Source organism: Macrotis lagotis, chromosome 4 (assembly GCF_037893015.1).
Source record: "Macrotis lagotis isolate mMagLag1 chromosome 4, bilby.v1.9.chrom.fasta, whole genome shotgun sequence".
Classification (NCBI taxonomy): Eukaryota; Metazoa; Chordata; class Mammalia; order Peramelemorphia; family Peramelidae; genus Macrotis; species Macrotis lagotis.
The window spans coordinates 211,687,785-211,976,142 of NC_133661.1; the positions used below are offsets into that span (position 1 = coordinate 211,687,785).

The 288,358-nt window shown below is 35.0% G+C and overlaps 2 protein-coding genes, 1 long non-coding RNA gene, 3 other non-coding genes and 2 pseudogenes across 10 annotated transcripts; 5 read left to right on the forward strand and 3 right to left on the reverse strand.

Annotated features, from left to right (window-relative positions):
- Window positions 1-14,487: 14,487 nt before the first annotated feature.
- Window positions 14,488-139,640, reverse strand: SCFD1 (sec1 family domain containing 1). 5 transcript variants are annotated; one of them, XM_074235390.1, is made up of 25 exons: window positions 139,531-139,640; window positions 131,809-131,879; window positions 130,361-130,449; window positions 128,216-128,306; window positions 126,726-126,848; window positions 123,464-123,551; window positions 121,107-121,196; window positions 118,179-118,234; window positions 116,062-116,147; window positions 113,871-113,970; window positions 96,373-96,512; window positions 93,580-93,670; window positions 92,672-92,745; window positions 76,305-76,386; window positions 64,409-64,505; window positions 51,996-52,066; window positions 35,499-35,578; window positions 34,503-34,565; window positions 33,286-33,361; window positions 22,782-22,835; window positions 18,893-18,945; window positions 17,563-17,596; window positions 16,425-16,490; window positions 15,844-15,912; window positions 14,488-14,726 (listed from the first exon to the last, which is right to left on the reverse strand). In XM_074235390.1, exons 1-25 carry the CDS (start codon window positions 139,586-139,588, stop codon window positions 14,703-14,705), a joined length of 1,926 nt encoding a protein of 641 aa, XP_074091491.1. In that variant the 5' UTR covers window positions 139,589-139,640; the 3' UTR covers window positions 14,488-14,702. The 5 variants fall into 5 exon arrangements, with proteins under 5 accessions (XP_074091491.1, XP_074091492.1, XP_074091493.1 ...); XM_074235391.1 differs by having other exon boundaries at window positions 130,361-130,477; window positions 139,531-139,622; XM_074235392.1 differs by lacking the exon at window positions 139,531-139,640 and adding an exon at window positions 138,639-139,014 and having other exon boundaries at window positions 130,361-130,477.
- Window positions 23,975-24,082, forward strand: LOC141523236 (U6 spliceosomal RNA). The gene has a single exon (XR_012478422.1). It is a non-coding gene; the product is annotated as a U6 spliceosomal RNA (small nuclear RNA).
- Window positions 139,641-143,305: 3,665 nt separating the features above from the next.
- On the reverse strand, window positions 143,306-210,015 carry G2E3 (G2/M-phase specific E3 ubiquitin protein ligase). Its single transcript, XM_074235389.1, has 16 exons — window positions 205,442-210,015; window positions 193,432-193,495; window positions 192,468-192,565; window positions 189,347-189,448; window positions 186,949-187,073; window positions 184,405-184,570; window positions 181,313-181,419; window positions 178,307-178,423; window positions 175,464-175,588; window positions 175,238-175,370; window positions 174,189-174,320; window positions 166,194-166,489; window positions 164,655-164,836; window positions 164,145-164,317; window positions 156,479-156,678; window positions 143,306-146,625 (listed from the first exon to the last, which is right to left on the reverse strand). The coding sequence occupies exons 1-16, from the start codon at window positions 205,493-205,495 to the stop codon at window positions 146,396-146,398; spliced, it is 2,304 nt and encodes a 767-aa protein (XP_074091490.1). The 5' UTR covers window positions 205,496-210,015; the 3' UTR covers window positions 143,306-146,395.
- LOC141523128 (U6 spliceosomal RNA) lies at window positions 143,722-143,825 on the reverse strand. Its single transcript, XR_012478340.1, has one exon. It is a non-coding gene; the product is annotated as a U6 spliceosomal RNA (small nuclear RNA).
- On the forward strand, window positions 157,872-157,978 carry LOC141523231 (U6 spliceosomal RNA). Its single transcript, XR_012478418.1, has one exon. It is a non-coding gene; the product is annotated as a U6 spliceosomal RNA (small nuclear RNA).
- A 7,922-nt stretch (window positions 210,016-217,937) lies between the features above and the next one.
- LOC141522192 (BCL2/adenovirus E1B 19 kDa protein-interacting protein 3-like pseudogene) lies at window positions 217,938-218,603 on the forward strand (annotated as a pseudogene).
- Window positions 218,604-235,885: 17,282 nt separating this feature from the next.
- LOC141520292 (uncharacterized) lies at window positions 235,886-252,811 on the forward strand. The gene is made up of 3 exons (XR_012477580.1): window positions 235,886-235,959; window positions 237,134-237,201; window positions 252,765-252,811. It is a non-coding gene; the product is annotated as an uncharacterized LOC141520292 (long non-coding RNA).
- Window positions 252,812-267,514: 14,703 nt separating this feature from the next.
- On the forward strand, window positions 267,515-268,605 carry LOC141520295 (creatine kinase B-type pseudogene; annotated as a pseudogene).
- Window positions 268,606-288,358: the final 19,753 nt, after the last annotated feature.

A 288,358-nucleotide genomic window follows, 5' to 3' on the forward strand; every position in this document is an offset into this window, starting at 1 on the left:
TCTTTCATTCTTAATATCTCCTCCTTTGTGCATTTATTGAATTTCCAATTTTAAGGTATTTAATCAGTCCAGCAATCTTCTCCTCTTCTATTTTTATTTATGTATGTTTGTTAGGATACAATTTTCCCCTGAGAACTGCTTTAGATGAATCACAGAACTTATGGTAGGCTGTTCTATCATTATTATTTTATTTCTTGTAATTATTGTTTATCTAATTTGTTCTTTGAATTTATTTATTAGAATTACCTTGTTAGGTCTGCTTTCGCTCCCTGTACTGATTACAATTTTTATTGTCTTATGATCTGGAAATCCTGTCTTGACTTTCTGCATTACTATATTTGTATTTATTTGTAATATCACTGAACTCTAATAAATGGCCATTTCTGTATTAGTTGTATTTGGCCCTGAAAATTTTGTATATTCTTTAGTCTGTTTGCTCTAGTTTCTCCAGAACTTTATCTCTATGAATATTATTTTTTGCTTTATCAGATAGCACAATTGCAAATTCTCCTTTTTTGAAATCTTATAGCACAAGTCAATATTTCTAGTCTCAAAGTTTTATTCTATGCTTTTGGTTTTTAGATATATTTCTTGTAAATAAAAGAATCTAAAATTTTTCTCTTATTCAATCTGATACTGTTTTATGGAATTGTTTAATCTGTTCATATTTAAAGTAATGAGTTGCATTTTTATTTTCCTTTATTTTTCTCTAATATTTTTATTTCAAAATTATAATTTCCTCCCTTTTTCTCTCTAAAGATATACTGTGTCTCTTTTATCTCAGTCTTCTATAAGGTCATTCTATTTCCACTGGCTGTTTTCTCTTCCACTCTCAACCCCATCTCCTGTTTATCAACCCTTTCCCTTTTTGAAGTTTTATTTATTCCATTTTCTTTCTTCCTTTTATCTAGTTTTCTAATTCTTCCCCCCCCCCCATCTCAGTTAAGTAGTCTAGCAAAACTCCCCTTCTATCTCTTCTTTTCTCCAATAGTTTTTTAAAATTATTTTTTGGGGTGGCTAGGTGGCACAGTGGATAGAGCACTGGCCCTGGAGTTAGAGGAGTACCTGAGTTCAAATCTGGCCTCAGACACTTAATAATTCCCTAGCTGTGTGGCCTTGGGCAAGCCCTTAACCTCATCTGCCTCGCAGAAACCTAAAAAGAAATTATTTTTCAATGTCTTTCTTTTCCTCATTCTTTTCCTTATTTAACACCCCTTCCCATCTATTCTAGATTTTTTATTCTTTGATTCATGGTTCTTAAACTCATATCTTTCCTCTTTAACTTCTGTATCTCATAGAATTAAAACTTCTAAAATGCTTGTTTGAATTTCCTCCAATAAAAAAGTTTCCATGTCATTGCCTTATAATTTTTTTGATGCTATTCCCCTGTCCCGTTTTTCCCACTCTTACAAATTCCATCTTCTTTAGGTGAGAGGGGAAGAAATATTCCCCAATAGTAGATATTTCCTCATTTTCCTAATTGTGCAGTTCTTTACTATCCTTTACCTTTCTTACCTCATTTGCCATGAAATTTCCTCTTTGGATTCCTATCTTCACACTTTTTTGGAGATTTCATTTCCCTTCCACTGAGGCAGGAATGATGGTTGTTCTAAACATCAAATCACTGCATATTATAACCATTGTAAGGACCCTTCTCATTCCAGAATGTTTATTTTCTCCCATAGGAGCATCCCTCAAAGGGTTCTTCTTCCTATCAATGAAATGATATTTCTCCTTTTCTTCTTTCTGTTTAAATCCCTACCCTTGTCTCATCACTCATTTTCCAAAAGGCCTTGTTCTTCCTCAGAAGCTACAGGAATTATATACAGGTCCTTTCTCAAGCTAAGCTGCCTAGTTCTATCATAATTTCCTTCTCTCCTCTCTCTCTGTTATGTGTACTCTGACTTCAAAGTTTAGTCCCACAAAAAAGATCAATTCACCTTTAGGCAGGGTGTTCATCTTCACTTTTACTTCTATTTGATTCTGCTTTCAATCATGTCTCTTTGGAGCACTTTGAGAAGGAAATCTCTTACTGATCTCTTTATTGTAATTTTGTTGTTTGCTCTGAACATCATAGGTGTCTTACTTTTTTTGGTAGTAATTTATTTCTATATCTGTGCCTTTCTTGGTTGCTGCATTTGTTTACCTCTATTGCATTTCTGATACCTAGTGTATTTTGCAAAACTACTTTGCTCAGTGCTGGTGTGCTTTATAGGAAATTTCTCAAATGTCTCTTTATTAAATATTCATCTTTTTCATTTATGCTTAGGATCAGGTTTGTCAGAATGACAAACCTGATTTGTACATATTATTCCATTTCCTTCAGTTTTGTGATGGTTCCTCAATAGTTTTATTCAAATTTCTTTCCTCTATATCTGAAAGTTTTTCTCCTGCTTGCTTTCAAAATTTGTGTTTGTCATTGAAATTATAAATGTAATCATTATAATTTTCTGGCACATTGTTTTCTGTGTTCATAAATTCTGGTTAATTTTCTTGTATTATTTCTTCCATTATGGTGTTATGGTTTTTTGACCTTTAGTTTTCTAATACAGGAGATTTATAATTTCAGAGATCTTGAGTTGTTCCAATAATACTCTATGATAATAAATTATTCTACAGTTTATATTTTTGAGATTTTTAAAAATATAAACTATAATCAAATTTCAATATTTTTAACCTTATTACTTTTTGCTTCTCTTCAACCAAATTTTTACTTTTCATTCCCAAACCATTGCTCTTTTATTTCTTTATCTTCTTTATTTGCTATTGTGACTTCAAGTTTTTATATTCTTCCAATTATTTTGACTCGGCAGGTCATAAATTGTTTTCACAGAATTTTTCTTCTCATATCTTTCAAGAAAATCCTGCTGTGGTTCCAAGTTCACTTGAGAATCCACAAGATCATGTCTCATCAGGTGTTGATTTATTTTGTCTTAAAATATTTATTCATAGATGTTTGGTATCCATTATGATTTGGAGGTCATCTTCTCTTCAGTCAATGATTCAACGATATCTTCCCTATTGCTTCATCTCTGTAATACCTAGGGTTTTTACTGAGTTTTCTTCCTCTTGAGGTTTTAAGTAATTTTATTCTTTTTCTCCCTATTATTCTTCCATTGTTGACTTTATGGGCATGAAATCTTTACCAGAGAAAATCATTTTCTACCTCCTTACTAATTTTAACTGCATTAAAAATTTCAGTTTAATGTAATCAGAATTGTATATATATATATATTACATATATATATATATATATATATATATATATATATTCCTTTGATTGCCTTTCTCACTTAAGTCATGAAAACTTCCCACATCATAGATCTGAAAGCAAATTTCTACCAAAATTTTCACCAATCTGCTTTCCAGTTTTCCCAGTATTTAAACAAAATCAAACAATGGATCATTGTCTAGCTAACACTACCTAAAACACTAATGGGTTTGGGTTATTTGAATATTATGCTATTATATTAGCAACTTCTTTGTGTTGTCTACCTAATCTGTTTCTTTTAATAAACTTCAGTACTTTTTAACCAGTCCTAAAAAGGATAATTGCTTTGTAGTATAGTTTCAGATCTGGTACTTAAGTACCCAGTGTTGTTGCCATCATCCTCAGTTCTTTGCCATCATACAAAGAACTGCAATAAATATTTTTTATTTTTATGGGTCCTTTTCTTCTTTTTTGTATTTCTTTGTAAGTATGAGTCAGGCACAACACTGAATACTAAGGTTGCAAAGAAAGGCAAAAGATAGTCCTTGCTTTTATGGAGCTTGGTTTTTATCTTTCCTTATCTAAGAAGACCAAAATGACATCACTATGTTTGAGACAAATTACAGATCTTCAGAGTGTCTCCGTACAGCTTCTTCTGATCCCCTTGTGAATACTCACCCTTTGTGAGTTCTCCATAAAAGGTTTTTTTTAATTTTATTTAAGGAAATTGGGTTAAGTGACTTGCCCAAGGTCACTCAGCTGGGCAATTATTAATTATTAAATCCATCTGAGGTCAGATTTGAAGTCAGGTACTCCTGACTCCAGGGATGTTGCTCTACATAAAAATAGTTTTTTAGGCAAGCATATGCCTGGCATTTTAACAAGGTGTCCAGCCCATTGTAGTTGCACAATCTGTAGTAAAGTTGGAATGCTAGGTAGTTTAGTGCGAGTAGGGACCTTAGCGTCTGGTATCTTCTCCTGCAAGGTGATCTTCAGAATCTTCCTAAGACAATTTAAACCTAAGTGATTCAGTTTCCTGACATGGTGCTAGTCGACTGTCCAGGTTTCACAGGAATACAGCAATAAACTCAGCACAATGGCTCTGGAGAGCGTCAGTTTGGTCAGTCTAATACTTTTCTCTCCCATACTTTCTTTCGGAGCCTTTCAAATACTGAGCTGGCTCTGGCGATACAAGTGTCAACCTCATTATCAAGGCCACTTCCAAGATAAGTGAACTTGCCCACAGTACTCAAAACTTTTCCATTTACTGTAATCAATGGTTCCACATATGGATGGTGTGATGCTGGCTGATGGAGCATCTGTGTTTTTGGTGTTCATTGTTAGACTAAAAAATTAGCACAAGCAGCAGCGAAATGAACCATACTTTGTTGCTTCTCAGCTTCTGAGCCTGCATTAAATGCACAGTCATCTGCAAATAGAAGATCTTGTGCCAACCCTTCCTCCATTTTGGTCTTGGCTTGTAGCCTTTTGAAGATGAAGAATTTGCCATCAGTGCAGTAGCTGATCTTGAGACCATGTTCATCCTCAGTGAAGGTGTTTGATAATATGGCTGAAAAACATCATACTAAAAAGTATGGGAATAAGGGCACATCCTTGTTTCACTCCCGGGAAATTTGAGAGCATCACCACTATCCAAGAATCTGGGCAAGCATGGCATCATGAAACTGATGTACAATACTGATGAACTTCTCCAGGCAATCACATTTTGATGTAATTTTCCATAATGCCTCATGGTTAATGGTATCAAAAGCCTCGGTCAGATCTACAAATGTTATAAACAGGACTCTTTTCTGTTTCTGGCATTTTTCCTGGAGTTGTTGGGCAGCCGTTCCTGGACCCTTTTGAAGCCACACCTCTCAGGGAGATGACCAACTTCCAAGTGAAGGATCAGCCTACTGAGGACTCTGGCAAGAATCTTACCAGCAATGACTAAAAGAGAAGCACTCCTGTGATTGTCACAGAACAGTCTATTCCCTTTATCATTATAAGGATGGACATCAGTCAGCATCACACCATCCATATTTGGAACCACTGATTACAGTAAATGGAGAAGTTTTGATTACTGTGGACAAGTTAACTTATCTTGGCAGTGTCCTTTCCAAGGAGGTACACATTGACAATGAGACTGACACTCACGTTGCCAGAGCTAGCTCAGTATTTGGGAGGCTCTGAAAGAAAGTGTGGGAGAGAAGAGGATTAGACTGACTATTGCTATATGCCTGTGAAACCTGGACAGTCTACCAGCACCATGTCAGGAAACTGAATTGTTTCCCTTTAAATTGTCTTAGGAAGATTCTGAAAATCACCTGGCAGGAGAAGATACCAGACATTGAGGTTCTTTCTTGAGCTAAACTGCCTAGCATTCCAACATTACTCCAGAGAGTGCAATTCTGATGGGCTGGATACATTGTTAGAATGTACACTTGCCTAAAAAACTATTTTTTGGAGAACTCACACAGGGTGAGTGCTCACAAGGGGGTCAGAAGAAGCAATATCAAGACACTGAAGGTCTTATTGAAGACCTTTAGAATTGATTGTTTAGCATGGGAGACACTGGCACAGGCCTGCCCAGCATGGTGTGCCCTCATCAGTGAGGGTACTGTACTCTACAAGGGCAGAACTGAAGCAGCTCAAAGGAAACATAACACATAGAGGTTTAGGATACGCACCCCAGGTGTTCACATGGACTATTTGTGCTCAACCTGGGGTAGAGGATTCCAAGCTGATATTGGTCTGATCAGCCGCAGTTGGTCACACATAATTTGTCTCAAATGATATCATTTTGGACTTCTTTGATAATGAATTACAAGAACCAAACAACTTTATTACAAGAAACATCTCATGGAATAAGAATAATCTATAAATGTTTGCAATGTAAAAACAAATCAATAGAACTTGAAAAAAAAGAAAACCAGACAACTAACATATATGTATGTATATACACAAAAGACATTTTCCAATAGAGAGGTAACCAAAGGATTTGAACAAAGTTCTAAGAATTACAAACTATTAACAACAATATGAAAGAATGCTACAAAATTACTAATAAAAGAAATGTAAATCAAAATCTTAGGATTTCACCCTCAAATCTGGCTAATTTGCAACAATGTCAAAAGTTGGCAATGGCCAATGATGGTGTAGCTGTGAATCAATATAACTGTCTTGGAAAGCAATTTGGAATTATGCAGATAAAACAAAATGTTGGGGCGGCTAGGTGGAGTAGTGGATAGAGTACTCAAACCCGACCTCAGACATTTAATAATTACCTAGCTGTGCAGCCTTGGGCAAGCCACTTAACTACATTTGCTTTGCAAAAACCTAATAAAATAAAACAATAAAATAAAATGTTTACACCCAGAAATCTCACTAAGTTTATAGCCAAAGGAGGTCATTGATAAAATGAATGTTGTCATATACAATAAAATAATTATAGCAGGACTATTTTGTGATTACATAAAATGGAGGGCAAATATGCCCATTGAATGGGGAAGGTCTAAATAAATTATGATGCATGAAAGTAATCAAATATTACTGTGCTATAAGATAAAATGAATTTAGAAAAGTGTTGAATTGAGGCAGAACTGAAAAATATAAATAATGATGATAACAATATAAGTGAATGAACAACCACAAAACAATAAGAAAAATTACAAAACCAAACCTGGCCCTAAAGAAGACATATTAATAAAACTTCACTCACTTCACTGTAGAGTTAAGAGGTACACAGATATGGTATACTACATATATTTTCAGACTTTTCAATGTATTAGTCATTTTTTGGTTGACTTCTACCCCATATTTCTTTTCCTCAAATTATTATTCATAATTTGATTTGGCTTTTTTGAAAGGGGGAGAGAAATACTGAGAGAAACAAAAACCAAAGACATGGAAAAAGATTTATTTAAATAAAACAATCATCAGCATGCCTGAATTTCTCCTGATAGAAGAATTATACTTCGTGAGAAGGAATACCTCCTTGTCTGTGAAAAAAAAGGGGAGCTCAAAGGAAAAATAAGTTTGTTGGGTGATGCTGCTCACATGTTTCCAGGAATGGAGATGTGGAACTAAGGGAAGTCCTACCAGATGATCTCCACTTTAAGCGAAATTGTGAAGCTGTGTGAAAGGTGAAGAGTAAGGGGATACCATTTGATGGTGCAGGCTTTTTCTCAGAGTTGATAGGCTGTAAATAGGATGTGGTATAGGATGATAACTAGAGAGGATGGTAGTATCAGGTAAAAATCTGTATACACACATATCTGAATTACACATACACATATAACAAATAAATCTTTGTATATATATGTATATATATATATATACACACACACACATACACATACATACACATTATAATTAACAAAAAACTTTTTTTCTTTCTCCCAGTTATCCCTATTAGAACAAAAAAGAAAAACATAATTCTTACTAGTATGCATAGTTAAGCAAAATAAATTCCCACTTTGGTTATGTCAAAATAAAAGTCTTATCAACAACTGGATGCTCATTATCAGTTTTTTGGTTGGTTGTGTTGATCAGAGTTCTTAAGTCTTTCACTGTAGTTTGCCTAGCTAATGCTGTCATGTAAATTCTTCTGCTTCTGTTCAGTTCATTTTGTATTAATACATGAGTTTTAGTTTGCTCTGAAACCAGCCTTTTCATCATTTACCATATCCCATTGCATCAACATATCAATTTAACTTAATTCAAATAAACACTTTTTAATCACCTATGATGTGGCACTGTATTGATAATATAAATAAGAAAAGGAAAGGCATCTCTACTCTCAAAGAGCTTACAATCTAATAGGGGAACAAAAAGGAAGTTGAAAAGCGTGGAGAGCACAGGAAGTCACCAGGAAGTACTCCAAGTGGCATGTTGGCTGGAGACCAAACCAAAATAAGGTACTAATGGAAAGTGGAATTACTTGAAAATAACACATACTATGTAATTTGTTGTCATTTCCCACTTGATGGGTATCCCCTTAGTTGTCATAATTATTTTGGTATGGATAATTATTTTTATTTTGATAGCTTTACTTTAGTAGTGGTATTATGGGTATGTATGATTTAATAACTTTTAAAGTATTATTACCAATTGCTTTCCATAATGGTAGGACTAATTCCATCAATAGTGCATTAATGTACTTGTCATCCCACTGTCCCACCAGTAATTGTCAATTCCCCTTGCTGTCATATTTGCAATGTCAGGAACAAGGTGGAACTTGTTATTTCAATTTGTACTTATTTTATTAGTGAAAGCATTCTCTCTCCCTCCCTTTCTCCATGTGTTTACATATCTATCAACCTGTCATTTATTTATATCATCTTTCTTCCTTTAAGAAATGCCTGTTATTTTCCTTTGACTATTTTTAGAATAGTACTTGTTTTTATATATTTGAATTGATTTATTATCTATTTTCTATCTCAGGTCTTTATCAGAGAAACACTGCAAAGATTTACCTGTTAAATGTTTCTCTTCCAATTCATTGGTTTCATTGATTTTGTTAATGCAAAACCTTTTAAATTTTACGCAAATTGTCCATTTTATATTCTGGGACCAGCTCTATCCCTTGGGCATGAATTTTTTCTCAATCCATATATATGCAAAAGATATTTCTTTCCCTGCTTCTGTAATTTATGATGTAACGTTTCAATGTTATCCATTTGAAATTCATTGTGATCGATATAGTATGAGATTTGATCTAAAACTTCTTTCTGACAGACTGCTTTCCTGTTACAAACATATGTAGAGAAGCAAACCAATACCTATGCTAGCCAGCTTAAAAAAGCCTCCTACCCACTTGAGCCCACTGCTCTATCAGAAAATAGATCACACTAAACAGTTTGTCATTGTAGAATTTATTCTCCTGGTTCACTCTTCATCAGTTCACACAAGTCTTCCCAAGTTTTCCTGACACAATTTTCTTCAACAGTTCTTACTGTACCAAAATATTCCACCATATTTACAGTAACTTATCCTACCATGCTTCAAAAGATGGGGCACCTCCCCCAGTTTCCAGTTTTTTGTCATAAGAGCCGATATAATTTTTGTAAAATCTTTGTAATTAGAATTTGCTGTTTGGGATGAGTACCTTCATCAATCTCCTCTTATCTCTTATACCCCTCTTACATCTTTCCTTTCCCTCTTGTTTGCTTCATGAAATGTTTTTCAATAATCACTTGTACATGTATATTCTTTCCTACTTTGACCTGTACAGATTAAAGTTATGTTCAAGTGTCAGCCACTCTTCCTCCTTGTTTGTATAAATTTCTTCTTGTACACCCTCAATTATACAAGGTAATTTTTCATAGCCATCCTTTTCCTTCTTCCCAGCATATTCCTCTTCCTTTTTCATTCACTTATGAATATATAACAGAACTACTCCCATGCTGTCTTCTAGACTCCAAGAACCCTAATGATTTTACATTTCAGAGGGGACACATGTATCATTCCCTCTTATTTAATCCCTTACCATTGTAAGCTCATGTTTATTTTTATTTTTCTCATGACTCCTGTTTGCACTTCAAAAATGCTTGCAAAGTCTCCTGTTTCATTAAAGGTAATGCCTCTCCCCCATCCCTCCTTGTTGGAATAGACTCAGTTTTTCTGGGTAAATTATTTTAAAACCAAATCTTCCCTCCCCCCCAAAATTTATAATACAAGCTCTCTTGTGTTTGATAGTGATCATTTAATTGTATTGTAATCCAAAGTTTTTTGGCAGTGGAATTCTTTTTGACTGCTTAAAGGATTTTATCTTTGGTGGTGTTGGGAATTTTCATTTTGGGGTTTCTTTTATGAAGTCCCTAAGTGTTCTTTATTTTTAAAATTTTATCATTTTCCTTTGGATTCTAAGAGATCTGGGCAACTAGGTTTTTTTTTTTTTTAACTTATTGTTTCGTAAATTGGCTCTCTTCATTCTTTTTCTGGGTTTTTTGCTTTTGAGATATTTACATTTTCTTATTTTCTCATTCTTTTAATTTTAAAATTTGTTGTTGTCCCTTGAAGTCATTATCTTCTTTTTGGTTCACTGCAATTTTCAATGACTTTTTTTCTTTCCTTCCTTCTTTCTTTTTGATTTTGCAAGGCAGTGGGGTTAAGTGGCTTGCCCAAGACCACACAGCTAGGTAATTATTAAGTGTCTGAGGCCAGATTTGAACTCAGGTACTCCTGACTCCAGGACTGGTGCTCTATTCACTGCACCACCTAGCCGCCCCCCTTCCTTCTTTCTTTTAGGTTTTTGCAAGGCAAACGGGGTTAAGTGGCTTGCCCAAGGCCAATTTATTAAAAATAAGAGTCATTGAACAACTGATAAAGACAAACTATATGAACTGACCATTTTTCAAAAGAAATCAAATTTATCAACAGTCAAATGAAAAATGTTCTAAATCAATCTTGATAGAGGAATGTTAAAATAAAATAACAGTACCAGCTCATATCTAATTACAAAGACTTTACAAAAATTATATCAGCTTTTTTCTTATGACAAAGAACTGGAAACTGGGGGAGGTGCCCCATCTTTTGAGGCATGGTAGGATAAGTTATAGTAAATGTGGTGGAATATTTTGGTACAGTAGAAACTATTGAAGAAAATTGTATCAGGAAAACTTGGGAAGACTTGTGTGAACTGATGGAAGAGTGAACCAGGAGAATAATTTCTACAATGACCAACTTTACAGTGTGATCTATCTTCTGATAGAGCGGTGGGCTCAAGTGGGCAGGAGGCTTTTTTAAGCTGGCTAGCATAGGTATTGGTTTGCTTCTCTAGGTAATTATTAAGTGTCTGAGGCTGGATTGAGCCCAGGTACTCCTGACTCCAGGGCTGGTGCTCTATCCACTGCACCACCTAGCTGCCTCCCAAATACCTTTTCGATTATTTCTTTGCTTACAGATGTTTTAGGGTCATTCTCTTTTTTGGTTTGTGCTTTGAGTCCCCATATGCATTCAGCTGGGCATAGAAATCTATCTCACCCAATGGGGAGACAGGAGAGTTATGAGGGAGATGGGGAAGAAGTGATAACAGCAAAGGAAGACTAGGAGAGACAGTGGTCAAAAGCAAAATAGGAGAGGGACAGGAAAAAAAGAAAGATAAACAGAAGAAAATAGGGGTAATCATAACCATGAAAGTGAATGGGATAAATTCATTCATAAAATAGGCAGACGGTAGAATCAAAAAAAGAATCCAATGCTGCTCTGTACAAGAGACATATTTGAAAAAGACACACAAAAGCTATTATGCTACAGCTGAAGTAAAAAAGGTAGGGGTAGCAATTGTTCTCAGACAAAATACCTAATTGTTAGATTTGGCTAAAATGAAATAATGTATCAATTTAAAAATGAAATAACATCAAAAATTTTTACAGCACGTTTCTCTGATAAAGGTTTCATTTCACAAACATAGGGAATGAAACCAATTTATTAAAAATAGGAGTCATTGCTCAACTGATAAAGAAATTATATGAACTGACCATTTTTCAAAAGAAGAAATCAAAGTTATCCATAGTCATATGAAAAATGTTCTAAATCAGTGTTGATAGAGGAATATAAAATAATAGTACCAGCTCATATCTAACATAAATGACAAATGCTGGTGGCGAGGAGGGAAAATAGGTACCTTGATGGACAGGTGGTGAAACTGTGATGTGGTCTAACCATTCTGGAGAATAATCTGAACTATGCCAAAAGGATTAAAACTGTGCAACTCTTTGACCTAACAATACCATTACTAGAAATCAAAGAAAAAGGAAAAGGACTCATTTATACAAACATACTTATAGGTGGCCTTTTTAGTGGTGGCAAATAATCGGAAATTGAAGAACTCAATTAGAGAATGGTTGAAAAAATTGTATCATATTGTGATCACATTGTTGTTCAATAGTTTGTCATGTTTGACTCTTCAGGACCCCATTTGGTGTTTTTCTTGGGTAAAGATAGTGGAGTGGTCTGTCATTTCCTTCTCTAGATCATTATATAGATAAGAGAAGTGAGATCAATAAGGAAAATGACTTGACCGAGGTCACACAGTGGTATCTGAGGCTGGATTTAAGCTCAGGAAGAGAAATCCCAGCACTCCATTCACTGATAGCTTACTCCTACCTGCTCCTGTGGCTGAGTATTCTTGTTCTATAAGAAATGAGGGGGGATTTTCAGAAAAATTTGCTGAGACCTACGTGAACTGATGGAAAAAGGAAAAATTACTGTGAGATCATTATGCACAATAAAAGCAATATTACAGTGATAATCAACTGCGAAAGCTGTGGCTACTCTATTCAGTACAATGATTCAAGACAATTTATTGCATGATAAAAAAAATGCTATTTTTCCTGAGAGAGAACTCAAACATTTAGTGAAAATTAAATTTACTTGCTTTTTATGATAAGGCTAATATGGAAATGTTTTGCATGATTTCACATATATTTCACAATATTGTTATTTTGCTTGGCAGGGTTAGGGAAAGAATTTGGAACTCAAAAATTTAAAAAGAATGTTAAAAATGAATAAATTATTTAAAAAGAGATATGGGGGCTACTAATTTACACATGGGCAGTTAGGTGGCATAATGGATAGAATGTGAGAGCTAGAATCAGACACTGACTAGCTGTGTGACCCTGAGCAAGTCACTTAATTTGCCCTGTTTCCTCATCTGTAAAATGAGCTAGAGGAGATGGTAAACCACTCCAGTATCTTTGCCAAGAAAGCCCAAACAAGACAGAAACTAAAATGACTGAACAAAAAAATCTGCTCTGGACTGCATAGTGAATTATCTTTAAAATGTGATATCTATTGTTAATAGGTTTTATTTATTTAAATATTTCTCAATCATTTTAATCTGGGAGTGTTTGGGGCTACAAGTGGCCCATGGATTTTTTAAACGTAAATCAAACAATGAAAATGCAGCTTATTGTGATTATAAAAGTCAGGCTTTTACCTCTCACTGCCTCTGATTACCATTGTTCTTGTTTAGTTGGCAATTGGGAGATAATATAAAAATACCAATTTAATCTAGAACCTAGAACTTTCACTATCACTGTAATCAGATCAAATCAGTGGAATGGTCTGTCAGCACTGTCTCCAAATCTGCTTTTCAGCAGATACACATTTAGAGTATAGATAAAATGAAAATTATTTTAAAGCCATTCAACCAGGTTCACATTAGTATCATTCTTGATTTCTCACTCTCATCCCAAATTTCTCTCTCTTTGGATACCATACATCGGAAATAAATCCTTTCTAGGGTGATTTTTCCCTAGAGAATTTTAGTGTATGGCATCTTATCCTTATTTAACCCTTTGTAATTTGCTTTACAAATGTCTAAAATGCACCTACCTATGTTCAATCTTCCTTAATCGTCCCTGCCTGAGCCCATAAAATTTCTTCCACCCATCTCTTCAATAACAAAGTTGCTACCTTTAGAATTCAGGATCTCCTCATCTTTCCTGGACTATACTACACAGGTTCCCTTCATCAAAATATTCCCCTTTTCAACTTATCCTTCTCAGAGCTGCCTAAATAATTTTCCTAAGGTTCAGGACTGACAATATCACTCAAAAAACATAATACTTCAAAAATAAAATAAGTTCTTCAGGACTACCCAACTGCAGTTCTCTCCACAATCACCTTTACACAAATTACTGCCTTTCATACACTTTACATTCAAGATAAATTAAATTAGCTTCTTTGGTATTTGATATTCCCTATCACCTTATCCTATCTCAAAATGTATTTCTTCTTCCTCAAGGCTGAGCTCACGTGTCCTCTATAATACATACTCTTAGTTGTTATTGTTTTCTTCCTGTTTGAATTATACTGTATTTATCTGTACATTTGTTATATTCTACCAATAGAAAGTTAATTCCTCAAGGGCAAATTATTTCTTTATTTTTCCTCCAGTCTAGTAGTGTCGTAACAAAGCAGGCAATGTAAAGATTTTCTGAGTTGGAAAAAAAAAATCTGATAATGATCCATGTAAGCAATATAAAATTGTACCAGCTTGTTGTCAGTTTCTGACTACCTTTGTTACAAGAATATATATAGGATATATGAAGATGTTTAAGATAAAGACATTAAAAAAAATTCTTAAACCCTGGGTTCCTTGCTCCAGGACAGCTAGATTCTGCCTTGGAGACCAACTAAACACCTATGAGAAAGTCTTAAATCAGCCACAGTTGGTGATGAGGTGAACAAAATAAGTCAAGTCCATAATCACAATACATCTAAACAGAATCATTTTTTAAAATGTTTTTCATTTATCATAGACAACATGACTTTAAAAGTTTATTTCTGAAATATTTTTAAATCAGTATACATTATATTAAGTACAGTATTCTGTTAAAAATTATCAAATTAATGGAACAGTATAAGTTTCAATGCTATGACAGACAAGTTATTGACAAGGAGGCATCTGGCTCTTCTGACTTTTTTTTTTTTACACTTTGTCCAAGCTCCAAGTGAATTCAGATATTGAGGTTCTTCTGAGCTACTTTTGTCCAAGTAAAGACAGCTTTGGAGAAAACAAACCAGCAATCTATTAGTCATTTTAAATTCACAGACTCATTATTAATATAACAAATAGAAAAAAAATGTTCAAGGGAACACGAAATCTATCTTCTTTTCCCAATCTCATTATAAATTATATACCAGTGTTTTTGACTACTGTTCTTTTAGAGAACATAAGGAATGTTACCTATAGTCATAAAAAGAAATATTATATTCAAATTCAAATTATGCAAAGGGAAAATTTTAGACTAGGAATTAAAGACATTAACATTTATTAAAGGATATCCTTAGGTGTGAAAGCTCTATGCTAAACACTTTTACAAATATCTCTTTCAATTCTCACAACTCTAAGAGGTAGGTCCAATTTTTATTAACCCCCCCCCCCCCCCTTTTTATACATGAGAGAACCAAGGCAGACAGAAGTTAGGTAAATTTCCCAGTCACACTGCTAGTAAATTTCTGAAGCCTGATTTGAAACTCAGACCTTCCTGACTCCAGGCTAGTGCTGAAACCACTGTACCACCTAGCAAAAAACATCAACATTACTACAAGGTGAAAATGTCTAAATCTGCATTGTGTGAAAACATAATTTATTCATCTTGAATTTAGTTTTTAATATGATTAAAAGAAAAATGATTATATAGGAAAAAGTAAGATTCAATGTTTGAGTAGGAATAATATATCTTTTAAGTTTGTGATCATCATTGATTATATTTAATAAAAGCCAAGTCAAGCAAATTCTTAGCAAATGAGCACTGAAGACATGGTGAAACAATTTAAACTTTTGTATCATTATTTGCAATGTGGCTTTTGGGAAGAAACGACTTCCTCAAGGATGGAATGAAGTAAAATAAAGAGAACTGCAAACTTGGTAAAGTTAGAAGCATAAGTACCTCACACAGAAACATTGAAATGCAATTCTTACTAATAGAGAAAAATAAAAAGCAAATAAAATAATCCAGTTTATCTCAGTGTACAGAATGACTGCAAATCAAAGAAATTGTTATTCTCAATATAACCATGTATATTTTAATTAACTTAGTTGAACAAGGACTGAGTAAGTCCTTAAAAAAGGATAGTGGTATGATAAGTCAGAAAATTCCTTGCACGATAAACTTTACCTGTTTTATAAACTGTGAAGCATTGAAAAGCTCACTGCAGCCATATAAGACATGTTTGCCTTGTTTACTCTAAGAAAGAAAACAAGAAGAGAGCTCAGATAATATGAGTAACACATTTATCAAGAGTTATTTTTATACTATTGTGAATGAATTTCTCTTATGTAAAAGACTTCCTAAAAGTTTCTGAAATAAAGAAAAATATTTCAGTTCTTATATGTACAAGTTTATTCCCAAAACTGCATATGATTTAAAAATTTTTATAAAAGATTACCTAGTTTAAGCCACCAGGGCTGCTACTCCATTACCACTATCTTTTCTAAGGTCACTATTTCCCCTACTATAGTTTTTTCCTGTTAAAAAGTCCTCTGTTGATTATTCTTGAATGGATGAAACTTGTTAGTATTCTCCACCCCCCATTTTGTGTGTGTGTGTGTGTGTGTGTGTGTGTGTGTGTGTGTGTGTCTTAGAAGGATGATATTTGGTTATAAATGGGTATTTGGGGATAGTGGAATTTTTAAAAGTCTGAGAATTTATTCAGTACTATAAAATGACTATGTAAAATAAAAGTGACTAAAATGTACCTTTATGTAGTCAACAAGATTTTGATATTCAATGTAGTTGCCTCCTCCTACTACAAAAACAATTGCCTGAAATTAAAATATAAAACAAAAAGTAAGTTGAGTAAGAATGCATTAATTGAAAGCAGGGCTATGAAAGAAAACCATAATGAAGAAGATATGGTTTTTATCACTGAGATTATACTAAGATTGAGGTCAGTTAACATGGTGTCAAATTGGAACACTAGTATAAGGGTAATCTATTAACAGAACAATGTATCTAATATCATTTAGCTTCATTTCTTATAAGAAATATACTGAAGTTTGAATTTTTAGAAACTAAAGGAAAAGTGATTATAGTCTGCAATTAGCTAATAGCAAATAATGAGCTCTTTCCACTAAAGCCCTATTCTGAAGCCATCTCATGGTATGGAGGTGATTAAAAGATAGAAAGGATTTAAGGTCTGGTGATGCTATTTTGGGAACAAATCAGCTATGCTAACTAAAAATGATTTGTTTCTTGGTCATATATTCACAAAGATCACTCATTAAAGATATGGAAGGAGGTATGATAAGAGTGCTAGAGAATAAATATCTATAACAAACAAAACCTGTTCTACTGAAGTAAATAATAAATTTCTAAATTTGGTTTTTCAAAGTTATTTTAGAATGTAGACCAATGTTTTTGGATAGAGGAAAAAAAGAAACTTGTAATTTACTATAACATATTTGTTTTTAGCAAAAAAGTGGTTAAAATCCCTTTACAAATGTTTAGCATCCAATTTTAAAAGGAAGTTTCTTCCCTTTATAAAATGCCTATAAAAACAATCTTAAGAACTTTGTTTTCTAGTATTTTCATTAATGTCATTTGTAATATTCAAAATTATAACCCTGAGAATGATTGTTAATAAATAAAAATTCAACAAAATATAATGGGTATGGCATGACAGATCTGACCATTAATCAAATCCTTTTGTTCCTTCTACTCCCCCCCCCCCCCCGTTTTTGCAAAGCAATGGGGTTAAGTGACTTGCCCAAGGTCACACAGCTAGGTAATTATCAAGCATCTGAGGCTGAACTAAACTTAGGTCCTCCTGACTCCAGGGTCGGTGCTCTATCCACTGCACCACCTAGCTGCCTCTTCTACAACACTTCTACATACCTCCTGGAATGGATTTTTGTTTCTTGGAACTGAGCTGGAAAAAAAGAAAGGTAGAAATGTAAATACTATGTGTGGTTTTTAGAATTGACAAAACGAACATTTAATAAATGTTTATTTTTTGAATTCATGTTTCACTTTTCTTTTACCATGTAGTCTGGAAATATATAATTTCAGACAGAACCTGGGCCTGTTCTTCAGGGATATCTTAATGTATTATGAAAGTTTTAAAAAATACTGCATTCTTTTTTGTTCTATCATCTGGGGAGTAGTTACCATATTGTGGTATGTGAATGAATTTGAAAAAGCATGTGTATTAAATGCTTACCATCTGCCAAGCATTGTGCTAAATGCTGGGAATACAAATACAAAAAAGACAGTCTCTATACATTCCAATGGGTGAAGTCATCATACATAGGTAGGTGGAAGTCATACAGCTGATAATTTAACTTATGTCACTGCTAGCACAAATACCATTATTAAATAATATACTAAAGTTCAATGATACCCACCAAGTTCTTTCTACTCTCTCTCTTGGGTAAACTATAGTCCTAAGTCTTCAGGTTCATAGCCTAGGAACCAGGTAATAAAATGAACATGCATCTTAACCCTCTAGTCTTGACGTGATACCTACTTTTTGCCCTTTACCAATATCTCATTTTATTCTCACAACAGGCCTGAGAGGTAGGTGCTTTTACTGTCATTGTTTAGCTGAGTAGTAACTAAGTCATAGAGTGAGCCTTGTTGCCAGGTCACCCAGCTCTTGAGTGTCTGAAGTCTACTCTTGAACTCATATTATCTTCCTCACTCCAAGTCCAGCACTCCAGCTACATTGCCATCAGCTGCTAGTTTCAAGAGGTGTCCCATATAATGATGTTCAGTGTAAGGAAATACAGGATGACCCAATCCCATTCACTTCTTTTGCATTCAGCAACAAAGCTCTCTTCTGATTTCCTTTATTAAGAGACTGTGAATATGGATGAAGCTTTTCTGATGATGTTCTAATTGAACACTATGATCTAAGAACCAAAATTATAGGTGGAATGTAAATGTAAGTAGAAATGCCATGAGGAGGATAATCAAGGAAAAGAAGTTGACCCAGAGTGAAGGGCAGCCTGAAGGTTTTGCTAGTATCCTAGAAAAATTAAAAGATGCAAGCCTTTATGGATGAATGGTCTGGAATTAACTAAGGAATGGATGATCTCTGACCTAAATCAAGAAACAGCAAATATCTATACTGATGAAAACACAATTCCATTTCAATATAAAAAACAAAGTAAAATAATTTTAAAAGAATCTTGAGAAATTCAGTTTTATGTCAAATGTAAATTACCTGTCACTGCCTCGTAGCATTTTGGGATCAAAATATCTGTAGTCATCTGTCTCCTATTTAATAAGACATAACTTTATTAAAGCAATATATAAATGGACAAAATATGCATATTATAATAAACACAAGCCTGAAGATTCCATTTGTAATTGCTAAACAAAATATTTCTAATTAAAAAAAAAAAACTTATTTCAAAGAGTATTTGAAACAGATACTACAAGCAGTGTGTTGTGGTAGCCAAAGCACTGAACTATGATACAGGACAGATACCATTCCCAGGGTCAATATTTTGTCTAACTGTAATAACTACCTCATCTAAAAAGGAAGGGGATTGGCAGTCATTTCATCACCATATGACCATAGTTTTAGAAGCCATCTAGTTCAGCAACCTCATTTTATAGATTAGGGAATCAAGAGGCAAAGTGAATTATCCAAGTCACATAGCTAGTAAGCAGCAGCAGCTGGATTTGAATTCAGGCCTTATGATGACAAGCTCAGTGCTTTCTCCAAGGTTTCAATCAATTCTAAAATTTTACTAAGACTTTAATAAAAATAGTGACTTTCTACTATTATAGAATCAAAATTAAATTTGAATTTCTAGGAACAAATGATTAAATTCTTTGTATAAAATATTAATTCTACAAAAAGTATATCAAATGTTTTCAACAATATTCCAATAATATAATAATGATAAAATATAATAATAAATATAATAATAAGTTTATGTTTGGAATTATGAATTTTACAAAAAGAAATTTTATTTCAATACTCAAGTTCCATTTGGACTAGGAAGTTACTCAATATTAAATTTCTTTCACCTCTTAAGAGAACAAGTTGGATATGTCAAATTAGTTGACATTTATAGAACTTGTAAATTACAATATTTTCCCCTAGGACTCTTCTCAATTCTAGATTTAGTTACAAGAGTGCATTTGCACTCTCCAGCTCCAATCACTTCCTTAATCCCTCTTCCTGTGTTGTCCCTTTGCTTTCCCCTGTTTCCCAAAGTTCAATGTTGCAAAAACAGCTCAAGTTGATTTCATAATGGACCTAGTTGTTATTGAGATTATTAGGAGGCTTACCTAAACTATGGGCTTGACAGTAATGACTGCCCCAGTAATTTCATGGGACTCAAGGTCAAAGGATAGCATGACAGACAAAGAAAGCCAGGGTAGAATGGCACTTAAAAAGATAAAATAATTTATTTATTATTATTATTATTTTTTTAGGTTTTTGCAAGGCAATGGGGTTAAGTAGCTTGCTCAAGGTCACACAGCTAGGTAATTATTAAGTGTCTGAGGCAGCATTTGAACTCAGGTACTCCTGACTCCAGGGTCGGTGCTTTATCCACTATGCCACCTAGCTGCCCCAATAAAATAATTTTCAACCCTTTTAATTTTATGGATAAGGGAAATGAAAATCAGTATGGGTTAGGATTAGAACAAAAGTCTTGATTTCAAGTCCAAAACTTTTCCTACTACATGGTAGAGTCCGTCTCTCCATTTCCTTTGTAGAACTTTTCTTAGAAGTAACAAGAAAACACTGTGTTGTCTCCCCCACCTTCCCCCACCCCCCAGCAGATTGTAAACACATTAAGGGTGAGGGGACTGTTTTTTATCTGGGTCACATCAGCTCCAGCTACTATTGAGCTGTGTTTAATGTAGACTACTGTGGTACAATCAAAGAGTCTGGATTGTCCCTTAGAATTTATCATAATGAGTTATGATCCAGAATGAAAAGAAATTGATGAAGCATACCAGAAAATCAGTAAAAAATTCTTGAGGTACAGAAGGGGTAACAGTGTCATTCTCTCAAAAAAAAAATACCAAAAGCTCACACAATTATGTCTTTAAAAAAAAAGCCAATCAAATAAAAAATTTTTTTCAACTATTCCAGCATTTGTCATCATCAAAATAAATACACTGTGTGGCAATTAGGACCTTTCATAAAAATGAAAAATAGTGCCATGCTTCCTTAAACAATCTAATCCTATAATTGCTGTCTGCCTTTTTTTAAAATACTATCTTGATTTTATTAAGGCCTAACTGAATATCATGCTTTATTATCAAACAGAAATCACATTAACTCTTCCTATAAGACAAACAAATTAATACTACTATCTACATTTATGTAGTATTTTACAGGATCTTCCCCAATATTAAATAGTGTTTGAAGCTTAAAACAACCCTGTGAGCAGGAAAGTTATATAGCATCCTTACTTTAAAAATGTGAAAACAGAGCCTCTTTATGACTTCAGATCCACTACCAAAAGTAGGATGTGTAGCAACTAATGTGTGATTATATCAAAACATTACAAGAATGTGACAGTTTTCTGTGTATATAAAGCAATGAGTTTGACTCTGGAATAATTTTACTAGGCTTTATATATCCAAGTGATTAGTACTTTGGTAGGAAGTGGGGGGCTACACACTTGTAACAAAGATCCTGCCATTACTTAAAATACTATTGTTACTTACTCTCTAGTGTAAAAAATGTTCTCAGAAAAATAGTATCATCAAAATAAATGTGAACATTTTATTCTGGGGGATGGTTTTATTGGTGGTGGGGCAATTTGAAAAGAACATCTAGTTCTACCAAAATCAGCTATGTGTACCTGTGGGAGTCATGTTAAATCTCTGGTCATTGGTTTCTTCAATTATAAAATGAGAAAACTGGCCACAGGAGTCTTCTAGTCCCGATATTCTAGGGTTTATGAGGTCACTTGTGTAGTTAAAAAATAGCCACAGTTATGTTATAATCAAAGTACATATACTACAAGGACAGTATCATGAAGGAGGTATCTCCTTAATTTGGAATAAGAGGACCTCAGGCTCAAATGCCAGGTTTTTCATAGAAATTTCATCAGGAGGTCACATTAATCCCTTGTCTTGAGCATCCTCATCTATAAAAAAGGAGACCCTGCCAGCTCTAAGTCTATGCTCCCATACAAGGCAGTTGAATATGCAATAGTAGATAAATAAATTGCTTATTTTTCAAGACCTACTCTGAATTAGCTGCCAGGTTATATAGCACTTTAACTGGGTTAAGATCAAACAAGTGGTTAACTATCTACTATATGTCTGACATTAGGGATATGGAGTTGAAGTTGCTTACAGTCTCTACTGTCAGGGAGATTACATTCTGTTACATCAGTAAATACAAAATAACTGATGGGAAGCATAAATAAAGACAATACATATGGGTTGAAATGAAAAGGGAATACATTCCTGACTGACTGCAAGCCTGTGAAATGTCCACAAGGACACTGGTCTAGGTAGCAGGAAGAGTCCAAGAAGGAAATAATGCATATAAAGCCTGGAATGGCAGGCTGGAAGTCTTTAAATCTAAAGAATTTCTTTTATCCTAGAAGTAATATGGAGCTTCATGAGCAAAAGAGCTAATCACAGAATATCATCTCATGAATTTGTGACAGGAATCAGCTATCACTATATCCAATGCAATTTATTCTAAAAGATTTTCCATTATGTGCCTAGGTTTTTCAAAGTTCTCCTTGCTAATTGTTTTGCTTTAAGGTCAACTACCTAAGGCTATTACTTCTTATTTTAGATGATGTATGTTGAAAAAGAAGATGAGTCATGCAGTAAGGGGGTGGAACAATATACAGACAACCCAAGAGGTGTCCAAGAAAAGATGTCCAAAGAAAGATGTTCAAAGATATCCAAGAAAAAAGATCTAGGAAGACCTTTAGCATGTTGGATAAATCACCTACATAGGATTTATGAAGATAAGACAAGAAATACACAGGACAAGAAGGTCTAGATGACTTGCAATCTGTCCCCATAGGAATTAAATCACCTATCTAATAAAGTATAATATTAGATATAGTTTGATTTTTTTTAAAAGTATAATTTTATCATTATACAGTACTCACAGGATTTGACTTCATTTCCATAAGACTATCAAGAATACGAGTAACAGGTAAATTCTGTGGAAGATAAAAAAAAGATTTTGTTAAAATCACTGGGGCAGTAAGATAATCCCCCCCCCCCCCAAAAATCACAAAACTTGCTGATTATGTTACCACCAGGTTCATTTCTTAAGACTTTTTAGGGTGAGACACAGTAACTGATCATAATATGTGAACATGCATCTAGGTCACTGGAAAACTAATTATTTGCTTTTCACTTAAATATATTCACAGTTATTATATTTTCAGAAAACACCACTAGCAAAAACTCAAAAAGTTCTAAGGCTTAACTATTAAGGTTCAGGTCAGTAATGTATTTCTAAATTAAAAGTTTGAAAGTATCTCTCTTTTGGTCTTACATTTGGTTAAATGTAAGGACCATACTATATAATGTTAATGTTATGATGCTTTTAAATTGTTTTGAGTATACTATAGTACATGTCTTTTATTAAATAACTATTGTGGACATTTAAAATTCCTTCCCTACCGAGGTGGTATTTTTCTGTGCTTTGAACCGGCATTTCCTTTGGGTGAACTGTACAGGATGTTCTGGAATTAAGTTTACCATCTTTGAGATTTTCTACAAGAAAATCTCAACACCCAGAAGAACTGAGTAGATAACAAACAGAACAATCTAAGTCTGAGACTATTTAGTTTTCTTATGTCATAAAACATTTTGCTTTTACTGAAATGGAATTCCAATGAAGAAATGATGCTTTGTCCAGATAGAAAATGTGTGTTTTCTTTTTCAAGATAAGTAAATAAAAAAATTTCTGAGATTATCCCAGGCAAATAGAGTTAAAGCTATTTGGTTACTTGCTCTTATTTTTATTGGCTAGGAACTCCATAAATAAACATGGGCATTAAATCTTCAAACTGACTGAATGTATTTCCAGAGCTGCAGTTTCTAAAGAGAATTCTACACTTTATATTTTAATGATTTAACATTTGTCTCTACATTGTAAAACTCACAAGATGACTTTAGGTGAATTTTATGAAGCATTTCCTAGTTAAGACATACTTCATTAATACCAGGTATAATTTAAATGACTATACTATACACAGATGAAGAACAAGATAATCTGATGTTAATACTTCACATGTCTTTAACATCTATGCAATATTGAATTAGAACTGTCAGATTAATAGTGATTAAGGTGCTCGCTTCGGCAGCACATATACTAAAATTGGAACGATACAGAGAAGATTAGCATTAGCCCCTGCGCAAGGATGATACACAAATTCGTGAAGTGTTCCATATTTTTAGAGAGAGAGGAAAAAAACCTACTGAATAAAAGTGACAAAGAATGGGAAAAAAAATAGTGATTAAGCAGAAGTGCATGGTTGTGTATGTATGTACCTATAATCTTATACATCAGAATCACTAGATAATAGTTAATCTTATAATAAAAATTTGTAGCCATGTTTCTATTAAGGAGTTATATATAACATGATCATTAAAAAATACATTTAAAACTACCATCACATAGGCTACAATTTTCTCCTAATATTTTTATGAGATATGTTGCAGTTATACACATTAAAAAGAAAATGAACTAGTTAAAGTGAATACCAAAAAGCAATAGAATTTTAGGATTCTGATTTGATATCAAACTATATAGCGTACAATGGATCTCACAGAATTCTTTCCTTCTTTTTACCAAGAATTGTAGTAGGGACAGTGAGACAGACAATACAAATAAGAATGATCATTTCTCTCAGGGAAATGGCTAGATAAGTATAAGATCTTGATAATGATTTTATATATATATATATTTTTTCATATTTTCATTATATTTTCACTAATTTTCTCCCCACAAACATTTTTAAAGAAAAAAAGAAAGCAAAGAAATTATTTTTCTTTATAGAGTTTCAAGGATACCTGTAAACAGGATGAGGCAGCATTACAGTTCTGACCATATACTAGGAGCTTGTAACATAAACGAACACAATAAGCTAAAGGCCCATAACATAAAACTTAATAACTGCATTTGATGATACCTGTCCGACATCTTCATATCCCTTTTGGGGAAACTTTATATTTAATTATATGAATGATCTTTTATGCAAAGACAATTTCTTGGTTTGGTTTTTACATTTTTTTAAAAATTTATTTAAGGCAATGGAATTAAGTGACTTGCCCAAGGTCACATGGCTAGGAAATTATTAAGTGTCTGAGACTGGATTTGGACACGGGTACTCCTGACTCCAGGACCAGTATTCTAGCCGCTGAGCCACCTAGCTGCCTCTCAAAGACAATTTCTTAAAGATTAAAGAGGATCTCAGATTGTGAAAAGCAGATCTTAAGATCACTGCATTATTTAAATACTTATTCTGAATATATTTCAATAGTCTGTTGCAGTTAAGGCACAAAATATATAAAACCCAAATTTTATTTTAAATGCTTAAATGGAAAAAAGGAAAGCCCTAGTTTTACTATTAGTATTCCAAGAATAAAAAGGTTCTAAATGAAAATTAGGTTAGTAGCATAACATTAGTTTTAGTTGAAACTTCTTTGATAAACAACTGATTAAATAGAAGTGTCACTATGTTACAGTATAGAATATGAATAAAAGGGGATGGAACCAGAAGGGATAAATGATTAATGGGGCAGCTAAAGGTCATTTGGGCATTTAGCATGAACAAGAATATATTTAGTTCAAGAATGAAGTAAAAATTATTATAAAAATAATAGCCCCAAAGAATTATATGCCCTTAAAAGAGTCCATATCTTTATTTGGTTTAATATCACCTACAATTTCCAATGCTTCTCTTCCCTTGTCTTAAGATAAAGACTTTTAAAAAAGTTTAGTAACACTAAATAATACATCATAAAAGGTAGGCATTATAAACCCTATTGAACTATACAACAAATCAATTATTTGTTGAGAACTCACTAGGTGTCAGACACTATGTTTGCCACTGCAACATACTAAAAATATATACTACACATGAAACAATCCCTATTCACAACCAGTTTACATTTCACTGGACAAAATAACATATAAATGCATATACAGAATAAATATAAGGAGAACGAATACAGCATATTAAATACAAGAAAGCTTGAGAGTAATAGTTCTAGCAGTTGAGGTCAGGAAAAGTTTAATGTCCAAGTTGGTTCTTAAAATATATTTTCAAAGAAGGGAGGGAGTTTATAAAATGGAAGCAAGTGAGGGTACAATCTAGATACTGGGGATGATGACTGAAAAGGCAAGGGATGCAAATGTCATTTGCAAGGGAAAAAAGTCAGTTGGTTAGGTCAAAGAGTGGGAGAAGGGGAATAATGTAATGAAGGTAAAAAGATACGATGGGGCAAGTTTGTGAAGGGCTTTGTGAGCATAAATTTGTATTTGGTCTGGAGGAAATAAGGAGCCACTGAAGGGGTTGGGGTTACCATCCCTTCAGCAACCACCACTGATTGAAGTAATTAAAGTTCAGATGACGGTTAGCATTTTTAGTAATCAAATGTTTTTTATTTAAGGTATATAGCTTTTTTTAAAAAGACATTATACTATTACCTATATAATAGACTGTTAAACATAACTTTTAACTGTGTTTAAAAGAATGATTTAGCCAGATCTATATTTAAGGAAAATTACCTTGGAAGTAGAGTGGCTGATGGTCTAAAGTGGGGAGAGATCAACTGGAAGGCCAATGCAAGACATCACGAGGCCTGAACTAAAAGTGGTGACCAGAGAGATGTTGGAAATAAGATTTAGCAACTGCTTATATATGAAGATTAAGTAAAAGGGAAGAGTCAAAGATGATACCCTGGATACCCTCTGGTGACTGGAAGAATAGGGGAAATTTAGAAGAGGGGAAGGTTTGAGGAGAAAGATATTGGATTCCCTTCTGGACATTCTGACTTGAGATGCCAATGTGACATCCAGTTTGAAATGTCCAATGGCAAATTGTTGAAAAGAATAGTGTCATGAAAGCCTGCAGAAGAGAAAGTTATCTGGAAAAGTGTGGCCAATAGTGTCAAATGGAAGAGAAAGGTCAAAAGGAAGAGAACTGAAAAAAAAAACCCAAAATATTAGATAATGGCAATTAAGAGAATATTGATAACTTTGGAAAGAACAGTTTTTAGGGAGTGATGAACAGGGAAACCAAAATGCAAAGATTTGAGGAGTGACTGAGAGGAAGGAAAGTAAAGGAAGTAATTACAGCCAGCTATTTCTGGGAATCTAGTTGAGAAAAAGAGGAAAGATATATACAGAGTGATGGTTTGAAGGAATAGCAAGGACTAGTAAAGTTTTTTCTTTCTTGTAAAAGATGGGAGACTTGGGCATGTTTGAAAACAGAGAGGGGAAAAAAGAGCAGACAGGAAAAGATTGGAGGTAGGAGGGAAAGGAGAATGATAGAAGTTGTAACCTGCTATAGGATATGACAAAGAATGGAATAAGAGCATGTGTAAGGAACTAGTCTTATTATGAAGGTACTTTCTCATGTCTCTTCTTTGGAATCAAACTCAGTATATTTTGATATTCACTCTTTTCAACATTCAATATTTACTATTTTATTATTATTCCTTCCATTAAAGTGTTTGTAGTCTGGTTCCGATTTCTCTGTAATTAGCATATTCATCATTTCTTATAATATAGTAATATCTTATTACATGTATATGTTATAATTTATTCATTTCTTGATTTATGGGTGACAAATAATTTATTTCTACTTTCATGCTACAACAAAAAGTGTTACTATAAATATTTTGGGGGTAATGTGGCACATTCCTTCGGTCCTTGACCTTCTTGGAGGTATGTAAGTACACCCTGGAGATATTGCAGGTTGTTTTAGAACACTGCAATAAAACAAGCCACACACACAATTTTTGGTTTCTCAATGCATTTAAAAGTTAATGCTTACCCTATACAGTAGTCTATTAAGTATGCAACAGTATAATGCCTAAAAAAAAAAAAAAGCTATATACCTTAATTTAAAAATATTTGTTTGCTAAAAATGCTAACCAACATCTGAGTCTTCAGAGAGTCATAATCTTTGTGCTGGTAGAGGATCTTACTTCAATCAATGGTTGTTGCTGAAAGATGGGGTGACTGTGGTGCAATGATGTTTGATGCATCAACTGACTCCTCCTTTCACTTGATTATTTAGAGGCCAATGTAGGGTCATTATTTGGCTTAATTTCAATATTGTTGTAGCTTAGGGAATAGGGAGGCCCAAGGAAGGGGAAAATACAGGGGAACAGCTGGTTAGTGAAGTAATCAGAAGCTATACAATACTTACTAATTAAGTTTGCTATCTTATATGGTCAGGGCTGTGGCACTCCAAAACAATAGTAACTTCAAAGATGACAGATCTTAACAGATATTATAATAAAGAAGAAAATTTGAAATAGTGAGAGAATTTCCAAAATGTGACACAGAGACATAATGTGAGCACATGGTACTGAAAAAAATGGCACCAAAATATTTGCTTGACATAGGGTTGCCACAAACTTTCAATTTGCCAAAAATGCAGTATCATCAGCTAAGGGCAATGAAGTGAAGCACGACAAAACAAGGTAAGCATGAATGCATAGCAGTAAGATCTCTTTCAAACAGTAGGGGCATTTTTCATATTCTATGCATAATTTTGAATTATTTTTAAATTAAAATTATTTTGGCTACATTTCAAGTTTCAAACTATCTCCTTTCCTCCTTCCCCAATCTACACACTAGAGAAGGCAACCATTTGACACTCTGTATATAGTAAAACCATGATATGCATCTCTTTATCAGTTCTATCTCTGAAATTTGACAGAAACTTTATTTCTATGCATTTATTTGAATATTTATGCTTAACTCCTGAAGAGCATACCTTTTTTAAAAAGTGATACTATCATTCCATATAGTTCTCATGTACTTATTTACTTCAAAGACAGTTTTCAACATCAATCTTTGTGCAAACTTTTGAATTCCACATTTTTCTACCACCCTCTTTTCCCTTCCCTCCTCCCTAAGGCAGTGAGCATTCTGTGATAGGTTGTAAATACACAATTGTGTTTAATATATTTCTATATTACTCATGTTGTGAAAGAGAAACAACTAGAACTAAAGGGGGGGAAAACACAAGAAAGAAACAAAAAATATAAAAGAAAATTCAAAAAGTGAACACAGTATGTTTTGCTCTGCATTCAGATGCCATAGTTTTTCCTCTGGATGTTCTCATACACTTTTATGTAAAATCTAAGTGTCTGCTGAATCAGAACATGTTATTAATACCTGTCTGCCCCACTTTGAGGAAGTGTAATATTTCTTTTAAAAAGATGAGAATAAACATTTCAGAATATTCTCTCTGAAAAACTCATGGGTTCTGGAAAAATAAAAGCTGTAATTAGCTGAAATATCTTGTAACAGCAGCCAAGCACAAGAAAGACAAATGAAGGTCAATTTTCTTGGGTTAACCAGCAGTGCATTGTTTATAATCACAAAAGCAATTTGGTAGAGAGAAATAAGATATTAGTGGAATGCTAAAAAAACCCCCATTTTTGCCTTCTTTCAAATCAAATCAAAAGAAAATATAGACTCTTGCCCTCAGATAACTTTACAGACATCCATTCCATTTTTTTGTTTTTCAAATTTATACTTTGTTTTATAATTTAGTGGTGAATAACTGTTGAAAACTAGTATCTAGAAAAGAGGAGTAGGAGTAAGAGAATTTAGATCTACAAAATAAAATAAAATTTTAAGAAAAAACCTAGCATTTGGGTGAAACTAACAATGCAAATTGAGGATACAAGTTGAAGTTCACTGTTTATATAATATATATATATATATATATATATATATATATACACACACACACACACACACACACACACACACACACACATACACACACATATATATGTATACACACATATGTATGTATATAATCTATGAAGTGTCACTTTCATATGTTAGGAAAACATGGTTTTGACTTTGAAATACAAGAAGTAGGCCATTTCACCCCAAGAAAAATAATTCTAGGAGAAATTTGTCAAAAATTCTTAATAAATTATATGACCTTAGTCACTGGGAAAGTTGAGATAACATTAGCCTTTAGAGAATAGGCTATTTTCTAAAAAATTAAATCTCAAATAGTATGGGGTTTTTGTTATTGTTCAGTCATTTTCAATAGTGTCTGATTCTGTGTGAACCTATTCGAGATTTCCTTGGGAAAGACATTGGTGTGTTTTGCCATTTCCTTTTCCACCTCATTTTAGAGATAAGGAAACTAAGACAAATAGGGTTAAGTGGCTTTTTCAGGGTCATATAGTTAGTAAATTCAGATTAGTCTTCCTGACTCCAGGCCTAATAGTCTATTCACTATCACCTCACTGCCCAAAGTGGCATGGTACTGTTATGATATAAAAAAAGACTAATGCTATGCCTCCCCATTCCTTTATCAACCCCTGAAAAAAATGACAGCTGAAAAAAAATCATGAACCTTAAGACTATGGTCATTTATTTCTTACATCAATCCTTACTTTCTAAATCTGAATTTGTGATAATATCTTGCTATTAATAAGGTTTGTTGCTGTGCTAAGCAACAGTGTAGTAAATAAGCAAGAATTCCTACTGTCTTGGTTAGGAGAACTTCCATATATCTAAAAATACTCGTCACACAGAATGGAGTCCTCAGTTTGAAATCAATGTTAGAACTCCTAGAGTCCTAATAAACAAGTAAAGACTAAGATAAAAAGCAAATGAAGCAAATGGTAACTGGCACATAAAAGCCAAGGGGGTGCTAAAAGGGTCAGTATCATGAAAGTATAAAGTAGAGCTTTAGAATATTTTAAAACTGAATGTTATAATAGTGAATAAAGTAAAGTAGAATAATATATATAAAAATGGCAGCCTGCGAAGGAAAAACAGAGGATGTGCAGATATCTATGTTATTGCATGAAAGGTAGAAACTACCACAAACATATTTTGCATGCTGAATTAAGAAAATAATGAATATAGATAAAAAATTATTTTTTGGTTAGACTCATTCCCTAAAGAAAAAAATATATAGTATATCTAAATGAACAACAAGGTTGAATATTTGCTACCAATTTATGGAATTTGCACAAATCTGAATGGTCACAGCAGGTCTAACATTTAAGTGTTAACATCTTTTAACAGAAGGAATTATTTTGGCAAACAAATAAGAGTGAAACAGAAGGCTTTCAAATTATGCAACTCACTGTACTACATTATTCATCACCACATTCTTGCAAAATTATCCTCATAAATCCTTCTAAAGCTGTGAATATCATTCAAGATTTTATATGACAGCTGATATCTATGATGCACAAAACGCATGCTGACCATAAAAGGTCAGCATTAAAAACCTTTCTATGGTTACTAAAAAAATAAAGTCTAACAAATATGGTTAATTCTACATATTTTAATGCCCTATTTAAGCTTAGAATTTAAAAAGTTCACATGGATGGAAAAAGAACTTTAAAAACTCACAGTATTGGGGAAAAAACCCCAGTATAACTTAATATATGGGTAATTTTCATTCCTGAAATATACCCATGGAAGAGCATAGCTTAATCAACCAAAAACCAAGAGGATGGAAAGATATATATGAATGCATAGTGAAATAAGCAGAACCAAGAAAACAATATACACAGTGACTACAATAATGTAAATGGAAAGAATTATACAACAAAAATATCAAATGTAAACATAACAAAATTATAACAATTAAGTAAAATTCAAATGAAGAGATATGAGAATATGTCCCTAACCTACCCATTCAAGGATGTGGGAGAGTCATAGGAGCCACACATTGAAATTACTCAACTTTTTCCATGTATTAATCAATTGTAGTGACATTTTTTCCTCTCTGAAAATATCTGTTATATAGCATGGTTCTCTAGGAAGGCTAAGGATATGGATACTTGGATAACAATGATAATATTACAAAAGGAAAATATCAATAAAAACTTATTTTTAAGAAAAGTAAAAGGAAATAGTAAGAGTCCTTCCCAGAAGGATAGGATTCTAATCAACAACAAAGGAATGATGTGGAAGAAATGACAGTAGGGAGCAAGCATGGGATCTCTGAATTCATGATCAAGAAGGATAAGTAAATTAGGTTGATTTATCATACTATCCCATTTTTGCAAAAGCACAAAGATCACTATGGTTCTGAACATATTTTGATGAGATAACTGTAAATACTGGATTAGAGTTTAAGGGAAATAATGTATCACTATACAGATCTGGGAATCATATGAAAAAAGTTTTTCTTTTGGGAATAGGGAAACCCAAGTATGTTTGTAGGCTAGGAGGTTACAGAGAAGGGAAAATTCATGATAGTGAATAAAGCAGGCAGGGATGAGATTAAGGTTACAATTGCATTAGTTAGCCTTGGGTAGAAGAAATACTTCATCTTTTGAGCCTGGAGAAAAGAGGTCAAGATAAAGTTTAAATGTGTGGTAAGGGGAAGTAATGGAGCTCATAATTCATTCAACAAATAATTACTGAAAACTTGCATACAAAATATTATGGACAAAGACATGTACCCAAGGAACTTCAAATCTAATCTAGTAGGGGAGGCAATATGTACATGTACATAAATATCTACTGGACAAGTTAACTTTTGCAATCTCTGACTTAAAAGAGCCTCTCCTACTCTCCCTATCTCCCAAACTTCACTGCTCCTCAATTTGAAATATATCGGGCATAAATCCCCTAGATATTTATTTTCTCTTATACAAGGTAAAGGGGAAAAGATGGAGGAAAAAAGAGAAAGAGACACTAAACAAGTTACTGTAGCCCAGGAGGATTCCCTTACTAAACCTTATTTTATTCCTTCCCTTCCCCCATCCCTAGTGATTTCTTGAATGTTCTAATATCTTTCTAACATCCTAGAATGCCAGATACTGCATTCTCCCCACAAATCTGATGATTTAAAAAAAAGTCATATATGACAAAAATAGTATTATTCTTGAGTAAAATATATTTTGGCTTATATAGGCTTTTTGTGAGTTGACCTGGGAACCCAACCATTTATAGCATTCTTTCTATGAGAAAGATCATGTTATGTTACAAGCAACTAATTTACAAATGGACATATAGCATAAAGCAGCAAATTCATGAAACATTTTAAAAATTCACACTTCAAAAAAGTAGACAGCTTATACTACAAATAGTAGTTAAGTATATATTACAATTTGGGCTATGTGTGTTTATTGCACAATATCGTCCTTTCCATAATAGTCAGTGTGGCATAGTAGAGAAAAGTTGATCTTGAAGTCATGCAGACCTGGATTCAAGACAGACTTGTATTCAAGTCCTGCCTCTGACACATACTGCCTGTGGATCTTAAGTGAAATAACAAGCTTTCAGTGCTGTAAGTAATTCTCTAGAACTATAAATTGAAGAGAGGGCACTGACCTACACTGGTAGAGGAAATTCTCTATATTAATGAAATCACAGTTGGAAGCCCCTCCCTTATCACCTCTCCTAATAATCTTACTTACTTGTTGTTTCAATACTAAGTTCTTCACTCCTTCCATCACAAACTGTGACCCTGTGTTCATGACCCGGGATAAGAGACTAGGGGGCAAAAATACAAAGATAGATTACTAAATACAAATGACTTTAATAGATTCTCAACATATTGCCTTCTTTTTACAGAATACAAATTGTAACATACTACCTCTGTTTTCATAGACTGCTGTAATTTTGTTGACCATTATAATATTCACAATTATTTTCCAGTCAATAATCATTAACAAAATGGCTAGTATGATGAGTTGTCACATTAGTTAAAATATTTTGTCCTTTAGGTATTTTCCAATTTTAAGGGTCTTCCTTTCCTCTTTTCCTATATTCTTGATGATGAAAATATAATACTGAAGAAAGTAATTAAAATACCTTGCTTTTGCTAGGTTTTTTTAAAAAATGAGCAAGAGGTTGAAAATAAACATCTTTTTATGTCTGCCAACTATTAAAGAGCTACAATTTATTTTAGATTTGAAAAACATTTTGGATTTGTCATCTGAACTTAAGTTTTCAATCTATTCTCTTGATGGCACATGATTGCTGCATTTTAGCCTGAATTTAACTGTTGTATATTAAACTTTAAAAAGCAGTTATATTATTGAAACATTCATCACTCTTAGGAAATTTCATTCAATTATGCCATAAAGTCTCTTCCCAATAAAATGTATTATTTGAATTACTTGTCAAAATAAAAAAATATGAAATATCATAATGGATTAAATAGCAATTTTTGAGGGATTAACCATTAATAGATATACCAAATGTTTTAATTTATCTTAGAAAACCTGTTCACTTACATTTTTTCAAAATTAGAATTCAAGCTATTATGGATAACAATTATTTGTGATTCTCAAACGAAACTTTGTGCTATAGCTAATAACTTTTCCTAAAAACAAAAATTTATAAATCCTTGGTGAGAAGAGTTTTACCATAGGATGGATACATGGGAGGAAAGGGTGGAAAGAAGTTGAACTTTCTTCCTTTGTCAACTCCCAAAAGACAGGATCCAGAGTCTGTTGGTCAAGTTACTCCCTATTACTGTGACTTCACCATTGGTAGAATTCTCCTCTGGACTGCTGCACTGGTTTTCCCAACAAATAAATGTGCCTCAGGAATAGTTTAAATTAATTATATTCCTGCTTGGTTAAATGAAGCAAGAGAAGTTGATTAACCTTTAAAAAAAGTTACTTACCCCATTGGTTTAGTAGTAGTATTTCCATAGCTGGTTGGAGCTGAAGCCATCTTGGCAAAAGCCCTGTGAAATGACAACATGAAGGATAAAGGCTGGTTTTCAAAATTGGCACTGAGAATCATGTTATTATAATTGTGCTTAAGAATATTACTTTTGATTGTGGTAAATCTGAGAATAGAAATAATTTGATCACTATGTATTAATAATTTAAGCAAAAATTCAAACTCTGACAACGTTCTAAAATGTGTTGGCTTAAGAGAACATGAATGATGTCTCAATGATAAAGGATGTCATGAGCAAATTACTTAGTAAACGGAAAAGCATTATGTAAAGTTCATCATTATTACATTTATTCTAAAAACAGTTTGATACTGGGTAGAATAATGAATTTGAGAGTCAGAAAGACTTGATTCAATTCCTCCCTCTAATACTTATTATGTCACTCTGGGCAAGTCACTTAACCTCAAAATAAAATAGTCAACTTTCTAAGCCTTATCTACTCCACAAACACATTGTGATCTATGTTGGTGGAGAAAGCTCCTACCACAATATAGTCTCATTATATTTTTTTTCAGATCAACTTAAAAAAAGGATACAAGGATGTAGTGGAAAGAATACTCACTTGGAAGTCAGGAGACCCTTACTTGGATGATATGTGTAGAGAAAAGGAGACAGATAAGAGGAATGTCGAGGAGGCAGGTTTGGAAAGTGTAGTAACTGGATGTGTGTTTTTAAGTTTAAACTTAAGAGATACTACTAAGTAGTTATTCAAGGGGACAAATAATAGTATAGTAAAAGTTGAAAGGTAAGAGAAAGCTAAGAGGAAATGGTTTATTTACATATTAACTATTTTAAGTAATGTTATAAGGCATTTGGGGTGGAAAGAATAAGGAAGAGCATTCTGTTTCAACATCTAAACAGTGTTCTACCCCATCAAATTAAATGACAACTCTCAAGTGATAAATTTTAAAGGAGAGATTAAAAAAAAGAACTTACTTCCATTGCTTGATATATTGCAAGGGAGTGAGATTGCAGCCTGCATCAGTCAAAGCCTTTTTGTATTGTTCCAAGTCAGCCTGGAATTACAAAATGGAAATATCAAGTAAACCATTATAAACTTTTTCTTCTGTCAATGAACTAGTATGAGTAGTTTGATCAGTGGCTATAACTTTAAATTCTCAAAGATCTCAGAAACTATGGTCCATCTCCAAAAATATTTTGCGTTTTGCACCCTAGAAGACTCTTTGTGGGTTCCCAGACATATTTGGGTTATGTCTTATGGATTATTATCATTTTAATAATAGTTTGTAATATATTTGACAAATGGAAAAACTAAAAACCATGTCTTATGCAGGTAGCTAAAATAAAATGAAAAGGTTAAATTCTCATTACATCAAGTTAAAAAATAATTCTTTTTAGCATTTGTTAACTGATGATTTTTTTATACCAGTGAAATGATGAAAAACTGAAAGAGCAAGATATTTGTTCTTTTATACTCATCTTTCATTTGCGTGTGTGTGTGTGTGTGTGTGTGTGTGTGTGTGTTTGTGTGTGTGTGTGTGTATGTCAAAATAAGTTTGGTGACTGTTGTCTTACCATATCATCTATTTTTATTTCTAATTCTTTCATCTAACTAGTCAGAAATTTGGGTAAATACAGACAACTTATTGGAAGTATGTAACCAGCTATTTTCTGCCTTTTAAAATATGTAATTAAATTCATTTTTTATCATGTTAATTAGTGCTTTAAAATATTGCCAGCTTATCAATTATCTTCCTCAAGAAAGTATTGATGAGACACAAGTATGAGACTATATAATCTTTACAAAGCCCTTTGGTCTTTTTGTTTGTTTGCTTCTTACTCCCAAACCAACATTTCCAAACGTTTTCCACCTTTCTTCCATAACTTTTTTTTAAAGTTTTTTGCAAGGGAAATGGGGTTAAGTGGCTTGCCCAAGGTCACACAGCTTAGTAATTTTTAAGTGTCTGAGGCCGAATTTGAAATCAAGCACTCCTGGCTCCAGGGTTGGTACTCTATCCACTGCACCACCTAGCCACCCCCATAACTATTTTTTTCCACAGTGGTGTCACTGAGTTTTAAATACTGTGTGTAATTTAGAAGGTCCAATTGAGTTCATGATAGAATTTCTTAAGCTCCTCAATTCTTGTAACAAATGCTATTCTTTTACTTCTATTACTTTCGTGCTGAGCTTTTTGTAAATATGTATTATGAGCATGTGATGAAATGACAAAGTGTCTCTCCCATGAAACAATATACACTCATTCTACATTTTTCAGGATAAATGGAGGTGGAATTGACAAAGGTTCTCAAATTCTTCTTCTCAGGAACAAAATAAAAAAAAAATTGTTATATTTTTTACCAGTTTAGCTTTAGATGTTTTTTTTTTTTAACAAAAACATAAGATTCAAGGCCAATATGTAAAATAAAATATATTTTGACAGGATCATTTGTCTTTAAGAGAGATTAGCAATAAAATATTCATAATATTTTAAGTGGGTATAGGGAAACAGAAAATTATAGTACTGAACTATTCTTACAGAAATACATGAATTACCTGAAATGAAATTGATAATTTTAAAAATAAGATAAACAAAACAATAAGGTAGACTGATAATTTGACTGATTTTTTTAACATAATCAAATTTGTCCTTCATTCTTGAAGACCATGACAGCAGGGGGGTGATATCATGACAAACATGAGTGAGAGTATGCTGTGCAGTCATCAGCCTCACTTTCTCCTCCAAAACCATCTGGATTCGGTGGCCAGATAGGAATCAGGATGATGGGAGATGCGAAGAAATCAGGGTTAAATAACTTGCCTGGGAAACACAGCTAGTTAGTGTTAAGTGTATGAGGCCAGATTCAAACTCCTGTCCTCCTGACTCCATGGCCAAGTGCCCTATCTATTCATTTACCCTATAATGACTTAAGGGAGCCTACTTAAATATGGATAAATAGCAGCACAAATCTGAGACTTTAATGATGCTAAATTTCAAATTTGGATGCTTGTCAATTTTCATATTTTTAAGAGAGGGTAAGAATCACTCTATGTCAAATGTTCTTTTTTAAGGTTTCCAAAGCTACCCTGCTCTCTGTGCTTCTTTTTTAAAATCATCACATCAAAATCAACTTATGTCCATACCTTTAGACTAAGTATGCTCCCTCTAATATAGTTACAATTCTCAAGAGTGTGAGAATCTTTCTCCCATGCAGGGATATAACCAGTTTAATCTTTTTTTTATTTAATATTTATTCTCATTTTGTACAAATAATGTTTTTTATACATTAATAAAATATTCTTGTTTAAGAATAAACATAATACCCCCTCCCACCCCCCAAAATACTTATTTGAGCAATAAAGTAAAGGGGACAGAAAAAACTTAAAATTAAAATAAAAAAATAACAGTAATAATTGTAGGTATTGGCCAGGTGGCGCAGTGGATGGAGCACCAGCCCTGGAGCCAGGAGCACCCGAGCCCACATAAAGCCCCATACACCCAACAATCACCCAGCTGTGTGACATGCAAGCCACCCTAACCCCACTGCCCTGCAAAAAACAAAAACAAACAAAAAAAAAGACCCAAAGTAAAATAAAATAGTAATAATAGTAGGGGTGGCTGGGTGGTGGACAGAGCACTGGCCCTTGAGACAGGAGCACCCAGGTCAAATCTGGCCTCAGACACCCAATGATGACTCTGCTATGCGGCCCCAGGCAGGCCACCCAGCCCCATTTGCCCTGCACTCCCCCCAAATAATAATAATAATAATAGTGATAATAATGATAGTAATAAATGTGCTTCACTCTGTGTTCCAACACCAACAACTGTCGTGGGTGGATCTCATTCTTTATGATAAGTCCATCACAAAAGTTACTTCCTTATTTCTCCACCCTTGCCATTGCTGATCACAATTCCCTCCTTTCGTATTTCTCCACTACCACGTACTATATTTTCTCTCTCCTTTCACTCTGACTCTGCTGTAGGGTAGCTGAGTGGTGCAGCAGACAGATCCCTGGCCCTGGGGCCAAGAAGCCCCGAGTCCCCATACCACCCCTTAGGCCCAGAATCCATCTGGCCCTATAGTCCCGGACAGGCCATCCAATCCCAGCCCCTTGCAGGAAGTAAAAAAGAAAATGTGTTATATCTGACCATTCTCCCCCATGGTCCATCCTCTCCTCCATCACTCACATTACCCCCTTTCCCCCTGTCCCTCCCCCTTACTCCAGATGTCTATACCCCATTGAGTATATATGCTGTTTCCTCTCCTAGCCACCTATGATGAAAGCAAAGATTCCCTCATTCCCCCTTGCCTCCCCCTTCCATATCATTGCAATAGCTCATTGTAATAAAGAAAAATCTTATTATATGAAATATCTTGACCTATTCCCCCTCTCCTTTTTCTTTCTTCCATTACATTTCCCTTTCTTCTATTGACTATTTTTACACCATATTTTATCTTCAAATTCAGCTCTCTCCTGTGCTTCATCTATAAAAGTTCCTTCTACCTGCTCTATTAATTGAGAAGGTTCATATGAGTATTATCAGTGTCATTTTTCTATGCAGGAATACATGCAATTCATCATCATTAAGTCTCTCATATTCCCCCCCTCTCCTCCAATCTACATGCTTCACCTGAGTCCTGTATTTGAAGATCAAACCTTCTGTTCAGCTCTGGCCATTCCAACAAGAACATTTGAAATTCCCCTGGTTCATTGAAAGTCCACCTTTTTCCCTGGAAGAGGACATTCAGCCTTGCTGGGTAGTTGATTCTCGGCTGCATTCTAAGCTCTTTTGCCTCCTGGTCCAAGCCCTACGAGCTTTTTAATGTAGCTGCTGCTAAGTCCTCTGAAACCCTGATTGCAGCTCCATGGTATTTGAATTGTGTCCTTTTGGCTGCTTGTAGTATCTTCTCTTTGACTTGGGAGTTCTGGAACTTGGCTATAATATTCCTGGGGGTTATTATTTATTTTTTTTTTGGATCTCCTTCTTGGGGAGATTAGTGGATTCTCTCCATTTCTATTTTGCCCTCTGCTTCTAGGATATCAGGGCAATTTTCCTATAGTAATTCTTTGAAAATGATGTCAAGGCTCTTTTCCTGATCATGACTTTCAGGTATTCCAATAATTATTAAATTATCTTTCCTAAATCTGTTTTCCATATCAGTTGTTTTTTCAATGAGATGTTTCACAATTTCTTCTAATTTCATTCTTTTGGTTTTGAAGTATGGAGTCCTGATTTCTCATACATTCATCAATCTCCCTGAGTTCTATGCTTTGTCTGAAGGATTTGTTTTCCTCAGAGAGCTTTCTTATCTCCTTAACCATCTGGCCAATTTTGCTTTTTTAAAGCATTCTTCTCCTCAACAACTTTTTGAACTGTTTTATCCATTTGACCTAAGCTGGTTTTTAGCATGCTATTTTCTTCAGCACTTTTTTGGATTTCCTTGACTAAGCTGCTGACTTCATTTTCATGTTTTTCCTGCATCTCTCTCATTTCTTTTCCCAGTTTTTCTTCTATCTCCCTCATTTGATTTTCAAAGTCTTTTTTGAGCTCTGTCATAGCCTGAGCCCAGTTTCTGTTTTTCTTGGAGTCTTTAGATGCAGGAGCTTGTGCTTCCTCATCTTCAGACTGAGTATTTTGATCCTTCTTGGGATCATAGATAATGTATTTCTCAATGGTGTTCCTCTTTTATCTCTGCTTGCTCATTTTCCCCAGCCTAAGCCTGTTTTGGGGGTGCTTCCTGAGCTTTTGGGACACTCCCCCAAGGGTCTCTGTGTGTGAGGCTCTGTCCTCCTTCCTGGTCTGTGAATGACCATAAGCGCCCCTCTCTGCCACGGGGCTGAGGTGGGAGAGGCCCTACTGTTCTATTGGGGGGCCTAGACTGCGATCAGGATCTGAATGTGGTCAGAGCCCCAGAGTCCTGTTCCAGGGGCAGAGGACAGAGCTCTGCAGTCTCTCCACTCCCCTCCCTAGGTTCAATGGGCTCATGCCCTGGGGGCTCCTGCTTACTGGCTCTGCCTGCTTCTGTTTCCTGGACCTTAGCTGCAGTGGCCACCCTCCTTGCTGTGTGCCCTGAGGCCTGGGATCCAAGTGCTTGCTCTGGCAGAGGTCCCCCACTATTCCCCCAATTTGTGCCCGATGCTGCCCGACCCCAGGGAGCAGTGCCTTTCTGCTCTTTTCCAGGTTACCTTGAGTAGGAGAACTGCCTCACTGGGTCCCTCTGTGGGTTCTGTCTCTAAGCAGTTTAATCTTGATGGAAAAAAAAAAACACCTTTTCTTTTTTTCTGTTTATCTTTTTCCTCTAGTCTCTTGGGTCTCTTGCTTGAAGATTAAGTTTTCTGTTCAGCCCTGGTCTTTTCATCATGAAAGTTTGAAAGTCACCTATTTTTATGTCCAACTTTTCACCTGAAAGAGTACAAGCAATTTTGCTGGGTAGTAGTTTGCTTGGTTGTAATCCAAGTTCCTTTGACCTCTGGAATAGCATATTCCAAATCCTTCAATAATTTAATTTTGTTGCTGCCAGATCCTGCATAATCCTGACCGTGGCTCCTTGGTATTTTTTCTGATCACCTGGAGGATTTTCTCCTTAATTTGGTAATTTGAGAATTTCACTACAGTATTCCTTGCCATTTTCATTTTGGGATCCTTTTCAGGAGGTGATCAGTGAATTCTTTCATTGACTGTTTTGTCCTCGAGTTCTAGGGTATTAGGGAGTTTTCCTTGATTTCTTGAAAGATGTCCAGGTAGTTTTTTTTTTATTTTTGTTTTGATCATAGCTTTCAGTTAGACCAATAAATAATTCTTAAATTATCTCTCCTGTATCTTTCAGGTCAGTTATTTTTCCAATGAGGTATTTTATGTTTTCTTATTTTCATTTTTTTGATTTTGATTTTACTTAACTGTTTCTTGAACTGTCTCATGAAGTTATCAGCTTCCATTAGACCCCAACATGTTCTTCATTTTCTTTATTCTTTCATTTCATTAGCTTTTGCATCTTTTCCATTTGATACATTTTATTTTTTGTTTGTTCACTTATATTTTTATAGGATTTATTTCTTCTATCAACTTTTGTGCTTCCCTTTGTAAGATGTTGAATTTCTCTTGAAGTCTCTCCCCCCTCCATTTGATTTTTAAAATCCTTTCTGAGATCTTCCAAGAAGTATTTTTTGTCTGGAGACCAAATCATATTCTCCTCTACAGCTTTCCCACGTACTTTTCCCTGCCATCTTTGAGTTGGTGTTTTATTCATCTTTACTTCAAGGTAGCTTTCTACAGACCCTACTTTTTCTCTGACCTTTCTTACTCGTTTTGAGTTTTATTACTGGGTAGTATCCCAAGGTTCTTGTGTTGGGAGAAAGGCTGGCTTGCAAACCTTTGGCACTGAGAATCCTAGAGGCCTGCCCACTGGTCTGGGGTGATCTGCTTTGGGAACACCTGGAGTTTACTCTCTGGGTCAGGTCTTCTAGGTTGGGAATGCCAGGGCTTGCAATCTGGGCTGGGCTCTCCAGTCCCATCATGCTGGCTGAATGGGGGTCTGGGGTACTTGCATTAGCATTCTCTCAGTTCACTTCTTCTGCTGACTTGCTGAGCCTAGATGCCAGGGCTTCCCCTGAAGATCTCTTCTGCAATTGAGATCAAAGAACCTCCTGCTGGTCTCTGCTCTACTCCTTTTCTATTCCCTGCCCTGGGTATGCTCATGCTCTTCCTGAGACAGAGTTTGCTGGAAGATGCTCCACTGTTCATTTGTGGGCTGTTGCTCCAAAATCCATTTAGAAGCTTGATTGGTTGGTTGAGTCTTGTCCTTCATTATCAAAGAAGACCAAAACTATATCACTATGTTTGAGACAAATTACAGTGTGTCCTACTTCGGTTGATCAGACCAATAAGATCTTGGAATGCTCTACCACAGGTAGGGCACAAATAGTTCATGTAAACACCTGGGGTGGGTACTCTAAACTCACATATGTCACCTTTCCTTTGAGCTGCTTCAATTCTGCCTTTCTCCTAAAGTGTAGCACTCTCAAGGAGGAGGGCACATGCCATGCTGGGTGGTCCTGTGCGTGTCTCTCACGTTGCACAATCAATTCTAAAATTTCTCAATGAGGCTTTCAAGGTGTCACTTCTTCTGACCCTCTTGTGCATGCTTGCCCTCTGTGAGTTTTCTATAAAATAGCTTTTCCTGGAAAGTATACATCTGACATTCTATTTTTTTTTTTTTTTAGTTTTTTTGCAAGGCAATGGGGTTAAGTGGCTTAACCAAGGCCACACTGCTAGGTAATTATTAAGTTTCTGAGGCCGGATTTGAACTCAGGTACTCTTGACTACAGGGCCAGTGCTCTATCCACTGCGCCACCTAGCCGCTCCTACATCTGGCATTCTAACAACATGTCCAGCCCACTGTAGTTATACTCTCTGTTAGTAATACTGGAATGCTATGTATTTTAGCTCAAGAAAGGATCTCAATGTCTGGTATCTTCTCCTGCCAGGTGATCTTCAGAACCTTCCTAAGACAATTTAAATGGAAGCAATTCAGTTTCTTGAAATGGTGCTGGTAGACTGTCCAGGTTTCACATGTAGCAATGAAATAAGCACAATGGCTCTGTAGACCTTCAGTTTGGTAGTCATTCTAATACCTCTTCTCTCTCACACTTTCTTTCAGAGTCAACCAAATACTGAGTTAGCTCTGGCAATGTGTGTATCAACCTCACTGGAAAGGACACTGCCAAGTAAGTGAACTTGTCCACAGTTCTCAGAACTTCTCTATTTGCTGTAATCAATGGTATTGCATATGGATGATGTGGTGCTGACTGATGGAGCAAGGATACCCAGGAGAATTTAAGAAAAATTATGGCTAGGTGACATAGTGGATAAAGCACTGGTTCTGGAGTCAGGAGTACCTGGGTTCAAATCCGGTCTCAGACACTTAATAATTACCTAGCTGTGTGGCCTTGGGAAAGCCACTTAACCCCATTTGCCTTGCAAAAACCTAAAAAAAAAAAAAAAACCCAAATAAAAAACAAAAACAAATAAAAAAAAAGAAAATAAAATTACTGCCTTCTTTCCATGGCTCTGGTTCCCACTTTTCTGGGCTTCTTAAGTTTTCTTTTGTTCTTTGCTACACTTTTTTTCTTCCCTCCCTACCTTTCCAGTCTCAGAGAAGGCTACCATTAGAAACAAATATGTTTTTATATGTAAAGGCATACCATACATATATTTATCAGTTCTTTCTCTACAATGTGGTTAGCATCTTCCTTCATAGGTCCTCTGTGGTTGATCTGAATATTATTATAGGTTGCTTTAATGGATACAATGTTCTCTAGGTTCTGCTCATTTCACTCTTCATCATTTCATCTAGTATTTCCATGTTTTTTTCTAAAATCAACCAATTCATCATTTCTTACAGCTCAGCAGGATTCCATCCCAATCACATCCCACAAGCTATTTAGACATTGATAGCTATCCCCTCAATTTCTAGTTCTTTGGCAGTACAAAAAATTGCTGGGTCAAAGGGTATACAAGAGCTTTAGGCATTGCTAGCTTTAAGCATTGCTTGTCAAACTGCTTCAAATCCAGATTGTTTTCCAAAATCACTAAATCATTTCACAGTTCCATTAAGAGTGAATTAGTGTCCCAATTTTTCCATATTGCCTCACAACATTTATAGCTTTCCCCTTCTATCATTTTAACCAATCTGAAAAGTGTAAGATGATACTTCAAAGATGTTTTAATTTGAATTTCTCTAATCAATAGTGATTTAGAGCATTCTTTCATATGACCATATAGTTTTGATATCTGCATCAAAAAACTGCCTGTTCACACACTATCACTATCTATTAATTGGAGAATGGCTTGGATTCTTTGTAAATTTGACAAAGTTCTTTATATATTTGAGACCTTTATCTGAAAAATTGTCTATAAAAATTTTCTCCCAACTGTCTTTCTTCAAATTTTGGCTACATTTTTAAAAACCTTTCTAATTTAATGCAACTGAAATTATCCATCTTATATCTCACAATGCTAACTCCTGCTTATTAATAAATTGTTCTCCTATTCATAAGTCTGACAGCAATATATTCAATGCTCTAATTTTCTTAGAATAAATTCCTTTATACCTAAATCATGCATATATTTTGATATTATCTTGGTAACTGGTGTAAGATCTGACACAAATTCTGCCAGACTGCTTTCCAGCTTCCCCCAACAATTTTTTTTAAACCAAATATTGAATTCTTATCCCAAACACAAGGCTACTATAATGTATATTCTATGTCTATTATATACTACTCATCTACCTTTTTATTTCTTAGCTAGTACCAGATAATATGCCTTATAGAATAGTTTAAGACCTGACAAGGCTAAACCTTTTATTTTTTTACCCCCATTAACTCCTTTGATAATCTTGACCTTTTGTTCTTCCAAATGAATTGCATGAATTATTTTTTTTTCAAGCTTAGGAAAATACATTTTTGGTAATTTAATCAGGATGGCACTGAATAAATAGATTAATTTGGGTAGAATTTTCATTTTATTATATTGACTCTGCCCACCCATGGACAATTAATATTTCTCCACTTATCTAAACTCTTACTTTATTTGTATAAACAATGTTTTATAATTATTTTCATGCAGTTCTTTTTTTTTTGGTTGGGTATACACCTAGGTAGTACTGTACTATCTACAGTTATTTTAAATGGGTTTCTCTTACTATCTCTTCTTGTGGGGTTTTGTTGTTGATATATATGAATTTATTTTTGTATCCTGCTACTTTATTAAAATTATTGTTACCACTTTTTTTGTTTTTGTAAGGTAATGGGGTTAAGTGACTTGCCCAAGGTCACACAGTTAGGTAATTAAGTGTGGGAGGATGGATTTGACTTCAGGTCCAGAGCTGGTATTCTATTCACTGCACTACCCAGCTGCCCCTCTACCTAGTATTTTATTTAGGATGCTTATATCTATATTTATTATTGAAATAGTTCTATAATTTTCTAGTTTAGGTATCAGTACCATAATTGCTTTATAAGAAGACTCCTTTGATTTTTATTCCAAATTATTTAATATTGGAATTAGCTAATTTTAAAGAGATTGGTAGAATCCCCTCATAAATTCATGTAGTCCTAAAGTTGTTTTCCAAGGAAGTTAATTTATTGTCAGTTCAATTTATTTTTTCTAAAATAGATTTATTTTAGATTTTTATGTTTTAGTTTTGGGCAGCTAGGTGGTGCAGTGGATAGAGCACTGGCCCTGGAGTCAGGAGTACCTGAGTTTAAATCCGGCCTCAGACACTTAATAATTACCTAGCTGTGTGGCCTTGGGCAAGCCACTTAACTCCATTTGCCTTGAAAAAAAGTTTTATTTTCTCTTATGTTAACTTAGTCATTTTTTATTTCTGTAAATATTTTTCCATTTTATTTAAATTTATTGGCATATACTTGGGTTAAATAATTATTTATAACTGCTTTGATTTTATCTTCATTAGTGGTATGTCTACCCTTTCTATTATTAGTATCAGTGATTTTGTTTTCTTCTTTTTTCTAATCATATTAATGGTTTTATCAGTTTTATTATGTTATTCCCACAAAACAAACTAGTTTTACTTATTCAGTGATTTTCTTATACTCAATTTTATTAATCTTGGCTTTATTTTTAACATCTCCAATTTGATATTTACTTGGGGATTTAAAATTTTTTTTTTCTAATTTTTAAAACTGTATTTTCAGTTCATTGGTCTGTTCTTTATTTTATTGATGTAAGTATTTAGAGATATAAATTTTCCTGATTACTACTCTTGATGTATCCATAGGTTTTGAAATGTAGTCTTATTATTATTATTCACTTTAATGAAATTTTTATTGCTTCTATATTTGTACTTTAACCCACCTATTATTTAAGAGGTTTAGTTTCTAATTAGTTTTTAATCTGTGTTTCTGTTTCTATATTGAATATAATTTTTATTACACTGTGACCTTAAAAGAATGCATTTAATATTCATGCTTTTTAGCATTTAAGTTTTTGTGCCTTAATAAATGGTCAAATTTTTTTGTAAAGGTACTATATATGCCTTTCTATTCTCATTCAATTCTTTCCAGATAGCTATCATATCTACCTTATTCAAGATTCTATTCATCTCTTCAACTTCTTTCTTATCTATTTTTTTGGTTAGATTTATCTAATTCTGAGGAGAAGGTTAAAGTACCCAACTATTTTAGTACCCTATATTTCCACCTGAAATTAATTTAACTTTTCCTTTAAAAATTTACCTACTAGAGCATTTGGTACATATCAGCTTAGTAATGTTACTGCTTCATTTTCTAAAGTATCTTTTATCATAAGTTTTAACTTTGAGATGTCTATTTATTTACCCTGGTTGAGGCATAATAAATTCTACTTCAATCCTGTTTTTTAAACTGTGTGTAGCTCTCATTTTTAAATGTTCTTTTGTAAAGAAAATATTGTTAGATTCTGATTTTTAATCCCTTCTACTGTTTCCATTTTATGATTTCATCCCATTCACATTCAAAATGTTATTAGTTGTATATTTCCCTCCATCCTATTTTTTTCCTATTATCCTTCTCTTTACTTTCCTAATTAAGAACCCTTTTAAAGAATACCTCCCTTATTCTCTCCTCTTATCCTCCTACCTTTAAGAATCACTCCCTGATGATCTCCCTCAACCCCTCCTATTCTTTCTTCTTATGGCAATCAGAGTTAAATGACTTGTCTTAGGTACTACAGTTAGTTAGTAAATGTCTGTCTGAGGTCAAATTAGAACTCAAGATACTATAGACTCCATGGCCAAACCTTCCCGCTTCTTGATCTAAGTACTCTTCTAAAAGTCCCTCTCTTGTCTATTTGTCCTATTTCTTTATAAATTTAGAAGACTTTTAAGGCATACAGATGTATGTTATTCCCTCTTCAACCCAACTCCAAAGAAAATAAGAATAAGCACTGATAGTCTTTACATTTGTTTCCATGATAGGTATGTATCAAAATTGAATGTGTTGAGCGAAAAAACATATCCTGAATAAAGAAAATATCAGAGATAGCACAATTATGTAATATTTAAGATGACTTTTTAAAAATAACCTTTGGTCTTTGTCTAAACTCTACAATTCTTTCTCTGGATACAGATGGTATTCTCCATCACAGATCCCCTAAGATTGTCCCTGATTATCGTGCTGATGGAGTGAGCAAGTCCATCAAGATTGATCATCACCCAATGTTTAGTTAAGGTTTACAATGTTCTGGTTCTGCTCATCTCACTCAGTATCAATTCATGCAAGTTTTTCCAGGCTTCCCTGAAATTCCATCTCTCCCAATTTCTAATAGAATGATAGCATTCCATCACATACATATGCCATAAGTTATTCAGTCATTCCTCAATTGATGGACATCTCCTCAATTTCCAATTATTTGCCATTACAAACAGCTGATATGAATATTTATGTACACAGATCCAGTAGTGGTATTGCTGGATTAAAGTGCATGCACATTTTTATTACCTTTTGGGCATAATTCCAGATAGCTCTCCAGAACGGATGGATGAGTTTATAGTTCCACCAAAAATGTTTTAGTGTGCCAGATTTCCTACATCCCCTCCAACATTGATCATAATCCTTTCTGGTCATACTGGCCAATCTGAGAGATGTGAGGTGGTACTTCAGAGATGCTTTAATTTGCATTTCTCTAATCAGAAATGATTTAGAGCAATTTTTCATATGACTATAGTTTAATTTAGGTAGAATTGTCATTTTTATTATATTAGCTCAGCCTATCCATGAGCAGTTGATATTTGCTCAGTTATTTAGATCTGATTTTGAGTGAAAAGTTTTATAGCTGTTTTCAGTTTCTAAATCTGCCTTGGCAGAAGACTCCTAAGTTTTTCATGTTATCTGATGCTATTTTAAATAAGATTTCTCTAACTCTTGCTTCTGTATCTTTTTGGTCATATAAAGAAATGCTACGATTTATGTAGGTTTATTTTATATCCCACAACTTTGCTAAAGTTGCTAATTGTTTCCAGTAGTTTTTTTTAGATGATTTTTTAGGGTTCTCTAGATATACTATCATGTCGTCTGCAAAGAGTGAGAGTTTTGCTTCTTCCTTCCCAGTTCGAATTCCTTCAATGTCTTTTTCTTTTCTTATTTCTGAAACTAACATTTCTAATACAGTATTGAATAGTAGTGGTGATAACAGTCATCCTTGTTTCACCACTGATTTTATTGGGAATGCTTCTAGCTTAAACCCATAATGCTTGTTAATAGTTTCAGACAGATACTGCTTATCATTTTAAGTAACAATTCATTTAATCCTATACTCTCTAGTATTTTTAATGGGAATGGATGCTGTATTTTGTCAAAGGTTTTTTCAGCATCTGTTGAAATTATCATATGATTTCTGGCTGGTTGGTTATTGATATAATTATGCTCACAGTTTTCCTAATAATGAACTAACCCCGAATTTCCAGATTCCTGCTTGATCATAGTGTACTATCCTAGTGATAACTTGTTGTAGTTGCTTTGCTAATATTATAGTTAAGCTTTTTGCAACCATATTCATTAAGGAAAATTGGTCTACAATCTTCTTTCTATTACGAATCTTCCTGGTTTAGGAATCAGCACCATATTGGTGTGTCATAGAAGAAATTAGGCAGAGTTCTATCTTCACCTATTTTTCCAACTATTTATAAGTAATTGGAACCAATTGCTCCTTGAATGTTTGAAAGAATTCAATTGGGAATCCATCTGGCCCTGGAGATTTTTTTCCTTATAGAGTTCATTGATGGTTTATTGAATTTCTTTTTTCTGAGGCAGAGTTATTTAGGTATTTAATTTCCTCTTCATGTAACCTGGACAGTTTATATTTTTGTAGGTGATCAAATTTATTGGCATACAGTTGGACAAAATAGTTCTGAATTATAACTTTAATTTCCACTTTATGGGTGGTTTTGATACTAGTAATTTAGTTTTTTTATCAAGCCAAAGGTTTATTTTTTATTGATTTTTTTTTCATAAAACCAACTCTTGGTTTTATTTATTAATTCAATAGTTTTCTTGTTTTTGGTTAATTTATTAATTTTGCCTTTGATTTTTAGACTTTCTAATTTGGTTAAATTGGAGGTTTTTGTTTATTCTCTAACTTTTTTAGTTGCATGCTAAGTTCATTGATTTTCTCTTTCTCTATTTTATTCATGTAAATGTTTACCTCATTATTGTCATAATCTTGGATGAAATCACTAATTGATTCTATTATCTGTTGTTTGATCCACTCATTCTTTAAAATGAGGTTATTTAGTTTTGAATTAGTTTTAGAGTTATCTCTCCATGGCCCATTATTGCAAGTGATTTTTATTGTATCATGATCAGAAAAGGATGCATTCAATATTTCTGCCTTTCTGAATTATTAGTTTTTTATACTCTGATGCATGGTCTATTTTTGTATAGGTGCCATGTACTGCAGAAAAAAAGGTATATTCCTTTCTATTCCTGTTCAATTTTTTCCAAAGGTCTATCATATCTATAGTTTCAAAAATCTATTTACCTCCTTAATTTCTTTCTTGTTTATTTTATGGTTAGCTTTGTCTAATTCTGAGAGAGGGGAGATTGAGGTCTCCCATCAGTAGAGTTTTGCTGACTATATCTTCCTGTAATTCATTCAACTTCTCCTCTAAGAATTTGGATGCTATACTGCTTGGTGCATACATACATATTTAGTGTTGAAATTGCTTCATTATCTATGGTACCTTTTAGGAGGATCTAATTTCCTTAATTATTTTAATGTGATTTATTTTTGCAGCTATTTTTTCTGAGATAAGGATTGCTACCCCCTGCCTTTTTCACTTCAGTTGAGGCATAATCTGTTCCACCCTTTTACTTTTACTCTATTTATATCTCTTTGTTTCAAATGACTTTCTTATACACAGCATATTGTAGGATTGTGGTTTTTAATTCACTGTGCTATCCACTTCCTTTTTTGGGAAGAGTTCATCCCATTTACATTTAAAGTTGTAATTATTGACACTTTATTGCCCTCCAATTTATATTCTCCTCTGAAGCTCCGGTCCTCTCTGAGTTAGGATCCTTTTCTTCAGGATAACATTCAATAGACACCCCCCACCCCCCCTTACTCTGGTCTTTCTTCATTTTGGGTCCTTTTCCTAGGGTCTTGTGCTGGTGGAGGGGCTGGTTCACAGACTCTGTGTATTGAGATCCCTAGAGGCTTTGATCACTTCAGGGGGTCACTCAGTTGGGTTGGCCTGTAGGAGATGTCAGAAACTTTTGCTAGATTGTCTGTGATGTTGAATAGTGCTCACTCCCTAGGCCTGGGAGGATGGGGATGGGGGGAAGCAAGTCTGAATCTGGGCTGTCCTTGAACAATGAGAGCTGGGCCCTGACACCTGAGCCTTGGAGCAAATTGTAAACAATAGGGGGTAGTGGTATGTGCTGTTTGTTCTGGAGAAAGTCACCACAATTCTCCCAAAGGAATGGGAGGGAAAGGACTCAGCTAAAAACACAGGGGCTCACAGGCCAGGTCTTCCAGACCAGTCGAGTTGACTGGATAGATGTCTGGCCACCTCACTGGAGCTCTCCTGTCCTCCATGCACTCAGCAAACGCTTCTGCTGCTATTATCAGATCAGTCCCCTGGCCTCATCCTGCTGCCCCTGCACTGGGTCTTTGCCCCTAGCTTGCCCATACTCCACTATAACAAACCTTGTTGGTAGATGTTCTCCCCGATTCTTCTCTGGGTTCTGTGGTTCAAAAATCTGTTAAGAGGCTTGGTTCATGTTAGTTCTTAGGGAAAGTCAGGAGAGCTTAAAACAGTGCCTGGCTTCTCTCTGTCATCTTGACCAGAAGTCTGAGACATTATTTCTAAAATTTTATTTACTTGGAAAATTTTCTAATGGTCACCTCAAAAAAAATTTCATTGGGGAAAGGGAAAAGTACAACTGCTTATAACATTAAAAAATGGAATTTCAAGATACTTGTAGATTAAGAAATTTTTTCATATTTTTTTTGCATTCTCAATGCTTGAAAAATAACTAATGTTTGATGGCTGAATGTGGATAGAAAATTATATTTTAAGTATACAGTTGCTGTTTAATGAGATACTAGAGTTAACCCACATTTCTTAGAAAATTAACTAGTTGTCAAAAACAGTAGCAAGAAAAATTTGATTTCAATAACTTGGAAAATATCTTCTTATAAGAGTTTTTCTTTCCTAAGAATTATGTTCACATTTCAAGAACTTAAAAAAATAGACATTTCATGAATGGGCTTTACTCCCCTCATGACAAAAAAAAAATGCTTCCATAAAAATTAGAAGTATCTTCACATCAAATCTTACCAAAGGTTTCTTTTTTTTAATGAAAGGAATGCAATAGATAGTTATTTTATTCTTTTTTTTGTGAAACTCCGGTTGGCAGCAGTTATTCTACAAACAAGATTTTTTCAAAATAAAATACAAACAACATACCTCAGAGGGGGCTTGCTGTGCACTTATGTAATAGATAAGGAACAGTCTCATTTTATCTTCGGGAGTTCCTGCTGTATAGGGAAAATATGAATTTAGTTTAAAAAAAATAAAACCAACAAATACCTCATATATAGCTACCTCCATATTGTAATAGATGGCTATAAACATTTATCTGAAGGTAAAAATTACAGATACAAATAAAAATTCCAAATATTTGTAAATAGAACAAAAGAAATAACGGCTTCAGACATAAGTAACATAGAAAATAGCTTATTGAGCTAAAATTAAAATCGTGTTAGGTGATTTCTGACTCAGTTCTATATAAATTGAAATGGGATTTAGAAAATTCTACCAAATGAATGAAGTTGTCATTCATTACCACTTAAGTATTATCACTCTAAAGTACATCCTTAATAAATTCATCAACTTAAATATAAAAAGACATTTCATGAATGAACTTTCCTTCCTTTATGACAAAAAAATGCTTCCATTAAAATTAGAAGTATCTATACACTAAATCTTACTATTTTATTTTAAGATAAGGGAAAAGAAACTTCCTTTCAGAAGATGATGATGAGCCATCAACAACTAAGAAAAAAAAAATGAAAAAATTTCCTTCCTCTTGAATATGACAAAAAATGACAAAGAACAGATGAAAGGTACAATCTCAAATAATCTTAAACAAAACAAGCAATTACACTGAATCCACTAAAAATGCCAAAATAGCATTGAGAATTATCAATAATAAATACCTCATACTCATGTAGTACTTTAAGAAGAGCACAATCTTACAACTCACCATGTATAATGTAAAGAACATAAGCATTATTATTCCAATTATATAGATGAGAAAAGTGAAGCTCAGTAAGCTTAAACAAGGTTCCCATGGTTTCATGGCCGGTAACCAGGATTCAAACATTCTTCTTTGGATTAATTCTGCATTCTTTTCTCCCATCTCTTCACTCTCCCTTGGAATCATGGGAATCATACCCTCCCTTGCACCCCCCCCAGACAACCATCATTATTGCAAAAAAAAAAAAAAAATACTAGCAAGAATATGTGGAGTTGACACAATTGTGACCCCCCTTCTTTCACATCAAATGTACACATATGAAAAATGATTTTCTTAATATTTATCTGACGCATTCTCCTTCTGGAATTAAGGCATGAAGCTTTCGATTTTATTTTCTTATGAAATTTGGATGGATCAATAAATTTGGTACTAAAATTTCAAAATGGGTAAGACAACAACAAAAGTGATTAGTAAAAGGCACTCAACCCCCCCCCCCCAAATTCTAAACAAATAGATATTTAAATTTGCCTTTATGAATATATGTGTACATATAGGTGATATTCATGATATTTTTTTTTTCACCAAAAGTTTCTTTTGTGACCCTATGAAAGAGACAAGACATTTGGGATAGATGGTACAAATATGAAGTAATATGTTTTCGAGTTAAATTTTATTCAGATCTTTATCACGGCCATCACAAAGATGAAAGTATTTCTTGGTCTAACTTGTCAAAGTTGATGAACTTAAATAGTTTAATAGCTTTCAAGTGTAACTTCCAGCTATGTAGTTCCTTTTGTACCATAAGAATAAAGGCACTACAAAGACATTTGCTATTCAATTTATATTAAATGCCAAATCCACTAGAGAAAGATTGTAGATAGGTTATTATCTCCCAAACTTTACAGAATGACTTTTATTTTATTATTGTTTTTAGCCAAACTGAGAACAACTTTTTTTTCTTTTCTTTTCTTTTTTTAGATTTTGCAAGGCAATGGGGTTAAGTGGCTTGCCCAAGACCACACGGCTAGGTAATTATTAAGTGTCTGAGGCCGGATTTGAACTCAGGTACTCTTAACTTCAGGGCCAGTGCTCTATCCACTGCGCCACCTAGCTGCCCCCTGAGAACAACTTTTAAAGTTTCATGAAACCAGGCATCTTATCTTGGTGATGTCCAGGCCATGTGCCCCAAGGGAGCTGGGCTAGCTAATGTCAGTAGCAAACTTTTATAAAACTGTGTTATAAAAACCATGGCAAGACCATAAACTCTCGATATCATTCCCTACTCCACTTCTCACTCACCCATATCGATTCAGGTGCCAAGGCCTCTCAGGTTTGCTTTTGTAACATTTTTCAAATGCACACCCTTCTCTCTTGCTGCTGCCTCTTAGGTGCCAACCCTCAGCTACTCATGCCTGGACTATAACTACTGAATGATTGACCTGCCTCAAATTTTTCCCCCCACTCTAGTCCATCTTCCACTTAGCCTTCAAAATGGTTTTTGTTTTTTTACAAGGCAGTGAGGTTAAGTGACTTGCCCAAGGTCACACAACTAGATAATTATTGTGTCTAAGGTTGGATTTGAACTCAGGTCCTCCTGACTCCAGGGCCAGTGCTCCATTCACTGCGTCTCCTATTTACTTGCTCTTTGTGACTTTGCCCCTCTAGGTGGTTTTCTTAAAGTACAAACCTAACCTTGAAACCACCACCTCCAGACTCAGTAAATTCTTGTCATTCCCCATAATCTCCAGGGCCAAATATAAAACCCTATTTGGTGTACAAAGTCCTTCATAGCCTAGCTCCTCTCTTCCCCTCCCCACTCCCCAACATACACCTTTCCAGAATTCTTATAAACATAACATATACTCTCATAAACACTCTCCCATTTCACCCCCAGCCCTCTCTCCTGGTTCTCTCTCCCCTCCCCCCTTCTTTCCCTCCCTCCCCCTTCTCTTTATCTCTCTTTCCTTGCATCCTTAATGTTCCTCAAACAAGACACTCCATTTCCTAATTGATCATTCTGTCTTCCTCCGCAATGACTAATTTTGTTATTCAATCATTTCATTCATGTCTGACTCTATGTAACCCCATATAGATTTTTCTTGGCAAAGAGACTGAATAGTTTGCCACTTCCTTCTCTAGTTCATTTTAGATGAGAAAACTCAGGCAAACAGGGTTAAATGATTTGACTAGTGTCACACAGTTAATCTGAAGTCAAATTTAAACTCCGGTCTTTCTGACTTTAGGTGCAGTGCTCTATCCACTGTGCCACCAAGGGGTCACAATGACCAAACAATGCTGTAAAAATTATTGGGTGGAGAAGTTAAAGCTGGGGCAGGGCTAAAGGGAAACACCAGGACACAAACTAATTTTTAAACATAAAGACTATTCATTTGATACATCTAGGGAAGCACTGAGCTTTCCCACTGGTTTCATGCTTCTCAGTAGTGAATGAGGAAGAAGAAACTTAGACCACTAATGACTTTTCATTATATATTAAGCTAGAACTGTTCACTGAGATAAGGAAAAGAAAGGTATCAAGACACAATTCCCTCCCACATCCCTGAACTTGAGAAGCAGGATAACATACAAAATGACAGAAACTCCAAAGAGAGAACAGATAATGGATAATCCAACAAAGCTAAATAGCTAGTTGTTCCTTCTTTCTTTTTTCAATAAAAGATAGAAGTGTAATAGGATTTTGGAGAGAAAGGATTCTATCTTACATGGAACCAAGGCTCTTAAAAATCTTTCTAAATTCTCTACGTCACAGTAGCAGAGTCTATCACCACCTATTTAGCCCCCCCTAATCTTTTATGGAATTACGAATTTTGTGCATTTTAAATAAAACCTGTAAAGTGTTTTATAAACCTTAAAGTGGTATATATAATTATCATTATGTACAAAGGTATGTGAATTACAGGGCAGCTAGATAGATAAAGTACCAACTCTGGAGTCAGGAGGACCTGAGTTCATATTTGGTCTCAGAGACTTACCTAGTTGTATGACCTTGAGTAAGTCACTTAACCCGTCTGTCTAGGATGCAACTAGGTGGCTCAGTGAATAGAGAATCAAGTCTGAAATCAGGAAAATTTATCTTCCTGAGTTTAAATCTGGCCTTAGACATTTACTTGCTCTTTGTGACTTTGCGCAAAACACTCAACTCTGTTTGTACTTTTCTCATTTGTAAAATGAATTGGAGAAGGAAACTGGCAGACCACACCAGTATCTTTGCCAAGAAAACCCCACAGACAGAAAGAAAAGTACATGGGATCATGAAGAGTGGGAAATGCCTGAATAGCAATAAAATATGAATTTAGAAGTGAATGAACCATGTATATGGTAAGGAATGATAAAGTTTATTAGCTATTAGTATCTTAATTAATAAATATTTAAGAATTAGAATTCCTTATCTGCTGATAATTTGCTATATTCTATTCAGTCCTTTCTCTGATCTCTTGGAATTACCATTAAATGTATTGTTGATTTGATATATTTGAAACATGTTAACCTTTTATTCCATTTAACCCTGTTTGCCTGAGTTTTCTCATCTATAAAATGAACTAGAGAAGGAAGTGGCAAACTATTCAGTCTCTTTGCCAAGAAAAATCTATATGGGGTTACATAGAGTCAGACATGAATGAAATGATTGAATAACAAAATTACTTATTGTGGAGGAAGACAGAATGATCAATTGGGAAATGGAGTGTCTTGTTTGAGGAACATTAAGGATGCAAGGAGAGAGAGAGAGAGAGATAAAGAGAAGGGGGAGGAAGGGAAAGAAGGGGAAGGGGAGAGAAAGTGGGGGGAGAGAGAAACAGGAGAGAGGGCTGGGGGTGAGATGGGGGAGGGTTTATGAGAGTATATGGTATGTTTATAAGAATTCTGGAAAGGTGTATGTTGGGGAGGGGGAGGGGAAGAGAGGAGCTAGGCTATGAAGGACTTTGTACACCAAATAGGGTTTTATATTTGGCCCTGGAGATTATGGGGAATGACAAGAATTTACCGAGTCTGGAGGTGGTGGTTTCAAGGTTAGGTTTGTACTTTAAGAAAACCACCTTGAGGGGCAGCTAGGTGACGCAGTGAATGGAGCACTGGCCCTGGAGTCAGGAGCACCTGAGTTCAAATCCAACCTCAGACACAATAATTATCTAGTTGTGTGACCTTGGGCAAGTCACTTAACCTCACTGCCTTGTAAAAAAACAAAAACCACCTTGAAGGCTAAGTGGAAGATGGACTAGAGTGGGGGGAAAAATTTGAGGCAGGTCAATCATTCAGTAGTTATAGTCCAGGCATGAGTAGCTGAGGGTTGGCACCTAAGAGGCAGCAGCAAGAGAGAAGGGTGTGCATGTGAGAAATGTTACAAAAGCAAACCTGAGAGGCCTTGGCACCTGAATCGATATGGGGGAGTGAGAAGTGGAGTAGGGAATGATATCGAGAGTTTATGGTCTTGGGATGGTTTTTATAACACAGTTTTATAAAAGTTTGAAGGGGAAGAAGAAGGTTTTTTTAGGGAAAAGATAATGAGTTCAGCTTGGGATACATTGAGTTTAAGATGTCACTGAACTTTTGGTTCATGATACCTACTAGGCAGTTAGAGATGTGAGCCTGGAGATTCACAAAAGAGGCTATGATTGGATAAATAGCTCTAAGAATCATCAATATAGGGATGTTAACTGAATCCATGGAATCTGAGATCAGCAAATGAAATACTACAGAGGGAGAAGAAGAAAGGAAACAAGACAAAGCCCTGTAAGACTCTGAATGAAGTTTTGTAGGTGTGAACTAAATAAAAAGTCCATGAAGAAGTTTGAGAAGTAGTCAGAGGTAGGAGAAAAACTAGGTGAGAGTAGTGTTCTGAAAAACTACAGAGAAAAAAAAGTGTAAGAGAAGAGATTTAAAGGCTATATTAAAGTGTTAAAAGCTATTGAAATGTGAAAGTGGATGAGGATTGAGAAAAGATCATCAGATTTGGCAATTAAGAGATCTTTTGTAATTTTGGAGAGAACATTTTCAGTTGAATGATGAGGTTGGATGTCATAATGTAGAGAATTAAGTAGACAGAAAGAAGCCAAAGATAAAGTGAGAGTGGGTAAGATAAGAGTGAGCAATCCACTGAAGAGAATGAAATAGAAGATTATTTGTTCATGTACAAGGACTGGTTTGGTTTAAAAGCATGGTCACTTCACTTTGTGAGACAGAAGGGGAGAGGATATTGTGGCAGAAGGAATCTAAGCCAAGTGAGATAGATAAAAGGAAACTCACAGCAAATGTAATGAGATTTACACAGAAGTTAATTTTGTTTTCCCCAATTATGTAAGCCAGAAATTCACTGGGGAAAAAGGAAAAGACTAAAGTTCAGTGTTCTCTATAATCTTCAGTTCAAGATATTTGCCACAGGCATCAAGTTCAAATCTAAACAAATTAGATAAAGCCTGCAATAAAATTCTTACTAGCACCCTCTATCACACACTTAAGATTCATGTTAACCAGGCACCTTAGGAAACAAAGAACATTTTGAAGTCACCATAAAAAAGCATTTACAATACAATAAAGAAGTCCAAAACCATCTCTATCACCCTCTCCTCACCCCTATCTCACCCCCACCAAATAATCCTCTAACATTAAAAAAAATCCTTCTAGAAAACGAATTTAAGACCAACATGAAGAAGCATTAAATTATCTACTCATCGAGTACCATCTGTATCCAGATAAGGAGCTGTGGAGTTTGAACAAAGTACAAGGACTATTCCCTTTAATTTGGAAAAAACAAAACAAAACAGATATCTTATTGTCTGATCTTGTTACCCCTGAGAATTCTATTCTCTTTAAGGATATGATTTCTCTCTCATCACACCCAAATTGGATCAAGGTAAAACATGGAAACAAAGTAAAGACTGACGGGTGCTATCTGTGGGGTGGGGGTGGGGGAGGGAAGCAAGATGGGGGAAAATTGTAAAACTCAAATATCTTTAATAAAAAAAAAACAAAAAAATTATCTACTCATCAAAACTAAATGAAGTAATATACTTTTCTGTGTAAAAGATTCCAAGCCCAGATAATTTCTGGCTGAATTCAGCACCTATGGCCAGTAAGTTCTAATACATACATATATGTATATCTATGTGTGTGTTTATTATTTATATATATGTATGTATATGACTAAATCATTAAACCAAACTATTGACTTTAAATCTTTCTTTAGGTTCATTACTAAAAATCAAATCCTGAAGTTTTTCCAGCTTGGAAGGACCTGCCAGAGTTTCTGTTTTGTTCCTATTACTGTTAAGAAATCTAGAATCACTTTCATGCCACCCATAAGAAGATATCATAGTAGGATATCTTTATTGGACAATGCTACAAAATATTTAAATGAAAAATGTATTGACCTCTATATAGCATCTCTCAGTGGATCTTAAAGGTTAAGTTACAGAACACATACACACACACACACACACACACACACACACACACACGAAATTATTCAAAGTTCAAATGCATTTTTAGTTAAAAGAGAACTACTCTCTATGTTATCAAAATGATATTTTTCAGCAGATACTTTCTAAAAATATCTTTGGGGTAACAATTTTTATAAGATGTAAAGACAAAAACCTACATTTGTGTCTTTAGTTCAATGAAAAAGCTTCCAACAAAAATTTAATAGCTTCCAAAGTTAAGCTGAGATGAAATAAATAATCATTTTCTCAAAATGAACCTTCCCCTTTTTTTAGTTCAAAACTCAGAAAAGCTTCTGGGTCCTATATTCTACTGTTACATTGGCAAAACTCTTCATTATAGGACTTCAGTTCCTAATTTCATCACAATTATAAAAATAAACATGTCTAATAACAAGATCAAAAGCCACTTGGAAACCAAAGAAATATTTGGTTTGACAAACTCAGCAGACAACTGGAAAATAAAATTATTTCAGGACCTCAGACTGAATAAAATAATGTTCTACATTCATATTATGCATTTGGGGGGGTCTTTGAGGGGTGAGAATTAATAATTAAAAAATCAGAATCTGGGCAATAAGTACTTTGTTATGCCTAATTTTACCCTATGAAAATGAAGTTGAATGATAACAGCATCTCTGACTGCTGTTATTCAGCTATCTCTACTATGGAAATTGTTGATTCTATGTTAAGACTTCACAAATGCTATTTCAAATGTAGTTCTTGAGTTATTCAAATATCAGATACTAATAAAGAGGATGAGTGAGGAAACCAGAACATATGAATATTTTATAATGCTAGTATACATATGTTCTGGCTTTCTCACTTATCCTCTCTTGCTCATTCTGTATATTTATATAGATATACATATGTATCTATCCAAACACTACATATACACAATACAATTATTAATAAAATATAAAAACATACAAAATAATTTTTCCCAGCATGAGACATTTCTGTAAGAATTAAAATCTCTTTGATTCATAATATAAGAAAAAAATCCTATTGATCTATATATAAATTGCTACTAAATAATAAAGAATTTAATTAGATAAATGTAAATCCAGCATATTATTTACTTTGGAGTTAATTCTGGTGGGCAAAATTTCCTTCTGCAAATTTAAAATTTAAAGGTCCTTTTGGTATGATTTTTAAAACTTAAAGGTCCTTCAATGTGTGCTTTTGCTCATTCCCCTTTTATTAGGGAACAGAAAAATCAACATCTTAATGCAAATTGCTCACATTAGAATCATTTTTCAGGTAGCATCTAATGTACCTGCTCAAGAAAAAAGTTAAAAGGGGGGAGAAATCTGGTTGGGAAAGAAGGTTCAGAGACAATAAACATGATTTGGAGTGACGAGTATGAAGTATTGAAAGATATTCAAGTAAAGTGATATACTGTCAGTGATTGGAGATATGGGTCTGAAATTTAAGAGAAAAAAAGGATTGAATGTTTACATTTGGGAAATATTTACATAGAAATAGTGGCTACAGCTGAGAAACTAAATGAGTACCCAAGAAAAATAGAGAAAAGCTTTTAGATAAAACCCTGAGTGACAAAAAAATTAAGGCAAATGGTTGGGAATGAATGAATCCAAGAAAGAAAATTTAAAGAATGAATTATAGAGGAAAACCCCTGGAAAGCATAGTACCTCAAAATCAACAAAAGGGAATAAATCCAATATGAAACACTTGTCAATACTTAACATCTGCTATGACAGCAAGAGAATGAGGAATGAGAAAGGCCTTTCTGATTTGGCAGCAAGAAGATACCAGTAATCTTTGACAGAACATTTTAGCAGAATTTGGGGGGAAGAAGGAATGAGGTAAAGGAAAACATTGAAAATACTACTGTTTCTGTCTGAGGTACTACCTCACACCTCTCAGACTGGCCAATATGACCAGAAAGGGTAATAATCAATGTTTGAAGGGATGTGGGAAATCTGGGACACTATTACATTGCTGGTGAAACTCTGAACTCATCCAGTCTTTCTGGAGAGCAGTCTGGAACTATGCCCAAAGGGCAACAAAAATGTGCATACCCTTTGATCCAGCAATATCACTACTGGGTCTATACCCTGAAGAGATTATGAAAAAGGGTAAAAACATCACTTATACAAAAATATTCATAGTAGGCCTGTTTGTGGTGGCAAAGAATTGGAAATCAAGTAAATGTCCTTCAATTGGGGAATGGCTTAACAAACTGTGGTATATGTATATCATGGAACACTATTGTTCTATTAGAACCAGGAGGGATGGGAATTCAGGAAAACCTGGAAGGATTTGCATGAACTGATGCTGAGTGAGATGAGCAGAACCAGAAGAACATTATACACCCTAACAGCAACATGGAGGTGATGATCAACCTTGATGGGACTTACTCATTCCATCAGTGCAACAATCCAGGACAATTTGGGACTATCTGAGGTAGAGAATACCATCTGTATTCAGGGAAAGAATTATGGAGTTATCTTATTATGTAATTCTGCTATCTCTTATACTTTATTTTTCTTCCTTAAGGATATGATTTCTTTCTAAAACAACATAGTAACTTATTGGCTATTATGCCATCAAAGAGAGCATACCACAGAGGAAAAGTGTTTTGGGAATTCAGATTCCAAGAACCTGGGCTAGAATCCTCTACTCTTCACTACTATTGAGAACTTGTTTCTGTTGTAAAGTAAGGGGATTTAATTAGATGTCTTTTATCATTTCTTTTTTTGTTTGTTTTTGCAAGGTAATGGGGGTCAAATGACTTCCCCAAGGTCACACAACTAGGTAATTATTAAGTATCTGAGGCCAGATTTGAACTCAGGTCTTCCTAACTTCAAGGCTGGTGTTCTATCCATTGCACCACTTAGCTGCTCCTCTTTTATCACTTCTAAATCTATCACTATAATATCTTGTTACATACATAAAGTGAAGGATTATTCTTAGGACAGAACATTAGATTACATTTTCATATTTTACCAGAAAAAAGGTCCAATCTCAAAAGATTTAGGATTATAATTATCTTTTTTTTTTTGCTAGGTAATGGGGTCAAGTGACTTGCCAAGGCCACACAGCCAGGTAATTATTAAGTGTCTGAGACCAGATTTGAACCCAGATACTCCTGACTCCAAGGCCAGTGCTTTTTATCCACTACGCCACCTAGCCGCCCCTGTAATTATCTTTTTTAAAAAAATCCTAGCTTTTTTGAAATCTAAGTAGCAAATGTAGCATGAAATTTCCAAAAGTTTAAAAGTTTTTTTAAAAAATCAATGTCCAAACTTTACTTCATATATTATTTTCAAATAAAAAATTCCACATTGCTGATAATCTTAAGATTGTCATTGATATTTTAAAATCCTTCATAAGACATAATCCATTAAGTGAAGACAATAATTAGAAAGATAAATTATAAAATATATATAAGCCTTTCTGTAATTTATAATGACAACTTACATAACAGAAAAACTAAGGGGTTATTTGTATTAAAAAGATATTTTACTTTGAAAGATTCCTTTGAATAGCAAATTTTCCAAGAAACTTTGAATATAACTGAATTTATAATAATTGAGTTTATATGTTAAGATTTAATTGCTCCAATTCTGAATATTAAGGATTTTATAAAGACATATTTAGACTTGTCACAAAGCTAGGTGGCAAAATAGAGTCCCAGTCTTAGAATCAGAAAGACCAGAATTCAAATCTTGCCTCAGATACTTACTATGTTACCATGGGCAAGTCAAAATGAATTAAAAGAAGAAAATGACAAAACCCAAAGAGTTTTTTTTTTAAATAAATGAACAACAATAATTAAGCCCCATGCCAGTTACATTTGGATGAATCTGAACTGGTCATAGCTTAAAAATTTTATCCTGATATTATAGGCTTTTATCCCCCAAAAGCAAACAAACTCTTCATTTACTCTTCACTTATTTCTGCTTGCTATCAAGTCATAGTGAAATTAGACAGTGGAATTACAAAGCAATAGGGCAAATAACAAGTTAAAAGAAGGGAAAATATATCCCCACAATCACAAAATTACATTATCTGGATAGCTCTCATTCTTCAATCACTAACTAGATCTTGGGGACCTTAACCTGATAACTCAAGGTCTTGGCAAAACTTATGGGAAACAAATTTAATTTTTCTTTTTTTCATGATTGTCATGGTTGTCCAAGGCCGTAAAAATGGCATCTAAACACTTTTGGAATGTCACAGGTCATCTCAGCTCTTACTTGGCATCTGGGTTTGACCTGCAGATTTTCTTTGATAAAACTCTAGTCAAGGGGCAGCTAGGTGGCACAGTGGATACAGCAACAGCCCTGGAGTCAGGAGGCCCTGAGTTCAAATCCAACCTCAGACACATAATTACTTAGCTGTGTGGCCTTGGGGAAGTCACTTACTCCTGTGCCTTGCAAAAACAAAAAAAATACTCTAAAATACTCTAGTCAGTCAAGAATAACCATTACACCTTGATGCTCCTCTCTAACATATTTTTTTTAAGTTTTGCAAGGCAATGGGGTTAAGTGACTTGCCCAAGGCCACACGGCTAGGTAATTATTAAGTGTCTGAGGCCGGATTTGAACCGAGGTATTCCTGACTCCAGGGCCAGTGCTCTATCTACTGCATCAGCTAGCCACCCCTCCTCTCTAACATATTGATGAGATAACTTATGTGATACCAAAGACATAATAAGTCCAATCACATAATTTCACTCCCAAAATTCAAAAAGATATTTCAGGGGCAGCTAGGTGGCACAGTGGATAAAGCACTGGCCCTGGAGTCAGGAGTACCTGGGTTCAAATCCGGCCTCAGACACTTAATAATTACCTAGCCGTGTGGCCTTGGGCAAGCCACTTAACCCCATTTGCCTTGCAAAAACCTAAAAAAAACCCCAAACAAACAACAAAAAAAGGATATTTCACTCCTTCACAGACTCCTCACAAAAATTAACTGAAAAAGAGCAAGATTCCTGATATGAGAGGGGGAAAAAAATTAGTAAATTATGTTCAAGTACTACAGGAACAGAAAATTTGAATTAAACAGAAATGAAAGTTCAAAACAACAATGGTAGTTTTACAATGGCAAATGTGTCATCTAACTTCTATTTAGAATGGGCCTATTTAAATAGTGGGTTCAATCCATTTTGAGCTATTATCCAGATTTGTGGTACTTACCATCAGGGTCAGAAATCATGTCCAGAAGAGATTTGTCCAAAGTGGTCTTGCTCATTAATTTTTCTTCATACTCAAAATACACATCAAGCTTTCGAGTCTATTCCAACAAAAAGCATGAAAAAGTAATTTACATTAGAAAAGCATACTAGATATAATCTAGCAGGTCTACAAAAGTTCTTAATATTTCCTTGATCATTTTTAAAAATACTTCTTCATTGATAATTTTGACCTCACATTTAATACTATAAGACTGAATACTTTTATTTTGATAGAGTTTTAAGATATACACACACAGCAAAGATAGAAAAACTGGCTGCAATTAAGTAAATGGTGGTTTATCTTTAATTACTGGCATACAAATAATAAATATTCTTTTTTCATAGGCATGCTGAAATGTAGCCATGCCATCTAAAGGAGATGAAAGTTACATACTTGCATATATACATACATATACACACATATATAATATAATGTGCAAAAAGTTTTCACAAGAAACCTACAAATTCAAAGGAGTCTATAGAAATCCCCCCCCCCCCCCCCCGGTAATTTTCCTATTTAAAGGCTTTTAATCCTTAGATAATAGAGAAGATAAATCTACCATTTTGTATGGTAACTTTGGAACTCATGATTCCAAACAGAAACCACCAAAAAAAAGAAACCAAACAATAATTAAATATCATTATCAACTTTCTACTGAATATAATCTTTGAAGAATCTATATCCTTTTAATCTTCACTGCCATGTACTAGTTCATATTATTCTCTCTCACTTGGGAGTACTATAACAGATTCCTATTGCAATATTAATGTCATTCTCCACACTACTGTCAGAACAATCTTAATATGGTACTGTGACTCTGTCCCTCTACTACTCAAAATCCAGAAGGTTCCTCTGTAACTGGACCCTCTGTAACTGGACTTCAACTTCTGCATGTAATCATATTTGAACTACTTCTCTTTATATACTCCTGTGATTTGGCAAAACTAGGCAACTTGTATCCTTAAAGGTAGTTTATGTTGACTCATTTCCATGTTCTTATTCAAACCATTCCCCAAGCTTGGGGTATCCAGGTAACTATTCCCCACAGTTCAAATCAAGGTTGGGATCATGTTCTACCTGATTTTATCTAATTTCCTCCAGTTGCAAACAACTCTTTTATGTATTTAATTTCTATTTGGCGTACGTAACTTTTGGGCTCTCTAACTCTTCTGTGGAATCCTTGAGGGTAAAGACTATATTTTATTGGTTACTTATCTTCTTCAGCATGAGGTGGAATGACCTATGTACACACATAATATGTGTGTGTGTGTAATATATAGATAGTTACACAAAATAAGTACTTAATAAATGTGAAAACCCTAGTGGGGAGGGGCTGCAAAATGAAGAGAATTCTTTTTTAAAAAGGTATTTTTTTTTAGGATCAAGGAATGTAAAGTAATTGAGAGTGCTGTTAAGATCAAAGAAAGATTTCATGTATTATATATGAATCAAGAAAGAAGAGGGAATCAAGCAAACCAAATGAATCAAGCCATACCAGAGAATGGATCTCATCCTGCATTTCTAGTACCTTCTCTGTCTGTCAAAAGATGGGGAAACACATTTTATCATGTCTTTTAAGTCATCATTTGTTCCTGTATAGTGAAATGTTTGTTGATTGTTTTGTTTCAAAAAAGAAAATTTAATTTTTTTAATAAAGAAAAAGATTTCCATTTGAGAGTTCAAGAAAAGACCTCAAGGAGAAGCTGCATCTCCAGATTAATCATAGTTTAACGATCAGAATCAAAGAAATAAAAAGAAAGAGCTTATTTTAGGTGAAAATAAAATGGTTCAATTTTCGACATGTCACATCTTAAGGTACTGGAACTTCCAGGTAAAGTTCTCTACAGGTTAATTAGAAATGCAGGGTTAGGAATGGGAAAGGGATCTAGACTGAACAAAAAAAGTTTCTGAGTCATCAATACAGAGATGATCCTTGATTTCTAGGCTGATTTCATTTTAAAAGAAATAAAGGGACCTTCATATATTGTTTTCCATTAATTTCAAATAGAGGCTAATAAGCTACAGGTGTAATTTACTGTTAATTCACAAACATGACTACTTTGGGATCTTTTGAGTTCTGTAGTTAAGGATCACTAAATCTAGGTAATTCACTTCTCCAATATTTTCCCAATTTTATGAAATGCAGAGAGCTATGATATTAAGTATTAAAATATTACAAAAAGCATATCAGATTGAAAGCTTTTACTTTTTTGATTAAAACTTTTAGGAGGAAGGGCTACTAGGTGGCACAGTGGATAGAGCACCAGGCCTGGAGTAAGGAGAACCTGAGTTCAAATCTGGCACAGCTAGTAAGTGTGACCTTGGGCAAGTCACTTAACCCCATTGCATTGGTCCTCCTGCCCCCCCCCCCCCAATACTCTTAGGGAGACAGTAAGACAGTAAGAGGAAGATCAAGGAAGGCATAGAGTCTCTCTGCCTGATATACACAGGAAGATGGATAGGAGAAACTACCAAACTTCTATTTTTTAATTTCTGTTTTCTTTCTGAAGGAGAATGATTAGCACAAGAAGAACAGAAGAAAAACTGTATCACTGATTTTTAAAGCAGAGAGGAATTTTAGTAATCATTTAGTTCAACCAATATCTGAAAAAAGAATCTTCACTACAAAATATCTGATATAATTATCTAGTCTCTAAGACCTCTAATGAAAGGGAATCAATAAATTTGTTTTCTTTGAAAAAAATTTGTTAACATTTTGTTTTTCTTTCAATGGTGGGAATAGTTGGAGGGAGCTGAGATCAGGCCCACTTTAAAAAAAAGACAAAAAAACCCCACTGATCTGAAAAAACATGCAGATGAAAAGGCTAGAAACAATCACAGACAGTCTTTGAAAGTTATAAACTAATTTTATTATACACTTAAAAATAAAAGTAACCTAATATGTTTAAGAAATTTTAGGGGCAGCTAGATGGCACAGTGGATAGAGCACCGGCCCTGGAGTCAGGAGTACCTGGGTTCAAATCCGGTCTCCGACACTTAATAATTACCTAGCTGTGTGGCCTTGGGCAAGCCACTTAACCCATTTGCCTTGCAAAAAAAAAAAAAAGAAGAAGAAATTTTATAATCCTCTTTTTCTGCATTTGGAATTACTTATTTTGTTTGCATTATGCTCAGAAATAATTTTTTTTTTTACTTTTTTAAAAAAATTTAAGGTAATGGGGTTAAGTGGCTTGCCCAAGGTCACACAGCTAGGCAATTAGTAAATGTCTGAGGCCACATTTGAACTCAGGTACTCCTGACTCCAGGGCCGGTGCTCTATCCATTGTGCCACCTAGCTGCCCCCCAAATTTTTAAAATAGAAAGAATTCGCTATCTTCCAGTGGCAGCCCATTTCCTTTTGAAAAAGTTTAATAGTTAGCAAGTCTTTCCTTACATCAAACTTTGCAATTTTCTCCTAAATAAATCTGTAAACTTTCTTTGAATCAAATCTCTTAGCATCTCCCATTGCTCCTAATATGGTTTTTATCCAACATATTACATATCATATATCATTACTACATATAATAATGACACGATTGTTATTAATATAAGAATTCTAAACCCTCAATTGGTTCTTCAGATACTTGAAGATAAATATCATATTGTTCTGAGTTGTCTTTCTCCAGTCCTTTCTTCCTTCTCCTCAGACAGCAGAAATTCAAGACCTTTCCTCATCTTGGTTGCCTTCTGATGACTACTTTACAATCATGGCAATCAAAATTGAATCCAATGTTTCAGCTGTAGCCAGCCAAAGGCAGATAACAATGGGATTATTACCTCATTCTTGGACATTATACCTCTCAATACAACAAAATAGGATGTTTAGCCTTTTTGGCAATCATAGAGAAAAAAATCCAGCAATATGTGAAGCGATGGCAAGAAAGCAATAAAATCCCATTCCTGAGTTCAAGTCACCGATCTCTAACCTTAAACTATAACTCAGGGTAGTCAAGAAACTTGCAGAAGAAATTATTGAACCTCTCTGATTCTAGTTCTTGGGGAATCATTGTGAAAGAAGAAATCTCTCTGTATTGAACATAAAAGTAACAACCTTCACAAAAGGAAACAAGGCAACTAGAGTTTGATTGACTTTGGTTCTTATTAAAATTCTATGATCAATTTCCAAAATGACAGACTGCAAACATCCATTGAAGCAGTGTTCACTATAAATCCACATATGCTCTTGCCATATATTTTCTTTTAGACAGGGTTATCTGTGACTCCAAGAAGCTGTAGCATGCACAACAGCCACACTCCAGAACACTGTTTTGACAGATGGACTAAAAGGTCTCAAACTTGTTAGGGGTATATCTACCCCATGCACAGGAAGATTTCCCACAACAGAATAGGCAGATGAGAACAATTTGTTCCAAAGGCCATGAAGGCAACTGAAGCAGGTACTGTGGAATGATTAGAGTTTGGTCAGACAATGAAGATATCAAGGTCATCCAATGCATCGTGGGCCATCATCAATCATCTTGATTTGTCTTGCCATTGGACTTTGATGACTCTGGAAGAGAGAGTGAGGCTAACAAGTTCGTGCAACTCTGCCTCACTTAAATTCAATTCATGTGCAAGTCAAGATATCACCCCCATGATGTTATTGATTCTCTTTGAAAATGAAGGACAAACAATAATCATATATTAGTTTAGAGACATAGACGTGTCATATTCTTATGGACACAATGGGGTGATTACAATGTAATGACAGTGGATCTAGAACAGATTGGTCTGATCAGAGCCAAAATGTCAGTTATGAGAACATGAAAGGAAAATGTACAATATAGTGTAACAAAGATCTGCTGAATCTATTTGAATCTATTTTTGTGTTTCTCAGTAACTCTGAGTCTTGGTTTTCTCTTCTGCTAATGCTAAAAATTTTGTGTTACTAAGTTCTACATTTCTAATTATAAAAAAAAATTATTTTGGGATGCTCATGAAACTGAGAATTTGAGTAACCAGGGTGGCAAAGAAACATAAGAAACAGTTGCTACCTCTTAAGGGGAACAATCAGGTTATAAGTATTTAAAAAGCATCATATTAAAGTACAGCACAATGGATAAAGTGCTATTTTTTAAATTCAGGAAGTTTTTGTTCCATTTTTTTTTCAGTGTTGTCTAACTCTACATGATCCCTTTTGCAGTTTTCTCAGAAAAGATAATGGAGTGGCCTGCCATTTCCTTCTCCAGCTCATTTTACAGATGAGTAAACTGAGACAAATGGAGTTAAGGGACTTGCCTGGGGGTTCATAATTATGTAAGGATAGATCTGAACTTGGATGTTCCTGACTCTGGGCCTGGAGCTCTATCTACTGTGCCACCTAACTTCTCAAATTTTTAGGAAGACCTGCAAATCCAATATTCAAAAATTAAGTTTTATAACCTAGACAAATCAATGAGGCCCTCAGACAAACCTTGAATGCTAAGTCAAAAACCAAAAGGCATTAAAACTTTTTCAAAATATGGAAGTGAATATTTCATTTAAAACAATAAATTAAACTTTTAAAAGAACTACAAATAATCATATTTTATGGATTTCTTTCTAAATTGACTCTAACTTCATACATGAGTTTACATGTTTTGAATTCTTAAACTTAGAATTTCAGGCTGACATTGAAATAACATTTAATTAATGGCAACCTTTTAAAATCTCATTTCTTATATTAAGAAAATAATTTAATATAGAATTTAACCATTGTTTTCCTGACTTTAAACAACCTGATTTGTTTAATAATATGAAATTAAAAAATCTCCTCGGATGCTATGAGGTTGGGAAGAATGGAGACTCTTAAAAGTGGCAGGGAAGGAGGCAGGCAGAGAAAAGGAAGAATTATACAAGTATGCACTAAATGCCAAGCCTACTCAGATCTGAGTTTCCTCATCCTTGTAATATAGTTTTCTGATGTCCTTTTCAGCTCTACATCTATGATCCTATGACCCTTGATCACAGGATCTTTTGTGACAGGAAGGTGATTTTCAAGGTTATGCCATTAAAGTATATGCTCTGGAAGTTCTATCAAGCTGGAAAAGCTGTGAAAGTAGGACACAGTGATGACGTTACTGCCTATTATTTGAAGAAAAGCCCAAGTTTGAGAAGTTCTTTACTAATTTGGTCACAGAATGATGAAATGTTTCACCACAGCAACTCACAAAGATGTGTATGAAAGACATACAGGTACTGTGATAAGTACTAATGGAGAGTTGACCCCATGTTCATGATTATAACAATATCTAGCATTTTTTTAGCTCCTTATGGGTTGGAAAGTGTTGGACACATGTCATCTCATTTCATCCAAGATATCATGGATTTTTGGAAGTACAGAGATATACAAGAAGGAAACCTCTCTCCCAATTCTTTTTGTCTTTCCTTACATATTTTAGTCAGCAACCTTTTTAAGAAAATTTATCTGTGACTCAGGCTCTTATTCCTCAAGAACTACCAAACCTGAGGATTCTGCTTAAGTTAACTCAATTACTTGATTGGGAAGTTAAGTCTAGAACAGATTTTTGTCATGGGCACTAAAACCTTTGGACTCCTTTTTAGAGAAATCTTTTAAAATGCTTAAAATAATATACCAAAGACCAATCATTTTGAAGGAAAGTTATCAAGATATTTTTAAAAATTCATGGATCCTCTGAAATCTCTACATAGGTCCTCAGAAAGGTAGAAGTCCTGGTCAAGACAGTAGTTCATTTAAAAAAGATATAAGGTTTTCAGCAGACTACAAAATCAATGTATGAAGAATAAGTTTATGGAAGCTAAGAAAGTTAAAGCAATTTTGGAATGCTTTAAGAAATGTAGTTTCAGGGTGGCTAGGTGGCGTAGTGGATAAAGCACCAGCCCTGGAGTCAGGAGTACCTGGGTTCAAATCCGGTCTCAGACACTTAATAATTACCTAGCTGTGTGGCTTTGGGCAAACCACTTAACCCCGTTTGCCTTGCAAAAACCTAAAAAAAAAAAAAATTTTTTTTAATGTAGTTTTGGGATGGCTGGGTGGTGCAGTAGATAGAGCACTGGCCCTGGAATCAGGAGTGCCTGAGTTCAAGTCTGGATCCAGACACTTACTAATTACCTAGCTGTGTGGCCTTGGGCAAGCCACTCAACCCCATTTGCCTTGCAAAAAACCCCTAAAACCCCCCCCCCCAAACACCCCCCCCCCAATGTAGTTTCTAGAAGTAGGAGGTAGACAGTACCATACAATTTAGGACAGATATTGATAAGCTTGAGCATATTAGGAATAATTCAACAAGAAAGAATGGTTTTAAATCCAGGTAAGTTGAGGATTAGGTAAAAGAATTTAGTTTAGAGAGAAAGGACTTAAAGGGGGAGAATACATGAAAGCTGTCTTCAAGTATCTGAAAGGCCAGACTGTGATCTGGCCCCAAGTATAGAAGTAGAAGGAATAGCTGTATATGGCAAAAAAATCAAATTTAGGTTTGATAAGTTTCTAACTATTAGAGTTGTCAAGAATTGGAATGAGCAACTTCCATAATAAAGCAAGTATACTTCACTGGGCGGGGGGGGGGGGGGGGGGGGGTCTTTAAATGAAAGATGGATGACCATATCAGGACTGGCAACCATATTTAGAATGGATATTTTTTTTCCAGAAATAGGTAAGATCTCTGAATTCATTAAAATTCAGATTCTATTGGTGTATTTCATGGTCCCAGAATTAATAAAAAAAAAAATCCCATTGTATTTAATTTTGCTGACTATTAAAAACAAGCCAAAAAACCTGATTTAGTAGAGAAAGAAAGAGAGGTTACTTTAAAAGCTCTCCTTCAGAGTGGTATCTTCCATGCAAATGACTAAATTATATAAGTTTCCATGAAAAATAACAATTCATTTTCATTGAACATTTATTGTTGTCTCCGTTCCAAGTACTATGATAATACAAAGGACATAAGACAAAGATGAAACCATCTTATAGTCTTTGAGAAGCTTACACAATTTAATGGAATAGCATTCAGAGTGGGAATGGAACTTGGAGATCTATGTAGTTTTGTTTTTTATTTTGGCAAGGCAATGGGGTTAAATGGCTTGTCTAAGGCCACAGAGCTAGGTAATTATTAAGTGTCTGAGGCCAGATTTGAACTCAGGTACTCCTGACTCCAGGACTGGTGCTCTACCCACTGTGCAACCAAGCCACCCCTCCATTAGTTTCAACTTGCTCATTTTATATATGAGGAAATGAAGACCTAGAAAGGAAGAAGAAATTTACTTGCTTTCTCAAATCAAGTTCAGGCTAGTGGCTTCTTTCCAGACTCCAAATCCCATCTTTTCATACTTGCTGCCAGATATCCCTTATGTCTGTATAACCCTTACGTTGTTGACAGCTGTCCACTATAATTTAGAGTTCTACAATATTCCTACCCAGTCCAGTAGGTCCCTGTCAGGACTGTTTCTCTCAGTCATATGATTGATACCTATATAAAAATTATCTCCTGGTAGAGTAAGTCAGGTTTCAGACATAACTATGGGCCCTGAACTAACCAGTTCCTGAATTGTTACCATGATCAGGCTTCTCTCATTTGTCTGATCCTATGGCTCTTCTTGGGGACATGCTTGCCAAAGATATTTGCTATCTTAATAGAAAATGTCCAGTGCTCAATCTAAATGGGAGGGGGGGTTTCCTGTAGATAGTGAAATCCTCCAAATATTCCTGTTTGGGGATGACACTACATTGACTATATCAGGTGCCAGAAAATCAAGAACCTCCTAAGGGAGAATAATTATCTATCACTTGAAAGACTAATAATTCAGAAGAAAAGCAAGTAGATGGCAACTGACTGATGAAGACAATGAGTTGTGCCCAGAATAAAAAAATATTGTGTGGTAACTTTAAATTACTCCTAACTAATCTGAAAACAAAATAAAAACATAAAACCATAGCAAAACCAAAAAAACTATCTTTTTTTTAAGAACACAAATATTCTTCTATTATTTTCCAGCATTTAGAACATGCCTAGCATATTAGGGCTTAAATCATTTATTTCCAATGGCAATGAATGGCTTCAATTTATGAAATATAATTTGTGATAAAAATAGAGTATTAAAAATACTTCCCATGACAATGAAGATCCATAAAAGGATAGTGTAATATCTAATGAAGTTGGATGCGTTATACAATTTTCATTAATACAAGTTAAATGTTTTTCAATTGTTTTGGTTGAACTTGGTCTAAATGTTTTCTAATAGTATGGTTTTCATTTTAAGGGTTCAGTAATTCATGAAAATGAAATCATTTTTTAAAAGATTTCATGTTCATTAAGCAAATCTAGTCCTTATATAGTTTGCTTTCCCTATTTAAGGGAAGTGACTTGGATATTTTAAGCAATTTTCCAAACTGGTTAATTTCCTAATGCAAAATATGCTTTAACTTCTTTAATCAATCTCACCAGGGAATATGTTCTACTGTTGGGGTATGCAAAATCTACCATACCAAAACATAAAGATGACTGACACTCCACTTTGAAAATTAAGATTTTTGCCTGTTTAATTTGACTTATTCTGCCAACACTTTATTAGATTAATGAATTCTTAAACTTTTGAGTTAAATGATTGGGCATTTAAGAACAGTTTACCTAAGTATAAACAATCTTATAGGATTATCAACTGATGTTAGTACAAACTAATTCTAAGTGATGTATAAAATCTAAAAGCATTAAGCCAGCCAACAATGATTTTCACAAGTATTGTGTTCCCTTTGCTCTTTAGCTCAATTCTTTAACCTATATTATCAGAATGAATTAATAAAAACTTTATATCTGAATTTACATAAGAATGAGAAAATATCTTTTCCTGAACAGGTTATTCTGGATCACATGATCACACTTTATAGTCTAGTCTAGTCACACCATTTAATTAAAAAATTTAGCAATTTTCATAAATCATCACAATTGAGTATTTGATAATATCTATGATACTATGAAGACCTAAACCAAGATTTGCACTTTGGCTATTCTGGGGGGATAAAATTACATTTTCTGCATTTTAAATAGAGCTAATACATCTTTGCCCCATGATATGGACTTGAAGAGATGATTTTTTAAAACTAGTTTTACTTCATCCCATTAACTACAACATTTCCATATCATAAACTGAAGCCAAATCTTCCTGAGTAATTCTTCTACATTCTAGGGTGATGCTGTAAAAGGGAAAAAATGCATCTATCAAGAAGAGTTACTGTACAGAACTCAATGGGATGAACATAAGAAAGAGTTGGGCTAATTAATTTACTGGAAAATAATTGGAACAAAAATTTTATTGTATGTTAGTGAGTGTGTGTGTGTGTGTGTGTGTGTGTGTGTATACACACACACACACATATATATAGTGTATTTTGTAATTCCTAGTTCCTTTTGATCTATTAAACCCAGTAAATTTTCAGGTTAGTTTCTAAATTCGAGATTTTTTTCAAACTTCTAGTACATGAACCTGTTAAGCAATTTTCTAAGCATCCCCTTGGAATCAATCACATTTAATATCCTATGATAAAGGGGAATTAGAGCAAAAAAATTTCTACAAGCACACTATTATGCCATTGATGACATGAAGCTCACTGAATTTAAGTTTCATGCCTTCAAAAACAGGAATAATGAAATATTAAAGATTTGATATATGGCAAACTGAAATGAAGTAACCACAGACAACATTGGGAAAAAGTATTCAAAGAATTTACTAACTTAGGACAATCAATTTAAATAGCATGTGCAACAGAAACAAGACATCACAAGAAAAATATAGTCTTAAATTTATATATATATATATACATATATATATATATACATATATATATATATAAATATACAGAAATATACATTAAAAAATGTGAACTTAATCGATCCCTCTGAATTTGAAGAACTCAAAGTCAAGAAATTACATGGTGTGTGCTAATGTGATACAATGAGTATCTTAGATTTTACTACAGGAAAGAGTATGTTAAAATTATATTGCTAATTTGGAACTAAGCCCAAAGGGCAATAAAACTGTGAATACCCTTTGATCTAGCAATATTCCAAAGAGATAATTAAAAAGGGGAAAACACTCACATGTACAAAAATATTTAAAACAGTTCCTTTTATAGGGGAAAGAACTGATAATTGAGGGGATGCCTATCAATTGGGAAAATTGAATAAATTAAGTTATATGAATGTGAGGGAGTGCTATTGTTTTTTGTTTTTTTTTAAAAGATTTTTCAAGGCAATGGGGTTAGGTAGCTTGCCCAAGGCCACACGGCTAGGTAATTATTAAGCGTCTGAGGCCAGATTTGAACTCAGGTACTCCTGACTCCAAGGCCAGTGCTCTATCCACTGTGCCACCTAGCCGCCTCTGAGTACTATTGTTCTATAAGAAATCATGAGTCGGTAGATTTCAGAAAATTCAGGAAAAACTTGCAAGAACTGATGCCAAGTGAATGGAGCAGAACCAGGAGAACATTGTACACATGAACAGCAACATTGTGAGATGATCATCAGGGACAATTCTAAGATAACTGTTATGGAAAATGCACATCTAGAGGAAAAACTATGGAGTCTGAATTCAGAGCAAAGTGTATTATGCTCACTTTAAAAAATTTCTCTTATGTTTTTCCTTTCTTTTTTATGGGTTTTCCCCCTTACTTCTAATACCTCTTTCACAACATGACTAATATGTTGAACACAATTGTACATGTACAACTTAAATTAGATTGCATGCAAAAGAATGAATGTTGAAAACTATCTTTCCATGTAACTGGAAAAATAAAATAAAAATATATTGCTAATAGTTAAAAGAGCTTTTTAGTTTATCATCATTGGAATAATGTGGATGGATATAATGTAAACTTATAGAACAAGAAAGATTTACTGAATTATACCTTTATATGTTCTAAAACTGCGGTGGCAACATTAGTGTGAAGATCGATGAGCCTCTTCTTTTCAAGAAGTTCTGGGAGAGAGCTATATAAGTAAAGGAAACTGAAAATTATTCCTCATGCTTCCAATAAAATAATGTATCATAATAAACATAAGATGTGAGTTTTTCTTCTAGTGGCATTCAGAACAGTAAAATGACACAGAACAATCTGAATATTTTCTAACAGCTACTTCCAGTCTAAATATGAAACTGTGTGTCTATATCTGTTTCTCCTTAATTAAAAAAATAAGCTGGCCTTAAATATCAGCATTTCCAGCATTTCAGCTTCTAGCTACCAAACTAGATTTTTTTGTTTTGTTTTTGCAAGGCAGGCAATGGGATTAAGTGACTTGCCCACGATCACAAAGTTAGGTAATAAGTGTCTGAGGACAGATTTGAATTCAGGTCATCCTGACTCCAGGGTCAAGTGCTCTATCCAGTACATCACCCAGCTGCCTCCAAACCAGTAGATTTTTAAACCAAAACAAGGTTCTGCCCCCACCCCTTTCTTTTTCATAAATGTTTTAACCTAAAAATTAAATAATGTGACCAATTCAAAGTACTAAGAATAGGAAAAAAGAACTACATATGAAACTATGAACTTTGATTGTGTATACTTTTAAAAAATTATATTAAGTGCAGGAGAATCAAAACACACTTGTTGATATCCCCGTTTGAAATGCTTTTGCCTTCTGTATATTTTGTTAATGTTTCATTGATACTCTTTTCTTTCTTTTCCCTTTTCATTACAGATACTACACATATACATTTACTTATCACCACACAACTCCAGTTTTTGTTTTTGAAAACTTTATATTTCTTGGTGATTCATCTATTCAGAAAATTTTATTTATATATGTGTGTGTGTACATAGATACATACACCCATACATAAATACAGATAGGTCAAGAGTTAAATAGGCAGGGGGCTGCTAGATGGCACAGTGGATAGAGCACTGGCCCTGGAGTCAGGAGTACCTGAGTTCAAATCTGACCTCAGACGCTTAGTGATTACCTAGCTGTGGCCTTGGGCAAGCCACTTAACCCCATTGCCTTGGAAAAAACCTTAAAAAAAAAGTTAAATAGGCAGATAGAAGCATAAGAAGAGACCTTTCCTTAGAAAAAAGTTTTATAAATAATACAGTATTCCTGCCTAAAGTTCTTAATTTCAAATCTTACCTTTAACTGATCAAATTACAAGGAAATAGGGGCAACTAGGTGGTGCAGTGGATACAGTCCTGGTCCTGCGATCAGGAAGACCTGAGTTCAAATTCAGACTCAGACACTCAATAATTACCTAGCTGTGTAACTTTGGGCAAGTTACTTAACTCTACTGCTTTGCAAAAAAACCAAAAAAATTCCAAAACAAAACCCCCTGCCCCCCCAAAATTACAAGGAAATATATTTCAACATAAAATATTTCTGTCTCTAAGGAAATAGAATAAATCAAAAAAAATTTTTTCCTATGGAAGACATGATCATATATTCTTGTAGGGCTTCTAATAGTATATGTTAAGGTGTTTATCAAAACCTTATTCTATCAAATTGTTTTCCAATTTTCTCAGCAGTTTTCATCGAAGTGAGTTCTTGCCACAGTAGATAATGTCCTTGGGTTTACTGAACAATATGTGAGTATATGTTCTTTACTTTTGGATTCTATTAACCTGCTCTGCTCTGCTAATCAACTTTTCTACATTTTATAATTATAGTGATAATAGTATGGTAATATAGTTAAAATCTACTACTGGTAGGTACCTTTCCTTCTCCCCTTTTTATTTCATTATTTCCCTTGAGACTTTCCCCCCCTCAAGATTTTCATTCATCCAAATTTTGTTTTTCTTTTATATGCTTTTTAAACACTTGTTTCCTTCTTTCTTTTAGTCTGGTTCTACAAAGTAAACTTCTAGTGATTTGATCAGTATGGCATCAGAGCTGTAATGTAATTTAGCTACTATCAATACCTTATTACATGGGTATAGCCCATGCAAGACCAATTTACCTTTTCAGTTATTTTAATCCTTTATATCTGTAAATTTTTAGTCTTAGTGATATAATAGCTATATATATCTTGGTATGCAGACTCCTGGATACTTTTATACAGCCAATTACTATTATAAATGGACCATCTTTTTTCTGTCTTTTTCAACCAGGTTTTAGAATATATGAAGAAGCCAGTGATTCCTATGAGTTTTGTTTCTATTTTGCTATACTACTGAAGTTGCTTGGATTTAGCTTTTTTAGATTTTTTCCCCTCTCTGAAAAATAGCCACCTGCAAAAAACAATAAATATTTCTTCTTTGTTTATGCTTTTTTACCTTAATTTCTTTATCTTGTTTTATAGTAATACTTAGCTTTTATAGAATTCCATCAAATACTGGAGACCATGGAAATCCTTCATTTACCTTGGATCATAATAGAAAGATCTTTATAATTTTCCCATGTATAATGAGGTCTTAATATTAAAAAGGATACTGTTTATAATATTAAGGAAAAGCTTGTTTAATCCTATGCTTTCTAACACTTTTAAAAATAAAATGGGGTGAGGTGGAGCCAAGATGCTGGAATAATGGTACTCACCTGACTTCTCCCCCAAATCCTTTCAAATACCTTTAAATAATGACTCTTTTCTAGACCAAGATAACTTAGAAAGTCAGCAAGAAATTCTATTGCAAGAGGGTGAGGAGCACAGGGTAACAGCTCAGGCTGTGCCAGCACAGATCAAGCCCCAGGAAACCAGGAGCAAGTCTCAGGGTGACTGAGTCAGTGGCAGTAAGGGCAGTTTCCAGACTTCTCAGCCCACACATGTTAAAGACGACTTAGAAGATCACAGAAAGGTTTGCTGTACCACTAAGAGTGAGGTATGGCAAAGAACAAGCTATGGAAGCACAGAGCTGGTACCAACAAACCAGGAGTAAGCCTTGGGAGTCACTCTGAATCAGCCCACAAACTGTAAGGGTTGAACAAATAGGAGATTACAGGGGTCTCTGTGTTGGCATTGCCCATGCTCAACTCTGAGGCACAGTCCTGGGTGGCAATCTATGGGCTAGGAGGAGCACTAGCACTCCAGAGCTTTTGACCTCAAGGAAACATGGACCCACCTCACAATTACAGAGCACAACAAAAACTATACTATAAAGCAGCTGATAATAAAAACTGCCTGGTACTGGTTAAGAAATAAAGCAAAACAGCAGTGGATTAGAGTAGGTACAAAAGAAATGGAAGTAATGATTATTGTAATCTACTGTTTGACAAACCCAAAGACATTAGCTTTTGGGATAAGAACTCATCATTTGACAAAAGCTACCGAGAAACTGGAAAATAGTATATGGCAAAAATCTAGGCACAGACCCACATCTTATACTGTATATCAAAATAAGGTCAAAATGGAAACAGAATTTAGTCATAAAGGGTGAATCCACAGACCGATTAAAAGATCAAGAAATACTCATTTGTCAGATCTATGGAAAGGGCAAAATTTATGACCAAACAAAAAATAGGGAACATTATAAATTGCAAAAATGATGAATTTGATTAAATTTAAAAGTTTTTGTACTAATATAACCAATGCAGCCAGTATTAGAAGAAAAATAGGTTGGGAAACAATTTTCATAGTGTTTATGATAAAAACTCATTTCTAAAATATATATTAAACTGAATCAAATTTATAAGGTTACAAGTTATTCCCCAATTGAAATGGTCAAAAGATATGAACAGGCAGTTTCTAAATGAAGAAATATAGTCATATGAAAAAATACTTCAAATCATCATTAATTAGAAATGTAAATTAAAACAACTATGAAGCACCACCTCACACCTATCAGATTGGCTAAGAAGACAAAAAAGGAAAAGGACTAATATTGGAAATTTTGAACATTAATTCATTGTTGGTGGAGTTGTGAAATGATGCAGCCATTCAGGAAAGCAATCTGGAACTATGATCAAACAACAATAAATCTGATCATATCCTTTGACCCAGCAATACCAATACTAGGCCTCTATCCAGAAGAAATCATAAAAAAAAAAAAGGAAAAGTACCACATATTCCAAAATATTCATAGCAACTTTTTATAGTGGCAAAAAATTGGAAAATGAGGGGACACTCATCAATTGGGGAAATGACTAACTTATTCATTAATGATATGAAGTATTATTTTATAAGAAAGCATGAAGGGTCGAACTCTAGAGAAGTATGGAAAGCATTACACAGACAGATGCTGAGTGAAGGGAGAACACATTAACAACAACATTGTGAGTTGATCAACTTAGATGGATGCCAATTTTCTCGGCAATTCCAAGAGCTAGGACAACTCTGGGAGACTTATTATGGTCAATCTACATCCAGATGGAAAAACAAAACAAAACAACACAAAAAAAACTACAGAATCTGAATAAACACTATGTTCACTTTTTAAAAACTTCCCTTAATGTTTTTCCTTCCTTTCCTTTTTCCTCCTTAGTTCTAATTCCTCTTACACAAAATGACTAATATGTATGTTAAACACAAATATCAATGTACAATTTTTGCCAGAACTTTCACTACCATGGGCAGGGTGGAGAGTGTAGAAAAATGTGCAACTCAGAAATCTGCAAATGGATGAATGTTGATAAACTACCACAGCATGTAATTGGAGAAATAAAATAAAATTACAACTGAAAACAAACAATTCCAGGGCAGAAAAGAGTGCTTGTGGTCACTCACAGAACACAGCACAAGCCATGAGCAGTAATACTTTTCTTTTGATCATGCTACCTTTGGGAAGAACTAAAAACTTACAGGTCCCTAGAAGTATCTCTGAAAACAGCTGTATAAAAGCCCTGAAACTTGGAACTATGCATCTTCAACTTGGAAGTTGAGCCCTACTTTCGCAGATTTAAAATCAAATCATGAGCTGGGAAAATGAGCAAACAGAAAAAAAAAAAAAACTTGGCATGGGAAATTACTATGATCACAAGGAAGAAGATCAAAATACAAACTTGGAAGAACATAACAAAGTCCAGGAAAAATATAAATTGGTTTCATACCATGGAAGAGCCCAAAAAGGATTATGAAAATCAAGGAAGAGAAGTAGAGGAAAATTTGGGAAGAGAAATGAAAGTTATGCAAGAAAATCATGTAAAACAAGTCAACAGCTTGGTAAAGGCAGTCACAAAAATACTGAAGAAAATAACACCTTAAAAAGCATTCTAAGTCAAAATAGAAAAGAGGTAAACTAAGTGATGAGAAGAATGCCTTAAAAAGCAGAATTGGCCAAAGGGAAAAGGAAGTACAAAAGCTCACTGAAGAAACTAAATTCTTAAAAATTAGAACTGAACAAATGGAAGTTATTGACTTCTTTTTTTTTTGGAAATCAAGAAAACGATAAAATAAATTAACCAAAAGAATAAAAAAAATAGAAGACAATGTAAAATTTCTTATAGGAAAAACAACTGACCTGGAAATTAGATCTGGGAGAAATAATTTAAAAATTACTGGACTACCTGAAAGTCATGATTAAAAAAAAAAAGAACCTAGACATCATATTTCAAGAAATTATCAAGGAAAACTGCCTTGATATTCTACAGCCAGGAGTTAAACAGAAATTAAAAGAATTCCCCTATTACCTCCTGAAAGAGATCCCTAAATAAAAACTCCCAGGAATATTATAGTCAAATTCCAGAGTGGCCAAGGAGAAAAAATTACAAGCATCCATAAAGAAATAATTTAAATATCATGCAGTCACAGGCAGGAAGACACAAGATTTAGCAACTTCTACATTAAAGGACTGAAAGGACCTGGATTAAAAAACCAAGAATCAACTACCTTACAAAATTGAGCATGCTCTTACAGGGGAAAAGATGAATACAGGAGTTTCAAACTTCCCTAATGAAAAGACCAGAGCTAAACAGAAAATCTAACTTTTAAACACAAGACTCTAGGGAAGTATAAAAATGTAAAACAGGAAAAGCAAATCATAAGGGGCTTAATAAGGTTAAACTACTTTATATTTTCTACATGGGAAAATGATACTGGCAACTCATAAGAACTTTCTCCTTATTAGGGTAATTAGAAGGAAGTGTGTGGTGTGTGTGTGTGTGTGTGTGTATGTAAGTAATTGTGTATATATACATACATATGTTGTATATACATACATACATACATACATACATACATATATATTTGTAGAAAGAGAGAGAGAGGCACAGGAGTGAATTGAATATTAAGGAATAAGGGATAAGAGAGGAACATATTGGGAAAAGGCAGAATTGGGTAAATTATCTCACATAAAGCCGCAAGAAAAAGCTTTTAGTCAACTAGAAAGAGGGGGAAAATGGAGGGGGGGGGAGTAAGTGAACCTTACTTTCATCAGAGTTGCCTCAAAGAGAGAATAACATATACATCTTACCCTTAAGGAAAATAAGAGGAGTGGAGGAGAAGAGGGGGAAATAGTGATAAAAGAGAGGGCAGACTGGGGGAGGGGGTTAGTCAAAAGTAAAACATTTTTGAGGAAGGACAAGAGAAAAGAGAGAGAGAATAAACAAAGCAGGGAAATAGGAAGTAGGGAAACAGCTAGAAATAACAAATGTGAAAAAAATTTTGAAACAAATTTCTCATTTTTCAAACATAAAAAGAATGGAGTCAAATTTGTAAAAATAAGAGTTATTTTCCCAAATGATGATAGATCAAAAAAATCAAAAGCTTTCAGCTGAAGTAATAAAGCTACCTACAGGTCACATGAAAAAATGTTCTAACTCATTATTGATTGGAGAAATGCAAATAACAACAACACTGAGACACTACATAACAGATTTACTCAAAGGACAGAAAAGGAAAATGACAAATGTCAGAAGGGATGTGGAAAAATGAGACATTAGGGCAGTGAGGTGGAATTGTGAACTGATCCAACCATTCTGTAGGCAATTTAGAACTATGCCCAAAGCTCTATAAAACAATGCATACTTTTTGACCTAGTAGTATATCACTAGTAGGTCTATATACCAAAGAGATAAAAAAAAAAAGGAAAAGAACTATTATATAGGAAAACATGACTGTTATGAAAATGTTTTGCAAGACTGCACATATATATATATAGCTCATAATTGTCTGCTGTCTCAATATGGGAGGAAAGAAGGAATAGAATGTGAAACTCAAAGGTTTAAAAATAAATGTTAAAAAATTGTTTTTGGGGGGTGGCTAGGTGGCACAGTGGATAAAGCACCAGTCCTGGAGTCAGGAGGACCTGGGTTCAAATCCGGTCTCAGACACTTAATAATTACCTAGCTGTGTGGCCTTGGGCAAGCCACTTAACCCCATTTGCCTTGCAAAAACCTAAAAATAAAATTTAAAAAATTGTTTTTTACATGTATATGGGGAAATATAAAATATTAAAAAAAGACTTAAAGTAGAAAATGGTGCTATATTTTGTCAAAAGTTTGTAACTCTTTTAATGTTATGATTTTAGCTGTCTTTGTTATTAATATAATCTACTGTATTTATAATTTACTTAAAACTGAACCAATTTTACATTGTTGACATAAATACAGCTTGATGGAGGTGATCTTTTAAAAAATTTTGTTATCTCTATAACTTACTCAATATTTTTAATTAGTTCATTATTTAGAGATAAGTCTAAAACCTATAATTCTAGTTCTTTTTGTCAGAAATATATTTTTAATCAAAGCAGGAATTTTACAATTTTTTTTGTGAAACACCAATTTAATTGCTCTTCAGATGTTTGAAAGAATTTACTCAGAAATCTAACTAGCCCTAGAAAATTTTTCTTTCAAATTTCTTTTGTAACTTGTTCCTTTTTCCCCCCAAGATTGGATTTTGAAAATTCTCTCTTCTTTTTTTACAAATTTTCTTCCATTTCATTCTTAAGTTTTACTGAACTATGATTGGGCAAAAGTTTTTAATAATTCACTCTTGTGAGTTATTTGATTGTCTTTTCTAAGTATAGTGATTTAGTTGTTTTTTATTTCTACCCAATTAGTTAATAGTATTACCATCTTATTTTTTTAGTTCTTTGTTATATTCATCACAGAATTTTCAATTCTGATGATCTCTTCCTTGATTTTTAAAAATATTTTCCATCTGTAGTTAGTTGGTTTAATTTTTCAAAAAATACTGCCTTTTAAAAAATGCTTTTTAGATGCATTCTCAATTGAATGATCTGAAACATCCTATAAATTATGGTACATCATCTTACTGTCATTTCCTTAAATACTGAACACTTTGTTCTCTGACCCAAATTTTCTTTAGGTTTAATTTTAAAGACTCCATTTATGTTTGAATTCTTTCTTGAAATGTCCTTTCTTAACCATAATTCTTATTGTATTATGGTCAATAAAGATACACAACATACATTATTTCGACATTCATGAATTTTTTTCCTTCCTCAGCCAATTTCTTAAAGCTGCCTCCCAAAGCATAAAATTTCTATATTCTCTTTTTTATCACCAAAAATCTAATTTTACAAAAATTTTATTCGTGGGTTTCTTTTCTTAATTATGTTTTTGTCTAATAGGAAATATGCTTTTAGCAATATTTGCTTCTGAAATAACCTTTCTTGTCATCTTTATACTACACATTTGTATTATTGTCCAGGTATCCTTAATCCCTTTTGTTTCCCTCAAGATTACCCTTCATCATAACAATGCCAAAAATAAAAAAAATAACGAAGTAGGACTTCCGGCCAAGATGGCGGAGACAAGACAGGCACAGTTCTAAAGTATCCCATCTATCACATGAAACAAATCTCTTAAAAGAAATCCGACCCACAAAACTAAGAAAGAAAAGCCAGGAGAAACAAAATCTGCCTCAGGATCTGTCTCCTGCAGCAGCTTTGGCCGAATTCAGGTGGGTGAGTCTGGGATAAGAGGGAGGATCAGCCCCAGATCAGCCAGATTAACAGCTGAATCAGAACCAGGAGTCTGAGGGCTGGAAAGCAGGACCTGCTGGATCAGCTGTGGGGCTGGACAAAAGGGGCTTGGGTCTGCGGGGAAGCAGAGGCGCTGGTGTTGGTGCTGTCCCCCTGGAGCTTGGGGAAGGGGCTGCGGGGAGAGGTCTGGTGCAGGACAGCTGTGGACACCATCCTGGGGCTCCTCAGGACTGAGAAACTCTGAGCCCACACCTCCATTGCACTGAGGCCTCCTCCCAAACAAATGCAAACTACTTCTGCCTCAGGCCCAGGTGTGTGAACAGAAGAACCAGCCCAGCTGAGGAATCACCTCAGACCAGGGTAAAGCCCACCATTGATTGAAGGCAAAAGAATTCAATAGCTCCAATTCCCTCCCTCAAGCAAAGGGAAAAGGCCTCAAGCAAGGTCACAGACACTCCAGAGAGGGCAACCAGCACCTCCTACTGGCCAGCCAGAAAAACTGCACTCAGGAAAGCCTTTAGAGATCCCATGCCCAGGTGAACCAGCCCCCCCCCCCCCCCAACTGAGGTCTTAGCAAAATGAAGAAGGGTCAGCAGAAAGGTGGATCCATAGAAAAATTCCTGGAAGGGAAAGACCCCAACCCAGAGAGACCTGGAACCTCTGAGGAGAATACAATCTGGTCTCCAGCACAGAAAGACTTCCTCGAAGAAATAAGGAAGGAGCTTAAAAATTTGGGAGACAATTAATACCTTGCAACAAGTAAACAAAACCTTAGAAAATACAATTGGACAAACACAAAAGGAGAATAAATCTCTCGGACAATTACAAAATGAGAATAATTCTCTCAGAAACTCAAATAAGCAAATGCAAAAAGAAATTAATTCTCTCAAAACCTCAATTGGTCAAATGGAAAGCTCTTTCAGAACTGACCAATTGGGAATGGAGTTGCAAAAGGTTAATGAAGAAAACTCCTCCCCGCAAAAAATAATGGAGTCTACAGAGACTAATGACTCCATCAGACAGCAAGAGTAAGTTAAACAAAATCAAAAAATAGAAAAAATAGAAGCAAATGTAAAATACCTCATCAACAAAACCACTGACCTTGAGAAAAGATCGAGGAGGGGCAACCTGAAAATTATAGGACTTCCTGAAAACATTGAAGAGAAAAAAAAGCCTGGACTTAATATTACAGGATCTAGTGATGGAAAACTGCCCTGACATCATGGAATTGGAGGGCAAAGTAATTATTGAAAGAGTACATCGATCCGCAACAGAAAAGGATCCTAAAATGAAAATACAAGGAATGTTGTGGCCAAACTGCAGAACTATCAGATAAAAGAGAAAATCCTGCAAGCAGCCAGAAAGAAACAATTTAAATATCAAGGAGCCACAGTAAGGATCATGCAGGACCTGGCTTCATCAACTTTAAGGGATCGAAGGGCCTGGAACGAGATATTTTGAAGAGCATGGGAGCTTGGAATGCAGCCAAGAATCTACTTTCCTCCAAGCTGAGCCTTCTCTTCTAGGGAAAAAAAGATGGACATTTAACAAAATGGAAGAATTCCAAAACTTTCTGATGAAAAGACCAGAGCTAAACAGAAAATTTGGACAACAGGAGGTTCAAGAGACACATGAAAAGGTTAAAAAAAAGGGGGGGGCAGTAAAAGAAAAAAAAATGCAATCCTGTAAGTTGACACTGGGTATATCCCAGCATGGGGGTAAAAGAAAAAAAAAGATTTTCATAAACCTTCAGAAATGTAACTCTAACAGAGAGAATATACCTAGCCAGAAATGATGGACATTCATTGCCTATCCATGAGACTACTATCTAATGGGAGGTAAATGGCTTTAACCCCACTTGGGAGAAAGACTCTAATAACTCTCAGGAATTTTGACTCTGTTCGATAGAATATATAGAACTAAAAAGGGACAGACACTCAGAATTTTCTATGACTTAGATAGAATGATCTAAAAAAAAAACACTACTGCCTCAAAAAGGGGGACAGGAAAGAGACAGGAGGAGGTTGGGGATTGAATGGGGTAAATCGCATTACACTAAGAGGTACAAAAAACCTATGGTAATGGTGGGGAAGAAGGGAGCAGAGGAGAAACACCTGAATCTTCTTCTCATCAGACTTGGCTTAAAGTCAACCTACACATACTCAGTTAACTTATAAAACATCCAACCTTTCAAGTATTAAAAGGGGAAAAGGGGACGGGGGATGAAGAAAGGGAAGGGGACTGGGGGAAATGACGGGAAATAATAAAAGGAAGGGAAGGGAAAAGGGAAAAAGGGAAAGGGGAAAGAAGGGGGAGGGTGTGATATAGGAGGGCAAACACACTGAAGGGGGGGTGGTTTTCAGAAACAAAAGACTGGGGAATATGGATAAAAGGGGGGGAAAGGGGGGGAAAATACAAACAGAGGGAAGATAGCATGGAAGGCAATAAAGAATTAGTAATCATAACCTTGAATGTGAATGGGATGAATTCTCCCTTAAAACGCAAGCAAATAGCAGAGTGGATTAAAAACAGAATCCTACAATATGCTGCTTACAAGAAACTCATTTGAAGCAGAGACATACATATAGAGTAAAGGTAAAAGGTTGGCTGAAGTAAAAAAAAACCAGGGGTAGCAATCCTTATTTCAGACAAAGCAGCAGCAAAAATAGATAGCCTTAAAAGAGATAAGGAAGGAAACTTTATCCTCCTAAAAGGTACCATGATGCACCCAGTGGGACAGCACCTAAATTCTTAGAGAAGCTGAAAGAATTACAGGAAGACATAGACAGCAAAACTCTACTAGTGGGAGACCTCAACCTCCTTCTATCAGATCTACATAAACCAACCATAAAACAAACAAGAAAGAAATTAGGGAGGTAAATAGATTATTAGAAAAATTAGATATGGTAGACTTACGGAGGAAATTGAATGGGGGATAGAAAGGAATATACCTTTTACTATGCAGTACATGGAACTTATACAAAAATTGACCATGTACTAGGACATAAAAACCTAATAATCAACTGCAGAAAGGCAGAAATAGTGAATACATCTTTCTCAGATCACAATGCAATAAAAGTCATATGCAATACTGGGCCAAGGAGATACAGACACAGAATGAATTGGAAACTGAATAAGCTCATTTTGAAAAATGAGTGGACCAAAAAAGAAATTATAGAAAGAATTAACAATTTTATCCTAGATAATGATAATAATGAAACAACGTATCAAAACCTATGGGATTCATTCAAAGCAACTCTCAGGGGATATATTATAGCTCTAAATGCTTATATGAATAAATTGGAGAAAGAGGAAATCAATGAACGAAACATGAAACTAAAAAAATTAGAGAAAGAACAAATCAAAAATCCACAATTAAGTACCAAATCAGAAATTCTAAAAATTAAAGGAGAAATTAATAAAACTGAAAGCAAAAAAACTACTGAATTAATAAATGAAACCAAAAGTTGGTATTATGAAAAAACCAATGAAATTGATAAACCTCTGGTCAATTTGATTAAAAAAACAGAAGAAAACCAAATTGCTAGTATCATAAAAGAAAAAGGTGAACTCACCACCAATGAGGAGGAAATTAAAGTAATAATTTGAAATTATTTTGCCCAACTCTATGCCAATAAATTTGATAATCTAAGTGAAATGGATGAATGTTTACAAAAATATAAGTAACCCAGGTTAAATGAAGAAGAGATTAAATACCTAAACAACCCTATCTCAGAAAAAGAAATTCAACAAGCCATTGTTGAACTCCCTAAAAAAAAAATCTCCAGGGCATGATGGATTCACAAGTGAATTCTACCAAACATTTAAGGAACAATTGGTTCCAATCCTATATAAGATGGAACTCTGCCTAACTCTTTCTATGAAACCAATATGGTACTGTTACCTAAACCAGGAAGAGTTAAAACAGAGAAAGAAAATTATAGACCTATTTCCCTGATGAATATAGATGCAAAAATCCTAAATAAAATCTTAGCAAAACGATTACAAGTCATCACTAGGATAATACATTATGATCAAGTAGGATTTATTCCAGGAATGCAGGGTTGGTTCAATATTAGGAAAACTCTTAGTATACTCAATTATATCAACAACAAACCTATCAGAAATCATATGATCATATCAATAGATGATGAAAAAGCTTTTGACAAAATACAGCATCCATTCCTATTAAAAACACTACAGAGTGTAAGAATAAATGGACTGTTCCTTAAAATAATTAGCATTATCTATCTGAAACCATCAACAAGCATTATACTCAATGGGGAGAGGCTAGAGGCATTTCCAATAAGATCAGGGGTGAAACAAGGGTGCCCATTATCACCACTGCTATTCAATATTGTACTAGAAATGTTAGCATCAGCAATTAGAGAAGAAAAAGAAATTAAAGGAATTACAATTGGGAAGGAAGAGACAAAACTCTCACTCTTTGCAGATGACATGATGGTCTACCTAGAGAATCCCAAGAAATCATCTAAAAAACTACTGGAAACAATTAGCAATTTTAGTAAAGTTGCAGGTTATAAAATAAACCCTCATAAATCCTCATCTTTTCTATATATGTTTAGCAAGAAACAGCAGGAAGAGCTAGAAAGAGAAATCTCATTCAAAGTAACCTCAGACAATATAAAATACTGGGGAGTCTATTTGCCAAGACAGACTCACAATCTTTTTTGAAAACAATTATAAAACACTTCTCACACAAATTAAATCAGATTTAAATAACTGGGCAAATATCAACTGCTCATGGATAGGTAAAGCTAATATAATAAAGATGACAATTCTACCAAAACTAAACTATCTGTTTAGTGCCCTGCCAATCAATATTCCAAAAAATTACTTTAAGGAGTTAGAAAAAATTGTAAGTAAATTCATATGGAGAAATAAATAGTCAAGAATTGCCAGGAACTTAATGAAAAAAAGTGCAAACGAAGGTAGCTTAGCCCTATCTGATCTAAAATTATATTATAAAGCATCAGTCATCAAAACTGTTTGGTATTGGCTAAAAAATAGAGTGGTGGACCAGGGGAATAGACTAGGTGTAAAAGCAGGAGATGATTATAGTAATCTGCTGTTTGATAAACCCAAAGAGTCCAACCACTGGATAAAAACTCCCTCTTTGATAAAAACTGCTGGGATAATTGGAAGTTAGTATGGAAGAAACTTAGATTAGACCAACACCTCACACTCTTAACCAAGATAAGATCCAAATGGTTACAGGACATAGACATAAAAAAACAATACTATAAGCAAATTAGAAGATCAAGGACTAGTCTACCTGTGAGATCTATGGAAAGCGGAACAGTTTATGACTAAGGAAGAGTTGGAGAACATCACCAAAAATCAATTAGATGATTTCGATTACATTAAATTAAAAAGCTTTTGCACAGATAAAATCAATGTAACCAACATCAAAAGAAATGTAGTAAATTGGGAAACAATCTTTACAACTAATGATTCTGACAAAGGACTCATTTCTAAAATATACAGAGAACTGAGTCATATTTTTTAAAACAAAAAGCCATTCCCCAATTGACAAATGGTCAAAGGATATGCAAAGGCAATTTACAGATGAGATCAAAGTAATCCATAGCCATATGAAAAATGCTCTAAATCATTAATTATTAGAGAAATGCAAATTAAAGCTTCTCTGAGGTACCACCTCACACCTCTCAGATTGACCAGTATGTCCAGGAAGGATAATGATCATTGTTGGAAGGGATGTGGGAAATCTGGGACACTATTACACTGTTGGTGGAGCTGTGAACTCATCCAACCCTTCTGGAGAGCTATTTGGAACTATGCCCAAAGGGCAACAAAAATGTGCATACCCTTTGACCCAGAAATACCACTACTGGGTCTATACCCGGAAGAGATGAGGAAAAAGGGTAAAAACATTACTTGTACAAAAATATTTATAGCAGCCCTGTTTGTGGTGACAAAGAATTGGAAATCCAGTAAATGTCCTTCAATTGGGGAATGGCTTAGCAAACTGTGGTATATGTATGTCATGGAACACTATTGTTCTATTAGAAACCAGGAGGGATGGGATTTCAGGGAAACCTGGAGGGATCTGCATCAACTGATGCTGAGTGAGATGAGCAGAACCAGAAAAACACTGTACACCCTAACAGCAACATAGGAGTGATGTTCAACCTTGAAGGACTTGCTCATTCCATCAATGCAACAATTGGGAACAATTTTGGGCTGTCTGCAAAGGAGAGTACCATCTATATCCAGATAAGGAGATGTGGAGTTTGAACAAAGTGCAAGGACTATTGCCTTTAATTTAGGAAAAAAAAAAAAACAAACAGATAGCTTATTGTCTGATCTTGTTACCTCTTAGACTTCTTTTCTCTCTCATCACACCCAATTTGGATCAAGGTACAACATGGAAACAAGGTAAAGACTGATAGAGTGCTTTCTGTGGGGGGGGGGAGCAAGATTGGGGGAAAAATGTAAAATTCAAATAATATCTTTGATAAAAATAAATTTAAATTAAAAAAAACAAAGTAAAATTTGAAACTGAGATTAAAATATCTTTGGTATTTTTTTCCTTATTCCTCCTCCCTTTTTAGACCATATGACCTTATGGAGAATACCAGTTAAGCCTAAAGCCTTCATTTTTTCTTTTAATGAAAAGTATTGTGCCCTGGGACACAATAGTTCTTTGTCTCAACAGCAACATTAAAGTTTATTATTTTTGGTATTTGTTCATATAAAGATGGGATAATGATAATGAAAATAATAATATTTTAATTATCCAGAATTTGCAGATAACTTGGATTTACTCAATTGAGAGAAAATGTCCTGCCTCAGATGCCTCTTTGTAGCATGGAATTGATTCTGATTTCTTGACTTTTATGGAAGGGGAGAAGAAGAACTAGTAGGCTTTACACCAAGATAAAAGCGGACCAAGTAATGTAGAGCTGGTAAGTACTGTAATAGAAAGATGTCAGATAACACTGGCAGTTCATTTGAGCACTGAATGTATGATGTGATGTTTTCTAAGTGCCAGGCTGGCAAAATTCTTAGAAGTCTTTACGAGACTAGCTGCCAGATAGAGGATTAATCTTTGGGGGAAATAGCAAAATTTCAAGATCATCTACTAAGATACAGAAGGACTACAATTAGGGGTGGTGATGGGTAAACCTACAGAGACAAAAACATAGCTCTGAGATATAATAACATAAAAACAAATGGCATTTATATAATGATGTTTTAGGGTTATAAATGGCTTTATATAATTTGAACAATCATCAAAAGAGCACTATGAGATAGCCAAAAAGGTAAATAAAATCAACTCAAAAATGTATTTAAAAAGCTCTTTAAAATTAGATATATTACCTGGGATTTTTTCATAATCAAAGATTCACAATTATTGAAAGTACTTTTCATTACTATAACTTTGTTCAAGTTGAACAGAATGAATATCGATTATGTTACCCACTTACCTAACCGCTGAAGTTAGCTTGGCTGTATTGTCAGAAAGCATACTTATAGCTCCTTCATCTTCTCCTTCTAATCCCTAGGAAAGAAAACCATACTATAACCAAACATTCCAATTTTTAAGATAGTTTATTTAAAAGATCCCTTAAATTAGTACTTCTGGCCCCAATCCCCCAACCCTCCAATAAATGCTAGGTCGTGTAGTGGATAGAATGCTCTACCTGGAATCAGGAAGACCTGAGTTCAAATCCAGTCTCAGACACTTATTAGTTGTGTGACCCTGGGCAAGTCACTTAATCAATGTCTGCCTCAGTTTCCTCATCTGTAAAATGATGATAATAATAGCACCTACCTCTTAGGGTTGCTGTGAGGATTAAATGAGATAGTTGCATACAGTATTTCGTAACCTTAAATCATATTATTATAGCTAGTCTTAAAGCTATTATTATAATTGTTATTAATTTTAATGGATGCTGTCAAACTTTTTCCTCAACAGAAAAAATCATCAATAAAACAATTTATAATATTTATTGTCCAAGTCAATTTGACTAACCAAACCAATTTAGCCTAATATTATAGGGCAAGATATCCATTTCACTTTTTTTAAATCAAAATGGTAGATGATATCCATTATCCACATAGACACATAAAAGATACTTGTATTATCCTTAAAGCTTACAGGACATTTTCTTACCTACAATTATGGTTCAAGGTAAGCAGTATTAGAACTATTAGCTCTTTTTTTATTGAAATTCAAGATGATGTCAAGCAAGGTAAAATAACTTGCCTAAATGAAGTCTTAGGAGATGAACATTTTCTATAGCAACACTGAAGAAGCTCATGTAAATATAAAAAACACCTCTTTCTGGAAGCCTTTTCCCTAAGTATTCTCATGTAACAAACAGAATCTTACCATGATGCTTTTAAGTCGCTTTACTTCATCTTCCTGAGCTCTGTAGGATTCTAATTCTTGTTGAACAGATTCTGCAACTTCTGGGAAAGGACTAAAACAATATTACACATGATGAACTAATGAAATAAAATTACTAATAGCTTTATACATGTTTAATTTAGTAAGAATGTACTTCTTTGTATCACATAAGTAATGAGGTTATATTTTTCAAATTTATTTGTAGATAAGCATAGTATTTAAATATTTAATCATATCGAATGCAAGAAGTAAAGATTATTTTTTCAGAGTAAATTATATCAAGTTAATTATAGTATTTGTTTGGATTGAAATTTCAATTTATATTTTTATTACTTTTTGTTGATCATTAAAATTTGTTTGGCTCCATATTAAAAAGAAAGAAGGAGTTTTTTAAAAACCCAAAGTGAGAAAAAACAGTAGATGATGGGTCAGATACATTCATAAAAGAACTACTTCAGGAATACAACAAAAATTATATGTAATAAATAACTTATGAAATTATATTGTGACATTCTCACCAAAATGACCTGGTGTCAAAAGTTCCAGGCAATTAAATTATGGGTTTAAAAGCAATGTTAAAATTATTCAGAAACAAAAACCTTTTCAACTGTACACTATTAGTACCTTTAAGTAGTTACTGATACATATCAAATTTTCTCCACAGATACTTGTCTACTACCTGCCTCTACTTAAGCAACTATAATTTAATCGTATACTATAAATCTGAAAAAGCACAAGAGATTCCATTTTTAAGAAAATCTAGGTTACATAAATATATACAATTTGTAATGTAAAATTAGACAAATTACTTCACTGGCAAAATTTGATTCTTTTGAATTACAAGCTATAACTTTCTAGTGGAAAACTGGATTAAAATATTTTGAAATATTTTGCTTTTTAAAAATGAAAATGATACAGAACTTAAATACTCAATAATATTACAAAGTGAAGGGAAAAAATTGCAAATGAAGGACAAAACATAAGTCAGGGCCAAAGTTTATGTATAATAAAATATTTATTAAATATAATATGAGAACACAGAAAATATTTAACAAAGTAGTAAATTTTCCATCAAGTCAGAAACAAAAGGAAAAGATGCTACATAGAAAACTGTGCTTCTCCTCTGTTATAAACATGAATCGAGTTAGTCACAAGAGAATAGGAAAATAAAATGCATACAAAAAACATAACATTAGAATTGCTGAGACTCCCATATCCCAAAATAAAGTAATTTCTGATATTACTATTAAAGAGTGAAGTTTAAACTGAAAAAAAAAAATGAATTTTTTTCCTACTTAAAAGGATATGGTTCTTTTTTAGTCTTTAAAATATTACAGAATAATTATGCCAAAAATAATTATTGAATTGGATACTTTATATCTGAGTTATTGACTAAAGTCAGCAAAGTGGAATGAAAATAGAACTGAATTTATGGGGCGACTAGGTGGCATAGTGGATAAAGCACAGGCCTTGGAGTCAGGAGTACCTGGGTTCAAATCCGGTCTCAGACACTTAATAATTGCTGTGTGGCCTTGGGCAAGCCACTTAACCCCATTTGCCTTGCAAAAAAAAACTAAAAAAAAAACAAAGAAAATAGAACTGAATTTAAACAAGATTTAGATTTAAATTCCAGTTTTGCTATTTCTTGCCTAATTGACTTTGGGATTAATTCTTTAATTTGTAAAAGAGATCATTAGGATCAGCTAAATAATACCTAAACTAGCTTTTAGCTCTAAATAAATGATACTATGATACAAAGTGTCATCACTCTCCAATCTGAAGTTAAAGGTATTCATAATTTAATATGAATATATATATATATATATATACTCTCTCTCTCTCTCTCTCTCACACACACACACACAAACACACAATTAAAATTAATTACTGTCAAGTTTCAAGTCCTTCATTATTTATTCTTCTCACCAATTTTATAAATGGTTTGGTCCCAGGCATTGCAATTTGAAGAACTACTGACATGAAAGAAAGGGGACGTGTGTTGGAGTGGAAAGATTCATGTTTAAATCTCAACTCTAAAAACACTTATTATCAGAGTAACCTTGGGCTAGTCACTTAATTTCTCTATACTATCTACAGGGTGGATGGGTAAGGTTCAGTTCACACACACACACACACACACACACACACACACACACACTTTAGGATTTTGCAAGGCAAATGGGGTTAAGTGGCTTGCCCAAGGCCACACAGCTAGGTAATTATTAAGTGTCTGAGACCGGATTCGAACCCAGGGACTCCTGACTCCAGGGCCAGTGCACTATCCACTGCACCACTTAGCCGCCCCAATCTATATTTTTTAATAAGGAAAAGATGGCTTTAAGAAAGGGTATCATAGGGGTGGCTAGGTGGCGCAGTGGATAAAGCACTGGCCCTGGAGTCAGGAGTCCCTGGGTTCAAATCCGGTCTCAGACACTTAATAATTACCTAGCTGTGTGGCCTTGGGCAAGCCACTTAACCCCATTTGCCTTGCAAAAAAAAAAAAAAAAACACCAAAAACCAAAAAACAAACCCTAAAGAAAAGGTATCATCTTCTTGAAGGAAGTAGTTCCCAAATTTAAAAGATTTAAGAACAAGATGGTGACATATCATTATTAAATGGAATGACAATGATCTTGGGAATAAAAAAAAATAATCCTATAAAGAAAAAAGATCTTATTACCCTTTCTAACTAAAATCACTAGAACCGTTTCACAATTTTTATAGGATGATCCATTAAAGCATCTGTCATCTCTGTCATTTGATTATTTGTCTTACCTGCCTTTATGTTTTTGCCAAAACTTATCAACTGCGGTTAAATCATATGACTTCTTGTTTTTTCTCTTTGGTCTAGCACCAGCTGGAGAATTTTCTACTCCTGAAGATTCTTCCAAATTTACTCGATTTAAGTGAAAATCCTGGAAAATAATCATCTTGATTTTAAAAACTGTTAACTGAACATGCAAAACAGAAAAAATAGTATTTCATTATTTTATTATAATAGAATAAAATTCTCAATTATCTAGTCTAGCTGAAGACGATGGTGTTCTTTACAGGTGACATTTTAACCTGCAGAATACTCAATTTTTAAAATTTTTTTTTATTTATTTTTGGTTTTTGCAAGGCAATGGGGTTAAGTGGCTTGCCCAAGGTCACACAGCTAGGTAAATATTAGGTGTCTGAGGCCGGATTTGAACTCAGGTCCTCCTGACTCCAGGGCCAGTGCTCTATCCATCAACTTTTTTTCGAATCCTTTTTAATTCTGTGTTCTTAAAATATATTTTCTATTTCTCTGCCTACAATAAAAATAATTAATCTTCACAACTTTTTTCTTGATTATTTGGCATAATTATTATGAACAATTATTGTATTGTATTGCCAACACAGATGCAGTACATAGTAATGGATGTAAAAGCATCAGTAAAAAGTAAAGAAAAGGCGGGGGGCAGCTAGGTGGCACAGTGGATAGAGCACTGATCTTGGAATCAAGGGGACCTGAGTTCAAATCTGACCTCAGACTCTTAACAACTGCCTAGCTGTGTGGCCTTGGGCAAGCCACTTAACCCCACTGCCTTGCAAAATCTTTTAAAAAAAAAAAAGTAAGGAAAAGCCGATGGTAAGCCTGCCTAGATTGTGCTGATACATCTAGACAGTATTCCATACATGCCTATGATGATGTCATATATAAGTACTAATTATATTACATATGGAACCTGATTTCTTTCATAAAGTCTGAATGAAGAGTCTCATAATCTCTTAAATAATGTCTTCCTCTATGCAAAATCATGCCTGAAATCAAAGACTTAAGGAAATTTCTTTCTATTTTCATCAAGTCTAGTGAAGAGAAAAATTTAACTCTTGTTAGCAGGGAAAAGAGTAGTCATTTCATTGTCATTCATATTACAGAGATACCTTATTGTAAAGTTGTGAATTTTTTATAATTACTTTCTTTAGGTGGATTGGTTGAGAGAACATACCTAAAATGGATAAAGTAGGATGTTTTCTGTGTCATGGAATTTTAGATGATGGCAGCAGTTACCTAATCTAATTCATATGGAAATAATACACACATATTAAACTATAAAGCAGCATTTGCTTGAAGACATCTATCGAAGAAAAACACCTTAATATCATTTCACTTTAGAATCTCTAATTATTAGGATTTTTTTTCTCTTACAAGCCAAAAGTTGCTTCTTTGCAACTTCCACTCACTGATCTTGGGTTCAACACTCTTGTAGCCCACCAAAAGAAAGCTGAACCCCTTTTACAAGGTGTTCAAGAGAATTAACAAGAGAACTATAATATCCTTCAATGAGTGTTTTATTCCCCATACCAAACATTCCCAGGCCCTTCAATCAATAGTTCCTCATATGACATGGAGTCAGAACCCTTCACCATCCTGTTTGCCCTTCTTTCTGGACATGCTTCAGCTTATAAAAGTCCTTCCTAAACTCTGAACTCTGAACCTCTGATCTGAACATAATACCCCAAAGGGTTTTGATTAAGGCAAACCACAATTTTTAAGTATGCCTGAAAAGAAACATCCAGAGACCTTTCTCCACTCTCCACCCCTGCCACTTTGTTGGCAGAATGAGTAAAACCCTTCTAAGAGTAATTTCTTTTATCTACTTTTCTTATTGAAAGAAATGCTACATTTTAATGAAAGGTTAGTAAAAATAAAGATGCAATTTTTTTCCCATCTAATGTTCCAGACCCACTGATATCTATTTGTGGATTTCAGGTGAAAAACTCTTACTCTATCTGTAAAGAATAATGTTTAAATGTTACTTGATTTCAAACTTGGTTTTCTATAAAAATGATATGGAAACTTTCAAAATGAAAATTGGTGCATATGTACTGCTGAATAAAGACTAATGACAAGATGTGAATAGATGTAAAAATCAAGTAATAGTTTAAAACATCTTTAATAATAGGCCTATCTAGAGGTGGCTAGGTGGTACAGTGGATAGAGGCACCGGCCACAGAGTCAGAAGTACCTGAGTTCAAATCTGGTCTCAGACACTTAATAGCTGTGTGGCCTTGGGCAAGCCACTTAACCCCATTTGCCTTGCAAAAACCTAAAAAAAAAAATAATAATAAGCCTATCTGTTCGATTGTCTTAGACTCTTTATCTTAGCCACGAACAATCTATTTTGAGCCACATTAGAGAGAAAACTTTGTATATCTAAAACTTGCACAAAAAGCAGACAGGTGGTTTTTATAAATTAGAATACCTCAGTTTCGAGCTTCTGCACACTAAATTAAACAGGATACAAGTAAATTTATAAAAAAAAAGAATTCTTTATAAGGTGGCTCACCGTAGGAAATCCTGTGCTTTCCCCTTCAAGCACAGATGCTGCATGAAAAGCAAGCAGTTTGCTATAAGAATACCAGATTAGTGGGGTGGCTAGGTGGTGTAGTGGATAAAGCACCAGCCCTGGAGTCAGGAGTACCTGGGTTCAAATCCGGTCTCAGACACTTAAAAATTACTTAGCTGTGTGGCTAATTTGGGGTGGCTAGGTGGCGCAGTGGATAAAGCACCAGCCCTGGAGTCAGGAGTACCTGGGTTCAAATCGGGTCTCAAACACTTAATAATGACCTAGCTGTGTGGTCTTGGGCAAGCCACTTAACCCCATTTGCCTTGCAAAAAAAAAAAACAAACCCTTAAAAAAAAAAGAATACCAGATTAATAACCTGTAACTAGTTATGTACTTTGTGTTTAAAAATCAACTGGCAATTCTGAAACACTGTGGAATAATGATTATTTTTTGATCATTTAAAAAAAAACTACTCTAGAGATTGCATCTTTTTTATAAGGCAAGATTTTGGATATTAAAAAAAAAGCTAAACTTCTTGAAGTTTAATTAGGTAGAATTTGTAAAAAGATACCAAGCCCATGATAAAAATAAATACTGTTTTGAATCTAAAAATTAAACAAATAGTGACAAGCCTCATTACAAACAAATCCTTCTGTATAATAAAATTTAAAAAAATTCAAGGGCATATTGTTTTCTGATGTAGATTATAATCAACTGAAAACTACAAGTTAAAAAATAAGTTTAGGCCTCCTACAAAAACATTTAAAAAAAAGAACAAAACGTGTTGGTTACCAAAGATACAAAATAAAGAAAAAGTTGTTATCTATCGTTTACATATTAAGTCCGAAAACATAATGTTTAAAACTGAAATTATGAAATTGGGAACATTTTGTACTTCACCCTAAATACTGGAAAAACAGAGACTTCACACACATTATACACCAACAGATGTATTTTTAATAGGTTGAAATACCTAAAATCCTTTCATAATGAATCAAATTTTCCTGGCAGTAAACTTGTGGGTATTGGAGCACCAAGACACTGGCACCACAAAATAAAGGTTGGCAGTTCACTAGACACAAACAAATTACCTTATAAAGTGCTAAGAAGGATAGTTTCAGCATGATGTTAAAAGGTTGAGGTTTTTTGGTTGTTGTTATTTATCATTTGCCACTCTCCCAAGATATCCAATTCAGAAATGATAGAGAATACAACTCATTAAAGAGTTCTCTGAAAAGATATACCAATGGATTAAAAAATTTTCTGAGACTCACTGCCCATCTCCTAAATTTGTTCTAAGGACAAAATGAAAGATCTGTAAAGTGCTTCACAACTCTTAAAATACTACGTTAAATACTTTCTAATATTATTGTTACTGTCGTTAGAAGAAAATGTTTATAAATTTATAGATGTATATTTCTCTATAAAAATATATAGAGTTCCTATGATTTAACAAAGTATATCATCACCCCCTTTTTGAATGTAAGCAGTTTATCTCTGCTTAGTCCTCTATGGTTTACTCAGGCTTACCTTTTGTTTCTCATGACAACAATGTTTACTCTGAAATTTCTATGCAGATCTGGTCTATTTATCTACAAAGCTTAGAAGTCTTCTCCCCACAATTGACTAGGTCATGGAGATAATTAGTCTTAAAAATTAATTTCCTGTATCCTTTACTTTCTGAAATATTGTATTTCAACCCTCTACTCCTTTTTTTTACAGTGACAAGTAGTAAATCTCATATAATCCTGATTAGGGTTCCTAATACTTGAATTTTTGTTATTTTTTAATTTGACCTAGGATCTTTGAATTATGGCTATAATGTTCCTAGGTGTTTTCAATTGAAGGTTTCTTTCAGGTGTACTCTTTATTTCTACCCTATTTTCTGGTTTTAAGAGATAAGGGTAGTTTTATTTTTCTTTTTAAGATTTCTTGAAATATGATGTCTAGAATTTTTTTTGGTTATTGCATTGGTTCAATGACTTAAATTCCCCCCCTTGATCTGTTTCCCATATCAGTTATTTCTGATAAGAGAAATTTTATATTCTTTTCTATTTTTTCTCCAGTTTTTTTACTTTAAGAGTTCCTCTCACTTCATGGAGTTATTATCTTCTATTTGGTCCATTCCAATTTTCCTGAAAGTCATTACTTGAACAAAGTCACTATCATTTGTACCAAGCTGTTAATTCCCTTTTTAATTCTTTCTTCCAAGTTCTCATTTTGATGCAGAAAATTATGAGAGATTATGTATGTAGCAGAAACAAATTCTGTAATTTTTAATGCTGTTAAAATCTTGTTAAAGGGAGTAAGGCTCTTTGCTCTTCGTTTCATTATTTAACGTACAATTTGTATCCTCTCTCTTCATTTCCAAACCCCAGCCTCCACCTTCTACCTGATTTCGGTCACGTGTGTGTGTGTGTGTGTGGGGGGGGGGGGTTTCCCTCTTTTGCCCTCAGTGTCCATTGATGCTGGAGTAACAGGAAAGACCAGTACATTACTTCCCATTGGAGAATACCTGGCCCAGATGCTAGACCACCCTCCCCCAAGTGCCACCCCTTGTCCAACCTACTACAGAAGTGTATTTAAGAGGAAGTGCCATCTTTTCACGCCTCTTCTTGGCTCTATCTTCTACCCTTGCAGGATGTCTGTCTGTCTGTCTCCTCCCCCCAGGAGTTCTAACTTGTTTACTTTTCTATATAATAAAATCCTGAGCACTTTCAAATTCCTTCATTATTCAGTACCCTAAAAAATACCAATTTCTTTATCCACTTTTACCTCTAATGGTTTTTTCCCATTTATAAAAATATTTTAAATTTTTCTTTTGTTTCAAATTCTTGCTTTAGTTCTTTAATTCTAGCTGAACTTTGTATCTAAACTGTATTGTTCTTTGAGGCTTTGCTTGTAAATGTTCCAGTCATTCTCTTCTTCTAGGTTTATATTTATTGAGCATCCCTGTCACAACAATAGCTTTTTGTAGTAGAATTATTTTTACTTGCTTGTTTGCTCCTCCTTCCCCTCTTTGGCCTTGATGATAGGGTTAAGCTCTGCCACTTCTGGAGAGAACATCTGATTTGGTCCTGCTGCTGCTACCTCAAAGAACTGAGCATTGTTGTTTTATAATCTAACTGGTAGTTAAAGCTGGTGACTCACAGGCCTTTGGTGGGCCCAAAATCATCTGATACAAAGTAACATTTGACTTCTGCCCTCCTGATCTGAACTTTGCAAGTTCTTAAACTAGGTTTTGAGTGTGCCCTAATAGGGATGTTGACTTAATCCCAAGAAGTAGTACCAGTAGATTATTGATGGACTGGACCGTTAATAGCCAGCTGGGCTATTAATTATTATTAATAATTATATCATTTAGAATGATATAATTGCAGATTCATTTTTGGGGTTAATTTTCCTGCCCTTGTTACTCTGCTGAAGGGTTTAGCTAGTTAGAGGATAAAATTAAGATCCCCTCCAACTCTACTCCTGCAGTGAGAACCACACTGATTTCTGAACTTTCTCCTTATTTGGTACCCAGGATAAGGATTATGAACATTCTTCCTGAAATGCCACCCCTAGGTGTGGGTCCCCCTTCTTAGTCTATCCTGAAATTTATAACCTAGAACTAATAAATGAGCAAGAGATTTGTCAGTTTACACCTATTCTTCCATCTGCATAAAGATACTTTTCCTCTACTTAACCCATGTCTCTGGAATGGTTGTGGAATCTCTTCTTACCCCAGTACAGATCTTCATTGCTGTTTTACTCCATATGGTTTTTGCCAAAGACCTCTCTGTCTACACTGTTATGCAAATCTGGACTGGAAAAATGACACTGTTTTTCTTAGATATCCCAAACATGACTTGGTCTGATGTGTCTTCTAGATGTATTTGGAGGTGTTTTAGCAAAATTCAGCTGTATTTCTATATGCTGCTTTGTCATCTTGCTCTCAATGAGCAAAGTCCTTGTTTAGTGCTATTATGCCATAGCTAATCATTCAAATTTTAACATGAGGTCACAGAATACTAAGATTATTTTAAAAGAGGAGCTAATAAAAACTAGAAAATCAAATTAATGACATAAGTATTAAAGAGATATTTTTCTGGGAGGGGATGACAATCAGTGTACATCTTAATACAGATTAGAAAGATCTGGAACCAAAAAGAAAACACATTCAAAATTACACAAAATAAAAATGATTCAGTTTTTTTAAGTACTGAAAATATTAATGCCACTGAAATAATGCCAAATCTTAACAAATTTATCTTAAAGAAAAATTTACCTGTCATTTAATCAACAAATATGCATTATGTGGCAGAACAGTGCTTTCAAATAAAGTATATAGGACATACTGTTTTGCTATGTACTAGTATGTATTAAGGGAAGTTGTTTTTTTCTGGGCCTCAGGAACTTCATTTATTAAGTGGGGGGGGGATTGGACAAAATGATCAAAGATGGTTTCTAAAATCAATGTACAAATTCTAAAATTTTTGTGAAAAGGAACTTTTACCCAAAAAATGTATCTAAAACATCATAGTTCTTGATTTATTTGAAAGTATGTTGAAAATAATAAAATATTTGCTAATTAAGACTTCACATTAGCACTTCTCAACAAATGGAAATGTTATTTCTGAAAGTTTTACGTATCATTTACTTGACTTAAGCATGTTATGTGGAGACATCATTATTAGAGGAGTTGATTCTTTCAAGTCCTCAAGATCAGAACCTTTCTAGTTGCCTGTAAGATTCTTCCTATTATTGAAACGTTGGATTTCTCAAAGTTTCTGAACAGGTTCCCCTCTGACAGCCTCCTATGGATTCTACCAATTCATAATCTACATTCTGTTTTCAGCAAATGCAGAGAATTCTGGGAGTAAAATTTTCTAGAATATGAAATCTGAAATACTTTTATTCATTTTTTCTGACAGACAAATAATTCTCAAGTTGTCTTGCAGGAACATTCTTCTTTTAATTTGCAAAAATTCCCCAAAACTCATTAAGTAGTATTTAAATTTTATTCTAATATGTTTTTAAGTCAACTCAGAAAATATTAACAATCACTGAGCTACATGTTTATTATTCCACTGACATGAAATCTTTATGAATCATCTATATTTGAGCTAAGAGAATCCTCAATGAGAATATTAGAAGGGAACAAGAACTTTTTTGCAAGTAAGGTATAAAATGAATCTGTTTTTTAGGAAAGCTTCTAATGATTTTCCCATTACATATGATACTTTTGATTTTATGTAGGGCTTTTGCCATTAAAAAGATCCCTCTAAGCCTATTTATGATGGGATTTTTTTTTATGCAGAAATTTTGGTATTTAGTGCTATATTCTAATAAAAGCCTTTTTTTCTTTTATTAAGATACTCATGTGATTTTAGGTACTTTAATTTTTAATATAACATTATTTTCTCAATATTGAACCAATTTTGCACTCCAGTTTTAAATCCAATTTGGTCATAACAAATAATTTCTTGGATACACTGTTTCCATCTATTTGATAAGAATTTTCTTAAAATTTGTAAAATCACATTTTTCCATAATTCTCTTCCTTTGCTTTATCCATCTCAAATTTAGGTGTTAAAAATCTATTTTGGGATGGTCAGGTGGCATGGTGGATAGAGCACCTGCCCTGGAGTCAGGAGTACCTGAGTGCAAATCCAGCCTCAGACACTTAATAATTACCTAGCTGTGTGGCCTTGGGCAAGCCACTTAACCCTGTTTGCCTTGCAAAAATCTAAAAAAAAAAAATCTATCTCATTAAGAGAATTTAATAGAAGTTTTCCACTCTCAATTTTTCAGAAAAAACCCCCCCACAAACCTATGTAGTACTAATATTGTGTTCTTTAAGTAGAGTAGGGGGAAAGTAATTTGCTTTTTTCTTTGTTAATTCCTTTGCATCTAGTTCAATTTCCTTTTCTGAAATTGTATTTTTCAAGCTTTTTGGTGGTGATAAGTTTAGGTATTTTATATTTTTTAAACCAATTCTGTATTTCACTTGTGTTCTCAAGTTTTGGTGGCATATTCTAGTACATAGCAAATTCTAATAATTCTTTTTAATTTGCTTTGGATCTGTTGTGATTTTAAGCCCTCAGCCTTCTTTTATATAGGAGTAAACAAAATAAATCTTATCTCCACTCTTTTTTGTAAAGCTCTAGCTATATGCTAGCAATAGTCAGAAAACAAGTGAAAGAAACTAAAAGCACAGAGACAAAATTATTCTTATTTTCTGATATGATTGGGTTCTTTTTTAAATTGGATTTGCTAATTTTTTTCTTCTTAATTTTGAAAAAAATTCTGGGTCATAACAAATAGCTCTCAAGGAGGAGGAAAAGGGAAATAAATATATACATATAGATATATATTACATATAATGGAAAAACAAAATACTTCAATAAAAATATTTTTAAATCAACATCTCAATTTCACAAATGACTAAAGATTTTAAAAAACACAATCCAACTGTGCTTGCTGATTATGAAAAAGGATTTGATTTAATAGATCAAAGTAATAGCTTAAAGGTTCTCTCCCAAACAAATGTTGTTAAGAGAAGATGAGTTATTCATATGGCAAGAGTAAAGGATATTGAGGGGCAGCAAAGTAGTACAGTGGAATAGTGTCAGGAGGACCTGAGTTTAAAAGAGTAAAAGAAAATGAGTGGATAGTCAGAATGTTTCATTAATGCTCTCACAATGTCAGGAGAAAGTGAGATCATTCAAATATGTTTGATGGTCCATCTGTGGTAAATGCCTCTAGAAGATATAGGCTATACAACATTCTGCATAAATAGATGAACCCAAATTAATGTGGTAACAGGTTCATTTGAGTATTTTATCAGCTCTGTTCTTGCTTTAATTTACCATCAACTTGACCATTCTACTCTTCACAGAATTCGCTGCTTTATAACACATTCCACTAAATATTCCAAGCTGTGAAGTCACAGAATAATAGACTCTGAACTATAAAAGACTTTAGAAGCCATCTAATCCTATCCCTCATTTTACAAATAAGGAAGTCAAGGTCTGGTCCAGAAAGGTCATTTGACTTTCTCAAATTCACTCAAGTACTTGATGGTTGAACTAAGATTTGAATTCAGATCTCTGGACTCTAAAGTCAGAATTCCTTTGTGTTCGTTTTTAAATTTTTATCTTTTTATATTCTCATGCCCACTTTCATAGAGTTGATCATCGTTTATATTGCTTAATAAAATTCTTAACCATTCAGTAAAAGCTTAAGAGATCCTACTCTTAAGAATAGCTACTCTTTCTTTTATGGAGATTTAGATGTTTGGTTTTTCTTTTGTCCTTATTTTCTTTTACTTATTTCTCCTTTGTATCCAATAGTACTTAAATATTAAATGGTGGGTTGATGAGTTTTTGTTTATATATTTATTCTTTCATATTTCTGGTTGACATTTCCTATAAGGATGTCTTTCCATTCCTCTAATATTCTTTTAATTTGCATATTTATTGCTGTTTGAAGTGATGAAAATGAACTAAGCTTAAGAGATTAGCAATTGGTAATCTTGCTAGATTTCTAATTAAATTGATTACAAAGAACTATGAAAAAATCTCTAGTAGGGGTGGCTAGGTAGCACAGTGGATAGAGCACTGGCCTTGGAGTCAGGGGTACCTGAGTTCAAATCCGACCTCAGACACTTAATAATTACCTAGCCATGTGGCCTTGGGCAAGCCACTTAACCCCATTGCCTTGCAAAAAACAAACAAACAAACAAAAAACAAAAACCTCCAGTCCTGACAAAAATGGCTATCTGGTTGAATTCTGAGAAAGATACAGAGATTTTGATAGAACCAACAATAACTCAAAACCTATTTTGCAATCAACTATATTTAAGCCCTATATGTCATCCACCATTCCATGCTAAGAACAAAGACAACAATCTGTAGAAGATTCTGGTGTAGGACTGAAAGTGTTAGTTGCTTTCCAAGCATTTCATGGGCTGGGAAAAATAGGATATTTGACTATACAAACATACCACCACCCCATCACTCTGGGCATTTTCAACATGAAAAGGGTTTTATTGATGCCCATTACAGAACTTTTTAAAATAAAGGCATGATTAGTCAAATTTAACAATTCTAAGAACATTAAGATAACTAATGACCCTAAAGATTGAATTTTGTGGCTGAGAATCTTTAATAATGGCTAATGGTCAGAATTTAGTTGGCTTCAAAAAAAAAGCCTTAGTAACAGCTAGTAATTTTTATAACAATTCAATCACTTTTCTGTTTTAAGGAGTGCAAAATGGAGTAACAGTGCCAGTCAGACAAACTGCATTATTAAGTGTCTGCTATGAGGCAGGCACTGTGCTAAGTTGGAGGAGGGGGTACAAAAAAAAAGCTAACAACTATGTACAAACATAAATATACAGAATAAATTGGAGATGATTTCAGAAGGAAGGCAAAAAGATTATGAGGAGGATCAAGAAGTTTCTTGTGAAGACAGGACTTTACAAAGATCTGATGGGAGAAAATGAGGCACAAATGAAGAGGGAGTTTCCATGCAAGGTGAACAAACAGTGAAATACTTGGAATCTGAAGAGAAGAGTGTTAATTTGGGAGGAAGAGCAAAGAAGCTTGTGTCACTGGATTATAGAATAGGGGGGGCATAATAGGAGTGCGAAGGGAAAGAGATTAAGTATAGGAAGAATGGAAAAAATAGTAAAAGAATAGGTTAGTATAGTGCTTCAAAGACCTGAATATTTTATATTTGATTCTGAAAGAGGGAAGCATCTGAGTTTACTGAACAGGGAAGTGACAGAGTAAGACCTGAAAAAGTAAACTTGAGTTGCTTAAAAAATTCTCCTGATAAAGACAAAAAGACTGTTTCAGAAGAAAAAATTTGTAACATTTCGGTAGCAATAATTCCAAACACAGATGTCAAAATAGATGAATTTCTTGAACATTTTATTAATACTATCATCTAAAAGATCATTTAAACAAAATTTTTTCCTCAAGATAGGCATGACAGGTGACTACGAAATAGAAAATGTTCACCTTATAACCACTAGAAAAGGTTCTGAACAGAACTGAAACTCTTTAGATCAGTTCATTATTTGTAATAACTAAATTAGCCATATAGATATGACAAAAAGATTGGTAGTTGAGTTGAAATTTTATTCATCTAACCCACAAATTCCCCTGGTTTCAGAATTCTGAAGACAAGATGTAAAAGAACAATTTATAAAACTGTCATACATTTTTTTTTTTGTTAGTTTTTGCAAAGCAGTGGGGTTAAGTGGCTTGCCCAAGGCCACACAGCTAGGCATTTAAGTGTCTGAGGCCACAATTGAACTCAGGTACTCCTGACTCCAGGGCCAGTGCTCTATCCACTGTGTCACCTAGCTGCCCCTAATTATTACTTTTTAAAAAGGTTACATGCACAATTTGAAATTGTTACTTATGACAGAAATTATGGGACCAATCACTTTGATTTATTATAATTCACATTTTTTTAATTTGAAAAAATAGACACACACACACACACACACACACACACACACACACACACACACAACACAGAGAACTGCAATAGAAGCAGAAAGGAGGCTAACTATGCCTGGCTTTAAATGCATAGCTGAGAGAGTTTGTGTTGCATCCCTAGAGAGAAGGAAACTACTGAAAGTTTCTAAGCAAAGGGACAATATGGTCAGATCTGGGTCACAGAAATTATTTTGGTAATTGTGTAGAAGATAAAATTTTCTTGACAGTTGGCTCTCAATTATCTCCGCTTGAGAGGAAAGGATCTAGTCATTGACAATTCTGCCCAATTTTGGTACTACTGAAGGGTAACATTAGCCTTAACAGCTTGAGTAATTACTAGTTCAGTTCCTAACTCCTCTGATCAAGTGAGAGAAAGCAGGATACTCTAAAGAATTAGGAAGAGAACTTATAACTGACTAATAAAGTTGGGTTTCAAGTTTATCATGGTCTCTATTAGATCATGCTGTTTTTCTATTTAATGACATATATAACCTAGATATATTAAACAGATTTTTCAAAACAAACTCTCCTTGGAAATATAGTATCAAACTAATGGTTTCTATGTAGAACATATACCCCATCTAGTGGAAATAAAAAGTAAAAATATGTAATACCTACAATTGATATTTTTTAAAAAACAAAGTTAAAAGTAATTTTAAAAAGTTATGCTTTAGGAAATCAATAAAACCACCATGGTTGCAGTTCATGAAATTTTTATATCAGTTATTATCTAGCACACATTCAAAACCAAATAATAAAACAGCTCATGATTAAGAAAATGTAAAGTATATTATCCTATTATTGATTAGAGATTATCACCATGAGACTAACTTCATATTCTTATATAACTCTAATATTATAGAATACTTTACAATTCTGTTGTAAAGATGTCCTAAAAATTAACAGAAATGAGAAGAATGCATGAATAATAAGAGTTCAAAAATCAACTGCTGATTTCTTTAGGTATGCGTAAATTACTTGGGACAGAACAAAATAATCGTATTAATTGATTTACACAATGAACATCACAAATTCTTAGCATGCAATAATGTCTTTTTTCCAGTAATCACTTAATTTTCACAATTTGGCAATGAACTGACAAGATTTTGATATATTTTTTAACTCTCAACATGATACCAAAATTTTATCATATTAAATATTAAGAATACCTCTGATAAACAATCTATTTTTTAAAAATTCTAGTCCCGATTATAGCCCATAGACTTTCAATGGGGTTCAAACCAGGTGAAGTCCCCAAGCAATTGAAACATGTCTAACTCTGTGAATTATAAAAGAAATGCAAATTAAACAGTTTGAGGCTTCACCAATGTTAGATGTGAGAAGTTTGATGAGGCATTAACATACACACACACATACACACACACACACACACACACACACACACACACACAAACACACATAAAATGTTTTTTGTGTGCAAGACAGTATACTAGGTATCTTGGGACATTCTCAAATGGATTTTTAAGTTGATTGAGTTAAGTTTCCTCTAATGCAGGAAGAAAATACATTTATTCTATCTGGTTTTATGATTAAATATTTTTTCATATTTATAAGGCCTAGTTTAAAGTTGTTTATGGCATTCACTTAAATTGAATTGAAATTTAAGAATTCTGAAAGTAAAGTAAATAGAACTAGGAAAATAGTATACATCATTCCAATAATGTAAATGGAGAAAAACAACAAAGAAATTGAATTTAATATTGTTTTCTTTATAATAATATGAAGATGAGAATATGTACCTCTAACTCTTTTGTGAAGAGGTAGAGAACTATGGGTGTCGGGCATGTATACTGTCAGATTTTACTGATATACTAGTTCATTTTGCTGAATGCCCCCTTCTCCCCACACCTTTTTAAATTTTCTGTTACAAGAGATGACTGTGGGGGAATCTGAAGGAAAGGAAATATAAAAACAAAATATAATCAATAAAAAATTAAAAACAAACAATAGTAGGATTACTCATCAATCAATTCAGAAATGTTTATAGCTCTGTGAAACTTAGCTATAAGTTATGCTTCCATTTTCAAAGATTTTTCTTCCAGGAAAAAATGAATGCTACAAAAAAATTAACACATATGCATACACACAGATACAGGGACATACATACACAAGTAATAAATATGAATATCCAAGGGAACACAACCTTTTAAGTAGACCTAGGAACATAGACTATATTTTAGGTTTCAGAACTTTAGGTAATTCAGAAGTCTCTTATCTGGAGAGGATGAATGTTCTCTTCCAGAAGAGAATTCAAAGACATTAAAACATGGTACATACCACAACTTTAAAATATGTGGAAGAAGACAACCTGTCTGTGTAGTTGGTTAGGTATAGTAGTTGAGAAGGTAGGTATAATTTGGAAAAACACTACTCATGGACAACGCATTACCGCCAAACTTGAAATGGAAGAAAGGAAGCTAGCTTCCATATGGAAAACTACCTTCAGATTTCAATGGTTTCAAGTGGTTTCAATATTCAAATCCAGTTTTTTTAAACATCAATAATTTCCTGGTGTGATCTGTGTAAACACAAGATGGCTAATTCTAAAAATACCACATTTGCAATCAACTGTCATCTTATACTATAACATCATTCCAATGAAGAATTATATAGGAGAAATATAATGATGTCATCAAAGATAGAAAAAAAATGCTATTTTTACAGGAGCAGAGAGAAAATAATCAATAGAGATTGTGGGAAAATGGCTATCTGTCATCTCAGATACCCCCAAAACACTCCATCAGGGCTTAAAGAATCTCCACTCTACTATGTCACAGAAAAAAATAATTTCTACCCCACACCACATAAAAAGAGGACTTCATAGAGGAATCTCTGGCATACTGCAGCAATTCTGAAAAAAACAAGCTGACCTACCTCAGCAAGCACTCAGGACCAGCTAAGGCTAGGCCTTAGAACTGTCCCCAAGGCCTCTGATGACAGAAGAGTAACTTTAAGGCATTCTGATGGATCCAGCATGGCAATCCAAGCCTACTCCCTTCCCAAGCCAAGGCTGGTTGTATAAATTCAGCTCAGGCAAAAGCAGTCTCTGGGTGATCCAGAAGGGTGCAATACAGAGAATTATATGAAACAGTCCTAAAGCCAACACAATCCCTAAAGCATCTACACAGTCAAAACCTAGCAGAGAGAATATCCTCATAGTGTTCAGGGAAGATCCAGAGAGGCCAAGTTGTCCCAGACATATTGCAGAAAAAAGTTTCTAGGCAAAATCCAGCCCAAGTAGTTCAGAAGCCTGTAGAGGGAACCCAACATGGGAATAACTCCTAAGCCCAAGACTAGGTGGTAAAGTCTCCAGGTGGAACATATATCAGGGAAAGGTCCTAGAACCCTGTGATAAGGAGCCTATGAGACCTAGAGTCCCTTAAAGGAGACACATGGACTAAGTCCATAGTACTCAGGATCAGGCAGGAAGATTAATGAGAACATATGGATGACTAAAACAGGCACTGTTTCAGGGAGCACCCTAATCAATGAGATTAAAAAAAAAATTCCACTAAAGTATTTGGTACTCTCCATGGTTAGTACCTACCAACTTTCTTATGGAAGAAAATATTCACCATATACAGAAATAAGCTAAACTACATTTCAGAAATTGCAGAGTTTTCAAAGACCCAAACAGTTCCCTACCACAAAAGTTCAAATTTTTAACACCAATTCTCTCCTAGTGATGCAATATGGCAATGAATCATGGAATTTTATGATTTCAGAAGAATCAAAATTTCAAGTGGTTCAGAGAGCAATGGAGGACAAAGGAATAGGTCTCATTTATACAAAAATAATAGCAGCATTTTTTTTTAGGTTTTTGCAAGGCAAATGGGGTTAAATGGCTTGCCCAAGGCCACACAGCTAGGTAATTATTAAGTGTCTGAGGCCAGATTTAAACTCAGGTACTCCTGACTCCAGGGTTGGTGCTCTATCCACTGCGCCACCTAGCTGCCCCAGTAGCATTTTTTAAAACAATAGCCAAGAACTAGAAAGTTCCCTGTAATTAATGGCTGAAAAAATTGTGGTATGTGAATGTACTGGAATATTGTTGTGCCACAGGGAATAACTAAAATGAAGAATTCAGGGAAACAATGCAGCATAAAAGAAGCAGAATCAAGAACAATTTACATGATGACCATGGGAACAAAAAGGAAACAACGCTGAAAGACTTCTGAATTCTAATTAATATAGTGTTCACTTGAGATTTCAAAGATCTCAACATCGAAGCATTCCATTTACTAACAAAGATGGCTGAAGGATGAGGCAAACATTTTCAGATATGAACAATGCAAAGGTTCATTTTGACTGAATGTGTTCATTTACATGAGAGAGAACTGTACAGACAGGCTGGAAAATACCACTGGAAATTAACAGTAAATGGTTAAAAAAATCAGAATAACAAAAAATGTTTTTAAAAGGGAGATAGATAACAGCTTGAGTATTTGACATCCATAAAGCAGAAAAAAACTTACAGCTCACTGGGCAGATTCATCTGTGAAGGATTCATGGAAAGACACAGCATAATACAGGTTGTGAACTAAACTTGTACAGTAGAGCAAATATTCACATAAAGGAAATCATGGATAGTGAAGGAAAGTGCTTTAATACTCTCCCATTTGTCTTGCTGCTTTTCAAAACTATTAACTTTTTACATTTGTGGTAAAATTGTTTTTGAAGCATCTAAAATTTCTAAAGCATAATGGTCTTGTGAAGTTTTTAAGGCATGTTTAAGGCAATTTTCCTTATGAATTTATTCTTCCAAACTAAAATCATTGGATACATTTCATTTTGAATTTTTCTGAGTTTTCATCTTGTGTTGATGGTACAACTGATAATCAGAAAAACTAAGAGATATATTTGTAATAGTAAAAAATTTAGAGCTCCAATATAACTGTAGATACATAAAAGAGAATCTCAGGATTATAAATTCCTATATCCTAAGCAGAATTGCCCAAAGAGTACTGTTTGTATAAAATAAATTAATTTCCCAACAGCTAGGTAATTATTTTAACCAGAATACCCCTCTGAATACCCATGGCACATGTTAATTGAGATTTTACTGTAATTATATAAAGAAGGTTTTAGGAACCATAGTTAATCTAACAAAAGAACTGTAAACAGATCTGGTGGACTCCTACTTAAAAATCCTTAATAATTAGTTCCAGCTATTTTTTAAAATACTTTAATAGAATTTCACTTATTTGAAAATATTCTACAATTCAAACTGGACTTTATTCAAAACAACAAGGTTTTATTTGACTTATTAGTAATAGATGTGAAATCTTTTCTTATAACTAATACACAGGGATGCTGGACTATGTGTTTATTAATGATTAATACATACATTCTATGTATTAGTATTGGTGAAATGATGTTACACTAAAGGATCATTAATACAGCTATGTTTCAGTACTAATTAGGATGTTTAGTTTCTTACCAGAACGTCATGCACCAAGGCTTGATATGTCCAAGTATGATGTAAAGGGGTAGCCAAATCTATGTTTCTGTCAACAAGGACTAATAAAGGCCTTTGGAAGCTGTAAATAAAAAAAAATAGGTCTAATTCTTGATACGATACATATGAAAATAAAAAGAAACTTCTAATTTCTTGAGAACTTATTTTTATGCAAAGAACAATTATATTGTTATCAAAGGATCATAAGACTTGTTGAATCAGTTTAAGAAATGCTTTGAATTGGTGACAAATTCAATGCATGATGAAAGAATATTTACCTTATTTAATTTTCTCTCTTATAGAAGACAAACTATGAACCATCATAAAACACTTAGGATATGAGGATACGGTTAAAGTATTCTACCTCCATTAACAATTTTTTTTAAAATGCCCCAAAGACATATAATTGGTAATTTAGTGCCAGAAGATTTAAAATTCATGATTGCATGATTATACTATCAAAGACATATACATTTAAAAAATTTAAACTGAAAATGTTTTGTTCTCACCTTGGTCTCAAATTTAAAAGATTTACAAAACAGACTACAAGAACGTTTTTTAAAAGACTCAGTACATTTGTTATTTCATAGATGTTCTGATCTTTTAAAATATACCTCTACCACTAATCCACTACTCTAACAATTCATGGTAAGGAGAACACACTAAAATTCTTGAAGGTTTTGACACGACAGCACAAATTCTGCTAAGTTCTTAGAGAGTAGCAATGTTTCAATCATGAAGCTAATAATTAAATATATTTATTTCCTAAAGCTAAGTTGGAAGAGAATTATTGTTAGAGGACTAGTCATCAGATGAAGAACTGTTGTACTCAAAGTAATTCATTAAAAATCATTTTATTAAAACATCAATGATTTATGATCTACATTGAATTAGAGACCAAGAACAGATAAGAAATCAGAGTCTTAAATGAGAACTTGCTTTCTGAAATTCAGTTTCAAGTAGCTATTTTAAAAAATATATATATACAGGATGGCTAGGTGTTCAAATCCTGAGTTCAAATCCGGCCTCAGACACTTAATAATTGCCTAGCTGTGTGACCTTGGGAAAGCCACTAAACCCTGCCTTGGCAAAAACCATACACACACACACACACACACACACACACACACACACACACACACACATTTCTGAAAAAAAAAAGAATAAATTTAGAGGGGCAATTATGTTTATTAAGAAATCATTCCTTATTGATTTACTAAAATGGCAAAATGTTCCATGACATTTAAAATAAAATATAAAAATAAATTTCAGCAAGATATGTATTGTATATATTGTATAATATATTGTAATTATTAAGATACAATGATTTTGTTTGTAATCTCCAAGCTATTAACGTAGCACTACTCTCCTTTACTATATAAAGGCCAAATTTGGGCCAAGGGATATGGACAAGGCAAAAAGTAGTTTAAGCAGAAGAAATGGATGAAGATAGCTTTTTCCTCAGCAATCCATTCTTTCTGAAAGCAATTAATCAAGATAGCTAGGCAATTTTTTTTTTTTTAGGTTTTTGCCAAGGCAGTGGGTTTAAGTGGCTTGCCCAAGGCCACACAGCTAGGTAATTAAGTTCTGCGACCGGATTTGAACCCAGGCACTCCTGACTCCAGGGCCGGTGCTCTATCCACTGTGCCACCTAGCCGCCCCGCTAGGCAAATTTTTAACAAGACTCCATTCCCACATCTCAACATTAGTTTAGTCTAGTCTATGAATTTAATCTTGCCAACTGGAAATATTGGAAAAGTTATAAAGTGACTAGGTAGCATTTGCCCAAGCATTAAAAAATGTGGAGATTTAAAAGCTGTGAATTCCGCTTCATGAGCATTAACACACACTGTCCCACTTTAGTAATCTAATCTTTCCCAATTTAATTTGGCTACAATCAATATTATATTCTTTAAAGTATATCACCAAAAGTTTGGATTTCATATCTTAAAAAGACAGATATCGTGGCAGCTAGGTGGTGCAGTGGATAGAGCAGTGGCCCTGGAATGGGGGTTCAAATCAGAGTTCAAATCCAGCCTCATCAATTATACATTTCAAAGGACCATACTCTGGCTTTATATCTGAAAATGGTAAAATAACCTTGAATGAGAGTAAAAGTAGTAATATCTTATTTTTTCAGCCTTCATAAACAAAATATAAACAAATACATTACCTGAACTGCCCAGCCCCAAGTGAGTCACCTGTGAAAAGGCTATTTCTTGCATCTCTTAGGTTTTCTCGAAGTTTCTTATCTAGTTTCTGGGGGGGGGGGGATCAAACGAGATTAATTCTTAGATTTTTTGAAAAATGAATGCAAAGATTTTTCACGAAATGACTGTAAAGATTACATAAATGGTATTAAACATGCAAAGTCTTTTAAACATCGATACTGATTTAAGACCAAAGTTCTTCTCTCAAGATGGAGACCTTGTTCAAAATAAAAAGAGTGTCCAGAGAGAACACTAAGACATCATCAATTCTTTCAATTCCATAGTTCTAAAGGACAAGTAGAAATTTCAGAAACTTCTAGTTTTACTTTAATTCTGACAATTATTCATGTTTTCTCATCAGGAACTAACTTGTTCTATTAAAGCTAAAAAAGATATAAGCTTATTTGCAGAGGTGAGGGTTGAGGTTCAGGAGAAAATTATTTTTAACTAATTAATATGGAAAATTACTCCAAGTCAATGGAGATGCAGTTTGATGAAGGGTTAACATTTTATAATTTGGCGGTCCCAAAAGGGAAGAGACACTCTAGTGTACTGTTTCAGAAAACAGATTGACTATATATATACAAGATAGACAGGATTCATGTATGAGGTAAGAAGAAATTCTTAATCATTTTTGTACAATGGACCTAGACTCTCACAGTCTAGTAAAGCCTACAAAAAGGACTTTCTCAGAATTTTTTAAGTGCAGAAAATACAAAAGATTGCAAAAGAAAATCAATAACATCAAAATACACTTATCAAAATATTAACAAAACAAGTTCACAATCTCTAGTTTAAAACTCCTAGTTTAAATGATCTGTGAGGCTCCTTTCAGCTCTAATGGCGAATCAAATTTCAATTGTTTGCCCCATTTACTGAGCACAAAAATGTTCAAAGAATTGCTAGACATGATGGTGGATACAAAGAATACCATGCAAGTAATAAATTTTCAATTTGCTAAAATTATACAAGCCAGACCACTAAAATGTTAATATCCCTCAATCCACCAATTCTACTGAGTATATCTCCCAAGGAGGATGAAGACAAAGTTCCTAAATATATATATATATATATATACATATATATATATATATGTATATATATATATATATATATATATACCAAAATTCAAAGTAGCACCTGCTGTGATAGCAAAAAGAAGGAAAACAAAGAGAATGAGAAATAACTAAGCAAATTTATGGAATATGAATGTAATACTATTGTGGCAAATGAAAAATAAGAAAATAAGAGACAGTTTAGGAAGATTTGTACAAATTGATGCAAATTAAAATAAGTATAGCTTTAATTTAAGACCAATCATAGTAGAAGAGAATAATGAAATTTTCTGGTTTGTTGCATAAAACTAGTTTTACTTGGAGGCAACCAAGTGATATAGTGGACAGTTGAGCACTGAACTTGAAATAAAGAAGATTCCCTCAAATATTCATTTTCCTCATCTATAAAATAGGGAAGTAACCAACTCATAAAATTTTTGTAAGAATCAAATGATATAACACATAAAATGCTTTGCAAAACTAAAAGGACTACATAAATGTTATTTTTATTCTTGTAACTATTAAACATTTTTCTATCTTGAAGAAAGAACATTTCATTGGTATATGATATATTAAGAAATGGCAACCATGTAAAAACAAAATACTTCAAAAAACTTATTTTGTAAGGGGTGGAGGTAGACAATCTGGGTTGAATGAATTGCTCAGGTTCATATAGCTAAGTAAGTGCCTAAGGTCAAAAAAGTTTTTTTGAATAAACAAAAAACAAAAAAGCAAGATGTGCAGAGGGACTAAAATTCAGGTCGAATAGAAGGACTAAAAAAATTATGTGTGAAGAACAAGAGTAGAAATATCTGTTGTGTAAAATGGAAAAAAATGAAATTTACAAAATATTTAACATATCATATAGCACTATCTATATAAGTAAAAAGCAATATAAGTATCTACTTCATAAATATTCTGGAGCCAGGTCGTTAAATATTCGCAAAAAGATTAAGTCATGGAAGGAAGACACAGCAACTAGATGTAATTTATTCTATTAATGAAATGAAACTTTAAAAACTTACCACTGCCACCATTTCTGCTGCTGTTCCTCTTGAACATCTAATTATAGGAACAGCACCTAGTTTAAAGTAATACTAACACTGGTATCATTGTTTATATTTGAAAGTTTTTAGTAAACTGAACATTAAAAAATTACAAATAAAATTCTTAATAGGGACTCTGGGTGCTATAGATCTAAAAGAAAAGTCCTACAGTAAGCAGAGTTTCCAATAAGATTCTCTTAAAAGGCAGGTCAATTTATGGGATTAACTGGTGACTAACAGAAACTAGGTAATTCATTGTCCATTAATATTGTGAGTTTGGCTTAAACTCAGTAGCAAAGTTAGTGAAACAATTTTCCAGTCCACTTGGAGTGGACCAAATCAAATGACCAAGTAGATTTCATATCAGATACTGACTTATTTACACAATCTTTTTTTTTTTAAGGTTTTGATTTGTTGGGGTTTTTGAAAAAGACAACACCCAAATATCCTCCTCCTTCTGCATTTCCCTATCTCTCAAAGGCATAATCCTTCCCATAAACTGAGTTCCCAATTTAGGGAAGTCAGTCTCCATTCCTCCTCCTCTCTCACCTTCAATCCCATCTAATAAGTTATCAAGTTTTACTAATCTCTAATCCCCAGGGTGGGGGAGCTAGGTGGCTCAGTGGAGAGAGCACCAGCACTGGATAAGGAGGAGCTAAATTCAAATCTGGACTCAGACACTTAATAATTACCTAGCTGTGTGACCTTGGGCAAGTCACTTAACTTCATTGTCTTAAATATTTTTTTAAAAAAAGAAATTCTGATTTCTATTACCACAAAATCTCTTGCATACATCTCATTTTTTTCCTACCCACTTGTCTACCATACTGATTTGAGTCCTTGCAACCTCTCACATGGACTACTGAAATAACTTCTCAATTTGTCTCCCTGTCCCAAACCCCACCCCTCTTCAATTCAAACTACATGGCCATCAGATGGATTTTCCTAACATACAGACCTGAACAAATTATTCTTGTTTAATAAACTTCTTTTGTTCCTGAATGCCACCAGAATCAAATACAAACACCTGTCTGATATTTAAATTTTTTCAATTCTCATTACAACCTGCTTTTTTCCAGACTTAAATATTACTCTACCACAGATAATCTATAATCTAAACAAACCAGACTTCCCTTTTAACATATTAAACTTCTCATTTCTATGCTTTTATGCTATACCTGATATGACATAGTGCCTGACACACAATAGATACCTAATAACAGTTGATGATGGACTGATTATACAACTTAGAAAATCACCAACTAAATGTGGTGCAGTTTTGCTCATCTCTAAAATAAGAAAGGCTTCAAATTCCCTCTAACTCTATGATTTTGGATCTATATATTTCTCTCTCCAAACTTTACAAGTTCAATATAATACTGGAACAGCTTGCTTCAAGAAAATATTCACCACATCAAATGAACTTTGGTCCAGCAACATAGATTCTGTTAAGTGTTATTTATTAAGTGGTAATTATTAAAAATGATCAGTCTGTTTAGAATTTTTTAAAAAGAGTTACATATAAGGTATGCTATAGAAAGAGGAGACTGACTACACAAGAAAAATCAGTATGCTCAACTATCTAGATAAACCAGAAGTCCAAAAAGCCAGGCAGAAAAAAGGAAGCTGTCTTAGAGTGCACAAACTGTTGCAGACTAAGTTATAAATAATAACAGTTGAAATATATGTAGTGCTTTAATGTTAATTCATTCAAATGATTTAATTGATGGTATTCCCACAGTAACAATAAAAAAGATAACTCATTCATGACTGCCCATTATGTAGGCATTTTCATTAAGCTCGCCCTTAAAATTCATCAAGGATATTCACATTTCTCACATTGCCTTGAAATGAGGATGCCACTGGAACAATAAGATTGTCTTAGTAGATCAAGGGCATCTTTTTTGGTCACAGATTTATTTAATCTGTTACTCACTCCTCATTCATAAGTATGTGGGTAGTGGCAACTCATTTTTATACACGATTCATTGCCTTTTGGGTAATACTCATTTTCAATTATTTAGAACTTGTAGTGATTCATTTTTCAAAATCAACACCACCACAAGAATACTGGTATTAAGATAGGCCTCTGGTTCAGGAAGAAATTTGGGGTCATTAAAAGAACTTAGTAATTTTCTAAAAGAAAACACATCACTTTCCTCATTTCTCAATTCTAAGCCCAACTCATTATTGTTCACTTGTCATTGTTCATCTATATGTCAATGGACATGCTCTATAAACTATGCACTTAATTTCATGTCACAGGCATTCTTGGTAGGCACTCAACTAAGTTATTCAAGGGCAAATACTGTTTCATTTTTTCATCATATTTAATAAATGCCTCTTGATTAACTGATCCTTCATTTTCTTGGCTGTTCCAGGGTTAGTTAGACCAAACTTTTTTTGAGAGGTTATAGAATTCATTCAGTATATGGGAGTCTCCCAGGATTTGATGCAACCAATACAATGTCATCAAAAAATAGGAGTATTTGAAAAAAACTGATCACTGAGAGGAAATACCTGTTCAAATAGAACTCTAAGCTGTACTTCCTTTATGACAGAGGCACAGATATATCAACCTGTTTCATACCTCATCTAATATTAACAATTAGAGGGCAAACAATGTTCTCTCATCTCAGCTGTTAAATCTCAATTAATTCTGATGTATAGATAGTGGATTTCTTATTCTGGAAAAATTTCAGCTGTTTTTAACTATTCTATCAAAGATCTTTTTTTTTTATTTTAAATAGCAACAAGAATAGAAGTATTCTTCTTTTCTCAATTTCTCTCATTATTCTCATATTTTCTCATTCTCATATTCTCTTGTAACTTTCAGTCAATTGCATTTGAATAACATAAATTTAAAAGTAAATTTCCTTCATATAAAGGAATAACTTTGAAACTTACCAAGTGTAACAAAAAAGCAAAAGAGGCTGTCGACAATAGTGTCCATAATGGTTTCCATTTCTGTGTCTGTAATATCTGGTCTGTTAATGGCTAAAATAAAATTGGTGAAAGGAAAAAGTAATGAGATAGATTTACATCAAATCCATTAATTTATTACAATTGTTCAAACCGTTTTACAGCATATTCTTAACACTAAATATTTCTAATACTAATGTCTAAACAAGAAGCTTTTATTACATTCTTAAAATAAAAAATATGATGGTTAAATTTCATTAATAAATTATACATGCAAAAAAATCAGGAACAGGCAATTAATGATAAAAGCCACTAGTAATAAAAGTCACTCCACAATTTACATGGGGAGTTTTACTTCATGTAGCTTAATTAAAAAACTCAGAATTAAAAGACATTAACTTCACCTAAAACTTCAACATTTATAAGTACCTATATGGAGACCAATATACTAGGACTAGGAGAGATATGAAGATTAAGTAAAATGTCTTTTCACAGTCTATGCCTTTGTGTAACTCAAATACTATTATGGGGACAGATTATTAGGGAAAAAATGCTTTTCCAACTTTTTGCCAAGGTGACTCCCTAAAAGCCCCTCTAATATTACAGCATAGCAAGGAAATCAGCCTGAGTTCTTGAAGGTTTCCCTAAATGAATGTAAATGCTGGCAGGTCATGCAATAAACTTCAATTCAATAACATATCTTCTAAAACAGAAAGGTATTGAGAGCAGGGATTCTTAACCTGGGGTCTGTAACCTTATTAGGCATTAATAATTGTCTATTTTGTTGATAAATGCATTTCAATATAATTGGTTGCTTTTTAATCCTAAATGTTTAATGTATTTGAAATCATTAATCTGACAAGGGACCCTTAGGTTTCATCAGACTGACACAAGGCATCCGTGAAACAAAAAGGTTAAGGACACATGTTTAGAGTATGGCAGGGCCAGAAATATTAATGTTATGTCTAGATTAGAGTGTTAAAAATCGAGAGTAAAGCTAACAAATAGATTAAATCTTCCTTTTAGTAAGTACACAGGAAGCAAAATTTTGACAAGGAAAAAAAGCTTGCTGAGCTCCTTTCATTCAGTTTTTTCAAATATTTTATTATTCTTAAGAAAGAAAAAATTAAAGTTTATAGTAAGAAATGTGTCTGACTACTCAAAAATAACTGCTAGATTTTAAAAAACAAAAAGATTGCTGACAGTAAACAAGAGTACTTGGGCTATTTGGAACTATATCGTTTACCTTTTAACAACATATGATTCTCTAATTACTTGCATATGGCAAAATTGAAATCCTCTCCATTTATCCACCATCTACTCTACACAAACAAGCTGATAATTCAAATTGCATAAGAAAGGCACAATGGAGTAATGCATAGTACTGAAATGATAGTTGGCCTTGAGCATCAATCAAGAAGACCTGGTTTCAAATTCTGCCCCTGACAAATATTGTCTGTGCAAGTCACTTCATCCCTGAATGTTCCAGCAAACTCTTAAGACTATCATTAATTATAGAGAAGGATCAATCTGCAGAGATAAAGTAAATTTCTTCCTGAGAGCTCCTTATATGTGAAATCACAGTTTGGGGGAAGAGGTGAGAGAAGAGACTAAAATTGCTAAACTGTCTTTTCAGTTATTCCATTTCCTAACATAGATGACAGTGAAAACAATGACAGTCTAATTAAACTGAAATAACATAGTTCTAAGTTAGCTCAAGGCTCAAAGTAGTTGCTTATTAAAACTATGAATTGTTATACACTTGTCTTGCTCTTCCATATAAGTAAACTTAAAGCTGAAAAGACTTTATACCACAATTTATAATTGTATTTTCAAGGAATGTGAGTTATTCTATCTCAGCTCTAAAAAGTCAATTTATATTTATTAGCTAAGCCCTATTTTTAAGAAACTTTTAAGAAACTGGGGCAGCTAGGTGGCACTGTAGATAGAGCACCAGACCTGGAGTCAGGAGGAACTGAGTTCAAATTTAGCCTCAGACACTTAATACTTACTTAGCTGTGGGACCATGGGCAAGTCACTTAACTCCACTGCCTTGTAAAACCCAAAAAAAACAACTTGTGTCTAAACATCTCCACAAAATCAAACATAACAGTATAGGGGCACTAGATAAATGCTTTTTGATCTTAATATTCATAATGCTGCTGACATTCAAAGTATACATTGATTCTACTATTTTATATCCACACATCTATGAATAATTCTATTTTAAATTAGCAAACATTCTCTAAGTTTTTTAAAATTATCATCTTGGCAAATAATTCACTTTTTAAAAGAAAATCTTTAAACCTATGTACTTTTATATACATGATAAATTTACATACCACGATAAGAGACAAGCTCCTTATTTTGATTGCATAACACAAACATGTCATCTTCCAAAGTAATAAAATTGAGATATTGATCAAAAACCTAGGGGAAAAAAGGGAACATCTATGAAAGAATTATTAAAATTTGCTTCTAGGCAAGGCACATATAGTTTGATAAAATCTACTGGAGTCAAAAAATAAAAATAACAAGGACTAATAATGTCAGCTAATCTATTACATAAATTAGTAGGAGTAAAATAAAAAAATGTGGATAATAAAAGTATGTAAAATTTATATAAAAAAGTAAAGATCCATGCTAAAATATTTAAATGAAATTAAATTAAAAAATTGTTTTTTGGGGAACTACATTTCCTCAGAGAACTTTAGAAATAAAAAATGCTCCATAATAAAAACTAGGGATAAATCCATACTACTAAAAAATGACAATGAGGAATTTAAATTAGAATAGCATTTATCTTTTTGTTTACTATCAAATACAAAGACATTAAGAAGAGACAGTGGGAATTTGAAGGCTCTTTGTATTGACTTTTTTTTATTTGTAGTGACTGATTTTTAAAATGTTTTACAATCTTTTAAATATTTCTTCAATAACTTTTTAAAGCAGTAGAAATAGATCACAGAGAGTTTTACTTTTTCTGATTATCACTTTAGTGACAAGAGATCTCCTGGGAAAGGAGTTAAAGAGAAGATACTATTTTCAATTCTGCCTACCTGTACCATCAGAAAATTCAATGAATCTCTAGAATAAAAGAAGTTGTGCTGGATCCCATTGGCTAGAATATAACAGAGGCTTTTCCATTTTTTTTCCCTAAAGAAATTGCATTCACTAGAATCTAATCTAGAAAGATTATTTGTTGCTCTAGGGGAATATAGTTCAGATTTTATAATTTTAAGTTACAGCATTCCATTTTCAATATTCTCTATTTAGGAATTTCTGTTTTCTTTTAACAAAAAGATTTGAGCAAGGAGTTTATTCCCTTAGATTTTACGATAAGTGGTCCAATAATCAAGTAGTTAAAAGAAACTCAAAAGATTATTTGGCAAGAAATTTCTTCAGTGACCTTTCAAATGAGCTTTTTCTTTGTATGTGGGTGTTAAAAATATCTTTCAGTTCAATTACTACAGATTTTCTTTTTCTGTAAATTAACTAATACACATTATAGTCCAGCTCTCTCACAGTTCTACCTCTCTGCCACTACTTCCCCCCATAAGCTCACTCACACAATGAAAAAATCCAAAGCTTTCTTCATAAACATTCATGGACAGTCCAGCAAAAACAAAACCTCACATTAGCATATAGGAAAACATATGTCTCTCTATGCATTTTAAGTTCATTATCCCTGCAGCAGGAGGCAAGTGGTTTGTTTCATATGCAATCTTCTGGCCTCACATTTATCAATGTATTGATCAGAATTCTAAAGCCTTTTATAAAGCTGTTGTTTTCTACAGTGGCAATGTATAAATTATTCTACTTCTGTTCACTCTACATTAGCCATACTCAGGCCTAGCCATTCCCCAATAGTTAGGTACTATATTAAGTATCCAATTTTTGGTTATCAGGAAAAGAGTAACTGTAAGAATTTTTTGTATGGTATTATATTTGGATTGTATTTCTCTTTGTTTGATCTCTTTGGGATATAGCCCTTACAATAGTATAGGCTATAACTTTACTGGACAAAGTTCCAAAATACTTTCCAAAATGGCTACACCAATTCACTGTTCTACCAAGAATGTACTTAATGTACTTGTTTTTTTCCTTAGTCCCTCCAATATTTGTGATTTTCCTCTTTTTTGACATAAAAATAGGTTTAAGGTAGAATTTCAAAGATGCTTTAATTTGCATTTCTCTGTGACTTAAAATTTCAAGTGTTTTTTATGGCTGTTGATGGTTTGAATTCCTTCCTTTAAAAACTGCCCATTCATATCCTTTGACTATTGGGGAACTGGTTTATACCAGCTTATCTTTTGCATTTGAATTAGTTCCTTATATATCTAGGATTTGAGACATTTTTCTGAAGAAATATGCTTCTGAGACTTTTCTACATTTACCTGTTTTCTCACTAATTTTAACTGCAAAAATTTAACTTTATATAATCAAAATTCTGCATTTTATCTTGTATATTTTCTAATCACATGTTCAGTTATTAATTTTTCCCTTATCCATAGATTATCAGTTATCAGTCTAGTCCCACAGATTTTTTTTTTAAAGTGGTCTTCTTTACTCTGGTCTTGTACTCTTTTGTCATCACTCAAGCTGCAGTTCATGATAGAGGTGGAGGTTGTCCATCTGCCCACTGCAAATATCTGAGTGAGGATCTGAGGAGCAAGACCAGAGGGGAGAGTAACCATCTCATGTCCATAAGAAAGGAGAGGAAAGGAGAGGATAGGAGTACCTCTACAGGGTTGCAAGGCTCAAATGAGAAATGAGGATTATATATAAAGTACTTTGCAAACCTTGAAATGCTATATGCCAGTTATTACTATTTTAATTTAATTTTTTTCAATTATATGCAAAGGTAATTTTGCAAGCTTTTGAGTTTCACATTTTCCTACCACCCTCCCTTCCTACCCCATGGCAATGAACAATCTGGTAAAAGTTGTACATATACAATTGTGTTTAACATATTTCCATGTTAGTCATGTTGTGAAAGAGGAATTAGAACTAAAGGGGAAAAAAGCATGAGAAAGAAAGAAAAAACAAAAGGTATTTAAAAATGAACAAAGTATACTTATGCTTTGCTCTGCATTCTGACTCCAGGTGATGTCATGACATGTACAAGAATTGAATTTGACAGAGGGGGAGCTGTGATAAATCAACAGTCTCACTTTCTCCTCCAGAGCCATCTGGATCCAGTGGTCAGATATGAATCAGGATTAAGAGATTTGCCCAAGGTCTCACAGTTAATGGGTGTTTGAGGCTGGATTTGATTTCAATTCCTCTTGTCTTCAGGGCTGGCACTTTACCCATTCGCCTTCTAGCTGCCCAGCCTGTATTACCTATTTATACTTTTTTTTACTTTATTCTGTTATACTCAAGTAGGAGGTTATATGCTTTCTGCACTGTTAGAGCTGGTACAAAATGTAGGGCAGTTATTTATGAACATCCCTTAATTGTTGAAGTTTGGACAGAGCCTGCTTAGCCATATCACTATAAATGTTAACAAATGGGCTAGATTCTGAGAACTCATCATTAAAAGTACAACATAACAGGAGGTTTACAATTTAATCTAGACTGTCAAGTGCCAAATATTCTTACCTTTGATACTTGTGTGACTGCACTAGCTGCTAAAGCAGCATTTGCAATATCTTCCAGTTTACTTCTTGAAATAGCAGAAATAAAATTTAAATAATATGATTCATAGAGTTGATTTCGAAGATCCTGTTAACACAATAAATATACTTTTTACAAGATCTTGGATAACAGAATTACTTGCCACTACTTTTCCCAGTCTCATAGGCCTCAGACACGGGAAGAATCTAGTTTAGGGGGTTTCCCTGGTTACAGGTTGTCATATCCCTCAAACAGTTATTTAACCTCTCAGGGTACCAGGCATCTCTGATTCTCTAAGAGGCACAATAGCTGAAAATCAATATTGCTAGAAAGAATTTCCTCAGTTAGAGTTCCTTATATCAGTGAAATTACAGGTTCAAGAAAAATAATAGCTGAGATTATGTATGTTTATCAATAAAATGTTAATGAACTCAAAAGGACAAAGAAACAGTACAATTAAAAAAAAATTAAAACTGATCCCAGCAAAAATAAAAGTGGAATAAAAAGGAGAGCAATTCAGCAAACTTAATCAGCACATCAATTGAGTCTTCAGCACATGCAGTATTCCCCACCCGTAGTTTCCAACTCCTCCAATGAAGGAGAGAGGTTCATTTTTTCATTTCTCCAACAGAGAAAAGCTAGGTCATTATAATTATAGAAATCAGTTTCAGGTTCTTATATTGTTCTTTCCATTTACATCACTATGGGCAGTTAATAGATTAACTGTCAAATCTAACAGCCTTTTCTCAAACTTCTTATCTCTTTGCAGCATTTGTAGACTAACTCCCTATAGAACACTCTGTCCACTCTGGGTTTTCATGGTATTGCTTTCTTTCGTTTCTCCTAATAGTCGAGTCAATTCTTATCAGTTTCTTTTCTAAAATCATTACCATCCTGTTTACTTTTCATTTCCTATGTGTGAGGGTGCCCCTAAACATAGTTCTAGGCTCTCCACTCTCAAAGGAACTTGGTTAGTGAGACTATTAAATTCTTATTTAACAACATTTTTCATGGCAAAAAATACATAACATATAACAAAAAAAAAAAATCTGTTCTGGTGAAGAGAGAGGGAACTATAGGGTAGAACATTGCAAATCCTACCAGTAACAACTGATGTATTGGTTAGTTTGGCTAAGCTATTTCCTTTAAAATCCTTCTTAAAACAGAAGATTCTGTGTAGGGGAAGAGGGAAGTATATATGGCATAAAAGCAAAAGGTAATTATAAATTTTTTCCAGCTTTTTTTAAAATTTAAGGCAATGGGATTAAGTGACTTAGCCAAGGTCATACAGCTAGGCAATTAAGTGTCTGAGGTCAGATCTGAATTGAGGTCCTCCTGATTCCTGGATCAGTGCTCTATGCACCATGCCACCTAGCTTCCCCATCTTTCATTAATTTCAAAAAATAATTAATCAATGATATTTTGATTATCTCCTGTGAAATCCAATAATCAATAATGAGGACATGTCACATTACCTGGCAAATTCTATCAATGTTTTCTTCTGTTGGCATTACAAAGTAAACTGCTGGGACATCAGGTATAGGGTCCCGATCAGAGTGCAAAAGTCTGTCAAAAATCAGAAATATAAAATCAGTTATTTAACACAAACCAGTTTTCTTCTAAATTACTCATAACTATGAGGAGGTCTGAAATAGCAATTCTCCGCCAGAGATTAAATAGAAAGAAAGGCAGTAGAGTGTAATAAATTTGGTGTCCACTTGTGTGATCATGAGCAAGTTGTTAATAACTTGAGTCTCAGTTTCACTTTGGGAATAACAACTTCAGGGTTGAAGTGAGACTGAAATGTAATAATATGGGCAAAGCAGTATATAGAGTTAGTTATTACTGCTATGAAAATAAAAATGAATGGTTGACATCTACAGTTTACACTGATATTCTTATTATCCACCACACTTTCCTTCAGCAATTCATTTTATGCCACTTTCTCTTGTCATTTCTTCCCTTTAATTGACCCTGAACTAACAAAAGCAAAATCACAGAAAATTTATTAAATAAGTCTAAAAAAGAAAAGATTGTTCAATAATTCTGCAAAACTTTATTAGGTGCTTTCCCTGAACAAGACATATTATATAGAGATAATGACAAAAGGTAACTAGGCTAAAGAGCACATACCTCCCTGTCTACAACATGTCTAGACTAATATATGGTAAACATGGCAGCAGAGAACACCAGCAACTAGATGAAGGACATGGACCAAAAAAAGGGTCACAGGGATGCAGGTATATAGGTTGTCTTAAAGCATGACAAGCTGCCCAAGTCAGTTGGTGGTGTGCATGGAGAGTAGGGATGGGAGTTAGGAAGATCTGAGTTTAGATCCAGTCTAAGACACTTATTACTATGACCCTGGGCAGTCACTTAGACTCTGACTGTTTCCTCTTCTGTAAAAATGGGAATAAAATATTGTCTACCTCCTAGGGAGCTGTTGTAGACTAAAATGAGTTAATAATTGTAAAGCCCTTTGCAAAGCTTAATGCACTGTATAAATGTAGTCTATCAATATTGTAGGGTGGTAATAGAGTTAAGAGAGTACTAGGTTCCTGAAGTCAGGAAAACTCTTCCTGAGTTCAAATCTGGCCTCAAACACTTACTTTGTGACTGTGGGCAAGTCACTTAGTCCTGTTTGCTTAAGTTTCCTCATTTGTAAAATGATCTGGAAAAGGAAATGGCAACCACTCCAGTATCTTTGCTGAGAAAACTCTAAATGATGTCATGAAGAGAACTTAAAAACTACTGAAAAACAATATATTAATATTATTGTTGCTGCAATTGTATTTTTGAGAGGCAGAAGTATGGAGGAAATAGTTTACAGGTATACAAAACTGCCTCTGAGAATATAAAGAGGAAAGGAACAGAGTCCAGAGTTTGTGAAATAATTATTAGTCCAGTTTGACCTGAATGCTGGATCTATTTAAAAAAAAAGAGAGAGAATAAAATGAGACTAGAAAAAAAGGTAGAAGCCAGAATATGGAAGTGCTTTAAATTCAAGACTTAGAAGTTTATATATTATATCCTAGAGGCAATGGAGAGCCAGGGAAAATCTTTGAACAAGGGATTGACTTAGGTAACACCAGTGTTTTAGGATTATCATTTGAGCAAATATGGAGGAAGACAAATTAGGAACAGGATAGATCTGAGGCAGGATGTTCAATTAGGAGGAATTAACTTACATTAAAAGTGGTGAGAACCTTAAATAGAGAGGTGCCAAAAAAACAGGGAAGAGATTGATATGAGAGATGTCTTACATATAGAATTGATAAGACTTGGAAAATGACTGCATGAGGGGAAGAGGATGGATGTTTAACTTCAGAGTATGTTTAAATCAAAAAAAAGTTAATAACTAAGTATGAAGTTGGGAAACTGGGTCTATTTATTACAAAATCTAAAACAAATAAATATTTGTAGTTCCAAAAAAAAAAAAAAGTAAATTCTTCAGGCTCCAGAGTCTCACACTGAGAAATTCTCTTAAGAGTTAAAAAAAAACAACAACTAGTTCTATCTACCACAAATAGAAATATCCAGGAATCACAATCATGCAGAAGAATAATTTTAACATTTCTTTTGAAATAACTTAAAATGATTTGGAATGTGTTAACACTCACAGATGCAAAGTGATTCCCATGTCTCTCAATTCCTTCACAGACAGCAGGGGAGAGATAATATCTTGGCCAAATCTGTCAAAAATGAGCACCTGGCCCCAAACAAACCCCAAAAATTTCCTTTGAAAGACAAATAAGGTACTTAATTTTAAGACATATCAAAGTAAATTTTAGCAATTTTAATAATCACACTGAATGTTTAAGCATGCCTAAATTTAATATTTCTCACTTAAGAAAGCAAGCAACTCATTGACAGCAACTCATTTTAAAAATTATACTATCAATTTAATAATGGCAATGGTATCCATTTACTATTTGAAAATATTTTTCTAGGTGAAACTATAATGTAAAAATACCAACAAAATTTTTTTTGGATTAAAGGAAAAATTCTGCATACACAGCAGTAAAATACACTTTTTCTTCATCAAGGAAAAACAGAATTCTATAGAAACAAGGTTCATGTCTGAACAGAAAGTTTATCAATATCAGATTTCAAGGAAATCTTACCTATTTCTATAAATGGATACCTTAAGGTATCAAATAAAAGAACTCTAAGATCCCTGAGTCCTAAAATTCAATCACTCCCTAATCACTCTCTCTTTCTCTCTCATTATCCATCCATGTCTTTAAAAAAAAAAGAGAGAGCTTGTGGAATATAAAGAAAACAACTATACCTTTGCTTTTAGCTCTCAAATTAAATCCCAAAGTAGTTTTGAAGAGAAGAATATGGAAATATGGAAATACTTTTATTAAATAAAATTAAAGATTTTTATTAAATAACACTGAAATGGAACTAAAAGAACAAAGTAACACACTATTATTATCAGATGAAAAGTGAAAATGAATGGATAAAGACTTCTAATGGAAATTTTAATGAATACATGAAACGTCATTTTAGGAGTTGGAGCTCTTTTATTGAAGATCATTGCAAAATCTGATTTAATACTGTTCAATATTATTTATAAAATTTTGAATATAAAGAGTTATGGATAGTCAAAGAATTAAATAAATATTAACAAATATTTTTCATAACCATTTCTACTTTCCTCCAATAAATAATAGGTGTTGAGACAGCACAAAGATGGCAAAGTTAATAAGAGGTTTTCTTACATGCTATAATTCTCTTTAGAGAGGCTAAAGCTTTTTGTTCTTATTTACAAAGTAAAAATAGTTTAAAAACACTGTGCTCTTTTCTTCCAAATCTCAAAAGATCTAGATTATCAGACTGTTTATACAAAGAAGGAAAAGAATTGGATACACTCAATAGTATCCAACTTCCAAAGTATTTATTTTAAAACTGAAAACCTACTTCCAATAAATGAGGTAATTATTTTTTTTTTAAAAAATCTGGACTTGAAAATAAGAGATGCAACATCAAATAAATTAAATCCATCACATGCTATATTTAAAAGAAAAGAGATAAATTCTCCCCATTATATTAAATGTCTTACCTTCCAGACTGGTTCTCCAGTGTTGTTTTTAACATGAGGAACGTTAAAATTCAGCATACGTTTCAACGCCACTAGAAAAAAAAGACATTTATTTCAAACGTTACTACTTTTGGTTTGGTTTTACTTTCTCATTTTAATTAGGAACAGAATCCCAAATATTATCCAATTTACAAACACAAATTTACAAAAGAACTGGGAAGATGCCACTGCTATAATCCTACAATGCACACCTCCCCACCAGTTTTGCCTCACTTCCCAAACCCATGTCTGCCACTTGTCATAAGAAGTTGGTACTACCATCATCTACTCAAAGCAGTATGCACAAATTGTAATGATATATTATAGTACGAAACTATATTATTAGTACAATAGAATTTATGGCATTAAAAATATTTTGGTTTTGAAAATCACTTTATCCATAAAATGTTCATTATGTATCTACTTTTCTACTTCCTATTTGTCAGGGTCATTCCCTGTCCAGGAATATAGCCCTTCCTTTAGCTTGGTTTAAGGCCTGGATACAAGAAAGGGCAGAAAGGGCCGCTAGGTGGCATAGTGGATAAAGCACCAGCCCTGGAGTCAGGAGTACCTGGGTTCAGATCCGGTCTCAGACACTTAATAATTACCTAGCTGTGTGGCCTTGGGCAAGCCATTTAACCCAATTTGCCTTGCAAAAACCTTAAAAAAAAAGGGCAAAAGAGGGATACCACCTGTTTCATCTTCTACCACCAGCACAATAAAAGGGAAATTGGAATGTTCCTGACTACACTTTGTAATCAAGCCAGCTTTGCCTGGAGGAATTTTGATTCTCAAAGGTATCTGAAGTACTCAGACAATCTGAAGGGCTTTTGAACCTATAATATTGGCAAAAGTTGGAAGTATAAAACAGTAATTAGTGAAAAACAATATCTCCTAAAAATTAAAAAACAATGGCCAAAAACCACTTCCAAATTTCAACAAAAGCTTCTAATTAGGATCAAACAAAACCTTCATAAGTTAAATATCACAAAAACTGGAAGTGAACTTGGTAAATCAAATCTATTTTATAGATGAAGAAACTGAGGCCCAGGGAATGAAAGTGTGTCAGGCCTAAGGTTACACAGTTAAGTGTAAGCTAGAGGCCAGGTCCTTGGCCTCAATTCCCAAGCCAAAGCTCTTTTTACCACACAGCAAGATGTCTTTCCTGTGTGAAGTCCATTAACTGAAACAATCAAGTCTGACTCCAGAGTTCCAAGAGAGCCAAGATATGAGCAGGAAATGATAGAAAAAAGAGCCAATTTTATCATTTACTAGGAGACTTCAGCACAGTCCCTGAAACCCTGGGCACAATTTTCCTGTGAAAGGGATTTGTAAAATGTGTTTGGAAACAGGCAAAGTTGGAATCAAAGAAGTACTTCTCAGTCCCAATCCAGAGGTGCTGATAAAAATGGTCGGACAGTTCTTGGGTCTACTAAAAAATAACCAGCATCTGTTTAATATGGATTTAAGAATTTGAGACGGGGAAAAAAAGAGAATTGAAAAGGGAAATGCGATTACCAGAAAGCAGAGAGAAAGGAGTCCAAGACAAATCCTTGGGGAGTACATCCACAGTTAAGGGGAAGAACATGTATGATGATCTTACAAAGAAGGGATAAGGACTGACCAAATAGATAGAAGGAAAACCTGAAGAGAAGATGAAACTCAAAGAGATGAGAGTGAGTCTTGGTCAACAATGTCAAATGGTACAGAGAGATAGATGAAAAAGAATGAACACCAAAGCAAAGGATACTAGATTTGGATAAAGTAGGAAGCCAAGTTGCTAGGGGTTGAGAAGTAAGGGAAAATCAAATGGAAGCAAGTAATAAAGATGACTTTTTTCCTGTATGGCAATGAAATGGAGCAGAGATATAGAGCTATAATTTAACAGGATGAGTAACAGAATGAGGCTTTTTAAATATGGGGGAAGATACTTGGGTTTGTAGAAAAGGGAAATATCAAGAGACAGGAGACAAGGAAGTTAAGAATTAATGACTAAATGGACAGAGAGGGTTAGTTTTGATGAGGATAAAAAGCATCTCTTCATCAGAGATTAAGGAGAAAATGTGTTATCAAGATGTGTTATAGAGGAGAAGAGGGCATTCAATAGGGATGACCTCTTGTTCCTCAATGAAGTTTAAGATAGTTTACCAGGGTTGGCAAAGTGGATACAGCACATGCCCTGGAGGAGGACCTGAATTCAAATCTGACCTCAGACACCTATTATGGAGCTGTGTGACCATGGGCAAGTTGCTTAACCCCACAGCCTTGTTAAAAAAAAAAGTCTACTGCTGAAAACAAGGAATAGAGAATGAGGGATGCTTCAGAAGAACAGAAAAGGTTTAGAACAGTTGCTATGGGGAATTAATAGAAAATCATTAAGGAAGAGTAAGAGATTACCTTTTGGCATTATGGGCTCAGTTCAGATTTATATAATCAATTTCTAGTGGATCCAGTCAGCAAGGTTTCCTGACTTTCTCCAGTTCCACTGAGTAGTACCTGAACAGAGCAGAGAAGGCAGAAAGATGGAGGAAGGGAATCCAAGACAGGGGGTTTTGGCAAGATATGAGTGACAGGAGGCCAAGGGATTCAAGAGAATAGAACTGTACAAAGCTGAACTTGTTTTGTCCCCATACTACTCACCCTTATCCTGGAAGGCAACCAGGTACAAGTGAAAAGTGTACACACCTAGAGTATGAAGACCTACATTCAAAATCCTCTTCTGCCTCTTACTGCCTATGAAATGTTAGGCACATCACTTTTCTTCTCAATTTTCTCATCTGCAAAAATGATGAGATCTAGTCTCTTCCAAATCTCAAACTATTTCCTATGAAAAGATTTCTCAAAATAATTCTCACAGTTCTCCAGAAAACCTTACAATTGAAATAATAGAGAAGACATAGAGGAATAGTCCACCAACCATCATTAATACAAATCTATCATCAGAAGAGGGAATGGAAGCTCAGATGCCAGGCCTGCTGGCTCTCTTTGAGGCACACTAGAATCAGGAAATCAAAAAAGAAAGTGTTGAACCCAAAGAGCAAGACGGAGACCAGAATTTGATAAGTTTGGAGATCTTTATTTCCCAGGGACTGCCTGGGGATGAAGAGTGCCCAAATAAGACAGCACCTGAGTGTTCAGGGGATAGGGTTTTTATAGTGCTTTCTTTTGGGGGGGGGGGGGGTTACTGAGAGCAAACAGGATATAGAAGCAAAGACAGTAGTCAGATATATTGTCTTGTCATGCTAATACAAACATATGCAAACATATGGCTCAGTATAGATATGGGGCTAGACAGAGTAGGAAAAGGGTCAAGGTCTTTGTGCTATGTCTGAACTTGTTTCCTGAGACAGAGGGAGTCACATATTCACAGGCTTCCTACAGGTTTGAGGGAGTGAAATTTACTGTCTTATGGTTCCAGGTACATCTGGGGAAGGGGAGGCAGTCCTGGGAGGAAGCAGGAATTTTACAGATACAGCAAGATAATTAGGCTAAGAAGGGTGCTTTCTGAATCTTAGCCAAATTTATGGTATATCTGTGACCTCCCCCCCCGAGTCAAGCATTTGGGTCCTGTCAGATTCTTTTCAGACCCAAAGGCACCTAGACAAAGTTTATATTTCTAAGGAGTTTCTCAGGGTCCAGAAGGATGTCAGGGACCCCTTTCTATACAGGAATTTCACAAATATTGATAATGTACTTCAATAGGAAACTTAAGGGAAAAGATCTGGGTCCTGGACTAGTCAAAAAAATGGGAGAAATAGAATCATAGATTTGGGGCTGGAAGGAATCTCAGAGGTCAATAATTCTAACTCTCTCATTTTACAGATGAAGATACAACTTTCAGTCACTCAAAGTCAGGTCCTACAACCCTGGGAGACCTATAAGGAACAATGCCATTCACATTCAGACCAAAAATAAATAAATAAATAAATCCCCAAACCTACAAAATCTTAATGAACACTATGTTCACTTTTTTAAAAATTTCTTTTGTTTTTCCTTCTTATTCTAAAGTTTTCTTTCTTTTCCCTTATTCCTAATTCCTCATACAGGTAATGACTAATATGTAAACATGCTAAACACAAAGGTACTTACACAATGTTAACTAGACTGTTCACCACTTTGGGGAGGGGGAGTGGGAAGAGAGGGTGGAAAAAAATCATGCAGTTTATAAAACATACATGTGGATGAAATGTTGAAAAACTTTCAAAACATGCAACTGGAAAAAATAAAACATCCAAAGTCAAATCCTAGATCAGAAAAGATTTGAAGGAAAAGTAGTCTGGAGCCATATTGTGAAGGATGCTGAATGTCAGTATCAGGACAATGTTATTACAAAATGGCATACACAAATGAAGCCTTATTAAAGGTTTATTTCTAGGGGCGGCTAGGTGGCGCAGTTGGTAGAGCACCGGCCTTGGAGTCAGGAGTACCCGAGTTCAAATCCTGCCTCGGACATTTAATAATTACCTAGCTGTGTGGCCTTGGGAAAGCCACTTAACCCCATTTGCCTTGCAGAAAAAAAAAGTTTAGTTCTATCTTCTATCTAAATCTGTGCTTTGCCTTTAGAAAAGCAACTATGCCTTCCTCATATTTCTTTTGAGATGTGAACTTATGGAAAGATTATATTATATAATAGAAAGATTAGTTTATTTCTCATAGAGCTTAAGAAAGCATTCTAGACTATATAATTTAACATTTATTTTTAAGCTTTGAAAAGCAGATTTTTGAAAATATGCATTTTTTGGAGATTATATGTTAAAACTTTTTCAGAGAATAAACTAAATAAGGTTACTCAATTATGCAAATCCTCAAATTACACCTAATTTATGTGACCTGATATTTAGGATAAGAACAATAGACCCAGAATCACTCAGGAAGACATGGTTTCAAATGTGATTCCAGAAGCTTACTAGCTTGTATAAATCTGGGCAAGCGATTGAACATTTCTGATTCTCAATTTTCTCAACTGTAATATAGCAAAGACAGGCTTGATTATCTCTGAATTCCCTGCTTGTTCTAAATCTGTGATCCAATGATCACCTAGAATGACTTGTTATTTCTCAGATACATTGCCACTACTTGAGATCCTTTTCTCTCCCCTTATCATCAGTTTATCACAAACTCCTTTCGCTAAAGTTAGTTCCTGCTCCTCACTTGGCCTCAGTTCACAGGGCAGAGTGACAGAGCTAGTGGGACAAGGTACAAAGAGAGAGGAGTGAAGATAAAATCTCAAAGCCATTCTTCCTTCTATATCTTCTTCTTAATTTCCTCCAGTCTCACTTCCAATTTCTTCCCCTTCCCTTTTTTAAAATTTTCTGTGTGTCTCCCCCCCCCCCAGATCCCTCCTGTTCTGTATTAAGGGAGAAAAACCTACAAAACTGAAAATGAATGTTAATTTGGGAGGTTCATAAATTTTACTACAATTCTTTGCTTACCCAAAGACCTATCTTTATCCAATATCTACATCTTTGACTTTCTTTATGAGACCTGAGGGGAAAAAAAGCAGGGCAAATTTGGACAGGTGCCCTTTCTTCCCTCTTTTCTTACTATTGGTATTAGTAAAAATCATTAGAAATCCTCAAAAGAGGATTAAGCAGTATTGGTAGGTAGGTAGTATAAATATCATTAAATCTTACCTCATTTTATAAATGAAAAAAAGACATCAAGCATCTTGCTTTTAATCACACATCTATTATATGTCAGATATAGGATAAGAACCTAAGTCTCAGCTGGCTCCAAACTCCAATGATATTCCCATTGCCTTTAACTTTTATACAGCATGAAGTCTGATTGTTGCAAGTTTCTACAGTAAAAATCCTTAAGTTCTATATGTTAAAGTCCTTTTAAAAAGACCAATCAGATAGCTCATAAAGAGTTACAACTTCCAAGGAAAGAGATTTCATTCATGATCAATTTGGTTAGAAAGCAGTGAGTAATTCTATTCTGTGCAGTATACTAGAAATTACTAAAAATTAAACAAAAGTTAAATTACATTAAAAACAAATTTCTTTTCAAACTTATCCCCCCTGCCAAATCCTCTATAACATCACTGTTTTCTTCAAACTGTCAAGTGCATAGTAAAAAACAACTTAACACACAAAGTATATCAAAAAGAACAGATTTTGAAGTCTAAGAACCTAGGAATTTAATCCTAATTATCCTACCTATTATTAATGAAACTTTGGCAAGTCCTTTTTCACCCTCTGAGTTTTAGGGGGTAAGAGAAGAAGGGGGGAAGGGAGGGCAGAGTAGATTTCTATATAATACGATCCTGTACCATAAAATATTCCAGGTTCTGCTGCTGGGTTTCTTCCTGCTAAAAATGTTGTGGTCAATACCTGTTTATGTACATGCAATACAGGGTAGCTAGGTGGTATGTTGGTGTAGTGTACAGAGCAACAGCTGTGGAGTCGGAAGCACCTTTGACCCTTACTAGTGTGATCTTGGACAAGTCACTTAACCCTGATGCCTCACATCCAGGGTCATTTCCAGTTGTCCTGATCCATATCTGTCTGACCCCTGGCCCCAGATGGCACCAGAGAAGGTGAGGCTGTCAATGTAGCAATGTGCTGCCCCCCAAACCTCCCTGATGTCATGGTCTTCTGTGAAATGGAAGGAGAAACATCATGAATATGCAAGGTATCTTAATACTCCTGCTACAATGCACATTCATAAAGACTATTCCCTAAATGAACTGAGGAAAATAATTCTTATGCAATTAATTATTCTGATAAAAATGCTTTACATTCATTTAGGAGCACAACATTGACTTCAATGCCTAAGATAAAGAATAAGGATCTGGTGTTGTGACTTACCAAAGTAGTATTGCCCCAGTGAGGTTCATTTTAACTGAAATTCCTCTTGCTATGTTATGCCAAAGTTCAAGTGTCAATTTTCTTAATATTCACATTTCAAAAATAAGTGAAAAATCAGTCATGAAAAGGGTCGTTTCAAAGTGCTTTTCATTGTTAGTAGACTTGCAACAGAATCCATTGCTCCAAAACAAAACATAAAAGAAAATCTCAAAGCTCCAAAGATTAAAATAGGGAAAAAAAAATAAGACCAAGGATGGCAAAAAGCACAACTCTCTCTCTCTCTCTCTCTCTCTCTCTCTCTATATATATATATATATATACACACACACACATCACAGTTTGGGCACATCATACACATTAACCAACGTTATCAAAATGCCCACTTGGGCCTTTAAGAGGGAAAACCCGAAATAGGGCAAACTTTGCGACTCGGCAGCCCGCGGTAAGCGGCCGCACACGGAGCTCTGCCAGCACCCGCAGAGGTCAGGAGCGGAGGCAGGTGGGTGGCCGGCCCCAGCGGTGTCCGGCGACACCTGCAGCCCCAGCGCGGCCGCCGCCCGGGGGGCGGTGACTCCGCAGGTGGGTCCCGGGCCCGGCGCCGCGCGGCCTGAGGGGCCGCCCGCCGCGGCGGGGCAGTGACCGGGTCGCGCGGCGGGGGCGAGCTCTCGGGCTCCTCGGGTCTCTGGGGCGCAGAGAAGCAGCCCGGGGCGGCGGCGGCGGGGGCAGGCCCGGGAGAGGGGCAGCCCCGCCGGCCCCCGGCCCCGCTGCCCCCGCCCGCAGCGCCTCCGGCCGGCGGCAGCAAGCGGCCCGGCCCGCACACGCCATTCGGCGCTCGCGGCATTAGAGGAGGCGAACGCGGGAGGGAGGGGAAGAGAAGGAGCGCGAGGGCTACCTGTCTGCCGCTCTCGGATGCTGGCTGCGGCGGCGGCCGCCATGTTGCCTCCCGCCATTCACGCCTCCCGGCCCGAGGAGCCCAGAGCCCGCAGCAGCGGGATGACGTGGCCGCCGCGGTGCCCCCGGAAGCAAAGGGGGCGGGAAGAGGGGGAAGCGGAAAGCGGACAATCAGAAGGCGCTCCTGAGGACACGTGGTCGGCCTGGCCCCGCCTCTTCTAGGTCAATTGGAGTCACATGACGTGGGAGATTGTTAAAAACTAAGGGCTGTGTAGAAGCTGGTCGGTCCTTCGGAAGAGGGAGAGACACCGGGGACCGTCCTCACCTAACAAGTACTGACAGATCTTTAGCCCTATGGGTCATTTTTCTCGTTCGGTAGTGAAGGGAGGCGGTAGAGGTTTCAAAATGTTGGTCAGGGTGGGGACACTTCAGTAACCGACTGCGTTATGGTAAAGTAGGGAAGGGGAAGGAAATTTGATGATCGGTCAAAAAACCCACACCCAAATAATTGTTTTAAATTTGAATTCTCAGACTTTATTGCACTTCAAAAAAGGGATACACATGACAGTTCATCTCCCATAATCAATATATCCAAAACATGGAGCTCAACACTGACACTAACTTGCTAAATCACTTCTGAAAGCCGTGCACATTTTAACCGCTATTTACACAACTGAGACATATACAATTTACTAACAGCCATTGAAATGTAGCAATCATTTTTTCCCACTGGCAAGCATTTTTATTTCTCACATCAAATCACAAAAACACTATTGACTACCTATCTTTTATTCCAATAGAAATTACTCAATATTAAGGGAAAACACTGACATTCCAAGATATTTTATTAGTTGTACTTAAGTGTTGCAAGCCAGTAATGTAAAACTAAACAAACAGTACATATAAAAGCCATCTCATCAAGAGCTTATGAGGAGCTTAAGTACATATGTGAAACCTTCCCTTCCTAAAATCCTTTGAATATGTTAAATGTACATACAGTTCTCACTTTGCTTAAGGAGACCATGCAGCAATACCTCTATCAGTAATGTAAATTTGCCCCTACCCACCCACCTCACTTGAACTGTATAACAAAAACATACACAAAATATCTATACACAATCATAAAATGTACTAAAATGCAGACATTGAATACTGTACCATGACAAAACAGAAGTATTAAATAAAAGGTCAAGTTCATAATAAAGCATGCACAGTACTGTACATTAAGTTTAACATAGGTTTGCATCATTTCACCCTCACCCCAGTCCCTAGACCTAACCTTTAGCGATGGTAACTAACTACAACTTTTTTTTTTGATGAAGCTGTGGACATGTTTGGATAGTGGTTCTCCCCCCCCTTATATATCTGATGATAGCAACCAATATTAATAATCCTCAACTAAGTCATTGAATTTTGAAAAATCTTAAAAGTACTTGGATCCATCTTTTTAATACAAGAAAATATTCATTTCAATGATGAAATGCTTCTGTCAACTGCTCCAGTTCAACCTTAGGTTCCAAAGCTTCCCTTTCTGAATCTTCTGCAATTTTTCCAGCTAGCAACTCATTCAAAGTTCTTCTCCAAGAGACTCAATCAACTTCACATCATTCTCATCCACTTCTAAATCCAATTCTTGTGCTAATTTTACAATTTTGTTACTTCTTTGAACATTTCATCTTTCTCAAATCCATGAAAATTGGGAATGAACTTTTTTCCAAACTCTCATGTTAAATCCTACCATGCCTTTTTAGAATTCTTTATGTAAAATCAAATATACATATTGCAAATTTACATAAAGCAACAACTCTCTTAACAGTTTCCTTTCCCCCTCTCTTCTTAGCTTTTCTTTATCTGCCATTATCTATATTCAGATCCCCAGGGTTTTTTTTCCCCTTTTTTTAAGATTTTTATTAAAGTTTTGAGTTCCAAATTCTATATCCTTTCCTCTCTGAAACAATAAGCAGTCAGATTTCGTTTATACATGTACCATTATGTTCCATATTAGTCAATATTTCCAAGAAAACTTGAATAAAAGAAATGGAAGTGAAAAATAGCAAACCCGTCTGTATTCAATTATCAATTCTTTCTCTGGAGGTGCTTCATCATGGGTCCTTTGGGATTATCTTGGATCATTGTATTGATGAGAACAGTCAGGTCATTCACAGTTCATCAAACAAACATTGCTGTTTCTTTTATACAATGTTCTCTTGGTTCTGTTCACTTCACTATGCATCAGTATATATGTTTTCTGGATCTTTCTGAATCATTTTGTTATTTCTTATAGCACGGTATTCTGTTACATAAATCACATAACAATTCCAATCATAAACCACAACTTATTTAACCATTTCCCCTTTGAAGTCCAATTCTTAGCCACTACAAAAAAAAGGTGCTATGTTTTTGTACAAATAGGGCCTTGTACTTTTCCTTTTGATGGATGTTTCTGGGATAGAGGCCTAGCAGTGGTATTGCTGAATCAAAGAATATGCAGTTTTATAACCCTTTCGGTATAATTCCAAATTGCTCTCCAGAACAGTTGGATTAGTTCACAACTTCACAAACAGTGTATTAAATGTTGTTCCAGTTTTACCAATATCCAACTTCTGTTTTACATTTTTGATTTTGCTTTCATATCTTGATGTCTTATAGAGTCAATAGTTGCTATCTGTTGAATTCTAATTTTTAAGGAATTATTTTCTTCTGTGAGCTCTTGTACTTTCTTTTCTATTTGGTCAATTCTAATTTTTAGATGATTCCTTGGTAAATTTTTGTCTATCTTTTCCCATGCTATTAATATTTTTTCATTATCCCAGTTTTTCTTCTACTGATCTAATTTGTTTTTTAAAAGTCTTTTTAAGCTCTTCCAGGAATTCTTTTTGGGCCAAGAACCAAATTACAATTCTTTGAGGCTTTACATGCAGCCATTTTGACATTATTCTTTTCTTCTAAGGTTAAGCTTTGATTCTTCTTATCATCATAATTTCTAAAGTCAAGCTCTTTTTTGTTTTTTGTTTATTTTTTTTCTGTCATTTTTTGTGCCTTAGTGTTTTCATGTGAGAGTTGAACTCTGGTCCTTGATTGTCCCAAACTTTTTGTGTTGGGGCTTTGGATTTTAGTGCTTGGCTTCCACTGGGCTTCAAGACAAAGCTGCTTGCTTTCTCTTAAGGGTAGATTTAGTTTCTGGCTTGTACTGGGGGAAGGGCCTCTGGTTGATCTCCTCTGCGTGTGGCCTTTAGTTGCTGGCCTTCCATAGGGGTGGAACCTTGCTGCTGAGCTGCTATAGAAAAAAGGATATCTCTACTGATAAACCCACAGTGAGCCTCCCTGTTGGCCAGCCCCAGGGAAGGGCTTCATTACCAGTCAACAGTGTGATAGAGGCCTTGCTGGTACTTGTGCTGTGGAGTCATTGGAGTGGGATCCTTGCCCAGGGATCTGCTAAGTTTGCAGGAGTGTGGGGCCTCACTGGTCTATTGCTCCAGGCTTGGAGCCTTGCTGTAGGCTCCCCTACTGTTAAGCTGGCTGCTCCTGGTGCTGTTGGCTGTGTTTTAGGACTTTGTTCCCCTCCCACCCAGTAAGACTGACCTTTCTTGCCATGCTTAAGCTGCTTCTCTGCCTCTAGATCAATTCTGAGGTGGTTTTCTAATTGGAAGCGAATTTGGGTGGTTTCGGAGGGTTCCTTCCTTACTCCATCATCTTAGAATGGAAAGCCCCAAATCCCTAATTTTAAACCCAACATCTCACTACTTAATTTCATTATGGTTAGATAGAGAATATAATACAATTGCATTCATTTTTAATAACTACAGTATGTACATATCCAATGCTTACAATTATCAAGTGGTTAGTTATAGCATAGTAAACATAAATACAGCATATAGCCATGGAAGCAATGCAAACAGCTGATCACTTCAGGGTTGAGAAATAAAGAAGCATTGCACAGGTATGTTAACAAAATTTTCCCATCTTTTGAGAATAAGTCATTTCTCAGAGGGTTATTTGTCTTATTTGAAGATTTAATTACAATGCTGCCCCAATTATTGTGGTACTTCCTATCTATATGTTCAATTTTATAAAACTTTTCTAGAAGTTAGTTTATACAAAGGGATTTTTCCACTTTATACAAAAAGTAATCTCTCCACCCTATCAGAATAGACTACTCATGTAGGAAAAGTACAAGAGTGTCTGTTTTTGCAAAAGGGTACTTTCTTCATGAATTTTTCTATTTGTGTGTCATCCTTGGGCAGGGGCCATGCTAATCTTCTCTGTATCATTCCAGTTTTAATATAAGTATAGTACTTCCTATGATGCAAAGACATCATCATATATTATCCAAAATTTGGATATCCAACTGAGTTGACCAAGTCAAAGTGTACTGAAAGGCTGTCAACAGAACTCAGACATTTTTGGCTAAATTTCTTTTTAGTTAAACAATTTGTACAATTTAGAGTACTTAGGGATAGGGATGGGAATTGAAACTCATCTCATTACTATAGGGAAATATCAGGTGAAGACACTCTGTACCAATGCAACCTCTCTATAATTTATAGTCTTAGAAAGATGCCTGGGGCATTTGCACTGAAAAGTTACACAAACCAGAAAGTGTCAGATGCACGCATGCCTTCAAACTCAATCTTCCTGGTGTTGAGACCATGCTGCCTAAAGTTAAAAAACAATTCATGTAGCTAAAACTGTCACTAGCAGAATTTTAAACTTGAGACTGGATTACTAAAGCAAATTTTAAATGGTTTAAATCCTGAACATAAACTCCATACATTAAAATAAGTAATCAGAAACTAAAATGAAAGGAAATATTTTACATTTGATATTACAACTAGAACACAGTACAATTTATCATAAAAAGTAACAACAAAACACCATAAAAATGTTGCCTGTGTACAAATAGAATAAATCTTATTCTAATTATTTTCTTTAGGATGACTGAACACTAAAGGTAGAGTCACTTGGCAATTTTATCTTTTTTTTTCATATTGATTTTAGTTATCATGGAATCACTGCTTATTCAATTATCAGTGATTCAATGAATGTTTATCCTCTTTTGTTTGAAAAGAAAAATACGTAGTACAGGCCCAAAAGATGTCTGAGGCAAATACTAGATTATAACTGATTAAAAGAAACATACTTAAGTGAAAAGAACCTAGCTTCATAGATATTCATAGATACAATTTTGAAATTATATAAATATGAGCATATGAAAAGTAAAACCACTAATTGATTTGTTTAGACATAATTGAAAATAAAAAACTTACAATATATTACCTAAAGACTTTAACATGAGTGAATCCAAGAGAAGTAAAGATTAGCTGAAAGAGGTTCCATAAGCCATAAGCCACAACCTCATTAAAAACATGTCAATATAAGTAAGTTTAACTTTCAAAACTAAAAAGGGTAATGAAGAAAAGAAGCTGAAGTTATACTGTTCTCTCCTCCAAAACTCAAATTTGTCAAAAAGGTACTCTTATCAATACCAACAAATGTAGAAGGATTCTAAAAATAAATTTAAATCAGTAACTTCATAAGTCTTCTTGCTGAATTTTAATTTAGAAGAGCTTAACTTACATTGCACTTGTGAGTCAGGGAAAAAAAAACACAGTTAAATAGAAATGTAAAAGATTATTAAAATTTGTAGTGGAGTAAAAATGCCCCATCTACTTCAGTACTAACTTCAAATTATGTATAGAGAATATGATTAGAATAGACTTTTTTAGTTTTTAAAAAAAGTATACTTTTGGAAGAAATGTATTAAAAATAGCACTTGTGTGGAAATTAATTGAGAATGACTTCTGGAATGGGAACATGGATTTCTAAATATAACACTTTTTTCCTTTAAATAATTTACCAATGTAATTAAGAGGAACAAAATTATTTTACATGTATTAAAAATCAAATCTAGGGATAGACTCCAGTGGGTCTAAATCGTAATTCAGCCATGTTAACAAGAAATATTTATAACCATAATCAAACCCATAATGTGGTGACATAGAGAACTACAATAACTAGATATTAACCCATATTCACTCAACTTTGAAGGCATAGAACTGCCCTAAGTCTACAGAAACCAAAACGGTTACCATTAAGGCCCAAGATAAATTAATAATTATTAACTTATAGGGGCGCCTAGGTGGCGCAGTGAATAGAGCACCGGCCCTGGAGTCAGGAGTACCTGAGTTCAAATCCGGTCTCACACACTTAGTAATTACCTAGCTGTGTGGCCTTGGGCAAGCCACTTAACCCCATTTGCCTTGCAAAAACCTTAAAAAAAATAATTATTAACTTTTTGGCACAAATTAAACATAACCCAATTTCACAGAGTACAGGGAACAGGTTCTACGTTTTACTAGTTGTCCTATCTGCAGCACACTGATTTCTAATTTAGTGCACTCCATCTTGAGAATAGTATGTTCTTGATTCAGATGCTGTAATAACCTTTAAATTCTGTGGCATTTCTATTTAATGCTTTTTTTTAAATTCAAAAGATAATATTTTTTAAATATAGAATTGGAAAATAATTATAGTTTAGATGAAGTAAACATATCTTAGAAAACTAGTTGATAGCCAAGTTTTAATATGTGTCATAGCAAAGTAACAACTTACTAAAGTTACTTATTTTGAAGTCCATAAATAAGTAAAAAGCATTAAGAAAATAGTAAGTGTTACACCAAATTTGAATAAGATGTTCCTTAACAGTACTTTTTAAAATGTCACCATAGAATATTACTGAATTAGAACTGGCATGATTGAAAACAAGGGAGCATTAAATAGGACAAACTATGGAATGTTAAGAACATAATGATAGCAGCTTACAAGGTGGCACCTCTGAAATATCATTTAACATACAGTGTAATTTTTTATCTTTCTAGTCCTAAGGCATTTCTGATGGCAAAGTCCATGTTTTCTTGAAATTCCTTATATGTGCTGGTTATTGGAAGAGTTAACCTGTTATAGCATTTGGTTCCAACAGGATAATCAGCACGCAAAAATTCAATTGATGGAGTAGGCTGAAATCCAACAGGTGGAATGGAGCGGCAACCGGTTGCAAAAACTAGGATATCTTCTAATGTTACTATAGATTCTCCACCTGAAACATACCAAAAAAAAAAAAAGACATGAAAGTTAAAATATTTGCATGAATTTTTAAGATTTGCAATCTTTCAAAGGTAAACATGGTGTGAAAATAAAAAAATTTAAAACATTTCCATTTAAAATTTAAAAAACAATGACATTTATAAAAGAATGGAAAAAAACATGCATTAATGAGCAATAAAGAAATTAAAGTTAATTTCAAAATAAAAATTTTAATTTGCTTCAATCCTAATAAAAATAGCTCATGTTTCAAACATGCCAGTTCTAATTCATACTGAATTTCTTTACATTATTTACTCAATGCTAAGTTAAAGATTGTCACTGGGAAATAAGTGTAGGATACCTTTTAGGAAATTTGAAATAATTTTGCCTAATCAGTAGTAACAAGGATAAGGGCACTGAAGAGATCCTTATTCTCCCAGAAATATTTTCAGAGGATTAATCTGTTTCCTGAAACTACTTACTTTGGACATTTTATCTTCAATAGAGTTCATAGTTTTCTCCCTATAAGGGCAGAGTGGGATTCTTATCAATTTCTTTCATATAAGATTCATCCAATGTGTTCAAAGTTCTTCATCAGGTTATTTTAGTATTCTAGAATGTCACATTCAGATTGTTTATCTAAAATCCCATGATTTTGCTTTATAACAGGTCCACCTTTATTCAATTATTTATTTTGTAGATGCTACCTTACCATTTTAAGTGCAATATACATGGTCCTTTGGGTAACCTGCCATTATGAATTTTCAGAAATTTCTGTGTTCCATGAGTCATGGCCATATTATATTCTATTACCATACAAAGATAGACTTTGTTACAGAGAATAGTCTGGGATGATGGGAAGGTCTGAGATATTCCTCAAATGTAATCTAGAAAAATCTATTCAATTCTGGTCTGAGCTCATTATCACCCGTAGTGTATTCTAAATTAAATGTATTGATGGTCTAATTCAGTGGTGTGCATATTCAGCTCCACTGTCATAATCCAGACAATAGCTTTCTCCATTCATTTGATTTTTCTTTTATGGATGGGTAAGTAGAAGTCTTTTGAATGGTTGTAGATTTCATTAAGAAACTCTTGTAGTTAATCATGCAGGGAGAGCCTGATACAAATCAGCACAATGTCATCCCCAGAACAGGAGTGTCTGGAGGCCTGATTCATTTATAGAGAATTGCTTATCAATTTGCCTCATGTGGAACAGTCTTCATAATGAGGGTAAACATCCTTGTTGAACTACTTTTCCATTTTAAGCTTAATATTCGCAATAAAGCTTCACTGAACAAATATCTCTTTCATTACATCCATTCTAATGGACGTTTATGGATGACAGACACCTCACAGATGTAAGACCTTTGTTAGAAAGGCTGTAGGAAGAGAGGCATACTAATGCACTGTTGATGGAGCTGTAGTCTAAATTTTCTGAAAAAATTTAGAATTACATTAAAAAAATTCACTGAAATGACTGCTAATTAACTTATACTTCAAAGATATATTGTAGATTACATAAAAATAAGACATAGAAATTAACAAAATTTATTTTAAAAATAAGTTGACTGGAAAATAGCTTTAACAGTATATGCTGCTAGTAACTATGCTATGATATATATATATATATATATATATAGATGAGGAATTTAGAAATTTGAGTGATTTAATCAGGAGAAGAAATTACATGATGACAGCAATAACATAAGGGACAACAACACTGAAAAACTTCAGAACTCAAAGTAGTGACCCATTATGATGTTAAAACAAGAATCATACTTCTGACTTCCGGCCAAGATGGCGGAGAGAAGACAGGCATAATTCTAAAGTCTCCTGTATCACATGAAACAAACCTCTAAAAAAAAATCCAACCCAGAAAACCCAGAAAGAAAAGCCAGAAGAACAGCTACCTCAAGATTCGTCTCCAGCAGCAGCCTTGGACGAATCCGGGCGGATGACTCTGGGCTCCAAGGGAGGATCTGCCCCAGATCAGCCACATTAACAGCTGAATTGGAACCCGGAGTCTGAGGGCCCGAGAGCCGACCTGCTGGATCAGCTGTGGGGCTGGACCAAAGGGGCTTGGGTCCTCGGGGGAAGCAGAGGCGTGGGTGTTGGTGCTGTCCCCCTGGAACTCTGGGACCAGACTGGGGGAAGTATTCTGGTGCAGGAGAACAGCAGACACCATCCCTAGGCTTTTTGGGGTCTGAGAAACTCTGAGGGCACTTCTCCATTGCACAGAGGCTTCTCCTCAAACAAAAGCAAATTACTTCTGCCTCAGGCCCAGGTGTGTGAGCAAAAGAACCAGCCTAGCTGAGGAATGACCTTTGATTGAAAGCAAAAGAATTCAATAATTCTAACTCCTGCCTCTGGGCAAAGGGAGAAAGCCTCCCCACCAAGGTCACAGACACTCCAGAGAGGACAACCAGCACCTCCTATTGGCCAGCCAGAGAAACTGCACTCAGTAAAGCCTTCGGCGATCTCAAGCCCAGGTGAACCAGCCCCCCCCCCCCCCCAAATCAAGGTCTTAGCATAATGAAGAAGGTTCAGCAGAAAGGTGGATCCATAGAAAAATTCCTGGAAGGGAAAGACCCCAACTCAGAGAGAACCAGAACCTCTGAGGAGAATACAATCTGGTCTCCAGCACAGAAAGACTTCCTTGAAGAAATAAAGAAGGAGCTTAAAAATTTGGGGGAGGCAATACCTTAGAAAGTACAATTGGACAAACACAAAAGGAGAATAAATCTCTCAGATCATCAATTGGAAAATTACAAAATGAGAATAATTCTCTCAGATCCTCAAACGAGGAAATGCAAAAAAAAATTAATTCTCTCAAAACCTCAACTGGTCCAATGGAAAGCTCTTTCAAAAGTAGAATTGACCAATTGGAAAAGGAGTTGCAAAAGGTTAATGAAGAAAACTACTCACCCCAAAAAACAATGGAGTCTACAGAAACTAATGACTCCATGAGGCAGCAAAGAGTCAGGTAATCAAAATCAAAAAATAGAAAAAATAGAAGCAAATGTAAAATACCTCATAAACAAAACCACTGACCTCGAGAATAGATCCAGGAGGGGCAACCTGAAAATTATAGAACGTCCTAAAAACATTGAAGAGAGAAAAAAGCCTGGATCTAGTGATGGAAAACTGCCCTGATAACATGGAATCTGAGGGCAACGTAGTTATTGAAAGAGTACATAGATCCTCACCAGAAAAAGATCCTAATATGAAAACACCAAGGAATGTTGTGGCCAAACAAAGAACTATCAGATAAAAGAGAAAATCCTGCAAGCAGCCAGAAAGAAACAATTTAAATATCAAGGAGGATCATGCAGGACCTGGCTGCATCAACTTTAAGGGATCTAAGGGCATGGAACTAGATATTTTGAAGAGCAAGGGAGCTTGGAATGCAGCCAAGAATCTACTTGCCTGCAAGCTGAGCCTTCTCTTCCAGGGAAAAAGATGGACATTTAATGAAATGGAAGAATTCCAAAACTTTCTGATGAAAAGACCAGAGCTAAACAGAAAATTTGGACATCAAACACGAGGTTCAAGAGACACAAGAAAAGGTAAAAAGGGGGGTGGTGGTAAAAGAAAAAAAAATGCAATCCTGTAAGTTAACACTGGCTATATCCCAGCATAGGGGTAAAAGAAAAAAAAAAGATTTTCATAAACATTGAGAAATGTAACTCTAACAGAGAGAATAAACCTACCCAGAAATGATGCGACATTCATGACTTATCCATGAGACTACTATCCAATGGGATGTAACTGGCTTTAACCCCTCTTGGGAGAAAGACCCTAAAAACTCTCAGTAATTTTGACTCTATTTGACAGAATGTACATAACTAGAAGGGACAGACACTCAGAATTTTCTATGACTTAGACAGAAGGATCTAAAAAATAAACACTACCACCCTAAAAAGGGGGACAGCAAAGAGACGGGAGGAGGGAGGGAATTGAATGGGGTAAATCTCATTACAATAAGGAGTACAAAAAACCTATGGTAATAGTGGGGAAGAACAGAGCAGAGGAGAAACACCTGAATCTTCTTCTCATCAGGTTTGGCTTAAAGACAACCTACACATACTCAGTTAACTTATAAAACATCTAACCTTTCAAGTATTAAAGGGGGGAAGGGGAGGGGGGATGGAGAAAGGGAAGGGGAGTGGAGGAAATAAGGGGAAATTAAACAAAGGGAAGGGAAAGGGGAAAGAAAGGGGAGGGTGTGATATAGGAGGGCAAACACACTGAAGGGGGTGGTTTTCAGAAACAAAAGACTGGGGAATATGGATAAAAGGGGGGAAAGGGGGGAAAATACAAACAGAGGGAAGATAGCATGGAGGTCAATAAAGAACCTTAAATGTGAATGGGATGAACTCTCCCTTAATACGCAAGCAAATAGCAGAGTGGGTTAAAAACGAGAATCCTACAATATGCTACTTACAAGAAACTCATTGGAAACAGAGAGATACATATAGAGTAAAGGTAAAAGGTTGGAGCAAAATATATTTTGCCTCAGCTGAAGTAAAAAAAGCAGGGGTAGCCATCCTTATCTCAGACAAAGCAGCAGCAAAAATACATAGCATTAAAAGAGATAAGGAAGGAAACTTTATCCTCCTAAAAGGTACCATAGACAACAAAATCATTTCAATATTGAATATATATGCACCCAGTGGGACAGCCCCCAAATTCTTAGAGGAGAAGCTGAAAGAATTACAGGAAGACATAGACAGTAAAACTCTACTAGTGGGAGACCTCAACCTCCCGCTATCAGATCTAGATAAATCGAATCATAAAACAATCAAGAAAGAAATTAGGGAGGTAAATAGATTGTTAGAAAAATTAGATATGGTAGACTTATGGAGGAAACTGAATGGGGATAGGAAGGAATATACCTTTTTCCCTGCAGTACATGGAACTTATACAAAAATTGACCATGTGCGAGGACATAAAAACCTAATGATCAACTGCAGAAAGGCAGAAATAGTGAATACATCTTTCTCAGATCACAATGCAATAAAAGTTAAATGCAATACAGGGCCAAGGAGATACAGAATCAGAACTAATTGGAAACTGAATAACCTCATTTTACAAAATGAGTGGACCAAAAAACAAATTAGAGAAAGAATTAACCATTTTATCCTAGATAATGATAATAATGAAACAACATACCAAAACCTATGGGATTCATTCAAAGCAACTCTCAGGGGATATATTATAGCTCTAAATGCTTATATGAATAAATTGGAGAAAGAGGAAATCAATGAACTAAACATGCAACTAAAAAAATTAGAGAAAGAAAAAATCCAAAATCCCCAAGTAAGTACCAAATTAGAAATTCTAAAAATTAAAGGAGAAATTAATAAAATTGAAAGCAAAAAAACTATTGAATTAATACATAAAACCAAAAGTTGGTATTAGGAAAAAACCAATAAAATTGATAAACCTCTGGTCAATATGATTAAAAAAAAAGAAAGGAGAAAACGAAATTGCTAGTATCATAAATGAAAAAGGTGAACTCACCATCAATGAGGAGGAAATTAAAGTAATAATTCGAAACTATTTTGCCTAGCACTATGCCAATAAATTTGATAATCTAAGTGAAATGGATGAATATTTACAAAAATATAAGTTGCCCAGGTTAAATGACAAAGATTAAATACCTAAACAACCTTATCTCAGAAAAATAAATTCAGCAAGCCATTACTGAAATCCCTAAAAAAAAATCACCAGGGCCTGATGGATTCACAAGTGAATTCTACCAAACATTTAAGGAACAATTGGTTCCAATCCTATATAAACTCTTTGGAAAAATAGGGAAAGATGGAAATCTGCCTAACTCTTTCTACAAAACCAATATGGTACTGTTACCTAAACCAGGAAGAGTTTAAACAGAGAAAGAAAATTATAGAACTATCTCCCTGATGAATATCGATGCAAAAATCCTAAATAAAACCTTAGCAAAACAATTACAACAAGTCATCACTAGGATAATACATTATGATCAAGTAGGATTTATTCCAGGAATGCAGGGTTGGTTCAATATTAGGAAAACTCTTAGTATACTCAATTATATCAACAACAAACCTATCAGGAATCATATGATTATATCAATAGATGCTGAAAAAGCTTTTGACAAAATACAGCATCGATTCCTACTAAAAACACTAGAAAGTGTACAAATAAATGGACTGTCCTTTAAAATAATTAGCAGTATTTATCTGAAGCCATCAACAAGCATTATATTCAATGGGGAGAGGCTAGAGGCATTCCCAATAAGATCAGGGGTGAAACAAGGATGCCCATTATCACCACTACTGTTTAATATTGTATTAGAAATGTTCGCACCAGCAATTAGAGAAGAAAAAGAAATTAAAGGAATTAGAATTGGGAAGAAAGAGACAAAACTCTAACTCTTTGCAGATAACATGATGGTCTACCTAGAGAATCCCAAGAAATCATCTAAAAAACGACTGGAAACAATTAACAATTTTAGCAAAGTTGCAGGTTATAAAATAAACCCTCATAAATCCGCAACTTTTCTATATATGTCTAGCAAGAAACAGCAGGAAGAGCTAGAAAGAGACATCCCATTCAAAGTAACCTCAGACAATATAAAATATTTGGGAGTCTATTTGCCAAGACAGACTCACAATCTTTTTGAAAACAATTATAAAACACTACTCACACAAATTAAATTAGATTTAAATAACTGGGCAAATATCAACTGCTCATGGATAGGGAAAGCTAATATAATAAAAATGACAATTCTACCAAAACTAAACTATCTGTTTAGTGCCCTACCAAGCAAAATTCCAAAAAATTACTTTAACGAGTTAGAAAAAAATGTAAGTAAATTCATATGGAGAAATAAAAAGTCAAGAATTGCCAGGAGCTTAATGGAAAAAAGTGCAAAAGAAGGTGGCTTAGCCCTACCTGATCTAGAATTATATTACAAAGCATCAATCATCAAAACTGTTTGGTATTGGCTACAAAATAGAGTGGTGGACCAGTGGAATAGACTAGGTGTAAAAGCAGGAGATGATTATAGTAAGCTGCTGTTTGATAAACCCAAAGTGTCTGGCCATTGGGATAAAATCTCCCTCTTTGATAAAAACTTCGGGGATAATTGGAAGTTAGTATGGAAGTAACTTAGATTAGACCAACGTCTCACACCCTTTACCAAGATAAGATCCAAATAGCATAGACATAAAAAACAATACTATAAGCAAATTAGAAGATCAAAGATTAGTCTACCTGTCAGATCTATGGAAAGGGGAACAGTTTATGACTAAGGAAGAGTTGGAGAACATCACCAAAAACCAATTAGATGATTTCAATTACATTAAATTAAAAAGTTTTTGCACAGATAAAACCAATGTAACTAAGATCAAAAGAAATGTAGTAAATTGGGAAACAATCTTTACAACTAATGATTCTGACAAAGGACTCAGAGAACTGAGTCATATTTTTAAAACAAAAAGCCACTCCCCAAATGACAAATGGTCAAAGGATATGCAAAGGCAATTTACAGATAAGGAGATCAAAGTAATCTATAGCCATATGAAAAAATGCTCTAAATCATTAATTATTGGAGAAATGCAAATTAAAGCTTCTCTGAGGTACCAGCTCACACCTCTCAGATTGTTGGAAGGGATGTGGGAAATCTGGGACACTATTACACTGTTGGTGGATCTGTGAACTCATCCAACCCTTCTGGAGAGCTATTTGGAACTATGCCCAAAGGGCAAAAAAAATGTGCATACCCTTTGACCCAGCAATACCACTACTGGGTCTATACCCTGAAGAGATGAGGAAAAAGGGTAAAAACATTACTTGTACAAAAATATTTATAGCAGCCCTGTTTGTGGTGGCAAAGAATTGGAAATCCAGTAAATGTCCTTCAATTGGGGAATGGCTTAGCAAACTGTGGTATATGTATGTCATGGAACACTATTGTTCTATTGGAAACCAGGAGGGACGGGATTTCAGGGAAACCTGGAGGGATTTGCATGAACTGATGCTGAGTGAGATGAGCAGAACCAGAAAAACACTGTACACCTTAACAGCAACATGGGAGTGATATTCAACCTTGAAGGACTTGCTCATTCCATCAGGGCAACAATCGGGAACAGTTTTGGGTCGTCTGCAAAGGAGAGTACCATCTGTATCCAGATGAGGAGCTGCGGAATTTGAACAGAGTGCAAGGACTATTCCCTTTAATTTAGAAAAAAAAATATAGCTTATTGTCTGATCTTGTTACCTCTTAGACTTCTCCTCTTTAAGGATATGATTTCTCTCTCATCACACCCAATTTGGATCAAGGTACAACATGAAAACAAAGTAAAGACTGACAGAGTGCTCTCTGTGCGGCAGAGTGTGGAGGGAAGCAAGATTGGGGGAAAATGTAAAACTCAAATAATATATTTAATAAAAATAAATTTAAATATAAAAAAAGAATCATACTTCTCAGCAAACAGGCAGTATATGTATGGAATGAGGCATACATTTTTCAAACCCAGTCAAAGGGTTAGTAGTTTTACTTACTTGATACAAGGGAACATTTAAGGAACTCAAGAAATAACTGACATAATCCTCCTCTGGACCTGCCTTACAGCTTGATCCACAAAATCATTTTTTGACATTATAAATAACAGAGAGCTCATATTTTCTGCACCTACTTATCATTTTTTTTAAGGATTTTGCAAGGCAAAGGAGTTAAGTGGCTTGCCCAAGGCCACACAGCTAGGTGATTATTAAGTGTCTGAGGCCGAATTTGAGCTCAGGTACTCCTGACTCCATGGCTGGTGCTCTATCCACTGCACCACCTAGCTACCCCCTACACCTACCAATGAACTATATAACCAATTAAGCTGTGGCTTACTATAAAAAAATTCTATGAAAACTTAGCTATGGCATCTCATATTTCTGAGAATATACATACATACATTTTATACACACACACACATATGTAAACCAGCCTCAAAAGATCATAGAAAAATTATTTTACAAAGGCTTCAAAATAGGAACACAAATTGCTATTGATGTCCTCTTGAACCCATTTCTTTGAATAGCAACTCTGTATGTATGTATTTTTTTCTAATAATAATCTAGTATTTTCCCTCTTTCAGATATCTTGAGAATTTATCTTTCATTGTTTTCAACATTGGAGTGGCTCTAGCACAGATTTTTTTTCTCCATGTGCTTGAACTAGGGCAGCTACACTTCCAATATTTACTTGAGTCCTTTTGCATTTCCTCACAAACACACTGGGATGTTAAAAGTACAAAAATGATTTTACAAAAATATTGGTCATTGTTTTGTTTTCCTTATTTTAATATGAAATAGAGCTATAATAGCTGCTTACAATAACTCAAACTCATCCTAAAGCATCAAGAGAGCCTTGGAAGGATTGAAACTGACCCCTATAAAACTTCATGAAGGGGCAGAGAAAATGATTGTTGAATGAACACTTGCTAACAGATTAAACTACTGATAAGCCTTTACTATGAATTTTCATAAAACTTACTATAGTTTGTAAACTAGAAAAATTATCAAATTATAATGTAAAATATATTCTAGAGAAATGTCTGTGTATGTGATGGGAAATTATAGTATCCAAATGTTTTTGCTTTGGAAATTTGATAATTACTTTTACTAAGATTTACCTCATGTCACAATCTACTTTGCAATGTCAGACAACTTGGAATAAAATATTAAAATATTAGTATAAGCTATGGAAAAATGAGGAATTTGTAAGAGCAGCAAAAACTGAAATACTAGAAGAAAAAAATCCCACTGAGACAGAAACCTAAACAAAATCTAAAGGTAAATATTTTGAAAACAATAAAAAGTTCACTTACTTTCAACATCTTGCAAGTAATTCATCCAAAATCCCATGGCTCTGGTGTCCTGTGCTTCAGGCAACTTGTGCATAGTAAAAAGATCACTAAGGATTTCGGTTGTAAGTGTCTCAGGCTTGTGACAAAGGATACTATAAAATGCTTCTGGATATTTCTGCATTGTTCCTAATACATCCAGAGTTCTTAACCCCTGCTGAAAACTAAAGAAGGGGAAACATTTTTTTAAAAAAGAATGAATCCACTAGGTGAAAACAAGAACAAAAACATTGTTTTTGTTTTGCAACATTCAAAAAAGAGGAAAAAACTTATTTCTATCTGTATGTTTTCTGACTAGATATTCATGAATAAATTGTTACAAAAGACCTAAGGTTTGACAACAATATTTTATTTTCTTTAAATAGCATTTTATTCCTCCCCCAATTATATACCAAGAGTTTTTAGCATTCATTTTTATAAAATTTTGAGTTCAAAGTTTTTCTCACCCCTTTTCTGAAAGTGGTAGGCAGTTTATTATAGGTTATATATATGCTATCGTAGCAATAATATTTTTAAAAATTCATTTCATCATTCAGCAATTAAAGTAGAACTTCTTTAAATTTTGAAGAGAAAGAACTAGACACGATAGAACATGTATGCTAACCATTTTAGAATCTATATTTATGTACATTCAAGTCAGTATCTGAACTGAGTATCCATATTCAATTTGGCATATTAAGTGCTATAAAAATGAGAAATCTAACTTGGGGTGGGAGAGGATGGTAAATAGTCAAATAACTGCAATACCATAAAAAGGCAACATCCATCTAAAAGACTAAAAAGTAAGGGCTAGAAACAAAAGCAAGAGCAGGTAGTAAGATGAATACAAGTTTGATGGTACTGGAGTAGTAGGAGGAATGAGGTTTAGTAAAAGTCAAAGATGGCTAGAAAAGCTAAAAAAAAAATTAAAAAACAGCTATATTTGAGAAAGAGGGAATCAAATCCTACTTTGGGCGGAGAAAATGATGAGAGAGGACATAACTGAATTATTAATTTTTGCAGCTATTTTAGGGTAGCTAGATGGCACAGACAATAGAATGCAAAGCTTGAACTGAGAAAGACTTCTTCATGTGATAAAATTAGGCTTCAGACATGATTAGCCCCATTACCCTGGGCAAGTCATTTAACCTTAGTAACTTGCCTAAATTTCCTCATTTATAAAATGAGCTGGAGAAGAAAATGGCTAAATATTCCAGTGTCCTTGTGAAGAAAACTCCAAATGGGTTTACAATAAGTCAGACACAATTGAAAAATAACTGAACATCAACTTGTTATTTTTTTCTCTGTCAAAATTGAACTTCATTTTATGAGGGATGAAACAAAAATGGTTCAGAAGGAGTTGGAAGCTAAGCAATGAGTGCTCACTTTGGCAACACATATACTAAAATTGGAACAATACAGAGAAGATTAGCATGGCCCCTGCACAAGAATGACATGCAAATTCGTGAAGCATTCCATATTTTTTTTCATGAACAATTGGTTCCAATTCTATATAAACTCTTTGGAAAAGTAGGGAAAGATGGAACTCTGCCTAACTCTTTCTACGAAACCAATATGGTAGTTACCTAAACCAGGAAGAGTTTAAACAGAGAAAGAAAATTATAGACCTATCTCCCTGATGAATATAGATGCAAAAATCTTACATAAAATCTTAGCAAAATGATTACAAGTTATCACTAGGATAATACATTATGATCAAGTAGGATTTATCCCAGGAATGCAGGGTTGGTTCAATATTAGGAAAACTGCTAGTATATTCAATTATATCAAAAACAGACCTATCAGAAATTATATGATCATACCAATTGATGCTGAAAAAGCTTTTGACAAAATACAGCATCCATTCCTACTAAAAACACTAGGGAGTGTAGGAATAAAATGGACCGTTACTTAGAATAATTAGCAGTATCTATCTGAAACCATCAACTAGCATTATATTCAATGGGGAGAGGCTAGAGGCATTCCCAATAAGATCAGGGGTGAAAACAAAGGTGCTGTTATCACCACTACTATTCAATATCATATTAGAAATGTTAGCTTCAGCAATTAAGAGAAGAAAAAGAAACTGAAGGAATTAAAATTGGTAAGGAAGAGACAAAACTCTCACTCTTTGCAGATGATGTGATGGTCTACCTAGAGAATCCCAAGAAATCATCCAAAAAACTACTGGAAACAATTAGCAATTTTAGCAAAGTTGCAAGTTATAAAATAAACCCTCATAAGTCCTCAAATTTTCTATATATGTTTAGCAAGATACAGCAGGAGGAGCTAGAAAGAGAAATCCCATTCAATATAACCTCAGACAGTATAAAATGCCTGGGAGTCTATTTGCCAAGACAGACTCAGAAACTTTTTGAAAACAATTATAAAACACTTCTCACACATATTAAATCAGATTTAAATAACTGGGCAAATATCAACTGCTCATGGATAGGTAGAGCTAATACAATAAAAATGACAATTCTACCAAAACTAAACTACCTGTTTAGTGCCCTACCAATAAATATTCCAAAAAATTACTTTAATGAGTTAGAAAAGATTGTAAGTAAATTCATATGGAGAAATAAAAAGTCAAGAATTTCCAGGAGCTTAATGAAAAAAAGTACAAAAGAAGGGGGCTGATCTACCTGATCTGAAATTATATTATAAAGCTTCAGTCATCAAAACTCTTTGGTATTGGCTAAGAAATAGAGTGGTGGACTAGTGGAAAAGACTAGGTGCAAAATCAGGAGACGATTATAGTAATCTGCTGTTTGATAAACCCAAAAAGTCCAGCTATTGGGATAAAAACTGCTGGGAAAATTGGAAGTTGGTACTGAAGAAACTTAGATTAGACCAACACCTAACACCCTTTACCAAGATAAGATCCAAATGGTTACAGGATTTTAGACATAAAAAATAATACTATAAGCAAATTAGAAGATCAAGGACTAGTTTACCTGTCAGATTTATGGAAAGGGGAGCAGTTTATGACTAAGGAAGAGTTGGAGAACATCATCAAAAACCAACTAGATGATTTCGATTACATCAAATTAAAGCACTGTAACCAAGATCAAAAGAAATGTAGTATATTAGGAAACAATCTTTACAACTAATGATTCTGACAAAGGACTCATTTCTAAAATATACAAAGAACTAAGTCATATTTTTTAAAACAAAAAGCCATTCCCCAATTGACAAATGGTCAAAGGATATGCAAAGGCAATTTACAGATGAGGAGATCAAAGCAATCCATAGCCATATGAAAAATTGCTCTAAATCATTAATTATTAGAGAAATGCAAAACTAAAGCTTTTCTGAGGTACCACCTCACACCTCTCAGACTGACCAATATGACCAGAAAGCATAAGGATCATTGTTGGAAGGGTTGTGGGAAATCTGGGACACTATTACACTGTTGGTGTAACTGTGAACTCATCCAGCCTTTTTGGAGAGAAATTTGGAACTACACCCAAAGGGCAACAAAAATGAACATACCCTTTGACCCAGAAATACCACTACTGGGTATATACCCTGAAGAGATGATGAAAAAGGGTAAAAACATCACTTGTACAAAAATACTTATAGCATCCCTGTTTGTGGTGGCCAAGAATCGAAAATCAAGTAAAATGTTCTTCAATTGGGGAATGGCTTAGCAAACTGTGGTATATGTATGTCATGGAACACTATTGTTCTATTAGAAACCAGGAGGGATGGGATTTCAGGGAAGCCTGGAGGGATTTGCATGAACTGATGCTGAGTGAGATGAGCAGGAAAAACCAGGAACCAGGAAAAACACCGTACACACTAACAGCAACATGGGGGCTATGTTCAACCTTGAAGGACTTCCTCATTCCATCAGTGCAACAATTGGGAACAATTTTGGGCTGTCTGCAAAGGAGAGTGCCATCTGTATCCAGATAAAGAGCTGTGGAGTTTGAGCAAAGTTCAAGGACTATTCCCTTTAATTTAGGGAAAAAAAACAGATTATCTTATTGTCTGATCTTGTTATCTCTTAGACCTTTTTGTCTCTTCCTTAAGGATATGATTTCTCTGTCATCACACTCAATTTGGATCAATGTACAACATGGAAACAAAGTAAAGACTGACAGATTGCTTTCCGGGGGGGGGGGGGGGGGGGGAGAGGAAAGTAAGATTGGGGGGCAAATTGTAAAACTCAAATAATATCTTTAATTAAAAAAAAAGAAGCTAATCAATGAGCAACAAGTCAAGCAACTTAGCTATCCCTTGGTGAATTTAAATTATCTATTTCTCCTGAACTAAAATTCTCAGGTATGGAAATAGTTGATATTTAATTGCCATTTCACTTAGGGAAAATTATTAAAAGTTGGGCAGAATACTAAAATACATAATACAAGCTAATGTCCCAATTTTCATTTCAAAGAAAAAGAATTTGTGAACTATAGAGCAGCAAGTAATCTATTCCTGGTAAAACTGTAGAATGTTTTAATAAAGAGGTGGTTGTTTGGGTTGTGATCTCCAGTCTTTTTTTTCATTGTGTCTTTATCTTTCTTGATAAAGATATTGAAATGATTTACCATTTCATACTACATATGAGGAAATTGAGGTAAATAGAATTACGTGACTTGCCCAAGGAGACACCAATAGTAAAAATCTGAGGTTGGATATTCTAATTTTTCCTTCTTACATTAATTTTCACTGGAAAAAACATCCTCCTGAAAAAGAGGTTCATAGGCTCTGTGAAACTGTTTATAGGGTCCATGACACAAAAAAGTACAAAATCCCTGATCTATTTAAGGTTAAAATGTGTCTCTCATTGAACTTTCAGATCATAAGACCACCAAGATGGTCTAGATATTTTCACTGATCTCTATGACCTCTCAAATCTCTCCAAAACAGAAATTATGTGCTAAAGAGACCAATTTAGCTATTTTCATGATTTAGGATAATCAGAATCTAAAATAAATAAAACAAAATAAATAAGTCCAAGAACTAATCCCCACCCTTTATTTTGGACCCCTTCCCTTTGACCTAAACTATCAACTGTGAGACACACCCAAAACTTAGCTCATGAACCTGTGATAAAAACCAAAGACCCTCTACATAAAGCCTGCAACAAAACTCAGCAGTATAGATTGAGAATGTTATTTTACAGAAGTAAAAAATTCTAAAAGAAAAACAACAAAAATAATATTTTAAAAGAAAATATGCACATTATGCAACCAAAACATACTGATCTTAGAAACAGGATGCAAGAGAAATAACCTAAAGATTACAGTTCTCCAGAAGAACATGAAAGAATTAAAAAAACTTTGAACACCTTTATGCATGAAGCAATACAAAAGAACTGTGTAGAACTTCTGAACATTGGAAATCAAATACACAGGAAATTGATAGATTGGATATAAAAACAAAACAAAAAAACCAGGGCTGCAGACTCATGACATATAATGGTTAAATTTAACAATTCAATTCAGAAACAAGTTCTTCAAGGAGAAAAACCTTTAAGTACCAAGGAAAGGAATAAAATCAGACTACTTTGCACCAGTAGAACTCTCCAGAGTATAGAGATTAATGTTGTTCCAAAGAACAATGGTGATCAGGAAGCAGCTCAGACTGACCCATCCTGCAAATCTGAGTTTAACCACAAAAGGAAAAAAAAGATGGATGTTCAATAATAAGATATTTAAAACCATTTAAGAAAAGCCAGAATGAAGAGGTTTGTTTCTTAAGGACCCCAGATAACAGAAATGCAGTTGCCAAGGATAACGGCAAGAACATCAGAGAAATTAGTAAGAGACTTCTTTCCAAGTTTATACAAGGAGATGGGGGAGAAGGCAGAAATCAGGTGGAAGTAAAAGTAAATACACTGGAGCTAATGTGGAGTAAATACACATTAGCATTAAGTCTAAAGTCATTCCTAGATAAGTGGTAAAATAAACAATTCTTAAAAGAAAAACAAAGTATTCACAACCATATGATAGAATACTTCAAATCACTATTAATTAGATAAATGCAAATAAAAGAGTTTTCATCTGACACCCTGTAAATTGACAAAGATGACCAAAAATGGCAACAGTACATGTTGGAGAGTTTATGGAAGATAGGGTACATTGATACCTTATTGGCTGAGCTGTAAAATGGAACCATTTTAGAAATCAATTTGAAAAATGAAGTGCAAACAATGTGACTCATGTCTACAAGCATTTGAACTAGAGGTTCTATTACTAGGTTTATAACCCAATGAAGCCCCTAATAAAAAGAAAATCTCCATATAAAATAAACATATAAAGCAGCACTTTTTGTGACAGCAAAAGGTGGAATCAAAGTAGATGCCAATCATTTGGAGAATGGCCAAATTGTGGTAGATGAAAGTAATGGAATTATGTTAAGTGATAGACAGAAGCATGAAAAGATCTACATGAATTTATATATTTTGAAGTAAGACCAAGAAATCAAGATACACAGTAACTACAAAAATGCAAATTGCAAAAAATTACCTCCTACAAAGAAATAAAAAGTGAATGTAACAAAATTATAAAGATTAAGTAGAACTTGAGTTAAGAGATATGAAAGAACATCTCCAACCCACACCTTTATGAAAAGGGAGATCCACAGATGTTACACATTTTTTGACTTTTCAATGTTATCAAATAGTTAAGTTCATTTTTTTCCTCTAAAAAAATTATGTGTGTTAAGTAGCATATTTCACTGGGAAGGGGATAACTATGATATAAGAAACAGAAGGCATCCATCAATACACTCCTGTGTCCTTTTTCCTTTCTATATCACATCCCAGCTACTTGGACCTTCCACCTGAATCCCATTATCAGTTTTAACATAACTGTACTAAACCTTTTTGTTTGTTTTGTTCACTATAATAAAAATGATGCTGAATTAGCCTTAAAAATAATAGATAGAATTTATATAATACATTAAGGTTTGCAAAGCACTTTGATCAAAAATATTATTCATATGTAATGGAGAAGTGTTATATTATATTCTTAGACATCCAACTGTTTTTTTGATTTTGAAGAACTATTTGTGAATTAACTACCTGAATGCAGTTATGATAACATAGTGACATAAGTAGAGGAATTTAATATAAGGAATGATTAAAGCATTTTCAAATTATGTCATTCTGCTACTTGATAAACGATAAAAGATGCATCCTCAGAGGCATGACTTCAAAAATGCTAAATCTGCAATTTAATTCAACTTCAGACAAAAAAGAAATAGCCAACTCCATAATATTGATTGTTCCTCTCTCCTATTACAGTCTAATATCATGGCAACCACAGAAACTTTCAGTCAATTAATGTTGTTCAGCCTGTTTCCTCATCTGTAAAAAAGAGATGATGATGATGATGATGACAATAATAACAATAATGATGATGCCTGCTTCATTAGACTACTATAATGATCAAAGGAGGTACTATGCTTTGCAAACCTTTAAGAACAAAAGCAAGCTGTTGTTGTACAGTAAAATCAATTCCAGAAGATAAGATTGATAAAGTTACTGTCCATTGGAAGAGCATAGTAAATGAAGCTTATTACTGGGTTTGGTATGTCATATATGGGACCAAATATACCTTCAGTTACCAATGAGAAACTGGGTCATGTAAATGAAAACATGTAATTCTAGAATTCCACATGCATACAAACCTACCTGTCCAAGGGTTCCTGCACTCTTTTAATTACATGATAGGTGAGTATGTCTTTTACTAAGACATCCTTGTCACTTAGCAATGTTACAAGTCTTAGACATCCGATGCGAGAGAGGTATTCAAAGCAGTCATGTATTGCTGACTTTAAGTGAGTCATATTTTTTGAACTTTTAATCTGCACCAAGAGAAAACATACATATATATATATATATATATATACACACACATATATATTTACTAGAGATATGTATTGCCTTAAACCAATCTTTTACTGCTTTAGCTCTATTTTGGATTACACTTGGAAAATAAAGTTTTTCAGGCTGAAAGTTTAACAATAATTCATTAATGATGACTGTAATTTGTCACAAAATATAGTTCCCCAAATAGATAAGCTACAATGAAGAAGCATGCAAGTCCATGCCTTGTCTTAATCCTATACTATGGAGTTTAAATTTACCAAAAAAATATATGCTCTTTAGACATATTTTCATTTATATTAGTAAAGTTCTTACCTTTGTTATTATTTGTATCGTATTACTGTCTTCAACATCTTCTAAAGTCGGTTCTACGTTCTCTGGTCCAGAAACAAGGCAGTTAAATAATGTTTTAGAAAACAAAAAAGGTGGTGGACCACCATGCACCAAAGAAATGGCAATCATTCTACCAGCCTCATAGTAGAGATTCTCTTTGAGAGCTGTAAGTGTAGAATGAAAATTGAGGATTCTTTTAATATATATTTTTTTACTTAAATAACTATCATTTTAAAAATAAGCATTTAAATTAATAATAATAAACCAAAATATGACAAAGAAAAACATCAAAATATAAAGAAATAAATAATTACCCATAATTGCTAAAACTTACAATTGATGAGACAAACTTCTACTGAATTTATTCAGTTTTAAAATACTTGTCTTTATTATGGATTTATTTGTACCATGCTAATATAGATGCTAGAATGTTTCTAAGAGGAACTTTGTGATTTATCAACATATAGCAGCAGGAACTTGATAGATCTTTGTTGAATTAATGTTTCAAAAATGGAAGCTAAGAGGAAACTTATCTAAAGCATAATTAAATTTTTTGCTACATTATCTCCACCTTTCAGTTACAGCAATTTTCTGGTGTATACTTTCATACATTCTCATTATGAAGACATAACATAACTAATAGTGGCAGAAAAAGGTCTTAAGATATTTTGTCTAAGAATCAATATTGCCCAAATCATCTTTAGAACTATGCTTAAGTTTCATTTTCAGGTATGTGATGCAATGAATGTTAAGTTCTTTAACCAAATCCTATCAAATAAGAAGTCATTCGAATTACCTACTCTAAGTTAAATAAGGAGTAACTATATGGTTCAGTGAATAGAGCACTGGATCTGGAACGAGAAAGGTCTGAATTCACAGATGGCCTTAGACACTAGCTGTGTGACCCTGGACAAGTCACTTAATCTCAATTTGCCTTAATCCATTGGTAAACAATTCCAGTATCTTTGCCAAGAAAACTCCATGGATAGTATAGTCCACAGGGTCATGAAGAGCTGGACACAAGTGAATAACAATAACAAAAAAGTTAAATAAAGCAGTTTAAAGAAAATTCCTCAAATTTCCTGAGCAAAATAAAGTAATTCTTTCCCAAGATTTACTGTACTAAATCTATTTTTCTATTATATTCTTTCTTGGTAATGAATAAAAGTCAAACTTCTTCCTATATTCCAAGCACTGGGGATATAAACAAAAAAAGCACATTAGGCCCTATTGTAAAAAATTCACACTCTAATTGGTGGAAACAGTACATCAAAAAATCTATTCAGCTGTGGGATGGATGGAAAGGCCCCAAAGGAAGCAGGAAGCAGGGATAGCAATGTTCAGAGGGAAATTCTATTTTAATATTTTAAACTTGATAATATCTGTTTTCAATTTCTTGTTCGTTTATTTTTTATACTAGCTATACACACACACACACACACACACACACACACACACACACACACACACACACACACACACACACACCATGCTTAATTTAATTGTAAATAAAATATTTACCTTCAGAATTAAGGGCTAAGTTCTTTGACATGGACCCTTCAAAGAGTGATGAGCTCTCAAGATGTCCCATTAAAAGGCTGAGGAATTCATGCTTTGATCCATTAGTATCTCCATTTTCATTACAGAACTGTACTTCAATTGTGTCTGATGGATTAAAGTTCCACCTTCTGAATCCATTTATGGCACTATTCCAAATATTATCTTTGTTGATATAGAATGTTTGAGATTTTTGTTTAATTTGGTATCCTAATTCTTTCAATATGTTAGAAATGTCTCTTTTCAACATGCTGACTTCCCTAAAAAATATGAATTTAAAACATACATATATTCTGCATATGCAATATCATAGTTATAGCTTGACCATGAGAACAGAGAAACACAAGAGTATTTATTCATTCACAGACCATTTCCCACCCAATTAATTACCATTTTAAAATCTGAGTTTGCCACACATACTCCTTCCTAATTAAAGGTCCTCATGTCAGAAATATAAGAATATTTGTTTATGATGGTCCTAACAAACTTTAAATTGAAAACTTGCCCCTGTGCAGTCATCCAGATAAGGGTTCAAAAGGTCTTTTTGTTGGCTACTCTTCACAATACAAAAGTTTATTTTTCAAAATGCTTTCACATGAATTATCTCATCTTCACAAAATCCCTGAAAGGAATAAAGGGCTGATTTTATTATCTCTATTTAATATAACTGGTACTAAGAGGTTATGTTACTTGATTAAAGTTAGTCATATGGCTAATTTGCTGGGGAACTGGCTGTTTTACGATAATTGTTCCATCTGAAAAAATTAATTTGCCTATCAATGAAGTCTAGTAGCAATCCTAAACATTTTTATTTTAGTGTCAGTACATACTCATACCCTGGTCTCTTAACAATAATCATATAAACAAGACTGTGCATCTCTCTTTAAATTTCCTGAACCCAGAATATGCATGCCCTTCCCCTGGTTCTCTGAAACCTTAAGCACTGACTTAAAACACTCCAGAATAGTAACAGGAATAGCTGAGCAGAGAGATAGCCAGTACCTGTAAAGTTTGAAAAGAGGCTAAGCTGAATGGTCTCTAAGGACCTTATGGTAGAGTTCTTTTTTCCCCCCTTTAAAAGCATTCTAAAATTAAGACCAGCTATGGCAATACACTGGAAACAACTGGGTTTCCCAGATCTTGCTCCCATCCTCCATCTCTGAAAATAGGATCTAATACAAGAGTATTCATTCTTATGTCCGTCCCTCCTATTCCTATTCCTTCTCTAGTTTTCTTTCAATTTTCAAAGTAATACTCAACAGTAGTGTCTTGTTTTTATATCACCTTCATTTCCAAATATCTCCTCCTTTACCTAGACAAACAGCCATAAAATGAAAGAAATTTCAACAAAACTAACTAGCACATCAACCAGGTCCCAAAGTATATGCAATATTCCATACGAATAGTTCCCTATTTCCCCAGTTATGAGGAGATAATATTTTCTCATCTCTTCTTAGAACTGAGTTATGTTATTATAATTACAGGGTTTTTTTCCCCTACTTACAATGTCATGATCACTGCTTATGGTTTGAATTCAGTTTCCTCCACTCTGCATGAATTCATGTAAACAAAAATCTTCAAATGCTTGTCTGAATTATTAATATTCATGATTTCTTATGTACTATACTTTTCCATTATATTCATTTACCAAAAAGTTTCTGGTTTTTTCCTACCACAAAAAGCATTACTAATACTGTGTATGTTTTGATGTGAATATAAGCTTTCTGTATTTGATATCCTTGGGCCATGTGTTTGTAGTGGAATCTTTGGGTCAAGGATTGGTTGGTTCTTGTCCATTATCCAAGAAGGCTGAAATAACATCACTATGTCTGACACAAATTACAGTGTGTCTGACTGACTATGGCTGATCAGCCCCAATATGAGCTCAAAATGCTCTACCATAGCTTGAGCACAAATAGTCCATGTGAACACCTGGGGTGAGTACTTTAAATTTACATATGACATGTTTCCTTTCAATTCTGCCTTTCTCATAGAGCGCAGCACTCTCACAGATGAGAACATGCTATGCTAAATGGTCCTGTGCCAGTTCTCCCATGCTGGACATCAATTCCACAGTTCTTAACCCAGGGTGTCCCGATATTGTTTCTAATCACTTTTTTAAAAAGCACAACTCCAAACTACTTTTTCAGAATGACTAAACTTTACAATTTTACCAAAGTGTATGTGCAACTGTCTTTCTGCAAACCCTGAAAACTGACTATTTTCATCCTTTGCATTCTTTGTCCATTTACTGGGCATGAAGTAATAATAATATCTTAGAGATTTTTATTATTAGTAAATTCAAATGCACGTCTGTATGGCTCTTTAACAGTTTGCAATTCTTTCTTGAGAATCATTTTTTTTTAGGTTTTTGCAAGGCAAACGGGGTTAAAGTGGCTTGCCCACGGCCACACAGCCAGGTAATTATTAAGTGTCTGAGACCAGATTTGAACCCAGGTACTCCTGACTCCAGGGCCAGTGCTTTATCCACTATGCCACCTAGCCGCCCAAGAATTGTTTCTTTTAATCATTTAATCCCAATTTCACTGGAAAATTGTTCTGAAATCTTAAGGTTTAGTGTTATTTATATATCTAAGATATCAAATTTTCTTTATTAGAAGTCTTTGAGAGGGAGCCAAGATGGCGACAAGAAGGGATCGAGTCTTAGGAGCTCTCTGATAAAACTCATAAACTAAGGACTCTAACTAAACTTTCGAGAGACAGAACCCACAAAGGGACCCAGTGAGGCAGTTCTCCTACTCAAGGTAACCTGGAAAAGAGCAGAAAGGCCCTGCTCCCCGGGGTCGGAGAGGCAGCCAACCAGAGGGGTGGCCCACCAGAGCCAAAGAAACTCAGCCTCCCGGAGGCAGCCCCAGGGTACTGGGAGCCCCAGCTCACAGCAGCGGGGGAGTCCCCTGAGCTGCACCCCGAGGAGCACCGGGCACAAAGTGGGGGAACAGTGGAGGACTTCTGCCAGAGCAAGCATGTGGAGCCCAGCCCTCAGGGCACACAGCAAGCAGCATCTTCTTTCCCCAGCCCTGATCCAGGAAGCAGAAGCAGGTGGAGCTGGTAAGCAGGAGCCCCCAGGGCATGAGCCCATTGAGCTGAAGGAGGGGAGTGAAGAGACTGTGGAGCTCTGTCCTCTGTCCCTGGAGCAGGACTCTGGGGCTCTGACCACATTCAGATCCTGACCACAGTCTAGGCCCCCCCATAGAACAGCAGCCCCCCCCACATCAGCCCCTTGGCAGAGGGGGGCACTTATGGTCATTCACAGACCAGGAGGGAGGACAGAACCTCACACACTTGTGGGAGTGTCCCAAAAGCTCAAAAAACACCCCAAACCAAGCCCAGGCTGGGAAAATGAGCAAGCAGAGAAACAAAAAGAAGATTATTGAGAAATATTTTGCAAATCAGCCCAAGAAGGACCAAAATACTCAGTCTGAAGATGAGGAAGCACAAGCTGCTGCATCTAAAGACTCCAAGAAAAACAGAAACTGGGCTCAGGCTATGATAGAGCTCAAAAAAGACTTTGAAAATCAAATGAGGGAGTTGGAAGAAAAACTGGGAAAAGAAAGGAGAGATGTAGGAAAAACATGAAAATGAAGTCAGCAGCTTAGTCAAGGAAATCCAAAAAAATGCTGAAGAAAATAGCATGCTAAAAACCAGCTTAGGTCAAATGGATAGAACAGTTCAAAAAGTTATTGAGGAGAAGAATGCTTTAAAAAGCAAAATTGGCCAGATGGAAAAAGAGATAAGAAAACTCTGAGGAGAACAAATCCTTCAGACAAAGAATAGAATGCAGGGAGATTGATGAATTTAACAGAAATCAAGAATCAATACTTCAAAACCAAAAAAATGAAAAATTAGAAGAAAATGTGAAATATCTCATTGAAAAAACAACTGATATAGAAAACAGACTTAGGAAAGATAATTTAAAAATTATTGGAATACCTGAAAGTCATGATCAGGAAAAGAGCCTTGACATCATTTTCAAAGAATTACTATAGGAAAATTGCCCTGATATTCTGGAAGCAGAGGGCAAAATAGAAATGGAGAGAATCCACCAATCCCCCAGAGAAAGAGATCCCAAAAAACCAACCCCTAGGAATATTATAGCCAAGTTCCAGAACTCCCAAGTCAAAGAGAAAATATTACAAGCAGCCAGAAGGACACAATTCAAATATCGTGGAGCTGCAGTCAGGATCACACAGGACTTAGCAGCAGCTACATTGGATGCTCGTAGGGCTTGGAATACAATATACCGGAAGGCAAGAGAGCTTAGAATGCAGCCAAGAATGAACTACCCAGCAAGGCTGAATGTCCTCTTCCAGGGAAAAAGATGGACTTTCAATGAACCAGGGGAATTTCAAAGGTTCCTTTTGGAAAGGCCAGAGCTGAACAGAAGGTTTGATCTTCAGATACAGGACCCAGGTGAAGCATGGAGATTGGAGGAGAGGGGGGAAATATGAGCGACTTAATGAGGATGAACTGCATGTATTCCTGCATAGAAAAATGACAATAATACTCATATGAACCTTCTCAGTTAATAGAGCAGGTAGAGAGAGCTTTTATAGTTGAAGCACAGGAGAAAGCTGAATTCGAAGATAAAATATGGTGTAAAAATGGAGTCAATAGAAAAAAAAAAGGGAAATGGAATGGGAGAAAGAAAAACGAGAGGGGGAATAGTCCAAGATATTTCACATAAGATTTTTTTTTTATTACAATGAGCTATTGCAATGATATGGAAGGGGGGAGGCAAGGGGGAATGAGGGAACCTTTGCTCTCATCAGAGATGGCTAGGAGAGGAAACAGCAAATATACTCAATGGGGTATAGACATCTGGAGTAAGAAGGAAGGGCGAGCAGGGGGAAGGGGTGGGGATGTGAATAAAGGAGGAGAGGATGGACCATGGGGGCAGAGTGGCCAGATATAACACGTTTTCTTTCTTACTTCTCACAAGGGGCTGGGAATGGAAGGCCTGCCCAGGACCATAGGGCCAGGTGGATTCTGGGCCTAAGGGGTGGTATGGGGACTCGGGGCTTCTTGGCCCCAGGACCAGGGATCTGTCTGCTGCGCCACTCAGCTACCCTACAGCAGAGTCAGAGTGAAAGGATAGAGAAAATATAGTACATGGTAGTGGAGAAATAAGAAAGGAGGGAGTTGCAATCAGCAATGGCAACGGTGGAAAAATATGGAAGTAATTTTTGTGATGGACTTAATTATAAAGAATGAGATTCACCCATGACAGAGTTGTTGGTGTTGGAACAAAGACTCAAGCACAATTTTTGTTATGATTATTTGGGGGAGGGTGCAGGGCAAGTAGGGCTGGATGGCCTGCCTGGGGCCACATAGCGGGGTTATCTTTGGGTGTCTGGGGCCGGATTTGGACCCAGGTGCTCCTGGCCCAAGGGCCAATGCTCTGTCTGTCACCCAGCCACCCCTACTATTATTACTATTTTATCTTATTTTGGGTCTTTTTTTTTTCTTTCTTTTTTGGTTTTTGCAGGGCAGTGAGGATCGGGTGGCTTGCATGTCACACAGCTGGGTGATTGTTGGGTTTACGAGGCTGGATGTGGACTCGGGTACTCGTGGCTCCAGGGCTGTTGCTTCATCCATTGCGCCACCTGGCCATACCTACAATTAGTACTATTATTATTTTTTTATTTTAATTTTTTTCCTCTCCCCTTTACTTTTTTCGCCCAAACAAGTCTATCTATATTCATGGGGGAGAAGGAGGGGTATTTTGTTTACTTGTAAACAAATATTTTATTAATGTAAAAAAAAATTTGTACAAAATGAGAATAAAAATAAATTTAAAGAGGTAAAAAAAAAAAGTCTTTGAGGTAAAGATCCCCACCAATTTAACAGTTCATCTTCCAGTTCTTAGCAGAATAGATTTTGTTTGTGCAAAAGTGTTAAATATCATCATTCCTTATCATTTGCAATTTACTTAAACATTCACTTAAGTGCTTCTTTCACTCTTTCATTCTACTTTTACTTTCTCAATAATCATTGTTCAGAAAGAACTGATACTGCCAGAGGTGCTATTTTTCTCTTTTTCTCTCTCATACTGTTCTAATAGAATTCATCTTCACTCCTTATACAATATAAATAACACAGTGGTTTATTTTTGGACATCCATGCCAAATCATCACAAGATCCAATGGGAAGCACTGTGAGGGAGTGAAAAGAAAAATGGAATCAGAATTAAACTACCTAGATTCTATGCCCAAATCTTCCAATTGCTGTGTGACCGTGGCAAGTCACTTAACTTCTCTGGGACCTCATCTTATCTCTAAAATGAAAGAATTCAATTAAATTACCTGGCAGATCCTCTTATGTGTACATACATGGTTTTGTATGAGGGAAGGTAGTGAGAGGTAGAATAATAAACTTCCCACTTTTGCCTAAGATTATTAACCCTAATAATATCTCTTCCTTCCCTTGGTTGGAATGAGAAACTTATTCTAGACTTGGCACTACCTTACATGAATTCCAAAAGATTAGGATAAAAAAATATTCACAATAATGTCCTATGATAACAAAAAAATCCAAAACTAAAACCAAAATTATTACACCATATTACACCATTATACATATGGATATATAGATATGTATGGATAAGGAAAAGGTGAGAGGACTTGCATGAACTAAAAAGCTTAATAAAAATAAGCAGAAACTGGAGTGTGTGTTTGTGTGTGTGTGTGTGTGTGTGTATAAAATATAAATTAACATAAATGACAACAAACCAAAAAGAATTCAAACCCTGAATAACTACAGTGACCAATCTTATTTCTAGAAAAGAGATGATAAAACATTCCCTCTACTTTCTGGTAGAGTTGGAAAAATAAGAGGTTCAAAATGTCAGACATTGTCAGTACCCATTCATTGCCCATTGTTTATCTTATAAGGGAAGGTTCAATGAGGGAAGGTATGCAAGAGTGAAGAGATATTAAAAAATGACTGTTTTAAAAACAAAGGCAAAACTGAAGTTTTTTTAAATTAATGAAATAATGGTAGTTTCTACTACAAGGTAGAGAGAACATTGGCCTTGAAACAGGTTTATTTTACTCCAAATTCTTCAATAATTCTTTTTGGAGAGAAGTAAATAGTCTAACAGGTAACTGGTGCAAGTATGTATTCAGAATCAACTATCTTCCTCTGTCATGAAGTGTGAATTTAAACTGTAAGTTCATATACCCTATAATTGTTCTCCCACTTCTGAAACCAACAAGAGATCATTCCATACACTTTGTCTGAGGGTATCTCCTACTTGTAAACTTCAAGAAAAGTAACCATATTTGTTCCCATGTTCTTCCTACCACCTATACTAAATCTTCCAAAATCATTGGGAAGCCTCATTCTCATGATTCTGTCACGGACCCAATTGTCTTCCTATCACAATGAAGGTGTGTACTCAATTGCCTTTTCTCCTTCATAATCCTAGTGTTCTTTTCTCAGTTTTCAGATATTATTTGGCCCTCAGTTTTATCTTTCACTTTATACTCATGGTCTATTTCACCCACTATTCTAATTCCAATTCTAAGCATCTTCATGAACAGGTTTCTATTTTGCTTATTTCCAAAATCAACCTCACTTAATTACCTCCTCTTTCTCATACCCTGACACTTGGGGAAAAAAAGAGGTAACATCTAGTTCTTGACCTTTTTTTTGTATCATGGACTAGTGATGTCTATGGTTGGACCTCTTATCAAAATGTTGTTTTAAAATGCATGAATGAAAAATACAAGATTATAAAATAAATTAATTACACTGAAATAAATAATAAAAACACACTTTAAAACAAGTTCAGACCTCAACTTAAGAACCTCAATTTAGATCCTAAATCTAAATGTGAGGTTATTTTACAATTATAGATAGCTTTTATATAATCCCCTACTATTTTCAACCTTAATATATGCTAATAAATAAAAAAAGAGTGATACTTTTGCACCATACCTTTTAGTAGCAGAAGGATTCATTGCAGCAACATTAATAAGTGGTGATATTAATCGTAGTCTTCTAGAACATGGTGGTTTATCTAAGCAGGAATTAGGAGTCAAGCTTCCCTGATGTAGTATCTTTGGTGACCTAGAAAGAATTATTTCAAAAATGAAAATATTTCTGCACTTGCAAACAAAAAAAATTCACTTGATAGTAATAGGTCCTTAAGTTTTTACTTATAGTATACAGTATTTTCTAGAACTTCAGAATTATTGAAAATTTGTTTTATCTCAATATGTCCATAGCAATATGCCAATAGTCAAACTTTCATAACAATGTTTAATTTACTTTTGTTCTTCAAGTCTAATAATTAAATTTCCACAACCTTTCCTTTCTCTTCTGAATCTCTTTACCTACTCATGCAGCAGTATGGCATAGTGGGTAGAGAGTTGGTCTTGGTATCCAGAAGACTTGAGTTCTACTTTCAGCTCTGTCACTGGATGTATGACCATGGACAAGTCACTTAACTCCAGTGCTCCAGGCAACTCAAAGTTTCTCATCAGTCATTTGCCCTACCTAGATTCAATTCATTACATTACATATTAGTAAAGTTTTCTAGGTTCCTATATTTTCCTTATTTAGCATTTCATGTCTCTAGACTTTTCCAACCAGCAACCTTTTTCACCCTGGAAATAGGTCTTCTATTAAGGCCCACTCTCTTAACTGATGAGTCCCTACCCTGGATCATTATTTTATACAAGGTCTAGGCACATTAATTTCATACCTAGCATCACTATTCATTATTTAAATTTCATTCCTCAATTTGAACCTTTCCATCAACCCCAGTTTCCAGCTCTCCACTATATTTTCCCCCTCATTATAAACAAAGTTCCTGAGGATAGGGCCTTTATATTCTTGAAACTTAACAGTACCTGGCTTACAATAAGCACTTTACAAATGGTTTATGTGTCCATTTAGCATTTAACGTTCTAAGAGGAATGTTCTATCATTTCATATTATAAAACTTGCTTCAATCAAATTTTCTTCCCATATAAATTACATACCTGAGCAAATCTTTGTTCTGGGTTCTAGGGGACTCTCTGGAGAATTTGGGAGAGGGCTGTTCCAACAAACAATTAGTAATTCCAATATTTTCTGAGTTAGGTAGAGAACGTTTTTTAGGTCTTTTGAAATCCCCTACAAAATTAAATTCTAATGTTAGATGAGAACATTTTGAAAAGTAGTAAGTGACTGAATAAAAAATCTCAATTCAAAACTAATAAATATTACCTGAATTATAAATAATGCTTCTGCACTCAAAGCATTCCCAGTTTTGTCTCCACGTTCGTATTGAGGAACAGGCTAAATGTGTTCCACTAGATCCACAATACTGACACCGTTTTATTTCCCATTTACTAAATAAGGAAAAAGAGATCATTTTTATTAACATATGCATGAGAGAATATTACTGTAAAGCATTATTAACTACCCTCTCCTTTCTCAGCAATTGTTCAAAAAAGAAATAGATCATCTGCTTTGGGAATATTTTAATCCTTCATTTTCCTGCCTTTGCCATTCTGTAAATTTGCAAACCTCCTTTCCTGCTAACTAATGCCTATAAAATAAACATGTATGAATCTTAATATTAACATATGTACACAAGCATACATAATACTAAAGAGAGCAAACATTCCTTTGTATTGAAGATGCAGACTGATGAAGATTGACTTTTTAAGTTGAAAAAAGTGAAACTGAATAGCTAAATAAGACCCCAAAGCAAGGTGATCTGGCATTGATTTAAGTGAGGCAGATTTTATGGCATTTTTTTAATACAGGGTACTATTTATTGAATGATGCAGTGGAAGTTATGCTGGATTTTAAAGTCAAAGGACATAAATTTAAATTCTATATCAGTGGACAAATAACTTAATGTCTCAAAGTTTCAATTTCTCTATCTGCAAAATAAAGCTGTTAGAGCTGTTAAAGCTGTTAGCCTAAGGACCTTTTCAACTTTAAATCTTAATTCCAAGACCTTTCTCATTGGTAAGTGAATCTTGTTTAAAAAAGGACACTCAGACAAACAAATGGCAATGCTGGAGCATCACTGGAGCAATCAAAATCTGCCTTTTCTAACAGGCTTGCCATTTTTAAGCAAATAAATGAATATTTTTAGATTTAGAGAATATAAATTTACAAGATTATTAGATTTATAAAATGTGCCTATATTACAAAAAGATACACAATAGGAACCCATCAAAATTGTAAGTTTGAGTAACAAAATATTTGAATATATATATATATATATATATGTATGTATGTATATAACATGTAAAACACACCTTTATTAGTAAGATCCAAACGTTCAAAGAAGGAAAAATTGTTTTTTCACATTGTAAGTCAGCAATTTTTTCAACAAGCATTCAAGATCATTATAGAATCCCAGATTTATACTTGAAAGGAATCTTAGGAGTTGCCCAGTCCAACCCCTTCATTTTATAGATCAGGAAATTGAAACCAAGAGAATTGTTATCACTTGCTCAAGGTTACACAGGTATTTTTAGTATGAGAGGGTGCATTTGAACTTATGTCCTATGACCTGAAAAAAAACCAACCCACTGCTTTTTCTGTTATGTATCAGAATTATATCAGATTGAGAACAGAAAGACAAAGTCATAATCTACATAACCTTAGGTCCCAATTATGTTGTTTTATCTAATCCAGTCTCCCTATGTAAACATTGTAAGATGGAAGGATGGGCTTAGAGCCATGAGTTAAAACCATCAGAAACTGGCCTAGGCTTAATACAACTTTACAGACATATCATTTCTGAGTGATGTCTATCGTGAGTTACTCACTAAGTTGTCAATAAATTAGTAGAAAGAATTTTACTCTTAACTCCAACAATTTTACTCTTAACTTTAATGGGAAACCAAATCTAATTTTTAAGAATCTTAATTTTTAAATCATTTATCACCAATTGTGGCCATATATTGATGACAAAATGTGTAGAAGATAAAGGACAAGAAGGAAGAAACCTGCTGTCTCATAGTTCTATATTCCAATAAAGAAAATCTAGAGTAAAAAAGATAATGGAAGAATAAATGAAAAAAGATAATGGCAAAAGACTAAGCGAAAAAATAACTAGGATAGTAATTGTAACAAGAAAAACTATAAACAATATAAAATTAAATAGAACTTATATTATAAATGTTCACTGTTAGATTATGCTAACATCACTTCTTCATTAATGTGGTTTAAGGGAAAATGTTAGCAGACATGGGCACTAACTATTACAATTAAATAAGTTTTTAACATTATTCCTTTATATGTATGTTTATTATTACAATTAAAGGAAATTAAGGCACATTAAAAAAATCAGATAATTGTACTAATAGATTTGTACTGATTCTGGCAAATTCAATTTAATTGTTCTTTGTAAGAGTGGTATAATTCAAAGTGACTTACTCAATTATATTTAATTGTCCTTTTAATTCAGATCCAAGCTAAAAAGGTAGCAGTAGCCCTAGTGCCTACACTAGGGATAGGAAAAATACATGTTGAAATACTATGAGCATATGACAAAAATAGATGTTCAAAAAATGGTCCTCAATGATCTCTTCACTTTTAGGGGCTAAGATCCCCAATACATGAGACTATCAAAAGTAAGAAAGGACAGGGAAGTAGGAGAGAAGACATGATTTTTCTATTACCTAGAAAACATCTGCAGATACTCACTCATTATACTCTTAAGAATAATTTGCTAACCTTCAGAGAATTGGGATAATGCATGGTAGAAAAAAATATCATATGTGTATGTATAACATTATATTATATAATTGTATGTGTATTTTAAACAAATGTTTCCATTCCCTCATGCTAGAGAAGAAAAGTTTACTGGATCTTGAGTCAGACTTGGGCATAGACCTACCTGTGTAACCACAAGCAAGTTACTTAATTCCTCCAGTACTCTTCACCTTCTACGTGAAAAATGGGTTAGGAAGGAGGTGGGAAGAGGTTGACTGGATGAAATGTATGATCTTATAACTGACCTTCTTACTCCCGATCTCCAAATAAAATAATACATATGGTACATAATTCTATAACAGTAAATTAGGTTATATTTTCACAAGTACCTATCAGGTTCATTATATTCTCTCCCTTCTTTACAGCGGCATCTTCTTACATCACAACGTTGGTAATGCTGCAAAAGTTCTTGATATGCATTTTCTTCTAGTTCCCAAGATGCATCTCTGCAAAGTATAGATATAAAAAACTTCTAATATCATGACATTTAAAACCTCATAATTCTAAAAATAAAACTTTTCTAATATGAATAAGAATAAATAGGTATTTGCTTTTTATGTACAAAGCTTCCATCCTTTCACAGTAATGTAATTTTTATTCTGTTTTAGCAATGTGGTTTCAATGTTAATCAGAGATTTTACCATTTTAAAATATCATCTATTATTTTTTCCCCACATATTTCAACTAATAGAAACAGAGAAAGCATTAGAGTTGGGAAGAAGTTCAGAGGTGAGTTAGTCCAACCCTAAATCAAAATATCCCCTATGACACTTAAGTTATCATTCAACTTTTGCTTAGAGACATGCCCCACCCCACCCCCCAACCAAGAGGGACACATGAACTTCCATGGAAGTTTATTCCACTTTTGGGAAGCCCTACTCATAGCAAGTTTTTCCTTATAGCAAGTCTATATTCACCTGTATTTATCCTTTGATTACTCCCAGGGACTGGATTTTAGGGTCAAGAAGTTTATTTCCTCTTCTACATCAAAGCCTTTCAAATAACTGAAAATCAATAGCTTCCCCTGAGTACCTTCCCTATGTATCTTTCCTTGAGTGTTTTCTTCTTAAAGCAACAGACTCAAGGTGCTTTATCATGCTATTATGAATGTTCTTCTACTTATTAATGTTCTTTCTAAACTATGGTAACTAAAACTAGACATTCAACCCAAATATAAGTGGCAAGAGTATACAACAAAGGCTGTCACCCCTTGGTCCTGGACAAAATGAACTTTTAAATTCAGCATAAGATGGTATAAAGCTTTTTGGCGTCCAGAGAATATTGTATTTGTGAAGTTGATATTTTTATCTAAGTATGAGTCCATATTTTTCTCTATTTAATAGATTCAGTCTGATATTCTTGTCTGTCAAAACTTTTCTGAATCTTGATTGTTCTCCAGGTGTTTGTTATCCTTTCCAATTGTGTTTCATCTGGAAATTTGATATGCATGTCAGCTATTTCTCTATTAAGTCATTAGTAAAAAATGTTTTACAACACAGGGCCAAACCCTGATTTTTAAGGAACGCCACTAGAAACTGACATCAAATCATTAATGACCACTTTAGGTGTAATCTTTCATTCAGTTTGAATTCCATATCATCTAGTCAACATCTTTCTAGTTTTCTTATGAAAATAATATGAAAGACTTTATAAAATATTTTGCTAAAAAATTAAATAATATCAGTAACTTCCCTTATTAAATTTATTAACTATTTTAAAAGGACATAAAATTATCCTGATATGACCTGTTTTAAATTAATTTAATAATTAACAATAATTTACAAATAACTTAATATAGCTATTTAAACTACTTGTACTCACCACCTCCTTATTTGGATGTTCATTAATTCTTTTTAATAATTAATTCTGGCAATTTCCCAGTTACTGAAGTAAAACTGCTCATTGGCCTATAATTTGTTGACTCCATTGTATATCCTCTTTTGAAAAATCAGGAATACATTAGATTTCCAGTCCTGTGGGACATTTCCTATCCTCCCTGGTCTTTCAAAGACCTCCAAGTGGTCACATTTGCCAGCTCTTTTAGTACCCTTGGACTGTACTTCAATTGAGTCTCATGACTTGAATACTTCAAAGGCAGCTAATTAGTATCATTTAATTTATCTTAGATATCTACTCCCTTTTAGATAATATTCCTCTGTCCATTTCAACTTAAAGGTAATGCTCCTTGGAAAAGAAAATAATAACAAAATAAGAATTGAACACTTCAATTTTCTCTCCATCATCCAATGTCATCATCTTATCTTTTTGCCCCAATATAGCCACAAAAGAGGCAAAGCCAAAAATCCAATTGATTATTTTTGTCTCAAGCTTTCCTTACCAAATTTGTTCAACATTTTTAAAATTTCTTATACGTTCTTTTCTAATACAAGATTCAAGAGTGATGTCTTGATATTTAAAATTTTATTTTGAAATATATTAGACTTTTGGCATACATGAACCATTCAATATTTATTGAACCACAATCTTTTTGTATTGACTCAGAAAATACGGAAGATTAAATAGCAAGTAAAATTCTAAAAATGCATAATATAATCAAAAATTCAACAAAATATAAGATATAGTGTGGTTAAATAGAACAAAGAACTGGGATAATTTGATTTTAGTTCTGGCCTTTTTTTATACTTATTTTTATGTTGCCTTGGGGAAATCTAGGTGTCATTTCCCTTGACTGTAAATTAAGAATTTTTTATTTGCTAAAAATACCAAAAATACCTACACCAAAGCACAGTCCTAAGGAATAAATCTATTATACCACCTCAGAAGTTGCTTTATAATAATTCTAATGTGAAGGCCACATACCAGTGCTTCTCAAAACATTTACTTTTCTTATAGTAAGATAAAATTTTAAATTCAAATTCACCAAGATCAGTCCCTTATTAACTCGTGCTAATGAAGACTTGTTTGTATTAATATTCCTAGACATACCAATTACAATGCATTTACTGTATTATTCTGAGTCAAACCTATTTGAAAATTTTATAAAGAAGAATCTAAGGTAAATTATACAATATGAACATTAAACATATTAGTTTAAGATAGTCTTTGGGATTAACAATGAAATACTATAACTATAGGAATCTCAACTACTCTTCAATGATGAAGTCGCACAGACTGATATATTCTGTTGGGGAGGGAGCTGAAACAAAGATGCAGAAGCTGCACCAGAAGTGATCAGTCCAAATTATACACATAACTGAAATAATACCTAACATTTGACAATTGGGTCAGAAAACTTGAGATTTATATGTATTTTCTATTATTAAACCCCACATTTAAAGTGCTGTTTATTCACCAAGAAGGTAAAAGGAACTCACTTTTCAGGAATATGAATACCCATTCTCAACATTTCATTCTGAAATTTATCACTGTTATTGCATAATGGGCACTTGAAGAAAAATTTTCCAGCACTAAGTGCCTGAACCTATAATGGAAAGTAGGAAAAAAAATTAACTCTAATCAGTTACTTGGGTTGCAAGTTATATCTCTAAAAGAATATTATTTTTTACCTTAAATAATATGGAAATATGTAATTCATGCCAATTAAAATACAATTGAACCAAAAAATGTACTTATCATGAAGAACAATACCCTGGTATTGCTAAAATAATGGAGTTCATGAACAAGGTAACATAATTGGCATAAACTTTTATACAGGGGAACAATCATATCCTTGAGTAATTATTTTTAAGAACATTCTTATATATGGTGAAGTTTTTATATTAACAAGTAATCATAATATGATAATGATATCTATGAACTCTTCCTAAGATATACGTCTGTCATACAGGAATAAATTGAATTTTCAACATTTTTTAAGGTAACATAATTAAATACTGACACTTTCAATTGACTCAATGGATTATAAAAGTTAAAGATACAAGGAGTTTAAATGCCCACCCTATGTTTGTAAAGGTAAGAACCTACATTCTGTTGGGGTTTTTTGTATTCTCTCAAAGCCTAGTTCAAGATCCTGCAAATAGGAGATGTTTAGATCAGTTCCACAAATGTTGTATATATAAGTGCCTATAATGGAAAACTCACTATGATAAACTCTGAAGATTCAAAGATGAGTAAAAAAAAAAAAAAAAAAAAATATATATATATATATATATATATATATATATATATGTATGTATATAGCCCCTACCAAAGAGCTTACATGCAAATTGGTGGGAAGAGGTGCAACACATATAAAATGTATGTATTTAGACAAAGAAACAATGTCAGATAAAATATTGTTTAGGACAAAGGAGGGAATCAAAACAAAAAAGGGAAGGAAAATATTTCTTTTAAGTGAGAGGAATCAGGGACAGCTTCATAGTAGAAGTGGCACCAAAGCAGGTCCCTGAAAGAACAGAAATTTGAAAGGCAGCAATGTAGTAGAGTATTAAGAGGGATGTTTTTTCAAATCTATGGAAGTATAAGTACAGATCAAAAGATATTAGATAACAATCAGCTGTATTGTTTGGTTGAAATGTGAATGTAGGTTGAACAGTATAAACATATGAAGGTAAAATGGAGTAAAAGTGTAGAGGGCCTAAAACATGGGCCTAAAAATTGGTGTTTGAGTCTTAAAGTAATGAGGAATCAATCAGAAGTTTCTGAGCACAGACCTACATATCAAAAAAGACTATTTGAGACTGGAGAGCGTACATACTGAAGGCAAAAAAAGTATTTAAACTGGTACTGGTGATTGCTAAATCAACTGTAACCAAACTATGATATCTTGGGAGAATGAGAAAAATATGGGAGGAATAGAGGACAAATGTCCAAATATTTTACAAAGGAGGTAAAAAATGAAGGCTGCAAAAGTTACAGAATGGTGAAGTTGGTTCCTAGTAAAATTTTCAAAATAAATTACCAAAAGTATGGTTAGTTAGCATCCAGAAAGGCAGCAGTGATCACAAATACCCAATATGGCTTCATTAAATTCAGATTATGTAAGGTGAATTTTGTTTTCTTTTCTGAGTTAACTACAATGGTAATATGGGGGAATGTTAGAGGCACAGGTTGCCTAGATTTTAGCAAAGCATTTCAGTGTTTCCCTTGCTCTCTAGGGGAAAGATGAAGCTATTAAGAGCTGGAAACAACATACATAGTTAAATGGATTAAAAGTGAATAGAATGGATAGGTCCATTAGTGATTCAAATTCCATTTCAAACTAGAAATCTGCAAAGGAGTGAAACTTTTTTTGTTAGTATCTTGAATGAAACCATAATTAGCGTGCTTTCTACATTTGTTTGAGCCAAAGCTAGGAGGGATAACTTAGATTACACCTGACTAAGAACTAAACAATTTTTCACCAGGCAGAAAAATCAGGCCTGATATAATCTATCATCTATCTATCTCTATCTTCTTCTACATCTATGTATATAGAAGAAAGAGATAATTAGACTAGAGAAACACAAATATATGTCAATATATAAATATAATATAAAATAAATAGGGATAAATTAAACTTTTGTACTCTCATTTACATTTAAAAATAAAGACTTGCTATAAGATCAGTATCAGTGAAAAATGCCGCAAAGCAAACAGATATCTAATGTAAATTTAGGTTGTAATGTAAATGTAGGTGCTCCACTGTACCCTCCTTTGGACAGAGTTCAAAAAGAAAATAGTATTCAGTTCTGAGTACCACACTTGATTACTGGAGAGTCCAGGATTATACCCAGGATAATGAAGGCCTTGATAGCAATATTAACCTGGAGAAGACTGAGGGGGAAAATGACAGCAAATTTTAAGTATCTAGGTATTCTGGAGAAGGGATACTAAGTTTATTTTGTTTGGCCCCAGAAAGTAGAATTAGGAGCAACTGGTAGATGTTACAAAGGAGCAGATTAAAAAAAAAAAAACAATTAAAATTATCTAAATAAGAAATAGGTAGTTCCCCTCACTAGGTCTTCAATCAAGGAGTTGCATTTAAACTCTTGACAAGACAGTCCCCTCAAGGACTATTTACATTTATCACTTGAATTCTACTCTTCTGTCTCATTGTGACATTGTAACTCCAAGTTCCCCAGAGCTAGCTCAGCAGAATGCAAGTTCTGGCAAGTTCTATTAAGTTAGACTAAATTTGAATACATAACCTGTCATGGACTTATTTATAAAGGCGGATGTTCAAAGTTCTACCTAGAATAATTTCAAAGCAAGGTGATTCATTTTTCAAGCAAAGCACTTGGAAATCCACCAACTATGCTATAAAGGAAGTCACAGCATATACTATTCATGATAAAATTACAGATCCTCAAAGAATTGAATTAAGTATAAATGTGAACCAGAATTAAAAGACTAATTCTGCCATAATTTGAATTTTATTAGTAAAAATGAATGTTATTGTTAGTTAAAAAAATATTATGAATAAAAACTATTTGAATAAGTTATAAAAATCTCAAATATATCTTACCTGCAAACAATCTCTGTGAAACCAAGCATTTTTACAACATGGACTTCCCAAAATACTGTATGTTGGAAGATGTTCAATATATTCCAAACAAATGGTGCATTGTGATGAAACTGTACAATGACTGGATGGTGTATTTTGAACAGGCCGATGATCCCAACAGAATGACCTTTAAAAAAGCGTCCATTTGATTTATAATAATATATTATGAAATAAAAAACACCACTGAAGAATTATACTTTATATAAAATAATGTTATTCAAATCTTTCTCATGATTAACCAATAATAAATATATTAGAACTTGCTTTAACAATTTTCAAGGATTTTAAAGAATCATAAGCAAGTTAGGGCTGGGAGGAACTTTAAGTGATCATGTGTCCTTACAGGTAAGAAATCGGAGGTTAAATTACACAGCTGGTCAACAGTAGGGCTGGGATTAGCACTCAGAGTACTGGGTCCCAGCCAATATTTTTTCTACTGTGCCATTAATGTTAGTTCTTAATAGTTTTGCCTCTACACAACATCAAAAGAGATGTACCTTACATAGAATTTTGAACTATAGTAAAATGTTATATTCAGATTTCAGTGGTTTAGTAAAAAAACTTGAATTTGCATGCTATTTCATTAGCTAGCCTACAAGATTGATTATATGCTCAAAAGAAACTTATAAAGGAAAAATGTTTACATACATAAAAATGAGATTTCAAGCAACATCCTCCTTTTCCCCAGAACAGTAATGACTTTAAAAAGACACCTTTTAACTTATCATTCAATAAATTTATTTTCATTTATATTAAATAGAAGATACTAACTACATTAAATAATTACTCCAGTGCCATTTCATAGTGTAGAGATGACCCTAGAATTTTAGCTATGCCATCCAAGTGCAAAGTCTAGAAAATCCTATTACACTAGGAAAAACTTCATGTATGGGTTCAATGATATCTATTATCCAAAGATCAACCTAGCTAAATTCAGAGTTCTTCATCAAGTTGTCTTCAAGATTTTTTTCCTTGAAAACCATCATGACATATTGTCAAAGGAAATGCACATTATGAAATTAGAGATCCTTAAAGTGCAAGACAACATCTATTTTTTTGAAAAGCTTAATTAAAAGTGAAAAACACTTTTACTATTACCAAAAGGCTAGAAATGAAAAATATAAAAAATGCAAATCAATTTAACTCAATTAGCAAAGATGTATTAAGCACCTACTAAGTGTAAAGTACTATGCTAGAAACTGAGGATAAAAAGACAAAAATTAAAAAGCCATTCACCTGAAAAAGCTTACATCTTACTAGGGAATATGACATGTAAACAGATAAGTACACAAAAATTTGAGAAGGCTGATAACATTAATAACTAGGGAGATCGGGAAAGGCCTCCAATGGGACATATAACCTTATCTGAGGAAAACTAAGAATGAGGATAAGAAATGAAGGTAGGAATGGAGATGATTCCACACATACTCTCTACTGGAGATAGGTCTATGAAAAGGCTAAAAGATGAGTGTGCTGGTAGGATAGTTTGGAAGAAGCAAGTTTGGAAAAGTAGGATAAGCAAAGGCAGACACAGATTATGAAGGGTTCTATATGCCCCACTAAACAATTTCCATTTTATTCTACAGAAAACAGGGGTACCACTTGAGCAAAGTCTGGTTGGTCTTGTAATTTTAGGAAGATTCTTTAGGTAACTTTATGGAGAATGGGTTAGAAAGGGAAGATGCTGAGAGCAGAGATCAGTTACAACAGTCCAGCAACAGGGCCGGATGGCAGGGGCTCTATAAGGAAAGAAGATGGATCTAAGAGATATTGCAGAGGCAGAACTGACAAAACCTGGCAAATGATTATATGTCTAGGATGAAGGAGAGAAAAGTCTGAAATGGCTAACCCTATGAACTGAGATTAAGAGTAAAACAAAGTTGAGAATAAAACATGCTCAGTAATTATAATAAAAGTACTCTTTTTTAGAAATGTCATGTCTATTTTAGTTTTCAATTTATTCAGTATGAATAATTAGCTCTTTGGGAAAAGTGCTATATGTTACTATAATTATAATTAATATAACAATACAAAATCTACAACTCCAATGAAGTTGCACATTTTTCTAAGCATATGAAAAGGAATAATCACATATTATTTCCCAATGGTATTATTATGTGCCTTAAGTTTTAAGTGAAGCAAGCCATAGTTCTGCAACTATAAGATCATTAAATTCCTCTTCCTAAGGCCAAACAAATGGAAAATATTTTTTGACATTTTTTTGAATATAGAAAGCACTTAATAATTTTTAACCAATTTTTTTTTACAGATTCATTCATAGTTTCAGAAAGAGAGAACTAAGAGAAGCTAGGAATGTACAAGGGAAAAATAAAGATGGTATAAAGGTAAACATGATATCAATTTGGCACTAACAAAAATTTCCTTATTACAGAAATGGTGATAGGAATTCCATGACATCATATTGTTTTATCAAGTTATTTAAAATGTATTAAGTTAAGATGTTTTCTTCATTATATTCAACAATAAAGTGAAATAAAAGCTTACCCAAAGTTTCCAGTAAACTGGAAAATACACTGTTTCTGAACTCCACAAGGGAAATGATAGCTTCGTTTACATTTGCTGTCTACACATCCAATTGAAGCACCACTTTTCTTGCAAATACAACATTTCTAAAATAATAGAAAAACAAGGATTATCTCAGTTGAATCAATTACAAAAGATTTATATTAAAACAAGGCCAAGATAATAATGAAAAGAATACCTTTTAAGAATATTAAAATTGCTTTTCCCAAATAGCATTATAGATAAGGGAAGATTTAAAAAGTTTCCTAATCAAACTATCCTTTTATCCTGATTTATTCTAAAGGTGGTTAACTAATGGATTTAAATTAGTTAGTTAACAGGAATATGGAAGAAAACTGCATTTCATAAGTCTAGGGACTATTAAGATAACTCTATAAATAGTTAAAAAACTTACCAAGTACTGAGAAATTAAGTGGCTTAGTGTAATTGAAGTACATATCAGTGGCAGTATTTGAACTCAGATCTTCCTAACTTTGAAGTTAACTCTCTAGCCAGAAAAACCATAATCTTTTGTAGAAAAGAGAAAGTAAATTATGAAGGCATATTTTTATGATAATAGATACATGAGATACAACACAAAAAAATAAACAAATCATACTCTTTTAATACACAGTAAATCTGTGACTATACTATTCAATCAACTGGTAAGAAACAATAAATACTATGACCAAAGAAGTATAGGATTATGAACTCATGAAAAGTGGAGTGGCACTGGGAGAATAATTTATACAATAAGAACAATATAAAAACAACTTTGAAAGATTTAAGTACATTTATCAATACAATGACCAATCAGGATTACAGAAGATTGATGATAAAGTATGCCACATACCTCCTGAAAAAGGTGGTTAAGACTGAGGGTGTAGAATGAAACATAATTTTTTTGAATGTGGTAAAAGCAGAAATTTGTTTTGCTTGATTATGCATTTTTATTACAAGAGTTTTGTTTTTGTTTTCAATGTTAGGGGTGGATGGGAGAAAAATCAATTTTTGTTCATGAGAACAACAGTCTTATAGTAGAGTCACAAAATGAGGACAGATAATCTGCTTTATATATTAATATCCAGCTACATATAAAAAATTTCATTTGTATAACACACACACACACACACACACACACACACACACACACACACACACAAAGAGTATCTCAAGAGTCTAAATGAAACTTTAAGCTACTATCTCTACAAAAGTTTTACAACTGTACAAAGATTTTGGGGAGACTGTTTATCTTTATATTGCTTATTCTAAATCAGAACCAGACTAGAGGACAATTCTGATCTAGCTTCAGTTATTATTCAAGAATATATTCTAAGATTCAGGCTAATTTCAAAAGGTTGCAATGTACCAAGGGAAAACTTAGCTGGCATTTTGAGAACTCAAAACTTGAACGTGGAAGAGTTCTAAAATTAACAAAATGCTAATGGCAAATAGATGCTCTGAACTAAAACTAACCTAGATCCAAGACCCAGGGGGGTCTTGCCATTTCCCCAGACCCAATGCAACACAAATCCAGACCAAAAGAAAAAACCTAGAGTTTCTAATTTAGGCTGTGGGAAGATTTATAATTTGATAGGATTCAACAAAAAGATTAGTTAAGGAATATAATAGGGTTCCCTGAATTTGTCTATGTAAGTGAATATATTTTCTAGAAACACTTGTCTAAGCATATGATACCCTGAATGTGTCAAGGACAAACCCCTCCCTGGGCTGACATGTTTTCAGAAGTCAAGACAGGAACCAGTCAGTTTGCACTAGGCTGAGAAATTGCTTGTGTAGCTGAGTCCATTATAGATAAACAGACTATTCTATCTTCATAGTCTAGCAGTTCCCAAGATAAAAGAATGTGGCTTTTGCTGTTGCCTTGCTGTTGCCTTGCTGTTGTTCCCTTTTGCTGTCCCCTTTGGGAGGGCCTTTGTCCTTTTCCCACCTTTACTGCAACTTTCCCCTCCCATGCAACAGTTAGGAATTTCTGGTATCTCCATCCTTTGTCCTATAAAAATGCAAACTTCTGTATAAATTGTTAACTCTTTGGGTTTCACAAACATGTTGATTTCTCTTGTAATAAGCCCAGTTTTCACATTAGATTTTGTGAAGTTGTGATTTCCTGCAGTCTAGCATGATTTGCTGCACCGAATATCCAATGGTGGTTAATTCAGGATATTCCTTGGGGAAAGGAAGGTTGCTGAAATACTGATATGTATCTTTGCTGAACATCACTTTCTCACTATTTTTAATGGAAATCAGCATGAAAACATGAATTTAATATCTTAGATATTTTCAATGTAAACAGTGCTTAAAGAAAAAGAAATTCTTATATAAAAGATATTTAAGGTAATGTTCAAAATCACCTTCTTACCAGCTTAGAGGCTCTGTTTACTTCCTTCTTGATGTCTTCTATTAGAAAACCATAAACACCTTCTTTTTCTTCACCCCTTTGCCAAATTCCGCTTGACATCAACTAAGAATATAGACTTAAGTTAGAAAATGAATCAAGACAAGCAACTTTTGAGCAAACTATCTGCCTTTCCAAAAGAAATTGAGCTATGCCATCTCACAAATATCAAGCACATTAGTTACTATGATTACTTTTCATTCCAACAAAGCAAATCTTTTGATTTAGGTTACTTATTGTGATAGGTTCACAGTTATAGTAGAATCACAAATTTAAAACTTTCTGGTACAGAGTGATTTCAGAAGTTAGCCTATCCAAAAAAAAAAGAAAAGAAAAGAAATAATCAAGGATAATTAGCTCAATAGCTCAATCCTGGGCAAAGCTTTGTTATCTTAACACTCCTTGTCTGTATAAGATGCTCTGGTTTCGCTGCCAGGTGAAGAAGATAAACTTTGACATGATATATGAGAATATTTCTGAGAAGACACAGGGTCTCAAGATAGTCTTTATCAATTCAAGATTGGTACAAGTAGGTAGAGGGCAGCAAACTTTACCAGGATGATACAAGAGAGCTTTTGGTAACATAGCATTCCTCTTAGATCTACACAGAAAGGCACAACTTAACTGTTTTTTAAAGTTGCACTTAAGATACAAAAAACAACAAAAATTATGAAGCTACTGAATTAACTATCATGGATAGGATATAGTGAGAATATTTTTTTAAAAAATCAACAGAGAAGGATGAACTGTGAAGAAATATTTAATTTACAGATAACAGTAAAACAAGAATATGAAGAATGTTGGAGATTTAGGATTACTCTGTGGCAACTTACATTGTATATACCTGAATATGTATATTTATACACACACACACACACACACACACACACACACACACACATGAATATATTTTATTCACTGTATCTGAATGTGACTTCAAAGCTTAATTAGCAGCCTTCTTACTCTGCCCTCTTCTGGATACACCTTTTTCCTTTTAATTCTATGAAAACTTTTTGTTCTAGTTCGCTTTCTATTTATCCACCTATTCCTTCTTGGAGTTCCTTTGCTTCTTCTTCTACTCCTCTGAAAGTATTCCAAGGTTCTAGGCATTGACCCTCTTTTCTACTCTTTTTTCCCCCCATACCCCCCCCTTAATCTCATGTGCTTCAATTATCACAACAAAATAGTATATGTCAAGAATGCAGAAGCTCCTAAAAAAGACAAACTGTACATAGTTTCACATACAATCTCCTTGTATCATTCTTTGAATATTAAAATATTCATGTTTTTGCTTATTAATATCCTGGTAAAAAAATAAATCTAAAAAAAACTCCTTAATTTGCCACACAAAAAAAAAACTTACAAAAGAAAGCAACTATAGTTTTCTCCTATTTCCCCCTGAGTTGTAGGATAAAACTACATGAACAAAGATTCACTTAGCCATAGAGAGATCTGGAATCTTTTGTTTACTTTTAAACCCATCTTACAAATTGTAATGAACAATAATAACAGTGGCATAAGAATGCTTTTTAGTATTCTTTAATCAATGGATTGAAGTTGTTTGCAAGTTGGTAAAATGCAACTTTACCTATAAAGTATCTGGTGTTCAAAATTTGTCTGGCTTTTCATGGTATGGTTAGATGCTGACAAATTTCTAATTTTTTTTGGCCTTTAGTCAGGAAGACCTGAGTTCAAATTTGGCCTCAGACACTTAAAAAGTACCTGGCTGTGTGACCTTGGGCAAGTCACTTAACCCCATTGCCTTGCAAAAGCAAATCAAACTAGTGATAGTGGTAACTATCATGGAGTCAATATGGGTCAGTGTCAGCTTATAGTTCACATTTATTTTTACTCATACTGGGAGGTTATATAACCAAATCTATTACTTCACAAGGATGGTCTTGGGAAGTAGTGATATGACATTGTACAAGTCATTTAAATTTTCTGAGCTTCTATTTCCTCATAAATTTCCCATTTAGCATTTAAAGAGCTTAAGTCTCCTTATACATTTCTTTTCTCCAAATGCTTTATAGGCCAGTCAAACTCATTTGCTCAATCATAAAGATATTTCCCATCTTTATTTCTTCTCAGTGACTGCTCTAGAAGCCTTAGAATGCTACTCTCCCAGCACTACCACTTTTTGGAATTCTCTTTTCTCCCCCTAAGAATTAGTTCAGATACCACATGAAAATATTTCCTGGTCCCTATCTGCTAATGTCTTCCCATAAAAGATTTATCTTGTATTAACCTTGTATGAGTCTTGTAGATCTCAGTATAACATATATTCTTCCCATTAGAATAAAAGTTTATTGAAGAAGGATCAGTTTTGCTTTTGTCTCTGTATTATCTAGCTCTTATGAGAATACTTGGGACATAGTTTATACTGAATTAAATGCTTGCTGTATTACTGTAAAATGAAGATAATATCTACTTCACAAGATTGTTCTAAGACTCAAATGGTATAATCTATGTTATACTATTATTAAACTTGAAAGCACCACAAAAATGTCAGATGATAATCTACTACCCCACTATCACCACCACCACACCACTATTCCCACCACCATTACTACAGATACTTTGTATTATTTTACATGAACAATATCCAATCCAATGTTCCAGTATACTATGCACTGTGTCATTTTAATGACAATAGGCAAAATTTTGAACTTTTTTCCAACAGTTGAACCCCTAAGGTTTGCTATTTTGTAGTAAAGTCTATTAAACTGCTATTGTAATTAGGTAAATTTCATTGGCATTAAAATCTTCCATAACCTAGAAATTTTGTAAAAATTAACCAGGAAATTCTTTAAACAAAGAAACACAGATAGTTGTATGATCCATGAACTAACACTTTTAAGTGAATTTTTTTGTAACTAAAAATAACAAAAAAAATTTTTAGCTCAAAGAGCAGGCAGCCTTCAGGCTAGTGATGTAAGCAAATACTCTCATTTTACAAAGGAAAAAAATTAAAGTCTAGTTTCCTTAAACTTCAGGAGGAATGAGGCAATTTGCCAGTAATCAAAAATAGCCTTACTTTTTTCAAGAATTAAAAATTTGAATAATTAAAATGAATCATACTTACCAAACAATAGTAATGTATAGTGAGGTTGTGGTCCTGGTAAATTTTCTTTTCTCCATACTTTTCAGGATAGTCATCAGTTCTTCGACAGAGAACACAAGCTAAGAGTGAAAGATTTTTTTCAAATGTATTTTAGAGCAAGAACTTCATAACAGATGGCATATACAAAGGCAATGTACAGTAAATGATATAAGGGGAGATATAAAATATTTGGAGAAGAAAAATAGCACCCTTGGGCTGTGGTAATAAATAAAAGTTTCACAGAAAGAATGGTACTTACTAAACTAGCTATAAAAGCTGTAAATACCTATGGACTAACTACTGATAAACAGTATACTTTAAAACTGGGAAGACAGGCAATAAAACACATAATGGAAGCTTAGAGTTCTACTTCAGATTCCTTTCCTTTATCCCTTTCCATCCTGGAGTTATCCTGGAGGATAACTGGGGAAAAAACCAGCAAATGAAATGTCCTTACCATAAAACTTTATAAAGAACAGATAGATAAGAAAAATATTTAGGTGATTCAACCCTATTAAAGCTAATACTACTATTATAAAATATAATGTACATACAGAGACAAACACACATAAGATCTTGAGACAGGTATCCAAAAAAAATCTAATTGGATTTCATATATTTTAATTGTTGCTATGAGCTTTTTTATATCTACATTCTATGTTGAAACTTGCCCATTTACAGAGTTCAAATAACTAGATTTTTCAATTCAATCAAATCATTAAACACTATTAGAAATATCTACTTAAATTACAAAATAGAATTTTTAGAACTTAAGAGATCATCTTGTCTAAACTTCTAATTAAATTGTCAGTAAACTAGGTTGCTGGTAAAATAAAGCAGATAAGAAAATTGGTTTGAAAACTGTTAATTTAACCTTCTGATAATATTAACCATGTGTATTTCAAAAGAACATAAACTAAATCATTAAATTACAATGTTTACTCACCAAAGTTCTGAAGCTGACAAAGATTATTTTCATTCATGCTAATATGCTCCTTTGAAATGGAATCCTAGGAAAAATTGCAAGAAATTGTTCAGATATCATCTTACAAAATACCAAAAACTTTGAACCAACTTATTTATTCTGCTTGAGATTTATTTATATACAGGAGTTTGAAAAGTGTTTGTAAGAAAACCATTTACTCATTTTCAGTCAGAAAAATTGAAACATTTATTTTAAGATGACTTAAAGACAAATTTTAAAGCTGAAATGGATTTGGTGAGCATCTATTTTGACTTCATTTAATATATGGAAAAATGAAGGCCTTATTATTAAATAACTTAACCAAGATCACAGAGCTAATTAGTAGCAGAACTAGTTCTAATCCACGTCTTTTCCTTGAGCATTCCATATTCTTTCCTAAAATCATAATAAATTCCATACTATTCCAAATATTATATTTTAGGAAACTAAATTGTCTATAGCATAGAGAAAATAAGCAAGTTTGTACTGGCTTTTAGAAAACTGAGATTGTTTTGTTTTTGCTTAAAAATGCTAATGAGGGGTGGCTAGGTGGCTCCATAGATAGATAGAGCACCAGCCCTGGAGTCAGGAGTACCTGAGTTCAAATCTGGCCTCAGACACTTAATAATTACCTAGCTGTGTGGCCTTGGCAAGCCACTTAACCCTGTTAGCTTGCAAAAAAAAAAAAACCTAAAAAAAAATGCTCATAAATTTTTGAAAGATGGCTGTCAAAAATATTCTAGGTCCTACTCTCCATTCGCACTATACAGATACAATTCCCTCTTTCTGACTAATTGTCACAGCCAATAAGCTTAGTCCAAATTTCCTTTCATTTCCAAAAATTAGTATTTAAGTTGCCACCTCATCATATTCATTAAGCACCTACAAGATAGCAAGCCTGGTACCTGGGAGGATAATTGTGTCCTTTACAACAACAGGGAAGTTTAGAGGAGGGGAAGATTTAGTGAAGAAAAGGGCAAGTTCTGTTTGAGATGCTACAGGAGATATCTAGTTTAAGATGTTAAAAAGCTTTTGGTGATATGATATTAGATTAGAGTTTAGAAGAGGTTAGGGCTTGGTATAGAGACCTAAGAATTATCTGCATAGAAAAGATAACTATCTATGGAAGCTGATAGTATCATAAGGGAAGAAAATGGAATATGACAGAATTTGGGGTATTAACCAAGGTTAATGGGCATGACCCAAATTAAAATCGGGCAAAGGACACTTGAACAGTCAAAAAGAACAGAGAGAGAGAATAGTGTCAGAATTGAAACAAGACTATTAGAATTGTCAGTGAGGAAGTCAAAAATAACGTTTAAGAGATTAGTTACAATCAATAGATCAAGAGATCAATAGCCATACTGTAGTAAAGATCTGAGGAAGAAGAGAGAAAAGAGAGGCTTTACCTGTAGGCAGCTTTCTCAAAGAAGTTAACAGAAAGGGAGGGGAGAAAAATGGCAATAGTTTGCAGTCAGCAGGAAAGGAGCCAGTAGACAGGGAAAGATTCAAAATTTGGAAAAATATAGATGAGAAAATGGAAATTTTTCTGGAGATTTGCTGCTAGGTAACTTTGCTTTAGAAAGAAAGACTTCTTCAAGAGAAATAGCAAGGGAAGAGAGTAAGGAAGATCTTGAAGTGAAAAAAGGAGATCTTTTCAAAGTATTTTTTCTATGAAGTATGAAGTGAGGTTCTCAACTGAAAAGGTAAGGGGTATGAAGAGGTAATATAATAGGAAACTTGAGGAAGGATAAAAAAGGTTTAGAATAAATTTTTAGGAATACAAAGACACAAAAACAAAAATACAATCTGTGAGAAGGGGGAAAAAAACAATAATGTTGAAAGAATACATGCTCTCCACACAAATATTGATTCTGAAGACAGTATACATGGAGACAAATTAAGGATCACAGGTCAAGTCAAAAAACTTACCATTATTCAAGAAATAATACAAGGAAAAAACCCTAGAATCTATAAACACAGAAAATAAAGTAGCAATTGAAAGAATGCACAGATTACCCAAGGAAGGGGGAAAAAACACTACCTCTATCAACAACAAAAAAACCCTATGCAGTAAAATTCAGGACAACAAACTGAATGCAGGAGAAAGGCCATCTAAATAAAAACAATTTGAATAATATCAGACTATTGCTCACCCAAAATATACAGCAGAAGAGAATGTCCAGAAGAGCAATTATGTCCAAAATTATGGAATTATATCCAGAAGAGCAAAAGAGTTCAAAATACAACTCAATACTCAGAAAATTTGTGCCTAATAAGCAATGAAAGAATACACACACATACACACACACACACACACACACTTCAATGAGAGGCATTTGAAATGTTAGGGGGGAAAAAAAGGAGTAAATCATTTGCTTTATAAAAATCACCTCCAAAAGAAATTCAAGAAAGACAAACAAATATAGAAACAAAGGAAGAAGTAAAGAAATAAATTACTCCTGGAAGAAAAATGGAACCTCTTCACCCCCAAACAACCTAAAAATAGGAACACTTCCATGTAATTAACAACAATAACAAGAGGAAATGATGAAGGAGTATTAGATTTCTCTCTAAAAGTCTACATGAAGAAAACCAGAATTTAAACAGGTATGATGATGAAAGAATTGATGTGAAACATGTAGATTATGCTTCAAAACACAGCAGAAGAGAATTCTGGTGGAAGTAAAGGGAATTTGTGTGATTTATCCTAATCAATTGAAAATGGTAATCTTTCTAGTACCTGCAGCACTGGACACTTTTAAAAGTGAAGCACAACAGAATAGGGGGATGAATGAAAGATCTATAAAGCAATAACATAGATGCTGTTTAGAAGAATGAACTCAAAGTAAATACCTTAGAAGTGCTAATTCCCAAACTAAAAAAATAAGGCGGGGGGGGGAGAATCCTTTCTAGAAAGACACAGAAAATGAAATTTAAAAAACAAAATAAGTTGAAGACAGATATTTTACTTAACAAAAAAGGGGGGGGAAGAAATGGATTATTAAATAAAAGAAAAAAAACAAGTAAAACCTCAAAACTATGAAAAGAACTGGATTAAACAGAAAGGGAGGAAAAAAAGCTTTTGCAGAATAGAATTGCCTTGAAATAGATTAAGCAAAAATAAATGGAAACAATATTTTCTTTTCAAAGGAAGAGCTATGACAACAAAAATTTAATTAAGAAAAAACAAAAACAAATGAAGATATAAAGGCAATTTGCATAATTATACATGTGAATGGATTAAAGAATACAATAAAATGAAAGAACTAAAAAGAATATAAAACTTTACCATCTGTGTCTACAAGAAACATATATATACACACAGAATGAAAATTGCAGGCTAGAACAAATAAAGCCCACTAAAATGTCTGTCTACACCTTTTGATCTATATAGTCCATTCATTGCTAGGCATATTTCCCAAGGAGTCACTGGTGAGAAGTATATATGCTTTCTATATAAGATAAAATATATATAACTACCATTTAATATAATTACATAATATATAAGATAAAATTTATAGCTATCATATAATACTTATTACATAATAAGCACTATTTATATAAAGCCTGTTTTCAAAGTGTTTTACAAATATTATCATTTGATTTTCACAAGAAAATCCACGAAGTGCTGTATCATTTTACAGATGAGAAATCTGAGGCTGAATGGTTACGTGACTTGCCCAGTGCACTCTATCCATGGTGCCACCTATACCACAATAACTGTAATAACACTTTTTGTAGTAGCAAAGAGTTGAAAACAAAGTTAACTACTATTAATTAGGGAGTGGTTCAACCAAATGGAGCATACGAACGTAATGGAAGATTATTGAGTATAAGAAATGGCAGACAGTATACATAGCAAAAATAAGCAGAGCCAAGAAAATGTTAATGAAAAGAATCACAAAATATTCATAAATGAGTATTGCGAAACTACAAGGGAACAAGCAATCTGATTCTTTAATGTGAAACTGCTAAATCTTGTTATTCTAACTGTGATTCTACAATACTGGAATTTCTTTCTGACTGCTCATTACTAGATTTTTTTTTCCTTGAATTGGGACTTCTAGAATTTGTTATAATATTCATGGGGATTTTACTTTGGAATCCCTTTTAGAAGTTGATAAGTGATGACATTTCTACTGCATTCCCTTTCAGTTGTAGTATGTATATAAGTGTGGCACACTTTATATTTCTTTACTTTTTTACATGTATTGATTCCCCCCCCCTTTTCTTCCTTTCTAATGTTCTTTAAATTTGTTAATTTTCTAAATTTGTTAAAATTTGTTAAAATGAATAACTCTCACAACAGGGAGGAAGAGATACTGTAAAAAAAAATCTGGTACTATAACAAGCAAAAGAAAGCAATACTCTTTTATTTTATAAATAAATCCTAAAGAATTGGCACAATAATGAATAAGTCATGGAAAAATATATAATTTCATTAAAGATAATGAAATGATATATATATTTATAAAATGTTTGCAAAAGATAGCACACAGTTTTATAAATTAATCCTAACGAATTGGAAAATTAAGGAACAAATCATGGGAAAAAATAGATTATTTCATGAAAGATAATAATGATGAATTATCATATATAATTTTTATACAATATAATAATTTTTAGAAGTAGCCAAAATGGCCTCTTAGGAGAAATCTTCTGCTTACAATTTCATCAACAAATCAATGAACTGACATGCAATTTAAAAAATTTAGAAAATCAACATTCAAAAAAAATTAAACAACAAAATTGCCTAGAGGTAGCAAGTACAGTAGATAGAGCACTGAACTTGAAGTCAGATCATCTAATTGAGAAGACCTCCAGCCTCATGTACTAGCTGTATGACCTTGGGCAAGTCATTTAACCCACCTTTAGTTTCATCTCTGAAGTAGGAATAATAATAATACTTGTGAGAATAAAATAATATGATACATAAAATGTGTTCCAAAAACCCTGAGGCACTATATGCTAACTAAAAATATTCTTAAAATCCAATGTTACTCAAAGTTGAAACAAAAAACTTTTACTAAATTAACAAGAAAATAATTTTTTGAAAAATTTAAAAATAAGTAAATAATTCATTGGTTTAAAAAAAGAGAAAAACCATAGGGGCAGGTGGGTGGCATAGTGGATAGAGCACTGGCCCTGGAGTCTGACTTCAGACACTTAATTGCCTAGCTGTGTGACCCGGGACAAATCACTTAACCCCACTGCCTTAAATAAATAACATTTTTTAAAAAAAGAGAGAGGAAAAACAATTATTAATATCTAAAATGAAAAAGTATATTCACAACAAATGAACACAAAAGAATGAAAATTTGAAGCAAAATTAATTTTTCCTATTTATGATAATAAAACAATTTACCAAAAAATAAAATGCCCATTTTAACGCAAGTACTGGAAAATTCAACTCAATCTCAGCAAAAGAAATTCAAACAAGTAATTAAATGTACTACCCAAGGAAAAAAATTTCAGTAGCAGGCTACTTTATAAGTAAATTCTATCAAACATTTAAAGAACAATTGTTTCTACTAGAATAAAAACTATTTTGGGGTGGGAAGAAACCCCTAATAAATGCTTCCCATGATATGAATATGGTCTTGAAAGAGACAAAACAAAGAAAGCTATAGACAAATAAGATCCCTTGTGAATACTGATGCAAAATTTTTTAAATAAAATAAAAGACTAAAATAACATATCATAAAGATTATATATGACTATGACTACTGGATTGCATTTCAGGCAGCAATGCATATTACAAATATTAACAACCTACCTGACTATATTACTAACAAGAACAAGATTATACCAATGAATACAAAAAAAAAGCTTAACAAAATACCAAAGCCATTCCTTAATTTTTTTAAGATTTTATTTATTTTGAATTTTATAATTTTCCCCCAATCTTGCTTCCTCCCCCCCCACCCCCACAGAAGGCAATTTTGTTAAGTCTTTACATTGTTTCCATGGTACAAATTGATCTAAGGTGAATGTAATGAGAGAGAAATATCCTTAAGGAAGAAAAATAAAGTATAAGAGATAGCAAAATTACATATTAAGATACCTTTTTTTTTTAAATTAAAAGGAATAGTCTTTGGCCTTTGTTCAAACTCCACAATTCTTTCTCTAGATACAGGTGATATTCTCCATCACAGATACCGCAAAATTGTGCCTGATTTTTGCACTGATGGAATAAGCAAGTCTATCATGGTTGATCATCACTCCCCTGTTGTTGTTAGTATGTACGGTGTTCTTCTGGTTCTGCTCATCTGTCTCAGCTTCATGAAAATCCTTCCAGGCTTCCCTGAATTCCCATCCCTCCTGGTTTCTAATGAACAATAGTGTTCCATCACATACATACACCATAGTTTATTAAGCCATTCCCCAATTGATGAACATTCACTTAATTTCTAATTCAAAGCCATTCCTTTAAAAAAAACCACCACAAAACATTAGAAAACTATGAATGAAATAATCTTTTATCTTCTTTAAGACAATTTTTATCTAAAACAAAGAACCAGCATTATATGAAATGAGTTTAAACTAGAGGCCTTTCCAATAAGCTCAAAGGAAAAGAAAAGATGCCCATATCACCACTACTATTTAACAAAGTGCTAGAAATAGTAGCTATAGCAATAAAACAAGAAAAAAAAGGAAATAATAATTATTATTATTACTAGTGACTTTTGCATATAATCAGATGATATACTTAAAAAACTCTAGTCAACTATAAAATTGAAACATCAGCTGAGGTTGATAGATTTATCTCTTCTCAGCAATACAGTAATTAAAGATAATTCTAAAAGATTTGTGATGAAAACGCCATCCACATCCAGATTAAGAACTATGGCAGAATGCAGACCAAAGCATACTATTTTCACTTTTTAAAATTTCTCTTTTTTTCTCATGGTGGTTTTCCTTTTGTTCTGATTCTTCTTTTTATAGAAATTTTTACCATGATTGTACATGTATAACTTCATCAGATTAAATCAATCATCAGCAAAATTACATGATTTAAAACCACATAAATAAATGTATCTGTTAGCAACAAAACCCAGCAGGAAGAGCTAGGAAAAAAATTTTTCATCAATAACTGTATAATATATAAAATAATTGGGAGTCTACTTGCCAAGACACATACTATTTAATGAATACAAATGCACAATATTCTATTAAAAAAGCAAACATCAGGGCGGCTAGGTGTCATAGTGGATAAAGCACCGGCCTTGGAGTCAGGAGTACCTGGGTTCAAATCCGGTCTCAGACACTTAATAATTACCTAGCTGTGTGGTCTTGGGCAAGCCACTTAACCCCAATGCCTTGCAAAAACTAAAAAAACAAACAAACAAAAAAAAAAACAAACTTAAAAAAAAAGCAGACATCCAAATAACTGGTGAAATTATTAATTGCTCATAAGAAAGTTTAGCTAATAATAAAAATGGAAATACCTTCTAAACTAATTTATTCAGCACCATGCCAAACTATTATATGATTACTTTTTACAGCGACATTTGAAGGAAAAAATTTAAGAATCTCAAAGGAAATAAGTTTTAAAAGTGGAAAGGAAGGGACCTAGATCTCAAACTAGGCTACAAAGCAATGAGTCACTCAGTGGAAGAGACTGGGTTCCTAATATACAGAAACAAATAAACATAATAGCCTAATATTTGGGAAATTCATAGATTCTAGTACTAGAATAATAACTCACAATACAGGTGAAAAATAATTAATGGAAAAACTAGAAAGCACTCTGTAAGAAAGTAAGTATAGACCAATGTCACAAGATTATTAAGTGTCTGAGGCCAGAACTGAACCCAGGTTCCTGACTCCAGGGCCAGTGCTCTATCTGCTGCCCCACCTAGTCGCCCCCTGCACCTTAGTTTTTAAATTTCATTTTTTTTGCAACCCTTCCAAAAATGAATTTCTCTCATGCTTTTCATTATTTATCTCCTCTCCCTATTTACTTTAGAGTCTCATTCTGATTCATGACTCCTTTATTTTCTCTATCCTTTTCTCTATATTGTTCCTGCAATCAGAAGCTTACAAAATGATGTCTATTTAGATTCTCCCCTTCAGATGTTTTCTGCCACAGCTTTATATAAGGCTTGCTCCATGGATTTCCCATTTTTCATCATGCCTCACTTCCAGAACAATACTAATTATTTCCTGCAGGTGTCTGAGAAGACATGATTCCTTCCCAACCATATCCCTAATTATGCAGCCCAACAACAATCTATATCTTCTCTTGTTGATCTTTTTTTTCACATATCTACCTGGAAATCTCCTCCCTGTACCAATGTTCTCCCACTACTCCAGGTGCCAGTTGCCTGCAGGTTCCAAATTCTCTTTCTAGGATAAGTAGATTTTTCAAGCATCAAATCCCTCAGGCCTCTTTTGATATAAGATCCTCATTTCCATTCATTGATCTCTACCTATAAGATCATTCATCAGTGGAACCCTCTATCACCTCCTTCATTCTGTCCCTTTTTATCTTTCCCTCTGCTTCCTTACTTACTCCCTGCTCTGTAGTTCTGACATCACAGAGATCCCCTTCCCTTGATTTGATTCTGGTCTATCACTCACTTCTTACTCTTTTCCTTTCCCCCTTTATATACCTTTGAATATTGTAATGTAGTCCCACCAAAAAAAAGAGCACTGATTCAGCAGTACACAGGATAATGTCAGGTACTGTTTATAATAACCAATTTACCCCCTCATTGATACTTCTACCAGATTGTCACTTTCACCTGTCTCCTCCTATACATTTTTAAATGTACAAGAGATGGGTGAAAGTGGCAATCTATGTAGTCTCTATTGTCACTCGTGTTGTCTTTATTTCTCCTGCATTTCTGTAGTGTGGGATGTTCAAGAGGCAAGGAATCTCTTCATTTCTCAATTTTTTTTCTAAAAATGCTTCAAAATATTCTTTATTATCTAATGTTCATTTTTGTCCCAGATAGTTTTGCTCAGATTTGTAGGACAAGTCATCCTGGGCCGCATCTTGAGCTCCATTGTGCTTTGCTACACATTATTCCATTCCCCCCTCCATTTTTCAAGTTGATTTGCAAGTCTTGCATTATTAGAATTTTCTTTGTATTTGAAAGTCTTTCTCTTGATGGCTTGAAGAATTTGTCTCTAAATTGAATTGTTTTAAATTTAACAATTCAACTATGTGTCTTAAAGTTTTCAACCTTCCTTTAATTTTTGGAGGCAATAAGAACTCGTTTTTGTTTAGCAGTTCTAGGAAGATCTCTTCTGTAATTTCTTTCATTATGGTGTTACAGTTTTTGTGTTGAAATATATTTCTGGGAAACCTGTGACCTGTAGGTAGGTAGTTCTGTGCACAGCAGTCTGTTGAAGTCATTCCATTTTGCATAGTGAGCACATATATATATGTATGTGTATATATATATATATATATATATATATATATATATATATATATTCTTTTAATATAATTGTTTTTTTGCTTCTCTTCTTCTAGATGGTCCTTCACTTCATGTGTATTTGCATTCTCAATCTTGTTCTCCCTTTTGTTTTGTTTGAGGCTTGCCATTGCAGATTCAATTTTTTTTTCTATTCTTTCGCATTTTTGCTGTGCAGGACATAAATTCTGCCCACATAATTTTCATTTCTTTTTTAAATGACTTGGGAATATTATGTTGTAGCTCCATGTTCACCTCAATTTCCACAAGGTTCTTTGTCTTGTCAAGTGTTAGATCATTTTCCTCTATTTTTTATTATTATAGTATTTATTCATAGATATCTGAACTTATTTATTAGATCTTGAGGTAATAATATATATTTAATATAATTAAATGTCATATTTCTTTCTGTTAATGGTTTGATTTCTTGATGATTTGTCTGTATTTGCTCAAGGTCAGTGAACATTCTTTTTCTTGACATTCTTAGTAAGAGTTTTTTCCCCTTTTAGTTTCCTTATCATTCACTTCCTGACTCTCCCTCCAGACTGTGGTTTCGTTGGGACCTGGATTTCAAAATCTCTCAATCTCCTTCCACACTGGGACATTCAGTTCATCAGCATAGGTCAGAACTGGTACCAGCTGAGTGTTAAGAATCTTGCACAGCACTGACATGCTCCCCTGCCCACAACACGCAAACCGCCCCCCTTTTAGAAAGATTTTATTTATTTTGGATTTTACAATTTTCCCCCCTAATCTCGCTCCACCCCCCAAAAGGCAGTCTGTTAGTCTTTACATTGCTTCCATGGTATGCATTGATATAAGTTTAATGCAATGAGAGAGAAATCATATCCTTAAGGAAGAAACATAAAGTATGAGATACAGCAGAATTACATAATAATAATAGATAACAGTTTTGACAAACACCCCTTTTCTAATGACCGTGTCATTCCCTCAGTTACTCAGTTCTCTGGCTTATCACCATCAATTCTCAATCTGTTTTTTTTTTCAACACTAGGAGTTCATTGTTTTTCAGTGCTGATGCTTTTCGATTACAGCCCTGGAAGAGTTATAGGCAAGCTGGCTATTAAAACTTGAGCACTTTCTTCTGTAGCCTGGAGACAGGATCTCTCTGGCACTGAAAAGAGGCAGAGAGGAATGGATGCTTAATGTACTCAACTTCAATGAGCATCAGTTCCTGGGTCTGATTGTTTTTTTCCTTCATTTTGATTCTGACTTGGATACAACTGAAGTTGTTTTTTCTTTGACACATAATTTTTGTTTTGGAGTTTGAGAGATTGTGGAAATCATAGAAAATGTCTAGTGAGACATCTTGTTGCTCATAGGACCTGGAAGTCCCTTCTCTTTCGATTTCATAACTCTTTGCAGAATGGTCCCAAATCCGTCCCGATTAATTATGCATTATTTCTTACCCTATAGCTCAACTAGCCTTCTCTTCCTTATATATTGCACTCTTTTCTCTCACTGTCTTTATATTATTGGCTGTCCCCCTACACTAAAGATACTATCCTTCATTTCTTCCCCTCTGACTCACACCTCCTGATCTTTTTTCAAAAAGTAACTCATGTATCATCTTCCTTCTCTTTTCCTATCCTCCCAATTGTTAATGCCCTCTCCACTTTAATTTTCTTCTATTTAACTGGTTTTTTAAAAGTGTGTGTGTGTGTGTGTGTGTGTGTGTGTGTGTGTGGTTTATGAAAACTTGTAAAGTCAAATTCAATCAGCCACAAGATATTTATTAGCACTCTGTATGTGCCAGGAAGTGTTCTAAACATGGATAAAAAGAGAGGGAGATGGCAGATAGAATGGTATATCTGAGGAACAGTAAGTAGTTTGTGAAGGGTCACAGTGATGACTAGAAAGGTAAGATGGAACAAAATTGTGAAAAACTTTAACTCCAGAATAATCAATTGTCAAATGACACAAAAATTTTACTTTGAAATTAAAAAATGTCACCCTACTAATTCTATTTACTTTGCCATATAAATAAAATTTTGAAGAAATGCATATTGTCAGTTGATTTATATTGTCCCCTCAAGGTATTCTTAAATTCCCATCCTTTTAGGTAGTAAATATCAAAGGACTTCATATTTGATCCTGGGTGCAAAATGAAACTTCTGGGGAGTGACATGATGAGATTTACACATTAGAAAAATCAATTAGAAGGCATAGGAAAGATGGATTGAAATGAGAAAGACTTGAGGCAGAGAGACACTAATTATAAAGCTATGGCAATAAACTAGTCAAAAGCTAATAGGGGTTGACTTAGACTGAGAGCTGAGCATAGAAGGGGTCATATGCATAAGATATTGTAGAGAAAGAAAGTATAAGATTTGACAACTGAATGGAAATGTGGGGTACAATGGGAGCCAGTGTGAGAATGACTCCATAGTTAATATAAACTAGCTTTAATGTAAATAGTAAAAGTGGCTCTAACTATCCCATGGGAAAATTTGCACATGATCATGGATCATCCCTGGCACTATGCCTTCTTTCTTTTACTTTATATAATACCTAACCTGGCCTGAGGGGGTGTGGAAACCTACCATCATCCTCCTGCTATGCAGAACTGATCTTTGTGAGTTCCCATTTACTTCCATGCTGGAGTGGACTTCCCCTCTTTCTTTGGCATCTCAGTATTATTCCATAGGAGGTGTGAGCATCCTTCAGGATAGTCCTCTATCCTATAATTGGCATAATGAGGCAGGACAGATATGCTACCTTACATGGGTTGAACAAAAGAGATGAATTATGGATGATGAAAATTGTGAATCTGAGTAACCAAAAGAAATCTGATCTCCTTTGAAATAGGTATTGTTTTATTCTTTCTTTGTATATGATGCTTTATTTTCTAGTGTGATGCTCTCTCTCTCTCTCTCTATATATATATATACTTATTAATTATTAAGAATTATGTACTATTATGCATAACCTTTGACCCCAAAATACCACTACTAGATCTACAGCTCAGAGATTTAAAAAAAAAGAAAAAGTAAATATACGTACAAAAATATTTATCAGCCTTTTTTATATTGTGGCAAAGAATTGAACATTGAAGGAATGCCCATCAAAAGGGGAATGACTGAATAAGCTGTGATATATGATTTTTTTAATTAAAGATTTTATTTGAGTTTTGCAACTTTCCACCTAATCTTACTTCCCTTTCCCCCACCCCCCACAGGAGGCAATGTGTCAGTCTTTACATTGTTTCCATGATATACATTTGATCCAAATTGAGTGTGATGAGAGGGAAATCATATCCTTAAGGAAGAAACATAAAGTATAAGAGATAACAAGATCAGACAAGATATCAGGTTTTTTTCCCCTAAATTTAAGGTAATACTCCTTGGTCTTTGTTCAAACTCCACAGTTATTTCTCTGGATACAGATGGTATTCTCCATTGCAGACAGCTCCAAATTGTCCCTGATTGCTGCACTGATGGAATGAGCGAGTCCATCAAGGTTGATCATTGTCCCCATGTTGCTGTTAAGATGTACAGTTTTTCTGGTTCTGCTCATCTCACTCAAGTTGTGATATATGATAATGATGGAAACTTATTGTGTTATAAAAAAAATGACAAGCAGGATGGTTCCAGAAAAACCTGGAAAGACTTACATGAACTGATGCAAAGTGAAGTGAGAAGAACCAAGAGAACAGTGTACACAGCTATAGCAATGCTGTAGAATGCTTAGCTCTACTCAGCAATATAATGATCCAAGAAAATTCAGATGGATTTATGATGGAAAAATGACATTCACCTCCTGAGAAAGTTGGAGTTTGAACACAGATTGATTTCTAACTTCCTTATTTTTCTTGAGGGAGAGGGTTAGCCTTGATGTTTTCTTCTGCACCATTATTAATATTGAAATATTCTTTACATTACTTCACATGTATAAACTCTATCAAACTGCTTGCCTTTTCAGTGAAGAGGGGAAAGATGGAAGGAGAGAATCTGAAACAAAAAAGTTTTTAAAAATGTAGAAACAGAGGTCACTAAGTGACTCAGTGGATAGAATACCAGCCCTGGGAATCAGGAGGACCTGAGTTCAAATCCAGCCTCAATCACTTACTACTTAACTTACCTGTCACTTAACCCCACTGCCTTGCAAAAAAAATTTTAAAAAATAAAAACTGCTTTTATATGTAATTGGAAAAAAGTAAACTATAAAAATAAAAATGTGTTCTATCCTCCATTTTTACTCAACCTCTTGTAATTAGACTCTGGTCCCACCCTATTACAACTATTCTAGGTTGACTGATGGGTGTTTTTTTTTTAGTCTTTAATCACTTCATGATTTCTTTAATTACCTTAGATATCACTTCTTAATTTCTGTGAATCTCAGTTCCTTATCTGGAAAATGAAGAGGCTGGATGAAATGACTTCTAAGGTCCCTTCCAGCTCTGGATCCTATGATGTGCTACAGTTTGACACTAATCATTATTTCCTGTTAACTAGAATTCCTGTTAACTAGAAATTTTCCTCCTGTTATTCAATATTTATCAATCAACTACTGAATGCAAAAAAGATAAAAAGACAACATAGTATCTGCTTTCAAGAAGATAAGATTCTACTGAAATACAAAATGCAAAGAAAAGTAACAAAGATTACACAATAATTTCAGGAGGGGGTGGGGCACTAATGACAAGAAGTCAGACTGTGTGGGAAAGTTGAGGGAAAATAGAAATTCTAAAAATCCAGGGTTCAGAAGGAGTACATGATAACAATCTGTGCAAAAGACAGTTATAGAATGTCATGGACAGAAAACAACTACTTTAGCTCATATTTTGAAAGAATTTTCTTCACTTGCTCATACTTTAGCCAACCCTTTAATATGGATATTCCCCAACATTCTTGATATTTTTTTATTCTTCACTCCCTCCCTAGACAAATACTATATGTACACAAATTATGACTAAATTTATTTCTTCTACTTTCTGAAAATCGGAACCACATTACCCATTGTCTATAAAACGTCTCCACTTGAATGTCTCACTGGCAGAAACTAAACATCAAAAATCCAAACTTTTTCTTTTTGCTCCCTAACAGCTTTTTCTTTCAACAACGTTTCTGTTTGTGGCAACAACCTTTGGCCTTTCACATTTGTAACTTCCAGTAACTTTTTATCCATTCTCCTCATTCACTTTCCACATCAATTAAAATCTTGGCATTTCCTATCTCTTTCAACTTACACCACCCAAAGATCCATTACCACCCCACCAAGACAATCGAAATAAAATACTGTCTTCACTCGCCCCCCTCATCATGTTAGATCATGGTGCTGCCAGAATCAGTTTTTTTATAGATCAACTTTTATTCGTTTCAGTCTTGTCTGAATCTTTGTGATCACATTTGGAGTTTTCTTGGCAAAGATAATGGAGCAGTTTTCCGTTTCTTTCTCCAGCACATTTTACAGATAAAGAAATTGAGGTAAACAGTTACATGCCAGGGTCACATAACTAGGAAGTATCTGAGATCAGATTTGAATTTAGGTCTTCCTGACTCCAGGCCTAGCACTCTATTCCCTGACCATCTTATCTGCCCCTTCTTATTGTTCAATCAGGTCATGTTGCTCTTTTGCTAAAAACAAAAGCAAAAAATTCCAATGGCATGCAATAAGCTAGTAATTCTTCCTGGCATTGATTATCCTTCACTATTTGGTACCAGTCTATACTTGGCTAGACTTATTTCATATTATTCTCCTCTAAGCACTAAAAAATACAATGTGGTATTAGTAGAAAGAACATTAGTTCTAAAGTAAGAGACTAACCTAGTCTCCTCTTCCTAAATTAAAAAAGATAAGGATAGGACTGGGTGTGACTATCTCTGAGATCCCTTTAAGCTCTGATTCTAAAATCCTAATTTCTGGCCTCTAAACATCCTATGCATTCTCCTCATACCCTGCCTTTAATCACAGGATTTCCTGTACCAGGAATTTAACTTCATCTATTGAATTCCTACCCAACCCTTAAAATCCCAAATAAAATACTAAATCCTCCATCTGCAATACTTTCCCTAATCTGATTTTTATGGTTTATAGTCTTTTACCAGTAGGGTAAAGCTAACCTATCTCAAAGTGGACTACATGTATGACAAATGAGGCAGCTAGGTGGCATAGTGGATAAAGCACTGGCCCTGGAGTCAGGAGTACCTGGGTTCAAATCCGGTCTCAGACATTTAATAATTACCTAGCTGTGTGGCCTTGGGCAAGCCACTTAACCCCATTTGCCTTGCAAAAACCTAAAAAAAATGAACATGTATGACAAAATCAGTCTGTCACTGATTAGACTATAGAGAGACAGGTTTGGATAGCCTATGTTGTTACCAATTTTTTGCCAGAAAAACATATTCTGGAGCTTTCACTGTATTTCAGGAGCACTGTAGTGCCTTCTAATATGGGAGGAACCTACATCCATAAGGCAAAGCACTCCCACAGCATACAGACCATTACCAGAAAACCTGTTTCCTATTAAATTTGGCCAAAATGTGATAATGGGTTCTGAGAAGGGCTTCTTAAAGAAGTAATATGAGAAAAGGTTCTAGAAAAGGATGTCTTTGCACAACATTCCCCTTACTATAATAAAGTGCAAGACAAGTCATCATATATATATGATGACATGGTTCTCTTAGGATTATCTAATCTGAATACTCTTCCTACTTCCCTTTTAAATATATTATAGCAATTCATTTGGCAACTCCTTAATGCACCTCTCAAGTAATAATGTATGTCATGTTTTCTGTTAGTATTGTATTTCTATTAAACAGTAAGCCCTATGAGGTCCAGAACAATAGCTTACCTTAATTTTATACAGAGAAGTACAATGTAATGTGTTTACTAATCTTTCTGGCTATATCCATAAGCAGACAGAAGTAGAATACTACAGAGGAATAAGGACCAGACCAGAATTCCAAAAAAGACCCATATTGAAATCCTAGTTCTCCCATTTACTAATTTTGCAACCCTGATAAAATAAATTTATCTTTCTGGGACACAGTGATTTTAAAAAAGGAAGATGAAGCAGATGATGATTAAGATCTTTCCAACCAAATGCCCATATGCTTTCAATCAACCAATAGGCTTTTATTAAGTGCCTGCACTGTGTCAAACACAATTAATTGAGGGGACACAAATCCAGCAGTCTGAGCCTCAAGGAGCTTTCATTCTATGGAAGAGATTGCATATATATATATATATATATATATATATATATATATATATACATATATATATATATATATATATATATAATAGCATATACCAAAAAAAAACCCAAGGTAATTGGGTGAAGGATTGGAAGTGATCAAGAAAGGTTTCAGTGTAAATAAAGTTTAAATTTTAAGTAAATTAGGATTTTTTCTGAGTAGAGGTAAGGAGGAAAGAATGCTTCTAGGCAAGTGGAAGAGGGTAATAACCAGTAATCATTAAAATGTAGCGAGAATATGAGCCTTTCTATTTCTAACTTATTCATCCAAATTAGCTCCAGAAAGGCACTAATTCAAAGTATTACCATCTTTTGTGAAATGCAGAACTGGACTTCCGGCCAAGATGGCGGAGAGAAGACAGGCACAGTTCTAAAGTCTCCTGATCTCTTCCCCATCTATCACATGAAACAAACCTCTTAAAAGAAATCCGACTCAAGGAACCCAGAAAGAAATGCCAGGAAAAAGAACATCTACCTCGGGATTTGTCTCCCAATGCAATTTGGGTAGAATTCGGGCGGGTGAGTCTGGGCTCAGAGGGAGGATCAGCCCCGGATCATCCAGATTAACAGCTGAATTGGAACCGGGAGTCTGAGGGCAGGAGAGCAGGACCTGCTGGATCAGCTGTGGGGCTGGACCAAAGGGGCTTGGGTCTGCGGGGAAGCAGAGGCGCTGGCGTTGGTGCTGTCCCCCTGGAACTTGCGGACGGGGCTGGGGGAAGAGGTCTGGTGCAGTACAGCTGCCGACACCATCCCTGGGCTCCTCAGGTCTGAGAAACTCTGAGTCCACACCTCCATTGCACTGAGGCCTTCTTCCAAACAAACAATTGCAAACTACTTTTGCCTCAGGCCCAGGTGTGTGAGCCTAAAACCCAGCCCAGCTGAGGAATGACCTCAGGCCAGGGTAAAGCCCACCACTAAGTGAAGGCAAAAGAATTCAATAGTTCCAACTCCTCCCTTAGGACAAAGGTAGAAAGTCTTTCAAGCAAGGTAACAGACACTCCAGAGAGGGCAACCAGCACCTCCTACTGGCCAGCCAGAGGAACTGCACTCAGTAAAGCCTCTAGTGATCCCAAGCCCCTGTGAACCAGCCCCACCCAACTCAAGGTCTTAGCATAATGAAGAAGGACCAGCAGAAAGGTAGATCCATAGAAAAATTCCTGGAAGGGAAAGACCCCAACTCAGAGAGACCCAGAACCTCTGAGGAGAATACAATCTGGTCTCCAGCACAGAAAGACTTCCTTGAAGAAATAAAGAAGGAGTTTAAAAATTTGGGAGAGACAATTAATACCTTGCAACAAAAAACAAAAACTTAGAAAGTACAATTGGACAAACACAAAAGGAGAATAAATCTCTCAGATCATCAATTGGACAATTACAAAATGAGAATAATTGTCTCAGATCCTCAAATTAGCAAATGCAAAAAGAAATTAATTCTCTCAAAACCTCAATTGGTCAAATGGAAAGCTCTTTCAAAAGTAGAATTGACCAATTGGAAAAGGAGTTGCAAAAGGTTAATGAAGAAAACTCCTCCCCCCAAAAAATAATGGAGTCCACAGAAACTAATGACTCCATGAGACAGCAAGAGTCAGTTAAACAAAATCAAAAAATAGAAAAAATAGAAACAAATATAAAATACCTCATCAACAAAACCACTGACCGTGAGAATAGATTGAGGAGGGGCAACCTGAAAATTATAGGACTTCCTAAAAACACTGAAGAGAAAAAAAGCCTGGACTTAATATTACAGGATCTAGTGATGGAAAACTGCCCTGATATCATGAATCGGAGAGCAAGGTAGTTAATGAAAGAGTACATAGATCCCCACCAGAAAAAGATCCTAAAATGAAAACACCAAGGAATGTTGTGGCCAAACTGCAGAACTATCAGATAAAAGAGAAAATCCTGCAAACAGGCAGAAAGAAACAATTTAAATATCAAGGAGCCACAGTAAGAATCATGCAGGACCTTGCTCCATCAACATTAAGGGATAGAAGGGCATGGAATGAGATATTTTGAAGAGCACGGGAGCTTGGAATGCAGCCAAGAATCTACTTTCCTGCAAGCTGAGCCTTCTCTTCCAGGGAAAAAGATGGACATTTAACGAAATGGAAGAATTCCAAAACTATCTGATGAAAAGACCAGAGCTAAACAGAAAATTTGGACATCAAACAGGAGGTTCAAGAGACACATGAAAAGGTTAAAAAAAAGGGGGGGGTAAAAAAAATGCAATCCAGTAAGTTAGTTGAAACTGGCTTTATCCCAGCATGGGGGTAAAAAAAAAAAAAAAGATTCTCATAAACCTTGACAAAAGTAACCCTAACAGAGAGAATACACCTTGCCGGAAATGATGGACATTCATGACCTATCCATGAGACTACTATCTAATGGGATGTAACTGGCTTTAACCCACTTGGGAGAAAGACTCTAATAACTCTCAGGAATTTTGACTCTGTTCAATAGAATATACAGAACTAGAAGGGACAGACACTCAGAATTTTCTATGACTTAGAATGATCTAAAAAAAAAACACCACCACCCTAAAAAGGGGGGGACAGGAAAGAGATGGGAGGAGGGAGGGGATTGAATGGGGTAAATCTCACTACACTAAGAGGTACAAAAAAAACTATGGTAATAGCGGGGAAGAAGGGAGCAGAGGAGAAACACCTGAATCTTCTTCTCATCAGACTTGGCTTAAAGTCAACCTACACATACTCAGTTAACTTATAAAACATCTAACCTTTCAAGTATTAAAAGGGGAAAATGGGAGGGGGGACGGAGAAAGGGAAGGGGAGTGAGGGAAATAAGGGGAAATAATAAAAGGAAGGGAAGGGAAAAGGGAAAAAGGGAAAGGGGAAAGAAAGGGGAGGGTGTGATATAGGAGGGCAAACACACTGAAGGGGGTGCTTTTCAGAAACAAATGACTGGGGAATATGGATAAAAGGGGGGAAAGGGGGAAAAATACAAACAGAGGGAAGATAGCACAGAGGGCAATAAAGAATTAGTAATCATAACCTTGAATGTGAATGGGATGAACTCTCCCTTAAAACATAAGCAAATAGCAGAGTGGATTAAAAACCAGAATCCTACAATATGCTGCCTACAAGAAACTCATCTGAAGCAGAGAGATACATATAGAGTAAAGGTAAAAGGTTGGAGCAAAATATATTTTGCTTCAGCTGAAGTAAAAAAAGCAGGGGTAGCAATCCTTATCTCAGACAAAGCAACAGCAAAAATAGATAGTGTTAAAAGAGATAAGGAAGGAAACTTTATCCTCCTAAAAGCTACCACAGACAATAATGTCATTTCAATAATGAATATATATGCACCCAGTGGGACAGCACCTAAATTCTTAGAGGAGAAGCTGAAAGAATTACAGGAAGACATAAGACAGCAAAACTCTACTAGTGGGAGACCTCAGCCTCCTGCAATCAGATCTAGATAAATCGAATCATAAAACAACCAAGAAAGAAATTAGGGAGGTAAATGGATTGTTAGAAAAATTAGATATGGTAGACTTATGGAGGAAACTGAATGGGGGATAGGAAGGAACATACCTTTTTCTCTGCAGTACATGGAACTAATACGAAAATTGACCAGGTACTAGGACATAAAAATCTAATGAACAACTGCAGAACAGGAGAAATAGTGAATATATCTTTCTCAGATCACAATGCAATAAAAGTCATATGCAATACTGGGCCAAGGAGATATAGACCCAGAACAAATTGGAGACTGAATAACCTCACTTTAAAAAATGAGTGGACCAAAAAACAAATTATAGAAAGAATTAATCATTTTATCCTAGATAATGACAATAATGAAACAACATACCAAAACCTATGGGATTCATTCAAAGCAACTCTCAGGGGATATATTATAGCTCTAAATGCTTATATTGAATAAATTAGAGAAAGAGGAAATCAATGCACTAAACATGCAACTAAAAAAATTAGAGAAAGAACAAATCCAAAATCCCCAATTAAGTACCAAATTAGAAATCCTAAAAATTAAAGGAGAAATTAATAAAATTGAAAGCAAAAAAACTATTGAATTAATAAATAAAACCAAAAGTTGGTATTATGAAAAAAAACCCAATAAAACTGATAAACCTCTGGTCAATTTGATTAAAAAAAAGAAGAAAATCAAATTGCTAGTATCATAAATGAAAAAGGTGAACTCACCACCAATGAGGAGGAAATTAAAGTAATAATTCAAAACTATTTTGCCCAACTCTATGCCAACAAATTTGATAATCCAAGTGAAATGGATGAATATTTACAAAAATATAAGTTGCCCACGTTAAATGAAGAAGAGATTAAATACCTAAACAACCCTATCTCAGAAAAAGAAATTCAACAAGCCATTACTGAACTCCCTATTAAAAAAAAATCTCCAGGGCCTGATGGATTCACAAGTGAATTCTACCAAACATTTAAGGAACAATTGGTTCCATTCATATATAAACTCTTTGGAAAAATAGGGAAAGATGGAACTCTGCCTAACTCTTTCTATGAAACCAATATGGTGCTGTTACCTAAACCAGGAAGAGTTAAAACAGAGAAAGAAAATTATAGACCTATCTCCCTGATGAATATAGATGCAAAAATCCTAAATAAAATCTTAGAAAAATGACAACAAGTCATCACTAGGATAATACATTATGATCAAGTAGGATTTATTCCAGGAATGCAGGGCTGGTTCAATATTAGGAAAACTGTTAGTATACTCAATTATATCAACAACAAACCTAACAGAAATCATATGATCATATCAATAGATGCTGAAAAAGCTTTTGACAAACTACAGCATCCATTCCTATTAAAAACACTAGCGAGTATAAGAATAAATGGACTGTTCCTTAAAGTAATTAGCAGTATCTATGTGAAACCATCAACAAGCATTATACTCAATGGGGAGAGGCTAGAGGCATTCCCAATAAGATCAGGGGTTGAACAAGGGTGCCCATTATCACCACTACTATTCAATATCATATTAGAAATGTTAGCATCAGCAATTAGAGAAGAAAAAAGAAATTAAAGGAATTAGAACTGGGAAGGAAGAGACAAAACTCTCACTCTTCACAGATGATGGTCTACCTAGCAAATCCCAAGAAATCATCTAAAAAACTACTGGAAATAATTAGCAATTTTAGCAAAGTTGCAGAGGTTATAAAATAAACCCTCATAAATCCTCAACTTTTCTATATACATCTAGCAAGAAACAGCAGGAAGAGCTAGAAAGAGAAATCCCATTCAAAGTAACCTCAGACAATATAAAATATTTGGGAGTCTATTTGCCAAGACAGACTCAGAATCTTTTTGAAAACAATTATAAAACAATTCTCACACAAATTAAATTAGATTTAAATAACTGGACAAATATCAACTGCTCATGGATAGGTAAAGCTAATATAATAAAAATGACAATTCTACCAAAACTAAACTATCTGTTCAGTGCCCTAACAATCAAAAATCCAAAAAATTACTCTAACGAGTTAGAAAAAATTGTAAGTAAATTCATATGGAGAAATAAAAAGTCAAGAATTGCCAGGAGCTTAATGAAAAAGAGTGCAAAAGAATGTGGCTTAGCCCTACCTGATCTAAAATTATATTATAAAGCATCAGTCATCAAAACTGTTTGGTATTGGCTAAGAAATAGAGTGGTGGACCAGTGAAATAGACTAGGTGTAAAAGCAGGAGATGATTATAGTAATCTGCTGTTTGATAAACCCAAAGAATCTGGCCATTGGGATAAAACCTCCCTCTTTGATAAAAATTGGAAGTATGGAAGAAACTTAGATTAGACCAACACCTCATACCCTTAACCAAGATAAGATCCAAATGGTTACAGGACATAGACGTAAAAAAAACAATACTATAAGCAAATTAGGAGATCAAGGACTAGTCTACCTGTCAGATCTATGGAAAGGGGAACAGTTTATGACTAAGAAAAAGTTGAAGAACATCACCAAAAACTAATTAGATGATTTCGATTACATTAAATTAAAAAGCTTTTGCACAGATAAAACCAATGTAACCAACATCAAAAGAAATGTAGTAAATTGGGAAACAATCTTTACAACTAATGATTCTGACAAAGGACTCATTTCTAAAATATACAGAGAACTGAGTCATATTTTTAAAACAAAAAGCTTTTCCCCAATTGGCAAATGGTCAAAGGATATGGAAAGGCAATTTACAGATGAGACCAAAGCAATTCATAGCCATATGAAAAAATGCTCTAAATCATTATTAGAGAAATGCAAATTAAAGCTTCTCTGAGGTACCACCCTCACACCTCTCAGATTGGCCAGTAAGACAAGGAAGGATAATGATCATTGTTGGAAGCGAAGTGGGAAATCTGGGACACTATTACACTGTTGGTGGATCTGTGAACTCATCCAACCCTTCTGGAGAGCTATTTGGAACTATGCCCAAAGGGCAAAAAAAATGTGCATACCCTTTGACCCAGCAATACCACTACTGGGTCGATACCCTGAAGAGATGAGGAAAAAGGGTAAAAACATTACTTGCACAAAAATATTTATAGCAGCCCTGTTTTTGGTGGCAAAGAACTGGAAATCCAATAAATGTCCTTCAATTGGGGAATGGCTTAGCAAACTGTGGTATATGTATGTCATGGAACACTATTGTTCTATTGGAAACCAGGAGGGATGGGATTTCAGGGAAACCTGGAGGGATTTGCATGAACTGATGCTGAGTGAGATGAGCAGAACCAGAAAAACACTGTACACCCTAGCAGCAACATGGGGGTGATGTTCAACTTTGAAGGACTTGCTAGTTCCATCAGTGCAACAATCGGGAACAATTTTGGGCTGTCTGCAAAGGAGAGTACCATCTATATCCAGATAAGGAGCTGTGGAGTTTGAACAAAGTGCAAGGACTATTCCCTTTAATTTAGAAAAAAAACCAGATAGCTTATTGTCTGATCTGGTTACCTCTTAGACTTCTCTTCTCTTTAAGGATATGATTTCTCTCTCATCACACCCAATTTGGAACAAGGTACAACGTGGAAACAAAGTAAAGACTGACAAGAGTACTTTCTGGGGGGGGCGGGGAGCAAGATTGGGGGAAAAATGTAAAACTCAAATAATATCTTTAATAAAAATAAATTTTAAAAAAATGATAAAAAAAAATGCAGAAGTGGTAGACTGTCCAGGTTTCCCTGAAATAGGTAAGAACTGTTAAGCTGTCTTGTGAGAAGCAATGTGATTTAGTGGATTTAGACCTTAGGAGTCAGTAAGACCCAGGTTCAAATCTAGCCACGGACTAATATGAATTGTGTGCCAAGGAAAACCATTAAACGTCTTAGTGCCCCAGGCAGATGTCGATCAGCATTCATTCATGAAATTTGTACTTTTGATTTTTCTTATAACCAACAAAATCACAACAAAATTTTTGCTTACTATAAATCTCTGGAAAGTACCAAAACGTAATGAAAGCCCAAAACTCCCATTTTAATATGTCCTTCTGACTAAGGCTGAGGTTGGCATGAGCCCTAAGCACCCATACAAGAGGGAAGCCACCTTTATACATTTAAATAATATTATTGGTTAAATTTGAGCTAATTAATGCTGTAGTGTCCACAGTGTGCTAGATACTAGCCAAAAGGCCTTCCCTGATAAAGCTATTTAACATTTACTTGGCAGTTTTCATTGCTGCAAGAAAGCAAACTTTAGAGGGCCGGAGCCAGAGCCGGAGCCAGAGCCGGAGCCCGAGCCGGAGCCGGAGCCCGAGCCGGAGCCCGAGCCGGAGCCGGAGCCCGAGCCCGAGCCCGAGCCACCTCCCCAGCTCCCGCTGCTCTAGCTGCACAGCCAGACCATGTAGTCCCCGCTGGTGGAGCAGCCGCCCCCGCCCAACAACAACAAAGTGGGCGAGCTTCCGCCCGCTGGCCTCAACAGTTCCTGGGTGGAGCTACAGCAAACGCAAAGGCAATGGCAATGGCAATGATGGCAATGGAAATGAGAAAAATGGGGGACTGGAGCATGTTCCAGTCTCATCCTCCATTCACAATGGAGACATGGAGAAGATTCTTTTGGACGCCCAAGCATGAATCAGGACAGAGTAGTTCCAGAGGCAGTTCTTACTGTGACAGCCCTTCCCCAAAAGAAGATGGTCAGATAATGTTTGATGTTCACATGCACACCAGCAGGGACCATAGCTCTCAGTCTGAAGAAGAAGCTGCAGAAGGAGAAAAAGAAGTGGAAGCTTTGCTGAAAAGTGTGGACTGGGTATCAGACTGGTCCAGTTGTCCTGAGAACATCCCCCCAAGGAATTCCACTTCCGGCAGCCTAAGCGTTGTTTCTTTGAGTATGAGGAAAAGTGGAGCCATGAAGAAAAGGGGGCATTTTCTCTGCAGAGTTTCTTAAAGTATTCAATCCATCGCTGTTCATCTCTCATGTTTTGGCTTTGGGACTAGGCATCTACATTGGAAAACGCCTCAGCGCCCCATTGGCCAGCACCTACTGAGGGAGAGGAGAGCGTGGATCGCCTGCCCCATGCTGTGCTGTCCAGTCACCTTAGTGTACCTGAACTTGAGAGCATTCTGAGCATGCCCCAGTCCTTGACCTCTTTTTACATATCCTTGTACCAGCTCCTCTTGGGATTCAGTATTTTATTCGAACTCTTGGGAGGTGTTTTCATGACCTCATTTCCTTTTTGGCCTGTAAGACGCTCAGTTTCCTCACAGAGTTTACTGTTTAGAAATTTGCAAAGTCTTCTTTTCAAGCAGATGCCACCAGCAAATGATTTTTTTCCATAACCCTGTTTTTGTTGCCTCCTTTTCAATCCCACCTGAGTTAGAGCTGCAGCATTCCCATAGAAATATTGACCGCTTTAGGACAATTACCATTACTCTTTTAAAAAAAGAAAACAGGTTAGCAAGTATTGTATCAAACCTTGGTCTCCCAAACTTTGATTTAACAAAAAACCAGATCAATGTATAGTCAGAAAAGGGTTAAGTATTAACAGTTGAAGTTTCCTACAGATAAACGTTTTAAAAGCTTTATACCTGTTTAGTTTTGGAAATAAATGCAGGTTTCATTTTCCTTATGTTTAATGAAAACTGGCTTAATATTTGTAAATAGGATCAAGAGTAAAATTGTCTAAACTCGCACATTGAAAAATGGAGCAAGTTAGCGACATCGACTATTGGGGGAAAATGAGAAATGGAAGACCACCATTCAGATTCATTCAGCAAATTGAACCATTTGATGAAATGATTGGAATTAACTGAGCCAAAGTGATTCTGCATTCTTCATCGATTTAGTTATTAGCACTTTGTAACAATATATACAGTTTACAGTATGTGTAGAAGTTGTAGTTATAAACATTTTGTGTCATTAAGGCTCTCACAAGACAAAAAAAAGCAAACCGTAATCTCTATTTACGCTAATAAATCTTTGCGTTGTTACTTTTGTAACAATTAAGCTACAGTTCTGAAAATTCAAGATAGTCAAACATGATATGAGAGTGAGCGAGAGAGAGAAGAGAGAGAGAGAGAGAGAGAGAGAGAGAGAGAGAGAGAGCTGACTAACATTCGGAAGCCAGAAGGTGAAAAGGCAGGGCTGCGGTTCTGGTGTTTTGCCCCATTGTTACCAAACAACAAAGAGCTCGGTTTCAGCTCCCAGGGCGCAGGCCGGGCCTGGCACCGAGCGGGGCGGCAGGTATTTTGCGGTAAGTCAGAATGTTAATGTGTAAAGTAAAACAGGGATTCTGCTTTACCCAAGGCGTTCTCGGATTTCATTCTAAATCCCCCAAAGGTTTTAAGGAACAGCCCCTCCCCCTTCTCCTCAGACCCGCTGCTCAGGGTAGAAGTCAGCGGCCTTTTTTTTTTGTACAGGAATTTTTCACCCAGAAAGAAACCGACCGCAGGGGAGGAGCGAGCCGCCAGCGCCGGCCCAGGGAGCGCCGGCCCGGCCCCGGCCCCGGCCCCGGCCCCGGCCCCGGCCCCGGCCCCGGCCCCGGCCCCGGCCCCGGCCTTCCACTCCGGGCTCCCCGGAATCTCCCGCATTGGTCTTGGATTCAGACAAAGCAGAGTCCGCGCGGCCCAGGGGGGCCCCGCGGCCCAGGGGGGCCCCGCGGCCCAGGGGGGCCCCGCGGCCCAGGGGGGCCCCGCGGCCCAGGGGGCCCCGCGGCTCAGGGGACGCCCCGCGCCCCGCGGCCCAGGGGGCCCCCGCTTGTGGGCCGGCATTAAGGCGAGGCCCGGGTGTCCGGAAGCCTCCGCCCCGCGCACGCCCGGGCCGCAGACAAAGGGCGGCCCCCGAAGCCCCCGCCCCGCCCCGCCGGAGCTGACCAGCGCCGTGGCTCCTCGGGCGGACCGCACAATACCCCGCGGCCTTGCGCGAGCCCTGGACGGCCGCACCGGGGCCACGGCCCAGCCCGGGCTTCCCAGACTCACCGAGGAAGCGGCCGGGAGATCCCCGCAGGACCCGGAGGCGAACATGCTCTTTTTTTTTTAAATCCCCTTCCTGCTCGTCCTCCGGCAGCGACGGAAAGGCCGACCCGCACCCCGACCAACGGCCCCGAGGATTCAAATTCAGCCGACTTCCGCTCGCGTCCCGGAAGAGGACCGCGGCCCCCGCCCCGCTCGGCCTGGGCTAGCGGAGGGGGCGGGGAAGGGGCGGGAGGCGGAGGAGAGGAGGGCCAGGACTCGGTGCAGGGAGGGCTTCCTCCCGGGCGCGGCGGCCCGCGCCCTGGCCCCAGCCCGGCCCCGAAGGACTGAGCCGGACTGGGCCGGACCGGGCCGGACCGGACCGGACCGGGCCGGACTGGCGAGTGCGGGAGGGCGGGGAGGGGAGGCGAGCCGGGGTGTCCCGAGTGATGCGGCGGAGGCAGCCGCGGAATGTGCCCCGCTTCCCCGGGGCCGCTGCGGAGCGCAGCCCCAGCCCCCGTGGAAGGCCGGAGAGAGTCTTCACACCACAGATTCCGCTTTAAACGGGGAAGGGGAGAGGCGGACACGCAGAAACCCACCCAACCCCTTATTCGTGCGCGGGGCAGAGACAGAGACATCGCTCCACCCTATCCCGTGATGGAAAAGAGCCGGGGGAAGTTTATTTTAGAAGCGCCGCCCTTGTCGTTAGAACTGGGAGATTCAAGGCCAACTTTAAATCCCAACAGTGTTCTCGCTGTCCGCAGCCTGCACCCGTGCCGGCCGGTGCTCCCGGGCCCGCCTGCTGTGCGGGCCCGGCCCCCTGCAAGCGCCGCGCCCGCGCCCGCGCCCTTAGCGCGCCGCCCTTCCCCTCCGGGCGCACCGCCCTTGCTTCTGTGGGTTTCCTCTTTCTCCCTACATAATGCATCTTCAAGTGGGGATTTCCTAATCTTTCAAAGTCTCAAAACAAGTTGTTAGACTAGGAGCTACCTTAGAAATACGGTCACACTCTTAGTAAGCTTAGATTTTTCTAACTCCAAATTCAGATACTTTTCACGCCATTCTATTCTTTCTCCCAAACCTATTGATTGGGTTCTTGTGCCCAACTCTGAATAAGAGGGTAATATCAAAAGATTATAGAAATCCAGGTAGCATAGTCTTTGAAACTTGGTTCCTGTCAGGGTCTATGATTTAACTAGATGACATTAGGGAAAAAAAATCAGACTCAAAAGCAATTAACCATCATTAGGGCAAAGACTTCCAGTCTTTAATACCATCCTCTTCACACTTCTTGCTGCCCTTCTGGTATTAATTCCCCCCTCCCTTCAAAGTTTCCATTCAAGAAGCATTTGTGTCAGGCTCCTGGGATTTAGAAACAAAGACAAAAGTTCCATTAGCCACATTCTAGGATTCCTTCCTTTTCCTTTTGACTTTCCACTCTCCTTACTTGATAAACCTATGTTTTTCTTTAACTGTAATTTCATAGATATAAGGCTGTAAATTCATGGGTTTAATGAGAAAATTCACTAGTAATATAGATCAGCAACTATTATACAATCTATAGCATCATGAAGTTGCCTAGGAACACTGAAAAAATTAAGTTTCTTGTCCAGATTCTGTAGGCTTCCCACTTAAATTATTCCAGTATTGTTCTGTCTACCAAATTTTTGAGAATCATTAAAGAAAATTACCAATCCATCTATTTCGCTTATTACAAAATTTGTCATCCTTTCATTTCCACTCATTCATTGGTCGCAATTATAGTTTCTGAATAAAGCAAATCCTTCTTAAATATGTTACTCTTTGAACAAAGTTCAAGGACTATTCCCTTTAATTTAGAGAAAAACATATCTTATTGTCTGATCTTGTTACCTCTTAGACTTCTTGTCTCTTCTTTAAGGATATGATTTCTCTCTCATCACACACAATTTGGAACAAGGAACAACATGGAAACAAAGACTTGATAGATTGCTTTCCATGCTTTCCAGGGGAAGGGAAGGAAGATGGGGGGGGATTGTAAAACTCAACATCTTTAATAAAAATAAATAAAAAAAAATAAAAAGTTACTTTTCAGAAAATTTAAAGCTCTCCAAAGATAGTCTAGATAAAATAGTTTTGAGAACATAACATCGCTGTGGTTTCTTTCCCGTATCTACATTTGGTGATGAACTCAGCTGGAGCACTGGGATTCAAAAATTTCAAATAAATTGTCCAACTAAAAAACAGAAGCTATTACTCAGACATTACTTCTTTTTAACTTTCCTTTTTATGTTAGGGATTTGATAAACATCAGTAAACATGTATGTCTCATGGATGGATAATAAAGACATTGTATATGAAATCATAAGTCTATTTCATATAAAATTTTTAAAAGCATATAAATTTAATATGATGATATTATCCTGCATGTTTACATTCCCTCCCAAACTTCTTTTCTGTATTTTTAAAATGTCCCAATGCTGCCTTTGTAGCATGTGCATGTATGTGTATGTTATCACAGTCAATAATCAAGCATAGCCAGTGCTACTATATAATAAAAGCTTTCAAGAACTGTGCTAACATACAAGCAAGATATATACAAGATAAATTGGAGATAATCAATAAAGGGAAGGCACTGGCATTAAGGGGATCAGGCATGATTTCTTATAGAAGGTAGAATTTTATCTGGGACTTGAAGGAAACCTGGAGGCAAAGGTGAGAAGGGAGAGAATTCCAGGTGATGATAGTATTAGTTCAAGACACCATAAGGAGACCAGTGTCATAAGTGAGGGTGTATAGGGTATAAAAACAAACTGGAAAATTAAGAAGGCATCAGGTTATGAAGAACTTTGATCACTTTAGGATTTTATATTCCTAGAAGTCATAGGGAGCCACTGGAATTTATTGAAGAGTTTGTCTAAATGTGGCTAGTAGGAAGACATGAAAAATACTATAATCTCTTCTGCCCACCCATCTCAAAGGGAGACTGATTACTACTGGGCTGGGAGCAGGATATTGGGCAATGAGATTTGCTGTTCTGCTCTCCTGAGAGAGAGAGGTTATTAGCCTGAAAAATATTTATCCAACCCCCTAAATATTGCTAACCTAAAGCAGTATTATTAAACATATGCCTCCTAAATTCATGCATAAGAATCCTTGAGGGTCATATGTTGTTTTTAAAATTCAATTCAATAAACATTAAGTGCATTCTATAAGCCAGCAATGGACATCTTAGGTAGCACAGTAGATAGGGAACTGTACCTGGAACTGGGAAGATCTGAGTTCAAATCCAACTTGAGAAACCAAGCAGAATTTTGGATGGGAAGTTAATTGAGAAAATCCTTCCAGCACTCTATTAAGGAAAGCTTTAAGGGGGGGTGGCTAGGTGGCACAGTGGATAGAGCACTGACCTTGGAGTCAGGAGTACCTGAGTTCAAATCCAGCCTCAGACACTTAATAATTACCTAGTTGTGTGTCCTTGGGCAAGCCACTTAACCTCATTGCCTTGCAAAAAAAAAACTTAAAAAAAAAGAAAGTTTTAATGGAGCTTGGTGCTCTACTCCTCCAGTCCTTTAATAAGAGGGGAGAGGAGATTGAGGGAAGGTGGGAAGGTATAGCATATTAAGGCTGAGTTAGCTGAATGTAATATTATCTATCTTTTATTGTATTTAAACTTATTTTGTTGAATATTTCCCATTACATTTTAATCTGATTTGGGTTACACATGTTGCTGGCCATGTGTATGACACCTCTGGTCAGGAGGAAATAATTTTTAGGTTCAAGTTACTTTTCTTGCTTGCTTTTTCTTTAATGTGGAAAAAATGCCCCAAGCTATATCTGAAGACTTGACTCCCTTCTAACCTGCTTTAAGGATGGATTTATCAATATGACCTTCTCCAGCATCACTTCCTTAGGTCCTAAAGGTTGCTTCATCTTCATTTTCTTGGTTTCACAATTTTGGGCAATCACTGTGGTATAGTTTCCAGATACATCTAGTCTCCAGTCAACATAATACTGTCCCTTCAGGCATAATATCTATCACATGAAAATACATTGCCAATGTTGAGTTGAGCTTTCTTATACAAACTGGTCAGTATGGATGCCCTTAGCAGCAATGAAAAACCCTTTCCTCTTTTTTAATTCAGTAAGGATTCCAGAAAACTACTTTTGCAAGAGAAGTTCCACTTGGCCTACATCATGGATTGTGTCATTTTTATGATACTCTTAATGTAGCCATGCTTCTTGGCCAAGTAGACAGCTTGAAACTTGTGGTCCCTTTTCTGTGTTTCTCATGAGTAAACTGGAAAGATAAAGTCTGCACCCTTCCTCTGATCACAGATCATCCAACACATCCAGCAGGGTCTGGCTTGGACTTGCTTTTCTCTATGCAATAGAAAAATCACAATTGAGTAGCAGAGCATGCCTTTTGGTAGCCTTGTCTGTTTGGATCATAACTCAGTTGGGGCTGGAACTGCCACATTTCTGGACCAAAGGTAAGCTAGGTGAAATTAAGGTATTCAATACTAATTATCAAATAATAAAAAAAAAAAGGGAGAGCCCAGGGTAACTATAAAGGCAAACTTTCCCTATTTTTTTTGTGCAGATGATCTTGAGTGTCCAAGTTGGCAATTGCATGAGTTGTTGGCTATTAGATAGTATTTCTGCCCTTGGGCTTAAAAAGAAAATCTGAAAGTTCTTCTCCCTTTGCTCTGAAAGACATGCAGAAGTGAATCAGGCTCATTGTGTTTGAACTGTTATCAAATCAGTTTTTTGCTAAGATTCCAACAGAGATTAAGAATGAGAGGACAGAGGTAAAGTGAAAACAATTTTGATTGCCAGTAATTGTATCCAAAAATTTTTTAACATTTTATTTATTATTTGACTTCTGGGTGGTACTACCAGCTTGTATACCAGTATTCAGAGTTGCTTATAACTGTAATGAGGCACTGATTTCTCTGAAAAAGCTTGGGGCCAAAAGTCAGAGAAAAAAGCAATTTAGATATCCATCTGCCTCAAAATCCAAGGAATGAAGAGAGGCAATGTTGCATCAGCATAAATAAATGTCTCTCCTTTGACCAATATTAGAATACTATAAACTGAAATGGCTACCAACAAAATTTGTACCCTCTTTGATAAAACCACATGGTCACACAGCAGGAGTAAATAGCATTCCCAAGTGGTGTTGTTCACAGACCTACTTATTAACCAAGCAACCTTGTAACAGGAGACCTGAGATTGCTGTTTGGGGTGGAAATTCCTGCTGCCAAGAGGTGGTAGTTTGACTTTAAAAGACATCCCAGCACAGTGGGAGAAAGATTTAGATAAAAGTAGTCAAATGAAGATATGAGTCATTTGGGAAGAGCACATGATACTTGTGACAAACAATAACTTAGTCTAACTAAAATATATTTGATTAAAGTTTAAAACTATGACACATGGACTGGCCATGTGAACTGATATGATACACAGAGCCATTAATGGCCAAATGGGAAAGCACGTATAGCTAGGTTTGTTTGTTAACTATTGATGTCATAGGTGTGTTGTTTGTTTGCTTTTCCCCTTTAGGTGGTAGTATCTATTCCTATTATTCCATGGATATAAGGGACTCCTGCTAAGAAACATCCTTTTAGGTCAATGAGACATTAAGGAACTTAACTCAGGGTCACACTACCAGCATATATTAGGCAAACCTTGACAAGTCTTTGTGATTCCAAGGCTGGCTTATTCTCCTCCATGCTATGCTGAATCACATTCATATATATTTCATCAATACCTAGCACAGAGCTGAGCATATGGTAGGTATTACAGAAAGGGACTTTGAGGTCATCTTATCTAATTTTTTGTTTTACAATTCAAGAAACTGAGGTCCAGAGAAGATGAAGCAACATGGGGTTGAACTCATATCCTCAATTCCAAATTCTGAATTCTTTCTACTATACCACACTGAAACTAAAATTAAGTATCAAAACAATACATTAGTAGCTTGTTTAACCATTCCCCAATTAATGGGCATTGTGGATTACTGATTTAAGATAAAACGTGCAAAGGTTTAAGATAACCAAATGAGAAAATATACTAAATTATTTTTAAAGTTAGGAGTAGATAGCAGAGATCTTCACTGAAAATATAATTAAAACTAAGCCTTGAACTTTCTTAGTTCTATGTTTTCTGATATAAGAAATGCAGTTTGGTAAAATTTTGTTTCCCAGTCTCATTTTAGTGTAACAAATTCTCATAATAATACTCTCTTCTCCTAACCCCTGCTCATACTGTCAGTCTAGGTCCCAAGAAAACCATACTACCTCATGAGTCTAGGGGTAGTACTGAAAAGTGTGTATGTATGTGTTGTGAGGGGGGTGGGGTGGCTGACACATAGCTTTATAATCTAGAGTGAATGAGTCCCTACCAGTGTGCCTTCTTCCATAATTATCAACTGATTATCAATCCTTCAGTCAGAATGAATAAGCTTTTAAAAGGGGGGGTATTTTACTATTTCAGTTATGGTTGGCAAAAGGGAATTCATAGCTCTTTGAAATCCGTTAGCTGTGGTACTCAAGATGTTCCTCTTAGGTTTGGTATAGTTTTTCCACTTACATCTTTATAGAGCTATGAATCTGCATCCAATCTGTTCTTGACAACTAGTGCAAACTCTGCCATCAGCTATTCTTGGGACACCAACAGGATCCAAATGAGAAAAATAGGAAATCAAAATCCTTTGGATTCTTTCAAGCTCTCAAGATTCTCCACCAATCAAAGGGAAGGAGCCTGAGACAAATCAAAGAATGAAGCATAACCTCTGTTCCTCCTCCTCATTTGATTTCTTGCCAAAGGTTTGACTCTTCTCTCCATTGTTGGTACTCAAAACTCTTCATTCCAACTAAAGTCCAAAAGGAGTGATCAAGTCCCTCAGTCAAACTAAATAGAATTCATGTCACACCTAGGGATGTATTCAGATTTTGTTCACACCTAGTGGGCAATTAGATGGCAGAGTGGACAGGGTGCTGGACTTGGAGTCAGAAAGACCGACCGAAGTTCAAATCTAGCTGTAGACAATTAATATCTGTGTCACCATGGGGCAAATCGGTTAACCTCTCTTTGCCTTAATCCATTTGAGTCAGAAATGTCAAACCACTCCATTATCTTTGCCAAGAGTGCCCTAAGGACAGTATTGGCATGCCATGACCCATAGGGTCACAAAGAATCCGATACCACTGAACAAGTAAATCCTCAAAAAAAGAGTTTTTACCTGATAAATGTATCAGGGATAAAGGAGATGGATCGATTTTGATTCCCTTAAAAAAAGGGATATTTTGATCCCTTTATATTCAGAAGCTAGTTTTCTAGTCTTATCTCTGGGCATGGAGTCATTTCCAAAGATTCCACCCATAAACTTTCCTCTGTCCTCAAGAGTTCAACCACATCCTTATTTCTTCTTGGATCTCCATTGGAAGAACCAAACCACCACTCTAGACCCATTTCACCTTCCCCTCACTCCAAATTTGCCTGAAGCAGATTCAACTGCTTGCTGTTTAAAACTGGATCTACTTTTATGGTGAAGTTTAATTTCTTCATCTAATATTTTAGGTAAGTGTCCAAGACCCCAGACAAGTCTAATTTTAATTCCCTTCTTGGGAAACTCAAAACATTTTTTATTTCTTTTCTGGGGGATGTTTCTTTTAGCTTGTTTGTCAAGCCAAGATCATTGTTACTCTCCAAGACTAAGGGATGATCACCCTTCTACTGACTTATGTTACTATCATGTCCTAGGAAAGTCTTTTGAATACCGAATTGAGGTGTTAACAATGACTTGAAGAAGTAATTGGTTCTTCTATGATATGTTTATAAAGTATAATTTTTTTAAAAAAGAAAAAGGAAATTAAAATTTATTGGAAATCTTTATTAGTGTTTATTAATTAAAAGTGGGAAACTTTCCCTGCATCAATTAAATTTGATAATGCTGAGTTCCCTTTTTTAAGCTGTGATAGCCATAGCTGACTCATATTGAGCTCAGAACAAATGGTCTGTATCCACACCTCCCTATTTTACATTTGTAGAGTTTATTTTTTTATGCTTAAATGCAAGACTTTACATTTATTCCTACTGAATTTTATGTTATAAGACTTAGTTCAATGTTCTGGCCTGCTGATCCTTTTGAAACCTGTCATCTAATGTGTTAACTAGCCATCCTTTCCAACTTCATGTCACCTGGAAATTTGATGAAAAGAACATCAGTGCCTTTGTCCAAGTCATCGATCAAAATGTTAAACATCGTGGCCCAAGTACAGATTCCTAAAATATTCCTTTGAAGATCGTTTGTTATTTTGACATTGAAGAATTAACAATTACAAATTCATCTGACTGCATTATAATCTAACCCATAGCTCTATATCTTATCCACAAGAAAAATAAGAGATGTTTCTATCAAAGCTTTGCTGAAATCTAGGTAGATTATACATAGTAACATTTCTCAGATTTATTTCTTTAGTAGTCTTGTCAAAAAAGACAATTAAGTTCATCTGGCAAAACCATTTCTTAATGAAATATGCCTTTTGTAATTCTTATTTCTCTTTCTAGATGTTTGTCATCTGTCTTTTTAATGAACCTTTCTAGAGTTTTTTTTTAACCTTTCTAGAATTTTCCCAGAAATTAAAGTCAAGCTCACTAGTCTATAGTTTGAAAACTCTTTTGATATATATATATATATATATATATATATATATATATATATATATTTTTTTTTTTTTTTTTTAAGTTTTTGCAAGGCAATGGGGTTAAGTGATTTGCCCAAGATCACACAGCTAGGTAATTAAGTGTCTGAGGTCACATTTGAACTCAGGTCCTCCTGACTCCAGGGTTGGTGTTCTATCCACTGTGCTACCTAGCTGCCCCGATATCTTTTTTTTAAAATTAGAACAATGTTTGTCCTTTGCTAATCTTGAGGGACTTCTCCCATTTTCCATAATCTTTCAAATTCACCAACAATGACTTAACAATCATATATGATCTTAGGATAAAGGTCATCTGTACCAGGTGACTTGACTTCATCAAGGATAGGTAAATGCTCTCTTTCTGTTATTGTTGTTGTTTGATCAGTAGTGTCCATGACCTACTTCATGGGATTTTCTTGTTAAAGATACTGGAATGTTTTGCTATGTTCTTTTCCAGCTCATTTTGCAGATGAGGAAACTGAGGCAAACAAGGTGTAGTGACTTGGCCAGGGTCACACAGCTAGTCAGTATCTGAAACCAGATTAGAACTCAGGAAGATCAGTCTTCACTCCAAGCCTAGGACTCCATCCACTGTACCACATAACTATCCCAAGTATTCTCTTACTATCTTCTAAATTATTCTGGGGTTATCAGCTCCCTTTAATTCTTTTTTGTTCTCTTTACTGTGTAAAGGTCATTTTCTTATCAGCTTTAACATTTTGAATACTTTTTGGGAAGGGTCTGTATGCCAGTCTTATATTCTTTTGTTTTAGTTTTTTTTTTTTTTTGCAAGGCAAATGGAGTGAAGTGGCTTGCCCAAGGCCACACAGCTAGGTAATTTATTATGTGTCTGAGGCCAGATTTGAACTCAGGGACTCCTGACTCCAGGGACCATGCTCTACCCACTGCGCCACCACATAGCTGCCCCTCAGTCTTATATTCTTGCTCCCTTACTTAGTCTTGCTTCCACCTTCTGTATATCTCTTTATGAAAAAATCTAAATTGGTTAGTGAGTTCATCAGTCTCTTCAGACAAATAACATTTTTCCTACTCATTGGAAATTTTTTTTTGTCTCCCAACCTCCCCCCACCCAGTGACTTCCCAATCACTTTAATCCACAAAATCCTACCTATCTTTCCTCCAAACCCACTGAAACCACCACAAAATATCGAGTGCATGGCAAAATCTAAGTTGCATGTCAGACTGGTAATCTCATTTTTATCCATGTGAATCATTACTTTCCTAGAATTGAGATTTGATTTTTATAGCTTTTCAGGATCTTTTAGAATATATAGAATATTGGTAGTATTCTGTGGTGAGTACCTGAAACTTAGTCAACCAATGAGGTGGAAGAATTATTACAGCTCCTCTCAGATCTGGAGGTGCTACTTCAGAGAGTAAAAGTTCTAAGTTACAGAGCTGGTAATCATAAAGATATTGTAACAGAATGGAAGGTCACAAGTTGCTTAACTAGTATTGGGGTGGCTAAGGGGTCTTGTCATTATATAAAATTATCAAAATGGAGGTTCTTCCTTACATAAAATATTTCTAAAATAGCCTTTTTCTCTCTTTACAGTAGCTCCAGAAATTTTGAATCTTGACTGATAAAAAATGATGGACAGTACAGTCAAGGGAACCTCACTCAACTAGTGGCATTCTTAATACCTGTCCTTGTTAAATATCCTTCTCCTGCTATATAGTTAAGTAAATTTTATTTGCCCATTAAGTGACCTGTGAATCTCTCATTTTGTCAGTTCTTGTGTACCAGATGACTGGCCTGAATTAAGCTCAGTCTAGACTCTTGAACTATTGGCTGAGTCTTGTAAGATTTTAGCACATGATCTTGTTTAAGGGGGAATGGACAGTATAGAGGAAGATGAGACCAGGAATCTGGTTTTTCAGTTTTTGGTTTTGTGTGGGTGTTTGTCTTTCCCAGAGAAGTAGGTGATCCTGGGGATCAGTAAATTATAGCCACCAAATTCTAAATTGTTTGATAAATTTGGATTGTGTAAACTTCAGAATAGGAGAGGTTGTTGAGTCAAGAAAGTAGAGGAAAAATCAAAAGTATTATTGGAGAGCAAGGAATATTTTCATTTACCATCCCAGATCAAAGCAGGTGCAACTATATTATTTTAACACTTTTCAACCAACATGGGACCCATGTTGGGTGACTTCAGTGCTGCTTAAAGCTTCAAAAAAAAATAACTTTTATATAGGAATGGATTACAATATCTAAATTGAACACTAGACAACACTAACCATCAGTTGGATCTTCCATGTGAGTTTCTCTTTGGCACAGGCTAAGGATAGGATAGTCTTTCTAAGAAACTGGTATCTAACAGCTTACTTAGCAAATATCTAGGTTGCTCTCCCTTTCCCCCCCTCTAAACCCCCCCCCCTTAAAGCCAATGTAGTGTCTTTAAAAATTTTGAATTGATCCTTGTTGGTCCAGTCCAAAATTAATTTGGGGGGGGGGAATTGATTGCTCAGAATATCAAACCATAAAATCAACTATCTGTACCAAATTCAGCAACCTTTACTCTAACTGAACTCTTGTTTCTCAGTTCATTGCCAGTTTATTCACACATTCAGAGACTTAACAAGCTGTGATCATACATAAAGCATCAAAAAATTAGATTAAATGATCTCATCTATAGATGTCTCCTGTATCTCCTCCCAGTTGCTTTCCTGGATCTTTGGCAATGTCTTGAAGAAAAGTCCTATCCAGAGATGTTCCAATATATTTAAAAACCAATTCTTAGGGTTTGTTTTTGTTTTTTTTTGCAAGGCAAATGGGGTTAAGTGGCTTGTCCAAGGCCACACAGCTAGGTAATTATCATGTGTCTGAGGTCACATTTGAACTCAGGTACTCCTGACTCCAGGGCTGGTGCTCTATCCACTGCGCCACCTAGCTGCCCCTAAAAACCAATTCTTAAGAAAAAGAAAACAAAATTATGCAACAGTCTATATTTTTAACATTTTCTCAACTTTTTTATGTTTAGACAATTAACATAACAATGAATCAAGACCTGATATGTAATGGGTGTCAATTCTGAGATATAAATGCTTACACTGCAAGTTTAACAGTCTGCTGTTAGAGCAGATCTGGCTCTATCAAGTACCCTCCTGATCATATCACACTTAAAAAGTCTTTTGCTTGGTAAATTTCTTGGCCCTGTTTTGCTTTATTTTTTTATTTTTATTTTTTTGGTAGTAATGGAGTTAAGTGATTTGCCCAAGGTCATGTAGCTAGTGAGTATGAAGTGTCTGAGGTTGGATTTGAACTCAGGTCTTCCTAGTTCCAAGGCTGGTATTCTATCTACTGTGCCATCAAGCTGCACCCCCCCCATCCTTTTTTCTGTATCTCTAGCCTTGAATTGATAAAAGAGAAGGAAAAAACTCCCTCAGAGTTTATACTCAAAATAGAGAAGTGAGGTATCACTGTCAGTCAGTTAACGAACATTAACTATCAGTCAATGTATTTGTAAATCTATATAGCCTTCTCTCCCAAGTACACTGTCGGCAGCTAGGTGGTACATAGATCAAGGACTCAGTCTGGAGGCAGAAAGATTCCTTTTCCTGAATTCCAGTCCAACTTCAGACACTTACTAGCTATATGACTCTGGGCAAGTAAGTCACCTAACCCTGTTTGACTCAGTTTCCTCATCTGTAAAATGAGCTGGAGAAGAAAATGGCAAACTACTCCAGTATCTTTGTCAAGAAATCACAAGTGGGGGCATGAAGAGTCAGACAGGACTAAAAAAATGACTGAGAGACCAAAAAATGTGACACATAGGCATAGAAAGGTACTTATACATGCACATGTGACTTACCCAAGGTTACCCAGCTAGCAGTGTCAAATGGCTGAGGCTGCATTTGAACTCAGGTCCCCTTGACTCCAGGGCCAGTGTTCTATCTCTGATCATCCTGACTTATGTCTGGTCACTGGATGAAGGAGAAAGTGAGGTTAGTGACTTTGCACAGCATCTTCTCACTCAAATTCAGTTCACATGCTTGTCATGGCATCACCTCTCTAATGTCATGGTCTTTAAGAATGAAAGACAAAACAGCAACAATATTCATATAAACATATAAATTTGTACACACACACACACACACACACACACACACACACACACACACACACACATATATATGAATATACTTTTTTAAAACCTGACTTGTAATTTCATCTTTTTTTTTAATATTTTTGCAAGGCAAATGGGGTTAAGTGGCTTGCCCAAGGCCACACAGCTAGGTAATTATTATGTGTCTGAGGCCATTTGAATTCAGGTACTCCTGATTCCAGGGCCAGTGCTCTATCCACTGCACCATCTAGTCGCCCCATGTAATTTCATTCTTAAAGTGAGTTTTCATTGAGGAAATTCTCTCTAACATTGGTACTTTTTATATAACTTAGAGTCTTAGACACTTGCCAAGGGGCACTAACCAGTTAAGGATCTTATCCAGGATCACATAACAAGTATTTATTTGAAGTAGAACTTGAACTCAGGTCTTCTTGATTGCAAGGTCTGTTCTTATTCCACTACTCTCCAGTGCCTCTTCATAATATATAGATCCATATATATATGTATTTTGAAGGTAAAAAAATTCAGTAAAAATCAGTGGTGCTTTCTTTCATTCTTGATGAAATGTCAATGACTTGCTCAAGAAGTCTTATTTTCTCCCCCTCTTGTTGCTTTCTCTTATGTTGAAATAATATCTTTTGGATATGGGGAGCAGGGAAAGGGCCTGACCAAAACCCATTTAATGAGGAACTGCTAAAATAGAAAGTGAAATTCTGCAGAGATATTGCACAAGTACATTTATATATTTCTTTTATGTGAAGTAATATTAAATAGAATTAGAAAACTGCTTATGTCTGATGACAAATATCTCATTTCTTTTTGAATGCTTCAAATGTCTCTGTTTCCTCTGCCTTCAGATTCCTTAATTCAAAATTTGATTCTAATCAGTGAATTTCATGAAATACAGATTTGGGATGCAGACTGTTAGGTATAGCAACTTATATAAGAATTGGAAATTTTTCAGTATAAAACAAGGACATAAGAAAACTATTTGTTGCTGTCATTTAAGAAACTGGGGCCACCCATTCTTTACATGTAGAGTTGCAAGTTGGTATAGGATTTGGAGGAAACTCAAACCCAAACTAGACAGGAGAATCATTATTATTAAAATCATTATTAGGGTAAAATGGTATAATATTATAGTGCAAGAAATAATGAATATAAGGGCTCAAAAAAAACCAAGGAAATAATTGTAATGTAGAATTAAGTAAATCAAACCAAGACAACAAAACACACAAGATATAGCACAATAACATATGCTCTGTGTATACTCTCCCAACTTCTACTTACACTAGCAAATCAGGTCCCTAGAGATTAACTATTACATTTCTCTGGTGATGGCTTTACATAGAACCCTGAGAAGTTGGGAGCATTTTTTTAGTGCTGAAGTTCAAGAGTCTTTACAGTGTACTTTCTGCCATTAGTTATCAGTTAGTCAACAACACTTATCTAGCTTTTAGAAAAGTGGTCTTTGAAACATCATCTCTATGATTTGAAAATTCTAATATCTTTGATATTTGTTATAAATTATTATTATTATAAAGCACTTTTCAGATAATACGACAAAAAACTCCATGCCAAAAATCCCTTTTAGATAAATTTTCATTATAGTAATCTGATTTCAAATTTTGTATCAAATAACAAATGGAACGTTTCATGCTATGTTTACACATTTCCCAAGAGACTAAATTACTTATGCATAATTTATTGCAACTTTAAGTTTACCACTTAGTTTACATATTAGTGGAGAATATCTATTGTGAGACACAATAGCTTTTAAAAAGAAACTACTTAAGTTTCTATGAGTGATTGAAGACTTTAAAGATAATGCATTAGCTGGCAAAGAATTGGAAAGTGAGGGCATGCCCATCAACTGGGGAATGGCTGAACAAGTTGTGGTATATGACTGTGATGGAATGCTATTTTGCCTTAAGAAATGATGAATGGTATGGTTTCAGAAAAAACCCTGGGAAATCTTATATGAACTGAAGCATAATTAGGAAAACTAGGTGAATTAGGTTAACATAATTAGGAGACTAGCAATGTTGTGATGATCAGTGGCGAAAAACTTAGCTACTCTACCAAGACAATAATCTAAGACAATTCCAAAAGATCCTTGATGAAAAGTGTGATCTCCAGCAAGAGAATCTCTGAATACAATATGAATGATATTTTTTTCACTCTTTTTATTTGTCTTGAGGTTTGTGTATGTGTCTTTTTTTGCAACATGACTAAAATGGAAATGTGTTCTACATGATTTGATATGTTGTTTGCCTTCACAAGTTTGTGAGGAGGTACAGGAGGGGAAGAAAGAATTTTGGATCTCAAATTTTTAAAAAAGAATGTTAAAATTTTTAAAAATGTAATTGGGAATTATTTAATGAATTAAAGTGTTAAAAAAAAAAGACAGAGTATTTAGCGCTAAGTTTAGGAATCAGAAAAAAAGTTAACTAGACACAGAACCAATATCAATATTGAGCATGGAATGAGTGATAGAATGTAACATGATTCTCTACCAGAGACTGATAAATATAACTTCACCTGAAGAAAACATGAACTATTCTAATGCCAATAAGATTATTCTTTTTTGATCTTTTTCTCTAGATTGAAAATGGAACTGCTATATGAGATTAGAATTCAAGGGGGAAACTTGGATTTTACTTCAAAGGTTATCTGTATATTCAGAATTGACTGCTGTGGTAAGAGCAATATCCTAACTCTAACTTTACATGCATGTTAGGCTAATTTTTCCTAAGAACTTGGTTGGCTCTAGGTATCAAAGTCTCATTGCCTGAGTGGAAGGTGGCTGCCAGTATCTCCAGAAGGTACTCTGATTGCCAGGTAAGTTATAATGGGTAACATTGGTAGTAAAATTTTGCTCAACCAAATCAAATTGAAATATCCATAATACCTATCCTTGTTGAATATCTTTTTCCTACTATGGTTAAGTACATTTCTTTTTGCTAATCGTTGAAAGACCTAGGAGTATCTCATTTTGAATCTATTCAAAACATATCTGAATCAGTATTGAATCTAGACTTAACTGAGAAATTTATCTGATTCAGGACCAGCAGAGAACAACTGCCATATGATACTCATCTGCTGACTTTTTGAAATTCACTGCCATTTTAGGCTTTTATTTTGTTCTACTTAAAATAACTCTTTATTCTGTTAACCATGCATCTCACTTGTATAAAATTATACATAAATTCTTTATGTGGTAAACGCCAGGGAAACTTTTGGCAGGTTTTGAGATCAAGAGATAGTTAACAGGAGCAGCTAGGTGGCTCAGTCGGATAGAGCACCGATCCTGGAGTGAGGAGGACCTGGGTTTGGATTCGACCTCAGACAATAATTGTTTAGCTGTGTAACCTTGGGCAAGTCACTCTTTGCCTTAAATAAAAAAAAAAATTAAAAAAAGAGATAGTTAAGGGTATGTTCAGAACCTTAACAGAGAATTGCACCATTAAAAATAAACAGGAGCTCTGGAACTACTTTTCCAGATTTTTCCTAATGGAAAAAAAGTAACTCTAAGAATTGAATCACTTATGAAGTTAGTTATTTCCAAATGATCCATACAACCAGAGCTCTCTTTTTTTAATGGTTGTATTGTGTATTAATTAGGAAAGGAGCGCTATTTACAAGTTGCCCAAATTTGTTGATTTAATTAGTTTAATCTGCCATCTAGTGGATTGAAAAGTATGTATGGGGGGAGGAGGAGGTAAATTGAATCAAAAGAGCTGAACTAATAATCTTGTAAAAGATGCAGCTATAGAGAGGGTTTGACTTTTTAAAAAATGCTTTATTAATGTGCTTTGTTTTTCTTTTAAATTTCCACTAACTGCTGGACCTACCTCTCTCTTGACCCCATAGAATGCCTGCAAACTTGTAATGGTATAAACAGGAAAAACAAATATTGACTTTCTGCCTAGATGTAGAAGGTAAGCTTCTTCATCCTTCTGAAGTAATGATTAGACAGTGTAGTGAACTTTTTTATTGTCATTTCATTTACATAATTATGGTTAATAGTTAATCTGTTCTCTTGGTTCTGCTTACTTTCCTCATCTTTCTTATTTTTCCATCAGTTCAAACAAATCTTTGTGGGTTCTTCATATTCATCCATTCCATTACAGTGGAATACTATTCTATTACCTTCATTTGTAGCAGTTAATTCAGCCATGTTCTAACTCAGCAACTACTTTGTTTCCAGTTCTCTCCTAATGCAAAAAGTGCTAATATATATATATATATATGGATAGGTAGTTTTAGTCCTCCATTCCTGAAGAGGACTAAAATGAATCACTTTATAAAAGTCTACTTATACCCTTGATGCTGTGTTCATTCTCATTGAAGGTCTTTGAAAACATGAATGAAAACAAATTAAATTAATGGATGCAAGGACACAGCCTTGTTTCTTCCCATTGGTGATTGGGAAAGTACCAGAGTGTCATCCATTATCCAGAATTTGGGCGAGTGCCATAGTGAGGGGTAGCTGGGTGGCGCAGTGGATAGAGCACCGGCCCTGGAGTCAGGAGTACCTGAGTTCAAACCTGGCCTCAGACACTTAATAATTACCTAGTTGTCTGACCTTGGGCAAGCCACTTAACCCCATTTGCCTTGCACAGAAAACAAAAACCAAAACCTAAAGAGTGCCATAGTGAAATTGCTGTACAATACTGATGAACTTCTCTGGGCAACCAAATTTTGAAATAAGTTTCGGTAGTCCCTCATGACTGACAGTTCTGCTCCTAGCATTTCTCCTGAAGTTATCTGGGAACAAACACCATATTGATAATTCCTTGGCCCTGTCTGAAGCCTCATTGGTTCTCAAGTAGATGACCATATATATTCCAGGTGAAAGATCAGGCTATTAAGCAGAATTCTGGCAAGATCTTGCCAGCAGTACCCCCAGAGACCCCCTGTGATTGTCACAGGACAATTTGTTCCCTTCACCTTTACAGAGATGGCAATAGAGTCATCCATGAACTCCTGGGAACTAACTTCTCTTGCCATGTAACAGGAAAATTTCAGACAGCTTTTGTAGGAGCAATGGACCCTACTCTTGTGAATCTTTACTTGAATAGAATCAGTACCAGGTACTTTGCACCATGATATGAGCCTAATGGCATTCGAAATTTTTGTTCAGTTGGAACTTCTGTTAGAGAGGGACTGACTTCAGCCTGAGGAAAACAGTTAATGGCTTCAGGATTGATTGATGATGGTCTAGTCAGAACATTGTGGAAATATTTAGTCCATCTCTCTAGGATCATGTCCTTATCACTAATCAATGTGGCTCCATCGGTACCAAGTGGTTGAGATAAATTTTCCCTCTATCTCTGACTTCCTTTTTCCAAGCCTATAGTGGTATCCATAGGTTAAAAAGAGATCTGTTTGTGTGTGTGTGTGTGTGTGTGTGTGTGTGTGTGTGTGTGTGTTGGAGCCAGCTCTACCCAAGGAGCCCATTGTTTAAATTTTCAGTGTGAATATTTATACCTCAGAAATCAATAATAGCTATAAATTAAGACTTGATTTATTGTTTTGTTGACTGTCTAGAGTCTAGACAACTTAATAAAGTGTTGGGAATGCAGCTTAAACTTACAAGTATGTACAGACGTTATTTTTCCCTGGCTGGATTTTTAAAATATTTGCCAGCACAGTCTTATACAGCTCTATAACAATTTCTAGAGCTCAGCATGTCTACAATAGAAGGCTCAGGAAAGGAAGTTATTACCAGATAAGAGACCTGATTGACTATAAGCTAATAATAATAATAACTTGCATTTATATGTCACTTTAAGATTTTTTTTTTTTTGCAAGGCAAATGGAGTTAAGTGGCTTGCCCAAGGCCACACAGCCAGGTAATTATTAAGTGTCTGAGGTCGGATTTGAACCCAGGTACTCCTGACTGCAGGGCTGGTACTCTATCCACTTCGCCACCTAGCTGTCCCCACTTTAAGATTTTCAAAATGCTTTGCAAAGTCCATGTGGAAATGTTTGTCTGTGTGTGTGTGTGTGTGTGTGTGTGTGTGTGTGTGTGTGTGTGTGTGTGTGTGTGTGTGTAAGGCACCTTTGATACTGGTCACAGAATGACTTGTAGATTCTGGTGGTATAGATAAAAAAAACTATTACTTTGCATCAAAAGTGGTAAAAGTTCATGAACTAATTTTAACTGTAAGTCATTTTTTATTTGTTTATACCTCTGTAGTTCCTCAAGTGCTGTTCTCTCTATGGCCCTAATTTAGGAGACTTGGGCTATTATTGGTACAAGTCATTTAATTTCTCTGTGCACCAGTTTTCTCATCCTTAAAAATGGACTTAGACTACATGATTACTAAAATTCCTACAAGAAATAACATTCAGTGATGTCATGATTTTGTTATTCTTAAAAAACTTCCTAGGCATAGTCTAGCCTTAGTGTTGGGAAAATGTACATTTTATAGAAATGGGAGATTTAGGGAGAAGGGTGGGGATTGATCAAGGTTGCAGCATTATTAGTATGAGAAAGAAATACTACTTTAAAATTGTAGGTTATGCTTGAGAATATTTATAGAAAATTAGGTATCAGAAGCAGAGGAAGTCATGTATGATACAGTGTTTGGTGCAGAGTTAGTATATAATAAATGCTGGTTGACTTGACTAAATAATGTGTGCTTGTTGTCTATAAAATGGAGACAGTATACCTTTTCTATAGCAAAACCTAAGACCTTGAGAAGAAAGAGATTTATGCTTACCTATGTGACATGCTCTTTCAACAATGCCCAGTTGCCCTACTTGTGGAGATATGGAAGATTCCCAGGAGGGATAATAAAGGCCATATTAGAGATATCACTTCCACATTATGGGGGTGGTGGTGGTGCTGTTAAGGGAGTAGTGTTCCTGCTATCCGGAAAATCCACCTAACATTTTTTGACCCTCCCTTCGAACCAGAGAAGAAGTCTGATTTTTTTTTTTCTTTTTCTTTTATGGAGCATTTATGGTCTGTTATTGTAAAATTTGGGTTAATATTATACAACATTATATATGTATATCTATATTATGCATTTCTGAGTTTCTAAACTTTTTCTGTGTCATCTATGGGGCTTTGTGTGTTATCTGTGGCTTCCACAACCCCCCCCCCCAAAAAAATTCCCATTTAATTTCTTATATCAACCTGCAATATATCAAAACCTAGATGTGGAAGGGATAACTGTATTCTTTCTCCTAGAGGATTTATAGTGTTTCCCCCCCCCAAGATTTTATCAAACAAGGTTATAGGTTTGTTTTAGAAAATGATGCTTCCAACTCCTTTCAATACCCTGGCTTGAAATGTTATGTTCAGGGATGTTGACATACAAAGACATTCATATAAACATACACTCAGTGTTGAAGACATACACACAAATTTTACCTGTCTTGAAATCATCTGGGTTGGTCTCTCCTAGTATCATTCTGCCTGTTTTCACCACATTCAAGCTTTCCCAGACTGTGACCACAACAGACCCCCAGTTCATGTATTTAACAAGTTCAGGGGAAAATGGCCTCTCTTTCAGGTCACCTTAATGCTGTTTCAGATGTGCCTCGGAAGCCCTCAAGTATTTCATGCCCCCAAGCCTTTTTGCTCAAACTTTGATGATGTTCCCAACCAGGTCCTCCTGGAGGCTGTGGGACTTGATGGCAATGCAAGTGTGTTTGTTATTGGCCATGGTTCAGGAAAGTTCAGTCTAGAACAGGAGAAAGGGATGGCTGTGACTGTGGCAGAGGTAGTGACTGGAGTCCAAGAAATTATATAGTGTTGTTTATAAAGGAGTATGTGTTGATTCTGATTGTTAATTCATCTGGTTTTGCTCTTAACAACTTAGTGGGTTATTATAACTTATTCATCTCCCCCCAAAATAGATAAAAGCACTGTAAAATTAAAAGCAGCAGATATATGTTTCACAAAGTGCCATTTTCTACTCCTTCCTTAGTCCCAAACCTCAAGAGAAAAAACATCTCTCAAGTTGGAGTTTGGTTCTTCCCTCTTCAGTCCTCTTATCTCAGCATGGGGAGAGAAGAGAAGCAGATAGAAATTTAGGGGTGCTGCTAGACCCTTATCTGGCAATAGGCAATGAACTTACAATGAATCAATAAGCATTTATTAAGTGTTTACCATGGGCTAGATACCTTGCTAAATACTGGAGATTTAAATAAAAAGCAAAAACAGACCTTTGCTCAAGGAGCATGCACTCTAATGTGGCAGATAAAATCTCTATAGCTAGGTACACATAAAGCCTATATAGAGTAAATGAAGTTAACTTTAAAAGAAAAGGCACTAGTAGTAGCTGGAGGGCTTGGAAAGGTTTCCTGCATAAGGGAGTGTTGGAGCTGAGTCTTGAAAAAAAAGGAAAAAAAGCCATTGAAAAGGAAAGGCCCTGAGATAAGTGACTGATAGTCTTGCATAAGGAACAGAAACTATAGTTAGAATGTAGAGTGGAATAATGAATAAGAAGACTTTAAAGGAAGGGGCCAGGTTGTGAAAAATTTTAAATGTCGAACTAAGAGGTTTATATTTGAATAGTAGGTCTGGTATGATGCACACTTAAGTAAAAATCACTTTGCAGTTATATGGAGGATGACTTAGAATAGGGAGAGACTTGAGGCAAGGAAAGCAGATGGGAAGCTATTAAAGTGGTCCAGATTAAAGTTGAGGAGGGCTTAAATTAAGCTGTTGACTGTGTGAAAGGTAAGAGGTGGCTAGGAGATATTTTGGAGGATGTTGCTGAAGTTTCAATCCTGGGTGACTTGGGAGGATTAGATGGTGATGCCCTAGACTGTAACAGTGATGCACTGTTTGATGCACATATTTGATGATTCTCATAGTTGTGGCAACTTAAGTCAATAAAACTACAGGAATTTCATTTCAGAGCCTTTAAATCCACTCTTCTATAATCTGGCTCACATAATTGTGTTTGAAGCACTTTAATTGCAAGGAGGTTGCTGTTTAAAGACTTTTTTTTTTTAGCAAGGCAGTGGGGTTAAGTGACTTGCCCAAGGCCACACAGCTAGGTAATTATTAAGTGTCTGAGACCAGATTTGAACCCAGGTACTCCTGACTCCAAGGCCGGTACTTGATCCACTACGACACCTAGCCGCCCCTCCTTTAAGTTTCTTATACTAGATCTAGATTGTTTATATCATTTGCTCAAGGGCAAAGATACATCTTGTGAGTATGTAGAAGTGAAGTTTGTGGGAAGGAAAAAAAATATCTGTTCCTCTATCTTTCTCACTTTCTGCTTAGGCTATTCTATGTATTTTCCACTTCTTCCTAACTTCCATCCCCATTGCCCTCCCACCATTTCTGGTGCTTGGTTATATGCACAAATAATTGATAAGAATTATAGAAATAAGCCATAAGAAACACCAATGAACAAGGCAGAATTTCAAATTAGACAAGGCAGTTGGCAATGATGATGAGGAAAAACTGGGCAAATGCATCATGATGACCTAACTGATCTAATTTTTCCATTATCATAAAAGAATCAGGAAATATCACTGTAAGCATAAACATGTTGTGGTTCAGTTTTATTGTTGCTGCTGTTGTTCTTTTTTATGAGAAAGTGGTAGTGCCAGCAGTACATTTTTTGAATTTTGGTTTTTCTAAGGTTGAAGTCTAAACCTGACAATTTATCCTGTCAAATATTTATCCTACCTTATTTCCTGAAAGCTAACAAAGTGAATGGGATCATCTCTAAAACATTAAACAAGTTGAACCATTAGCAAAAAATTATTAAACAATTGGATAATATCATTATTAGTACTCATGATTCCAAATATAGAATTTAACTCTTGAATTAGTAGTCAGTAATATTTTGATTTTAGCTGAAAGCAAGTTTCAAATGGTCCAGCAATTGTGGTTTGGTTTTGCAGTTTTTATATTTGCACTGATGACTTAGATAAAGGTATAAATAGATAAATGGATAAAGGCTTATTTAATTTGCAGATGACTAAAGGTGGGATAGATAACTAACACAGTGGATTATATAATGAAGATATTTTTAAAAATTGTGACAGGTTAGATGTTAGAACTTTGAATAGATTCTAATTAGGTTAAATGTAATATAAAGAAATATAAAATCTTTTACTTAGGTTCAAAATTCAACCAAGATAGGGAAATCAGAATTAATATTGTTTGACAAAGATCTTGGGATTTTAGTGCATTATAAGCTCTATTCAAGTCAACAATATGAAATGGCATAAGGGCAGTTAGCTGGTGCAGTGTATAGAGCACTGACCTTTGGAGTCAGGAGGACGGGAGTTCAAATCCAGCCTCAGACACTTGACACTTATTAGCTTTGTGACCTTGGGCTAGTCACTTAATTCTGATTTCCTCTCATTTAGGACCATCTCCAGTTGTCCTGATTCATATCTGGACCCTGGATCTAGATGACTCTGGAGGAGAAAATGAGACTGGTGATTTAGCACAACCCCCTTACTCAAATCCAATTCATATACTTGTCATGGTATCACCTCCCTGATGTCCTGGTCTTCTTTGAGAATGAAGGACAAGTGTCATCATCATAATACCATCATAATGATATGACAAAAAAGTGAACGAGATTTTTCAGGCTACATGACAACAGTTTCTACTATTATAATAGTGATACTTCAGCTATACTTTGCCTTGGTCAGATTACATCTGAAACAATATGTTCAGTTCTGGGAATCAGATTTTTGGAAGGGCATTGATAATCTAGAGAGTATCTAGAAAAAAAGGCAACTGCTATGATGAAGTTCTTTTTAAATTATTTCTATATGAGGCTTGGTTGAAAGAACTGGGAATGTTTAACCTGGAGAAGATAAGATTTATAGAGACCTCACAAACACTTTTAAATATTTCAAGGGTTTTCATGTGGAAGAAGACTTTCAATTCGCCTCTAGAGGGAGCAATAGGAAGAAATTTCAAATAGACAAATTTAGTTTTAATGTTAGGAAAAACTTCCCTACAATTTGAGCTCTCAAAAAGTGGAATGTTCTGCTTGGGAAGTATGGATTCCCTTTTATTTAAAATTTTCAAGTAAAATGAGATGACCACTTTTTTTGATTATGGAGATTCTTTTTCAGATATAGTTTGGACAATGTGGCCACCAAGGTTCTCTCCAACACCAGAATGCTTTTAATCTCTAAAGGAAGAAACTTTAGTGATTCATAAGAATTTATATATATGTAAAAAAGGATGATATCTTAAATGTGGTAATGGGGGTCAGATAGGCATTCTACAAATTAATACTTTGTGGTTTCAGAATAAAGATGCTTAGGCAATGTCCACTGGCAGATTTTCAAGAGTGTGAAGCAAACAGGTAGGCAGCTAGCATTTATTAAGGGCTTATTATATGATAGGTACAATACTACATGGAAATGGAATTGGAAATACAAATACAAGCAAAAGAAATATGATCCTTGCCCTCAAGGAGCTTATATTCCATTAGGGAAGATAACACCTAAAAGGGAGTTAAAGGGAGGGAGTGGGGAGGAAAAGCTGCATGGGGATGCATGTAGTGACAAAGCATGTTATGTCAGGAGAACAATTGGAAGGAAAATAAATTCAAGTTGAAATATGAAATCATGTGGATGATCATTCTAGATTTCTCAACTGAAGATCTCAGCCTTGGTCTGCTGCTTTTATTTCAAATTTAATGTCTCAAATCAAATATATCCTTTTTCCCCCCTCTCTACCTTTCCCCTCTCCCCTATCTCAACAAGTCCTCCTCTGAATTTCGCAATTATATCTCTCTTCTCCCAGGTACTCAGGTACAAACACCTGTCAACCTTACTTTCTTCCTTCTCTTCTCTGTTTACCTTTAGTCAATCACTAAATTTATGAATTTTTCTTTAATTTATCTTATATTTATCACTTCTTTTTCATTTCCATTGCCACTTTCCTAATCCATGTCCTCATCACCTCACTCCTAGACATTTGTAATAGACGCTTAATTGATCTCTCTGCCTTGGAACTTTGCTTTTTCCAATCAAAATAATACCAGATTGATCTTCTCAAAGCACAGCTTTGATTACTTGCTAAATAGACTTTTAATGGTTCCCTCTTTTGAGGAATAATGATAATTGTGGTGGTGGTGGTGGTGGCCATGGCAGCTACTACTATTTACATATTACTTTAAGGTTTACCTTATTTGATCCTTCTAATAACCTTTGGAACCCATTTTTCAGTTCTGAGAGCCACATAGACAGTAATTGTCTGAAGCAGAATTCAAACTCACATCTCCCTGACTCCAAATATGACTCCTTCCACCATGCCACCTGGCTATCTCAAAGCCTAACTCCTTAGATTGACTCTCAAAGCCCTCCAAGATCTAATCCTTATTTATTTCACCAACCTCCACTCTGGTTAAATAAATAAAATTTAAAAAAATCTGCTCCAGTCAAATGTATATTATTCTCTTAAGATTGCTCCCTTATTGTCATGCTCTACTTTTTTCTAAACTTATTTAAATCCTCCCCTTATTTTAAGACCCAATTCAAGTTTTACTTCCCCCAAAGAAGCATTCCAGGATTGCCCTAACATTCTATGACTGTTCTTTCCTCTAAACTTTTGATATTTTTACAGCTCATCTGCTAGTTAACATGGTACCTTCTATTATTTTTTTTAAATGCCTGTGTCCCATTTCTCCAAACCAATGTACCTAAGTCAATTAGCAAGGATTTACTAAGTGTTTATTATGTGTGAGGTACTACAATTGGCACCAGGTATAAGAAGACATAAATGAAAAAGTTTCTGCCCTCAAGGGGCTCATATTTTTTTGAAAGAAACCTTGTATAAAGTATGTGTGTAGGGTGTGGGGTGGGTATTTTGGTTTTTTATTTTGGCCCATGTAGGTAATACTTGTCTACATAGGTTCTGTCTAGAGGTAACTTTCAAGGAGGCAAGAACACACATTTCTAGCATTTCCTTCCCCCTTTTCCAAAGGAGACATTGATTCCTTCCAGGAGGGTGAGCAGAAAGTTGGGATCTGAGATTGGTTATCCTGGAGAGACAGAGTAATACTGGGCTAGAATTAGGTCTATCAGTTCCCTTAAATATTATTAGGCTAAGAAAAGTAATTTTTAGGAACAAACTATGCTCCTCATTGCTCTCCCTTAATAATGAAGGAATTTGCCAACTATATATATATATCTAAATTTTGTCTTCCTTTGGTATACAAAGGGAAAATATACCAGAAAAGACACAGAATAAATGGGTATTCTCACTGGTAGTGAGATAACTCAGTTCAAGGAAAAATTCCCAAAGTCTCTTGTGTAGTAAACTAGGGATTACAGTTTTTGTTTCTTATTGTTCTTTTGAAGAGGACATGACATCAGAAAGGTGATACCATGACATGCAAGTGAATTGAATTTAAGTGAGGGAGGGCTGTGTAAAGTCACCAGTCTCACTTTTTTCTCCAGAACCATCTGAGTCCAGTGGCCTGTTTGGATCCAGATGATTGGAAATGATGTTTGTCACAGTGGAAAACCTCGGTCTTTTTGTCTCAAGTCTTTAACATGTCTTAGTTTGACTGTGGCAACACATTCAGTGATTAAGGCTAGGAAAGACAAAGACTGACTTCTTTACCAAGGGCAAAACAAACAAATCAATCTGGATGGGGGTTGTTGGCCCAAACAGAAACTGAGCCAAAGAGAGCCCAAATAAAGACCATGTCCTGCTAGGCCTGAGACTTCACAATTTTCCTTTGTTTGGGCAGAGCAGGTAGGGGCTAGAGATGAAATGATTGAAAGGTCTATTCTTTCACAGATCAGCTTCTTCCTACAGTCTTTCTCTCTTTAGGAACTTTAAGAGTAGTTAGAATAGTGCATCTCCTCCCTTGAATCTTCCTTCTCTCTAGTTTTCATAAATATCACCTCATAGATGGATATGGAATACTGAGTGATTAATCTCCAATAAAAGTAGTATCATATAACTGGCTCTTTGAACCAACAGTTACCACATGAAATATATAACCCCTCCCCCCCCAAATAAACACACACAAACATAGCAAGATCATAGGGGGAGGGGGTTGGCAGGGGCATCTGAGTCACTTCATTCAGATTCAGATTTTTAGGACATTACAGATTCTTTTTTTTTTTTTTTTAGGTTTTTGCAAGGCAAATGGGGTTAAATGGCTTGCCCAAGGCCACACGGCTAGTTAATTATTAAGTGTCTGAGACTGAATTTGAACCCAGGTACTCCTGACTCCAAGGCCAGTGCTTTATCCACTATGCCACCTAGCCGCCCCGACACTACAGATTCTTAAGAGAGGCAGCTGGATGATTCAGAAGCCTGGGTCTCAAGTCAGGAAGACCTGACTCAGACTCCTAGTAGCTGTATGACCCTGGACAAATCACAAACTCTCTTTGTCTTTTTTTTTAATTTATTTTTATTTTTTTTCTTCTCTCCTTGTCTTAATTAATTGGAAAAGGAAATGGAAACCACTCCTGTCTCTTTGCCAAGCCTCATGGACACTATGGTCTTTGGGGTAACAAAGAATTTGATATAGCTAAATGACTGAACAACAACAACAATAAAATCCAAGAGGCAGAGGTGAGAAGCAAGTGAATGGGTGATACTTCTGCAAAGGCAATGGACAGGAGACAGTGTTATGTCTAATCAATAGCAGGAAGGACCTTTTGATTTAATCAGTGCAGGAAGGGGAGTAATATATGATAAATATTTGAAGGTAAACTGGAGCCTGGTTTTGAAGGGCTTTAAATGCCAAACAGAGAAGTTTATATTTGATTCTAGTAATATCATGGAAGCACTAATTTATTGAGCAGACAGTGTCAGCCAGACCTGGGCTTCAAAGACATCATTTTGCAGTTATGTGAAGAATGATTTGACGAGGAAAAGACTTGAGGCAGGGATTATAGAGTAATAGGAGGATAGATTTAGAGCTAAAGTAACTGTATTTGGCAGGCTATTGCAGTAGTCTGGGTGAGAGATGTTTATGTTCAGAGCTAGCATGATGGCCAAATGAGTGAAGGGAATGGGACTGACACAAGGGATGTTGTAGAGGCAGAAGCTACAAGATTTAGCAACTCAAGCATATGAACAGTGTCTGGTTGGCACTCAGTTAATATGTATTAATAATGTGTTGCATACCTGCTTCAGGCAATTACAGAATAATATAAATATCAGCAGCAGGCAACTCATTTCCTAAAGACTGTTTGTTATAATGCTTCTGGACTTTTTAATAATCTTTGGATTAAAATGTCATATGATATACCAGGGAAAAAGCTATATATAATCAGAAGATTGGTTCAGATCTTAATTTTGCTACTTACTACCATGGACAAATACCCAGCCTTGTTGAACCTTCATGTCCAAGTCTAGTACAGTGAAAATTGTGTTGGATTTTGAGTCAGATGAATTGTATTCAAATATTGGTTCTCTCATTTAATACCTGAGAGACCTTGGGAAAAACATCCTGTGCCTGGGTGACCTTATTAATTGAATGTAAAGGTTGGATTCTAGACAATATCTAAGGTCCCTTCTAACAAATTTATAAGTATGAAATGTATTGTAAACCATAGGGATAAGTACAACCAGTTGCCACTAGATGGAGTGAGTGATTTTCTAAGTCAATTCAAAACCTTTTTTCATTTACAGAATCATAAAGGATTATGACCATTGCTTAGGCCTCAGATAATTTAGGTAGGTAAGGGGTGTCAGATTACTGATATCTTTGGGGATTTATTGAAAGCTTGTTCATAATGTTGCAAAGAATACCTCCTGACCACTCTTTCACCCACCAGATAAAAACGGATGTAAGGAAAACAAATAGGATCTGTACAGAATGAAATTAATTGCAAGTGATTTAAAAACAGTCCTGTGGATGAAGGGTGAAATTTCATACATATTCAATTATAAATTAGCATAACAAATGTCCACTTTTAATAAGAACATAGTTAGTTTTTCTAGTTTTTTTGATGTTGAGGTACCTTAAGGTCATTCTTTCTGGGACACATGTGGACAGAAGTAGCATTTACTTTGACTGTTTTTACTTCTGTTGTTTAAATCCTTAAATTTCACTGGCATTTTAAAGATCAAACATGACAACTTTTTCTTTAACTCACTTTTGTTTTGAAAGGCCCTATATTTTACTTCCAGTGTGTAAACTGGCAGTTTGGTTTAGAGTGAAAAGAATTTAAAATAATTTAACTGAGAAAATCACTTTTTACTTAGGGCAAAATTGGCATCATTGCACCAGTCAGAAAGTGAAACCCTTCACCTTGTTTTTGGCAAACGTTGTCACTTTTCCATAGCTCCGGCAGAAATGTTAGAATTATTATAAATCAGCTCTGGAGCATGCTGTTATTTCATCTTCTGTAAAAAATTTCAATCATATTCTTAATGTTTCTGTTTCCAAGCCAACTGTTTAATGCTTAAGTCTTTCTTTGAGACTGCAGCTCAGACTATTCATTTATGCTAACAGAGGAGCTTGAACAATACTGTAAATTAAAGAAAATGTAATTTGGAGATTTGTCTTATAATTTACCATTTTCAAAAAGCACTCTCTGGAGAAATTAATAGCTTAAATATTACTGGAATAATGAGGATCAAGTTTGAGGAAAATATAGCTTGAAAGTCTATTACTGAAAATGATGGAAATAGGCATTTTTGCACTGCTATCTGAGCAAATATAATACCATACCATTTATCTCTAATTATCCCCAAGAAAAAGAACCAGAAACCCTGAAAAAAAAACAACAAAGAGTAAAGATTTAAATGGATCTGTTATTCTATTGCTTTCCCTCGCCTATTATTTCTGTTATTATAAATATTAACAAAAATCAGCAAATAGGAACAGAAAAGAAAAACAGAAGGCTGATATTTTTTGGGTCAAAAAGAGCCTACACTCAGTTCATCTGAAATCTTGGGCCTATTATCCCAGTAAAACATCTTCACAGAATCCAAATGTTCATTTTCAAATCTATTCTTATCCAATGAAGTGTGTGATTTTTCTATTCAAGTTAAAGAAAGCCAGACTGAGAATTTATCTAAATTCAGCTAATTACATTTGGTCAAGCATTGTCCTTGGCACAATTATTTGTCATTCTTAAAAAATTTTTGTACTCTTAATCAGCTATGACTTTAGGGGCCATTAACTGGAAAACATCCACTTTAATTACCTCAGGAACAAGGCTACAGCTAGGACCTTTATTCTGTGTGTTGTTGCTTTGTAGTCTAAATAAATGGATGGGTTTTGCAACAGTTCTGTCCTATGGAAGTAAAACATGAACAAACAACTTGGAACATTCAGAGAGATTATTTTAGTTTAGCACTCACTGGAAAGTTTACAGTTGTTGTTTTTCCTCTCACTAAACCTGAAGTAGATTCTGATAGTCAGCTGCTTTGTATCCCTGATGGACCAGTCATCATTTTGGACTGGGTGGTTTTTACCATTACCACTCAATTAGTTTTTAAATTATAACATGAGAAATTGACACCTTCTCTTTATGCATTTATATCTGATCTGGATCTTTGATGCCTCCCTAACCCCCTACTTGCCAGAAGCAGTTCTCTCCTTTGTAAAACCAGGAAGATGAGAGAGAATAGAAACAGGCAGATTTTTTACACCTCCTCTTGTCAGTCTAGAAGATGATTCACTAAGCCTGGTAGGCTGGGTGCCCTGTATCAATACAATCACATAATCATTACCTGTAAGTTAAATCACTCTATACACCCACTGGTAAAAATATGACAATAAAGCTATTCTTATGATTTTTTTGCCTTTGAAGTAATTATATATAGTTGAGAAACTAAAGTACCTTCAAGCATTACCTTTCTACTAGTGAAACTTTTTTTGTCATTCCTCCTCATCTCCTCCAAGCCCCTAATATTGAAACTGAAAAAAGTCTTGGTGCAGAGATATGACTTTCTGGAGTATTCAACAGACACTTTCAGCTAAATAGAGGATTATGGAAAGTATAAGATCATAGAAAATGTCAAGGATTTCATCATCTCTAGTATGGTTTCTTTCTTTTTTTTTTTTTTTTAAGTTTTTGCTAGGCAATGGAGTTAAGTGGCTTGCCCAAGGCCACACAGCTAGGTAATTATTAAGTGTCTGAGTCCGGATTTGAACTCAGGTACTCCTGACTCCAGGGCCAGTGCTCTGTCCATTGCGCCACCTAGCCGCCCCCTCTAGTTTGGTTTCTTGCAGATAATAGAAACTCAGAAAATAACTACTAAATCAATGTTGGACAAATTCATTTCTTTTTAAAAGATATGGAAAAATCCCATTTTACCAGAAAGAAAACTTCTCTGGGAAGGGGCAGGAATAGGCCCATATTTTAGTAATAAATTCAAGCATCAGCAACTGTCTTGAGAATGAAGGGAAACACAGATTGATTTTCGGATTTTATAATTTATAGAGTACCTTTTTTTAGTTAGCTTTGAAAAAAATCAATTTTGTTTACCTCAGTATTGGATGTTGGAATTGAGAGTGAATGAAGAAGCCACATAACCTCTTAGGGCATGAGTTTGAACCCGACACAGGTTGTCACAAAAAGTTGTTACCATCTGACAACTGTCTTGTGAAATGAGCTGGTTTCAGTCCAGTGGACAGATGTCCATATTACAAAATACTCTAATTGGCAGTCTTAGCAGAGCGGCCAAGAATCAAATGGGCCTGGAATATAAACCCTTATCTCACTCTCTGGAGGGACAAATAGAGATATATTCATCAAGAAAGCTTGGAATTGTTACTGACCATGCTGTATATATGTGTCTTTATGGATAAACAGAGGACTGTGTTTCAAAGCTGTCAGGTAAGTTCCTTTCAAGATATTGAACTTGCTTTAAAAAAAAAACACACTAAAAAACCCACCCTAAACCCAATAGCAACAACCTTCCAAGCATTCAGTCTTTCCTGAGGCAAATGGTATTTTTTCTCTCCATGATATTTGAAATATACCTTATGTTCAGGAATGAGAGTTTTCATAACTGTTCTTAATTCTTTTAAAAAGTAAAACGTTGCAAAAATTGGCAGGTGCAAAGTTAAAGAACTATTTGAACTGAGGGTATATTGTCCATGGCTGAAAAATATAGTTTGTCCAATCTGCTGCAACTTGTCTGTTTGATCACACTGAAGTGAGGACCCAGAAGGACCAGTCATGATCTTTGAGAGATTGTTTTAATGCATGTTGGAAATTATACAGACTGAAATTTTCAGTACTTCCATTCCATGTTAGCCATGCATAGACAGGTAAAGCTGGAACAACTTTTATTCAGACTTAGATGACTACCTGGGGATTAGGTGACAGCCTCAGAAATGTGACTATGGAGGCACAGAAGAGGCCTAGTGACCCAAATAACTCCTTGATCTATCTGTTGGCTAATGCCTAAAATTCCATTTTGAGAGCTCTACATTTTTTTAAAAACTTACTATTTTTGATCTCTGTTAAAAATGCACTTAGCAGTGGGGAGGGTGATAATTTATATTCCCATTGGAATCATACATCTTAGTAAGAATGAATTTATATTCTTACTTGAGAATAGATTTTGTCTGAGGAAAGTTGGAAAAAGAATGGAGAGTAGAAGAGGATTCTGAAGATGAACTTTGCCTTCTTCACAGTTTTGTCCTAATTAAAAATAAAATGTAGTTTGACTTTTTTAATGAAAAGTTTTAAATACTGAACACATAATTTAGTGTTATTGACTGTTCATTTATTTTTATAATTATGCTCTTATTCTGTGTCTACTGGGCTGGAATAAAAACTGATTTATGCCCAAAGATAGAAGCAATGATTTAATATATACTAAACCATACAGTATGCTTTGTGGTAGCAAAGAATTAGAATCAACCATTGAAGAAAGGGTAAGAATACTGTAATATATGAATATAAAGTTATTTTTCAGGAAGAAATGAATGTGAGAAATTCAGAAACATTGAACTAATTCAGAGTGAAATGAACAGGATCAAAAGAATATTATATACAGTGATTTCCTCAGTGAAACTGAAAAAAAAAATCAATAAAAAGAAAGCCACACTTGGGGTAACTAAAAAAATAGTGCTGGTTTTAGAGAACAGATAATGAAATATGCTTCCCTTTTTCATAGCTTGGAGTTAAAGGACACATGGGTAGGTTGCTCTATATGTTGTCATATACAGTTATTGTATCCAGAATTTTTGATTCAATTGTTTTTCTTGGTTTTAAGAGAGATTTCCTAAAGAAGAGGAGGAGTTTCTTTTCCTCCAAGAAATAATATAATCTCAGAAGGCATAATTCTTTTGAAAATATTGTTTTAAATAAATATGCTTTAAAAACCTGACTCAGCTGCAACTGTAAGCATCAATTATTGTTTTTCTATTGATCTTCAGAATTTCAGAATCTTTGGTCATAAACTAGTTTAATCCTCTTTTTTTTTTTAAACAGATGAAGAAACTGAAGTCCCAAGAAACAAAGTAATTTTCCTAAACTAATATTTCTAGCATTAGGATTAGGATTCTAAATCTAGCCCTCAGGGAAAGGGACAAAAATGGTTAAAATCAAAAGTTATTCTATTACCAAAGGGGTATAAAATGTTGCATACCCTTTGACTTAGCAATATTATTTCTAAGTTTATATCCCAAAGAGACCAAAGGAAAAGGAAAAGGACCTACATATGCCAAAATATTTATAGCAGTTCTTTTTGTGTTGGCAGAATTAGCAATTGAGGAGTTCCCTATAATTTGAGGAATAACTGAACAAGTTATGGTATATGATTGTGACAAAATTATTGAACTGTATGAAATGATGACGGATATGCATTCAGAAAAACCTGGGAAGATACATTTCAGCTGATGTAAACTGCAGTGAGTTGAACCAGGAAAACATTATACATTTTTTTTTACATTTTTCAAGGCAATGGGGTTAAGTAGATTGCCCAAGGCCCCACGGCTAGGTCATTATTAAGTGTCTGAGACCAGATTTGAACCCAGGTACTCCTGACTCCAAGGCCAGTGCTTCATCCAATACGCCACCTAGCCACCCCTCCTCTTTTTCTTTTAAAAAATTCTTTGTTTTACATGAATATCTTTCAAGGAGGAAGGAGGAGAAATAATAATGATGCAAAAAAGAAAGATATCAATAAAGCTTATTTTAAAAATTAACTATTTTTTAATTATTAAGATTCACTTGATCCGGTAGGAAAAACAGGGAGGGGAAAGAAGTTGATGCTCATACATAAGTAAAAATCACTCAATCAAACAAGATTATAGATGAGTTTTTGGTTTTTTTGAGAGAGAAATTTTTAAAAAAATTAATTCATTTGTTTTAACATTATGAATGGGAAGTATAGTAAGTATAGTAAGTTCAAATAAGTCAAATCAAGAAGTATTTACTAAGACTCTATTAATGTGCCAGACCTTGTGTTATACTCTGGTGACACAAAGAAAGGCAATATATAGTATCAACAAGGGGCTAGTCAAATTGGGAAGACAGTATGCCATTAGGTTTGTACAAATATACTGACAGGTTAAATAAAATACAGATTAAATTAGAGATAACCATACAAAAGAAGACACTCTAGCTTTAGAAAGGATCTGTAAAGGCTTCTTATAGAGGATGTGGTTTAAACTTTAGGTTTTGAAGGAAGCCAGGAGGCCTATATAAGGTGAGTAAGAATTCCAGATAAGGGGGACAACCAGTGAAAATGCTTGACATTGGGAAATGTGGTTTGAAAAGCATGTGGAGGGCAGTAAGGTGTAAATAGAGCAATAAGAATTAAAAAATAAACTCGATGTCATATTTACTAATGAAAGGATTGAGGAGAAAGGAGAAGGGAAAAAAGGGATAAAAAAATGTGAAGTGGAAAGGGAGAGAAAAGAAAAAGTCAAGCAGACAGAGAGGTCTGGAAAGTGAGAGCCAGATAGAAGACAAGTGTATTAGAGAGAAAGATGCAAAACAATAGAGAAGTGGAAAAAAAGAAATATACCAAAAGGTAAATGCACACACAAAAGGATAAGAGAAGGAGAGGCTAAGATTCTGAAGGAAACATTAGGTCAGAAAAGTTATTTTTGTCAGACCTTATTCACTTGGTCTATAGACTATACTTGTATTATTTTCCTTTGAAAGGCTTGATGATATAAGCATTGTTCTCCACACTTCAAAGCCTCTTTATCCTGCATAATTTCCTTTTAAAATGCTTATTAGATGATTTCACCATTATTCACAGCATTTCAAGTACTCTTTTCCCTAAATTTTCAGAGCCTCAGTTTCAACTATATAGAAAACTGGGATGAGGAGAAAGGAAATGATTTTCTGAGCTATGGTCACAGTAATGACTATAGCATTACTCCAAAGACCAAATGAAATTAAACTAAGGACGTGAACCTATGCTCTATTTCTGATTTAAACATGATCTCAATGTATTTTATTAACAAATTTATTCCTCATGAAAGTTTTTCATTATTAAAATGGAACAAGGAAATCAATTATGATATAGTATATATCTCAAGCTTTGTGGGGATATGATGGGACAAGTGCTTTAAAAGGTTTAACTAAGATGAAGATAGAGGGAATAAAATAAATGAATAAGAGGGAAAAAGGGAAAGGAAAAAAGATTAAAATAGGAATAGAGAGGAGAAATGAAGAGGAATGAGGAGAAAAAGAAAGGAAAACAAAACAGGAAAGAATAGGCAAAACTCTATTTGGCTTGGTTTAAAAAACACCTAACAACTAGTTTGGCTCTGAGGTCGCTTTTGAACTATGATTCTATGATCCTTCACATGAGAGCCTCTGACAAAGGGCTAATAAATATTGAAACTATTCATGAAAGGGAGCCTGGCACATATGATGGCCATCAGATGGCCAAGATGGTATATTTACACAAAGGGCATTAAGGAGCTGCTTCTTGGAGAATTATGATGGATAAGAAGACTCTGGAGAATGTACATGGTGAAGTCTAAAAATGTTGAGGTGTAATCTAGTTTCAGAATGGAGAATATGTGATGAATTCATGAAAGAGTTGACTCTGACTCAGAAGTATTTAGAAACAAAAATGAATTTAGCAGAAGCTAAAGGAGAGAGAAAATAAAGGCAACAAAGGTCGTTGGAAAGTGACTGATCCCCAATGGGATTAGCAGCAGCAGCAGCAAGAGCAGCCCCAGCATCAGCATTGATAGCCAAATAAGTAGCATAAAGAGGAAAAGCAGTATAAAGAAGAGAAATTAGGAACAGTTGTAAGCACAACTGGACTTGTAGCAGCATCCATCAAGGGTAAAGGCAGGGTTTTTATATAGGGAAGCAGCACATGATGTGTGTGTGTACAGTTAAAAAAAAGGTTAAGGAAGGAATTAGAGAGATAGGGACTGAGGTAATTCCCATTATCTCGATGAATTTACATCTCAGAAAGTTGAGGTGATTTTCACCATCTCAGTGAGTTTGGGAAAGAAGTTGAGATATTTATATCTCAGTACTCCTAGTATCTCTTTCTCATGGAATAGCCCTCTGGATAAGTTTCCAGATGACCCAAAATGGAGCTAATTAGCTAGATAACAGTGAAATGGAAATCAGACATTCACAGGATAAGCAAGGTGAATATGAATGAATATTTCCTCTACTTCACACAGACATTCTGTAACTGGTTACAGTTGACTAATAACATATCAAAAAGGAGGTTCTTTGGCTGCAGGAATATTCAGAAAGGTCGGACAGCTTCACATATGGTCTTTTTGCTTCAGTATTGTTGTGAGACCTTTGAACACCAAGCAAATGAATAGGATCCCCTACTTCATGAGTAGCCCCTTTGGGAATAATCTTTGGGATGCTAGTTCCTTGTAGAACGCTTCTCAAATGTCTAAGATCATAGCAATTTCCATTTATTAACTGAACTTTTCCTATAGCTCTTATCTTAAAGACTCTGAACCTTTGAGCCCTACATGCTTCTTTGCCTTCAGAGTATTCACCTAACTACCTATTCACCCTACTGCATGTCCTAGCTACCTTGGCCGCCTAGCTGCCTGTGCAATTGAAAGGATAGTAGGGCCACACAACTTACGTTATTCCCCTGTTTTTTTCTTATAACTGCTAATATTCTGTGTGATCATGCCACTTTTTTGAGAACAAGTACCTCCTCCTTTTCACTCTATCAATTAGCTTCAGTCAGCCAATAGTCAAGAAACATTAAGAAATTACTATGTGTCAACACTCTGCTAAATGATAGAGATACAAAAACAAGCAAATAGAATGACAATTCTGCCTTCAGGATATGGTAGCTAAGTTTGGAGTATAAGGAATAGGGACCTTTGCCCAAGTGGAAGTTGTAGTTGAACTTACCCTTGGAAGAAGGGACCTATAGAAGAGTGAGGAGGTAGCTGAGACATAGTGTTAGATATAACGGAATATGTGATATTTCCATAGTCCTCTAATGTAACTAGGGGAGGGCAATATATTTCCTGAACTCTTCTCTGGGGCAAGCTTGGTTATTATAAGTTCCTTAGCAGCAGATATTCTAACTTAAAAAAAAGCAAATAACTTAAGGGAAATATTCAGGATTTTAATTTTTTAAAAAGAGAAGAGTTAAGAGTTCTTAATAATCTGTATTAATTGATATTCTTCATCTTCATTAAACTCTAAAAGTTCTTAGTGAGTTCTTATTCTTTCTCCACTGATCCATGTCTAGTTCCTTATCTTTGGAGTGAGGATACTTAAGGTAACAGGAAGAAACTACGAGAAAAGAAGTTCTTTAGTAAATACAAATTTTTTATACTAAGATAGGTAAACTCAAGCCACAGACTGCCTTGACTAGAATAACTGAATGATCACTTTATCATGTTTACTTTTTTTTTTCTCACCTGAACCTGTCAAATGATAAAGACTTAAGGCTTCCAATTTGAGGTAGTTGGGATTGGCATCACTGCTAAGTGTGGAATGATTTTTTTTCAGTCCCTTGTATTGCTTGCTTTCTAGTCTTAGTTCAAGTTGTGGATTCCTATCTCCTATTAGAGAATTACAGACTATCAAGGAATGAAGGTTCTTAGAGGACATTTAGTCTAACTTAAATTTGAATACTACCTCTACCAGATTCTTGACAAGTGGTAATCCATTCTTTCCTTGAAGACCTCTACTGAAAGGAAGTCCACTACCTTTTGAGATAGTTAATTCTATTTCAGTTTTAGTTTTAGGGTGCCTTTTCTTTACAATAAAGAACAGTTAATGAAACAACTATTTACTTAAGCATCAACTGTGCTTAAAACATAGTCAGGCACTATGCCAGGTCATGAAAATGAAAAGACAAAAAAAAAATAACTTTCCTACTCTCAAGGAGCTTACCTTATTTGAAGAGATGATATGTATATAGATAAGTATGATATATAGGCAGAGTAATTTTGGGAGAAATATTTGCAGCTAGGAAGATCAGGAAATGGTGCTTGGGCTGAGGTTTGAGGGAATCTAAGAGGCAGAGGTGAGAAAGTGGTGTTCAGGGAATGATCTATAAAAAGGCACATGTAGACAGAAGATGAAATGTCAGATAATAGGAGTAACAAGTAGGCCAATTTGGCTTGAAGGTAGAGTGTGTGAAGGAGAATAATGTGTAATAAGACTAGAGAATAGACTAACCATAGATTGTGAATGGTCTTAACTGCCAAACAGAAGAGTTTTTATTTGATCCTAGAAGAAAGAGGACAACTGAAATTTTTTGAGCAGAGTGGGGCAATGTGGTCAGGCTTGTGGTTTAGGAGTATTACTCTGACAGCTTTAGAAAAGATAGATTCGAGATACATTTGAGACAATCCAGTTAGGAGGCTTTCATGATAGCACATACTAGAGGATCTGAACTAGGATGGGAGATGTAAGAAAAGAGAAAAGGAAATGAATATGAGAAAGATTGTGGAAGTAGAATCAATTGGCAACCTATTGAATAATGGGAATGAGAAATAACAAGAGATACATTAAGTACTTGAGAATGACGAGCAGGATTTACAGAAATAGAAATTAGGAAGAGGGGTGAGTTTTGAGGAAAAGATAATGTCTTGTGGACATGATAAATTTGAGGTGTTTAAAGGACTTTCAGTTTGAAATGTTCAATCTGTAGTTGGTGGTTCAGAAGAGACTAAGGCTGAATATATATACATATATAATTTATATATTGAGTGCCTAGGAAAACATTTATATTTTCTTTTTTTAACTTTAATTTAATTATTTATTTTTGAATTTTACAATTCTTCCCCTAATCTTGCTTCCCCCACCACCACCGAAGGCAGTCTGTTAGTCTTTACATTTTTTCCATTGATCTAAATTGAATGTGTTGAGAGAGAAATTATATCCTTAAGGAAAAAAAAATACAAGAGATATCTAAATTACATAAGATAATTTTTTTTAAATTAAAGGTAATAGTCTTTGATCTTTGTTCAAACTCCACAATACCATCTGGATACAGATGATAGTCTCCATCGCAGATACCCCCAAATTGTCACTGATTGTTGCACTGATGGAATGAGCAAATCCATTGAGATTGATCATCATCCCCATGTTGCTGTTAGGGTGTACGTTGTTCTTGTTCTGCTTATCTCACTTAGCATCAGTTCATACAAATCCTTCCAGGCTTCCCTGAATTTCTATCCTTCCTGGTTTCTAATAGAACAATAGTGTTCCATAATGTACATATACTACAATTTATTCAGCCATTCCCTAATTGATGGACATTCACTCAGTTTCCAATTTTTTGCCACCACAAGCAGAGCTGCTATGAATATTTTTGTACAGGTGATGTTTTTATCCTTTTTTCATAATCTCTTCAGGGTATAGATCCAGTAGTGGTATTGCTGGATCAAAGGGTAGGCACATTTTTATTACCCTTAAGGTGTAATTCCAAATTGCTCTCCAGAAAGGTTGGATGAATTCATAGCTCCACCAACAATATATTAGTGTCCCAGATTTCCCACTTCCCTTCCAACATTTATCACTGCCTTTTCTCATCATGTTGGCCAGTCTGAGATGGTATCTCAGAGATGCTTTAATTTGCATTTCTCTAATAAGTAATGATTTAGAGCAATTTTTTATATGATTATGGATTGTTTTGATTTCTTCATCTATAAATTGCCTCCATATATCCTTTGACCATTTGTGGGGAATGGCTAAATATATATATTTTCTTAGGCACTCCTTTCTTTCCTCTGGACTCTCTTAAATTCCTTAATTCCTTTCAAAGACCAGCTTAAGCACCATCTTCTTCTAGAGGCCTTTCCTCACCTTCCTAGCTGCAAATATCCTTTCTCAAATTACTTTGCCCATATTTCATACTTATTTGTAAACATGCCATTTTCCCAATAGAATGTAAGCTTCATGAGAGTAGGAATGTGAATTTTTTTTTCATTTTTTCATACCAAAAGCCTAGCACAGTACTGAACACATAGTTGATCCTATGTATGTATGTATGTATGTATATATGTATGTATATCAATCTCTTGAAGGCAGCTACATAGAGCTGATAATTGAACCCCTGGAATACAGTTATTCCTTCCTCATAATGTCTTTCTCCATTGTATTTTACATATACATATATATAAAAAAATATATGTATATATATATCACAAGTTTCATAAGAAACTTAATGGGAATTTGGGGCATTTTGCAGAAGTCATAGACAACATGAAATCCAGTAGAGGACACAGACTATGACTAAATATCTAGCCCAAATTTTACAGTGAAGTATTCTTATGTACCACATAAGAGAAAAAGAAAAATGTTCAGACTTCTCTGGTATGAAGAGAGGGTCAAAATTTTTTTATGTGCATTTTCTAGGTCATAGGAGTGTTGAGCTCCTGCTTCTTATAATGTGGAAGGGAGAACTGTATAATGAGATCACCAGAAGAGGAAGTTGAGAGGCAGAAAAGTAGAAACTCTAGGAGACAGCCTTGGGGTAAAATTACACTTAAAAGGTATGACATGAGAGATCACCTAATAAAAGTGAGAGATAAAAGAAAAACTAAGAGAGAGTAGTGACATGAAAACTTAAGAGAGGAAGCAGCATTAAAGAGGAGATGGTGTCAACAGTGTCAAATACTGCAGAAACTTCGATATGGATGAAATTTGAGCAAATATCTGAATTTATCAATTAAGAGACCATTGATAGCTAGAGAGAAGATTCAGTTGAATGGTGATGTTGGAAGTCAGATTGTAAAGGACTAAGAAAATGACTGAGAAGAGGAAGAATGGAGATGACCTTTTTTCGAGGATTTTGATGATAAAAGAAAGATAGATATAGGATGATAGCTTGAGGAAATTCAAGTGAATGTATTTTAAAGATGAAGATATGGGAATGTTTGTAGACTGTAGAAAGGAGTCAGTAGACAGGAAGGACTTGAGGATTGGGGGAGAAAGAGAGAGAAGTGGAGAGGAAAGAGGTGAAACAGATACTGTGAATGGAATCCAGAAATCTAGTGGGGAATGGGGTTTGCCTTGGTGAGTAAGAGGCTATAATCAGATTCTAGGGTACAGATGGAAGGAATGAAGGATAATAAAAGGGTTTTTGAGAAGTAGAATAGATAATAGAGTAACCTTTATTTTCTTTTTAAAATATGAGGTCAGGAGTTTTGCTGAGAGAGAGTAGCTGGGAAGAATACCAGAAGAATACAGTGGAGGGACAATTAGGGAAGACAAATGATTACATTTTGGAAGAGAGTGCCCTGTTAAGACTAGTTAACCAATGATACCATGATAGTTGTATAATTTTTTCTAGCTCTGTTTAGTTGCATTTTGTATAAGGATAGGAAGAAAGGTATGAGAGGTAATCTAGTGTTGGGGTTTGATAAGATATGAGTGACAACAGGACAAGGGACCAAGGAATTCAAGAATAGAAAGGATTATGTAAAGCTGAATTAATTATAATTATAGGATCACAATTAGAAAAGAAGGAAAGTAAAGCAAGAGCAGAGGAGATGGTCTGGGAAAATACTGAGAAATGGAAAGACTGAGGAACATGATGGGGATAAAGGATAGGTGTAGGAGGGATGAAACACAGAGAGAGATGGAATGATAGGAAGTTATTGTTGGATACAAGAATTTCAGAGTTCATCATGAAAGTGGAGTATTTGTTCATAAATCATAGAATAAAGATAAGGAAGGAATTTTAGAAACCATCTAGTTGAAATTCCTGATTTTTCACACAGAATAAATAGCAAAGCTGGAATTTTTATCTAGATTTTCTGATGCAAAATCCATTGTCCTTTCATCTATATGACATGGTGTATCTATTGATATAAAATGTACCTCAAATGCTTCATTGTGGTATGGAAGTGACTCTTGTTCTTGAAGGCTGTGCCAGCAGAGTATAAGTTCTTACTGGCTATAAAGATATCATGTATACACCCAATGATGAGTTTTACATCTATATTTATCTGTTGTCTGACAATCACAGCTAGCTAAGTGATGACAGAGCTGGAACTAGAACAGGATCACTGGTGTTTCATACTTTTCAGCCATTTTTAAGTTGTGTATGAATCTTCATGATGCTATATGGAATTTTCTTGGCAAAGATACTGGAGTGGTTTGCCCATTTCCTTCTTCAGTTCTTTTTACAAATGAGGAAACTGAGACAAAAAGGTAAAGTGACTTGCTCAGGGTCACACAACTAGTAAGTTGTGTAGTAAGTGGTCTGAGACCAGATTTGAACTCAGGAAGATGAATCTTCCTGATTCCAAGTCCTGTGCTCTATCTTCTTATACCACATTGATGCCTTAAAATTCATCATAGGTACTGAAATTTAGTATATGGCAAAGCACAGTCAGAGATTTCTGCCAGTGTTATGGAACTGAATAAAAAACTGGAGATCTAGAGGTCATGTTATTTGTCACAAAAACAAAAGTTGAGCCCCCAGGTCCATGGTTCTCAAATCTTTGCCCAAATATTAGCCTTATTATATGGTGTTAGTTGAACATCAACTAAGAACTGTGTTGTATTTTCTCTTATATTCACTCCTTTGATTGCTCTCGGGATGATTGATCAGGGGGTATAGGCAAGTGAACTGTGTCTTTCCTAGGACATCTGGGTTTGAAGTAACCCATGTATTGCATGAGTCTGAGAGAGACTGTGGGCTATTATTATTATTATTATTATTATTATTATTACTTACCTATCAAGTGAAGAATCTGTAATCTCAACAATTCTCAGAAATTCTCCCCAAAGTGTACATCTCTCCACAGCTCATTCATATCTGCTTATTCTGTGTCTTTCTCATCCTCCCCAAGTGCAACACAGAAACTCCATCCCCCATGCTGAATGTCTTTCAAAGATAATCTGGGAGTACTCTAACTGTCCACCTATCATTACTTTCTCTTACTACATGATTAGCACATCTCTTTCTGTCATCAATTTTTTGATGACATTCTTTCTTCATATTCTTCTTTGGAGCTCTTCAGTGGTTATATATGACAGTCACACACATTCACCTTTGCTTTTGTATGGTGCTTCACAGGCAGTTATACTGCACAACTCACTGACATAAAGTAAGATAAGTAAAATGTTTTGAAAAGATTAGTCCTTAATTGTTATGAGTGACTTGGGAGTCAGTAAAAATGCTTTGTAATTTCCCAAAGGCAATTGAAGTTACTGATAACTTTCTTTTAAATTCTGGGGTCTATCTCATTGTCCATCTGTGTTACATTTGTATCCATTTAGATGCATGTTGAAATTTGGGCAAAAGACATTCATGCAATTGGTCTTTCCTGAATGGACAAGTCAAAATTGCTCAAGTGATAATAAATATTTTTGATGAGATTTTGCAAGGTCCTGGGACTTGATTCAATAAAGAATAATGAGCATTCCAGGGGCAGACTCAAGATGGCAGCATGAAGCTAGGAAGCTCCTAGAACTTTTCCCAAAACAACTTTAAATGAACCATCTAAACAGACTTTAAAGTGGCAGAAAGCACAAAAAACAGTGTGAAACTCAAAATATTGTGGATGAATTTCACCATAAAAAAAGGAGACTTCCTGTCTCATGTGGATAAAAGGGAAGTATAGCCTAGTATAGGGTGGAGAGCTGGAAAGCTGGTGGGAGACTCTTAGCCACAGTACAACTCAGGACTGGGCACAGCAAGCCAGTGGTACAGTAGACCAGCAGCAGGAGTTCCAATCCCAGCTTGGAGGACAAAGTTCAAGCCCTAGGAACTGTGGGGCAACAGACAGCACTGAGTTGGGGGTGACACCTGTAATACCACAGGCAATACAGTAAGACAGGGTTCAGACCCTTGAGACCAGCACAAAAAGTTTGAGACTATGCCTCCTTTACTCCAGGAGTAGAGCTCAACTTATCAAAGTGAACAACCCCCCCCCCCAAAGCATAAACCATATAGTTACTATTCTGATCAGAATGATAAAAATGCCATCTCAGAAGAGGAAGACTATATGTGAAGTCTCAAAGAGGTTTTTGAATTGATCTCAAATCTAAAAAGACCTCTTGGAAGAGTTTTAAAAACCAACAAAGACAGGAAGAAAAATGGAGAAAAGAAATGAGAGTCATGCAGGACAGTTATGAAAAATTGACTGAAGAAAATGATACCCTTAAAAGTGAAATTGACTAACTGGAAAAGGAATATAATTTTTTTGACCAAGCGGAAAAGGAATATAACTCATCAAAAAGTAAAGCTGACCAACTGGAAATGAAGTGTAACTCATCAAAATGTAAAATAAACCAACTAGAAAAGGAATGTAATTCATTAAAATGTAAAATTAGCCAACTAGAAAAGGAAGCACAAAAAATAACTGAAGAAAATAAAGGCCTAATAAATAGAATTGGACAAATGAAAATTAGTGACTGAGACACTAAGATTCCAACCAAAAAAATTAAAAGGCTAAGAAAATAGAAGAAAATGAAAGGTACCTCTTAGAAAAATGACCAAACTGGAAAATAGTTTTAGGAGAGATAATTTATGAATTGTTGGTCTACCTGAAAGCCAAGATCAGAAAGTGAGCCTTCACAATATCATGCAGGAAATCACCACAGAAAACTGCCTTAATACCCTAGATTAAGAAGATAGTCTTTGAAAGAATCTATTTATTGATCACCCCCAGAAAGACTCTAAGGAATATTTTAACCAAATTTCAGAATTATCAGTTAAAGTAGAAAATACACAAGTTGCCAAAAAGAAACAATTTAAATACCAGGTATCCATAATCAGGAATACAAAGGATTTATTAGCTTCAATATTAAGGATCGGGGGCTTAGAATATGTTATTTTGGAAGGCAAAGGCACTTGGATTACAACCAAGAATCAACTATCCTACAAAATTTAGCATGTTCTTTCATGAGAAAAGATGAACTTTAAAACTTTAAGATCAAAACTGAACAGAAAATTTGATCTTCAAATACAAGACTTAAGAGATGCATAAAAAGGTAAATGGAAAGAAAAAAGCTGTTGATTAATAAGACTAAGAAAAATATTTTTCAACTAAATGGGAAGACAATATCTACAACTCTTGGTCATATTTTTCTTAAGATACTTGAAAGGAATGTAATTAGACAGAAGGTACAGGTATATAATGATCATAATGTGATGAGAGTTGTATTTCTATTGTAACACCTGTTGGGACAATATTTAGACAGAGGGTGTGGGTATAAGTTGATTATGATGTGATGCTGTTTCTGGCTTTTGAGAATTGTATTTCTATCAGGGTAGTTGAAAGGAGTATACTTTGACAGAGGGTGTGGGTATGACAGGTATAAAGATATGAAAAAAGGATTAGACTTAGAGGAAAAGGTGTAGGCATTAGAGGATAATTAACACCACATGAAGAGGTACAAAGGACCTCATATAATAGAGGGAAGTAGGGAGAGTTTAAAAATTGAGTAAATTTTAACTCTCAACAGATTTGTCTCAAATTGCAAATATTATACATTCCCAATTGGTTTAGAAATTTATTCTACTCCACAGAGCAGTAGGAGAGAATAGGGGAAAGGACAGTGTGAGACAGACAGCAGTCAAAAGCAGAGCATTGTTGAGGAGGGATAAGAGGAAAGAAAAAAAAAGAAATACAAATAAGGGGAACCTAGGATGAAGGGAAAGAAAAAGTTTTGTACAAATAAAACCAACGCAACTAAGATTAGAAGGAATGCAGAGACCTGAAAAACCTTTTTGACAGCTAATTTTTCTAATAAACAACTCATTTCTAAAATATATAGAGAACTGAGTCAAATTTATAAGAATACAAATCATTCCCCAATTGATAAATAGTCAAAAGTTTTGGACAGGGAATTTTCAGGTAAAGAAACTAGTCTTCTATCATATGTAAAAATGCTCCAAATCATTAATGATCAGAAAACCAAAACAACTAAACAAACTCAAACAACTCTGAGGTACTACCTCAAACCTGCCAGATTGGCTAAAATGTCACAAAATGGGAAAAAAAAGATCAATATTGGAGAGGGTTTGGGAAAACTGGGACACTAATGAACTGTTGGTGGAGTTGTGAACTGAGCCAAGCATTCTTGAGAACAGTTTGGAACTGCTTAAAGAACAACAAAACTGTACATACCTTTGGTCCAGTAATACCACTACTAGATCTCTATCCTAATGAGATCATTTAAAAAAAGAGGAAAAGGTCCTCATGTAAAAAAATTTTTTTTTTAAAGCAGCTCTTTCTATAGTGACAAACAACTGGAAATTGAAAGAATGCCCATCAATTGGGAAATGGCTTTACAAGTTATGATATACAATTGCTAAGACTGATATTATCCTATAACTGTGTAACTTCTTTTTTAAAAATTTAAAAAATTTTATTTATTCATTTTTTCCAACCATATGCAATGGTAATTTTCAACTATCATTTTTTTGAGGTTTTGAGTTCCACATTTTTCTCCCTTTCTCCCTTCCTTCCCCCCTTCTCAGTGAAAGAAAGCAATCTAATATAGGTTCTACATGTAGATCCATATTGATCATCTTGTGAAAGAAGAATCAAATCCAAATGAAAGAAAAGAACATTAGGGAGAGAAAAAAATGACATAATACATAAAATAACTTTTAAAAATTGAAGATTGGGGGGTGGCTAGAGCACCGGCCTTGGAGTCAGGAGTACCTGGGTTCAAATCTGAACTCAGACACAATAATTACCTAGCTGTGTGGCCTTGGGCAAGCCACTTAACCCTATTGCCTTGAAAAATCTAAAAAACAAACAAAAAACCCCCCCCAAAAATTGAAGATGGTAGAACTTGACGACTGAGCTCAAGCTCAAAGTTACTCATTGACCTGAGATCTTAGCACTGCAGCAGCAGTATCTTCTGAACCTCTTGCCTTCTGCGACCCTTAAAGCACCCTGGCCTCCTGCCACCATGCTATTCTCCAATAATCAAAACATGGTGAAGTCCTACTTCCCCACTGAGGAGGAATATCCTGACCTCTCCTTGTACAACAACCACATAGCTAAGATTTTGACTCCAGAACTTTATGAAAAACTGTGGAATAAGGCTACATCTAGCAGCTTCATTGTGAATAATGTTATCCAGACTGGTGTGGACAACCCAGGGCACCCAGTCATCATGATTGTGGGCTGTGTGTGCTGAAGATGAAGAGAGTTCTAATTGTTTTATCCTACCATGGAGGACTGACATGGAGGCTACAAGTCTTCAAATTAGTATTAGACTGATTTTAACCCTGTCAGGGTGAGTGTCAGGATGACTTGGATCCCAACTATGTGTTGAGTTCTCATGTTTGAACTGGTTGGAGCATCTGAGATTCTGCCCCACACACACACACACTGTAGCTGGGCCATAAAGAAATTCTTTGTAGAAGCTCTGGTCAGCCTGGAAGGTGATGGGAAGTACTTTACTTTGAAGAACATGATTGAACAGTAATAGCAGTGACTTATTGCTGACCACTTTCTCTTCGACAAGCTTGCCTCCCCATTCCTCTTGGTCTCTGGTATGGCCTGAGACTTCCAGGGATATTTGACACAATGACAACAAGATCTTTCTTGTGTGAATCAATGAAAGGGTCATCTCCATGGGGGGGGTGTAATATGAAGGAGGTGTTTATTTACATGAACTTCAATGGACTCACCCAGATTGAAACACTTTTTAAGATCAAGAACTATGAGTTCATGTGGAACGCCCATCTGTATTATATCCTGACATGCCCCTTCAACCTGGGCACAGATCTGTGAGCAGGTGTCCACATCAAACTTTCCCACCTGGGCAAGCATGAGAAATTTGGTGAGATGCTGAAGAAACTGAGATTTCAGAAAAAGGGGATAGGGGGTTTGGACACAGCAGCTGTGAGTGGTGTCTTTGATATCTCCAATGTTGACCAACTGGACTTCTCAGAGGTGGAACTAGTGCAGATGGTGGTGAAGTTGCTCATTGAGATACAGAAGTGTTTGGAGCAGTGTCAGTCTGTCAACGATCTTATGGCAGCCCAGAAATGAGCAGTTCCCCCTAACTCCCAAATTCCATGCTTCCTAATTTATTGGATGAATGAATAAATCATCTTTTCCCTCTGTGGTGTCCTGGGGGACTCCAGATGCAGTCCCCTTAATCATGCTGTAGAGAAATCTTTTTTCCTTCCTATGGTATTAGAGTTTTATGATGACTGAGATGTTGCTGAATACTGAAATAATAAACTATTGTTTTGACCTGAAAAAATTGAAGATAGTAAGCTTTGGTCTGCTTTTTAAACTCTACAGTTCTATCTGTTGATATGGATGGTATTTTCTATTTTCTGGTATTTTCAGAATTATCTTTGATTATTGTACTGCTGAAATGAACAGGTGATCACTATTAAGTCTGTATCCCAAAGAGATCACAAAAAGAGTAAAAAATCCACATACACAAAAATATTCATAGCAACTCTTTTCATAGCATCAAAGAACTGGAAATTGAGGGGATGCCTATGAATTGTGAATTGGAGAATGACTGCATAAATTGTGGTATGTGAATGTGATGAAGCACTATTATTCTATAAGTAATCATGAGGGATGAGATTTCAGAAAAGCCTGGAAAGACTTGCATGAACTGATGCTAAGTGAGCAAAACAAGAAAAATATTATACATATTAACAGCAACATTGTGAAATGATCAACTATGATGAATGTAACTCCTCTCAGGACAATCCTGAGAGATGTTACAAAAAAAGGCCATCTATATTCAGAGAAAAAGCTATGGAGTCTGAATGCAGAGCAAAACAAATTATGTTCACTTATTTTTAGGTTTTTTTTTTTTTTGCAAGGCAATGGGTTTAAGTGGCTTGGCCAAGGCCACACAACTAGGTAATTATTAAGTATCTGAGGCCGGATTCGAACTCAGGTACTCCTGACTCCAGGACCGGTTGGTGCATTGTCCACTGCACCACTGCCCCCGAAATTCTATGTTCTAGGGTCCTTCTACACTTATATATTCTTGTATTCTAAGGACCCTCTCATCTCTAACAATCTTTACTCTTTTATTCTGTGTACTGTGTTCTAATATTTTGTATTTCAGGGTGGCTAGGTGGCACCAGCCCTGGAGTCAGGAGTACCTATGCCTAATTTGGAAATATGTTAAACAAGACTGTACATATATAACTGTATCAGATTGTTTCCTGCCATGGGGAGGAGGAAGGAAAGGAAAGATGATAGAAAAATGTGGAATTCAAAAGTTTGCAAAAGGATAAATACTGAAAAATTATCTTTGAATGTAACTGGAAAAACTAAAAAAAATAAATAAAGGAAAAAAATTACACCTGCAAGTAGGAACATCTATAGGAACTTAACAAGGCACAGGAAATCAATCTCTCCTTGATTTGGCTTCCTTTAAGTCCCAACTAAAATATCATCTTCTACTGAAGTCTTCCTCAATCCCTCTTAATTCTAGTGCCTTTTCTCTATAATATTTATCATTCATCTTACATATAGCTTGCTCTCTCTATATATTTGTTTACATATTGTCTCTCTCATGAAATTATAAACTCCTTGTGGGAAGGGGGCTGTCTTTTGTCTTTTTTTTTGTATACTCATTATCTTGCACACTGTCTGGCACATAAATAAATACTTAATAAATGTTGATTCATAGATAGATCTGGACTTAGTACTGAGATATCCAAATATTTTTGGAAAGCACACACCTCCTTGCTTCATGTATAACTTGATATTTGGGGAGATATCGAACAATATCGTTTCTCTTATACAAATGCTAGGAAATTTGTAGAGGATATGTGTGGATAACTAGGATAACTACCTTCATCAAAGATACTCTGAATTGTATACATATAACCTTAAAGATTTTGTATAGATGGAAGAGTATGAATATACATAAGTAGTTGATATCTTTGCTATTTAAAAAAACCCCAATATAGTTCAAGATTTTCCCCCATGACTTTAGAACCTTCCCTTCTATATCTTTTCCTTGTATATCTCCCCTTCAGTACCCTCAGACTTATTTTATCTCTACATGTATTCCATGTAGTTAATCCAATTATTTGCTTTTCCCATTTTTCTTTGCTTTAGTACCATTTCTATAATGTGTTTTTAGGCATCTTATTTGATGTTTTATTGTCTTTATTGGTTCTATGACAAGGCTAATCTACCCTATACAATAACCAAACATGTCTATCCTTCCCTATAGGATGTCTAATCTATTACATCAGGTCATATGATTAGGATTCCATCCTCATGGAGGAATTGAGGTTTCTGGTAAAATGGCAACATTACCCTAGATTTATCTGGTAAGATCAGCCCCTAGAGCTAATTTTCATTATCTCTGTAAATCCCTGTTCTTAACCTGGGGTTCATGAATTTTTTTGACATATATTTTGATATAATTGATTTCTTTTGTAATCATATGTATTTTATTTTATACATGCAAATTTTGTTTTATACATATAAATGATCCTCTCATTTATACATATACATATTCTGAGGATTCCATGGGCTTTACCCAGATTGTCAAAGGGTTCCATGGCATCAAATAATAAGATTGGTTGATTGGTTGATTCTTATCCCTCATTACTGAGGAGGACCAAAATGACATCATTATGTTAGAGACAAATTACAGTATGTCAATTGTGGTCGATCAGACCAATATGAGCTCAGAATACTCTACCACAGATGGGGCACAAATAGTTCATGTGAACACTTGGGATGTTTCCTCTAAATTTACCAATCTCAATTCCTTTGAGCTGCTTCAGTTCTGCCTTGCCCATACAGCATAGTACCCTCACTGATGAGGACATGCCATGCTGGGTGGTCTGGTGCCCATGTCTTCCATGCTGTGCAATCAATTCCAAAATTCTTTTTTTTTCTTTTTAGGTTTTTGCAAGGCAAACGGGGTTAAGTGGCTTGCCCAAGGCCACACAGCTAGGTAATTATTAAGTGTCTGAGACCAGATTTGAACCCAGGTACTCCTGACTCCAGGGCCGGTGCTTTATCCACTACGCCACCTAGCTGCCCCCAATTCTACAATTCTTAAGAGAGACTTTCAGGGTGTCCAGGTATCACTTCTTCTGACCCCATTGTGAGTGCCTGTCCTGTGTGAGTTCTCCCTAAAATATCTTTTTGGCAAGAGTATGTTTGACATACTAACAATGAGACCTGCCCATTGCAGTTGTGTTCTCTGTAGTAACAACTGAATGCTGGGCAGTTTAGCTTAAGAAAGCACCTCAGTGTCTGGTATCTTCTCCTGCCAGGTGATCTTAAGAATCTTCCTAAGACAATTTAAATGGAAGCAATTTAGTTTCCTGACATGGCGCTGGTAGACTGTACCAGTTTCACAGGCATATGAGGTCAGCACAATGGTTCTGTAGACCTTCAGTTTGGTAGTCAGTCTAATACTTCTTCTCTCCCACACTTTCTTTCGTAGCCTCCCAGATTCTGAGTTAGTTCTGGCAACGCCTATGTCAACCTCATTGTCAGTGTGTACCTCCTCGTAAAGGACACTGCCAAGGTAAGTGAACTAAACTCAAAACTTCTCTATTTGCTGTAATTAATGGTTCTACATATGGATGGTGTGGTGTTGGCTAATGAAGCACCTGTGTTTTCTTGGTGTTAATTGTTAGATCAAAATTAGCACAAGTGACAGGGAACTGATCTATTTGTTGTTTGCATCTCAGCTACAAAGACTGCAAAGATAATTCCTGCAGGACTGATAAGATGATGTGACCTCCTAGAAAAAAAGGTGGATCTAGGATCTAGATCATTCACTCTTTGATTATCAAAACCAGGTTGATACTTCTGCTTGCTGAGATAAAGTGACAAATTAGTTCCAATGAATATGGTACTCTTAGCATCTAACCTTCCTATTGAATTAGGATCAGGTTAGTTACTAACAGTGCCACCTAGTGGTTAAATCAACAACTTTAATTGGTTAGGTAGTTATTTTCATTATTAAATTTAAAACACCTATTGTTTGCATCTTTTGTTTCTATATTGCTTCTATATCTGGATATTCTTCCCTTGACTCAGTGAACTATCCTTTGAAATAAAGAATTTTTAAGGGATGGAAAGAGGAAAATAAAAGCATTTAAACAAAAATTGACCAACTATCAACTGAGTCCAATGGGATATGCAATATTTCACACCCATGCTCCCCCTCCTAATCTCTGCAAAAGAGGAAGGGAAATACCTTTTTTCAACTCTTTTACAGAGTTTCCAGCTTCTTGACCATTTTAATTACACAGCATTTAGTTTCATTTGTTTGTCCCTCTCCATTAGTGATCATGTATATTGTTTTCTTGGTTGTGAGTGATTACTTCACTTTGCATTAGTTCATATAGGTCTTCCTAGACTTTCCTGTGCCTTGTATCCTTCATTATTTCTTATAGCACAGTTATATTTCCTTACATTCACATACCTAAATTTGTTTATTCATTTTTATTAATTTTCCTACAGGTATACATCTATTTTTGTTTCAGATTCTTTGCTTCTACACATACACACACACACACACACACATTTTGCTATGAATATAAGTCATCTCCCCCAAATCATTTTGTCCATATATTTACACCCATGTGTAGCACAAATATTTTGATGATTTTGAATGAATTAGTAACTGGTCAACTTAGTCAAAATTATCAAAGCAGTTGTATATATATATAAAAAATCTGATGCAGGCTATCTTTTGAAAACAGTAAATTACCTGCCTCACCATTTCCATTTGGTATATTTTTTTTTATTTAGAAATGTAAACTTTTTATTTCATGAGAAGTTGAGATACGGTAGTGGAGCAGGAAACTTGGAGCTAAGATCTGCAGAGCTACTAATGACTGGGATGATGGAGGATTAAGGGTGAAGAAGGGACTGAGGTGATGAATCTAGTATTTGGAAAAAATATGTCACAGAGATACTAAAGGGATGTTGAAGTTAATCAGCTATCATTACTGTGAGAACAATACAAAGATTTTACCTTGAATTAATTAAATAAATAAATTAATTAAATAAATTTCTCCTTCAAGAATGAGGGATTGAGAGAAATCATCCAATTGATCTGAGGATGGAGCAGAGTGGAGAAGAAAAGATGGTCCTCTTAAACTATAACTGCTTTGTGTATTTATAATTTGTCTTCCTGAATATAGTTTGTATTTTGATATTTCCTGCATTATAATCAAAAGGTATATATCCTCTCTAAGTGATTGGTTGAGAGATAAAAAATTTGTATAATATAGTGAGAAGAAGAACAGCTTTAGAAGAATGAAAAGCTGGTACTGGTATCAAAGTTCAAGTCTAATTGGAAAATAATTTTTTGTCCTTTGGGCAATAAGGAACAAACTCACTGAAAATGTGGGAAGATCATTTTTTAGAGGATGTCATTGGTTCTTTCTTTTTTTTTTTTTGATCTTTGCAAGGCAAATGGGGTTAAGTGGCTTGCCCAAGTCCACACAACTAGGTAATTATTAAGTGTCTGAGACTGGATTTGAATCCAGGTACTCTTGACTCCAGGGCTGGTGCTTTATCCACTGTGCTACCCTATGTCTTTGGTTATTTCAAATGGCAAAAGATATGGTTAAAGAAGTGGGATGGGAGACCACTGAGGCTAAGAATGAGTTTTCTTTTCTTTTTTTTTTGAATAATCATTCCTCCTACATTTCTCTTATCTATTGCAATAGATATTGCATGGAACTATAAAAACCGAGAGTTTTACATTAGAATGAATGAATATTTGAAAACTTTTTCTAAGGCCCAAGGTATATGGTCTTAAAATTGGGTGTGAACTGTATGTGTTCCGTGCTGTTGATAAAACTGAATAGTTAAGAAACTTCAGTTGAATTTGTTGAGACTGTCAATATGACCAGGAGATAAATGATCTGTTTTTGTAGATTAAAATTAATAACTTTTACCCAAGATATGGTTTAATTATTCCTCTCCAGGGAAAAGTTTTAAATTGTAGCTCTCTCTCTAGGACAAGATGAATGATAGAGAAAAAAATATAAAATAAAAAGTGTAATGCGGAGAAAAAAAGGAACTTTGGAAGCATAGAAAAGTTGGAGAACTTCAAAAACAATGTGTATAATTTATTACATAGGTTTTCAAAAAATGAAGTTTGAAATCAAAATTTGCTGTTTTATATTGAATGCTCTCTTTATAGTCTACTGTTTATGTGAAAGTGTTCTCTTTTTTCTTTTCTGTTTGTGCTTAAGTTTAAAATGAATAATAAAAAAAGGAAATATCCTTACTTTACCATAGATCTAGTAGTATCAAACTCAAATAGAAACTGGGACCACTAATCCACACAAAAGCATTTTGACATGCTGCATATTGGCTTATCTTTTTAAATGTAATGTTATTTATATTTTATTGTATTTTTATTTGTTTTCTTAAATATTTCCCAATTACACTGTAATCAGGTCCTAGCTATATTCAAATATTATGGGCCTCATGTGGCCTATGGGACTATGTGTCTGAAATCTCTGAAGAATTCTCTTCAATATCATACAGTTTCTTTGTCTCTAAACTCATAAAAGGTTGATCCCTGAAGAATGCTAGATCTTTGAATGAGTATGAGTTCTGTTGGGGAACCAAACTTGGGTACTCCTCTCTATTGTTAAGCCACCCTAGATCCCCCAGCCATGTTGATTAAAAAATGTTCTTGCTCCCCTTGGTCTCTCCCATGGAGGCAGACTTCAACTCACCCCTCTGCCCTGGAAACATAATCAGGATCTCTGCTCTCCTGCCAGTACCCACAGGGAGGGATCCCTGTCCCTCTTCTTCCACTCATTGGGCATGAGCTCACTTCTCACCCTCAGATGCAGCCCAGGTTGTATCTGGATAGCACAGCTCTTCCTGCAAGTGTAGAGGGTCCTTTACTCTTCCCTTGTTCGGTTGTCCCTCTCCTGCCACTTTGTGAAGTGAAGTTCCAGAGGCCATGGTTATCCCCAAGGCTTGCTTGTTGATCTAACAGTCATCTTAGAGATCCATGCATTTCAGTCAGGTCAAACTTCTGCCCTTAGACAGTGAGTCTTTCCTGAGGTTCTCCCAAGTCTTTTTTCATAGGAGGACAACTACTTTACCTCCCTCCCCCACTTTTGTTAATTTTTGCTGCTCTACATTCACTTTGAGGCTTATATTCTTTTTTTTTTTGGTGGATGAAATCTGTAGAGTTTGGAGTTTTCTGACCTATGCTGCCATCTTCCCAGAATCAAGGGTATTTTCTATAATACCTAATAAGGATGGAGGGATAAAGAGCAGGAACATAGGAGACTTAACCCTTATGGTATTAATTCTAGAAAGATACTTGGAAGAGTTAGTGTCCAGTGTCTGAGTTTATAAGCCTTCATAATGGTTCCTGGAGCCTTACTGACCAAAGCTCTTTTTATGGTCAAAGGAAGGGTAAAGTGACCTGCTCAAGTTCACTTAGCTAGCAAGCAGTTGGTAAGATTGGCAAGATTAAAGTCTAAGTTCAGTACCTTATCCATTTTACCACTTGTGATTTAAGCACCTGGAAATATTTTGCTCACAATCATATACACATACACACAGAAAAACACACACGCATCTATTTGACTAAGTTTTTTTAAAAAATGGAATCTATTGAGAGCATTTGCATTTTTGTGAAATAACTTTTTAAAAATATTTATTTATTCTTATTTTGTAAAAATAATGTCTTTTTATACATTAATAATATATTCTTGTTCAAGAGTAAACAAAATACTCCCTCCCCCCAAAAAATATAGACTCGCTTGAGCGATAAAGTAAAGGGGAGAGAAAAAATTAAAATAAAAAAATAATAATAATTGTAGCCTGGTGCAATGGACGGAGCACCAGCCCTGGAGCCAGGAACACCTGAGCCCATATCCAGCCCCATACACCAAACAATCACCTAGCCGTGTGACATGCAAGCCACTCCAACCCCACTGCCCTGCAAAAACCAAAAAAAGAAAAAAAAAGACCCAAAATAAAATAAAATAGTAATAATAGTAGGGGTGGCTGGGTGACAGACAGAGCATTGGCCCTTGAGCCAGGAGTACCCGGGTCCAAATTTGGCCTCAGACACCCAACAATCACCCTGCTATGAGGCCTCAGGCAGGCCACCCAGCCCCATTTGCCCTGCACCCCCCAAAATAATAATAATAAAAAATGTGCTTCAGTCTTTGTTCCAACACCAACAACTCTGTCATAGGTGGATCACATTCTTTATGATAAATGCATTGCAAAAGTTACTTCCATATTTTTTTCACTTTTGCCATTGCTGATCGCAATTCCCTCCTTTCGTATTTCTCCACTACCATGTACTATATTTTCTCTCTCCTTTCACTCTGACTCTGCTGTAGGGTAGCTGAGTGGTGCAGCAGACAGATCTCTGGCCCTGAGGCCAAGAAGCCTCGAGCCCCCCTACCATTCCTTAGGCCCAGCATCCACCTGGCCCTACGGTCCGGGACAGGCCATCCAATCCCAGTCCCTTGCAAGAAGTAAAAAAGAAAATGTGTTATATCTGACCACTCTCCCCATATAGTCCATCCTCTCCTCCATCACTCACATCCCCCCCCCTTCGCCCTGTCCCCCCCTCTCCTTCTTACTCCAGATGCCTATACCCATTGAGTATATATATGCCGTTTCCTCTCCTAATCACCTCTGATGAGAGCGAAGTTTCCCTCATTCCCCCTTGCCTCCCCCCTTCCATATAATTGCAAAAGCTCATTGTGATAAAGAAAAATCTTATTATATGAAATATCTTGGCCTATTCCCCCTCTCCTTTTTCTTTCTCCCATTACATTTCCCTTTTTTCTATTGACTCCATTTTTGCACCATATTTTATCTTCAAATTCAGCTTTCTCCTGTGCTTCAACTATAAAAGCTCCTTCTACCTGCTCTATTAACTGAGAAAGTTCATATGAGTATTATCAGTGTAATTTTTCTATGCAGGAATACATACAGTTTGTCATCATTAAGTCCCTCATATTTTCCCCTTCTCCTCCAATCTCTATGCTTCACCTGAGTCCTGTATTTGAAGATCAAACCTTCTGTTCAGCTCTGGCCATTCCAACAGAACATTTGAAATTCCCCTGGTTCATTGAAAGTCCATCTTTTTCCCTGGAAGAGGACATTCATTTTTGCTGGGTAGTTGATTCTCAGTTGCATTCTAAGCTCTTTTGCCTTCTGGTATATTATATTCCAAGCCCTATGAGCTTTTAACGTAGTTCCTGCTAAGTCCTGTGTGATCCTGACCGCACCTCCATGATATTTGAATTGTGTCCTTCTGGCTGCTTGTAATATTTTCTCTTTGACTTGGGAGTTCTGGAACTTGGCTATAATATTCCTAGGGGTTGGTTTTTCGGGATCTCTTTCTCAGGGGGATCGGTGGATTCTCTCCATTTCTTTTTTGCCCTCTGCTTCTAGGATATCAGGGCAATTTTCCTATAGTAAATCTTTGAAAATGATGTCAAGGCACTTTTCCTGATCATGACTTCCAGGTATTCCAATAATTTTTAAATTATCTTTCCTAAATCTGTTTCCCATATCAGTTGTTTTTTCAATGAGATATTTCACATTTTCTTCTAATTTTTCATTTTTTTGGTTTTGAAGTATTGAGTCCTGATTTCTCGTAAGTTCATCAATCTCCCTGAGTTCTATTCTTTGTCTGAAGGATTTGTTTTCCTCAGAGAGTTTTCTTATCTCTTTTTCCATGTGGCCAATTTTGCTTTTTAAAGCATTCTTCTCCTCAATAATTTTTTGAACTGTTTTATCCATTTGACCTAAGCTGGTTTTTAGCATGCTATTTTCTTCAGCATTTTTTTGGATTTCCTTGACTAAGCTGCAGACTTCATTTTCATGTTTTTCCTGCATCTCTCTAATTTCTTTTCCCAGTTTTTCTTCTATCTCCCTCATTTGATTTTCAAAGTCTTTTTTGAGCTCTGTCATAGCCTGAGCCCAATTTCTGTTTTTCTTGGAGCCTTTAGATGCAGGAGCTTGTGCTTCCTCATCTTCAGAATGAATATTTTGATCCTTCTTGGGATCATAGATAATGTATTTCTCAATGGTGTTCCTCTTTTTTTCTCTGCTTGCTCATTTCCCCCAGCCTAAGCCTGTTTTTGGGGTGCTTCCTGAGCTTTTGGGACACTCGCCCAAGGGTCTCTGTGTGTGTGTGAGGCTCTGTCCTCCTTCCTGGTCTGTGAATGACCATATGCACCCCCCCTGCCATGGGGCTGAGGTGGGGGGGTCTGCTGTTCTATGGGGGGGGTCTAGACTATGATCAGGATCTGAACGTGTTCAGAGCCCCAGAGTCCTGTTCCAGGGACAGAGGACAGAGCTCTGCAGTCTCTCTTTCCCCTCCCCTCCCTAGGTTCAATGGGCTCATGCCCCGAGGGTTCCTGCTTACTGGCTCTGCCTGCTGTTGTTTCCTGGATCTGGGCTGCAGTGACCACCCTGCTCGCTGTGTGCCCTGAGGACTGGGCTCCAAGTGCTCACTCTGGCAGATGTCTCCCGCTGTTTCTCCAATTTGCACCCTGTGCTCCCCAGGGTGTAGGTCAATAAACTTCCCCACTGCTGTGAGCCGGGAGCGTCTTGGGGCTGCCTCCGGGACGCTGAAGTTCTTTTGCTCCCGCGGGCCACCCCTCTGGTGGGCCACCCCTCCAACCCTGAGGAGCAGAGCCTGTTTGCTCTTTTCATCTTGGCTCGCCCCCCCCCCCCCCCAGTGAAATAACTTTTAATGGATTCACATTGGTCTGAGAGTATCATGGAAACCAAGGATGCAAAAAATGAGAAAAGATCTGGGTAGTTATAAGTCAGTGGTCATGTAAAAAAACAGAGTAAAGTTTCATAAATACCAGGATTGATATGTCCAAAGTTGATGCAAATAACATCCTATATAGCCTCAACAGGGTGTGAAGGGACAGACTAACAAGGGTTATCAAATGATTAAGAAACTAGTCAAATCATGAAGTCCATAGAAACTGAGGTGAGATATTTATTAGCTGTATGATCCTGGGCAAGTCGCTTACCCATTTGCCTCATAAAAGTCATAAAGTTCCTATCAGATTTTTAAGTCTTATTCAAGTCCTGACTCTATTAGTTGAATTTGATGCTATTGAAAGTTTCTTCCAAATATAGATTTATAATCATATTTTATGATACTGGATCAGTCACTTAACATCTCTGAGACTCAGATTCCTTATCTAAGAAATGATGATAGTAATATTTGCACTAACTACTTTATAAGGTCATTTCAAAGATAATAATGAGGAAATAGAATTTAAGTACTATACAGGAGTCTCAAAAGTCTTAGTGTAGTTTAATGCCTTTAAAGTTGTGTGTAACACATAACACATTATAATACATGATATATGTAACAAATAATAATCTTATTAAATTTTTATAATAATAGCACAATGAAATAAGAATATGTTTATTGCTCTTATAGCTATTACTTCATGATATCATATGTAGTATATCACTATAACATCATATTATGATGTCATAATATTATATTATTATAACATGGTAGCAAAACTACCATATGATAATTATATGGTGATAATATTACCATATTATAACTATAATATAATTGTATAAATACCATTCTTATATTATAATAACATTTTATCAATATATGCTGAAAGTGAGCTATTTCATATTTATGAAACATTTTTAGGTGGAAAAATTACTTTTGTTCACTAATGAATTAAATACATTGCAAATCAATAGCTGGGAAAGAAAGATTACCCTTATCATTAGTATTTGTAAGAGCAATAATAAAACAATGGGAATACTGGTTCTTAGTTCAAAATGGAAGTGAATATCAACTATATAGGAAACCAACTTTTGTTGTCATAAAGTTCTGAGTATATCTTGTTATCTTGTGAGAAACCAATTGAGAAAAGAAGAATAAAGAAGAAGAAGAAGAAGAAGAAGAAGAAGAAAGAAAAAGAAGAAGAAAGAAAAGAAGAAAAAAGAAGAAGAAGAAGAAAGAAGGAAGAAGAGGAGGAGAGAAAAGAAAATCTATTACAATCTGTACTCTGAATGCATTAACTCTTTGTCTGGAGGTAGATCTAGTCAATATTTCTTTTTTTTTTTTGCAAGGCAAATGGGGTTAAGTGGCTTGCCCAAGGCCACACAGCTAGGTAATTACTAAGTGTCTGAGACTGGATTTGAACCCAGGTACTTCTGACTCCAGGGCCTGTGCTTTATCCACTGTGCCACCTAGCCACCCCTAGTCAATATTCCTTTTTTTAAAATTTATTTTTATTAAAGATATTATTTGAGTTTTACAGTTTTCCCCCAATCTTGCTTCCCCCCCCCACAGAAAGCACTCTGTCAGTCTTTACTTTGTTTCCATGTTGTACCTTGATCCAAATTGGATGTGATGAGAGAGAAATCATATCCTTAAAGAAGAGAAGTCTAAGAGATAGCAAGATCAGACAATAAGATATCTGTTTTTTTTCCTAAATTAAAGGGAATAGTCCGTGCAATTTGTTCAAACTCCTCAGCTCCTTATCTGGATACAGATGGCACTCTCTGTTGGAGATAGCCGAAAATTGTTCCCGATTGTTGCACTGATGGAATGAGCAAGTCCTTCAAGGTTGAACATCACTCCCATGTTGCTGTTAGGGTGTACAGTGTTCTTCTGGTTCTGCTCATCTCACTTAGCATCAGTTCATGCAAATCCCTCCAGGTTTCCCTGAAATCCCATCCCTCCTGGTTTCTAATAGAACAATAGTGTTCCATGACATACATATACCACAGTTTGCTAAACCATTCCCCAATTGAAGGACATTTACTGGATTTCCAATTCTTTGCCAACACAAACAGGGCTGCTATAAATATTTTTGTACAAGTAATATTTTTACCCTTTTTCCTCATCTCTTCCGGGTATAGACCCAGTAGTGGTATTGCTGGGTCAAAGGGTATGCACATTTTTGTTGCCCTTTGGGCATAGTTCCAAATAGCTCTCCAGAAAGGTGGATGAGTTCACAGCTCCACCAACAGTGTAATAGTGTCCCAGATTTCCCACATCCCTTCCAACAATGATCATTATCTATCCTGGTCATACTGGCCAATCTGAGAGGTGTGAGGTGGTACCTCAGTGAAGTTTTAATTTGCATTTCTCTAATAATTAATGATTTAGTACATTTTTTCATATGGCTATGGATTGCTTTGATCTCCTCATCTGTAAATTGCCTTTGGATATCCTTTGACCATTTGTCAATTGGGGAATGGCTTTTTGTTTTAAAAAATATGACTCAGTTCTTTGTATATTTTAGAAATGAATCCTTTGTCAGAATCATTAGTTGTAATGATTGTTTCCCAATTTACTACTTTTCTTTTGATCTTGATTACATTGGTTTTATCTGTGCAAAACCTTTTTAATTTAATGTAATCGAAATCATCTAATTGGTTTTTAGTGATGTTCTCCAACTCTTCCTTAGTCATAAACTGTTCCCCTTTCCATAGATCTGACAGGTAGACTAGTCCTTGATCTTCTAATTTGCTTATAGTATTGTTTTTTATGTCTATGTCCTGTAACCATTTGGATCTTATCTTGCTAAAGGGTGTGAGATGTTGGTCTAATCTAAGTTACTTCCATACTAACTTCCAATTTTCCCAGCAATTTTTATCAAAGAGGGAGATTTTATCCCAATGGCCAGACTCTTTGGGTTTATCAAACAGCAGCTTACTATAATCATCTCCTGCTTTTACACCTAGTCTATTCCACTGGTCCACCACTCTATTTCTTAGCCAATACCAAACATTTTTGATGACTGATGCTTTATAATATAATTTTAGATCGGGTAGTGCTAAGCCACCTTCGTTTGCATTTTTTTCATTAAGCTCCTGGCAATTCTTGACTTTTTATTTTTCCATATGAATTTACTTACAATTTTTTCTAGCTCATTAAAGTAATTTTTTGGAATTTTGATTGGTAGGGCACTAAACAGATAGTTTAGTTTTGGTAGAATTGTCATTTTTATTATATTAGCTCTCCCTATCCATGAGCAGTTGATATTTGCCCAGTTATTTAAATCTGATTTAATTTGTGTGAGAAGTGTTTTATAATTATTTTCAAAAAGATTGTGAGTCTGTCTTGGCAAATAGACTCCCAAGTATTTTACACTGTCTGAGGTTACTTTGAATGGAATTTCTCTTTCTAGTTCTTCCTGCTGTTTCTTGCTAGTCATATATAGGAAAGTTGAGGATTTATGGGGGTTTATTTTATAACCTGCAACTTTGCTAAAATTGCTAATTGTTTCCAGTAGTTTTTTAGATGATTTCTTGGGATTCTCTAGGTAGACCATCATGTCATCTGCAAATAGTGAGAGTTTTGTCTCTTCCTTCCCAATTCTAATTCCTTTAATTTCTTTTTCTTCTCTAATTGCTGATGCTAACATTTCTAATACAATATTGAATAGTAGTGGTGATAATGGGCACCCTTGTTCAACCCCTGATCTTATTGGGAATGCCTCTAGCCTCTCCCCATTGAGTATAATGCTTGTTGATGGTTTCACATAGATACTGCTAATTATTTTAAGGAACAGTCCATTTATTTCTACACTCTCTAGTGTTTTTAATAGGAATGGATGCTGTATTTTGTCAAAAGCTTTTTCAGCATCTATTGATGTGATCATATGGTTTCTGATAGGTTTGTTGTTGATATAATTGAGTATACTAACAGTTTTCCTAATATTGAACCAACCCTGCATTCCTGGAATAAATCCTACTTGATCATAATGTATTATCCTAGTGATGACTTGTTGTAGTCGTTTTGCTAAGATTTTATTTAGGATTTTTGCATCTATATTCATCAGGGAAATAGGTCTATAATTTTCTTTCTCTGTTTTAACTCTTCCTGGTTTAGGTAGCAGTACCATATTGGTTTCATAGAAAGAGTTAGGCAGAGTTCCATCTTTCCCTATTTTTCCAAAGAGTTTATATAAGATTGGAACCAATTGTTCCTTAAATGTTTGGTGGAATTCACTTGTGAATCCATCATGCCCTGGAGATTTTTTTTTAGGGAGTTCACTAATGGCTTGTTGAATTTCTTTTTCTGAGATATGGTTGTTCAGGTATTTAATCTCAACTTCATTTAACCTGGGCAACTTATATTTTTGTAAATATTCATACATTTCCCTTAGAGTATCAAATTTATTGGCATAAGGTTGGGCAAAATAGTTTCGAATTATTACTTTAATTTCCTCCTCATTGGTGGTGAGTTCACCTTTTTCATTTATAATACTAGCGATTTGGTTTTCTCCTTCCTTTTTTTTAAATCATATTGACCAGAGGTTTATCAATTTTATTGGTTTTTTCATAATACCAACTTTTGGTTTTATTTATTAATTCAATAGTTTTTTTGCTTTCAATTTTATTAATTTCTCCTTTGATTTTTAAAATTTCTAATTTGGTATTTGATTGGGGATTTTTGATTTGTTCTTTCTCTAATTTTTTAGTTGCATGTTTAGTTCATTGATTTCCTCTTTCTCCAATTTATTCATATAAGCATTTAGAGCTATAATATATCCCCTGAGAGTTGCTTTGAATGAATCCTATAGGTTTTGGTATGTTGTTTCATTATTATCATTATCTAGGATAAAATGGTTAATTCTTTCTCTAATTTGTTTTTTGGTCCACTCATTTTTTAAGATGAGGGTTTATTCAGTTTCCAATTTGTTCTGGGTCTATATCTCCTTGGCCCAGTATTGCATATAACTTTTATTGCATTGTGATCTGAGAAAGATGTATTCACTATTTCCGACTTTCTGCTGTTGATCATTAGGTTTTTATGTCCTAGTACATGGTCAATTTTTGTATAAGTTCCACGTACTGCAGAAAAAAAGGTATATTATTTCCTATCCCCATTCAGTTTCCTCCATAAGTCTACCATATCTAATTTTTCTAACAATCTATTTACCTCCCTAATTTCTTTCTTGTTTGTTTTATGTTTTGATTTATGTAGATCTGATAGCGGGAGGTTGAGGTCTCCTACTAGTAGAGTTTTGCTGTCTATGTCTTCCTGTAATTCTTTCAGCTTCTCCTCTAAGAATTTGGGTGCTGTCCCACTGGGTGCATAGATATTCAATATTGAAATGACTTTATTGTCCATGGTACCTTTTAGGAGGATAAAGTTTCCTTCCTTATCTCTTTTAATGCTATCTATTTTTGCTGCTGCTTTGTCTGAGATAAGGATTGCTACCCCTGCTTTTTTTTACTTCAGTTGAGGCAAAATATATTTTGCTCCAACCTTTTACCTTTACTCTCTATGTATCTCTCTGCTTCAAATGAGTTTCTTGTAAGCAGCATATTGTAGGATTCTGGTTTTTAATCCACTCTGCTATTTGCTTACGTTTTCAGGGAGAGTTCATCCCATTCACATTCAAGGTTATGATACTAATTCTTTATTGCCCTCCATGCTATCTTCCCTCTGTTTGTATTTTTCCCCTTCCCCCCCTTATCCATATTCCCCAGTATTTTGTTTCTGAATACCACCCCCTTCAGTGTGTTTGCCCTCGTATATCACCCCTCCCCTTTCTTTCCCCTTTCCCTTTTTCCCTTCCCTTCCTTTTGTTATTTCTCCTTTTTCCCTCACCCCCCTTCCCTTTCTCCATCCCCCCTCCTCTTTCCCCCTTTTAATACTTGAAAGGTTAGATGGTTTATAAGTTAACTGAGTATATGTAGGTTGACTTTAAACCAAGTCTGATGAGAAGAAGATTCAGGTGAACTGTGCCTGTCTACTCTCCGCCATCTTGGTCAGAAGTCTCCCTAGTCAATATTTCTTTAAGAGTCCCCCCCCCACCTCTGCCCAGGTTGATCTGTAATGAAAATATCTAATCATATAGAATCATCGACTTAGAACTGGAAAAGATTATAGAAGTCATCCAGGTCAAACTTCTCAGGCCCAGAAAAGTTAACTTACTTGCCTAAAGTTATTTATCTTGTAAGTGGAAGAGGTAAAATTGTCCAACTCCATGTCCTCTGACTCCAATTCAGAGCTCTTCCATGCCAAAACTGCCTGGGTGTTAAATAGATACCAAATACTAAAATAGTAAGATATCTGGGTGGTCAGTGAATAGAGGACTAGACCTGGAGGTAGGAAGACTCATCTTGTTGAGTTCAAATTCTGCCTCAGATATTTACTAGATGGGTGACCCTCAACAAGTCAACCATTTGCCTCCATTTCCTCATCTGTAATGTGAGCTAGAGAAGGAAATGGCAAATCACTCCAGGATTTTTGCCAAGGAAACTCTAAATTGGGTCTCAGAGAATCATAACAACAATAACAATAAAGCTGCTAAAAAGCCTGTTATATGGATACCTTTTATTTGACAAATTGTCCAATGTGAAAGTGGGAATACATCTTCATAAGATGAAAATGCTCAATCAGTTAGGTCAAAGGATGCAGTTGTCATTGTATACAAAAAAACAAAACAAAACAAAGTAGACATTTATTAAATACCTACTTCATGTCAAGCACTGCTGTAAGTTGGAGGTTACAAAAAAGAGACAAAAGAAAGTCCCTGCCCTCAGGGGGCTAATAATTTAATGAAGAAAGCAGTAAGTAAACAAGTGTATACAAAGCAAGCTGTATAGATAGAGGTTTGTTCGTTTTCATTTGTGTCTAATTCTTTGTGACCCCATTTGGGATTTTCTTGGCAAAATTACTGAAATGGTTTGCCAGGTCCTTCTCCAGTTCATTTTACAAGTGGGGAAATTGAGCAAACCGGGGTAAGTGACTTTTCCAGGGTCACACAGCTAGTATATGTCAGAGGCCAGATTTTTTTTTAACAAGACAGTGGGGGTTAAGTGACCTTCCCAAGGTCACCCAGCTAGGTAGCAGAAGCCACATTTGAACTCAGGGCTTCTTGATTACAGGCCTAGCATTCTTGATACTGTGCCACCTACCTGCCATATATAGGTTCAATAGGAAATAATCAAAAGAGGGAAAGCAATGAAATTAAGAGGAACTGGGGAAGGTTCCTTGGAGGTGGCATTTTAGTAGAGATTTAAAAGCCAGGAAGGTCAGTAGTCAGAGGGTAGGAAAGAGGGCATTTCAAGTATGGGGAACATCCAGAGAAAATGCTTGGAGGGAGAAATGGAGTGGAACAGCCAGGAGATCAGTGTCACCAGATCAAAAAGTAGACTTTGGGGAATAAGGTTTAAGAAGCCTAGAAAAGTAGGAAGGAGCTAGGTTATGAAGAGTTCTGAATCCATAGAGAGCGTTTTATATTTGCTCCTGGAGATAATAGCACTACTGAGTATGGGGTGTGACATCATTGGGACCTGCATTTTAGGAAAATCACTTTAGTTACTGAAAGGAGAAGAACCTTGAGTGGATTAATTTTGTGTGAACTTCCATCTATGCTTCACCACTTCCATCAGGGCAGCTAGGTGGCACAGTGAATAGAGGACTGGCCTTGAAATTAGGAAGATGGAAGTTTGAATGCCACCTCTTGATACTTACTAGCTGTGGGCAAATCACTTCACCCTGATTGCCTTGCATCCGGGGCCATCTCTAGTCATCCTGATTCATATCTGGCCAGTGAACCCAGATAACTCTGGAGGAGAAAGTGAAGCTGGTGACTTAGCACAGCACCCCTCACTCAAATCCGATTCATGTATTTGTCATGGCATTTCTTCCCTGATGTCATGTTCTTCTTTGAGAACAAAGGACAAACATCATCATCATCATCATCATCATCATCATCATCATTATCATAATCACTACCTTCATCTCAAATTGAATTTTTTATTTTTATGCTGGTTGTTGCAGTAGAGTCATTGCATGATTATTTTTACTGAAGATGCATTGGTATTTTGATTGACTTATGAGCATGGAGACTAAGAACAAATGTGCCACAGAGAACAGGGAAATAGGTGAATCAGATGGAGTAGCCAAAGATGAAGCAAAAGCCCCTTGGCTTTCATGAATGCAGACTATTTAAAACTAACAACAGTATTTAGAAATTTCTGGTGTAATTTCTGGGTAGATTTTAATACATTGTTAAATATGCAAAACAACTAGTAGGATGCTGCCACATTGTTTTATTTTGGGAAACTGAGATTGTAGTCTGTAGAACTTAATATGAAAAAAAGTTTTGGATGCTAGGGATGATGAAAAATCCAGAATTAATACTTAAAAAACCACACACACACACACACACACACACACACACACACATATATCATGCTGGTGGAAAAAAAGTGTGGATTTGTCCAATACAGTTTTAAATATTTTTAAGCATTTTATTATATTTATTTTATCTTCATAATTTCTTAATACTTCCTCCTGCCAATGAAACCCTATCTTTTAAGAAAGCAGCACAGTTAAGCAAAAATAAACTGATAAATTGACCACGTTTGACCATGTGTGCCTCATCCTTCAATTTCACTTCAACACCTTTATAAGCTAAAGGATTGAGGTATGTGTCTTGTGGGTTCAAGGGGGTCACTGAATCCTGATGCCCTTATATTGTTTATTATTTTTACATCATTGTGGTCACTACATCTATTTTCTTTGCTTCACTTTTGAGTCCCTTCATATTAACTTTCCTGAATTTTATTCTGGATTCTTTTTTCCCTCTGGTCTTTTCTTGTGGCTCAATAACAAAGTGTACTTCAGAGATACTGTGGATTCAGTTCCAGTAATTCCACTGTAATATAGTGAATAGCCCAATAAAGTAAATCACATGAATTTTTTGGTTTCCCAGTGAATGAAAAAGTTATGTTTGCACTATACATTTATCTATTATGTATGCAAAAGTATTATGTCTAAAAATGTACATAC

Coding starts and splice junctions, on each gene's coding strand:
- SCFD1 (XM_074235390.1), bottom strand. CDS start 139,588: ATGGCGGGAGGCAACATGGCGGCCGCCGCCGCAGCCAGCATCCGAGAG. Junction 116,148..118,178: donor CAGCAGAAATGGTGGCAGTG/GTAAGTTTTTAA, acceptor CCCCCCCCCCAG/AAACTAGATAAGAAACTTCG. Junction 92,746..93,579: donor AGCGACTTAAAAGCATCATG/GTAAGATTCTGT, acceptor TTTCTTTCCTAG/GGATTAGAAGGAGAAGATGA.
- G2E3 (XM_074235389.1), bottom strand. CDS start 205,495: ATGGAAGTAAATGGGAACTCACAAAGATCAGTTCTGCATAGCAGGAGG. Junction 189,449..192,467: donor CTATACATTACTATTGTTTG/GTAAGTATGATT, acceptor CTATATTCTTAG/TTGATGTCAAGCGGAATTTG. Junction 181,420..184,404: donor TTCACAGAGATTGTTTGCAG/GTAAGATATATT, acceptor TTTCCATTATAG/GTTCAGGCACTTAGTGCTGG.